The sequence below is a fragment of the Euprymna scolopes genome, chromosome 7, assembly GCF_053919585.1.
Source record: "Euprymna scolopes isolate OS-2025 chromosome 7, ASM5391958v1, whole genome shotgun sequence".
NCBI lineage: Eukaryota > Metazoa > Mollusca > Cephalopoda > Sepiida > Sepiolidae > Euprymna > Euprymna scolopes.
The window spans coordinates 9,852,960-10,120,459 of record NC_136488.1 but is presented as its reverse complement, the minus strand read 5'-3'; the positions used below and the strand labels follow the sequence as shown (position 1 = coordinate 10,120,459).

General features: G+C 34.7%; 4 protein-coding genes across 12 annotated transcripts in view; 2 read left to right on the top strand and 2 right to left on the bottom strand.

The window, feature by feature from the left end:
* LOC145279606 (uncharacterized) overlaps positions 1-2,084 on the bottom strand; it is a 252,269-nt gene extending 250,185 nt beyond the window's left edge. Inside the window, exon 1 of the mRNA XM_080130784.1 lies at positions 1,437-2,084. Within this exon, the coding sequence (XP_079986910.1) occupies positions 1,437-1,731 (295 nt within the window). The 5' untranslated portion in view covers positions 1,732-2,084. The remainder of the gene's footprint in view (positions 1-1,436) is intronic.
* Positions 2,085-57,931: 55,847 nt separating this feature from the next.
* On the top strand, positions 57,932-213,598 carry LOC145279605 (MIT domain-containing protein 1-like). Of its 6 annotated transcripts, none has more exons than XM_080130778.1 (13): positions 57,933-58,185; positions 68,913-69,023; positions 74,272-74,408; positions 76,986-77,072; positions 79,527-79,642; positions 85,872-86,004; positions 111,330-111,449; positions 113,901-113,981; positions 120,704-120,775; positions 125,978-126,064; positions 130,176-130,266; positions 136,580-136,705; positions 211,919-213,598. In XM_080130778.1, exons 1-12 carry the CDS (start codon positions 58,044-58,046, stop codon positions 136,678-136,680), a joined length of 1,278 nt encoding a protein of 425 aa, XP_079986904.1. In that variant the 5' UTR covers positions 57,933-58,043; the 3' UTR covers positions 136,681-136,705; positions 211,919-213,598. The 6 variants fall into 6 exon arrangements, with proteins under 6 accessions (XP_079986907.1, XP_079986908.1, XP_079986904.1 ...); XM_080130779.1 differs by lacking the exon at positions 211,919-213,598 and adding an exon at positions 160,528-166,594; XM_080130777.1 differs by lacking the exon at positions 211,919-213,598 and adding an exon at positions 140,011-140,241 and having other exon boundaries at positions 57,935-58,185.
* Positions 172,028-248,275, bottom strand: LOC145279604 (uncharacterized). Of its 4 annotated transcripts, XM_080130776.1 has the most exons (8): positions 248,195-248,275; positions 243,145-243,499; positions 239,194-239,285; positions 234,269-234,408; positions 230,333-230,478; positions 227,363-227,602; positions 221,122-221,220; positions 173,955-174,089 (listed from the first exon to the last, which is right to left on the bottom strand). In XM_080130776.1, exons 2-7 carry the CDS (start codon positions 243,451-243,453, stop codon positions 221,125-221,127), a joined length of 1,023 nt encoding a protein of 340 aa, XP_079986902.1. In that variant the 5' UTR covers positions 243,454-243,499; positions 248,195-248,275; the 3' UTR covers positions 173,955-174,089; positions 221,122-221,124. The 4 variants fall into 4 exon arrangements, with proteins under 4 accessions (XP_079986898.1, XP_079986900.1, XP_079986901.1 ...); XM_080130772.1 differs by lacking the exons at positions 239,194-239,285; positions 243,145-243,499; positions 248,195-248,275 and having other exon boundaries at positions 172,028-174,089; XM_080130774.1 differs by lacking the exons at positions 221,122-221,220; positions 227,363-227,602; positions 230,333-230,478; ... (2 more) ...; positions 243,145-243,499; positions 248,195-248,275 and adding an exon at positions 188,842-189,058 and having other exon boundaries at positions 172,028-174,089.
* A 7,626-nt stretch (positions 248,276-255,901) lies between these two features.
* LOC145280182 (uncharacterized) lies at positions 255,902-257,389 on the top strand. Its single transcript, XM_080131945.1, has one exon. It carries the CDS (start codon positions 255,902-255,904, stop codon positions 257,387-257,389), a length of 1,488 nt encoding a protein of 495 aa, XP_079988071.1.
* Positions 257,390-267,500: the final 10,111 nt, after the last annotated feature.

The following is a 267,500-nucleotide window of genomic DNA, read 5'->3' as shown; positions in this document are numbered from 1 at the left end:
CTTTTACATCTAGGGATCTCTAGTGTGTGGGGGTGGGATTTAACTGCCTGTCGGGTTTGTCGAGGGTGTCTACGTCGTGGGGGCAAATGTGACAACACGTATTCCAAACGCATGTTGTGTAAAAGCATTTGGTCTGAGAAGTCATTAGAATAGCAGTCTCTCAAACCAAAGATAACTTTAAGACAAAGGTAAATTAGAGCGAAGAGATTTTACCAAAACTGTTAAAAATTAAGGCACGGATTACTGAACATTTTTCTAAACATCAGATTAGAAATATGTTTCGATATTTGCGGACCAAATTCAAACTTGAAGTTATCATGTTGGTGAATATGACAATCTGTACATATCATGTATTGATAGGATTTTCAAATAATAATAGTATATGTCTTGTAATATTGGTCAGCTAATGAAGTAAATTAAATTCTTTTTTCATGTAATATGTGCTTTGTAGATCCACAAATCCAAAGGCACGAATAATTCTAATAATTTCTAATATTACTCTAAAAGGCAATTTCTTCGCCTTCTTATTCAAAAGAACGTCTTGCGACTGCACTCGGTGTCTGCTGCTAAACCAACACATGCGATTAAACTTTCTGGTGTTCCGAATATAAGTTTTCTTTAAATTTGCTGATTAGAAATGTTTTCAGGGATTTAAATCGAATTATGTTTGAACTGAATAAATTAATTTCGTCTACAAATTAAAGATATTTTTCATATAATATTCTTTTAAAATAAATCTTTAATTTGTGAAAATTATACTATAGTTATAATTAGCATGTTTGTGTGTTGTTGTGTTTTGTTTTGTTTTTTTTTGTTTTTTGTTTTGAAGTTGTTGTTTTTTCTCAAAACAAATCTATGAATTATATATTACTGTTTTTTTTGTTTTTTTTTAGTCTTTTTTTTAATTTTTGACGCAGTGGACAGAGCTGTTGAATCTCTACTGTTCCAGGTGAGTATTGTCTGAAGTAGCGATTTCTATCCTATCCAAAGAAGAAGGCCAGAGGATTAGTTGGCCGAAACGTAGTGAAACAACAGCTATGAAGATGAGGATAACAGTCCGAAAATAAATAAATAAATGTACTAATGTTTTAAACATGTATGTTATAATCCTGATAATGTGTTTTATGTTTTTATCTTTTGCTTTTTTTATTCTTTGTTTGTTTTTTGTTTTGTTTTTGTTTTGTTTTTTGTTTTGTTTTGTTTTTCTTCCTTTTTTTGTTTGTTTTTTTTTATTTTTGTAATTTGCGGGCCGAACAAAATCATTGCGCGGGCCGGATGTGGTGACACCTTGATTAGAAGATAAAAGATCAGCACCAAACACGACGGTTGAAAAGAAAAAGGAAATATTAACACAACCAAGAGAACATGTTTTAAAAGTTTAACAAATAAAAAAGAAATCAAGAAAAGATGCTTTGATAACCTTTGGGGGGACTTACCCGAAATTTTATCACACATGCGCATTAGTCCGGCATCCTGGGCGAACAGGTAGTCCGGCTTTGCAGTGTGGTTGTCTTTATCCGGGAAATGATCCACTCTAAATATCTTTGCTGTTTCATTAGGATTGACCAGTGTCACCGTGTAAGCACCGCTGTGGTTTTTCCCCAACAGTGCGGTCTCACTGTACCGGTAGTACTCCCAGGTGTCGGTACCCATTGGAATCACTATGAAGAGCGAACCGAGGCCTCCAAGAAACATGGCGCAAAGTGATACCAGTATGAGAGGGTTAGCCATGGTCGTTAGCCATAACAACACCACATCAGAGAAGGGTAAAAGATACTTCTTGCCGAGATTCGTCCGACGGACGACGGTGTTGCGACGTGCACCGTAGCCACGTTTGAAAAGGTGGGCTGGGTTGAACAAGAAAGACAGACAGACAGAAACAGCGTTCGAATTGTTTTGATTATTCGAACATTATAAAAAAAGATAATCCGAAATAGGATGCTGCGCGGGAAGCTGAATCCGAGGTCGATTGGGAAATATATGTATGCATATATATGTATATACATATATATATATCCAAAAAAACAAAGCGGTACTATAAACAAAAAACCATCACATTGGCTAACGCACGTAAGTAAACGAATAAGCCTGCTGGGCAGGTGAGGAGATGAGATGCGGAAAAACAACTGGAGTGAGAGGTGGCTAAGGTGTACAAGCCGGGGTGGGTTGGGTTGTATTGTTATCGTTAGGCTTATAACGGGTGAACACGTCTGACAGTCAAGGGAGAGGATTGTTTTGTGGAGCAGAAAGAGTGATGGGCGCGCACATGCTTCTGTGTGTGTGTGTGTGTGTGTGTGTGTGTGTGTGTGTGTGTGTGTGTGTGTGTGTGTGTGTGTGTGTGTGTGTGTGTGTGTTTTGGCGAGCACAAACCGATGTGCTTAAGCAAGACTAGAAGAAAGAGAAAAGAGGCAAGAAAGGGTAGGGAGAAATAAAATAATTAAAACGAAGAGAGAGAACAAGAGGGACAAAAAGAGAAAACGACAGTTTGTTACCTAACACTATGAAAAGGAGATGGGTTAAAGAGAGAGGGATAGAGAGAGAATTACAGAGAGAGAGAGAGAGGGGGAGAATGGAAAGGAACAGAGCGAGATATAGAGAGGTGGAGAGAGAAGGGTTTAAAAAATTACAGTACGATACGTAAAAAAATAAAAAGGATATGTAGTCGTAAAGCGAGAAAGGGGCGGGGGGACAATAATCAAAATCAAGAGAGAACAAGAGAGACTACAGTAAGATAGTAAATACTATAAAAAAGAAGAGAGATGGAAATATATAGAAAGAAAGAGAAATAGAGAGGGAAACAGAGAGAGGAATAAGACTTATAGTTATATACGAAAACCTATCAAAACGATATGTAGTCATAGAGAGGGGGGGAACGGAAAAGGGATAAAAAGAGAAATCAATATACAAGAGACGCGAGCAGAAACAACATATGAGACGCCACCAAGCGTGTGTTAATGGATAGCGATCAAGGTTAGCAGGGTAAATTTTAGTGAGTTCGATCCTCAACAAACACTCTACACTATGGGAAGGGTAGGGGAACAATATAAATGTATTAAATTAAGGTAGTTTTCTGGAGTAATCTCCATCAAGTTTCGTTCTTCCAATAAAAACGTTCTCATCGATTGAAGAAAAATAGCTGTTTCTTAATTTAGATGCTACGAACAAAGATTAATATTGTAGTAAAATAGTACCTATTTACTATGCCTCCCCACAGGACAGAATTAGACACCAGGGTCGTTTTTAAGTAACGTGTTCGTAACATTTATTGAGATTGTCGGACTGACTTCCTCATCTTGGTTGTTATAGTCTATAACAACCAAGATGAGGAAGTCAGTCCGACAATCTCAATAAATGAAAACACCTCATCTAAAAAATACAGACAATTACTATGTGTTCGTAACAGTTCAAACCTCTCTCGGACCCCCACGCTATATGGTATTGTCGAAAAGCAACAAACAAACAAAAATAAATAAATCCGACTCAGTTTTTTTTTTTCTGTTTTAGGAAACGGCAGTTATTATAATTACTTTCTAAACAATTCTTGCTTCTTTTTTTTTCTAACTGTTCATTTTGTCTGCCATGAGAGCCAATGGTCAGAGAGCTTAAAAGTCTCTCGCCACTATCACGGGACCACACGTCCATTTCACCCGGTCTTCATTTCTTTTCCTCGCCACGTGATTATTATTCTCTCCTTTTTTCCTTTTGTTCTCACGCAAGTGGCCAATATACTAAACCCAAAGGATGATGCCGATTGACTCTCTGTGAAAAGAAAAGACGGAGGAAGAGGACTGATTGTGAAAAAAGAATTAGAACAATACATAATGCAGAACACCGAACGAATGATTATCGCAGCAAGACGCACTGAAAAAACGAACAAACCAGAAAAAAGAGAGGTAAGTAATAAGACGAGTAAAGAAAAATGGAAAATAAATAAGCTACTCGGACGATTCATAAGGATGACAAAAGATGATACAAACGAAAACACTTGGACATGGCTATAAAAAGGGAATCTAAACAGAAACTAAATTCCTCATAACAGCCGCACAAGATACCGCGATTAGAACAAACCATATAAAACAAGAATCCACAAGATGTAAGAAACAGTAAATGCAGACTCTGTGGACAAAGAGACAAAACAATAGATCACATAATAAGCGAATGCGAAGAATATGAAAATAGACACGATAAAGTGGGGAAAGCAGTACACAGTGAATTATACAGACAATTGCATCTTGACGGACAAATACTACAAACACAACTCGGCAACAGTAGTTTAAAACGGGGGTCATAGAATCTTATGGGACATGAATGTACAAACAGATAAAACCATCCAAGCAAGAAGACCAAATGTCATGATAGTTAAAAAGAAGGAAAAGCTCTGTTAGATCCAGCAGATCACAGATTGAAAGCTAAGGAGACATAGAAGCGGAGCAAATGGTTAGAGAGTTGAAATGGGATACGGTAGATGAAGAAAATTAAGATAACACCACTAATAGTACGACCACTAGGAACAATCCCGGAAAAACTTTAAAAAAAAAAAAGAATACGAAAGATTAGAATCAAAGGAATAGCTGAAAAGATACAACAAATAAAAATGATCAAAACTGCAGAAATATTAAGGAAACCCCTTGAATGCGGAGACTAATGCACATGAGCTACAAATGTAAGCTGGCATATAAAAACTGCTACAGATTAAAAACAACGAAACATCACATAGAATAATAAAACTGAAAGAGCATCATTGTAAGTTAACCCCCCACACCCCTGTCCTCTCCAAAAAAAGACTTCTTTTGCAGTGTCGCCATACAATAGTGCCACACCGAATAATCGAGGATGGTCAATGATGATGGAAAAACTGGGGAGAAAAAGCACTAACCAAACCTCCACTAGATGAATACGAAGACAACTGGAACCTTGGATTGTTTATTACCACTCAGATTCACGCTACGAATGAGAAATCAACGGTAAACGGTTGTTACGGTAAGCAAACTGATTTGCAATAGTTTCCAAAAATGTGGTGAGTACTAGAAATCTGGGGAGACTTGTTGTCACTTAGACTCCAGGGAATACCTCACGTTGATCTCAAAGAAAATTCTTTAATGTGTGAAATCTCCTAGTGAATAATAATAATAATAATAAGAAGAAGAAGAAGAAGAAGAAGAAGAAGAAGAAGAAGAAGAAAACCGCTGAAATATTAAGAAAACCCCTAGAGTGTGGAAACCAACAAGCAGGAGTACCAATTGTGGGCCAGACAAACTGCTGCAAAGGCAAAACATGAAGCACTAAATGGAACCAAGAACACTGAAACCGCATATCTAGCAGTTCTCTAACTCAACAAGCCCGTTGCTACATCATTGTCCCTCTCCAAAAAGAGTGAGCCCAAATAACCAAGTAGAGTCAAAGAGGAAGGAAAGATCGATGAACTGATCAGACCTCAGCCGAATAAGTGCGAAGAGAACTGGGACCTTAGAGAGGCTTATTACCACTCAATTCCCAGCAAAGACCAATAGCTGCTGCCAACGAGAAATCAATGGCAAGCAGCTGTTGCGATAATGTAAATTTATTTATGAATGTTATCGAAAGAGGTGGGGAATACTGGAAACCTGGGCGACTTGTTGTCACTCAGCTTCCAGGGAACACCACAGGCTAGTTTAAGGGAAAGATCTCTGAAGATCTGTGTGGAAGTTCTTTATGAGCCAATAATAATAATAATAATAATAATAATAATAATAATAATAATAATAATAATAATAATAATAATAATAATAATAATACAAAAAACATGGAAACTGAAACTATGAAACAACGGAACTTAACGAAAATGGTGCAGCTGAAGTAGAAAACATCATACAACTTATGAACGAAGAAAAAACAAAACTTCCATCTTTAAGGGACCAATAGTGGAAGAAATTAAAAGCAGAAACGAGAAAGTGAAGAAGTTCCTCTCGTACATTCCAACAGATAATATTACAGACTTAAACAATTTAATTTATGCAGGAGCCAAGACAGTAAGTATGAAGGTTAAAACAAAAAAAAAGCAGGATAAGAAAATGGACCCACAAAACTTGGATGGAAAATGAGGCTTAAAATCCAGATCAACAAACTATAAAAAGAAGTAAAAAACGATAAACAAGATGAAAACAACTAGAAGAGGATGCAGGGAAAGGCTAAACAAGAAACAAGAAGCATTGAAGCAAAAAAAAAGGAGATTAAGACGATGCCGGTACAAATCTGAATAGTGGAAGCAAAAAAGGGCCTTTGAAAAAAAATGAAAGCCAATTTAACTAGAATGTAAATGGAGGAAAAACAAAAACAGAACATTCGGGCCCAACAAAAACAAAACGCTACTGGAGCCAGATATAGGAAGCGCGAAAGGATCACAATAGAAATGGAGAATGACTAAAAGAAATGAAAAATGAGTAATAGCAAATCGAAGGAACAGAGAATGAAATCAGCAAGGAAACCGTCATAACAACCCTACAAAAAATAGCCAACTGGAGAGCACAAAGTCATGACAGAATACATACGTATTAGTTTGAGAAATTCACATGAAAGGCTAGTTCAGCACCTGAAAAGATCTATCCACGGAGCACATGTACTAGAATGGATGTACTAGAATGGATGTACTAGAATGGATGACCAAAGGTAGAACCACATTGATGTAAAAAGACGGAGAAAAAGGGACTATCCCTTAGCAACTACAGACCAATAACCTGTTTACCTACAATGTTAAAAATACTAACTGCATAACCGAGGAAACAAATTTATCATTCCCTTCATAATCGCGGACTACTCCCATATGGACAGAAAGGGTGCCAACAAGAAAAAAGAGGAACGCATGACCTATTATACATACTAAAGGATCATGAAGGAGGTAAAAAGTAATAAAACATTTAGCCATAGCATGAATCGACTACGAGAAACTGTATAACAGGATCCCGCAAACATGGATAATAGAATACTTGAAAATGTACAAAATACTAGGCAAGATAATCAAGTTGACAGAAAATACAATCAAAACCTGGAGACTTGAAATGACAGCTGATGGACAACTGAGATTGAAATACAAAGAGGAATCTTCCAAGGTGATTCCCTATCACTACTACTGTCCATCATTGCCATGATGCCCCTGAACAATATACTAAGAAAATGTCAAGCCGGATACAAGTTCACTAATACAGATGAAAAAATGAACCACCTAATGTACATGGATGACTTGAAATTGTTTGCAAAAACAATAACAGAACTAGAGACACTAATAAATACAACCGGAATCTTCAGCCAGGATATCCAAATGGAATTCGGTATGGAAAAGTGCGCACTTCTGATCATGAGAAGGGGAAAACTGAAAGCAAATAAAGATATGCTGAGCAAATACACAGAACTCAAGATGTGCTGAGAAAGTACACAGAACTCAAGATGTGCTGAGCAAGTACACAGCTCAAAGGGATCTAGAAAATGAAGAAAGTCAAAATGACACCACTAATAGTTGGAGCGCTAGGAACAATACCGAAAATTTTGAAAAAAGAATGGAGGAGATTAGAATCAAAGGGATGACTGAGAAGATACAACTGATAACAATAATGAGAACTGCAGAAATATTAAGTAAACCCCTTGAATGCGGAGACTACAGACACATGGCCTACAGACACAAACTGTACACAGAAACGGACACAGATGTAAAAAAAAAAAAAACAAAGGAACATTACATGTAACCAGGAAAACTGAAACAGTATAATTATAAGGTACCCCAATGCACGCTTGCATTCCGGCCATCCCGTTGTGTGTGGGGGGTGACAATAAACTGGCACCACACCAAATAAGTGAGGAGGGTCAAGGAGGACGGAAAGATCGAGGAGAGAAAGCACAAGCCAGACTTACGCTGGATGAGTGCAAAGAGGACTGAGACCTTGGGGAGGCTTATTGCCACTCAAATTCCAGTCGCTGCCAACGAGGAATCAATGGCAAGTGGTTGCTGAGATAACGCAAATTCTTTTGCAAAGTTTATCGAAAGAGTTGGAGAGTATTGAAAATCTGGGATATTTACTGTCACTCAGACTCCAGAGAACGCCACAGGTTGTTCTCAAAGAGAATTCTTTTATGGTGGTCTTTGTGACTACTCTTAGTGAGTAAATAATAATAATAATAATAATAATAATAATAATAATAATAATAATAATAATAATAATAATAATAAACTACAACAGAAGTAACACGGTAAAATAAAAACAATAAAAGAACACCACAGGGAATGAAAAAACTGAAAACGTATAATTGTAAGTTACCGCTTCTCCTCGCCCCCAAACTTCTCTGCATCATCTGACACCACACCAAATAGTCATGAAAAGTAAAGGAGAGGGAAAGACTGAGGGGAGAAAGCATTAACCAAACCTCCACTGGATGAGTGCGAAGTAAAGTTAAGTAAATCGAAAGACGTGAAGAGTTCTGGAAATCTAGGAAGACTTGTTATCACTTAGACTCCAAGGAACGCCATAAGTTGTTCTCGAGAATAATTCTTTGATCATTGTCTGTGTGAACACTTTCTTTATAAATTATAATTCAACGTGAAATCAGGTCTCACTTTATAAAAATAAAATAAAAATTGAGAAACACTTTTTTGAGTAATATTGAATGAACACTAGAAATGATTCCGCTTCTGCAGAATATCGTTTGATATTAACAAAGACAGTAAGGAAGTGGTAGTAGGAAGGCAGGCTCGAACCCGTACCGCGAAGGAGAAGAAGAACGGGGAAAAAACCTGACGTCTTTACTGTTACGACCACCGTCAAACTGGAAGGTACGTAGGTTTAAATTAAGGATAGACAATCGAAAAGAGGGGATGACTTTCGAAAATATCGGCGAAAAAAGTGACCCCTCCTTGTAGAAAAGTGCCCAGTTGAGGGTGAAGAAATTAATGTTTTTAGCCAATTTTTCGGTATTTTGTCGTCTGAAGGGTCGAGCTTCAAAACGAAACTGATCTTGTGAAAATCCGTCGCCTCTGTCGAAAGTTTTAGTCAGACATGTAAACATACATACATACATTTATATATTGGTAACTCAAAATTTTCGACCAAAACGGATCAAAAACCTTGCCTTATCTCTAAAAACAATTTTTCTTTTATTAAAGAAGAAAAACGATTATATGGTCAAACTATTAAAAAAAAGCCAACTCTCAACAATTAATAATGGTATTACGCGCAGTGGTATTCAAATGTTTTATATATATATATATATATATATATATATATATATATATATATATATATATACTAGAACGTTTTTATCTTAATTTCTACCTTATTGTGCACAATGTGGAAACTGTGAATTTAGCGCAATAGTTAAATGAAACGAATCATATAATAAGAAAACATAAACTTAAAAATTAATGAGTGAACGTTTGTTTTTCAAAGGAATATGCAAATTAGTTATGACCTTCATGTAGTCGCTCGCATATCCATGACTGGTATATCAAGAAGTTTGTTTTAATAATATCTAAATAGAAAAACTAGGATTTTAATATCAATTTCAATGCGAAAAAAATACTCAGCTTCACAGGAATATAAAAGATTTCACTCCATTCCACTAAAAGAATAGCGGTTTCGCGTCGAGTGTTTATTTCAAGAAATGCGGCGAGGGTTGACGTATTCTGTGTCCTTTCTCACATGCGACTTGAAAAGCAATGAATAATAATAAATAGGGTTGTGACAACAGAATATTATTTTCATTCTTTTGACTCTCGGGTATATATACGACACAGTTAGACACAATTAATCAACCGATAACCACATCAGTCTATATAAAAACACATAAGATATTAACGGATATATACTTAAGAGTCAAAACAATGAAAAGAATATGCTGTTTTCACAGCCCTAATGATAAATGTTGTGAGAAGCATTGGAAAAAAATCTGTTGGATATTTGGTATTATTCGAATTACTGTTCTCATCTTCAGTCATTCCTGTAATGTTATGACCCTTTACGCTGTGGTCATAGCGTAGTGTCTGTTAACTGTGGCAAGCGGGGTCAAGGGTCAAAACATTATTATTAATGTTATTGTATTCTTGTTAATTGATTTGAGCGACGGATGGTCGCTGGATCAGTTATTATGATTAGAAGAATAAACAATTAAATTACGAAAGAAATGATTGACGTGCGAATCGCAAAAATAATGTGAAAATAGAAAATATATGTAAACATTATTTTGGGGTTTTGAATAAACAAATAACTGTGGATTAGATTGGTATGAGACACGTAATTAGGTGACGTAAGAGAACACGTGATGTAGTTGGTTTTGAAGAGATTCAGGGAGTTGAGGATTGACCACCAGAGCAGACAGACGTCTAGACAAGGGTGGACAGATAGCTAGGAGCGGGCTGTAAGAATAGAAAATGTAGAAACTGCAGATCCTGTGAAAACCAATTGAGACAGCTGTAATAAATTTATATTACAAAAATATAAAGATTTGTTTTAATGGTTTCACAAAGAAGAATAGATGTCTCAATTATATGGTGCTGATCGCTTCATCGTTGTCACGGAACAGCGGGAAGATACAAAAGAAATCTTCAAGAAAAAAAGGTATGAAGCATATATTATTCTTCTTACATATGAACTGTAAAAATATCCCGTGTGATAAGTCTGATACAACATGACTCGGTTTACACGTCAATATCATGTCCCCTGGCTAACAACATACATACGATTTATACGTTTATTATCTGTCTGTTAAAAGAACAATATCTTACATCCACTAGATAACACATGACACGTTTTAATATATCATCTGCCTCCAATATAAGTCAATATACAACAAACGCTCATTTGGTGTCCGCTTACCAGTTTGCATCGACGATGCGATATCGAACCTGGGGTGAAAAATACCACGTGGAAGCATGTCCTGAAAATGGAATGGAGATTACGTGTCAAGAAAAAAAAAAGACAAAAAAAAACACATAAAACACAATAAAATTTCTGGAAAAAAAGAAAAAAGCAAGAACAATAGAAAAAAAGCAATACACATGTACAACCTTTTCCCGAAGAAAGAACAGAAAGACATACAGACACACAGATATAAAACTTTATATATAGAAAATAGTTTAGAAAAAATGTTATCGTATTAGAAATAAGCTCGTTATGGACAGAAGAAAAACATTACTTAATGTAAAAATTAGAAGAAAAAAAAGAATTACGTTATTCTGTTAAAAACAATGGACCAATGAGAGAGAGACAGAGATAGTAAGAAAATGTAACGGGAACACGCACATATGAAATTGTTTTGAATTGTGTCAATCATGATTTGAAATATTTACACCGTTGCAGAAATTTATAGAGGAAATGGCCATCGCTTGTTTTGAACTGGTTTAAAAAAGAAAAGAAAGAAAAGAAAAAAGAAAAAAGAATTGATGCTCTTTTTCAGGTCAGAAGCAATGGACAGTTTCTGTAAATCGTGAACATTGTTTTTCCAGTTTTAACGGCATTTTTTAACATTTTTTTAAGGACTGAAGAAGCTTGTTTTATGTAATTACTTAGAATCTACTTACATCTAAACAATATGATATAAATGCGGGGTGCCCCAGGGTTCTATCCTTGAACCTCTATTGTTCCTGATATTCATAAATGACCTCCCCGACAACATTGCCTCTGAGATGGGTATATATGCTGATGACACTACACTCTGTGGCAGGCACGACAGGAAGACGAATGAACACATTTCTAAAGAAATGGCAGAAACACTAGAGGAAGACCTCCAATCTGTAGTGGAATGGGGACAAAAGTGGTTGGTCGCGTTCAATGCTGCCAAGACTAAACTAGTTTCATTCAATAATTACAAGAAACCCTCTCTACCACCCATAGCAATGGCCAACGACTCTTTATCTGAGAGTCCATCTTTCAAACTCCTTGGTCTAACATTCACAGGAAACATGAGTCGGAACAATTACATTGAAGGCATTGCCAGGGCCGCTGCAAGAAAGGTGGGCTCTCTCTACCGTGCTAGAAAACTACTAACACCCGAAAGTATCCTGTACCTCTATAAGGCCACCATTCGCCCATGTATGGAGTATTGCTGCCACATCTGGGCTGGTGCATCTGCTACTAGTCTCTCGCTCCTTGACAAGGTTCAAAAGAGAGTCGCAAACCTGATAGGCCCTGAACTGGCATCTAAGCTTCAGCCTCTGTCCCATCGACGAAATGTTGCATCCCTCTGCCTTTTCTACAAGTATTTTAGTGGTGAATGCTCTGACGAACTGCAATCACTTGTGCCCCCACGACGTGAGCACCCTCGACAAACCCGACAGGCTGCTAAATCCCACCCCCACACTGTAGAGATCCCTAGATGTAAAAGATCTTTTTACTCCAATAGTTTCTTCCCCAGAACCGCTCGACTCTGAAATTCCATTCCACGTCCCTGCTTCCCCAACAGTACTGACGTGCAGAAGTTCAAGTGTAACGTGAACCGACACCTTGCTGCCCAAATCCCTACATAGTACCTCAGTAATTGTTGCCCCTGATAGTAGCCCCCTACACCAAAGTGGCAATGTGCCTTGTTTGGGGTGAAAATGTAATTAAAAAAAAAAAGTTAATGTTCATTATTAGAAAAAATGTGTATTGATGATTTGATATTGTATTATATAATGTATAATTGTTGTTTTCCAGGAGTCTGTTAAATGTTAATTAAAAAAAATTAAAAAAATCAGAAGATTAGATTAAGATAAACTGGTCGGCCTAGTCAAATTAGAATTTAAAAGGGGACAGGATTAAATTTACGTAGGCGGTTAACTATTTTTTTTCTTTTGAAAGAGATTCACAGGACCCTGCAAGGGGGATTTTTTCATAGGTTTTCCGATTATGAAAAATGCTATTTTCGCCGTCTGTATGTAGGTTGAGGCGAGAAGTATAGGAAAAATGTATGCCGTACATATTTGAAAATAGGTGGGAAAGGAGTGTAATGTTATGACCCTTTAGGTTGTGATCATAGCGTAGTATCTGTTAACTGTGGCAAGCGGGGTCAAGGGTCAAAACATTATTATTATTGCTATTGTATTCTTGTTAATTGATTTGAGCGACGGAATAAACAAATAACTACATCCACTAGATAACACATGACACGTTTTAATACATCATCTGCCTCCAGTATAAACCAATATACAACATTCCCAGAACGTTTCCGCTGATGAAACCTCCGATTTTCTTTAAGTGTATCCTGTCGAATTCGGGAATCTTTCTGTCCAACTTCGAAACATCGGCCCATGAACTGAATGCGAAGTTAACATGCTCTCGTTCCGTCAGCCATGACCAGGTAGAAGTTTTGCTTGATTCGTAATTGTACTCTTGGTATCACCGTACTCAAGATTGAATCTTCAACCTCCATGAATATATAATATATTCTTAAACCTAGTTCCATTTTTAGACGTGCACTCCTACTGTACATTACTATAGATCAATACTTGTAACTACAATTTATTTATAAACTATACATTATAAATTTCAGAGACATAATTTAATTTATTGTTTTTAGATAATTTGCATTTTAGCTATTATATTAGTTGGGCAGGTTATCTCAATATTCCATAAGAATCTTTCACTTAATGATACAAGCACCAAAATTGGCACAAATGACGTTCAGAACATATATTTTAATAAAAGAACGTTAGCCATCAGCAAATTCATATATATAAAGTTTCGCATGGGTTCGAATACCCTATATATTAAGTTTCATGTCTGTAGACCAAAAAACTGACAGAGGAGTTTGATAGGCAAAGTTTTTTCAACAAATATATATTTACGCATACATAAGTATATATAGAAAGAGATTTGTCTTTACTATAGCCTTTTTACGCAAATATTATGCAAGTATAAATTATGTAGAATATCTGCATGAATATAATTACACGTAATAATTAACTAAAAATGATCATCCTATTCAAAAAACTAATAGGGAATTAATTGAAATGAATATTTAAAAGAATATGCAAATTAGCTAGATCTTTTGCAGATGAATGCAATTCCACGACCCATATATAACAAAGTTGTATTTTCTTTTTAAATAAATAGAAAAAAGAGTTTTAATATGAATACACAACAAAAATAATTTATATATATATGTGTGTGTGTGTGGGTGTGTGCGTGTGCGTGTGTGTGTGTGCCAACTATAGGAAAATACTTTCATTGCCTTATGGATGTCTTAAGAAAGGGAAAAGCTAAGGGAGTAAGCTCTGACAAAATCTAGTTTGTGATTTACTTAACACCTTTTTGGCAACTCCTACATCTATGCTGGCTCCGACTGTATAGACTTTCCTTTCCATCGGACTTTACCTACGACGCTGAAAAGAGGACCCTGGTAATTGGCCAAACCCAGGTCTCCTTATCACCTGACCAACATTGTATCTGGAAAGGCAACTCCAGTTTCGACTGTATGGCCACAACAGACGCTGTAGAACATGAGATGCAGAAAGTCATTGTCGCGTAAAACAGAAGATTGCCTTCCTCACATACTTTTATATATTGTTGATGTTAGATATTTCTCACAGCATTCGGCAAAGTCCTAAAAACTATTACAAACGATATTGGTGTTGGAATTGTCAAGATCATTATAAAACTCTTCTCAGAATCATGTCTTAACAAGAACTAAACAATAATTATTAAAAGCAACCAAGCTATTAAAGTACTTTAATTAGTATATCGAAATAAATGTGACTTCTGTGTTAAATGTGACATCTTTCACGGATATAAAATGGTTATTTTCACGGGTTACGTTAATTAAAAAAAAAAAAGAAATACAAGCTTGTAGGCATCTAATGATCCTCATATTTTGCGTAAATGATTTAGTGTGTGAGTTAAGATGTTGAATTGTTGATCCGATTGATAACGCTATTGATCGGAGATTCTTTCTGGTGGCAAGCGAGAAAGTCAATGACTCACGTCTTTAACTAGATAATTCTGCTATCAATTTACCACAGTCTTATACAACTTTGGGATTAAATGCGCGGGGATTTTCAAAAGTAATGTTTCCTATTTTAAAAGATCGACGTGTGGCTAGAGGTTAATATTAGTATAGGAACTATGGAACGATCGTTCATGACTATTTGCATATTCATAAGGTGTCTGCTAGATGAATTCCCAGATTGCTGACACTTGTCCAGAAATAAGAACGCCTCGAGGATGAATTTTGATACGTGCTAAGAAGTCGATAGATTGTCTGCTCTAATCGGGAAACCATCATAGTGAACCTGGAGGAAGCATCACATAACTTTATCGATTTTCGATATTTATTCGAGGCATTCCGATATAAAACCTATCTAAGAATAGTCTTAGACACATAAATTACATTTGTGTGAAATTAAAAAAAGAGGCCAACCCGTTTTGGAGTCCATAGAGAACGCATATACAGACACATACAGACACACACACATACAATGTGCTTTATATAAAAGTAGAGATTTTCAATCTTTCGATAATATCGTTCAAATGACAAGCAATTCGTCTCATTAACTTTCATCCTCGAATAAGTTATAGTCTTGATAAATAGTGACTCGTTAGTAAAATAGAGAGAAGTACACATACGTGTTAATCAAGTGCGTGCGTTTTCTCAGATGGATCGAAGAAAAGGGCTAGAAAACACACAAAACTGAAAGAGAGGTAGATCGGGTGGTGGAGATGTATGGCGGGGGTATGAGCAAAAGATGTGTGATGGAAGGAGTAAATGTGTCAACTTTGCCAATATTGCATTCATCGAGATGAAAAGGAAATCAGGCTGTGAAGGGACATTTTGCTACGGATGGCTGAATGCCAAGCAGGTGGCTGACCGTTATTACTGGCACATGTCGGGCAGTTATAAACGTTTGCTGTTACTCAAATCATTAGCGGTATCATTTTATTCTTAGCTAGTAGTAGTAGTAGTAGTAGTAGTAGTAGTAGTAGTAGTAGTAGTAGTAGTAGTAGTAGTAGTTTTTGCTGCTATTGTTGCTGTTGTTGTTGTCATTTACTTACTAGACGTTTTCGTACAGATCATTATCAGTGATTGCTTACTGACAACAGCAAGTGGTGTTCCCTGGAATCTGAGCGACAACAAGTCTACCCAGATTTCCAGCACTCTCTACCTCTATCGATAATGCGTTACCAACAGCTGTTAACCATTGCTTTTTGACTGGCAACGATGGCTCGCCTTCTCTAAAATTTGAATAGCAATAGGCCTTTCCAAGTTCCTAGTACACACTGCACACTTCCGGTAGAGGTACGATCGGTGTTCTCATTTCTTGGCCTTTCTATCTTTTTTTACGTTTCACAAACACTTTGTGTAATTCTTCTCTGTATTCTTATCTTTGTCAGATGTTATCCCCCGGATGTTTAAATTTTAAGCATTCAGAGTAGTAGTAGTAGTAGTAGTAGTAGTAGTAGTAGTAGTAGTAGTAGTAGTAGTCATGCCTTTCGTCCTTCGTTGCACATGACTTTAATTTCTCGCACATCAGTCTTTTAACATTGTTCTCATTAATAATGACTATTGGCTTTCTCTGAAATATGAGTGAAAACCAGCATTCCAAGGATTTCAGTGGCCTTCTAATGGAGGATAAGGTGGTTCTCCCACAATTTTTTTTTTTTCGGAAAAAAATGTATTAGGTGTTTTTTTTTCGTGGATGAGTTTGTCCGTTTATATTATTACGTCATATATAATGTGTTATCTTTTATTTTCCAATACTGACTCTTGTCTATGCCTGTATTAGTTGTCTGCATGATCAAGATGCTGTCCTTTACACAGTTCAGGGTGGACAAACTTCCTAAACCAGTTTTATCTATTCTATATTTCTTTTGAGCTAGCTTGCTGCAATCAATCGTGTTGTCGCTTACAGTTCCGTTTCTTTGTCCACATAGTCTATATTTACTGGGTTTTGCCTCTTTTTACTTTTTTATGTAGTTCATTTAACTCACAGTAGCGATTTTATTTCTTTTCAAGTGTTTTCCCTTTGTCATGTACATGTTTTTACATGTGTATCTTTTGCTCCAATTATAAATACTCCGTGTAGCTGTTTCTGTTCCCATTTCTTTTACTTCGCTTTCCAATTTCACTTCTTTTGTATTATATCATTTTACCGTGTCCGTCGGCGATAATCAGCGTCTGTGTATTGTATTCGATATTTGTGTAGTCTTTTTATTGCATCATTTAAGCAATTTTTAATGCTTTATAAATTTTCTTTACCTTCTTTTTCCATAGTCAATTAATATCACACTTCGCGTTCATTCTGTTTTTTGACCCAGCTTCTCATGTACTCTTTTGTTCAATTTAAGAATGATTCTGGGTTGCTTAATGAAAATACTGCATGATTATTATCGTTTTGCTATATAATTTAATCTTAAGAAATTTTGATATTCTTCGAATGTATTCTTTTTAATCATATCTTTCATTGTTGTTGCTTTGATGATAACCGCTTCCAAATGCGGTTACAATTACTGATACAGGGTAATATGTCTAGGACTACACTTGCGTACTGGTGAACACATCGGGTCTTGACCTGTTACACTGCTGCCGTTTGACCAGGATACGACTCCGGTGTCTTCTTCATTTCACTCGTTACATTTTTCTGTTGAAACAAAAGTGACGGTGAAACATCTTTTGCGAGTGTCCGTGTACGTCACAACTTGAGTTTGGGGTGAAAAACTGCTCGAAAGGTTTAAATTTCCGTTGATGCTGTATACGAGAATCAAGTCCTCTTACATCCCCCACTGCTGAACTCCATCTTTTTAGCTAAGCATGGAGAGTTTCGTCACCATCCTGCTTGCCAATCGTTGACCGGGCTCTTGTTGAAAATGTTTTGCTTAAATATTGTGGTAAATTAGAAATTAATGTAAGTTAGTTATCCTTTTTTCATTTGTTTGTTTGGATTAGTCTTTCTTCGTATTTCCTTTTCACTTCTTTTATGGCAGTTTGACGTTGGATTTATACATCGAGATGCGATTCGGACAAATGCTTACACGCAAATGGCTCGAATTGCTACTTTCTTTCTTTTTCTGCTTCGTTTGAATTCGCTTTCTTCGACACTTCCAAGAGACAGTTAGTTTTCATAGGAAAGTGTTACCTCAAAATATTTTGCCACCAATAAAATCATTTCACAGTCCAAAAATAACAAGTCTATGTCAAAATAACAGGCCGGTGCGAACTTAGAAGCTTCTATAAAACAGTGAATTGAAATCAAAGTTTTTCTAGTTGATTTGCGCCTTGATTCTTCGCATCAACAATACCCATCATAGAAGACTGGAATGTTTCACACTGAAATTTCTTTAAAGCGATTGCTATGTATCCAGTAAACTCAGTCACCTAGAAGTTAAACTCATACACATATTCACTTAGAAAGAATATGTCCGGTTTCGTCTCCTATAATTGGGTTTCAGCCTCTGGAAGGTTGGAACGTAGACCCCTGACGTTGGAGAAGGAGACATGGTAGTAGGGGTTTACGTTGGAGGATGTGGTTCTAGGTTTATTCGTGTTTTTTTTTTGTTTTGTTTTGTTTTTTTTAGATATTTCATGTTGAGGATTTTGTGATTTGTGAAACAGGTCAGCATACTTGGTTAGAGCAGGATAGAGAGGGAAAGTAAGCGAGAAAAGACATGATTTTTTGTAGCACATGATAAGATAAAGCCGTAACAATTACCTACTAGTATGGCATCGAGAGGCCCCACCAGAGACTACTGCATGGTCAAGAATCCATTCACCAAATAGCAAACACAGCGGCCCAGTACTTTGCACCTGCTGATAGGACAGCCTCCTTTGTGATAAATTCAAGGTTTGGGTCCCTGACTATCAGGCGGATAACGTCAGCCCAGATGAAATGTTTACCTCCAGCACCCTTACTAGTGACATGGCCGCAAGGATAGACATAGAAACAGAAAATTTCCGACATCTCAGACTACTGTTCACGAAGTATTACCGACCTGGAATGCAGCTTTTTCTTCACCCTTTGTCAGAAACATCACTCATTGGAAATGAGGACTGAGGGACAAAAAAGGAAACCCGAGAGTTACTGGAGCTGCCGATAAACCATCCACTGCATTAGGGACTTATTAATATCAATTTATGTGCATACACGTTTCAGTAGAGTCCCAATTCAAAGAAATCACTTCATTAGACCAAGAAAGGATCAATATTGAAACGAGAGTGGAGATTACATTCGTTTTTTATAAGATATTTTGGTGTGGTTTACGTTCTAGAAGAAAGTGAGGTGTATACTCTGTGAATGGGTCAAAACATTATTATTATTGTTATTGTATTCTTGTTAATTGATTTGAGCGACGGAATAAACAAATAACTACATCCACTAGATAACACATGACACGTTTTAATACATCATCTGCCTCCAGTATAAACCAATATACAACATTCCCAGAACGTTTCGGCTGATGAAACCTCCGATTTTCTTTAAGTGTATCCTGTCGAATTCGGGAATCTTTCTGTCCAACTTCGAAACATCGGCCCATGAACTGAATGCGAAGTTAACATGCTCTCGTTCCGTCAGCCATGACCAGGTAGAAGTTTTGCTTGATTCGTAATTGTACTCTTGGTATCACCGTACTCAAGATTGAATCTTCAACCTCCATGAATATATAATATATTCTTAAACCTAGTTCCATTTTTAGACGTGCACTCCTACTGTACATTACTATAGATCAATACTATTACGCAAATATTATGCAAGTATAAATTATGTAGAATATCTGCATGAATATAATTACACGTAATAATTAACTAAAAATGATCATCCTATTCAAAAAACTAATAGGGAATTAATTGAAATGAATATTTAAAAGAATATGCAAATTAGCTAGATCTTTTGCAGATGAATGCAATTCCACGACCCATATATAACAAAGTTGTATTTTCTTTTTAAATAAATAGAAAAAAGAGTTTTAATATGAATACACAACAAAAATAATTTATATATATATATATATGTGTGTGTGTGTGTGTGGGTGGGTGTGTGCGTGTGCGTGTGTGTGTGTGTGCCAACTATAGGAAAATACTTTCATTGCCTTATGGATGTCTTAAGAAAGGGAAAAGCTAAGGGAGTAAGCTCTGACAAAATCTAGTTTGTGATTTACTTAACACCTTTTTGGCAACTCCTACATCTATGCTGGCTCCGACTGTATAGACTTTCCTTTCCATCGGACTTTACCTACGACGCTGAAAAGAGGACCCTGGTAATTGGCCAAACCCAGGTCTCCTTATCACCTGGCCAACATTGTATCTGGAAAGGCAACTCCAGTTTCGACTGTATGGCCACAACAGACGCTGTAGAACATGAGATGCAGAAAGTCATTGTCGCGTAAAACAGAAGATTGCCTTCCTCACATACTTTTATATATTGTTGATGTTAGATATTTCTCACAGCATTCGGCAAAGTCCTAAAAACTATTACAAACGATATTGGTGTTGGAATTGTCAAGATCATTATAAAACTCTTCTCAGAATCATGTCTTAACAAGAACTAAACAATAATTATTAAAAGCAACCAAGCTATTAAAGTACTTTAATTAGTATATCGAAATAAATGTGACTTCTGCGTTAAATGTGACATCTTTCACGGATATAAAATGGTTATTTTCACGGGTTACGTTAATTCAAAAAAAAAAGAAATACAAGCTTGTAGGCATCTAATGATCCTCATATTTTGCGTAAATGATTTAGTGTGTGAGTTAAGATGTTGAATTGTTGATCCGATTGATAACGCTATTGATCGGAGATTCTTTCTGGTGGCAAGCGAGAAAGTCAATGACTCACGTCTTTAACTAGATAATTCTGCTATCAATTTACCACAGTCTTATACAACTTTGGGATTAAATGCGCGGGGATTTTCAAAAGTAATGTTTCCTATTTTGAAGATCGACGTGTGGCTAGAGGTTAATATTAGTATAGGAACTATGGAACGATCGTTCATGACTATTTGCATATTCATAAGGTGTCTGCTAGATGAATTCCCAGATTGCTGACACTTGTCCAGAAATAAGAACGCCTCGAGGATGAATTTTGATACGTGCTAAGAAGTCGATAGATTGTCTGCTCTAATCGGGAAACCATCACAGTGAACCTGGAGGAAGCATCACATAACTTTATCGATTTTCGATATTTATTCGAGGCATTCCGATATAAAACCTATCTAAGAATAGTCTTAGACACATAAATTACATTTGTGTGAAATTAAAAAAAGAGGCCAACCCGTTTTGGAGTCCATAGAGAACGCATATACAGACACATACAGACACACACACATACAATGTGCTTTATATAAAAGTAGAGATTTTCAATCTTTCGATAATATCGTTCAAATGACAAGCAATTCGTCTCATTAACTTTCATCCTCGAATAAGTTATAGTCTTGATAAATAGTGACTCGTTAGTAAAATAGAGAGAAGTACACATACGTGTTAATCAAGTGCGTGCGTTTTCTCAGATGGATCGAAGAAAAGGGCTAGAAAACACACAAAACTGAAAGAGAGGTAGATCGGGTGGTGGAGATGTATGGCGGGGGTATGAGCAAAAGATGTGTGATGGAAGGAGTAAATGTGTCAACTTTGCCAATATTGCATTCATCGAGATGAAAAGGAAATCAGGCTGTGAAGGGACATTTTGCTACGGATGGCTGAATGCCAAGCAGGTGGCTGACCGTTATTACTGGCACATGTCGGGCAGTTATAAACGTTTGCTGTTACTCAAATCATTAGCGGTATCATTTTATTCTTAGCTAGTAGTAGTAGTAGTAGTAGTAGTAGTAGTAGTAGTAGTAGTAGTAGTTTTTGCTGCTATTGTTGCTGTTGTTGTTGTTGTCATTTACTTACTAGACGTTTTCGTACAGATCATTATCAGTGATTGCTTACTGACAACAGCAAGTGGTGTTCCCTGGAATCTGAGCGACAACAAGTCTACCCAGATTTCCAGCACTCTCTACCTCTATCGATAATGCGTTACCAACATCTGTTAACCATTGCTTTTTGACTGGCAACGATGGCTCGCCTTCTCTAAAATTTGAATAGCAATAGGCCTTTCCAAGTTCCTAGTACACACTGCACACTTCCGGTAGAGGTACGATCGGTGTTCTCATTTCTTGGCCTTTCTATCTTTTTTTACGTTTCACAAACACTTTGTGTAATTCTTCTCTGTATTCTTATCTTTGTCAGATGTTATCCCCCGGATGTTTAAATTTTAAGCATTCAGAGTAGTAGTAGTAGTAGTAGTAGTAGTAGTAGTAGTAGTAGTAGTCATGCCTTTCGTCCTTCGTTGCACATGACTTTAATTTCTCGCACATCAGTCTTTTAACATTGTTCTCATTAATAATGACTATTGGCTTTCTCTGAAATATGAGTGAAAACCAGCATTCCAAGGATTTCAGTGGCCTTTTAATGGAGGATAAGGTGGTTCTCCCACAATTTTTTTTTTTTTCGGAAAAAAATGTATTAGGTGTTTTTTTTTCGTGGATGAGTTTGTCCGTTTATATTATTACGTCATATATAATGTGTTATCTTTTATTTTCCAATACTGACTCTTGTCTATGCCTGTATTAGTTGTCAGCATGATCAAGATGCTGTCCTTTACACAGTTCAGGGTGGACAAACTTCCTAAACCAGTTTTATCTATTCTATATTTCTTTTGAGCTAGCTTGCTGCAATCAATCGTGTTGTCGCTTACAGTTCCGTTTCTTTGTCCACATAGTCTATATTTACTGGGTTTTGCCTCTTTTTACTTTTTTATGTAGTTCATTTAACTCATAGTAGCGATTTTATTTCTTTTCAAGTGTTTTCCCTTTGTCATGTACATGTTTTTACATGTGTATCTTTTGCTCCAATTATAAATACTCCGTGTAGCTGTTTCTGTTCCCATTTCTTTTACTTCGCTTTCCAATTTCACTTCTTTTGTATTATATCATTTTACCGTGTCCGTTGGCGATAATCAGCGTCTGTGTATTGTATTCGATATTTGTGTAGTCTTTTTATTGCATCATTTAAGCAATTTTTAATGCTTTATAAGTTTTCTTTACCTTCTTTTTCCATAGTCAATTAATATCACACTTCGCGTTCATTCTGTTTTTTGACCCAGCTTCTCATGTACTCTTTTGTTCAATTTAAGAATGATTCTGGGTTGCTTAATGAAAATACTGCATAATTATTATCGTTTTGCTATATAATTTAATCTTAAGAAATTTTGATATTCTTCGAATGTATTCTTTTTAATCATATCTTTCATTGTTGTTGCTTTGATGATAACCGCTTCCAAATGCGGTTACAATTACTGATACAGGGTAATATGTCTAGGACTACACTTGCGTACTGGTGAACACATCGGGTCTTGACCTGTTACACTGCTGCCGTTTGACCAGGATACGACTACGGTGTCTTCTTCATTTCACTCGTTACATTTTTCTGTTGAAACAAAAGTGACGGTGAAACATCTTTTGCGAGTGTCCGTGTACGTCACAACTTGAGTTTGGGGTGAAAAACTGCTCGAAAGGTTTAAATTTCCGTTGATGCTGTATACGAGAATCAAGTCCTCTTACATCCCCCACTGCTGAACTCCATCTTTTTAGCTAAGCATGGAGAGTTTCGTCACCATCCTGCTTGCCAATCGTTGACCGGGCTCTTGTTGAAAATGTTTTGCTTAAATATTGTGGTAAATTAGAAATTAATGTAAGTTAGTTATCCTTTTTTCATTTGTTTGTTTGGATTAGTCTTTCTTCGTATTTCCTTTTCACTTCTTTTATGGCAGTTTGACGTTGGATTTATACATCGAGATGCGATTCGGACAAATGCTTACACGCAAATGGCTCGAATTGCTACTTTCTTTCTTTTTCTGCTTCGTTTGAATTCGCTTTCTTCGACACTTCCAAGAGACAGTTAGTTTTCATAGGAAAGTGTTACCTCAAAATATTTTGCCACCAATAAAATCATTTCACAGTCCAAAAATAACAAGTCTATGTCAAAATAACAGGCCGGTGCGAACTTAGAAGCTTCTATAAAACAGTGAATTGAAATCAAAGTTTTTCTAGTTGATTCGCGCCTTGATTCTTCGCATCAACAATACCCATCATAGAAGACTGGAATGTTTCACACTGAAATTTCTTTAAAGCGATTGCTATGTATCCAGTAAACTCAGTCACCTAGAAGTTAAACTCATACACATATTCACTTAGAAAGAATATGTCCGGTTTCGTCTCCTATAATTGGGTTTCAGCCTCTGGAAGGTTGGAACGTAGACCCCTGACGTTGGAGAAGGAGACATGGTAGTAGGGGTTTACGTTGGAGGATGTGGTTCTAGGTTTATTCGTGTTTTTTTTTGTTTTGTTTTTTTTAGATATTTCATGTTGAGGATTTTGTGATTTGTGAAACAGGTCAGCATACTTGGTTAGAGCAGGATAGAGAGGGAAAGTAAGCGAGAAAAGACATGATTTTTTGTAGCACATGATAAGATAAAGCCGTAACAATTACCTACTAGTATGGCATCGAGAGGCCCCACCAGAGACTACTGCATGGTCAAGAATCCATTCACCAAATAGCAAACACAGCGGCCCAGTACTTTGCACCTGCTGATAGGACAGCCTCCTTTGTGATAAATTCAAGGTTTGGGTCCCTGACTATCAGGCGGATAACGTCAGCCCAGATGAAATGTTTACCTCCAGCACCCTTACTAGTGACATGGCCGCAAGGATAGACATAGAAACAGAAAATTTCCGACATCTCAGACTACTGTTCACGAAGTATTACCGACCTGGAATGCAGCTTTTTCTTCACCCTTTGTCAGAAACATCACTCATTGGAAATGAGGACTGAGGGACAAAAAAGGAAGCCCGAGAGTTACTGGAGCTGCCGATAACCCATCCACTGCATTAGGGACTTATTAATATCAATTTATGTGCATACACGTTTCAGTAGAGTCCCAATTCAAAGAAATCACTTCATTAGACCAAGAAAGGATCAATATTGAAACGAGAGTGGAGATTACATTCGTTTTTTATAAGATATTTGGGTGTGGTTTACGTTCTAGAAGAAAGTGAGGTGTATACTCTGTGAATGGGAATATATGTATATCCATCTTTTTCATTTGCCAATTTAAAAACATGCATATTAATTGATAACGTTCTTATAACTTTTCAAAGACGTCATTATCGCAAAATGTAATATCTGAAATATATAATATTCGAATATAAGAATAGCAGTATAAGATAACATATTGAAAAATGTATCGTGCCAAAGTTATGTATAGGGTGAGAAGTGTCTGTCGTTAGGTTGAGAGGGGATCTATGAACCAGGTAGATAATTAACCTGACTTTTGTTGATATTCCAGATAGATAAAGATGTTTAGACGGCTTATAGCTATCGGAAGATAACAACTCAGAGTGTAGTAAGATTGATCAAAAGGCATATTTAATAAAATATATGTTAATGGAAAAACGTTGTCATTGTCGTACTTGTTTTATTGCTATTTCAGATCCTTGCTTGAGAGAAAACATCCAGATCACATGGTAAACCCAAGCCTAAAACAACACATATAGCAAAGATTTTTAAAAAAAAAACTATTTAACACCAGCTATATCGCCTTTTTATATACAGCTTAAAAATGTTAAAATACCGTTGTTAATCAACGTTGAGCCTGATCAGTGCTAGATGACGGACCTGTTGGGAATACCATCCGCTGTATGTTAAGAATGCAAAATGTTAACGTCGTCGTTTCTTCTAACGGTGATGTACAAGTGACAGGGGACCGCTTGTGAATTTGATACTCTTGTGAAACTTCCTCCTTCAGAGACAACTAGTTGAACAGTTGAACTCACTTAGGGTGGGTGTTGCTTCGGTGCAGTATATCGTCGTCGTTTTTATTTCCAGCGCTCTATAGTAAAAAGCTATTAACAAGATTAACAATTAAAAACAGTAGAGCCAACATCAATTCTTTTGTTTATTATTGACTTAACTAACCTTTCAGAACATTTTTGTTGTATTTTTCTTCATTGTTTAAATATATACCTATATAGAAAGAACTAACAAATACATAACAAAACGTTATATATATATATATATATATATATATATATATATATATATATATATATATAGTAAGTTATAAAATATATCTGATGATTAAGCTACACTGAATATTCCGCGTTTCATTCACTCTAGGACTCTTCAGGCTTATGCGTATAAGAGTGAAAGGCGGAATATTCAGTGTAGCTTAATTGCCAGATATATTTCATAACTTACTAATAAGCTCTACCTACGTATTGAGCACTTTTGAAGTAAATACTTAAAGTTTACGCATAAATGTATACTTTCGTATATTAATTTTATGTGAGTAAATGAAGTAGTTATATATATATATATATATATATATATATATATATATATATATATATATATATATATATGCACACCAGTGTTTCATCCTTTCAGGAATCGTCATTGCAGGGAGTTACGATTACTGCCGGTCGGGAGATTCGAACCCGGCCACGAATCAATCTCTGACTCCATTAGCAAGGAACAAGCCACGCGGCCAACGTTAACGGTGAGAAATACAATTGAAATTAACATTTATATGAATATCTAGACAGCTAGAGTAATCTTATGAGTATGACATCATGATTTGCGCATGCGAGCTTAATTGGCTGACTTTAATTTCAAGTTAGAGTGGTCAACAATAGGAACCGAGTTCTTAAAGAGGTTTACATTATTACTATAATTATTTTAATACCTATAAACATTAGTATTTCATCCTTTCGGGAATCATCAGTGCAAGAGTTATGACTTAGTCGATGGGGTAGTTCGAACTCGGCCAAAAATTCATATCTGAGTCTATTAGCAAGGAACAATATATATATATATATATAAAGATATATGTATATATATATATATATATGTATATATATATGTATGTATGATTACTTCATTTAATCACATAAATTAATATTTATATAATTTTATGCGTAAATTTTCAGTATTTACTTCAACAGTGTCCAATATATTAGTAGAGCTAGGTAGTAAGTTTTGAAAATATATATGGCAGTAAGGCTACACAGAATATTCCACGTTTTATTCTCGTGAGAATTCGTCAGGCTTATGCAAAAAGTTGTGGTCATCGCACATTTTTATATACGCACCTGCTATTGAAGTTTCCAATTAGCCAATCAGCTTCCTAATTGCTACCGCGCCCATCCTAGTCAGCCAATAGGCGGGTGTGTTTATGGGAAGGGTAATATCCTTTTGTCGTATTAAACTGGCCTACTTTTAACCTAGGTATAATTGGATAGTGTTTTATTTCGGATATTATGTTAGTGTTTTTGTATATAGAGTGCATTATTTATGATTTTATTTTATTTTTTTATTTTATTGATTGATTTATTTTCTATTGTTATTGTCAAACTTAAAATCATTTTGTATCCTAGAGTAAAGCTCATCCTGTGCACACAGTTGTTCGCTATTTCTCTTTTACAGTTTAACAGATGTTCGGGTCCTTTAAAGAATATGGCAGCGAATTTTCATTCAGACATAATCTACATGGATCGTCTAAGTCCCTACATGTACTTCCTTGCCTTACTATATTCCATTCGACTATCGGCAAGCGTCCACTTTCTTTGAGTTCCCAGTATTGGTTTGCTAGTGCTGTTTTCATTCGGTGTTTTTTGTTTTAAACGTACTTTTATGGTCCTAGTATCTGATTTGAATCTAAAGATGTCATACCTCCGTAATATTTCTTGCTATTCGGGGTTTCTTTTGCAAATATGGTAAACTATGCTTTTAGTTAGAAATTTATTTTTGAAGTGGGCAGTGTGTGTGGGATCTACAGGGCGATTGGACTAAAGATTTACATGTATTGGATTAGCGTTATCTTTTACCTAGGGTTCACATGTATTTTTATCTAACTTTAACGTGACTTCCAGGAAGTTATTTTTATGTTGGCTAGTACGTCTACTTTTAGGCTTGATTTTTATCATTTTCTTAAAGTTTTGCCCTTGACTTTCTCTGAATTTTTTATAATAGCTAATCCATAATCTCTATATAGGCCGATATCTGTAGCATAAAATATGCTTGTGAGGGTATATAGAATAAACAATCCCACAAGATTTGATGCTCTGCAAAGTCGAAAGACCCCACTGCCAAGTCAAAAGAGTTGGTCATTTTAGTTTTTATCCATTGGATATTGTTATTTTCTCGAACTGATTTTCTACATTTTTTAATAATGTTGACTTCTTCTGAGGAATATATCGATATATGCCTCGGCAAACTCCAGGGCAACTGTACCTTTGTCCTGTAATTGCCCGTCTGTTGGCTGACTAGGATGGCGCGGTGGAAACTAGGAGCCTGATTAGCTAACTAGAAATTTTAATAGCATGTGCATATAAAAATGCGCGATAACCACAACTTTTCGCATAAGCCTGGCGAATTTTTACGAGAATGAAACGTGGAATATTCTGTAAAGCTTAATTACCATATATATTTTCATAACTTATTATATATATATATATATATATATATATATATATATATATATATATATATATAATTATTTGCTATAAAAAATATTAAATACTTACAGACACTAGTGTTTCATCCTTTCGGGAATCATCAGTGCAGAGTGTCACGATTACCGCCGATTATATATATATATATATATATATATATATATATATATATATATATATATATATATATATATGCTATTTTTATTACAACTAATCTTGTTCTCTACATTTATTTTTTCTTTCTTTTTTACGGCTCTATTTTCATGCCAATGACGTTGTTGGTCGTGGGAGGAGGGAAATGGTGCGACGCAGTTATCATCGCGCTTATTTGAACATGTAGCTCCGCCTACCGATTTTACTTGGAAATCCGATTGGTTAACCAACTGCGCAGGCACTTTCCAACAGCAAATCCCTCTTCAACAATACGAAGGAAAAAGAAATAATGCTGAAAAAAGAGAGAAGGTAGCCTTTAAAAACAGACGACACAAGCTAATCAATAGCAAGCGTAATTTGTAAACCGTGTTTATCTTAAATAAATAAAAGAAAAGAAAGAAAAGAAAACAACCCAGTTTGTTTATTTGTCTGTTTCGCAACAACTGATAATTATTTGGTCATCACCGCCCGCCGCTGGCTGTCTTCTCTCAAACGCTGACCGAGCGTAATCCGGCTCTAATCTCTGAAAAATATTGAATGCCTTTAAGAATAAACAGTTTTAATTGTGTTGTTATTGATTTTTAAATCGTTTTTTAGATCACCAACTGTAAAAATCGGAGCAGTTTGTATTTATTTAATTAATTTACTTGTAGGTGGCTGTTAGTTAATCAATCAACTATTAGAATCTAAAGTTACCAGAAAACATGGGAGTACGCGTTAAGCGGTGTTGTTTTGAGATTGGGAATACTATTATAATTTTATGCAAACCTGTATTTTATTTATTTGTTGTGCTTTTAACTTTTTGGGCGGGAATCGTTCAAGGCAAGGCATGAAGCCATTTGATGTAAGGAGCTAACATGAACGAAATATGATTATTACAGATCAACCTTAATGTCTCCGATCTCTAAAATGGACTGTGATATGTATAGGTATGACTGACCTTATGTCGAAGAGTCATGCATGCATATTAAAAGGGAATAAATGAAAGATGACAGATTAGATGGGTCACTAGATAGCAAGTGCTACCTAAAACATAGACAGAGTCTCGTATATAAAAAATTGCAAAAAAACGAAATTTTATAACAAAACCTCTTTGTACAAGAAATAAGAATATAAAAGTGTTTTTCAGTCATTTATACAAATATGTGTTTGAAGAAAGTTGGATTAATAGTCATGAGTAAAAATTTCATAGTGTAAATATATGCTATGTAAGCAATATACATATATGAGTATTTGGCAGCGTTGTATTGTGTGTGTGCGTTGGTTTACCTTATTCTTGTTAATGCGTACATAACTGTGAGTAACAATTCGTTTCTGTTCGCTTGACTGTTGTTAGCGTATAGGAATGTAAGCTCGAGTTGTTAATTGATACGTGAGTTATTGAGTCCTTTTCTTTTGCCTCCCTTTATCGAAAGACACGAGGGAGTGAGCAATGTTTTGGGGTTCATTCATGCATGTGCCGCTGGTGAAGTCTCTCTAGAGAAGGTTAAATTTCACTTCGACTTTTCATCATTACCTATTCTATCATTGTATGTGGTCATTTTAGTATAATAGTAAAGCATATAGGAGCCTATTCCTGTACAGACAGACACGCAGATGTTGAGCTTTATTATATAGATATTTTTTCTTGTTTCTGCTTTAATAATCATTATGAAACTTTATAAACTTTCACTAACTGCTAAAAACTTTTTATGCCAATATGATTCACTTCACCAGTGGCTTAGTGGGGGATGCCCTTTTCTCTACCCTCCAACCTCTCTCCCACAGAAGATACGTTGCGAGCCTATCCTTGTTTTATTGTTATTTCCATGGCAGGTGCTCATCTGAACTCCAATCTCTGGTCCCCCTCACCAATCTTTCACGAAAAACACCCGTCTAGCTGAATCCACTGTGAAAAATTTTCCCCACTCTTTATCTGTGCCTAAATCAAAACGTGGATTCCATGAACAAAGCTTCTTCCTTAGAACTGCACGCCTGTGGAACTCTGTTCTGTCTGCCTGCTTCCCACCTGACTACAACTTGGATGTCTTCAAGTCCAACGTAAACAAATTCCTAATGAACCGCCCCCTTAAGTAAACACTTCATCAAATCTCCACACTAACGTACTGTACTTGCAATAACCCTTATCCCTGAGTGGCTTCCGGGCGACCGCCGTGTAAAAAAAAAATCATATTTGTAGTTGCATTAATTTATAATTAATTTGTAGTTGCATTAATCTTCAAAATGTATTGCATATTTTGTAAACCTCTTTCCTCTGATGATAAGAATTGCATTTTTAAAAACTCTGCAGAATAAGGTCTTTCAAGTTTATCTGTACTCCTTGTCAAATAATTAAAAATTTGTATACCTTCTTTACATGTTTTTAATGTTTTTTGTTGTTTTTGAGAATTTGATTTAATTTTCAAGTTACACAAAGACTTTCGCAATTCATCCCCGTAGCGAATTGTCAGGCTAAAGTTCATTTTCGCCTTATCATTGCCGACAAGGATGAAACGTGGAAGCCACTGTATAGAAAATTGCCATATATATATTTATATATATAGTACAGCTCTACTCACGTAATGATATAAAAAGATATAGTTTGCTGGGGTAAATACTGAAGATCAATATAAAATATATCTTTTTATATCATTTTATATGAATACAATCAATGTGTGTGTGTGTGTGTGTGTGTGTGTTTTTTGTGACACTATTTCGTAGAGCCGCTGCCGCTGCAGCTGCGTTGTTGCACTGTGTCCCTCTCGCCATAACCAGGAGGTGATTTGGTCGCGCGGAGCGATACAGAAAAAAGGGGCCACAATGCAATTTCAACAATTTCCTTTCTCAGCCGGCAACATTGGGGTGAGTACGTATATTTTGCCTCTCTGTAAGAAAGGGAGGGAGCACCCCCCTCTTCCCTAACAGTTAGTTAGCTTTAAAAGTTTAATGTTTTAAAAAGAGTTTTGATTTCAAAGTTAATTGTTATTGTTTTTACTTGTAAAAAATTGTGCTAAGTTAAGATTTTCGTATATAGTATGATTTGTGTTGCGTTTTTGACCTGCCTTAAACGCTTTAAATGCCTTAAACGCTTTAAATGCCTTAAACGCTTTAAATGCCTTAAACGCCAGAGGAACTCCAACCCGACCTCAGGAAGTTATCCCCAGAGAATAAAGAAAAGGCACAGAGAAGGGCACACCCAAATTCCGGGTATGCCTTTACTCTTTGGTTTCCAGAACAGTACTGTTTGTTAACACTGGTTCAATTTTTGCAATATTTTCAGGTTTAATGTTAAATTTTATGCTCTTTCCAATAAACCGAATATAATATTCTAGACAAACATTATTTTTTAAATTCACCCCCCCCATTTTGAAATGTGTATTAAAATGAAAATAATTAATTTTCTCACCTCAGATTTATGTATCACAAATTGAAGATAAAAGATCAATAAATGAAATAATCTAATTTAAAACAAGAAAATAGTTTTGTGCAAATTTATCTGTAAAGTCAAAAGTTTAAAACCTTTTTTAAAACCACGTTGATTTTTTCTTTTTTAAGTGAAATTTCACATTTTTAAAATGTTGTCCTGAAACAATTTTTTCTGCTTCATTCAATGTGTTTTTGTTTTTTTAGATTTAAAAAATCACTCGATAAAGAAGAAATAAAATATAATAAATCAAAAACTCATGTATTACTTTGCTTTTACATAGATAGAGAATTGTAGCAGCAGTGAGATATCTTCTGGGACGGTAGAAGGATCCCACCATTTTTCCAGCGACTTTGGCAACAGACTTTATGTACGTGTTCCATTTCAGATCAAGAGTAAAGGTCAATCCCAGAAGCTTGCCAAAACATGGGGCCTCCCAAGACGAGAGCAATCCATTTCAATTGATGCCAGATGGGGATCAGAGCGTTGATGATGTAAAGATAGGAGCTTGGTTTCAGATGCATTAAAAGTAACCAGCCACCTCTTCCCCACTGTGCCACGCGCTCAAGATCAGAGAGCATTTTGTAATTTACGGCTTTTGATATGTTGCCATAGATGGTTGTGTCATCAGCATAGATGTCAACGACTGATTTAAGTATGTGTTTTGAGAGATCATTGATGTAGATCAGGAAGAGAGTTGGGCCCAGGATGGACCCTTGAGGGACTTTAGCATTAATACTCTGGGCCTCTGATTTCTGCCCATTAACCACTTCTCTTATGAGCCTATCAGAGAGAAATGATTTAATAATTGAGAAAATATTTCCAGTTATACCGTAGCTGGAAATCTTGTAAAGTAGGCCTTTATGCCATACCTTATCGAATGCCTTTTATATGTCAAGAACAATTGCCCTAGAAAGGAAGCCTTTGCGGAGAGATTCACTAATCCTATGAGATATAACTGTTAGCACATCTGCTGTAGATATAGCAGAATGGAAACCATATTGCGTGTCATTAAGAAGGTTATTTCTGCTAAGATGGTATACAGGGCATACTGATGAGGTTTTCCAGGATGTTTGGAAAGCACTTCTCCTTACAGCCCACTCGAAGAAAGGGAGATATTTGTCTTCCCTTTCTTCCAGTTGTGACCATCTGATATCGCGGTATTTTAGAAACCTTGTTTCATAAAATATTTTATTTACAAAGGACATGGAATATAAAATATAAATATGGATAAATTCTTAATAATGAAGAATGGAAGTACTCAATGAATAGTATTTTTATAGGTAAGTTATTTTTTTGGAATTTATATATATTTATTATATTCGAAGTAAGTTAAAATTCGTTTATTTTCTTAAAATCTTTTTAAAGAAAACCGATTAAAAAACAAATATTGCATATTTTGTTATTAAACCTGTTATTATTTTGAAATTTGGTCTTTGCTCCTTTTATTGAAAAAAAATAGGGTTTAAATTACATTTTTCAATTAGTTATAAGCTTCGAAAGATAGTGAGTCTAATTTTTCAAGTTTTATAACGCATTTTAATGACGATTTCTGACACTGCTACGCGTTGACAGTCTGAAGTCCTACCCATCGACTCCACAAATGTCCCCCACTTTTATAGTGCTCAAACAGCTTGTTTACAAACAAGCAACGATCCTCGCATTTTTCAGCTAATTAAGTAGCGGGTAAGTTATTTACGACAGTGCTCTACCCAATATATATATATATATATATATATATATATATATATATATATATATATATATATATATATATATATAAGGGAGTTAAAAGAATAAGAATAAAATCGATTCTTTAAGAGAAAACTTACCTGAATAATACAAGACTCAACAAATTGTTTTAGAGTTTATTTTGACACTGCTTCGCATTAAACAAGAACCTAAAATTTTTGATAATATCTCTACTCCTCTGCCTTTAAGAACTTTCTCCTACTGTAAATTTTCCTTATTGTTGTATTTTCATTTTATTATATTTCATATTTTTACTTGGCTTTTAATATTTTATACTTATTTTTGTATATCTATTTTTTACTATCCTATATTTAATAACTTTGTATTTCTTATACCTTTATTATTTATTATTACTCTATACTTCTTATGTTTCGTTAGATTTATTTACCCCATACTCCCTGGGGTATTTTATTCCCTTATTCTACCATCTGTTTATCCTCTATCTTATTTATTCAAAAAATGTTTCTATATTGTATCCCTCACCTTCATTATTTCATTATATTATTATTCCTAATAATTTAAATACTGTTATAATTTCCGATACCCCTTTTAAAATATGCCAACATAGCATAAATACTCTATTTCAAATAAACCTCTTCCATAGCTATAACTAGTGTTATGACAACAGCATATTATTTTCATTGTTTTGACTCTCAAGTGTATCTCCGACACAGTTAGACACAGTCACAGTAAACAACCGAGAACCACATCACTCAATATAAAAGCATATAATATATAAACGAATACAGACTCAAGAGTCAAAATAATGGAAAGAATATGCTGTTGTCCCAGCCCTAGTTATAACCCATTAATAGATATAATCAAATAAGCATCTTCTTTCAATTAACTTAACCCATATTCTCCCCGAGAGTTTAATCACGCATATTGTACGCATATAATAAACCCACAATGACATATACGCTATATATCTACTTCATTATCTAATAAAAGCTATACTCCTCCTATATCACAGAGATCACTTTATTTCTCCCATCCCCAAATAGTTTCACTATTTTATCTCTCACTACACAATTATTTCACTCCTAATGTAACTCTCGCTAGCCGCATCACTATAAAAGAAATGTACCTTTTTTATCGATGGACGCAATCGAGAAGTTGGAGAGACTTCAACAGTTAGATGTCATTGAAAAAGTTGACCATACGGATTGGGACAACCTGACTGTATATGTGAAGAAAAGGAATAACAAAATCAGAGTTTGTGCTGATTTATCAACGGGCCTGAATGATTGTATAAAGGACCACAATTATTTCCTTCCGTCGTCAGAAGATCTATTCTCAAAACTAAACGGAGGAAAAAGATAGACCTCTCGGACGCATACTTGCAAATCAAGGTCAATGATGAATGTTCAAGGTACCTGTGCATTAACACGCATGAGGGTATCTTCAAGCTAAAGAGGATTCCTTTCGGCTTAAAGGTCGCCACGCTCTCTTCCAACAGATAATGGATACGATGCTCGCATGTTGGAATTTGGAATGGCACACCTTGAAGATGTCTTGATAAAGAGCAGTAATTTGCAAGAGCACAAGAAGCAAGTCAGAGAAGTATTAAGAAAATAGAAGTGTTTGGTTTCAGATTGAGTCCGGAGAAATGCGATTTCTTCATGGAAAGGATCAAATACCTGGGTCAAATAATTGACGAAGATGGATGAAGGGACCGAAGCAATCGAAAAGATGTCTGCCCCAGACTCAGTACCAAAACTGCAGTCATTTTGGGGATTGGTACAATATTATGCGATATACAATATATAATGTGCATAATTTGGAAGCTCCTCTTAACGAGCTACTAAAAAATGACAGTAGATGGAATTGGACAAAGGAATGTGAACCTGCTTTCCAGAAAATTAAGAAATGTCTACTGTCAGATCTGGCATTAGTGCATTTCGATCCAGAAAAGGAGATGGTACTAGCAACTGACGCCAGTGATTACGGAGTTGGTGTTGCATTACTCCATAAGTATGAGGATCGAACAACAAAAGCAATCGCTCACGCGTCAAGAACTTTGATTGCAGCTGAGAAAAACTACAGGCAGATTGAAAAGGAGGCTCTCTCGATAATATTTGGAGTAAAAAAGTTTAACCGTTTTCTCCATGGACGAAACTTCATTTTACAGACGGATCATAAACCGTTAATCACGATATTTGGATCGAAGAAAGGCATCCCTACGCATACCGCAAATCGACTACAGCAACTATCAGTTTAAGATGGAGCATGTGTCATCAAAAAAGCTAGGACACGCGAATGCACTGTCAAGGTTGATTCCAAAACGAAATAAAAGTTTCAAAGAGACGGTAATTGCAGCTCTTAAATATGAAAGTGAATGCTCAAATTCAATGTGCAATATGATCCGTGAACTCCAGGTAACTCTAGAAGAGATTAAAAGAGAAGCTGCAAAAGACGTTTTCATAAAGAAGATGAAAAATCAAGTAGGACGGACGGAAAGAAATAAAAAGGACAAATTATACCTTTTTCCATTTGCGAAGATGTACTCATATATGCTGATAGAATCGTAATTCCACTGGTATTACGAAGAAAAATGCTAAAGGGATTTCACACAGGTCATCTTGGCATTTCAGTTACGTGCATTGGCCTGGTATTGATAAAGATGTAGAAAACTGTGTCAAAGTGTGCAAAGGATGTTAGTTATCAGCCCGAGATCCCCCAGTAAAAACGACCCCGTGGCCAAAGACGGATTTGCCCTGGTCACGTCTGCATATTGATTATGCCGGACCCTTAAATGTTTTTTTTACTTAATTGTAGTGGACTCTTTCTCCAAATGGCCGGACATATTCAAGATCAGACATCAATCATCAATGAACACTGTAAGTGCACTTGACGAAATTTTCAGCCGGTTTGGTGTACCAAAGACCATAGTGAGTGATAATGGTACAGTATTCACAGAATTCTGACACTCACTGGATATACAACACATCACAGCACCTATTTACCATTCTAGGTCGAATGGGTTGGCAGAGAAATTTGTGGACACATTTAAGCGGGCATTAAAGAAAAACATGAACATTGACACAGATGAGCGAACAATACAAACATTTCTAGCGATCTACAGAGTAACCCCAAATCCAAACAATGAACTTATGTTCGCCAGAAAAATTAGATCCATTTTCGATAGATTCCTACCGGATAAAAAGAAAGTTGCTAGAAAAGAAACTTTAATATAAAGTGCTATTCCCCAGGAGATAAAGTTTATTTTTTAAATTTTCAAAATGGGAAAAATCATTTGGTGGATGGTATCATTAAGAAAAGAATTGGAAACATGGTCTATACTATTCAAGGCCCAAGTTTTATCTGTAAAAGACATATTAATCAAATCCGTTCCAGAATTTCGGAAAATACAGAGGAAAAACCAATGCAAACGTTGTGTGACACATTTGACATTCCAAAATCGGTGTGCATACACGGACCCATGAATGTATCCCCTGAGCCTACCATACGGGCTGGACAGAATTCTTTACCGCAGGAAACTCTGACCAAGAGAAAAAGCACACGTAAAAGGAAAGTCGTCAGGCGTTTAATCCCTGATTCTAAACGGAAGCGGTATTAAAGCTAAAATCGGGAAGATTTCAGCTTCAGGGGGGGAGGTGTTATAAGGGACATAACTACGTATCGAACTGGATACGAAACAGGATATAAAAGAGCTATCATTTTAAGGTGGTCGTCTTGTCTTGTTTTGAAGTCTCGCGTCAAACACTCTACAAGTGTACTCCGGTTAAACAAGCATCCTATGGATGAGCGTTTAGCTCTCACACGCTGAGTTCTTTTTCTTTATATTCATTTACATTTATCTAACTTCAAAAGCAAGTAGCCATTTTGTATTTGTATTATTACGAAGTACTAATAAACCTTCTTTTGTTACGCATCCCACTCGGCGTATTTTGTCATATTATTATATACCGTTGGAACCGGATATAACAGTTAGTTTCGTATTAAAACCAAGTATACTTATTACCGCGAGGTAAAATACCAGGTTCAGAAACTGAGGTGGTTTATCCTTCTTTCGAGGGTAGATGGGACTCTCTTAAGCCGTGGTAGGCACCCCATCTAGTGATGGTGTGACGATAAAAAAGTACCCTTGATGGTCCTGGCGAAGCATCAAGTATTCAGCTACCGACAAAATTTGAATTACACTACAAACTCGTGTAGTGAGTTCAATCTTGGCTGTGGCCGCGCTAGATGGATTGACGCTCATTACGGATCTGACCGTTGTTAACATACTTTTAGTAAATATTAGTTATTTTGAAATGATAAATGAATATTATCATAGAAGATATTTTAGTGTTGATTAAAACAATATAGATAACTTATATTAATACGAAAAAAAAAAGCTTTACTATGAAATCAAACACGGATCTAATATCATGACAGACGATGCAAATATTCTTTGGGGTTTTTTTTTATGTGATCATGCTCTTTTATTTTCTTTTTAAAGTTAGAAAGTTCCTACTTTTCTGGGGATTCTGTGCGGGGAATATTCAAAATGAACATAATAAATATATGATTGTCCCGCGCTACGAAACAGATACTGTCATATTGACATGTGGAAAGAAATAAATGGTAAGATAAATAACATCTTGAAATTTGGAACATAGCTATTTTGTCGTTTATTTGTATATAGATAGTTTTTTTTTTTCTTGCTGGATTTTTAAATTTTGATTTCCAATAATGCATTATCAAATAAGTTGACGTTATCATACCTTTACTTCATATATCTTTTTAAAGGGCGTTTTTCGCTATCGTTTTAAAACAATTATGTCTTCTTTTCAGAATGGAGAATACAAGATGAAAACCTACTGAAACAGCTCGCGATATCAACGAAGCGTTTGACTCAGGAACCATTACTGAACGCGCAACACGATAGTGGTTTAAGAAATTTCGTGGCGGCGACGAGAGTCTTTAAGATGATGAGCGTAGTGATCGACCATCAGATGTTGAAGTCGAAGCCAATTCACACACAATTGTTCGAAAATTTGCTTCTGAATGAAACATAACGTATACGACGATTTCTAACCACTTGAGATTGGAATAACAAAAAACTTGATAAATGGATGCCTCACGAATTGAACAACAAACTCTTCCTCTCATCTATTAACAACCACTTTTCCAAGCATCTTAACAACTTTCTGCGTGAGAAATGCTTCAAAAACCTAAGCGATATCAAAAACGCCTTCAGCCACTTCATCGCCACCAGAACGCAAGATTTTTACGTTACTGTCATGAATACACTTGTTTTGCGTTGGCAAAAGTGTGTTGGTGCTGATGGTGCTTATTTCGATCAATAAATTTTTGTTTGAGCCGAGGTAGATTCATCTGAATTTAAAAGTAAAAACAGCAAGAACGTTCTTGTCAACCTGGTAGTATTTTATGTCGCGCTGAGAAGTAGTGATTAGTGCGTTTAGAATGATCGATTAAATTGATTGATTAAATTGATTGATTAAATTGATTGATTAAATTGATTGATTAAAATGCATTTGCTAGAAAAAAAGTCAATAAACAAAACTACGTCAAAGGAAACATGCACACACCATAAATACATTACGAATATTATTACTACTGCTACTACTACTACTACTACTACTACTACTAATAATAATAATAATAATAATAATAATAATAATAATAATAATAATAATTTTCTTCGTACAATGTGCGATTACACGCGCTTTCTCCTCGATCATTAACCAGGGATGATGTTACGGTTTCGGAAGTTAAGCTTACATTGAGTATTGTTGTTATATTTGAGGAGTAGCTTCTAAGAGCACTCTCAATTAGCTTGACAGAGTACAAAATCGACTTCACAATCTAGTGGGAGAGATCTCTTCACTTCTTTATAGCATTTTTAGAAGAGACGTTGCTCGTCTTTCGTGACTCTTTTCTTATATCCATCGAAAATGTTCAACTTCAATCTCTCGTCTCTCCTCTCGTAAGTCATTCACAGCAAGAACTCGTTTGTTCCACCACAACTGAAAATAACTTTTTTTCTTCTTCGTTTGTGTCTCTAACACCAGGCGGAATTTCCGTATACAGAGTTTCTTTCCAAGAACTTTACATCTGTAGAATATTTTGCTACGGGAGTGCTTTCCCGTAGATTACGACATGATCGTGTTCAAATCCAATGTAAACAAATTCTTGGTCATAAAGAGTTTCTATAAGTTACCACCTTTTGTTCATTTCACTAATCATTTGTACTCTTCTCAAATATTTTCATCTTTAAACCAAGCATCTATCCATATCGTTAATCCCCTTATCCTTGGGTGGCTTTTGATCTGGATAAGTGGTAGCAAAATTCTGTTGATGACGTAACTTTGATTATGCAATGTTTTGGCTGAGTCTGATTTTTATCATGTATGATGTCGTCAGAATTATTTAACGCTATAATCATATAACTTCATAGTATAAGCCTATATTAAGTTTCTGGATTTCTGAGATAAGGATTGGTTATCTATATATTAATACTGTAGTATGTTTAACGTATGTCACGTTTTACAGATTATAAAGCATTCGATGAGGGAGGGTTCTATTTATTAAAAAGAAAGATAGATAATGATAACACACTACGAACATTAAATTATTAGTACATAGATACGCTAATTTTAATGTTTGTAATATTTTATCACCCTCTATCCTCCTTTTTAATAAATAGGATCTCCCGATCACCGAAGACGCAATGTAAAAGAAAATTTTAAAAAAATGATGTCGCTTTGGGGTCGTACGCGAAAGTAAAATTTACCTTCTTGGTTTTCTGGCTAGAATTCAAGGCTAGTATTTGTTCTGTCTAAAGATGGTATAATGATATCGTAGGGTTTCCGTTTGCGCCGGGCGTTCATATAATGGAAATATGTCACAAAGTCAAGGATACTGGATATAAATCGTGATAACCAGATATATTCTGGCACTACATTAACCAGATTATTTAGACAAATACTTTTACAAAAGGGCTACAATGATACCACAAGGTCTCCATTCACGCTGAACGTCAACAGAATGTCCAGCAACGATATATTACTTGAGATTCTACTGTGGAATTTCCACAGGTCCCGCTAATTGGTATTAGTTAGATCATTTGAATAATGTTTCGGTCGATGTAACCTCCGACCTTCTTTAAAACGTATCTTATCGAACCCGGGAATCTTTTTGTCGAACTTGGGAACCTGCACAGAATTTGAGATGGAACCCTTTATTTTAATCCCCGGGGTTAGCATGCCCTTGTTCCGTCAGCTATAACTGGGTAGAAGTCCCAAGTAGTTTGTAATTTTATTTTAGTGTTCCCAAGCCTTGAAGATTGAATCTTCAACCGCTAGAAGAATGTAACTTACAACTGAATTTTACCAAGTACTTTATTCACTATACCATGGGTCATTGCTGCCAGTTCTAGTATGAATTTTAGAAGCCTTAAACCCATTTTTGTTTTGATATGTACATTCCAAGTACCTATTTTTATAAATATACTTTTATAACCCAATTGTATAATTCTATGAAAACAATAGTTTATGCCTAACTGTTTCGGTGTCCTTATGAACAGGCAGAAATACATTTAGGAATCATATCGTTGACAGTTTCGTTTGAAGTTTCCCTTAAATAAATTCATCAACTGTGACATAGTTGTATAAACACCTAATGCCTGCCACAACTCATAAATTATCCTAGAAATGTATTTTAGAAAGAGCTTATTTGAAAGAAACTTCGTTCATGGAAATTCTACCTGTAGCTAAACACACAGAGAAGTAAAAGTTCTTTTGGATAATGTTAGAAAGATCATTTCTTATGTTTCCGAATTTTGAGTTATTCAGACTACTGCTCTCGTCTTGAACGTTATTCGTACGTTTCGGTCGATGTAACCTCCAACCTTCAAGTGTATTTTGTCGAATTACTTAAAACTTCTAGGCAGTCATGACTGACGGAACGCGAGTATGCTACTCTCGTAGATTAAATAAAGGGTTCCGTTTGAAAATCGGTGCAAATTCCCAAGTTCGAGAGAAAAATTTCTGAGTTTAACAAAATACACATGAAGAAGGTCGGAGGTTACATCAGTCAAAACGTTGTGAGACTGGCAGTCAAGATAAGAACAGTAGTCGAAATAATCGAAATAATCGAAATAATCCAGATTATTTATTCATTTATTAATTTGCGGACTATTATCCTTATTTTCTAGTTTTTTTGTTTTACCAACAACAAACAACTTCCGACTTAACTTCCGAACCGTGACATCATCCCTGGTTGATGACCGAGGATAAGCACGTGTAATCCACATTGTACGAAGAAAATTAGTAGTTGTAGTAGTAGAAGTAGTAAAGTAGTGTAGTAGTGGTATATTTATGGTGTATGCATGTTTCTTTTAACGTGGTTTTGCTTTCACCAACAATAAAGAACAACTAGAAGATGAGGAAAATAGTCCGCAAATAAATAAATAAATTACTGGTGCTAATGCACTTACTGATCCGCGCTATTTTTAAATCGTATTTCCAAGTTTAATTAAAGTTTTATGATATGATTTTTTTTTATTCAATTGTAAGGTTAAAGTATAGAATAGGCACAAAACACCCTCCCCCTCCCCAAGTTAAGAACGGCTTTTTTTAAATAATAACGTTATTATTTCAGCACGGATCAATAAGTGCACTAGTACCAAATTACTCTCCTTAAAAGGAATCTAATAATAAAAATAATAATACAGATTAGTTCTTGTAGATGTCTGATGAGAAGAAACCAGAGATTGGGACCCATTCACATAGCTTTTGTGGAAACAACGAAAAAGCAGCGAACGATTGTCGACTTTTTTTGTCGTTTTAGGGCGTGTATAACTCTTATAACGGTAGAGGATGGCATCGTAACTCGAACACATTCTGGAGGGATAGAATGGTCAACTATTTTTGGCAGAAACTTTAGCAATAAATTGAATGTTAGTTTTCTGTTTTAGATCTGAAGTGAAAGTAAGTCCTAGCAGTTCATCAAAACAAGAAGTTTCGCTATTCATTCTGACTGAAGCAAAAATAGAATCTGAACGTTCGTGATGAAAGTAATTGTTCGTTAATTGAAAGTAAGTGTCCATTGTACCACGTACTCTCTACCAGAAGAAAAGGTAACCTGCAAGATCTTAATCAAAAATGCTCTTGGAATTGCTACCATAGACAAATGTGTAATCTACAAGGATGCCAATGAATAACATCAGCAAATCATTTGGAAGACCATTATTGGTATCAGGAAGAGTGTTGGGCTTAGAATATATCTTTTGTTGAGTTTTTTTACAAGGGGTTCACCATTATCAAGGCCCGAAGGCCACTCAAGTATAAGGGTTAATGAGTGGACGGTGGCTACTGAGACAACAGCCTAGTGATCGCTAATGATCGAAATTAGGTAGAATTTGATTATTTAAGGAGATGATATAACAAGAACTTGTTTAAATTAGATTTGAAAATGACTATGGAAAGCATGTCAGCGAAATAGAGTTCTATACGCGAACAGTTCTACGAAAGAAGCTTTGTTCGCGGCATTTGCGTTTAAATTTAGGCACAGATATGAAGTGGGGGAATTGTTGATAGTAGCTGTAGTTAGAGGAGTGCTTTTTGTAAAAGTTTGGTAAGAAAGTTATAAAATGAAGCACTTGCCATGAAAATAACGATAGAGCAGAGACAGGCTTGCAATGTTTTTCTGTGGGAAAGATGTTTCAGGATAGAGAAGATGGTATCATCTACTAGGTTTTGAAGCCGGTTTTGAACTGTCAAAACAGAATAAAGTGCTCTAAGCAGCTCCTCCCCAGATGTGGCAATAGTACTCCATTTTAGGACGTATTTAGATATTGTACAGGTAAAAGATTGCGTTGAGAGCAATATGCCTCCTGGAGTGGTAGGGTGACACAACCATTTTTCCAGCGACCTTGAAAACAGATTTGATGTCTTTCAATTCAGGTCAGGAATGAATCCCAGTCCCAGAAGCTTGTTGAAGCACGGTGCTTTTTTTAGACAAGTATCATTCATATGACGCCAAGTGAGGATGGGAGAGTTGGTAGTGAAAGGATAGATGCTTGGTTTTGAATGCTTTAAAATTAACTAAACTTGAAAATAAAAACAAAGATGGTTGCCCACAGAATTTAAGCAATGTAAGTTTTCTCTGCTTCTTCATGGATTTTCCATATTACATCGTTATGCATTTTCTCTTTAAGAACTTTCTGTTTTTTGTGATAATCTATGGAAGGAAATATTCAATGTTGACATACAAATATTGATTGATTCGCATGAACAAAACAGATCTATAATAATGCAGTTAAGTTTGTTATATTGAAAAAAATGATTGGTAAGATGAATAAAACCTTGCACTTTGGAATATAGCAAAATTGTTGTTTATTTCTATATGCTTTGTTGTTATATTTAGCAAAAATATAATATAAACCATATATATATATATATATGTGTGTGTGTGTATGTTTGTGTGTATATATATATACACAGATATATATATATATACAGATATATATATATATGTGTGTGTGTGTTTATATATCATTTAAGTACTTATAGTAGTAATCTTCTATAACATAAATCTCACCTGTCTGTTTAAATGTATGTATGTATGTATGTATGTATGTATGTTTGCCTAAAACATTCGACAGAGGGGATGGATTTTCACGAGAGTGGTATCGTTTTGAAGCTCGACCCTTCAGATGAAAAATATTTAAAAATTGACTACAAACATTAATTTCCTCACCCTTAACTGGGCATTTTCCTACAGGGAGGGGGTCGCTTTTTTCGCCGATATTTTCGAAAGTCATCCCCTCTTTTTGATTGACTAGCCTTAATTTAAACATATAGGTTTGGCGATGTGCGCAACAGCAAAGACGTCACTTTTTTTTCATGTTCTTTTCCTCTTTCGCGGTATAAGTTCGAGCCTGTCTGTAATACTACCATTTTTTTTTTTTTGCTCAATGCACACCTCCAAACACCCAGGCAACGCCGGGCACCCAGGATAGTATTATATAAATAAGTAATACAATGGGTTTAGAGTTAGATAGTTAATAATGCAATACTAGAACTATAAATATTTCCTGAAGTACCACAGTTCAAAAAAACATGCATTGATACAATTACTCATTCTCAAAATATTAATCTTATATTAACAATTTGCGTGCAATTGTTTTGCCCCGAATGTTATTAAAGTTTTGCACAACAAGGCATCTCCTTAGAACCAAACTTTTTTAATAATTGGTTCTTTTGAAAATGAGTAACTCTATCGCAAATAACTGTGTATACAGTTCATTCACTTACATCAAACTATGCACTTATTGTCTCTATAGACATACGACGGTCCTTATCCATGATTTTTTATTTGGCCAATCAACTCTGTTGTTCTTTCTTACTCTTCCCACACCTCTCATCATCCCTCACAGATTCCCTGCCTTCCTTGAACCCCTTATGCCACTCAAAACCTGATGCTCAATTCACGCAAGATGGTTCAAAATCAGCCTGAAGCATTCCATACGTTTCTGTAGCATTTTTCAAGTTTATAACAGAATTTTATTGCATATCGTTCTTCTAATATGTCCTCACGCCCAGATTCCATTTTTGAAATTCGCTAGCTGTGAACATCAGGTTTTCGTATGGTGTATTTTAATTCTTGCTATAGCTATTCATTTGAATCTGAAATCATAGAAATTGGTCAGTTATCTCACAATATGTACAGCAATAATATACTGAATTTTCAAGAGTCTACGACAATGTTAAATAACTGTACAAAAAAGCCTGGAAACTTAATGAAGACACCTCAAACGCACACACACACACACACACACACACACATATATATATATATATATATATATATATATATATATATATATATATATATATATATATATATATGAAAGCACCATGCACTGATGATTCCCGAAATGGTGAAACACTAGTGTCTGTAGGTATTTAATAATTATTATAGTAAACAATAATGTCAGTCCCTTTAAGAAACTTGTTTCTTATCGTTGAGCACCTTCAGTTATAATAAAGTCGGTCAACTTAGCTCATATGCGCAGATCGTCATATAATGATTAGATCACTCTGACTTGCATTAAAAACATTTAATAAGAATAACTGTTTAATTTCAATTGTATTTCTCGCGGTTGACGGTAGTCGAATAGTTCGGGTCCTTGCTAATGAAGTCAGACATGACTTCTGTTGCCAGGGTTCGAGTCTCTAGACTGGCGTTAATTGTGACATCCTGCACTGATGATTCCCGAAAGGATGAAACACTAGTGTCTGTAGGTATTATTATTATAGTAAATAATATTTTTTTTCAACTTAGTATATACCTAAGTATATATTAATACAAGCGTGATTGAGTAGAAGCGAAAACTTCTATCTTTTCTTTATCTGATACGTATCCTCATTAGTGAGACACATCCAAATACACTCCTGAGCAGGTAAAACCTTTTTTTAGAAGAGAACAGTTTTGCGCAACTTCTATGTCCTTTAAAATCATTAAAAACAACATAAAACTTCTAAGGTCAAAAATTCTTATTCAAATTTTGAGCAAAGTTCATTATATAATTTCCATTCTAGAAAATGACCCAAATTTAGGTGAATATGAAGAGGTATAAAGAACAGATTGAAATTTAGGAAATCTTGACTAGTTAGTGTCTAATGAATGTGGATCCAAATTAAATTAGGCAAATTTGATATTGAATTGATATATAGTATAAAACATTAACATACTCAAATGTGACTTAAATATGGGAATATTTATTAATTGATGTCTAATAGCACTGGTAGATATTGGACCGGCAATGCTGAAAGATTTGCTGGTTGACCATTAGTATTGTGATCCTTATTAATCTTTACATATAAAAGTATTTATGATAAAATGTTTTAATAGAAAGGAATGTTTGTTTTCATAACTAGCACAAACAAAAATGTTAATTTGATGCCAATTTGATAGATAGAATTCAAGCTAACCTTAGTATAAACAAACATACGTGATCCAGCAAGGATGAAGTAATGGAAAAGATAGATTTTGTGATGTAGTGTTTTAGTTTTGAGGGAAATCAGTTCGTTAGCAGATGGGGATGGTTGTTGGACAGGGTGCCTATGGTAGTCAGGAGGGGACTGTCAGTGATTTGGAACGAAGATCAAGACAAATAAATCTTCTCTGTCTTCCAAAAGTTTTGTCTTGATTTAATCCTTTTCATTGCTGCGAAAGAACTTATTTACAAGCGGCGTTCCCTCAATCTTGCTGAATTACAGAAAATGGGCATACATGAGCACGCAACAAATAAGGTAAAATTATGAACGTTCATGTATGACACAAGGTTGAAACGTAACAATATTATTTAAGCATATACACATACCTAACACACACACATATATATATCATTAATTTTTTTAAATATATAGAGAGACAGCAAAACAAACCGATAGAAAGAGTTCGCTATAAGTAATTACATCTTTTCTTTACATTTTTTTTATTTCGTTGATACTTAAGCATTTCTTGTATCCAACACGTTAGATGTCCGTGTATTAGTTGAAATAGCGAGAGAAAGAGAGAGAGAGAGAGAAATAGAGAGAGAGAGAGACGTGAAGAGGCATCCACGTAGAGACATAAAAAGAGAGAAGTACAAGCATAAAGAGAGACAGAGATAGAGCGAACAAGAAAAAAGCGCAAAAGAAAGACAGAAAGAAAACGAGAAGCGCCTGGTAGGCACAGCGAGAAACAGAGACACAGACAGAATGAGAAAAATTTGGGAAAGAAAGAAAGAAAGAAAAGAAGGAAGAAAGAAAGAAAAAACGAAAGAAAGATAAAAGAAAACGTGACTAACATATTCACAGGGAGATCTAAAGACAAACAAAATATTTGCGAAAGAGTGAAAGAGCGAAAGAAAAAAGAAAAGAAGAAAGAGAAAAGGAAGGGGAAGTGTCTGGCAGATACACTTATAAAAACATAGACAGGCAATGTGAGAAAATTGTGTGAATGAGAGAGCCACAGAAAGAAAAAAGAAAGAGAGACAGAGAGAATGACAAATGGAGAAATATATATAGAGAGAGATATAGAAAGAGGTAGATGAAGAGAGAAAGGGAAGGAAAGTGGCAAACATAGATACATAACAACAGACAAGAAACGTAGATATTTTGTTCCTTTCTCTTTCTCACGAGTTTCATTTGACTCTACTTCTGTGAGTGCATATCTGTGTGCAATCCAATATTATTCCTACTCGCTCTTGTACTCTCTCTCTCTCTTTCTTTCTCCCTCATCCTCTTGCTTTCTGTATATCTCTCACTATCGCACACACGTCCAAGCGCACAAAAAAATCAGCTCTCAAATTGTTTAGTGCACTTAGAGACCCGCATTGTATGTGAAGCAATTAATAGGAATGTACTCACCTTGATCGGCCATTAAAACGATGGAACTTTCTCATTGTTTTTCGTCATGCAACGTGTACTAAAATAAATGGTAAAAATCTCGGTTCGTCTAAAGCAGAGATTTCCGAAAGTTGGTGGCGCTATCCGTTGAGGAAAAATCCGGGAACGATGACGGCAAAAATATATTTGTGGGTGGAGAGAAGCGATAGATGTCATTTCTTTTATTTTTGCAAAATCCATATTTTTAAAAGATCAGTTAATTTTCTTGTCTATCAGGATATTCTCGATGATTTCTGTAATTCTTTTACATTAAGGATAAAATTAAGCACAATGAATTCGTCTTGCTCCACCCAACACAACGAAATTTACAAAAAAAAGGAAGCTATACATTCTTATTGTTTGGATTCTTTGGACTACTGTTCTCATCTTGGGTGTTATTTTTATCACGTTTAGGTTGATGTAACCTGCGATCTTCTTCGAGTGTATCTTGTCCAACTTGGAAATCTTTCTGTCGAACTCGGAAATCTTTCTGTGGAACTCAGGAATCTTCATGTTAATTAAATAAAGGGTTCTGTTCGAAATTTCGTGAAGATTCTCGAGTTTGACAGAGAGATTCCCGAATTCGGAAAGATACACCTGGACAGGGTCGGATGTTACATCGATCTAAACGTTGTGAAAATTACACTCAAAATGAGAATAGTAGTTGGAAAATTCTAAATAATAATTCCGAATAATTAATCTTCATCTAAAAAATTCAGAAACAGAAATATATATGTTCTTGGTGAGCTTGCAAATGATAATGTAGTAAGAACAATATGATGAATCGTAAAGAAATTTATAAAACACTATCCGTAAAATCTTGATTAATTGGAGGCATTACTGAAATCTGGGCAGCGGTGTCGCTGGAGGCTAATCGTGGTTTAATCATTTTGTTGCAAGAACGACTAAAATAACTATTTAATTCAAAAGGTCCAACAATAAAATATTATACGCACTAGTACAGTTCTTTAATAAACACATTTTATTTATAAAACAATTTTTTGTCTTTTTGTGATTCTATGTAATAATCTTCGGATTTCGAAAGTGGCACATTTCAAATTTATCAGTGAACTAGAATCAGATTATTTTCATAGCTCGTATCGTATGTTGCTAAATGTAATTTCTGGGGGACATAATAAATATTACACAAGATTGAACCATAATAATAATATATAAATATATACACATACCAACTTCATATATATATATATATGCATATATATATATATATATATATATATATATTAATTTAATTTTTTTAAATACATAGAGAGACAAGTAGGCATACAAATAGATAGTGAGGGCGAAAGACGAGGAGTCTTTCATAATTTTTTTTTAACTTCGATAGTTAAAAATTTCGTCTATTTTATGTATCATTCGAAAGCGAGAAAGAGACGGACAGGAAGAGAGACAGACAGAGAGATAAAAAAAAATAGAGAATTACAAGGAGACAAGAAATGAAGGAATAAATAAAAACGGAATAAAATTCAATGCTAGATAAAACAGTTTTTTGTCTTTTTGTTGTCACATATATCTTTATATTTAGAAAGTTACATATTTCAAATAAAACTTTGTTTATTGGTGAACTAGAATCAAATTATTTTCATATCTCGTATCGATATACGTGTTTTCTGTTAGATGCTTAGCGTAAGTTCTGTAATCACAACACATCTATGAAAATGCGACGCCCCAATGGAGAAATATGTTTGCTCTCCCTGATGAACAGTGTGTAAATGAGGAAAGTGAATAAGTCAAATCAAGTATTGAAGCACATATTGCACACAGAAGTTCTATAACAAGTTCAAATCTTGGAAATATTTCATTTCAACCTTTTCCACTTCGTCCATTGAGTTTTCGAACTCTGTATCTCTGATGAACTGCAAGATCTGAGGACCGTCAAAGATGCCAGCTTGCAACTTCTCCATGGTCAATCCTGGAAAGCCTGTAAGTGAAAAAGTCATCATCCTTGTTCGGAGCTTGGTAAACTGCTTGATTAAGCCGAGTTTAATGTGCAGCAGTGGAAAGAGTAGTCTGTCTCTATCCACTAGAGGAAGGTTGATGACGTTCCTTTCTTTGCAAGAAGCCAATTCCTCAAGCATAAACCATTTCTTCGTGTACGCTGAGCACCAATTTTTGAGTAATTTCAAGGTTTTATTACTTCAAACTGATTCCTTTTCGACATAATCACCCAGAATTATCAAATCTGAATGCTTCTTGTCATTAAAATAATCATTTCTAGTCAAAACATGGCATTTTACTCACAAATATCTAAAATGTTCAACACATATGAGTACATATGGACAAGAATATAAAAACAACATGTAGTCATAAACTTGACTTGATTTATTTTAGGATCCATCGTATCAGATTCGTTCTAAATCAGCTAACAAAACGCAGACAACAAATTTGTTGTCAACCAGTGAGTCAACAGAAGGAAAACGAAACAACCAAACCAAACACCATGAATAAATATCTGAAAATATAAAGAACTTAAAGCATAAAACCATTTTTTACAAAATTACTATATTCAGCAATAAATAACTCGGAAAAGTGTTGTTATGACATAAAACAAAACAACCAAATAATCACGAATATTCAACAATAATGAATGAAAAACTTTCGTTACAGTTCGTGTTCCTTTCTCACACCAATTACAAAATGATCATATATTATTATAGTGATATTACAAAACGAAGATAAATCAAAGGGAAGTCACTCTTATACCTTTGTTCAGGGTTGCCAGTTTGGCTTTTTTACAGTTAAATTTCGCAATTTGGGCTTTATTATCTTTTTTTAAGCATTTTGATCTTCGAAAATTGTATTTGGCTTTCTTCAAAGCGTTACGTACGGACTAACTAAGGAAGGGATCAGCAGAATAGTATATAGATTGTGATAGGAGATTATCAGTTGTTAATTAAATTTTATCCAATTTATATTGTTTAAATTTGGATAAAATCTGTAATTTTAGAATGCCACTACAATGCTGGATTAAAAGAAAAATAAACATTTTTTCGTTTATAATCAATTTTCGGTGATATAACACCTTCTTCAAGATTAGAGCAGCTTTTCCTTTTTCTTCATCATTCCTTATGACATGTAGTCATCAGATATTGACTTTATAATATATAAGCCTAAAAAATTGAACGGGAAATTTGAATGTGATCTTCCCTGTATAAATTAGTATATTATTAAATCGTATAGAATCCGAAAAAGATTTTTATCATAAACAAATCAAATCCTTTTTTTTTTCGATTATGTTTAAATCCATATTATACTATATTAACTATTAGCGCCAAATAAGGGGATAATTTTTTCAATTTACGGCTGATTAGTCCAATAAGCTCATGTGAATCAAACATGTGTTACTGTATCTTCTGGAACTGGATGTTTAAGTCCTCAGTGCAGACGATACATAGAATACTATTGCAAAATACTTAATTCTACTACTGGAATGAGAGAATGCTACCCTCGTAGATTAAATAAACGGGTCCGTTCGAAATTCCGTGCAGATTTTCGTGTTCAACGGCTCGACAAGCTACACTTGAAGAAGGTCGGAGGTTATATCCGCTGAAATGTTGTGTGAATAGCATTTAGAATAAGAACAGTAGTCTTAATAATCCAAATTATAAATTCTCATCTAAAAAATTCAGAAACATAACGTACATAATAGAACTGAAGATATTTCACCTCCAACGCAATCCTCTACATATAACAGAATCAAAAATAGATTACTGTTCCTACATCTGGGAAGGAACTGATAAAAGTACTCTTTCCTACATTGACACTGGCTTCAAAACTGGCTTCAAAACCTGATGGAGGGTGTCCTCTTCTCATTGCTACTTCTTTCTTAGAGAAAAGACGTAGTGAGACTATCTTTACTCTATCATTATTTCTATGATAGGTGCTCGACTGAGCTTCAATCTACACCATCCACTGTAGAACATTTTTTGAAAACATTCGTCTAGCTACACCCATTGCCAGCAATTTCCCGTGCTCTCTATCTGTACCTAAAACTAAACAAAAATTCCACAATAAAGCTTCTTTCTTAGAGATGCCCGTCTGTGGAACATAATAAAATGGGTTTGCTCCCAGCTGACTATAATATGGTTGTTTTAAGTTCAATGTAAACAAGTTCTTGTTGAGCCGTCTTGTAAATAATCAATTCCTACACAATTTCCATCATTACCGTTTACCACAGTGATTTATTCGTTAATTCTTATCCTCGAGTGGCCTCTGCGCCTTGGTAAGCGGTGATTCTTCTGTAAATAAAATAAATTAATCAAAAATAAGCAGAAAAAAAAACAGGAAACGACAAGTGCGTGTCTGGTTCGATCATACTATTGAGACCAGTGAAATGTATCCCTCTTTCGTATGGTTTTCACGCATAAAAAATTAATCATTTATATCTTTTAACGTTTCTTGAAATGAAATTCGAATTGGTATTTTAAATTGTTCAAATTCTAACTTTGTTATTGTTTTCATGAATGGCAGCTATTTTTAATATTTTCTTGCACTTGTTAAAATTAAAGATGTTAGAGTTAGAGTTAGGGTTACTAGTTGATAATTTAAGCTGTCAAGAAAAACTAATTACGCCAGGTGAGTATTTGAAATCCATTATTTAGAAATTAAAACTGTTTTTAATGCCTTTAACATAGAAACTAGAACATTAGAAATTCCAGTTGCGTCAGATAATTAGTTAGGGTTCCTGATATAATGACGAGACGACCTATCTTCCTTGGACATAAAAATAAAATAATCCATGAACTCAAAGCTAGTGTAAATCGTTTAAGAGTCATAGAAGGCTCCGTTTACTCTAAAAAGACAATGGATACCCCATGTAAGGGTAGCTGTGCGTGAAATTGTGACGCAATGGTTGCGCAATTCTCAAACCACACCTCTCCGTGATCAGCAATGATTGAGTCCAGTGACAAGGAAAAGTCCAGGAGGACTGGAAACAATGCTGAGATAAGCGGAAAGCCCAGCACCTTAAATTCCCAGATGGTCACCCATTCTAGTACTAACCAGGCTCAATGTTACTTAACTTCAGTGATCTAACGGGAACTAGTGTGTCAACGTGATTATGCCGTATATGAGTCAAATCTTTTTTATAGAGTATAGAGTCAAATCTTTATATATATACTAGCGGCCAAAAATTTGGGACAATTTAGTTTTCGTTTTAATTTCTCCAGAACATTCGGAGGGGGATTACAACTAAACTTACACATATTTAACATATCTCTTATGTTGATACACTGCATTAATTACACTTCATTATTAATAATAAAAAAAAGTTATGAGCATTTCAATTTTTTTTAATTAAAGTGTATGTCTGCAACAACAGATGCCACATACAAATTCAATGCATTTAACCTAATAGCCACTATCGTATGTGGCTTTCGAACACAATTTTAGACACATTCAGTCTTGATAATAACATGCTACATTGCATCCTACAAGCAACACCGTCACAAATGCAAGATCTTTAGAGGGAGGAGTCTCTATTTTTCTCTCTAAATATTTAATCCTACCACTGCTATCAATTGTCACCAGAACGAATTCTACACGTTCCATAGATTCTGTGATTACACCGACAATAACATAATCTTTCCAATTTCCGATCCATAAATAATAAAGGCCTCCTCGTCAAAGTCCGTTCATTCTAATTGGCTGAGCTCTGAAAATTCTCATATTCTGGAATCCAGTTCTTTGCTTTATAAATGAACGTTCACTAACATTAAAATATGGCGTCACTAAGAGACATATTTCACCCAGCGTCAAGTTTTTTTAATACGTAGATTATTACAGTCATGTAAGATCAAGAAATACAAGAAAGAGAAAATCATTAAACGGACGTTAAATAACTCATTTACTTGCTTTCTTTTACAAAGTTTAAAATACGCTATCCACTATAAGCATCTCCTTCGTCGTCGTCATCGTTATCGTTGTCGACATCGTCGTCAACGTCTTCGTCAAAACTACAAAAAAATTACACAGCTCTTGGGATCGAGTTTTTTACCATTAAACACTACGTGTAGATTGGTGATGTTTCATATATTTTTATATATTGAAGAGTTTAGCTCCCAAATAGTTGCGTCTTTTATATTAAGATTTCTCCTAAAAAATAAAAAAATTAAAAAATACGGAAGTTTATTTGTTAATTATTTTATCTTTTCCATGCGATTTGAAGACAGTTATATGTTTCTCGATATTTTTAGGCTTTCATTATTATGATAATGAATATCGCATGTAAAATTGTGGTCGACAAATTGTTTTTATGTAATGATGTTATGCTTTCCGACGGCCAGCCAAACAACGCACGTGCGCACATTGTTTGGCATATGGCAAGACTATTTCTCAGCAACAATTTTGCATGTGTTATTCGTTTACAGATTATACAAAAACTTATAAATGTCGTCAAATTAAGGTGAATGTGAAAGGCAGTGTAAAAAAAACAATTTATCATTTTTAACCTTGAACATTAACTTTATTAATGCTATATAAGGTAATGTTCAATGTTGCGCTATATATATATATATATATATATATATATATATATATATATATATATATATAGATAGATAGATAGATAGAGAGAGAGAGAGAGAGAGAGACAGAGACAGACAGAGAGGGAGGGAGAGAAAGAATATGGCTATATTGAAAGTGTTAACTCTGGACTAAATTGAAGAGGTTAGCTCCAAAATATTTGCGGGTTTTTTTTATTATTATGCCGAAAAATAAAATACAGAAGTTTATTGAATGAAATATAACCCTTATTTTTTGCCAACAATTTCTTTTAACGAAATTCTGTTTGTTTGTTTTTCAGAACAAATTGTAATTCAAAAAAACGCGATTATTTGGAAGCTAAACTCTTCAATATATAAATATATATGAAATGCGTCGATTTAAAACATCACCAATCTACGCAAGCACACAAAAAATAACAATAATGATGTGTAAAATACATAAATATTTACACGCACACTCTTTGGGTTTTTTTCAGTTTGGCTTTTTTGTTTGTGAAAATCTGGCCATAGTTATCAATTTGGCATTTTTTGGCTTTTTTCTGAAAGACTTGGCTTCAAATATATAGTAGAGTATGGCAACCGAATTAGGGTCAGATATTCGATACCTTTACTCTTTTAGAACATAACTATAATTGCAAAATAATTTAAACAAAAAAAAAAATGAATTGAAAGACCTGAACAATTCAGCCCCAACCATTTACTTTTTTATTTTTCACTTAATGATAATCAGCGCCTACAAGCTTAAATTTAGAATTATAACGTTCTACTATAGTGAACACACACTTTTTGGCCACTCCCGTTGTTAATGTTGTCACTAGCATTTAGATTTTTCCCTTTCAATTTTTCGCAAACGATGCTAATCATAGATTACACACTTAGCTTTCACATTACCAAAATACCTTGGAAAAATTTGTATACATCTTACCAACAGAAAATGGAAATATTTAAAGGCTAGGGGCAGCATTAACAACTGACGTGGTAAAAAGTGTATTCCATTTATTAGAAAATTGATCCCCTACTATTATTTTTTTAATTGGAAAATTAAGCCTGTACTCAATTATAATCGCCGGAAAAAATTGCGACAAAGTTAAAACGAAAAATTTAAAGGCTACGGGAATCATTGTTCCGGTCCGCCGCGGTGTTTTTTGGTTGTTGTTGTTGTTGTTGTTGTTGTTGTTGTTGTTTGTTTGTTTGTTTGTTTGTTTGTTTGTTTTTTCTTGTGACACAGTGTTCCCTACGGAATAAATGCATAATTAATTTTTAGTTCATCGTTTTATTTTCATTATACATTACAAGCGGACAGTAACTACTGCTATCTAATAGGCCACACTACTCTATTTTATTTGAAACCTTAGATGAAAGCACAGCATAATCACAACACATAATTAACCCCCATGTTAAGAATGGGTTTATAGATACTAACTTTGTTACTTCGGCACGGTGCATACATTTTGGCTACGGACGCCAGTGCCTGATATTTTACTGGGTCGGCAGTGGTTCCCACTAACAATCGTAGTTTTGTTATTGTTGTTGTTGTTGTTGTTGTTGTTGCTGTTGTTGTTGTTGCTCTTGTTCTTGTTGTTTTTTTTTATATAGGTGAGAGAGGGAGGCATACTTTCACTGGGCAACGCCGGTATACGGGTCCTGCTAGTAATAAAATTATTATATTTATATATATATATATATATATATATATATATATATATATATATATATATATATATAATATTATTATTAAAAGTTTAGTACGAGAATAAACTTAAAATAAGATGTAAATATGTTTAAATATGTATGTAAACAATCCAAACCAGATGAAAAAGCTTAATTATCAAAAAATGGAGAAGGGCTTAAATATAAGAAAATAAAATTTAAATTTTATCACGGCTCTTTACAAAATTCCTTTTAAATTAAAGGAATTTTGAAAGATTGTTCTGGTTGTTGTTGGTTTTTTTGTTTTTTTTGTTTGTTTTTTTTGCCAGTATAAACTGAATGCCTAAGAGCATTATTGAAGAAAATAAAATTATGTTCGAAAATGTATTTTGAAATGAATATATCTTTATTAGAATATATCCTTCCTGTATATTAACTGTTCTTCAATTTTTTTTTTGGGGGGGGAGGTCTTCTCTATCTTGGATTTCAGTTTACCTCATCGGAGTTACCCTCTTGGATTTGCATTTGGACATTACCAAATATGAATTTCAATCTACGGATATCCATTGATTTCCTCTACTTATTTGATATCCTGACCTTTTTGTTGCTATAGATACTCCCATTTGCTATGTAATTTCAAAACCTTTTCATGCAAATATGTTAGTGGTCATATTTTGCAATTTTATTTCATACTTAAAATAGCATTTCATCATTATATTGTGCTATTATCTTTCCTCTGATGAGAAGAAAGCATTTTTTGAAACTCCGCGAATGAAGGATTTCTTTATTTTTAATTTAGTATTCCTTGTCGGATAATAAAATTTCTGGGTTTCTTTTCCTTATATGCAAATTGCTTAAATTTTCTTTTCTTATATATATATATATATATATATATATATATATATATATATATATATATATATATATATATATATATATATATATATATATATATATATATATATATAAAGTTAAAATTGCACAAAAATTGGAAGCATCTGATTTCTTACAAAAGGGTTTTCAGCTCGAATTTGACTCAATTGCAATTCTACCACAAAAGATAATATTTACAATTAAACATCGCGATTTGATTCAACATTTTAGCCAACGAAATGGCAAAACATTATTACGTGTCTACTCACCCCTCAACAAAAACAAAGAAAAAAGAAGAAAGTTTTGCGTTGCCGTAGGGGTGAGATTTCTCTGGACGAGTTTTGAGTTTGCTATTTATTTATTTATTTATTGTTACGCCCTTGTTCGCTCCCAAACAAAGCATACTGCCACTTGGACATAAAGGGTAAGTATTTGGGGCCATCGGATCGGTCAGCATTCCGGCATCCGGCGATAAAGTAATCCCTCTCTTAAATAAGGGGGCAATGCCTGGGAATATGATTCTGATCAATGGATATAACCCATGGATCAGACAGAAATAGATATTTTGCTCCGATTATTAGAAAAAAAAAGTGCCAAGAAAATTGCCAGTATAAAAAATAAAGAAGTCTTTTTTCTTTATTTTCTTTTTCTCTGACACCGGTGAACAGTCACTTAGAGTGACTTCCCTTTGTTTTGTTTTTGGGAAAAGTTTTTGTTATTCCAGGAAATGTTTACATTGTCTTATTTTTCATTGTCTTTCTAATCTAATGGTAATTAGTCTTTTTTCACTAAACTAAACAATGGAAGGTGTTACTGCTGGCATCGAAGTGTCTGCTATTAACGTATTAAAACGCGCCATTTCACTCGAAGAAGCTAAACAATATAGCGACGCTTTAATCTGCTATCAAGAAGGGATAGATTTACTCTTACAAGTTTTAAAAGGTAATAATTTATTTCTAAATTTTTGCAATTTTTTTTTATTATTTTTTTTTTTTAGTTTAATTTATCTTTATGTAAATTCTAGCAAATTATATTAATTTTCTGAATTTTTGTCGCTTTTATTTAACGTCGTCTATAGTTGGTATGAGTGCACTTATTGATCCGTGCTGGAATAACGTTATTATTTAAAAAATCATTCTTAACATGGGGAGGGAAAGGTGTTTTTGTACCTATTTTGTACTTTAACCTTACAACTGAATTAAAGAAAAACATAATAAAACTTTAATTAAACTTGGAAATACGATTTAAAAAATAGCGCGGGTCAGTAAGTGCACTAGCACCCTATAGTTATAAACAAACAAATAAAGGGTACTCCTGCAGTATTTTACCCACCGATTTCACGATCTTAGCCGAGCGTTGATCGACATCCGTCGGAAAACGCCGGAACATGGCGAGCGGTACGATACTCTATCAGCCAATCAGGGCGCTTCAAACGAACGCGCAGCAGACGAATAATTTTCATTGAAATTACACACATAGCGTTTCAGTTATTTTATTGTTCAAAGTAAAAATACACAGCCTTTCATTTCAGCTATTTAATTTAGCGATAAAAAAAAAACAAAAAACCGGGAGCTGTTGGAAACATATTTATGCGAATTTATGTGGAGACAAAAATTTGGACACAACCCTTTTGTCTCCATAATAAATCAAATCGCGGAAGGCTACCCGGTTTGGGAAGGAGCTTCTTCTTTCCACATCCTCTGAAAACCCTTTGCTCCCTACTTTGCCTCTACAGTCAGTAGAAAATCTTCCAGTCGGAACTAAAGATAAACAGTAATTGTTGTGTCCCCCCCCCCCTACAAACATTACTGAAAAAAAAAAAAAACAAACATTGTTGTTACTGTTTAATAACGTTTTGTTAAAAACACACAAAAAAAAAAACATTGAAGTGTTTATTACTGTTGCTTACCCCCCCCCCCAAAAAAAAAAGCTATCGGAAAACAAAATGAACCAAAAAAAAAAAAAAAATATTCAACAAAATAAATTTATTTTACTTTAAAAAAACTTACGGTAAGTGTTTGTGATTTATTTTATCCAAATTTTTCTGTATTAATTTTATCCATTTTGTTGTGTGTGTGTGTGTAATATCTTTTCCTTGTAATGTTGTTGCTATTCACATACTTTTAGCGTTCTTGCACCGTCGGCGTAGCTCCGAATTCTCGGCTTTCGTCGGCGTTAACGCCGAAAGCGTTCGTCAACGCTCGGCTAAGATCGTGAAATCGGTGGGTAAAATACTGCAGGAGTACCAAATAAAGTGTTGATTAGCCGGAACTATGGTGATAGGGTGCAGAGAGTGATCAACGCTGTTTTTTTTAATCGTATTTCCACGTTTAATTAAAGTTTTATGATATGTTTTTTTTATTCAATTGTAAGGTTAAAGTACAGACAAAACACCCTCCCCTCCTCCGCATGTTAAGAATGACTTTTTAAATAATAACGTTATTTCAGCACGGATCACTGACACTCCACTACTTTCATTATCAACAGCTTTCGAGATTAGCGAGTTGTAACGAACGGACTGGCTGTGCAAAATGATTAGTTTTTTTATTTTCTGTTTATATCTCTTCTCTACTATTATAAAACGAAGTGTGTGTGAGAGAGAAAGAGAGAGGTCCCTGTGGACTCCAAAACAGCTGGGCCGATTTTTTATGAAATTTCACACAAATATACTTTATGTATCTGGCAGTTCTTAGATGGGTTTTGTGTCAGAATATCTTCGATAAGTATCAATAATCAAAATAATCCGATGAAAGAAGGAACAGGCGATTTGACGCTTCTACACTATTAGGACGAAGGTTTGGAAATCGTAATACTGTATTTCACATGAAAAAAAAATGGTATCTAAGTATTCCTCGTATTTTTAAGATGATTATATCCAACAATTACGAAAATCGATAAGAGAAAATTTAGGTACTCATGCACTCATGCAGAGAGTGATCCGTGCTGAAATAATAACGTTATTATTTTAAAAGCCATTCTTAACCTGGGGAGGGGAGGGTGTTTTGTACCTATTCTGTACTTTAACCTTACAATTGAATTTAAAAATACATATCATAAAACTAGGTGCTAGTGCAGAGAGTGATCCGATCCGCGCTATTTTTTAAAATCGTATTTCTAAGTTTAAAGTTTTTATGATATGTTTTTTATTCAATTGTAAGGTTGAAGTATAGAATAGGTACAAACCCCCTCCCCATGTTAAGAATGGCTTTTTAAATAATAACGTTATTATTTACGTCCGGATCACTCTCTGCACTAGTACTAAACTTTAATTAAACGTGGAAATACGATTTCAAAAATAGCGCGGATCACTCTCTGTATTAGCACCATTATTTATTAAAGAAATTTTTTTTTAATTGATGAAAACGATCGTAAGACACAGGAGAGTTCAAAAGGGAGGTAATCTTCTGTTTCGATTTAAACAACATGGCCGCAATATTTCACCTGCTAACACGATTAAAGTTGTGTTTTTTTAATAATTCAGTAATATTCAGGTAATTTCGACTGCATAATTTGGAAGCTACCATTGTAACTTATTAGAATTGACAACAACAAAAATCAGTTGAAACCATTGTTTTTTTTTTGTTGTTTTGTTTTTTGTTTTTTTGTTGTTTTGTTTTTTTTTTTGAAAACTCCGTTTATCGACTACAAAATTTCGTCCTAATAGTGTAAAAGCGCCGGCGATTTTGGCCCAAGCTAACACTTTACACAGCCTAACATAAGTGTATTTGATCAAGTGAATTTTTTTTTTTTTTTCAGAGAACTTCAGTTCAAAACGGATGCGTACAATATAACATTTTTTCGATATTTTCATTTTTTAATATCTTGATTAAACTGTACAAATACCTAATTTCCAAAACAAAAAAAATATTTGTACACGTGAAAAAAAAAAAGTTATAATGAAAAATGTTTCACGGCAACATTCAGAACTTGAGAAATTCAGCTAAATTTTGAAGTTAAATAAATTCATTGTAAAAATTCCTTGAAAGATAAATATTAGTTTTCTGGGTCTATTTCAAATATAATCAGTAAAGTAAAATCCTAAAATATTGAATTAAATAAAATTTAAACAAAAAAAAAAAAACTTTGTACAAAAGTTCCAGGTAAATTTACCTTACACTACAACAGAACACTCTACTTTATTTTTTTTTGTTTTTTTTTTTAAGGGTATTCGAACTCGCTGACAACGAATCTGATAATCAAAACCGTCGCAAATTTATCGTTTGCATGGTATGAACCCCTGGACCTTGGGACTATTTTACGCCATTTCACTGCCTTCAGTAGTGTTTTCTTATAGTGAAATGACATCATATTGCGGAGGAATTTTTAGGGGAGGAGGGTATATAGATCTTGTACACTTTAATCGGTGCTTCTGCAGTTTTATTAGCTGCCGCCACCACCACCTCGCCCCTCAACTGCCCCTCTCCTATGTAAGCAGAATTTTTGTGAAATGTTAAACAGTGTTCTATTCAGTAAATGTTGGCGCCTTACTTACGTAAAAACGGTTAATTAAATTGCAGCAGCAGTTGTTAAACTACACAAGTTCTATAATTGAATACTCTCCAAATAAAAAAGAAGGAAAACATAAAAATGTTTTTGTAAACTCGTGAAAACTTTTTAAGATCAATTAAAAAGCATTAAAAACTATGTAAGAAAAATTGACCATGTTTTTTTTTTGTTTTTGTTTTTTTTACTATTATTTCAAATGCCTGCTAAAAAGATTCCTTCATGATGTAATAAGTCACTTCAATATGTACACACGAATGCATCATGTAAGAAAACACTACTGAAGGAGGTGAAATAGCATAAAACAATTCCAAGTTCCAGGGGTGCATACCATGCAAACGGTAAATTTGCGACGGGTTTGATTATCAGATTCATTGGCAGCAACTTTGAATACCCCTTAAACACAAATTAGAGTGGTTGGTGTTTTTTTGTAGCATAAGGTAACATTTACCAAAATTAGCCCCCAATAGCAAAAGATTTTGGATTCTCACAAACAAAAATAAAATCGTTTAAAAATGCATTCTATGGAAGCCCAAAATGTCAGAAAGTTAAAATGCTGTCTGAAAATGATGTCAAGTAGTTGGAGGGAAGTAGGGAGTACATTTCTATCCTGAACGTTTGTATATTTTTACCATTTTTTAATTTAATTATTTTTCTGTGTTCCTACTTTTAAATTAAAATTTGTTTTAATTATTTTTCAAAATTACATAAAAATTATGTTATGCTAAAAGTTACACGTTCATTTAAGCAAGGAAAATAATAGAATCTTACATATAAAAGTTGCACAAAACTTGCAATCTAAAAAAAAAAAAAAAAGAGGGACAATTTTACAATCATAATTTTTTGGTGTGAAAACATTAAATCAATAATGCTTAATTCAATGATAATTTCAGTAGTTTGAGAAACTAATTTTTCTTTGAGTTATATTGAATTCATTAACACGGACTTTAGAGGCTTTTTTGTAATGTTCCTGAAGAACTTAATTTTTCTTTTTTTTAAATTGTTACAATTTACGATGTTTTATTTTCATAAAAAAAGCAAAAATAAATTCTTGCATTTTTTTTTTTTACTGCTGAAAACCATAACTTTAGTAAAGGTGTTTTTTGTTTAAACAAAATAATAAGATTCAAATAATGGGTTCATTATATCCCATGATCATTATTTGATAAATACTGAAAATTTCATTAAAATTGGTTAATTTCCTGATTTTTAATGAATTTTTAAAGTAAAAGAGGGGGCAGGTCAAAATGTTTATACATTTTATGCATCAGCATTCATTTTGCATGTTCCTACATTATATATAAAAATAATTTTATAAGATTAACAGTACGTTCTCTACAGTGCAATGTAGACTACAATGTATTGTCGACTAAGTCATTGTAGGAAGGCATGTGAAGCTTCTTCCCATCGCGGCGCATTGTGTCCCCAGCTAGATTTGATTGAAAAATGGACGATTTCACCAATTTCGATAATAAAAATACGAATAGATTTGAAATATTTTAATCATCATAGCCTTGAGCCCCTGGAGGCATCGACAACAGCCCACCAACACGGTCTTAAGCACTCCCACTCTCTCCAGGGGTAGCCTCTTTTCCTCTTCCCCTGACGGTTCCAGATCAGAGCCTGGTGTGTGATGTTTGTTGGCTGTTTCCTCAGGGTGTGCCTGATCCATCACTATCTTCTAATCTCTTTTTCTGTTGGTGTTTGGTTGGTTCTCCCCCAGAGATCTGTGTTACTGATGGTAGTTGGCCAGTGGATCTTTAGCATTCTTCAAAGACATGAGTTGATAAAAGTTTGCACTCTTCTGATGGCAGCCTTTGTTGTTCTCCATGTTTCTGTTCCATACAGTAGAACTGATTTGATGTTGGAATTGAACAGATGGATATGTGATGAGGTTGGATTACTAGATGTTCTTGAGGGCGATGAACGATGCTCTTGCCTTTCCGATGCATGACTTAACATCTACATCTGTCCTCCCTGCTGGATGATCAAACTGCCAGGATATATGAAGAACTCGACCTCTTTCAGGTTGTTGCGCAACTTCATTGCCTCTTTGCTGAAGGTGTTGAGTTCCAGGATCTTGATCTTGTTAGGGTGGATGTGAAGGCCAACGAGAGGCATGGATGGTTAGAAGTCTTGTTCTGCATCTGTTGCTGCTTGTGGGAGTGCAGAGCGAGATTATCAGCGAAGTCAAGGTCGTCCAGCTGAGTTCAGAGGGTACATTGGATGCTGTCTCTCTGTCCATCCGTCGTCTGCTTCATCACCCAGTCAATGGCAAGGAGAAACAAGAATGGTGACAGAAGGCATCCCTGTCGTACGCCGGTCCTTATGTTGAAACGATGTGTTAACAATCCTCCATGTACGACCTGACAACCCATTCCCTCATATGACTCCTTGATAATTCTTATCAGTTTTTCTGGGATCCCATAGTGTCGGAGGAGTTGCCATAGGGTGTTATGGTGTATACTGTCAAAAGCTTTGAGGAAGTCCATGAAATTAATGTACAATAAGGAATTCCACTCCAGGGACTGCTTGACTATGATGCGTAACGTGGCGATCTAGTTGGTACAGGATCTGTTCTGCCTGAAGCTCGCCTGATGGTTTCGGAGCCTAACATCCACTGCATCTCTAATCCTCTCCAACAGAATCCAGTTGAACACCTTCTCTGGTACTGACAGGAGTTTGATGCCTCTCTAGTTCTCACAGCTGCTAAGATCTCCTTTTTTGGGCAGCTTTATGATGTGTCCGTTTTTCCAATCTGTTGGTACCTCTTCTTGTTCCCAGATCTTTTCAAAGAGCAGTAGTAGCATGTCAGCTGTTGTTTCTATGTCTGTCTTCAGGGCTTCTGCTGGAATTACATCTGAGTCAGCTGCCGTTTTTCGTCTTCTTGATGGTACAGGTGATCTCTTCTCTTGTTGGTGGATCACAGTCTGTATCAATGTCTATGTCTGCTATGTCTGGAGGATCTCGGGAGCTGGTCTGTTGAGAAGTTCCTCAAAGTGATCCACCCATCTCTTAAGTTGTTTGTCAGAGTTTGTGATGGTTTGTCCTTGCTTGTCTATGACCAGCAAACTCTTATTGTATTCAGGACATGAAGAAGAGAACGCAGTGCACACAGGGGGTGTAGAAATCATGCTTTCAAGGACAGCACAGAAAGATCTGACAGGGTGGGAAGTGCATGGCTCAAGGATAATAATAACATCCTTCATGACCAAGAAGAACATCAAGATGAATGTGATCCAATTCTACGCATCCACAAATGATCATGATGAGGAAGGCAAGAACCAGTTCTACAACAGACTACAGGCAGTCTTAGACAAGCTGAAGGACAAAGACGTCAACATCCTGATGGGGGATTTCAATGCGAACATAGGATCAAACAACAGAGGCTACAAGGAAGTGATGCGATAAAATGCTCTCGGATAAATGAATGAAAATGGAGATATTTGTTGACCTCTGTGGTCTGAACAACCTTGTCATTGGAGGCAGCATCTTCGCCCACAAGAGGATACACAAGGCCACCTGGATATCACCTGACCATGTTACAGGAAACCAGATAGACCACCTCTGTATCACCAAGAAGTTCAAACAGTCTCTTCAAGACATACGAGTGAGAAGGAGATGTAGCATTAGACCAGCATCTTCTAAATGTGAGACTCAAACTGAGACTGAAGACAACCGTCCGGCAGGCAACATCAATCAACGCAAAGACCAGAAGACTCAGGCAGTTTTCACCATGAGCCTGAAAAACAGATTCCAAGTACTGCAGGAGCTTACCACCAAAGATACCAATGCTCACGACCTTTGGAAGGGAACAAAAGACGTCCTTACAGAAACATGCCAAGAAGAACCAACACAAAGACTGGATCTCTATGGATCCAAGCCAAAAGACTCAAGAAAAAAACAGTCAATGAGAGCCATACAAGAGGCAGCAAAGAGGCAGCCCAAACAGAATACACAAAAGCCCACAAGGAAGTGAGAAGTGTAAAGAAAGATAAGAAGCAGCCTACCATGGTAACATGAAAGACCTGTACATGACAACTAAGAAGCTGGCAGGCAAGTACAGCAGACCAGAACGACCAAAGACAAGCAAGATTTGAAATATAACAGTAATTTTTTTTTTTTTTTTGTCAGATTCTAAATGTACAATATTAAGAAAGGGTAAACTTTTTACAATGATAAAATCAGTATTTTTGCAATGTTTTTTTGTAACTGGAGTTGAAATGTATTACAAATAAATATCAATATATAAATTATGACAAACTTCCAACAGTAAAATGAAATTAAATTTAAAATATCCTATCTCGTCTCTACATCAGTTTTACATTATTTTTATTATTTATTATTAATCGATTTGTTGAAATCATAAATGTCATAGCATAAAAACTGAATTTAGAAATTTGGAAGGATTGAATACTGTTGAATACAAAATCATTTTTTGCTTTAAACATTCAGTGCATTGTGTGAACCGGATGTTATTACTGTTGCATATTATGGATCAGATTTTTCATAAATATCTGGTATGGCTGGACCAACTATTGCGGGTACTTGTGCATCTGTTACCATGCTGAAATAATGTTATTATTTAGAAAGCCATTCTTAACATAGGGAGGGTGTTTTGTAACTATTCTGTACTCTCACCTAACAATTTAATAAACAAAAATATCATAAAAATTGAATTTAATTTGAAAATACTATTTAAAAAAAACAAAAAAAAAACAATAATTTGAATGGGTTTCCAAGCATTTTTAATGTCGCATGGCATATTTCAGCGATAACATAAGGTGTTGGTCAAGCCGAGCGAACATTTACAAGAAATCCTGTTCGTAATATGCACAAACTTCCAGTTCGTACAATGCATTAACAGCAAAAATTCTGAACAGATCTTTATGTATTAAGATTAAAAGTTTTAGAAAGTGGTTGCGTGCAATGATATAGAGATTTAAGCAACAAGATTCACGGTTTCATGATCATCTCATCTATAATATAAAAACTTAAAAAATGTCTAATTTTATTTATGTTTATTTAATTTTATTTATGCTTATTTAATTTTATTTATGTTTATTTAATTTTATTTATATTTATTTAATTTTATTTATGTTTATTTATTTTTGTTTAATTTTATTTTATTTTATTTGATTTTATTTTATTTGATTTTATTTTTATTTGATTTTATTTTTATTTAATTTTATTTTTATTTATTTTTATTTGATTTTATTTTTATTTGATTTTATTTTTATTTGATTTTATTTTTATTTGATTTGATTTTATTTGATTTTATTTTTATTTGATTTGATTTTATTTATATTTATTTAATTTTATTTATGTTTATTTAATTTTATTTATGTTTATTTATTTTTGTTTAATTTTATTTTATTTTATTTGATTTTATTTTATTTGATTTTATTTTTATTTGATTTTATTTTTATTTAATTTTATTTTTATTTATTTTTATTTGATTTTATTTTTATTTGATTTTATTTTTATTTGATTTTATTTTTATTTGATTTTATTTTTATTTGATTTGATTTTATTTGATTTTATTTTTATTTGATTTGATTTTATTTATATTTATTTAATTTTATTTATGTTTATTTAATTTTATTTATGTTTATTTATTTTTGTTTAATTTTATTTTATTTAATTTGATTTTATTTGATTTTATTTTTATTTAATTTTATTTTTATTTAATTTTATTTTTATTTGATTTTATTTGATTTTATTTATATTTATTTAATTTTATTTATGTTTATTTAATTTTATTTATGTTTATTTATTTTTGTTTAATTTTATTTTATTTAATTTGATTTTATTTGATTTTATTTTTATTTAATTTTATTTTTATTTAATTTTATTTTTATTTGATTTTATTTTTATTTGATTTTATTTTTATTTGATTTTATTTTATTTTTATTTGATTTTATTTATTTTTATTTAATTTTATTTATTTTTATTTAATTTTATTTAATTTTATTTTTATTTTTGTTATTTTATTTAATTGTATTTGTTTATTTAATTTTTGTTATTTTATTTTTATTTGTTTATTTAATTTTATATTTTTATTTAATTTTATTTATTTTATTTAATTCTATTTTTATTTAATTTTTATTTTATTGTTTATTTTTATTTATTCTATTTAATTTTATTTTTATTTATTTTTATTTGTGTTTATTCATTTATAAACTTCACCTGAAAAAAGTCATTAAAACAATGTTTCTGAATTTTTTAGATGAAAATTGATCATTTATATTATTTGGATTCTTCAAACTACTATTCTCATCTTAAGTGTTTTTTTCACAACGTTTTTGCCGATGTAACCTATGACTTTCATGAGGTGTATTATGTCAAACTCTGAAATATTTCTATTAAACTTGAGAATTTATGCAGAATTTAGAATGGAACCGTTTATTTAATCATCAGCCATGATTAGGTAGAAGTCCTAAGTAATTCACAATTGCATTTTAAGGATTGAATCCTCAACCTCCAGGAAAAAGTTACTTACAACTGAATTTTACCAAATACTTTATTCCACTACGGTTAGAATTTATATTGATCAAAATGTTGTGCAAATAATAGCCAAGACAAGCACAATAGTCCAAATAATCCAAATAGCATGAATTATTAAACCAAATTGTCTTGGGTTGTTTCATTAAAAAAACAGAAAACAAATTACTGTTCACCAGCCTTAGTATATTTGGTTACTTTTTTCAGATTGATACTTCCACAATTGATTTGTATGAAGTTTCAATATTACCAGATTTGTTTATTTGAGTTTTTGTTTCTTTTTGTTTTTATGATTACGGAAAAAGTGCAATTATTTTTAAACAACACCTAATCACATAAAACTATTTGGTGTTTGTTTGGTGTTGTTGATAAAATGTGTTTGCATACAATTAAAAAAATGTTTATCAATAAAAATATTTTTTATCAATAAAAACATTACATTTGTTTTGAAAAAAGTAAAAAATAAATTAAGTTGTTTTGAACTCTTGTCAGATCAACATTTGTTTTGAAAATTCTTTTAAAGTTATTTTTAACCAACATTTTAATTGAACAAACAAAAATGTCTTAATGTCATGAAACTGTCTTTGCATTTGCAACAAATATATGTTGTTAAGACAAACAAACTAAGTTTTTTGTATTTCTTTGTATTTCAATTTCCAAAGCAACTGTGTCTGATGTGAAAAAACAACATTTTCGTAAAAAGACAGAGGAATACATGAAAAGAGCCGAAGAATTAAAAAAAGTTGTGAAAATAGAAAAGGTCACAATTGAAGGTAAGCAAACATTGTGTGTGTGAAGATTTGTTTTATTTAAGTTTATTTTGTTTTGTTTTTATGATTATTGAAAAAATGGTGCTCTGCAATTATTTCACAACGACACCTTATTGCATAAAACTATTTGATGTTTTTGTTGATAAAATGTGTTTGCATACAATTCAACATATTTTTTGTCAACAAAAACATTAAATTTAATTTTTGCAAGAATGTGTTGTTTGGAAATCTTACACACAAATTCCTTTAATGTTATTCGTTGTTTAATTTTTTCATTTTGAATAAAATTAAGGGTAAATTGTTTTCAGTAATTTGTTTTAAAAGTTATTAAAACAATGTTTCTGAATTTTAATTAGATGTATTTTGATCATAATTGTTTTAATTAGTTCTAGGGTGAAATTTCGTGAGCTGTTGCCTCTGGTAATATCATGAGTTGTTCCCCTTTAAATCTAAGACACATTGTATAGCAGTTGTGTCAAGAGCATAATTTTATATGGCAGTGAAGGTTGAGTCCTCACTCAGCCTGACTGCAGCATAATGATGGCTCTATGATTAGATGAATCCATAAAGTGAAATCTGATCAAACTTAGCAGATTTGGGTTTACTTTCAGTAGTTTCATAATTTGTCCTTTAATCCTCACATTCCATAAGCAATGTTTCTGACAAAGAAGGAAGAATTGCTGTTTTATGGGTCAGAATCTATCCATCTAACATTTATTTTTGTTTTTTGAAATAGTATTCGTTTAGCTCCTTACATCAAATGACTTCATGTGCTATCTAGAGTGATTTTCATTAAAAAAAAAAAAAAAGGGGTTGGATCATAGAATTTACTGAGAGCACTTCCTAGCATAGAAGTTGCCCTAAACACAAATCAGTTACCTTAGTTTGATCATATTTTCCAAAATAAACTTTTGAATGTTTTCAATCACAGAAAGAAAAACTTGGAAATGAGTTATTAGACAAAACAAAGAAAATTAATTTGGAGCAATTAATGGGAATTCGTAGGCATTACAGCATAAATCTTGCAAGTTTAAATTATTGAGTTATCTCCTTTTGCTATTTTTAACATTGTTTTCAAAATAGTGAACAAGACAGCCGCTCTTCTGTTACTCATTAAATTTGATTTTCTTATTCAAAAATAAAACTACTTAATCAATTTACATGATTTTTGGAATGTGATATTTTTGTTTGTCATGTGGATATACATCATACAAATTTTTCTTTATTTTTGTTTTTTAATATGGGGAAATTCTGAACAGGGACCGAAATTTCCATTGTTTTCGTCTTGCGGTAGATAACTCATTTATTTTATGGATTATTTTGATAAAATTTGGAAGAAACGAATTCGATATTTTCTTTTTATAAATGTATAATTCTTTCTCTTGTGTCATTATAGTTTTTTTCTCCGACTACTTAACGTTAAGTCACTATTTTCAGTGAGGGGTGATATATATTTTTTATGTTTGTGTTTTTCTACTTAATATGCTAAATATGCATGCATCTCTATGCATATTAAATTAGTTCCATGTTAAAGAAAAAGGACCACTCATCAATATGATGAGTTTCATATAAGGTAAGGTTTTATATTGTCTTTCACCAGAAAAAATACAACTTGAAAATTTTAGTAAATGAAATGTTTTCTGTTATCAAATTGTGTTTACATCTGTTTTTACATCATCCAGATTTTTTTATAATTTATTTATTTAGTTTGATCTATAATGTGTTATGAATCATATTACGAAGATTCAGTGTATTAGCTGTTGAAATGTGTCTTATATGAACAGTCAATATGTCATTTTTGTACACTTTTCAAGAAGTAATAGGATTTTCTATAATGTTGAGACTGATGTAATAATTATTGTTGCCATTATTTTCAGTTAACACGAGATGATGTGATACATTTAACACGAGATGATGTGATACATTTGAAAGGATTTTTCACTTGTTTAATCTCTGCATATTCAGTTTTATAATGTAAAAATTGATTTCTGTGTTTGCATCACACAAGACAGCAAATTTTGTAAATACCAACAAACTTTGAATGGTCATAATTCCGTGACTAATTGTGCCACCAAAATAAATTTGTTCATATAATGCAAATAAATAAAAGGATTTAGATATTATGAAAATAAAATGTAAATAAATAAAAGGATTTAGATATTATGAAAATAAAATGTAAATAAATAAAAGGATTTAGATATTATGAAAATAAAATGTAAATAAATAAAAGGATTTAGATATTATGAAAATAAAATGTAAATAAAAGGATTTAGATATTATGAAAATAAAATGTAAATAAATAAAAGGATTTAGATATTATGAAAATAAAATGTAAATAAATAAAAGGATTTAGATATTATGAAAATAAAATGTAAATAAAAGGATTTAGATATTATGAAAATAAAATGTAAATAAATAAAAGGATTTAGATATTATGAAAATATAATGCAAATAAAAGGATTTAGATATTATGAAAATAAAATGTAAATAAATAAAAGGATTTAGATATTATTAAAATAAAATGTAAAAAAATAAAAGGATTTAGATATTATGAAAATAAAATGTAAATAAAAGGATTTAGATATTATGAAAATAAAATGTAAATAAATAAAAGGATTTAGATATTATGAAAATAAAATGTAAATAAATAAAAGGATTTAGATATTATGAAAATAAAATGTAAATAAAAGGATTTAGATATTATGAAAATAAAATGTAAATAAATAAAAGGATTTAGATATTATGAAAATATAATGCAAATAAAAGGATTTAGATATTATGAAAATAAAATGTAAATAAATAAAAGGATTTAGATATTATTAAAATAAAATGTAAATAAATAAAAGGATTTAGATATTATGAAAATATAATGCAAATAAATAAAAGGATTTAGATATTATGAAAATAAAATGTAAATAAATAAAAGGATTTAGATATTATGAAAATAAAATGTAAATAAATAAAAGGATTTAGATATTATGAAAATAAAATGTAAATAAAAGGATTTAGATATTATGAAAATAAAATGTAAATAAATAAAAGGATTTAGATATTATGAAAATATAATGCAAATAAATAAAAGGATTTAGATATTATGAAAATATAATGCAAATAAATAAAAGGATTTAGATATTATGAAAATAAAATGTAAATAAATAAAAGGATTTAGATATTATGAAAATAAAATGTAAATAAATAAAAGGATTTAGATATTATGAAAATAAAATGTAAATAAAAGGATTTAGATATTATGAAAATAAAATGTAAATAAATAAAAGGATTTAGATATTATGAAAATAAAATGTAAATAAAAGGATTTAGATATTATGAAAATAAAATGTAAATAAATAAAAGGATTTAGATATTATGAAAATAAAATGTAAAAAAATAAAAGGATTTAGATATTATGAAAATAAAATGTAAATAAAAGGATTTAGATATTATGAAAATAAAATGTAAATAAATAAAAGGATTTAGATATTATGAAAATAAAATGTAAATAAAAGGATTTAGATATTATGAAAATAAAATGTAAATAAAAGGATTTAGATATTATGAAAATAAAATGTAAATAAATAAAAGGATTTAGATATTATGAAAATAAAATGTAAATAAATAAAAGGATTTAGATATTATGAAAATAAAATGTAAATAAATAAAAGGATTTAGATATTATGAAAATAAAATGTAAAAAAATAAAAGGATTTAGATATTATGAAAATAAAATGTAAATAAAAGGATTTAGATATTATGAAAATAAAATGTAAATAAATAAAAGGATTTAGATATTATGAAAATAAAATGTAAATAAAAGGATTTAGATATTATGAAAATAAAATGTAAATAAATAAAAGGATTTAGATATTATGAAAATAAAATGTAAATAAAAGGATTTAGATATTATGAAAATAAAATGTAAATAAAAGGATTTAGATATTATGAAAATAAAATGTAAATAAATAAAAGGATTTAGATATTATGAAAATAAAATGTAAAAAAATAAAAGGATTTAGATATTATGAAAATAAAATGTAAATAAAAGGATTTAGATATTATGAAAATAAAATGTAAATAAATAAAAGGATTTAGATATTATGAAAATAAAATGTAAATAAATAAAAGGATTTAGATATTATGAAAATATAATGCAAATAAATAAAAGGATTTAGATATTATGAAAATAAAATGTAAATAAATAAAAGGATTTAGATATTATGAAAATAAAATGTAAATAAATAAAAGGATTTAGATATTATGAAAATAAAATGTAAATAAATAAAAGGATTTAGATATTATGAAAATAAAATGCAAATAAATAAAAGGATTTAGATATTATGAAAATAAAATGTAAATAAAAGGATTTAGATATTATGAAAATAAAATGTAAAAAAATAAAAGGATTTAGATATTATGAAAATATAATGCAAATAAATAAAAGGATTTAGATATTATGAAAATAAAATGTAAATAAATAAAAGGATTTAGATATTATGAAAATAAAATGTAAATAAATAAAAGGATTTAGATATTATGAAAATAAAATGTAAAAAAATAAAAGGATTTAGATATTATGAAAATAAAATGTAAATAAAAGGATTTAGATATTATGAAAATAAAATGTAAATAAATAAAAGGATTTAGATATTATGAAAATAAAATGTAAAAAAATAAAAGGATTTAGACATTATGAAAATATAATGTAAATAAAAGGATTTAGATATTATGAAAATAAAATGTAAATAAATAAAAGGATTTAGATATTATGAAAATAAAATGTAAATAAATAAAAGGATTTAGATATTATGAAAATAAAATGTAAATAAAAGGATTTAGATATTATGAAAATAAAATGCAAATAAATAAAAGGATTTAGATATTATGAAAATATAATGTAAATAAAAGGATTTAGATATTATGAAAATAAAATGTAAATAAATAAAAGGATTTAGATATTATGAAAATAAAATGTAAATAAATAAAAGGATTTAGATATTATGAAAATAAAATGTAAATAAATAAAAGGATTTAGATATTATGAAAATAAAATGTAAATAAATAAAAGGATTTAGATATTATTAAAATAAAATGTAAATAAATAAAATGTATAAAATTTAAGCTTTGGATTTGGAGTACACTTTTTCTTAAAATGGTCCGAGAATGTTTCAATATAATGAACCCTTCCTAGAATTGGTACTTTAGCAAGATCCTTCCAAAATGGTTCTAAAATTTTATCAATTTTTTGGCTTTCCAGAAACTAAAATTCATGAGGTCATTCAGATTGAAGAGGATTCGATTGGAAACAGTTATGTCCACATTTTTAGTCGCTTCTTGGATCCCACCCTGACAGAAGTAGTAATCGATGATCCTTACATCCGAAGTCCACACCAAGTAAGTCAACTCGATTGAACATCTCCTTCCACATGACCTAACATTCTGTTGATTGTCAGTCAAGCAACTAAATATACACATTAATATCCCTGGGAAACATGTTTGCATATTCCCTGTTACATAAATATAGATAGGTCATCATGATGACCCTTGGCAATCATTTAGTTGTTTGTTTCAATAAACTTGAAATCCATACCTTTGTTGTTGACTGTTGTCATGCATTTATATGTATATGTGTTGTTATGCATTTATATGTACATGTGTTGTTATGCATTTATATGTATATGTGTTGTTATGCATTTATATGTATGTGTTGTTATGCATTTATATGTATGTGTTGTCATGCATTTATATGTATATGTGTTGTCATGCATTTATATGTATATGTGTTGTCATGCATTTATATGTATATGTGTTGTCATGCATTTATATGTATATGTGTTGTCATGCATTTATATGTATATGTGTTGTCATGCATTTATATGTATATGTGTTGTCTTCCACCCAAGACTGAAGTTAATTTCATGAGCTGCAACAAAGCCATTTGATATACTAGCAGCCACCTAGTTGGATCACCATACTCTTCAGTATATCCAGGTATACTTTCGTTGTTGACTTTCAAGCCGACTTTGAAGATGTGACATGGCATGATGTGGCCCTCAATTGAAACCACAGCAAAGACCATAACTGTAGCCAGAAACTTCATTGAGCTGTACCCTACAGCATTGAACCATCCAGACTTGTATTTTGAAGGCGCTGGCAATGGTCCTATTGTCATAACTTGGATTGGTGGAGAGCACGAGTTGTACAGCAGTGCATCTCTGATCTCATTGAACATTGTGTCACTTTCAGACTTGATAGAAGGCTTCTTTCGCTGTTGGGATTTGTATACAACTAGCCAACTAGTAGATGGTCTGCAACAAAAAAGAAAACCGGTTTTTATCAAACAGAAATGGAATCATGTCATCTTTTCTAGGACGACAATTTTATCTTTCCACCCTGTACTAGCTAATAACTTTTCGTAGATGTATCAATATATAATACTCTCACCACACCCCATCTGCTATATTAAAATAAAAAGTTGAAAAATACAAATTCGTTTGTCATATTGTGTACAGAAAGGAAAAGCCTAAATTAATATTCAAATTAAACTTTCTCTTTTGGTTTGGATTTATCCGTTTTACAACATATCAATAGAACACCTGTTATAAGCATTTAATTGTATGCTATACATCGAACATAAGTTGCATATGTTTAAATAGCAGTCATACTTTTTGATGGCATTAATGCATAATTAAGCTTTTTATTAAAACATGATTTGAAAATCTTGTAACTTAGTCAATCCCATAGTCTGTGACAATATGTAGTAGACTGACACATTTAAGTATTTTTTAAGAAGTCGACTAATTTAATATTGAAGTATAATAATTATTGTAAACTATTTCTTGCAGCAAATTGTTATTTTATTCAAAGCTTGTGGACATTTAAGGGTTCATACCTCTCCCAGTTGAATTAGAATGTAAGTGAAATCAACTTGTAAATTCTATAGATCAAATGATTATTCATTCTAACACACATTGTTGTTGACTTTAAATAAATGACAGATCCATCACCCAAATAACGAAATGATTCAGATTTCTTTTATCAATTATGCATCCTAATCTTAAATCTGATGCCGCTCAAATGCCAAATCTTTCTATTTATACTCTATACTATATTTATTAAACTTAAGGTGTATACATGCTTTCAACATGGTCCATATCCAACTTGAGACGCGTCCACACTCTCAACGTGGTCCGTATCCAACTTGAGACGTATCCACGCTCTCAACATGGTCCGTATCCAACTTGAGACGTGTCCAAGCTCTCAACATGGTCCATATCCAACTTGAGACGTTTCCACGCTCTCAACATGGTCCGTATCCAACTTGAGACGTGTCCACACTCTCAACATGGTCTGTATCCAACTTGAGACGTGTCCACACTCTCAACATGGTCTGTATCCAACTTGAGACGTGTCCACACTCTCAACATGGTCTGTATCCAACTTGAGACGTGTCCACACTCTCAACATGGTCTGTATCCAACTTGAGACGTGTCCACGCTCTCAACATGGTCCGTATCCAACTTGAGACGTGTCCAAGCTCTCAACATGGTCCGTATCCAACTTGAGACGTTTCCACGCTCTCAACATGGTCCGTATCCAACTTGAGACGTGTCCACGCTCTCAACATGGTCTGTATCCAACTTGAGACGTGTCCACACTCTCAACATGGTCTGTATCCAACTTGAGACGTGTCCACACTCTCAACATGGTCCATATCCAACTTAAGTTTTTTTCGCGTTCTAGACATGGTCCATATCTACTTTAAAATTTTTCTCCACTTTCTGCTGTCATTTTCTACCAAGAAATGTTTGTAGCTTTTTTAACATGGTCCATATCTTTTTTGAGGTGTGTCCACACTTTCTGTGCATAAACATATAAACGTTTTCTACAATCTGTATCTTTTTATTTAATAGTCTTGTATTTTCTTTTTCTTTTTTTTTTCTTTTTACCCTCATTTCTTTCTATCCTCAGGTTTACAATTTACTCAGATTTTGTGAACTTCTATATAAATCTAAAGCGAATGTGAAACGAATAATCCTCAATACGGGACATGGTGATGTAAGTAATGCTTTACCTTTTTTACCTCCCTTGCATAGTAACTGATGATTCTCTTGCCAAGTGAGGCACATATTTAAACACCATATCACAAAATCCGTAGAAATGTTATATTTAATTTTAAAAAATCATTCTTAATATTCAAATAATCTATTAAAAATCATTCTTAATATTCAAATAATCTATTAAATAATTTCACCTTAAGGGGAGATAACTCTGTTCCCTACATTAGTTTTAAATGACCTAATTTTGAAATGAATACTCCAGTAAGCAGTAAACTTTTACTATCTTGGTGTATTTCATAACAAACAAGCATTTTTGTTCTAAGTTTAAGGGATGGGGGGAGGGGCGTATTACATGATACTGTACTATGTGTCACCATATGCCTGCCCTGTATGAAAACTAGTACCATGCTCAGGCAATATTGTACAGCTAACCACATTTCGCTACCATCCTCATCATTATCATATTCGCTTTAAGATCTGTTGGTGTAACTACATTATAGCAAAATTCTAAATTTTTAATAATGAATTTCAAGGTAAACTAATCATCTCTACATAATTGTCATGTTACAATAATGAATATATCCAAAAATTATGAAAAACGATAAGGTAGTAAAAAAAAAATGATTAAAGAATACATTTTTAGTGAAAATAAAATGTTTCATATTAACAATATGTACAGGCCAATAAGTCTCCTGTGCGTCATGAGTAAGTTGCTGGAATCTGTGTTAAATAGAGAAGTAATCAACCATCTCAGCAAAAATAATCTTAGTGACACGCAATATGGTTTCCATTCTGCTAGATCTACAGCAGATGTGCTTACAGTTATATCTCATAGGATTAGCGAATCTCTTGACAGAGGCAACCTTTCTAGGGCAATTGCTCTTGACATATCAAAAGCCTTTGATAGGGTATGGCATAAAGGTTTACTTCAAAAGATCTCCAGCTATGGTATAGCTGGAAATGTCTTCTCAATTATTAAATCATTTCTCTCTGATAGGTTCATAAGAGTAGTAGTTGATGGGCAAAAATCAGAAGCTCACAGTATTAATGCTGGAGTTCCTCAGGGGTCCATCCTGGACCCAACTCTTTTCCTGATCTACATTAATGATCTTCGAAATCGCATCCTTACATCATTCGTAGACATTTTTGCTGACGACACTACCATCTATGGTAGCACATCTAAGACAGTAAACGATCAAGTTCTCTCCGATTCTCTCTCCTCTGATCTTGATCACATTGTACAATGGGGAAAGGAATGGCTGGTTATTTTTAATGCATCTAAAACCAAGCTTCTATCTTTACATCATCAACGTTCTGATCCCCATCTGGCATCAATTAAAATGAACGGCTCTCGTCTTCAGGAGGTCTTAAGTTTTGACAAGCTTCTGGGCTTGACCTTTACTCCTGATCTTAAATGGAATATGTACATCAAATCTGTTGCCAAAGCCGCTGGAAAAATGGTTGAATCCTATCGATCCAGTAGATATCTCCCTGCTGATGCAATTCTCTTTCTATATAAGAGCCAGATACATCCAAGTATGGAGTACTGTTGCCACATCTGGGCAGGAGCTGCTAGAAAAGACTTGTCCTGCCTTGATAGAGTTCAAAATAGACTTTGTGGCCTGGTGGGAGATGTCCTTTTCTCTTCGCTGCAACCTCTATCTCACCGAAGAGATATTGCGAGTTTGTCTCTGCTTTATCGTTATTTTCATGGAAAGTGTTCGACTGAGCTTCAATCTATGGTCTCCCCTCGCCAAACTTTCACAAGAAACACTCGTCTAGCTGAAAACACTATCAATAATTCCCCCCACTCTTTATCTGTGCCTAAACCTAAACATAGATTCCATGATCAAAGCTTCTTTCTTAGAACTGCACGCTTGTGGAATTGTCTTCCATTTTCCTGCTTTCCAGCTGTCTATATGGTTGTCTTCAAGTCCAACGAGAACAAGTTTCTGATGAGCCGTTCCACTTAAGTTAACAAATTTACCAAACTTCCATTACTATCGATTACTATATTGTCCTTTTGACTGCTGTACACTCTTTAACCCTTATCCTTGAGTGGCCTATCGGCCTTGATAAGTGGTGACGCCTATGTAAAAAAAAAAAAACAACAATCATAAATATGAGTTACTTCCCTTGTTTTTATGTCACATATAACCAAAGAAATATGGTGAGCAGTTCAAAAACTTGTTTGTTTTTTTGTAAATGTCATAATACTTATTTCTGACATGCCAACTAAGTAGATATTGATTTTAGTTGAAATTGATACAAAACGTCAGTAGATACCATTTTTTTTTTAATTGATTTTTTTCATTTTCCAAATTTTGCTATTATAGTGTAGTTATACCGATCTGTTTTATATGCTGGCATGTGTTCGACAGTCTTTGGAAATTGATTTTAAGTTGAGTTTAATAATTTTCCACATTTCATGGTTTTCAAATGTTAATTTCAGGCAGTGGATGAAAGAAATCGTCAAATTGAATCTTTGACTCAACTGACGTCAAGTCTTCAACAATATAATATTGAATTGGTTGTAAATTATAACAAAGGACATGATAGAGAAATACGGTAAGTAGTTCTTAAGTTGGAGCTCAAATTTTTTACACTTTTGATCAGTAGAATCAAATTTATTTGGTCTTGTCTATTTTATAAAGTTGTGAAAAACTATCCTTCATCATTTTTAATTATAAATATGTATTTCTTTCTTGTTAATAATTATTTTTTATCCACTTTTCTTCCTCTCTCCTTCCCTCCCTCCATCGACTCTTGCTTCTCCCCTCTGCTCTCTCTCTCTGTAACATTGTCGTACACAATAACAAAAACGTCCAATAAAGGGAAGCACATGCCTTTTCACACAAACGCGTGTGTACATGTTATCACTGATAAGCAATCAAGAAGCAATTCAATTAAATAAAATTCATTTTCAACATACAGTCTTCATTGTTTCTATCATCGCTTTCAATGGGTGTGACTGTTGATTTGTATTGTTGCGTTATCTAGTGGTTGTTTAACTCAGGCAAATAACTCATGTATGGAAACACAGACTTGGTGATTTGAGATGTTTTATTAGGGAGAGAAATCCATTAACAAGGAGAGAGATTAAAATTAACTTCTTATAAAAGAAAGGCTAAAATTAATTATTTCTGATTTAATTTTGTTACTTAGTCTTAAAGAAATGGTCAACGTACAGACAGATCTTGAGGAAATTTCTTTTCTATTTTTACATTGTTTGCAGGTCTCAACACAAACTGCCTCAAAACTCTCGAACACATGATTAATCTTTCTCTAATAGTTCTACACCTGCTTCTACCTTCACATCAGTCATGCTGGGTGCATCTTCGTTCACCATCAGGTTGTCCTGCCATGTACATAATGAAGCACTCTCGGAATTCATACTAGTTGATATATCTACCTACCGCCATAGGGTCCCAATATATATTTCCTATTCCTTTCTTCTCCTCTTTGGCTTATCCTATCAATTGCCCTATAATTACAAAAGGATTTCTCTTTTTTTGGTTTAATGAATGCTATATACACACTCAAATTCACCCCCAAACAAGGCATATTGCCACTTGGCTGTAAGGGGTTACTATTTGAGATGATGTTTAGGGGAAGATGTTGGTTTACATTACATTTAAACTTCTGTATATCAGTACAGTCAGGAAAGCAGGCAGCAGGGAGGAAATTCCAAAATCTTGCAGTTCAAGGTGTGACGTAACCGTCCAAGGGAGCTATTGGGCTCCCAATGAGGAAGGCTGAGGCTCCCGAAATGCTGGAGAGTGCCGGGCAGATATGATTGTTTTAGTAATTAAGTATTGTTGTATGCCCGGGCGACAGCAACCAAACCTGCTGAAAGAAAGTTTTGAGTTATGAATTTTATTGTTTTTGTGAAAACGACAACTTGATGTCACTTTGAGAGACATAACGAAACATAATTTCGTTTCCGATGCCAACAAGTACTGACTCAGAGTTGTTTGGTCTCTGAGTGCAGTACCAGACCAGGAGGTCACGTGGTTAACTAAGTAAGATAGGGGATTCCCCTGAGGTGACGTAATTAGTTGCAATTGGTCCAGGAAGCGTCCTCAACCCACCCCATCATCTCACTGCATAAGCAAGTCCCCGCACCAAAATCGTCAGTTGGAGCAGAGATTTGAGAGAAATCAAATACCATCGAAGGGTCGTCACCCATCTCTCTTCCCCGCAATCCTTCCGCTGCCACTTTGAGAGAGAAGAATCAATCTATTGTTAATTTTTTGGCTCAGTGTAGTCTGGTAAAATACAGACAATTGTATATAAGCAAATATTGTGTATATCTATCTTGAATTAACCAGTAGAATAGTTAACCGAGTCTTTCTTTTGTGTGCATGAGATTTATTCACTTCCAGCGTGACAGCAGCATATCAACCCGAAGGTGAAATCAACTCCAACCAAATCGATCAACGGGTCCTACTACACTGAGATACCTTACGAGGGATCCTCTGCGAAGGACGAGCACAGGTCATATTGGGTCCGTGACCGAGCATAGGTCACAAGGAAACCTTTAGAGTAGAAAGTTTTCTATCATTTAGGGAACTCAACAGTGAAGGGGTGTGGTTTTGTTACTAATTGAGTTCGTTGGGGGTATGTACATTGAGGGAGCACAAGTGCAATGAGTTCATCAGAACACATTACATTTAAAATAATACTTGTAAAACAGGCACAGGGGTGCAAAATTGTGATGATGGGACAGGAGTTGGGGTTTAGTTGACAAAGCGGAACCTATTAGATTGGAAACTCTTTTTTGTACTCTATCCAAGCTGCACCAGCCCAGATGTTGCAACAATACTTCATGCATGGGTGAATGATGACGTCATAAAGACTCTCTTCCCTTCATTGTTTTAATGAGTGCCATCATCTTTCCTTGTGATATCATTCACTGTGCTCAGCCACAAGCAAGTAAGATTCATAAAGTCAAGATAGTTTGTTTAGTAAACCCAAAAGGTTCCGGGTTGTCTGAATGATTTGATGAGTGATTTCATTCTTTAGGGGACAAACAACCAAGCCACAGAGTTGTAACGGTATAATAAAATATTTGCTCTGTTTTAGTGGATGACGTTATCCCTTTATGACATCCTCTCTTTTGCATGGAAACAAACTTTAATGATAATAAGATCCACAGTTTTAATAATATTAGTAATAGAACAGGTACTACACTTTTGTCCAGATATTTTGGTATTAATTTTCCTGATATCATTCTAGTCAGGATCCTTTCTAGAAAAACATTGGGTACTTACAAGAGGAACATCTTGAAGGTTGCCAACATCCTAAGTAAAATTCTGTGGATCAAACTGGATTCTTACTTGGCACACCCATCTTATCAGCACATTAGTAGTATGTAGATAAATGAGTTATTGTTATAAAGCTCTACCTAACAGAATATTGAGTACTCTGTCTATTATGCAAGGTCTTCTGTCTTAATTCAGCTTGGTTCTAATTTTGGGAAGTTGATTTCACTGCTGTATCCATTATTACACTAAATGTGGGCTAATCAACATTTGTTGTTATAATACGTTTTTCGTATACTTTAAGAACACAAAATGCATATGAAACTATACTTTAGTTCTGGGATTGTGTTATGTTTGAAAGAAATTCTGTTTTAATTGTTCTAAGTAGCAGACTCCTGCAAAATATGCTTATTCTAGCTCCTATTCACAGAGATCGGCTGGAAAAATCAAATTCTTAACTATGAAATCTGTTTTAAAAAATAAAATAAAAAGTTTTCAATTATTAAGTTAGAAGTAACCAGGGATGGGGGGGGGGGATAAAGTCATGGGAGATAACTCTTGAGTTAGATATGCGGAGTTATTTCCTTTAAAATATATTTTAATCTGTATATTATTAATACTGTAAAATAATTCTTTTTATTATTATTATTTAACGAATATTTATTGAAAGCAAAAATGCTATGTCGTAAAATAAAACGATTTTTTAATCATATTTAAAAATAATGCAATTACAAAATTAAATTCACGGCAATCCATTTCTATTTCTTTATAAAAAAAAGTCAGCCATTTTCATGTTTTGTTAATAATTGAAAATTAAAAACAATTATTTTATGACTCTTCAAAATTTGAAAGGAATTTGTAAGCATTTAAACTATCGAATAGAAAGTTGTTTTTGATATTAAAATTCATCATGTAAAGCAGGTTTTACAGAGTGTATAGTGAAAACATGGAACTGCACCCCCACCGCATGCACTGCTTCTTGGTTTCTGTAAAAAGGAAAGTGCTCCCAGAGAACACTCCATAGAGCACTGTATTAGCAGTGTCAGAATTTTGGCAGAATTTTTTACACCCCCCAACAAAAAACTGCAAATAAAATATAAAAAAACTCGTAATTTCTGTTTTTAAAATGGGTTGTTTATTTTCTTTATGGAATATACTTCCAAAATAAACTATTAAAGTTACTTAAAACATAATAAAAATATTTTTTATTTGTTAAAAGACCATGTAGACAAAATGTCCACGTATTCAATCACCGCGAGCAGATATTTTGTCAATACGGTTTTTTAACAAACAAGCAGACATACATACATTTATATATTGGTAACTAAAAATTTTCGACCCAAACTGATGAAAAAGCTTGCCCTATCTCTGAATACCCTTTATGTAAAATTTCAAATATTTAGACCAGAAATTGTCTGAATAATTTGGAAGAAACCACAGAGGTAAATTTTTTTAACTTTGCCCCCTATTATGACCCCTTAAAATTTATTGTTTTGGGCTCAAATCAAATTATTAAGTTAGATCCATGTCCAAAGAACCTATATCTAAAATTTCAAGTGCGTAGACCCAAAATTCTCGGAGGAGTTTGGTAGAGTTCTCAAAGGTCAAATCGTTGAACTTTGACCCCTTAATCACCAAATTTCTGGCCAAAAACCGATCACACCGATTTTCCCAAATCTCAGTAACCTGTATATCAAATTTCGAGTCTGTAGACTAAAAATTAATAGTTATTGCGTACGGAAATGTACACAGATACACAGACACACACACAGACACCTTCACATTTATATATATATAGATTTATTTATTTATTATGTGTGTGTGGTGTTTGCATGTTTGGTTGTTTTGTTTTATGGTATATCAACCATTTTTTTTTTTTTTTAATTTAATGTCAAATCCACTCATTTTGATCAATTTTTATGATTTAAGTTCTTTATATCTTCAAATATTTATTCATAAAGTTTGGGTTTTTTTATGGCATATCAACGTCGTTCAGGTTATTTTAATGCCAAAATGCGATCATATGTAAGCATATGTATATCTTTGTTTCTACAAAATTATGTATGCTATTTGCTTCTGTATTTGTATGCATGGGATTTACTCCTAAATTGATTGATCATTAGAAATTTGGAAACAGCTGATGAACATTAGGGATCGTAATCTAAGCTATATTTAGTTTAATTTAGTTTTATACAAAGGGAAAATTCAGATACCTTGAATTTTTTTGTGAATATTTTACAATAGGTATCAAACATTAATTTCATGAATTCAAATTTCTTAAGACCCATTAAGCTTAAGTTTAATATTATAGATATTTTCTAGGATCAAAATCATGTGATGGATTTTGATCAAAGTTGGAATTAAAATATATTTTATATAACATTCTATCTTGATTTTAATCTTATCTTATGAACTGGTAAGCATCTGGTAGAAAGACACAACTCTGCATTGAGTGGAAACTAAATATATTGAAAGAAAAACGAATACAGCAAATGAAGAGTGTGGTTATACATCTGTCCGACTACCAGGTTTGCATACTTGTGCATAATGCTAAGAAATATATTCTCTCAATCTTTATAGTAAGTGAAAGAGTTCATTATTACCTGTAAGGTGGGCACCACAACAGTAAGTGAACATAAAAATGGTGCAAAATTGTTTTGTTTGGGAAATTTTTTTACCCACCCTGGAACGGGTATTTTTCGTGTGTGTTTGTGTGTTATAATGGAGATTGTTTATGTAGGCAAAAACTTTGTCATTACTTAAGTTAGAATTTCCCTCCCTAACTTTTATGTCTGCACAAATAATTAACAAGAACACGAAAGTAAAGTTTTAACAATAATATATTAGGAAGACAAATTATATATTATTTACATGACTTCAGATATACTTCAGTTGGAGATATGCCGGCAGGTGGCGTGTTGCATGTCTTACTGGAAGCAACATAGGCGTCTTGCCTATTTGATGGTCATTGCAGAACTCTCCCAGTATTGGTGATTAATACCTTTATATATCTCACTCACCCACCTGTGTTAATTAGTGGGCGTCTCCACAACACTAACATTTTCATTCATATTTCAGATGATTCTGTTTTTATATTGTTATGTCTTATTATTTATAATGTTGACACATTCAATTAATAATATATTTAATTAATAAAATTTAATAACACCAAGAACGAGATGGAGGGATGACCTGATGCAACATATGGCAGCGGATAGCTCGGAACAGAGTTAGATGGCTAAAGTCCAGGGAGTGGTTCCTCATTGAGTGATAAAACCCTTATTGATATTGATTTTGATATTGATAACATATTCAATTAATTAACAAAAATCTACTTCATAGTCATGACTAATTAACATACTGAGTTTTTAATTGATTTTAATAATGAATTCTTGAGTATTATTGATTTTGAATTCTTGGGTTTAATTTTTATATTCCAGAATTTAAACCAAACGTTCACCTCTCAGTTTATTCGTGTTCATATATTCTGACTTATTGTCTCATTTGAATTAATATTTACTTTTTTCTTTCAGGTTTAATAATGGCTGGATCATCAAAATTGGTCGCGGACTGGACTATTTCAAAAAGACGCCCTCAAAATTTTCCATCGGTTTTTGTGATCACGATTTGCGAAAATGTTTTCAAACAACAGTCAATATTTTTAACGTTAAGTACACAAGTCAAAAACCAATGCCAACATAACAGATATTTTTTTTTCAAATTTTTATAATTTTTTTTTGAAGTGTTAATGGGTACAAGATTATAAAATACTTAATAAAAGCGAAGAGTATCTCTTAAGTAAATTGTCTCCAAAGGTCTTCATTCAATTAACCTTCATCATAACTGCACAAAATTATATCTATTGAAAATTTGGTATCGGTTGGTCTGAAGCTCAATTTCCGAAGGAGGGGGGGTTATCTGTTCTGTTATAATAATGAGATCATCTTGTTGGGTAGTACCTTCTGCTTTTTTTTTGGGGGGGGGGTTAGTATCTGTTCTTTTCTGAGACCATCTTCCCAGGTATTACTGCCTTCTTTCTCCAGGGGAGTAATATCAGTTCTATGTTCATGACACCATTCTGCAAGGGATTATCTTCTACATGTGGAGGAATAGATGTAGTATATATTATACTGCCATGAGCTAATCTTGCCAGGCATTACCTCCATTTTCTTTTTCTTTTTTTTTTTAAGCAGAGAAGAGGTGTAATATCGATTATGTGTACATGATACAATCTTCCCAGGGATTACCTTCTTCATGTGGGGGAACAGGGGTGGTATCTATTATCTTGTCATGAGACTATCTTCACAGACATTACCTCCTCCTTGGGGTGTGAAGGCAAGAAAAAATTGTTATAATCATTAGCAAACTCAACAATGACATATATATATATATACTAGCAAAACTATGCAACTGGAGGAGGGGGGGGCCATATTATTGTTAATGTATACAACAATTTTATATAGGCTAGTACACATAATAATTGCGCACTTTAATGAAATTCTAATGAATGTCAGTCAAAAGATCTTCAGGGAAAATTCACTAAAGAGATACTCTACTCTTTTATTATCTTCATCGTCATTGTGTTATGTTGTGACAGAAAGGTAAAATGACATCAGGAAGAATTCTTGTTACAGTTACATATTTGGATAGGTGGGAGTTGCCAGGGAGTTGTGTAATTGATAATGGAACAATGGATCTCTTTCCTTTTTTATTTTTAATTGCGAATGATGGTATGTTATGAATAGGGAAGATGCTTACATGTCAATTTGCTTGTAGCATTTTTCCCTTAGTATACCAACATGTTTGGATCGCATGTGAGCTCCTTAAACTAACGAATATATATAGCAATAATAATAGAGGGTTTTGTGCTCTGGCTGGCTCCCGTTTTTTTTTTTCATAATCTGATGTCAACGTATTCAAATAATTTCATTCAAAATTTTTTCGAAATTCCAAAGATTCATTTTTCTTTATACTTTCAACTATTCTGCACATCTTTCAACTTTCATCTCCATCTAAACTTAAAATTCCAAATAATACTTCTTAAATAATATAAACAATTTTACAGATAAAATTATTTTAAATATCTTGCTGCCCAACTCACTACTAAGGTTGCCTCCCATAAACTTGGTCCATATTACAAAAGCCCCTAACACTTCAATGGCAATATTCCTTGTGGTGATATAAGAGCAAAAGCAAATAATAATAACGAAATTTTGAAAGACATAAATTCTAATTTAGTACATCATAATTTAGTACATCATAATTAACAACTAAAACAATATTTTATTCTGACTAGTCAAATTTTAGTGCATTTATCAATCTCATCAGTTTTATTTTTTACATACAAGCAAGCATAACATCTGTTTTAAGTGATATATGTAAATTACTCAAATTTAACCTTGCCCTTAAGTTTTTACTTTAACTGTGAACATTTAAAGTCGAGGAAATTTGTTAAGCTACTACTTGTTGTTTATTTCATTTCTTTATTTACTTTTTAGGCGAATTGAACCTTCTTAAAACTGATTATTACTCAACATTTTTTTTTCATTGTGGACAATCCTATGTATGAATTTAGGGAGTTTCAAATCTAAATTCCATATAAACATGCTCAAGTTGAAAAAGATGCACCTAAAAAAAGTAAGCCATCTTCACATCAGCTGAAACATTGAGAAAAATAACATTTTAAAAGAGTATAGTAGTTCAAATAATCAAAATATTACAAATTATCAATCTTAGTAAAAACATGAAAGATACATATATATATATATATATATATATATATATATATATATATATATATACACACACACGTTGAAATCGATGAGAAGGTCCATCATATATATATATATATATATATATATGTTTAAAGAAAAAATAGAAAAAAACGAATGAAATTATTAAAAAATCAACGTTTCGTCCCTGTTTCAGAGGACATCTTCAGGATAATTGAAATAAAAATGTGATAAAAGAAAAAGTCATAGATCGTGCGAAAGAAAACAGTTTTTTAAAATCCAACCCATGTCGGGAAAGGACGAATATGTGTGCGTGTCCTTTCCCGACATGGGTTGGATTTTAAAAAACTGTTTTCTTTCGCACGATCTATGACTTTTTCTTTTATCACATTTTTATTTCAATTATCCTGAAGATGTCCTCTGAAACAGGGACGAAACGTTGATTTTTTAATAATTTCATTCGGTTTTTTCTATTTTTTCTTTAAACATAACGTCAACCACCGCTGGTATATTTTTTCATTCCTTATACATATATATATATATATATGATTGTTGAGCTGGATTAAATCTGACGATATGAAATAAAATATATATATATATATATATATATATATATATATATATATACGATGGACCCTCCCATCAATTTCGACGTATGAGCTCTGCCACAACTAAGTTTCTCAGAAATCCACACAGATTATTTGTTTATAGTGGTGAAAGCTTTTTGTAGAACCAACCCCATTTTTTCATACAACTGCTATTCTTTGTTGGTGCAATGGCTGCCACACGAAAGCAGACCTCAGATTTTATATCAGTTTTCGTTCTCCGAAATGCATGTCTTAATGAAGGGGTGCAATTTTGCCAGTAGTTTAAAAATGTCATCAGATATCAACCTGGAAATTGCTACGTTTTGGCACAGTACATACAGCACCTAGCCTTCCTAAATGGTTACCCATCTAGTACTGGCCAGGCTCATCATTGCTTATATATATATATATATATATATATATATATATATGCTGGGCATTCCAAAAATGATTTTTTTATTCCATCCAGATGCATCAGCGACAATTGCAACTTGTATTATTATGATGACTGAATGTATGCACTCATGACCTGAAAGTTACATCTCTTTGTTGCAGATATTCATGGTGTGAGACTCTAAGAAAGTAACTCCTGTCATGAATGTGCGACAGAAGCAAAGATTTGTCATTGAATTCCTCCATGAACAAAATATTTAAGCCATCAACATTCACCAGTGCCTGTTGAACGTTTATGAAGTCGATGCACTTAGGAGATGGGTTCGTCGATTTCAGAATGATGACAGATATGGGTGGCAAAGTACACTCCAGTCGCCCATACACAACCATCACCCAATTACTGGCAAAAGTTCATTGAGAATGGTGGTGACTATATAGGAAAATAAATTCTGGGGCACAAAACGTTGCTCATTTTAATGGTACCACTCCTATCTTTGTAGCTCTTCGACTTTTTTTTTAGTTAAAACATTGGAGGCATTACTTCTGGAACAACCTTATAAAAAACAATTGATGATAGTTTAAAGTCAAATAAACTTTATTGGACCATATACCATATATTAGGTACAATACAATAATCAATAGAGTATTAGTTTTATGATATTCTGCACATCTTTAAACTCTCATCTCCATCTAAACTTAAAATCCCAAATAATACTAATATTAACTAATACTGATATTAAATAAGAAATCTCCATCAATTGAAACATCATATTTAAGAAGAGTTTACCATCAGGCTATGCCAGGGGGCCATTACTATATATTGGGTATAATACAATGATCAATAGAGTATTGGCTCTATAATAATAATTAATAGGAAATTTGCATAAATGAAAATGTCATATTTTAGCATATCTTACAACCCAGAAGTGCCTGACAGCCTTCCAGTATAGTCATAATCTCATATATAAAAACAATCAATACAGCAGAAAAAAAATGTTTACCTGATATAATCGGAGGTAAACTTCAATTTAATATTAATATATTAATGAATTAATCCCAGCCAAATAAAAAAGCTCAATACAAACACAATAGAAAGTAGAGCTTATTATAGGGGAACATAAAAAAATTTGAAACTGTAAATTAAAATTCACAATTAAATTTATTATTCAACAGATTACTCCAAAAACAATTTTCAAAGTCTTTATTCCGCAGAGTTTCAAAGAATGCCACTCTTGCTATTCTTCTCATCAGAGAACAGTAGGAAATTAGCAAATTATAATTGAAGCAAAGCTAGAATTTGCTGGTTGATGCATTAGATGAAACAACAATGGGGACTTTGAAAATTGTTTTTGGAGTATTCTGTCGAATAATAAATTTGATTGTGAACATTAATTTATAGTTTTAAATTCTTTTATTTTCCCATATATATATAAAACTGTGATTGTAACATTGTATCTTAATACAACAAAAATATAAACAATATTTATTAATTTGAAATTATGATAAAAACAAAATAAAGATAAAATTCATGAAAATCACATATCATCAAATTATAAATAATAATTGTACAAATGTATTAATTTTACAAAGAAAAAATATTTCACATTTTTTGTTGCAATTTTTTTATTTCATTATGTGATTTTCTTTTGTTTTTTTGTTCTGCTTTTTTCTTGGATTTAATTCTAATTGTTTTCATTTGTAGAAGGTATGAACCCATAATCCCTTCCAACAATGCATAAAATAACAACTTATTATTGTGCTCATCGTATACCATGATTTTTTTTATAACAGGTATTGTATAAGTCATTAAATAATCCAAAAAGGATAGATATGCTACAAATCAAACACAAAACCTATTTCTATTGAATTCTAATTGATCACAATTCAATTCATTATTTCATACATAACACATACATTGTGCGTGTGTATGTATGTGTGTGTGTATGTATATATATATATATATATATATATATATATATATATATATATATATATATGTTTTATTTTTTATTACCGTTTTATCTGTTCAGTTACATATGTTTCGGTTGTCGGACCATATTTATGATCCAACAGCCTCGTCAGACCTTACAGAAATTTCTGTAAAGTCTGACGAGGCTGCTGGATCGTAAATATGGTCCGGCAACCGAAACGTATGTAACTAAACAGATAAAACGGTAATAAAAAATAAAACGCATATTCGCTCTGCAATAGTATTCAGGTTTTACTAATTACCATTTTTACCATATATATATATATATATATATATATATATATATATATATATACACACACACACACACACAGTAGCAGCCATAATATAAGGAACAGAAATAACAAACGTATAAATATGTTTATTACTTAAAAAGTAATGTACGATTAACAATAAAATTTTTACTGATTCGGGCGTTTATTTATTTATTTGTGAACAGTTATCTTCATCTTCATAGTTGTTGTTTCACAGCGTTTCAGCCAACTATTCCTCTGGTCTTCATCAGGTGATTAATGATGAAGATGAGGATAACAGTCCACAAATAAATAAATAAATATACAAATTACTCATCTCAAAGGATTCCAATAATAAAATAATAAAGACTAGGGTTTTATGCATAAATACACACCATTACAAAATTTTATATAATATTTTTTTTTTAAGATTAAAAACAACAAAGGAAATAAACTAGTAGACAAAAGTTCAAGAACAATGTTGTGAAGAAAATATCAAGAAAATTTTTTATTTGATAAACATCTCTTTATTTTTTATGACTTCTCTGTATCGTCAATTACATGATTGAATTAATTTCTTGCAAAATCAATAGTAATCCCCTCCCCATTTGTCTTTCAATAACTCCTGTAGATGATCCTGGTTGTTCCGGTTTCTTCAATTATCGTCCAAACATTTTCTATTGCTCTGGTCTCTGGGTTGGCCTCTTCATTAGGGCAATTTCTTCTTCTTCAAATAAAGTCATAATCTGCTGAACTTTGTGTGCATTGTCCAGCATGAAAATAAGAGATTTATAAAGACTGGCAGAACCAGTTGAAATTCCACGGTAATTGAAAATTTTAAAAGCACATAAATAAAATGAATAAAAAATAAAATAAAACAAACAACAAAGAATTTATAACCATTTTTTTAACATTTAAAAGCTAAAAAGAATTGATTTTAAAAAATTTAGATTTTTTTCAATGAAAATTCAACACACAACACATTTTGTTTTTCTGAATATTTTTTATATAAATTATAAAGGAATAGATGTCAGTTCACTTGCAATTTTTTAAATTTAAAAAAAAAAAACAATCAAAAAAAAATTCTCAATATGATTTTTTTTTTTTTAAATCATAAAATATTTGAAACCACAAAGACAGCCATGTTTTTTTTTTTAGAGGAAATGATTTTAATGAGTTTTAACTCATAAATAGCGACTATAAAGGGAGGTAATTCGTTTCTCATTAATGTTTGTAGTGATGGTTTTTTTGTGACACTGGATGTATGAACAAGTAAATTAATATTTAGATTATGCTGTAATCTTGGTACCACATGCTGTTGAAGAATCCTTTTGTAAATCTCGACATTAATATTGCCATACATGCAGATGAAATCATTTTCCAAGGTATCGCATTGATGTCACAAAACTTAATGGTTTTCTTGACATATTAAGACAGTTTTTCACCTTTTTCACAGTGTACATAAGTTAAATGACTTCTACTTATTGTTGAAAAGTTCCAAGTTTTTTTTAACAATATAAATTAAGTTTTCAAATTATTTACATCGTTCCTTAACTTTTGTCCAGTAAATCATTTTCTTTTGCTGCATTTAATCTTTATTTTTAATAAAACTATTATGTAAAATTTTTAACTTTGAATAATGTTCATGCATTATACTCTAATCCGCTACTATATATATATATATATATATATATATATCTAGAGAGAGAGATAGATAATGTAATATTTTTATTTTTAATTTTGGGTACTTAGGCATATTTGGAATTGGACATATCTAAGCATCGGCTCAGCTTTGCCTGGAACATGACGTCAACCGCTGGATTATGCCAAGCATTGCCGATCAAATCTTAAACAATGGTACGAAGCAGAATCATTGAAAAATAAATGGAGATCGTAGGAAAAAAAAGCAAAAAAAAAATATTCATTTTATAGCAAACATATTTTTTATGCAAGAAGGGGGGGAGGTTACTATAACTTTTTTTTGTATTTTTTTGTTTTATCTTTGATAGATAATGTTTAGCAAACACAATTTTTTTTTTTTTTTTTTTTTTTTCAAAATAAATTATCTATTTTTTGGGGGGCTTTCACAACTTTTTAAAAGGGTTCAACGAAGACAAAAACATTTATTTAACTACTTTTTTGTTTTGATCAAAATTTTTCTTTTTTTTTTTTTTTTCAGAGACAATTACAATAAAATGTTTTAGAAGAGGTTTAATTTTTAGCAATGCTACATCTAACACCACATGTAATGCAATTGTTTTTGGGGTCCGATTAATTTCTTATTTTGATTAAAACAACAAAAAAAACTACTTCTCCGTTTACAGTTGTTTGTCATAGTGCTGTTAGACTCCATGCTTTCCATGCAACATCTAACTTTTATTTATTTTTTATTTTTCAAATATTTATCTAAAAATCGTCTGCTTGTTACCATGCAGTGTGATTGGCTGATTGGTGTCTTACGTCAGAGTACAGATAAACCTGAGTGGTTGACATCATGTTCCAGGCAAAGTCGAATGGACGCTTAGAAACGTCTGGCTCAAAATCTGCACAAGCACCAAATTTTGTAATAGTTTGTTTTTACTTTATATATATATATATATATATATATATTGTATTAGAATTTATTTTCAATGGTATTTTATGTATTGATTGTGCTGCTATTTTTGTTGACGCTAATGTTTTTGCATTTAATATCAATGAACAAATAATTTATTTTGTTTGAGGGGTTGAAGGTAAACAAAGTATACCACAATTTCATTGTGTGGAATTTCTGCTTATTCTTAGCCTTGTGGGCCAAATAAATCGTTTATTCAGTGATATTATATGCACAAATATTAGCAACAAAAATAACAGCATAATCACATGCATATGCTTTATAATATGTGATTTGAAAAAATCTCTTCACGGGAAATATTTATTCAATTAATGATTATTCAATAAAGAAAAAATTTATTTTCTCTTTCTCTCACTAATGGTACTTTCTTCATTCATGCTTTATAATTAATATCTTTTTTCTTTTGACTTTTACATCTTTGATAAAGTTATAAATTCTACAGAAATTGTAAATTTTCTTTTTCCTTATTTTCATGGCAAGTGCTCGTCTGAGCTTCAATCTATGGTTCGCCCTTGCCAAATTTTCGCAAAAAAAACACTTGTCTAGCTACAACAACTAACAACAGTTTCTCCCACTTTGTATTTGTGCATAAATCTAAATGTAAATTCCATGAACAAAGTTTCTTTCCGAGAACTGCCTGCCTGTTGAACTCTGTCCCACTGATCTGCTTTCCAGCTGACTACAACATGGTCATCTTCAAATCCAATGTAATAAAGTTCTTGTTGAACCCCTCCCCAAAGAATCCATTTCTACCACTAACTATTAATATGCTGTTGGTTTTGATAAGTGATGATTCCCATGTAAAAAAAAAAATAAAGTCATATGAATTATGTAAAGTTTATTTCACGTAAAACTATAATTCTAATGACTGTATATAGACGTACATCACACTGTGAATATTTTGTTCTATCTACGCATCGTGAAATAAACTTCCCTATCATTCACCATCACCTTCTAGCCATATTTCTTGGTTGCACGGTGATTTCATACAACAATTCAAGATATGACAGCAGTGTGTTAAAAAATTCATGTTTCCCTTTGGCTTATCAGCACAAATTAACTATGATACTTGGCCTCAACGATTTTTAAATTTAAATTCTTACCAGAAATTATTTTCTATTATGTAGCTGAAAGGCTTAAAAACCACTTTCAAATTTCACATGGCCCTGAAGTAAACAGATGTCATCCACTTTATTTTTAAATCTATATATCTACAAAAGTGAGAATGTGTGGGTGTGTGTGTGTGAGGCAAAATCTCAACCTATACACTCAATGAATTTTTAATCTACAAACTTGAAATTTGGTATATAGGATATTCAGACATGTCGAAAAACTTTCTAATTAGTTTTCATCCAGAAAAGGGGCTGCTAATGGGTCAAAATTGAAAAATTAATACTTGGGGGGGGGGGGGGGTCATCGGATTTTTATCTGTCTGTCTACTGTTTCACGACTGCGCATGTGTGAATTGTTCACATGACAGTGTCCTTATGTTACGTATAAGTAGGTTTGAAAACACTTTTTAAAGATCGCAGCAAGCTGGCCTAATGGTTATTATATTTGACTCACTGTCTTTAGGTTTTGGTTTCGACTTCAGCTCGAGTAGTTTTTATTTTATTTACAACAAGTGAACTGTTTAAAAAAAAAAAAAAAAAACATACTTGCATGCACATCTCAGTTTTTTTTTCATTTTTTTTTTTTTTCTTTTAAGGAATTTAACGTTACGTTTAATACCAGGCAACACCAGGTACATCTGCCAGTTTATTAATAAAAGCTTTCGAATTACATGTTCATCTATCTTGAATCTCTTAAAAAGCCAATTAGAAATCAATTCCTGGTTAAAAATTAAAGTTTGAAAACTGAAGTCAAGTTTTACAGTTTTGAGACCAAAGACACAAACATAATTTTTTAACATGAACACCCCTCCCCACCAACTGACAAACACAAGTACCCGGTTAGTTGTCTTCAATTATTCTACAAAATTTTAATCTGAGAAAAAAAATTTGAATTTCTATTTTTATAAATATTTAATCCTTTTTTCAGATCTTTTGTTAAAAATTGTTATCTTGAAAATAAAACATGTTTTTCTGATACTTATTTGAAGTTTGTTTTCTTATACAGTAGAACCCTGGTATGCTCATTAAAAATTAGTAAAAAAATACAGTACAGACAAATGCAGTATACACATACGTAAAGCAGGACAAATACCGTAACCAGGGGCTGGGAAAACATCGTATTCCACATTGTAACTTGAAGAAAACATATTCTAGGGCTACTGCATACTGTCGGGTTCTACTGTATATACTTGCATGTATATTTCCACTCCCCTCACTCCAAATGGCATGAAACAGGGTACTGGCTCTGTGCATCAAAATTGTGAATAGATGGGTTTGAGGAGACTACTTGTTGTGAACAGATGGATTTGAGGAGATTGGTAGGCAGGTTAGGGATAGGAGTGAATGATCTCAACAGGTGATGGATTGAAGTTGGATGAGGAGTTAAACGAAAGAAAGACCTCTGCATGGAAAAGAAAGGTTGTCACACAGGTTGAACAATGGAGTTATCCTTACTGAAATCTTGAATTTGAAAGTTGTGGAATTAAGCTCATAAATAATGATACTAACGACAGGGCATCCAATAACACATATGCATGTTCAATCAGTCTTGTGTATATGTTTAGTTACTTCATTCAGTCAAGTGATGTTCTGCCTGGTACAAGTATTGACGGCTATGACTCCATCTAACTGTAACGCGGCTGTTACAGATTATTTTAGTAATTCATAAAAATAAAACTACTGTTACACTTTATTTTAGTACAGTAGAACCCCAGATACGGTGGCCCTAGTATACAGTTTTTTCAGGTTACAATGATTTTTCGGCCCCTAGTTATGATATTTGCCCCACCTTACGGTGTTATTTATAATTTTATTTTATTATATACATGTGTATTATATACTGTATTTTGTTACTAATTTTTAATGCTGTAACTCGGGGTTCTACTGTAATTCATAAAAATAAAACTGGAAAGAAATAAATAAAAATGCGGGTTGGAATTTTTTCTTTTATTAATAAAAAAAAAAAAAAAAACGTCTCTACATCACTTAAAAATCTCTCGCTATCGTCCATTTCTCCTGGTGTAGACTTTTCTTCTTCCACCGGCCACAGCTAGCATATTCTCATCTGCGACTTCACATGTCCATTTTCTTTGATGGCAACTTTGTTTCTCTCTACTATGTGCTGCATTTTTTCTCCTTTTTCCCCCTTTTCTTCTCCTGCACGCTTTCTAATTTGCATATGCACGTTTTTTGGCAACTGCTGCTGCTAATCTCTTCGCAAGCTAGCCATCCTTCGCTGCTGCTGATATTTTCCCACTTGCTCATATGCACTGTTACATATCTATTTCCCACAAAGCATTCATGAATTCATTGTTGATCATCATTCAGAACTCCATTCATGCTATTTTTTTCAAGTGTATTACCAGAGCTGTACAGACAATAGGTTACAGTTTCTTTTTGTCTGAGCAGTGTCCATACTGAGCGATTGTCCTGACCATTGTACCCAAAGAAATCTGCTCATCACTAGGGCTATGACATGTGAATATTCTTTTCATTATTTTGACTCTCGAGTATATATCAGTTAACATCTTATGTTTTTAGATAGTGATGTGGTTCTTATTAACTGTGTCAGATATTTCCTCAAGAGTCAAAACAATGATAAAAATATTCTTTTGTCATAGCCCTACTCATCACCAAATACGAAACCATGAACAGAATTATTCCTGGTTATTTCCATGCTATGTCAGTCACCTGCTTTCCATGACCTCACATTACCCTGATCGGGGGGGGGGGGCTAAGTGCGTTTCCAACCATGCCCAAGAGTCTCCCATGTACTAGCAGAGAGAAGGATGCGCATTACTTTTCCTTTCACAGTAGTGCTGTCCCACCACCCTATACACCATCTAGTATTCTCAAATGGTTACCCATCTGGTACTAGCCAAGCTCATTGTAAACTGCACCTCACGTCCACTTGGCAAGCGTCAATGTTAGAAGTGGCATGGTAAAATAAGATTGAGAAGAAGAAAAACCACAGCAAATTGCGTTTTCGGGTCAGCATAGTGATACGCAGCATTTTGGTCATGTACAGTATGCCACCTTTTTGCATTAAATGTACAGCATGTTTGAATATCCGAAAGACTAGCAAGTTTGGTAGATTGAGGAATTGCATATAACTGACGTCATGGAGAGTAGACGTGAGAATCCAAACCATAAAAACTGGATGAAGAGAAGAATTCATTCATATGATCTTCCATTTTTAACTTCGCTTACAAATATTTAAACATTTTACGAAAATTGAATTAAGCTAATGTCATGTAAAATGTTTATCTTTTAGTTATTATTTATAGCATATTATCGAATGTTATTTCCACATATATATATGGTATATAGGTGTTCGTTTTTGGAAATAATCAATTGGCTATATATTTATATATAAGGATCCCACGGTAATGAGCCTAAACCCCTTACCGCTGACCCATCTCGCATGACTATCTGGATATATCGCAATTTACTAAAACCAAAACAAACAACATCTAAGTAAATCGCAATATATCCATATAGTCGTGTGAGATGGGTCAGCAGTAAAGGGTTTAGGCTCATTGCCATGGGGTCCCGATTTCGAATCTCGCTAGATTCAGCCACTTTGATGTCGTAGACAACAAAACACGTGTCAGTGGATAATTATATTTTAAAAATAATATATATACCGCTCCCCATGTTGGGGTACCAAGTTGGTTAAAGGGAAAATTATTCCCAACTTGCATTTAGGTAAAAATGCACTTTTGTAAATAATTGAATTCATTCAAAACATATCGCTAAAACCAAAACAAACAACATTTAAGTAAATCGTGATATATCCAGATAGTCATGCGAGATGGGTCAGCGGTAAGGGGTTTAGGCTCATTACCGTTGGGTCCCGATTTCGAATCTCGCTAGATTCAGCCACTCTGATGAGTTGTAGATGACGAAACACGTGTCAGTAAATAATTATATTTTAAAAATAATATATATATATATATATATATATATATATATATATATATATATGTAAGGTGTTTTTTAGAGATCGTGAACTTGAAACTCTATTTTCTTTAATTGCAGATTTGGGCACTGTCGGTTAGTTTGAGTTCGGCTTAGTTTTGCAATTCATCATGAAGAGACTAACACCCAGACATCATTTGCAAACTGCAAATGATACGATCAATTTACTGAGAGAAACATTTGATGAAAAAATAATTTCACAAATTGAACCTGTCAACTTGCCACATTGTTCGTACAATTCAGCCCCATGATATTAATTTCATTGGGGATATATAAATTCCCATGTTTACCCTGATAAACCAGACACAGTAGACCACTTACATTCGACATATAATTGCGGGAATATAGTCTCATTTAATGCACAGAGTTTGTGAAAATTACGCATGTAGATTATGCTATACATACGTGAGCCGTGGCGTAACATGTCAAAAATTGTATTTAAATTATAAATACAAAAAAATGAATCTTTAGTATAGCCCACATATTTGTATGCTGAAAATATTTTTCTGTGATTTATTTTAATTTGAAGTATGTCACCTAAAAATAAACACACACACACATATATAGCATAATCACGTTGACACACCAGTTCCTGCTGGATCACTAAAGTTAAGCAACATTGAACCTGGTCAGTACTAAATGGGTGACCATTTGTTTCTTGCGGTATTTCACTTTTGAATTCAGATAAACATATCTCGGTAAAAATTTATTGATTGAAATAAGCACCATTAAAATCAACATACTTTTGCCAACGCAAAACAAATGGATTTTTTTTTTTTTTTTTTTTTTTACACAGTGATCACCACTTATCAAGGCCCGGAAGCCACTCAGGGATAAGGGTTATTGCAAGTACATCACGTTAGTGAGGAGATTTTATGAAGTGTTTAATTAGGGGGGCGGTTCATTAGGAATTTGTTAACATTAGACTTGAAGACATCCAAGTTGTAGTCCGGAGGGAAGCAGGCAGACGGAACAGAGTTCCACAGGCGTGCAGTTCTAAGAAAGAAGCTTTGCTCATGAAATCCACGTTTTGATTTAGGCACAGATATAGAGTGGGGGAAATTTATGTCAGTAACGTAAAAATGTTGCATTCTGGTGGGGATGAAGTCGATGAATGTGTTTGTTTTTTGTTTTTCATATACATGCATAACAAGGCGTGTTGCCACTTGGACATAAGGGGCTACTTTTTGAGACATGCCTAGAAAGATTAACAAGATGTTGGCTTACATTACATTTAAATAGTACAGTCAGAGAAGTAGGTAGCAGGAAGGAAATTCCAAAGTCTAGCTGTTCGAGGGAAGAAACTATGGTTGGTTGGTTGTTTTTGTTTTATGGTATATCAATCCTTTTCAGGTTACTTAATGCCGAATCCAGTGATTTTGAAGAACAATTTTTTAATAGAATATATTTGTTTTTTTAAATCGGTTTCTATTTAACCCATAGTTGGGACCCTAGCAGGTACTACCACTCCGGGTCAGAGTAGACCTAGAAGCAATGACAATTAAAGGGTGGCTCCACACTCTCACTAACCTAAAACTAAGTCGGATAATTCTCCACCTCGACAGAAGAGCTGGGAGCCGTAATGACAATCTTTGATTTGTTGGATTAAGCACATTGAAAGATATTTTGATTTTTGACGTCATAATTGTTGATGTCATAATGAGAAAAATTCAACAAAGTAACAAATCAACTCCCTTCTTTATGACGTCATATATCTGTTTCTCATTCAGCTGTCATTCAGTGTGCACAAGTTCTACATCTTACTAATAGCATATACTAAAGATCTGATGAAACAAATTGCTATATTTTGTATAAAATTTTAAAGTTTTTATTGGCGCTATAATTTAGTGACTTAAACTTTGCAGTTAGCAATTTTTTTGCAAAATGCGAATTTATAGGCGACCCCGTAAGTCGTCGAAACCTCAGGACAGACCAAAGGTAAGCAAATCCATGGAAGTGACGGGCATATTATCAAGCATTGCACTGTCATACTATTCAAAAATGAGTTATAGTATTTTTTTTTTTAATTCTTTAATTTTCATAATCTTTCAACAATTATCTTCATTATTTTAAAATAATATATATATATATATATATATATATATATATATATATATATATATTTCTGGTGATTATATTATATTGAAATGTTTTCTTCCATATTTTCCTTGAGTAGTGTTGTTACACTTCGATAATCGGCGACACACGGCGAAAACCGGCGGTTTACGTTATGTTCCGAGCAAAGCCGATTAGTTATGTCTGGTTCAACTTCTAAGTAACCATTATTCTTTTGATTATTATTCTATTATTTATTGAAATAGAAAATATAACATGAAATGAAACGAAGTTTTAAAAAATCCTCAAGTCAATCAGAATGTATTTTGGTTTCTTTAAAAACGTCCGCCATTTAATTTTTTAAAGTTGATATAAAATCATTTTTCCTTCGAAAATTTAAAACAATTTAAAAATGTTTAAACTATCGAATAGATAGTCATTTGTGGCTTTGCAATTTTTAGTAAATCTCATTTAATTAAAAGAATGAAAGTTTTGTATATATTCAATAATGAGCTTCTGAATAATGACGTTATTATTTCAACGCGGTAAAATAGATGCGCAAATACCAAATATTCATATAACTTGATTCAATAATTCTGGTCTTCTACACATCATTAGGTTTGTGCGAGCCCTTTCTAGTCTCGCACAAAAACACGCGTTTACATCTGAAGCCATTTTTCTTTTCATACACACATGCGCACACGTACACACACGTAGATATATTCATGTTCACGTACATACACCCACATTCACGTGCATACACATACGCTAACGTACACACATGTACGCACACATACGCGCACACGTACACACACATGGGCAACGTCACTTCCCCTTAAAGGAAATGCACACATGCGCAAAGAATACCGGAAACAACTACAAAAGCAAGAGACCTGAGTTGTTCCCCCCTTTTCGATTCGGCTCCCGACCTGGGCAGTCGACGGACCAATCGCTCTCTTTCGGGGCGCGCGCCTGCACGCCTCACGTTCCCTGCTACTATATGTGGGGCAAGGGCCAACTAACAGTACGTTAACCTTACACGCTTTCTATCTCCATGGCCTGGATTGACTCTCTCTCTCTCTCTCTCTCTCTCTCTATATATATATATATATATATATATATATATATATATATATATATATATATATATATATATATATATATATATATATACAACAATAGACTTTCCGGTAGTTGTGCATTTAACGAACCAGATGTAACTCAGCATTTGCTCGGCCTTGTCCGACGCATAAAGTCAACAGCCGGATAAAACCGAGCGTTGCCGATAAAATAAAAACAACGCTACAACAAAATAACTGTAAAATGAAATTGTAAAATATAGAAATATCCAAAAATAAATAAGTAAAAAGCAAAAACCTACCGTTCATTTGTTTTTTTTTAATTATTATTAGTATTATTGTTTGAAATTGTTTTTTGTTTGCAAAATAAATACATATAAAACAATTTCTTAAACAAATAATAGTAATTTTTTTTAATGAAACGTTTTTTTTTTCAACTATTTACGTAAAATGACCAACAAAAATGATATTTGTAGGATCAATTTTTTTAACAAATAATAGTGAGTAATTGTTTTTTTATGAAACTTTTTTTTTTTTCAACTATTTACGTATAAAAAAAGAAATAAAATCGTAAGAAAAAGGAAAGGAACAAAACTTTTTTTTTTACAGGATCTAAAAAATTAAGGCTGTGGTGGTTGTTCACCATTAAATGGTGATACCCGTCTCCTCCCACTTTGCTCCAACAGTCTGATATGACCGTGCGTGGTCCCCGGCAGAATGTATTTTCTTATTAGTGGAAGGAGGGTTTCGGCATTCCTATTTGCTACGTTAGCCAAAAAAAAAAAAAAAAAAAAATCTCCTTTTCGGCGGGGTCGGCGTATCCACCGAGGACCCAGACTGGTATTAGACGTCTGCCGACGTTGTGTTTCCGGCGGTTGAAGAAGACAGACTCGTCGATTTCGACCGTATGGCCTGCTGCTGGGCCTCCTATCTGCCAGGGATTCCTGAAAAAGTAATCCCGGTATATTATATCTCGCAGGAAATTCTTCCAGTCCACAATTGTGTGGCGTGATCGCAACCCACATTCGCGCTGGAGGTTTCTAGTCGCCGCCATCTCGAACGCCCATATCGAAATTCTCTCGTCTGCTGCTCGACGCGCGCACGCGCGTCAAGTTGAAACTAAGCGCGTAGTGTTTTTTTTTTTGTTTTTTTTTTTTTTATTACATTTTCACCCCAAACAAGGCACATTGCCACTTTGGTGTAGGTGGCTACTATCAGGGGAAACATCTACTGGGGTACTATGTAGGGATTTTGATTAGCTGATGACCATGTTTCGTCAGACAGCAGCAAAACCCGAGTTGTTGACGTCATGCGTCGGACAAAGCCGAGCAAATTCTGAGTTACGTCTGGTTCGTTAAATGCACAAGTACAGACTTTCCTTCTCACCAGTTATCAGCAAGAGACGCACGCCAAACTAAACACGTGCTGCACCCTTTTCTTTCATAAATTCTGGTTCGTTTATCTTTCTCAATTCAATTCATTTTTCCTATTTTGTACGACTGGGGGATATATATATATATATAATATATCCACCAATCCACAACAAATTGATGACACCCGAACGTGAGATGAACACGCATTTCCTTCTCTATCACAAGTCCCGCTACAAATTGGTGACACCCGAACGTGAGATGAACACGCATTTCCTTCCATACCACAAGTCACGCTACAAATTGGTGACACCCGAACGTGAGATGAACATGCATTTCCTTCTATACCACAAGTCACGCTACAAATTGGTGACACCCGAACGTGAAATGAACACGCATTTCCTTCTATATCACAAGTCCCGCTACAAATTGGTGACATCCGAACGTGAGATGAACACGCATTTCCTTCTATACCACCAGTCCCGCAACAGGTTTTTTTCTTTCTGATCGATGATTGCAAGTAACTCTGGATTGTGTCTATTCATTATCTTTTTCTATCAATGCAGATATTCCTCAAGGCTCTATTTCTTAAACCACCATTGTGCTGTGTGTTCAGTACTGGTTCCTGGGCCAAACGCTTTGTTGATATCGTGAGCTGTTTCAGCAGCTTTTCGAACTGGCTTGAATTGGATTAAGAAAAATGTGCGAATTTGTCTTTTTTCCATCTTGTATTCAACGTTCTGAAAAGCAGACGTAATTGTTTTAAAATGTTGCAATTAAAACGATTAAATAGAGCGAAAAACGTTTTTTTTTTTTAAATGATATATAAAGTAAAGGTATTATAACGATTTGAAAATACATCGTTTAAAATCAAAATTAAAATTTCCGCAATAACTTTGTTCTCGACCTAATCGCTCAAAATATCCAAGGGGCTCAGTCATCTTATTATAACGAGTAAGTTGTGTTTGGGGAGAAGTATCAGAACTCCTGAGGAGGTACTCTGGGCCCACAAAAATAGCATGAACAGACCCATTGGCATTTCTCTGAAAGAGAAATCTATAATAATCATCTTCAAAATGAGAAAGTAATGCATATTCTAAAACTAAGTCGGATAATTCCCCACTTTGACAAAAGAGATGGGAGCCGTAATAACAGTCTCTGATCTGTTGAATTAAGCGCCTTGAAAGACATTTTGATTTTTGACGTCATGATTATTGATGTCATAATGAGAAAAATTCAACAAAGAAACAAATCAACTCCCTGCTTTATGACGTCATCTATCTGTTTCTCGCTCATTCAGCTGTCATTCCAGTGTGCACAAGTTTTATATCTTACTAATGGCATGTACTAAAGATCTGATGAAACAAATTGCTATATTTTATATCAATTTTTAGGATAAAAATTTATAGTAATGTTATGTAATGAATGGCTGGAACCATCATACATAACTGAAAAGAAAAAACTTTAATAAAAGATTTAAAAGAGTGGGCATCGAATAATCGATTGTCTACCGGTTGAAAAGAGGAAGGGCTTACGTCATAAACAGAGAAATCGGACGACGATTTTTTTGTTTACAAAACAAATAAACGTGACATTCCTCGTAAGCTCTGGAATTACAGATATTGGCATGAGTGGGTAATTCACGTGTCGCTGCGTTGAAGACAAAATCGAATGATTTTTTGAGGTCAAAACGTGACTTAAGAACACATGTATCAACCGATTGACAGGACGCGTGGAAAACAAAAACAAAGCGACAAAATGCCAATAAAAACGGTGAATCAGCAGAGCAGAGCAGATAGAGCAGAGAGAGAGGAGACACAAGGGACAGAACGTCGCTGAAGACTAGATTGTTGAAACGTCATTTTCCCTCCTCAGAGCACTGTGAGAAAACTGCTAACTGTGAACTTCAGAACCACCAAAAGAAAAAAGACGATTTGTTTTAAATTGTAACTATATTGTAAAATATAATTTTATACAAAAACAAGCACAATTGTGACTTACGTCTTTTAATGCATGTTTTTAAGTTACAGCTGATCGTTCTAAGTCGTCAACCGCTTTGTTTTCAGGTTCAACGTTGTTATGACATTTTTGACAATTGACGAGAGGCAAGATAAAGAAAAAGTGCCAGTCTAAGGTGAGATAACTCACTAGTCTTAACTCGTTGTCATCACAACCGCTTAGTAAACAAGTGAACCTACGGACGATCGACGTAACTAAAACTGCTATGTACCGCAGCCAGGGAGTCCTACGCACTATTACGATTTCCCAACCTGGGAGCCACACCATAATACAACAGTAATATCTATATAGTATAAAAAGTTATAGCAATATCTATATCGTATAAACAACAGCCGGATATAACCGAGCGTCGCCGATTAAGCAGACCAGAATTTCGCTATCAATTGGAAGAGTGTCACAACTCAAGAAACGCTTATTTGAAGAGAGTTAAAAAAAATGTTTTAAAAAGATAACTGACGAAATAATAATGAATATTACAAACCTTGCGGACCAGCTCCAGACCCCAGAGGCTGCACTAAACTTTTGCCAGCAACGGAAATTGTTGGCAGAAAAGAAAAGGTGTTTACATTTTGGCCAGGATTGTGTACTTGCAAAGAGAACAAGCCTTTCCGACGGTTACGGTTGGAGGTGTAGAAGTGTAACATGTCGTCGATGGACCTCCATTAGGATTGGGACCTTCTTTTCAAAATCCCGACTAACCATCGCATGTATAATAAAAATAATATACTTATGGGCGTTCGAGATGGCATCTACAAAAAAAATCTCCATCCCGAATGTGGGTTATGTTCTCGCCACACAATTGTGGATTGGAAAAATTTCCTGTGATATATGCAGGGACTATTTTCTTAGGAATCCCCGGCAGATTAGAGGCCCAGGCCATACGGTAGAAATCGACGAGTCCGTTTTAACCGCAGAAAACACAACGTCGGCAGACTTCTGACACCGGTCTGGGTCTTCGGTGGATACGACCCCGCCGAAAAGGAGGGTTTCTTGGTCACTGTACCAAATAGGAACGCCGAAACCCTCCTCCCACTAATAAATAAATAAAAAAGTCCTTGTTTCTGGCGAAAAAAAAATGTACAAATAATCCTTGTTCCTGTCCCCCCCCCAAATGCTTTTTATTGCCCTTTTTAGGCTTTTTCCATTTATTTGACATAAAGCGTTGCAAAAAAAAAAATATTAACATTTACGTGTTTAAGACATGGACAATGTTTTTTTACGTTAAAAATTAAAAAAAAAAAAAAACAGTTCAGACAAAAAAAAGTTTCCTATTTTTTAACAAAAAAAAACTTAATTTATTTTGAAAACAGAAAACAATTTCAAACAATATTAATAAAAAAAATACATAAATGAACGGTAGGTTTTTGCTTTTTACTTATTTAATTTTTTATGTTTCTACATTTTACAATTTCATTTTACAGTTATTTTGTTGTAGCGTTGTTTTTATTTTATCGCCAATGCTCGGTTTTATCCGGCTGTTGACGTCATGCGCCAGACAAAGCCGAGCAAATGCTGAGTTACATCTGGTTCGTTAAATGCACAAGTACCTATATATATATATATATATATATATATATATATATATATATATATATATATATATATATATATATATATATATATGTATACATACATATATATAGGAAATTTATTACTGTGAGTCCAGAATGAGTTTACATATTGTTTCAGCTAGAGGAAGATCCTCAAAGAGAGGAAATATCCAACTAGCATCGTCAGAATTCATAGATGGACTAGCTGAAACAATATGTAAACTCATTCTGGACTCACAGTAATAAATTTCCTATATACTGCTCTGGCTACACATTGAGCACTCTAGTCCGGTTTTTTCACCACTGGTATATATATATATATATATATATATATATATATATATATATATATATATATATATATATATATATATATATGGTGATTTTATTACATTGAAATGTTTTCTTCTTTATTTTCCTTGGGTAGCGTTGTTACGGCGAAAACCGGCGGTTTACGTCATGTTCCGAGCAAAGCCGATTAGTTATGTCCAGTTCAACTTCTACACAAGTACCAATCATGCTTTTGATTATTATTCTATTATTTATTGAAATAGAAAATACGATAACATGAAATGAAACGAAGTTTTTAAAAATCCTATTTAAAAAAATTTTTACGCAATCAAGTCCATCAGAATCTATTTTGGTTTCATTAAAAACAAGTCCGCCATTTAATTTTTTATTAGTGGTACAAATTGAGTAGAATTTGCTTATTTAAAGGGTTAGCTCAACACGAACTTGTTTACATTGGACTTGAAGACGACCATGCTGTAGTTAGCTAGAAAGCAGACCAGTGGAAGAGCTCCACAGACAGACAGTTTTAGAAAAGAATCTTTGTTCATGGAATCTGTTTATAGAATCTTATATTTAGGCATAAATAGAGAGAGGGGGAAAATTTGTTGGTAGTGGCTGAAGCAAGACAAGAGTTTGCTGGCATTTACACTTCTCTTTCCTCATTGCCCTCTTTCTTTTCTTTTTGGTTTTACTACTTGCCTCTTTTATTCCACTTTGATTATGGATTGAAGCTCAGACGAGCAGTTGCCATAAAAATAGCGTTAGATCAGAGACAGGCTTGCAACATCTCTTCTCTGGGAAAGAGAAGAAAATGGCATCATCTACTGGGTTTTGAAGCTAGTTTTGAACTTTGTCAAGGCAGGAAAGGATGCTCCGAGCAGCTCCCCCTCCCTCCCTATATAGCAACAGTACTCCATTTTACGTCGTATTTGGCTCATATACAGGTAGAGGATTGCATTGTGAGTAAGATCCATATGATTTTTATGAAGTACTAAACTGCAGATGGCACATGTTAAAATTTAAGATCAACCTTAGTTTACAATTTCCAATCGTTTAAAGGGAGTTACTCTTGCACATTTTCAAAGCAATAAAAAAAATTAATTTCAGGCGTTGAAGCATCGCTTTTTATGGGAAAATACTGTTTAAACAAAGTAATGAATTGATAAGTGCAATTCGGATGCTACTCTGTCGATAAAACCAGTTAACATGCTGCTTTATTAAGTGGTTGTATAGATACAAGTTATGCTAAATGCGAAGTATGCCCAAATTTGGCAGTTGCCCTAGAAAATATATGAAGTCCTCAAACTGGTTTTGGCTGATCGTGAATTGAAATTATGTAAGATAGAAGAGTTGAAGATATAATTAGCATATTCACTATTTTGCACGAACATTTGTCAATGAGAAAGCGGGTTGAAAATGGGTGCTGCATTTGCTCGCAGTTGATCAAATATGATTCATTGTTTGCAATTGATTTAACATAATAAAAATAAGTTTTTGCATCAATATGTGTCAGTTGATCCACACTTTACTCTGGGGTCAAATCGGCAGTCAATTGAGTGGTCAGCAGTAGATAAAAGCCATCCAAAGTGAACGAAGACGTAAACATCTGCAGACAATGTTTTAGTCTCCATATTTTAGGGAGCAAAATATTTTGTTCGTCGATTATTATAGTTTTATTGGCGTGTTTGAGTGAAAATATTGTCTAAAAGCGGCCATAAATGATGAAGAAAAAGTTATCATTCTCCACGATAATGCATTGTGTTACAAATTAAAAAAAGGATCTTGGGTTTACTTTCGGCAGTCGCATAACTCTCGCTTCTCTTATTTTGTCCTTTAGTTCTCACATTCCAGGGGCGATGTTTCTGACAAAGAGGGATGAATTGCTGTTTACAGAGTCAGGATCTATTCCATCTAACACTTGTACACTTGTACATACACGATGTCTTCTTAATGTTAAAGGCAAATCTATTTCTAATTCTACGCTTATTTATTCAGAATAGAGCCAAACTTAATTTAAATAATTTTATTAATTAATTATCACAGGATACTACCCTCTCTACTGTAAGGGCTCGGATAAATTTATTACACAAGCTTGGAGTCTATATTCAAAGCACCTTCCCCTTAACTAGAGAGCTATGTCTGAGATCGGATGACCAGATCTTTATGTGTTTTCGACTAGCCTTCCATCACTGTGTTAGTTACTTATATTTTCTCTAGTGTTCTCCCTCAAACCAGCAATGTAACCTAATCGATTCCATCTCTGATAGTATAGATGCAGCAGCAGCACTCTCCTTAGATTGTAACGTTCAAATACACATAAAAATTCACTTCTAGACCTATTCCTTACTACAGTACCTGAGGATTGTGTAACTAATTTCCACAGTCCACTCAGAAACACAGAACACCTAGTGGTATCAGTAGACATTCCATTCAAATCCCAAACTCAAGGTGAGGAGTCTTTGCTCAAAACGGCAAGGAACTACAAAAGGGCTGACTGGGAAGCTATCAGAGAATATATCAGAGATGCCTCATGGACCAATGTCTTCTCTCTCCTTGCTGAACAGTGTGCCAATGAGACAACTGAATGGCGCAATTCGGACATTAAAGCACATGTCCCTGAACAGAAGTATTATAGCAAACCCTACTCAACCCCATGATTCACTACAGATTGTGCAGCTGCCATTGCACAAAGACAGCATGTACTCTGCCGGTTCGTACGTCAAAAGTCAAATACTAATAGGCAAAATTTTATAGATGCTAGAAATCATTGTAAGAGAGAAATAGCCACATCCAAAAGAAGACATGTTGAAATAACCAGGGAACGCATAGAATCGCAAAAGATAGGAACTCGTGATTTCTGGAAAATTTTTAATAGTACAGTGAATAAAGGGCAATCAATAATTCCCCCACTATGCAGAAACAAGAAGGTTGCATGCACAGCAACTGAAAAGGTGGAACTGCTTGCTCAGTGATTTGCCTCCAACTCCACCCAACATCCATCAAACAACTCTCTGCCCAAATTTCCTTATACAGACAGAAGCTACAATTGATAAGCTGACCGACTTAGCAACAAAATCACATCCCTTCACTGCTGAGGTACCCAAATGTGAGAAAGTTTTCTACTTTAATGGCTTCTTCCCTAGAACCGCTAGACTTTGGAATTCCCCTTCTGCGACCTGCTTCCCTATACTGTACTGACATGCAGAAGTTCAAACACAATGTAAACCAACATATTAATCTTTCTTAAGTATGGTTCCAATTAGTAGCCCCTTACGTCCAAGTGGCAATATGCCTTGTTTGGGGTGACGGTGAGTGAAAAAAAAAATGAATAGAAAGTGATAACATACCATGAACATAAAATTAATATATATATGCTAATTTTATGTTCCTAGTATGTTATCACCTTCTATCCTGCTTTTTAATAAATAAGATCTCCCGATCACCGAAGAAAAACGAAGAAGCAATGTAAAAAAAATTTTTTTTAATAAATTAAAAGATCTGATGTCGTTGTACGTGAAATTAAAATATACCTTCTTGGTCTTTTGGCTAGGATCCAAGGATAGTATCTGTTCTGTCTAAAGATGGTATAATGATATCGTGAGGTTTCCATTATTGTCCCGCGTTGATACAATGAAAATATGTCACAGACTCCTGTAAGTATATAGAGATTAATCGTAATAGCCAGATATATTGTGACGCTATATTAACAAGATTACTTAGATAAATATTTTACAGTTTTTAACAAAAGGGCGACAATAATATCGTAGGGTTTTCATTCATGCTGAACGTCCACAGACTGCCCAGCAGCAATATATGAAATTATAATAATTGATGCAACTGTGTTTTAAATAAAACTGTTTAATAAAACAGCTGTTTTCTTTTCTACAAACAGTTTTTTTGTTGTTGTTTTTTGTTTGTTTTTGTTTTTCATTTCAATCAATTGAAACGTAACATTTGATGCGGTTTTTGTTTTGTCTTTTTATAGACACTACTTTCTTATATGCTCGACTGTTTTCTGCCAGAGTGGTTGGCGGATTTAATTGGAGACCAGTCGTCAGAAACTGCCACCTGTCAAAAGTGTGGAAGAAAGAATTGCAATTTTTCGGTAAACCATCTGCAGAATTTATATCAACTTATTTTCTTTTTTCTTTTTGTTTTTTCGCATTACATCTTATCGACGATTTTTGTCTCATTAATACTTTCAATTTTTTCATTTAAACTACAAAATTTTCCAGTCCACTCAGAAACACACGAAGGAGATTTCATAAATCTTTTTCCTTCTTCGTGATTAAACAAAAAAAAAAACATGTCTCAATTATAGTTTTAAAAAAATCGAAAATTTGGTACGTTTCATATTTTAGCAGAAATATTGGAAACCTCAAAAAGTTTCATCATATGTTTGCTGAATAGGCGGATCAAGAATAAAGCGTTATTTCGAATGACGAAGGTGGAGACGCGCTGAAACAGTCAATTTAATTTGTTACATATTAGGGACCATGCGTCAGTAGCGATTACGTCAGCTAGTATGGATTTTTTTGATGGTCACACTGAGTCCATGATAATCTAAATTTGTAAAACAGAATCGTTACCAGGGTTGAATGAAAATGGGTGACGTAAAGTTGAAGCAGTAAGCAACAGGTCACACGGTAGACAAAACAGAGTCGAACGATGACGAATGACGTCACGTTTTTCGAGCTGAGAGAAAATTTAGTTTTTTAAATCAGTCTCTAAAACCCATACGAAGAAGACACGATTAATAATGTAGAATAATCTAAGAAGAATGTTATCTCGTGTCTATGTCCGTCTGCGCCATTCATTTCGTTCCGTTAGAAAGTTAAGAAGTAAACAATTAATGAATATCACATTAATCTCTCTCCTGGCTCGATTTTCTCCAAATAAAATCATTTATGAAAACCTTCAGCGAACGTCTAATAGTGTCCTCCTTCTTCATGAGAAGAATCTTGTCTACAGAAACCATTAGATGAAACAACGGTGGCATTATTAGCGACTATAACAGAACTGAAAAAGAGACCACGTATAGGCACACGTACGTATGTAATAACGACTTTAATTTTTGTTATTGGAGATGTTACAAGCTCGCTATCGTTTAGAGTAGACACAATATCGATAAACTTCATTTAAGAACTTCACCGTGTTGGTGCCAATTAATTAGCAGTGATTGGTTAGACTACAAATAAGTCACAACGTTCAACAGATTCTGATCATTTGCGGTCCTTCGCTGATGCTGTTGTATTGCTAGGATCTGTCACCGATTCGGTTATTGAAGATGGTATAAACATGTCGGTGTAAGTCACATTCAATATTAATGACTGTTTGAGAAAGGAAACATACTACACCCAACAAGTAACGTGCCATTAACTCTTGCAAGATTGATCACTTCAAGAATTGATGAGGCGATGGCGATATCTAGGCCCGTTGGATAACATTATGGAAGGCATTGTAACGAAAGAATCTGACGGTACATATCCTACACGATTGTGTCTGGAATATTTAAACGTCAACCAATTGATGATATCTGAACTTGTGGATGCTGCTCAATCTCGAAGTCGTGCGCAGAGGGATGGCGTATCTGAAGCTATCGTCGTTGATAAAGTTCTTGACGGCCTGTGAATGCAGTGTTGAGTTTGCAGTTTTGAAAGCATGCCAGACGGTATTGGTCGTAGGATGATCTTAAAAATTCAACTCAAGTCTTCATCCTGGTCGTGTTCTATCTCTCCTGTTTCCGCTTCTACTCTTGAATAATAATGAAGAATTTTGTTGAAGTGTTCTTAACTTTTCATTTAAGAGAAACACGGTGAACTTTTGAATGGATAGAGAGATTTATGCATTCAAAAACAATTCTGAAGAAAGAATAATACTGAGTAAGCGTCGCTTATGTTGAGGCGAACTGTCGTGGATTTCAGTTTAGTTGATGTTACACTGATTTAAGCTGAAACTATTCCGTGTAAACTGATAGAAGAACCGAAACTAATAGTGTCGTTTAGTTCACTAATGGAGAAAACTCCCACGGTAGATCAGAAACAATTTATTCCACGCTGAAACTCTTCGATATTTGATAATTTCAGATTTATTTGAGTTTACCATCAATCGACATTAGTGAGAGTTGGAAATATCCATTCGATGTGGTTGAACGTTGGTCGATAATGGCGTCGTCGAGATACTAAATGCTAACCGATAACAAAGAAAACTTAAAATCGTTGACCACTAAAGATAAAACAGGGGAATTGCATTGCATTGCTGAACACCTGAAATCGACATCATAGAACTGTTTACACATAACTGTATGCAGTGTTAACAATGGATGCTAGGGGAGCACGGTGGCACACATTTAAACAGTAATCACCACGCATCGCGTTAGAGATGGTTATCATGCACAATTTAATAAATAAGTTATCATTCTTGCAATAATTGAATAATCTTCTGGTAGCATGAGCCACTGTTTCGCATCAAATCGGAACATCGATGCATAGTGGTTTCCTTTCTAAAGCTACGTGATATTTTTTTACAAAAATATGTTTTTCTTTCATCCTTTTAGGACCCGGGGCCAAGCTTTCTTCGACGAGAACAGGCATATGTTAATTACCACCCGAACTCCCTCGAAGCACAAAATTCTCAGGTTAGTTTATCATTACGGTCTTATTTAGGAACACATTTAACATAGATGTGTGTATGTGTGTTTGCGTGCGCACGCGTGTGCGTGTATGTGTTTGTGTGTATGTGTTTGTATGCGTGTGTGCATGTTTGTGTGTGTTTGCGTGTGTGAACGTGTGTGTGTGCACGTGTTTGTGTACGTGTATTCTCGCCTATTTCAATGTATGAGGTTCGCTACAACTAAGTTGTTCGGAAATCCACACAGATTATTTGTTTATAGTGGTGAAGGCTTTGTGTAGAACCAACCATTTTGGTACAAGTTAGGGCTCCTGTACTACCAGTCGGGAACAGCAGCCAGGAACTGTCAATCCGGTACTCTCGACCCTTTAGAAGAAGGTCAACCCAATCTAATCGCTCAGGCATATCTTATACTCAAGCACTCTCAAATGTTCAGTTTTAGGGGTGGGGCGTGCTGGGAATGGGGAAGAACGGCGTTCATTGCCCTAGCCAGGAAACAAGATCTACCGCTGGGTGTTTCTGTCGAATCACTGAGATAGTGTCTCTGCGCTTGACTAATAGGCAAAGAAGGAGTATGGAAGCCGGGCGATAGACAGAGCCTATCTACTCCTTAAAGACAGAGCCTATCTACTCCTTAAAAGACAGAGCCTATCTACTCCTTAAAAAAAAAATATGACGACAGTACAATCTAAAAATAAGCTTAAACCAGGATTAGGGACAAACAAATTCAACTTGCCTCCTCCCTTGAGGCTCTCATTCACAAATATCCGTGGGCTTAGAACTAACTTAGCTGATGTTGAAGCATTTCTCTTAACAAATACCCCGGATATCTTAGCACTAAGTGAGACTAACCTACACTCCTCCATTCCCTCTAACCACTTTAACATGCCTGGATATCTCCCACTCTGCCGTAAGGACTCTGACAGACATATGCACGGACTTGGAGTTTACATTCGTAATACCCTTCCCTTGACTAGAGAAACAAACCTAGAAACAGATGATCAAGCCTTTATGTGCTTTAGACTAAACATGCAACACAATATTAGCTACTATTATTTTCTCTACCGCTCTCCCTCGACTCAGGACTGCTCCATAATAAACAAAGTATCTGACAGCATAGACACGGCACTGTCCCTCGACACTAGCGCACAAATACATGTGTTTGGTGACTTTAATGTCCACCACAAAAACTGGCTTGGATTCTCTACTCACACAGATACAGCGGGCAGCACAACCCATAGCTTCGCTATATCTCACTTCCTATCACAAATTGTTACGTTTCCAACCCGTTTCCCTGACCAGGAAGAACAACACGCATCACTTCTAGATCTGTTTTTGACCACAGTTCCCGATGACTGCATAACGAAGGCCCACAGCCCACTCGGGAACGCTGATCATGCAGTGATAATGGTTGAAATCGCCCTAAACTCCAGACCCAAAACTGAAGAGCCAGTGCTCAAAACAACGAGATATTATAATAAGGCTGACTGGGAAGCCATCAGGGAACTAATTAGAGATGCTCCATGGAAAAATATTTTCTCTCTCCCTGCTGAACAATGTGCAAACGAGACCACTGACTGGTTCAAAACTGCAATCGAAGCGCATGTTCCCATGCGGAAATTTTATAGTAAGCCCCACTCTCCCCAATGGTTTACGTCGACTTGTGCAACTGCCATTGCTCAAAAGCAGCATGCATACCGTAGGTTTAACCGACATAAGTCCAGTTCAAACAGACTGAAGTATATAGAAGCTAGAAATAACGTTAAGAAAGAAATAGCGACAGCTAAGAGAGAATTTACGGAAACCACTAAAAAGCGCATCGAAGCACAAAAACTGGGAACTCGAGACTTCTGGAAAATCTACAACAGTGTAGTAAATAATGGGCAATCAACAATTCCCCCACTAACCAACAATCACGAGGTTGTCTCCTCAGCAACCGACAAGGCTAACATGCTTGCCAGTCGGTTTGCCTCAAACTCCACACTGGACCCTTCCAACCACCCCCTACCTGACTTTCCTATGCGGACAGACGCCACACTAGACGATCTGCTCAGGTGTATGCTATCATAAAAAACCTTGACACCTCAAAAGCATGTGGACCCGATCTTATCCCAGCTGTGCTATTAAAAAAGTGCTCAGCCGAAGTAGCTCCAGTTCTCTCCAAACTCTACAACAAATGCCTTACTGAAGCTTGCTTTCCGGGCTGTTGGAAAACTGCTTCTGTTGTACCAGTATTCAAGAATTCTGGCGAAAGGACAGACCCATCAAATTATCGCCCCATTAGCCTCCTCCCACTTTTTGCCAAAATATTTGAGACCATAATTAACCATGCTCTAGTCCATCATCTTACAGATGCTAAACTACTGACTGACAAACAATATGGATTTAGACAAGCCCGTTCCACAGCAGACATCCTCACTGTGATCTCTGAACGTATATACCATTCACTGGACAAAGCGGGGGAGGGCAGAGCGGTAGCTCTAGATATATCTAAGGCTTTTGACAGGGTATGGCATGAGGGTCTCCTCAGTAAAATCAGATCATACGGTATCACTGGTAGAATACTGAACATAATTAAATCCTTCTTAGATAAGAGAAAAATCCAGGTTGTCCTCGACGGTCGTACATCTAAACAATATGATATAAATGCGGGGGTGCCCCAGGGTTCTATCCTTGGACCTCTATTGTTCCTGATATTCATAAATGACCTCCCCGACAACATTGCCTCTGAGATGGGTATGTATGCTGATGACACTACACTCTATGGCAGACACGACAGGAAGACGAATGAACACATTTCTAAAGAAATGGCAGAAACACTAGAGGAAGAACTCCAATCTGTAGTGGAATGGGGACAAAAGTGGTTGGTCGCGTTCAATGCTGCCAAGACTAAACTAGTTTCATTCAATAATTACAAGAAACCCTCCCTACCACCCATAGAAATGGCCAACGACTCTTTATCTGAGAGTCCATCTTTCAAACTCCTTGGCCTAACGTTCACAGGAAACAGGAGTTGGAACAATTACATTGAAGGCATTGCCAGGGCCGCTGCAAGAAAGGTAGGCTCTCTCTACTGTGCTAGAAAACTACTAACACCCGAAAGTATCCTGTACCTCTATAAGGCCACCATTCGCCCATGTATGGAGTATTGCTGCCACATCTGGGCTGGTGCATCTGCTACTAGTCTCTCGCTCCTTGACAAGGTTCAAAAGAGAGTCGCAAACCTGATAGGCCCTGAACTGGCATCTAAGCTTCAGCCTCTGTCCCATCGACGAAATGTTGCATCTCTCTGCCTTTTCTACAAGTATTTTAGTGGTGAATGCTCTGACGAACTGCAATCACTTGTGCCCCCACGACGTGAGCACCCTCGACAAACCCGACAGGCTGCTAAATCCCACCCCCACACTGTAGAGATCCCTAGATGTAAAAGATTTTTTTACTCCAATAGTTTCTTCCCCAGAACCGCTAGACTCTGGAATTCCATTCCAGGTCCCTGCTTCCCCAACAGTACTGACGTGCAGAAGTTCAAGTGCAACGTGAACCGACACCTTGCTGCCCAAATCCCAACATAGTACCCCAGTAGTTGCTGCCCCTTATAGTAGCCCCCTACACCAAAGTGGCAATTTGCCTTGTTTGGGGGTGAAAATGTAATAAAAAAAAAAAAAAACTGCTAATCTCAGTCGGTGCAATGGCTTTTACAAGACACGCAGGCAGTAAACCTCGGGTTTTACATCACGTCCCGGTGGCTACACGTTTAACTCTATCTAGTCGTGGGTTCTTCAAGGGTGACCAGCATTTCACTGGAAAATATCGCTCAGATGCTCGGAGCACACAAAATGTGCACGACCCTAAGTCTGTGTGGCAACACTGCTTACTTAGGCCAAATGTACGTCGCTTCGACTTCGTGCAGAGTTCTCCTCTCACAATGTCTGTGTCTTCGTCGTCTTGGTGTCAGGGTATATTTGAAATCAACTGCACCTTCAATTCGACAAACAATCAACAAATAAAGTAAAACTAATGGTCAAAAAATTATTATTCACTGAGAGTTACAAAACTCTGATCGTTCATGAGTTGTGACTCTAAATACAAATTCTCTGGGAATGGCGGCTTCCATTAGTAAAGTCGGGATAATCTCTTTACGGTGTGGATTCAGAGGCTTAAATAGAGTGAGACTTAAGTCAGGGGTTTCTCTCTGACCGTTGTGAAACCCCCAGGTAGTTGGTAGGGTGTGTCTTAAGTCAGAGGTTTCTGTTGAACTGTTGTGAAAGCCTTATGCAGTTAGCAGAGTGTATCCTCGAAGCTATTTTTGTCTTTCATTATATTGAGAATTAGGTGGGCTTAACCTTGCCTCCGATTCCCAGAATTTCATTTCACAATTCTCAGAAAATCAATCCCAAGCAGTTTTTTTAAATTCTCAACCTCTAAAAAAATGTTCCTTTTCTTTTTCTTCTTTTCTAATCTCAACAAGGAGGTTCATTGCCTTTACTCTCCACTTTTTTGTTACCTTCTACTTTTCACCATCACGTGGGAAGGTCTTTGCTGTTTTTGCTACATTTGCATAACCAAGGGTCTTTTTTCCAGGGGCCATTTCGTATTTTTTTTTTTTTTTTTTTTTACAAAGGAGCCACCATTATCAAGGCCCGGAGGCCATTCAGGATAAGGGTTAATGAGTGTACACTAGTCAATAGGACAATATCGTAGTAATCGTTAATAGTGTAAAATTGGAAATTGGATTACTTAAGGGGACGGTTCATCAGGAACTTGTTTACGTTGGATTTAAAGACCACCATATTGTAGTAAGCTGGAAAGCAGGCAAACGGAGAAGAGTTTCACAGGCGTGAAGTTCTAAGAAAGAAGCTTTGATCATGGAATATACGTTTAGGTTTAGGCACAGATAAAAAGTGGGGGAAATTATTGATAGTGGTTTCAACTAGACGAGTGTTTTCGTGAAAGATTGGCAATAGGGACCATAGATTGGAGCTCAGACGAACACTTGCCATGAAAATAACGATAAAGCAGAGGCAGGCTCGCAACTTCTTCTGTGAGAAAGGGGCTGCGGAAAAGAGAAAAGTACATCCCCCACTAGGCTCTGAAGTCTATTTTGAACTCTGCCAAGGCGAGGTAAGTGCTTTTAGCGCTCTTGCCCAGATGTGGCAGCAGTACTCTATCCTTGGATGTAATTGGCTCTTATACAGGTAGAGAATTGCATCAGCAGTGAGATATCTACTGGAGCGGTAGAACGATCCCGCCATTTTTCCAGCGACCTTGGCAACGGATTTGATGTACATACACCATCTCAGATCAGAACTAAAGGTCAGATCCAGAAGCTTGTCGAAACATGATGTCTCTCAAAGGCGAGAGCCATTCATTTTAATTGATGTCAGATGGGGATCAGATGTAAAGATAGTAGCTTGGTTTTCGATGTATTAAAATTAACCAGCCATCTCTTTCCCCATGCTATCACGTGCTCAAGATCAGAGGAGAAAGAATCAGAGAGAACGTGATCATTTACGACCTTTGAAATGGTAGTGCCATCAGCATAAATGTCTACGAATAATCCTAGGATGTGATTTGTGATTTCATTGATGTAGATCAGGAAGAGAGTTGGGCCCAGAGTGGATTCTTGAGGGACTTCAACATTAATACTGAGAGCTTCTGATTTCTACCCATCAATCACTACTTTTATGAGCCTATTAGAGAGAAATGATTAAATAATGGAGAAGACATTCCCAGCTATATCGTAGCTGGAGATATTGTGGAGTAGACTTTATGCCATGCCGTATCAAAGGCCTTTGATATGTCAAAGGCAATTGCCCTAGAAAGGAAGCCTCCTTCGAGAGATTCACTAATCCTATAAGATATAATCGTTAGCACACCTGCTGTAGATCTAGCAGAACGGAAACCATATTGCATGTCACTAAGAAAATTATTTTTGCTGAGGTGTTTGACTACTTCTCTATTTAACACAGATTCCAGCAACTTACTCATTACGCACATGAGACTTTTTGGTATGTATAGAGAGGGAGATGACCGATACCTTGAATTCTTAAATACGGGGCATACTAATGAAGTTTTCCAGGGAGTTGGGAAGTAATTCCCCTTAAGACAACGCTTAAACAGCTTTGTAAGTATGAGAGCTAGTTCTGGCTGAAGTTTTTTCAGCATTGTAATTGGAATTTTAATTAAGAAAAGAAAAGTTGCTGAACTCCTTTATTAAAAGATAAAAATATTTAAAAATGGAGTTCGGCAACTTTTTTTCTTAATTAAAACTAAATGTCATTGTAATTTTATTAAGAAATTAATCTTTAACCTTAAAAAAAATATCAATGATGAGACTCTTTAATAAAACAAGAATGAAACTTTCAAAACTGCGGCTTTTTAATGAAAATATTGTGGATTCGTTGGTTTTCTATTAATATTCGCGTAAAGTCTACATTTTATATTATTAATGTTATTAACTTTGTTACATTAAAAAAAATCGTTGCAGCTTTCTTGTTTTAATGTTTTGATTTAATAAAAAATATCGATGAATCCAGCGTCCTAAATTATGAGATGAATATGTGAACGAATCTCTTAGTAAACGAGATTTGTCTCCCTCTGAACAGTGACAAATTGTAAAACAGCGCCAAATTTTTATTGGAAAAAAAGGATTCAACAGATCTACAACCATTTTATAATTTAATGAATTGCAATAAAAAGTGTTTCCTTCTTTTCCACGTTGTTTGTTAGGTTCCATATGTTGGCCCAAATCATCAATTTCCAGAACACACTTCTGAACCGGAGGCGAAAAGATATAATCCTGTAAGTAACTGATTATATCTTCACATTTAACGTTCTGTTAAATCAAGAAAATATTTATTAGATTTTTATCACGGTAATTTTGGTTGATATCATACACATGATGTGTATGAAGATAAAGCGCATTGAAACCAACCACGTGTTTTTGGTAAGTTCATAGTAGTAACTTAAGCTGAAAAGCTATAACAAACATCAATATGAGTGCTTTGACCTTAGTTCCTGATTTCAAAAGGCGAAAAATTAAAAGATACATCTGCCTTACTTTTAATGCTAGGTTTATTTATGGTGTCTTTTACATATACTAAAAACCCTTCCCAATACTTTGCTGGTGAGGAAACTTTGTTTGTTAAAAACACTATATGTAAAAATTATTGTCCGTAGCTTGATGTCTACCACAATAAAAACATTGTTTTCCGAAACCATCGTACAAATTATTGATTTTGTTGTTGTTCCTTCTTGTGAAACGGATTTTAATGTAATTCTAATTTGATTTTTAAATTATCAATCACATTACTGAATATTAAATTAGCTCTAGGATATTTACCTATCGAGCTTATTATATTTCTAAATTACAACGAGCACTTTTTCTTTCCCTGTATTTTAATTAAACTAGTAGTTTTACTATTACATTAAAATACACTCTGCTCTTTAGACTCTTGTTCTAATCTCCTTTAAATATATATATATATATATATATATATATATATATATATATATACGAGGTGCGTGCAATAAGTAATGCCCCTGACCCACTTCCCATAGGAATACAGCAACGAAACTTGCCACAGTTATTAGTCTTTCTCTACATAGGAAATCATCCAGAGTCATGCATTTCTCCTATCGTTTGATGCAGCTTTGGAAACCGTTTTTGTAGAACACCCCAGGTTGGTCCTCCAACTACGACGTGACTTCAGAAATCAAGGCTGCATCATCTGGGAAACGCTTTTCTTTGAAAAACAACTTCATGGCTGGGAAGAGGTGAAAGTCAGAGGGTACAAGGTCAGGAGAGTAGGAAGAATGGGGTATGATTCCATAACAACATGCCCGTGCTTCTGATCTGGCGACATGCGAGTTGTGGACCGGAGTGTTGTCCTTCAGGAGAAGGGTACCTTTGCTGATCTTGCCCCGCCTCTTGATTTCGATAGCTTCACTTAATTTCCTCAAAAGTGAAGCATAATAGGCTCCTGTAATTGTGGTACCCTTTACCAAGAAATCTGTCATCACTACTCTGTCCTGGTCCCAGAAGACTGTGAGCATGACCTTGCCAGCGGAGGGCTGCTCCCTTGCCTTCTTTGGAGGTGGTGAGTCCAAGTGCTTCCACTGCATTGACTGAGCTTTGGTCTCTGGATCATAGTGATGGACCCAGGTTTCATCCTGTGTAATCAGTCTTTTGAAAAACTTTGACTCATCTTCTTGGCACATCTCCAAATTCATCATCGAGCACTCGACGCGTTCTCGCTTCTGGAATGGTGTGAGCAATCTGGGAATCCATCTGGCAGACACCTTATGCATATGCAAATGGTCATGAATGATAGTTTCCACAGACCCTGTACTAATCTTGACATCTTAGGCTATTTGGCGAATAGTAATGTGCCGATCTTCCAAAATGGCAGCCTCAACTTGACGGACAGATGCCTTATCAATGGCAGAAGGAGGGTGAGCTGTTTGAATCCACGATGCCAGCGTTTTACAAGGTCATATGATGGGGCATTATCACCATAAGTTTCTTTCATTTCATCAAAAGTCTCCTGTCGTGTGCATCCTTTCAAATACAAAAACCGGATCACTGCTCGACATTCAATAGGCTCCATTTCACACCTAACTCAGTTCAAACACCTGTGAAACAGAAACCACAATTAGTTCATTACTTATTGCACGATCCCCATATATATATATATGCTATAGCGAAAGTACCCGTCCTTGACTGGGTTCAAAAACAGCCAAGAGAAAATGGACTCTGATTTATGAAAGTATGATAGGTTATGAAAAGGAAGGGTTGTAAAGAGATAGCTTCGAATTTGGAGGTATCAAAATAAAAGCAAAATATTATGAAAGTAAAAATAAAATAGATAAACCTCATAATTTATTATACCATACTTGTTCATACTGAATTACTTATCACAATATTCTGTGGATCTATATTAAAAAACCTTGTTAAACTTTGTGACATATTTCCATTCTATGGAGGTCAGGCGCGAACAAACACCCCATAATTTTATTATACCATATTTCTTCGAACTGACATATAATTATCAAAGTATACTTACACAGATAAATATGAAAAGTCTTTATTAAAGTTTGTGCCTATTTCCATTCTATGGAGGCCAGGCGCGAACGCAGACCCCACAATTTTATTATACCATCCCTATTTAAGTTAAAACATACTTATCAAAGTATTTTTATGTATATCTAAATCAAAAACACTTGTAAATGTTTTTTTTTTTTAATTTTTAATTTTTTTATTTCCATACTTTATGGACCAGGCACGTACGCGGACCTCACAAGTTTAATGAATCATCATTATTTCAGATCAAACATACCCATTCCTGTGTCTCGATACGTCTTCTATCATTATATGTGATCAGTTTTCTATAATAGTCAACCATATAGGAGCCTAATCGTGACCAGACACACACGCACATACACACACACGAACGTTCAGCTTTATGTTGTAGATATATATATTATAAATCCTTATCTAAATAATTCATAAACATAGGCACAGATATACTTTGAACGATTATTCAAAGTTCGACATGTTCAAATTTAATGAATTGCCAGGATGTTTCTTTTTTTTCCATGTTTTTTTTTACATAGGAATCACCACTTATCAAAGCTCAAAGATCACTCGAGGATAAGGGTTAAAAGGGTAGAGTAGTTAATTGGACAATATAGTAATCATGTGAAAAAATTAATTTCCAGCAAGAATCAATGACCGCTCAGATCGAGAAGGGAGCAATGTACTTACCTTAGGTTGCGAAAGAATTGCCCCCTTCCGCGACGTAACCGTCTTGTAGTATCTTCGCCAGACAAAAGTGGAAAAGATTTACTTTCAATCGCCGGCAACTGAATCAATTTGTGGTGAAAAAAAAAGAGGAAAAGACAAGGGAATCTCCCCTCTTATATAATGGAAGGATCAGATGATTAATTATCACGTGATCCGGAGCACAAAATAAAACTTTAAAAGTTTGAATAACAACAACAATTCTTCTTGGTTAGTATTCAAGGTAAGTGCACGCCAATCCTTCTCTTCTCGAGCAATCATTAATCCTTTTTTTCACAATCATTAATCCTTTTTTTCACAATCATTAGTAATGGAAATTCGGTAAATTTGTTAACTTAAGTGGAACGGCTCATCAAGAAATTGTTTACGTTGGACTTGAAGACAATCAGGTTGTAGTCTGCTGGAAAACAGGAAAACAGAAGACAGTTCCACAGGCGTGCAGTTCTAAAAAAGAAGCTTTGTTCATGGAATCTACGTTTACGTTTAGGTACAGATAAAGAGTGGGGGAATTATTGATGGTGTTTTTAACTAGACGAGTGTTTCTTGTGAAAGTTTGGCGAGGAGGGGGCATAGATTGAAGCTCAGTCGAGAACTTGCCATGAAAATAACGATAAAGCAGAGACAAACTCGCAACATCTCTTCTGTAAAATAGAGGTTGCAGGAAAGTGAAAAGGACATCTCCTACGAGGCTACGAAGTCTATTTAATATCAAGGAAGGACAAGTCCTTTCTAGCAGCTGCTGGACATAGCTGGCTCTTATATAGATAAAGAATTGCATCAGCAGTGAGACATCTACTGGATCGATAGAAGGATCCCACCATTTTTCAAGCGGCCCAGAAGCTTGTCAAAACACGAGGCCTCCCCAAGACGAGAGCCATTCGTTTTTAGATGCATTAAAAATAACCAGCAACTCCTTTCCCCATTGTACCATATGCTAAAGATTAGAGGAGAGAGAATCAGAGAGAACTTTGGTCGTTTACGGTCTTAGATGTGCTACCATAGATGGTAATGTCATCAGGATAAATGTCTACGAATGATGTAAGGATGTGATTTGGAAGATCATTAATATAGATCAGGAAAAGAGTTGGGTCCAGGATGGATCCTTGGGGGACTCTAGCATTAATACGTTGAGATTCTGCTTTTTGCCCATCAATCACTACTCTAATAAACCTATAAGAGAGAAATGATTTAATAATTGAGAAGACATTTCCCCAATTCTATCATTTGGCCGGAAACGTATATTCCCAGAAACGTGGTGATAGGTATCGGGATTTAGTAAGTCGTAATGAGTCTGACCCGAAAGTATTCATTGACGAGTTTCTGATTGTAGGATAAGCTGATTTCACATACTTCGAGTAATAAATCTGATATGAATCGTAGGAGGAAGGTCTAGCAATGGGATCACCAGTGTTCCCAAATCTGATCAATGTATATATGGAATACTTTGTGGAAATGCCATTGATTTGGCTGTGGTAAATGGGTGACACATTCATAATCTGGCCTCACTAGGACAATGTTCAAACATTACTGGACCATGTGAATTCTATCCGCCCAACTATAGAGTTTACAATGGAAAATGAACATAAACTATCGTTCCTAGATGTACTGATTAGAGTTGCACCAATTAATCGACAGCTAATCAGTAATCGGCCTTTAACTCAGATATACTTTTAAATATCTCTCTCATTCTCTCTCTCTCTCTCTCTCTCTCTTTCTATCTATCTATCTATCTTTATGTAGCAGTTCTGTTTTCCCAGACATCGATGACCATGGCTCACCAGTCTCTTCTGTGTTCGTACTTTTTTACCATGATGTTCTTTGCAGTCAAGTACCTATATTAGGTTGCAATTATTTATCATAGGAGTAGTTCTCATACAGATCGCGTAGTTCTAGCTATTGTCCCTCAATCAATATCATTTGCATAACACAACGAAATGTTGAGCATAGAAAAGAAAGAAACCATCAGGCTGCCCAACAATTCATCCATCACCTGTGACTTCACGTACTCTGATCGAGAGACTAAGTGAGTATTTGATCTTGTTCAAGGGTCTCCCAATGGATAGCGGGCGGAGTGAGGCGCCTTGATGCTCTTGTTGATAGAAGTGTCCCCACTCTTTTAAAGATAGTCTCTATTAAAATCAAAACTTTTTAAAATTTAATGAATTGCCATGATGCTTTTTTTCTCTTTGCATGTTTGTCAGGTTCTATCATTCGGTCGAAAACGTGTATTCCCAGAAACGCTTTGGGAACGAGAGATGAGGTTATTCCGTGCTGATAGGTCGTATCCTGTAAGTAATTGATCATATTCGCACAGATTTACTTGGCCTTTCGTCAAAATTCTACAGACTTAAATAGTCTATCAGTTTTGTATTTACTTATACATACATGCATGCATATATATACATATATATATATATATATATATATATATAGAGAGAGAGAGAGAGAGAGAGAGAGTCCAACGTTAACAAATTCCTAATGAACCGCCCCCGCCCCCTTAAGTAAACACTTCATCAAATCTCCACACTAACGTACTGTACTGTAACCCATATCCCTGAGTGGCTTCCGGGCCTTGATAAGTGGTGACCACCGTGTAAAAAAAAAAGAGTGACAGACAGACAGAGAGAAAGTAAACTCATTTTACCTCTTACCTTTCACTTAAATGGCTTCCTTAACAAATAGTAAATAATAAAATATGTTTCTTCGTTATTTGAAACATAAAATATTTATTTCCGGTTGTAATATTTTAACGGTTAAATCTGATCTCATATTTTAGTCATATTTAGAGAAAGTGGTGCATTTCCACTCACTAAGATGTATTCACACTAACACCATCGTCATTGAGAAAAATGGATACGATTCATTTTCTGCATACAGTAATAAGAAAAAAATATATAACATGGCCGCCATGAGCGCAGTCTAATCTTCTTTTAGAGTTTATGCTTTTTATTGTTTTCGTTTATTCTATATTTTTCAGACGCTTCTCAATGTCAACTATTTGTTATAAATAATAATCGAATAATCGGAATAGAAATCAGTCAAAAGATTTACGATTTACATTTGCTTAACAAAGTCTTGATATGTTGATTGATGTGCCAAATGTGTGTTTCATATTTATAAATCCCATTTTTTTAACATTTGCATAAAACACTTACCTTAAATATCATATAAACGTTTTTATTTTAACGTTTTCAGTGTTAAAAGAAAAAGGCAAGTCCTACAATATCAAAATAAAATCACGAATCACTTTTGAATTAGCTTTTTGTGCGAACCTTCTTTTCCGGTTACCATCTTGGTAGACAAATGTAAAGCGAGACAGAAAGAGACAGAAACGGATGAGAAACTAATCATGTTACTTTTGTCTTTTAACAAATAAAATAATATGTCTAAAAATGAAACAAATTATAACTGTCTCTTGCGTTTATGAATAGATACACTTTTGCTTTTGCCATAGTTTAAATAAAACATAAGACAATTTTTTACTTCAAGCAAGTGGTCGATGCGTAATGTCAAGATACCACGATGCGTGCGATGCTGACATAGTTTATTTCTTTGGCAATTAAATGACTTCATCAAAACCAGTTACGTTTATTAATATAAAATTGTAATTTTTTTTAATTTACATTCCCAACAAGGTAAATCGCCATTTGGATGCAAGGGGCTAATATTTGGGATCATGTCTAGGAAAGATTAGCAAGATGTTAGTTTACTTTACATTTAAACTTCTGTATACCAGTACAGGGAATTCCAAAGTCCAGCTGTTCGAGAGAAGAAGCTATTAAAGTAGAAAGCCTTCTGGCATTTGGGAACCTTTAACATTTAACAATGAAGGGGGTGGTTTTGCTGCTAAGCGGGTTTGTCGTAAAGGGGGGCACAAGTGCAACGAGTTCATCAGAGCACATTCCATTAAAATACTTGTAAAAAAGCACAAAGATGCAACATTGCGGCGATATTTCTTTCCTTCTTTCGTCCCTAAAAAACACTAAACTGAAAATATAATTAAAGCTTAACTTCGGCTGAAATTCGGATATGAAATTCGCTACATCAGTTTGTATACCTAATATATAAATTAAAATATTTCCCCTGCATCATTGACTGAAATAAGCTCATATGAAGAAACTACACTAAAATATGTTTTTTTCTTTTCATTTTTCCAGTAAATTGCTCAGTGTCCTGAAGTTTTGGGGGTTTTTCTTTTTTTTTTTTTTTTTTGCATTATTAAATGAAAGATGAATGCGCTTTTACCCTCTCATTAACACGTACTACGCCTGTCACCCATTACACAGGGTAATTTATATCGTAAAATACATATTTTTTCGTTTCGCCGCTTTCTAAAAATATAAGGGAGTACTTTTATTAAATCTTTCATATTTTTAACGTACCCACATTCACAGCTAATTGTTCATTTTATGGAAGTCGCTCCAGACAAATGATGAAACTACTTGACGTAAGGAGCTAAAAAATACTACGCTAAAGTCACAAACTAGCTTAATAATTGTTAAATGGATAGATTCCGACCTAGAAAACAGAAATTCTTCCTTCTTTGCCAGAAATATCGTTCATGGAATGTGAGGACTAAAGAATAAAATAAAGGAAGCGAAAGGTACGAGGCTACTGAAAGTAAATCCAATACTTTTTACAGGAGATACCGATTATTCACTAGTGGTATTATTTTCATAATTTAGCTTTATAGTCATTGACGGCAAATAGCATACGCATTTTATATACAATCAAAAGATTTATTTTTGCTAGCGTTACGGATGGTTACTTCCATAGATTCTGTTAGGAGAGAGAGTGGGTTGGATATGTATGCCGACAGCTTGTGGGAGGAAGGGAGGGAAGTGGTGCACTGCATAGGTAGTTTTCATATCTTACATGTTGATGTCATTTAATTTTAATCTCTATACAAGTTACGTATCTATATATTTCTATAAACAGGATAAACTACTAAATTAATGAACCAATCATTATAAATCTTGAAAGATATATATTTAGCAACACGACGACATGTATTGAGAGGAAAACTTAACCATACTTCCAAAATAAAAAAAAATTAAATTTAAAAATAATGCTATATTCATTGCTTATAGCCACTCTTACAGGAGTATTGAACTAGCATATATTCATTCCCTTTTTATACTAAAACTGTTTTTCATCAGTTTTCATCAGCATAACATCTCGAAAAAACGCAGCAATTTATAGGGGTGGGGGCGGTATTATTTTTGTAAGTTTTATTATCTAAGTAGTGCGTCCATCCAAACTCACACTCTCTGCTAAAATCTTTTAATATAAGTTATATGCAAACATTTTATAGAGAAAAAAAGAGAGTGAAAGTCTGTGGAAACAGCTCCTAGACCTGGTCGCCCCCTTTCTACCATTGATATGGCATCTGTCTGTCAAGTTGAGGCTGCCATTTTGGAAGATCATCGCATTACTATTCGCCAAATAGCCCAAGATGTCAAAATTAGTACAGGGTCTGTGGAAACTATCATTCATTATCATTTGCATATGCATAAGGTGTCTGGCAGATGATTCCCAGGTTGCTCACACCATTCCAGAAGAAGGAACGCGTCAAATGCTCGAGGATGAATTTGGAGATGTGCCAAGAAGATTACCCAAAGGTTTTCAAAAGACTGATTACACAGGATGAAACCTGGGTCCATCACTATGATCCAGAGACCAAAGACCAGTCAATGCAGTGGAAGCACTTGGACTCACCACCTCCAAAGAAGGCAAGGTGCAGCCCTCCACTGGCAAGGTCATGGTTACAGTCTTCTGGGACCAGGACGGAGTAGTGATGACATATTTCCTGGCAAAGGGAACCACAATTATGGGAGCCTATTATGCTTCACTTTTGAGGAAATTAAGGGAACCTATCAAAATCAAGAGGCGAGGCAAGATCAGTAAAGGTACCCTCCTCCTGAAGGACAACGCTCCGATCCACAACTCGCATGTCACCAGATCAGAAGCATGGGCATGTGGTTATGAAATCCTTCCCCATCTTCCCTACTCTCCTGACCTTGTACCCTCTGACTTTCACCTCTTCCCAGACATTAAGTTGTTTTTTAAAGGAAAGCATTTCCCAGATGATGCAGCCTTGATTTCTGAAGTCACGTCGTGGTTGGAGGACCAACCTGGGATGTTCTATAAAAACGGTCTCCAGAGCTGCATCAAAACGATGGGAGAAATGCATAACTCTGGGTGGTTCCTATGTAGAGAAAGACTAATAACTGTGGCAAGTTTCGTTGCTCTACTCCTATGGGAAGTGGGTCAGGGGCATTACTTATTGCACGCCCCATCATATTTTCTTTTAGTTTTATAAGAAGACAAATTTTGCGATGAAGGGCGCATTTGTTTCATGCATTAAAGAATGATCTTTCCCTCTCTTTTATATCACAGGACCCTTCGACAGCCAATCGACAGCAGCCTATCATATATTTTCCAAGAGGAAGCCTACTCAAGCCAAAATACTTACGTCCTCCAACAATAGGTGAGACTCATAACTGACACTCATCAATTCAACTCTCATAGGTTTCTTTCTATTTTTTCCACTAGTTTTTTTTTCTTTGAACAAGAATAATGTACTCTTTTTGTTTCATTTTACTTTAGTCGAAGTTCTCAGAAATAAAGTGCCCCCTACATGGGGCTAAAACTTGATCTCTGTATGAGATACATAGATATTCAAATATTTACATCTCAAACATTGAGTCAGTAAAGAAGTTGAGAACATAATTTTTTCTACCCAATTATAATCATTTACATATGTTGTAGTATACCTTTCTTTGGTCTCTTTGTTTTGATGGATTCCATGACAAGAATTTATCTAGTCTGGTGGAATATCCAGCTTTGTGCTGTTACTTAGGATAGCATCACTTTTAAAAGGTATATTATTCATTGTAAAAGCTTGTTTGGGTTAACCATACTGAAAAGATCTTATTTGAGCCTCGAATACTATGTAATTTTAAATATTTATTCAAAGTTTATTTGTATAGAAAAGTATCCTCATCCCAGATTGTCACGAGAAACACTTTTACAGAGAGACCATAGACATTCGAGGATAGTGTCTAGTAGGCATTCAAGTTCTCTCTAGTAGGCATTCAAGTTCTCTCTTTTTTTCCTTTAATTTTCTTATCACTTTGTTTTTCCTGGGAACGTGACATTCTACCGGATGCAAAACATTCTCCCATTAATTACTCCAACCGAGAGATCTTTTGGAGATTCTAACTGTCCCTTTAAGTGTTATTGTTTGTATTCCTTTTGCACTTAGTTCTCCGGATATATTTTCCAGATAGTTTTTGAAATTCTTTTTCATTAACTCGGTTGATCCTATAATGACTTTATATGATTCATACGTTCTTAAGATTCCAGTTTCTTTTCCTGTCGTAGATAAGTCCTTGGTATTTTGTTATTTTATCCCTCTTTGCTCTGTTAAGGCCAGCATCATTAGGGATGCCACATTTTCCTTCTTGTCCCATATCACTATGTCAGGCTTATTAGCCTCATTTTCTAGGTATGTAGCTGTAGGAATTTCGTAGTCATAGTGGATGGTGTATGACTTATTTCCAACTGTTCTTTCTGGTAAACATGTTCCCAAGATTTGTTGCTACATGGGATATTCAGATTTTTACAGATTTTCCAGTGGAAATATTCACAAACTTCATTGTGTTGTATAATAGCCGTTCCCCAACAGAACTTTACGACTGGGTGTTAGGTGACTCACTTCTGTGTGACAGAATCTGCACTTGCTGTTATTGCTGAGACCACTCATCTTTTCAAAAGCATTGGTCATTAGATCTTGATCTTGAGCAGCCATTATCATTCTCTCCTGATCATAGTGAAAAGATCCCTTTTTAAGCAAATCTACAGAGCATTCTTTATATATTCCTGTGATAGTTCATCCAGGAAATACTTTGAACTCTGTTAGCGCATTCTTCCAGTTTTCAGCAATGGAAGGTCTTAGTGTATTTTTGCCGACCCTTTTGGGCTATTTCTGTTGCCGGCTTGCTTACTGTTTCTCTCTTATTTGTAAGACAGTCTTGTGCAAAATGGTTGGCTAGTTTTTTTTGTTTTTGTTTTTGTTTTTTTTTGTATTCTTTGGGGAGGGGGGGTGTCCAAACGTCTCTCCACTTTTATGTCCCCTTATGAATATTAAAATCAATATATAATAATAATAAATCTTTTGTAAAAAATGTTTATTTCTACTTTAAGCAAAATATATTACATCATTTTGATTCTAGTAAATGTCTAAAATGTAAGGCTTATGCTTAAAGAGTCTTAAGAAGAAATTAAAATCAAGTGTTTCTTGCTTAATTAGTATGGATCACTATGGATTAAATTCGCTGAAATTCTGAAACATTTGAATTTAAGAATGAAGGTTCTGCCCATGTTCTGTCCCTTAACACCTTAAAAATACTCTAAAGATACTAAATTTGGTAGATGTTTATTAATTGATGCTTCATATCTATTGTTACTGCTATAAACAGAAATGAAGGGAAATAAATCTAAAATAGTATGGTTATCTCCCTTGGCAGACAGAACATATAAAGATGGCGGGCACACATCATTTACAATATCGTTCTTGTAAAGTTATCATTTGTTTTCTATTGTTAATAATTTTTATGCTCATTTTCGCTAAAGATATTAAATATGGGAGATATTTATTAATAACTATTGTTACGAGGGGCGTACAATAAGTAATGTCCTTGACCCACTTCCATTTGTCTGATCTAGCTGAAATTTTGCATGTGCAATGATTTATATCTCTACGGGTTATGTGGCAAATTACAAATCTGAACAAATTGTGGTTTCTGTTTTACAGGTGTTTGAACTGAGTCAGGTGTGAAATGGAGCCTGTTGAATGCCGAGCAGTGATCCGGTTTTTGTATTTGAAAGGACGCACACAACAGGAGACTTTTGATGAAATGAAAGAAACTTATGGTGATAATGCCCCATCATATGACCTTGTAAAACGCTGGCATCGTGGATTCAAACAGCTCGCCCTCCTTCTGCCATTGATAAGGCATCTGTCCGTCAAGTTGAGGCTGCCATTTTGGAAGATCAGCGCATTACTATTCGTCAAATAGCCTAAGATGTCAAGATTAGTACAGGTCTGTGGAAACTATCATTCATGACCATTTGCATATGCATAACGTGTCTGCCAGATGGATTCCCAGATTGCTCACACCATTCCAGAAGCGAGAACGCGTCGAGTGCTCGAGGATGAATTTGGAGATGTGCCAAGAAGATGAGTCAAAGTTTTTCAGAAGACTGATTACACAGGATGAAACCTGGGTCCATCACTATGATCCAGAGACCAAAGACCAGTCAATGCAGTGGAAGCACTTGGACTCACCACCTCCAAAGAAGGCAAGGGAGCAGCCCTCCGCTGGCAAGGTCATGCTCACAGTCTTCTGGGACCAGGACAGAGTAGTGATGACAGATTTATTGGTAAAGGGTACCACAATTACAGGAGCCTATTATGCTTCACTTTTGAGGAAATTAAGTGAAGCTATCGAAATCAAGAGACGGGGCAAGATCAGCAAAGGTACCCTCCTCCTGCAGGACAACACTCCGGTCCACAACTCGCATGTCGCCAGATCAGAAGCACGGGCATGTTGTTATGGAATCATACCCCATTCTTCCTACTCTCCTGACCTTGCACCCTCTGACTTTCACCTCTTCCCAGCCATGAAGTTGTTTTTCAAAGAAAAGCGTTTCCCAGATGATGCAGCTTTAATTTCTGAAGTCACGTCGTAGTTGGAGGAACAACCTGGGGTGTTCTACAAAAACGGTTTCCAGAGCTGCATCAAACGATAGGAGAAATGCATGACTCTGGATGATTTCCTATGTAGAGAAAGACTAATAACTGTGCCAAGTTTCGTTGCTGTATTCCGATGGGAAGTGGGTCAGGGGCATTACTTATTGCACGCAGCTCGTATATATATATATATATATATATATATATATATATATATATATATATATATATATATATATTTAAAGGAGATTAGAACAAGAGTCTAAAGAGCAGAGTGTATTTTAATGTAATAGTAAAATTACTAGTTTAATTAAAATACAGGGAAAGAAAAAGTGCTCGTTTTAATTTAGATATATAATAAGCTCGATAGGTAAATATCCTAGAGCTAATTTAATATTTAGTAATGTGATTGATAATTTAAAAATCAAATTAGAATTACATTAAAAATCCGTTTCACAAGAAGGAACAACAACAAAATCAATAATGGCCGAAAGTCTGTGGAAACAGCTCTCAGACCTGGTCGCCCCCCCCCCCTTCTGCCATTGATAAGGCATCTGTCCGTCAAGTTGAGGCTGCCATTTTGGAAGATCGGCGCATTACTATTCGCCAAATAGCCCAAAATGTCAAGATTAGTACAGGGTCTGTGGAAACTATCATTCATGACCATTTGCATATGCATAAGGTGTCTGGCAGATGGATTCCCAGGTTGCTCACACCATTCCAGAAGCGAGAACGCGTCGAATGCTCGAGGATGAATTTGGAGATGTGCCAAGAAGATGAGTCAAAGTTTTTCAAAAGACTGATTACACAGGATGAAACCTGGGTCCATCACTATGATCCAGAGACCAAAGACCAGTCAATGCAGTGGAAGCACTTGGACTCACCACCTCCAAAGAAGGCAAGGTGCAGCCCTACGCTGGCAAGGTCATGCTCACAGTCTTCTGAACCAGGACGGAGTAGTGATGACAGATTTTCTGGCAAAGGGTACCACAATTACATGAGCCTATTATGCTTCACTTTTGAGGAAATTAAGTGAAGCTATCAAAATCAGGAGGCGGGGCAAGATCAGCAAAGGTACCCTCCTCCTGAAGGACAACGCTCCGGACCACAACTCGCATGTCACCAGATCAGAAGCACGGGCATTTGGTTATGGAATCATACCCCATCCTCCCTACTCTCCTGACCTTGCACCCTCTGACTTTCACCTCTTCCCAGCCATGAAGTAGTTTTTGAAAGGAAAGCGTTTCCCAGATGATGCAGCCTTGATTTCTGAAGTCACGTCGTGGTTGGAGGACCAACCTGGGGTGTTCTACAAAAACAATCTCCAGAGCTGCATCAAACGATGGGAGAAATGCATTACTCTTGGTGGTTCCTATGTAGAGAAAGACTAATAACTGTGGCAAGTTTCGTTGCTGTACTCCTATGGGAAGTGAGTCAGGGGCATTACTTATTGCACGCCCCTCGTACGAGTTCATAAAAATCCGAGTTATCTGAATGGCTTCTAGATATTTTTAATCCCTTTTAATGAAATTAAATCAAACTATATATAATCCACATTATGACTCCTTACGCTTAGTAACTCTGTTCTAATAGTAACTATGATTCGTTAATCAATTTAGAAATGAATCCTGAAGTTACGAATACATAATTACTAGACTTTTTAACTTGTTAAAAAAATGAGAACAAGTTTTAGCTCGTTGATTTGGAATAAGTGCTATATGCCAAATTGATGGTTGAAAATGGTTATATTCGTGCTCATTTTGCATTAAATATTAACCCCTATCAATCCCTATTCATCTCTAATTGTGCATCGAACGAATACCATGATACTTAGTTCGTTACATGTTATCATCACAAAGATCGATACAAAATTTCAGCCAAATTGATTCAGTAGTTTCCGAGAAAACTTCTACAGTAAATGTGATATTATGGTGACTAATCCTCTTTAATCCGTATTAATTACTCACTGTGCATCGAACGGATACCATAATACTTAGTTCACTGCACCTTATCATAACAAAAGTCCATATAAAATTTCAGCCAGATCGGCTCAGTGGTTTCCGATTAAAAAAAAAAAATGAGAGTAAATGTGTTTTGTTGGTGTAATTTTTTGCATCACATAGTCACCGCTCATAAAGGTCCGGAGGCTACTCAAGGAAAAGGGTTAATAAATAATGTAATGGGAATTTGATAAGTTAATTTATTTTAGAGGGCGACTCTTCAAGAACCTGTTCAAGTTGGATTTGAAAACGACCATGCTATAGTCAGTCGGGAAGCAGCTTCGTGGTATTGTATTCCACAGACGAGCAGCTCCAGGGAAAATAAATTTTGCTCATGGAATTTTCGCTTAGTTTTTTCATCCCAAACAAGGCTTATTGCGACTTGGACGTAAGGGGCTACTATTTGGGATCGTGTCTAGCAGGGAATTGAAGGGAGCTTAGCAGCAAGATGTTATTTCACATTACATTTAAATCACTGCATGTTAGTATAGTCAGAGAAGTAGAAAACAGGGAGGAAATTACAAAGACCAGCAGTTCTAGGGAAGAAACTATTAGAATATAAAGCTTTCTAGCATATCGAGACATCAAAAGTAGAGGTGTGGAGACAAATGCATATTAATTCCTTACTGCGAATTGAACGGATAATACTTAGTCTACTGCACCTGATCATAACGAAAGTCCATACAAAATTTCAGCCAAGTTGGTTCGTTTCCAAGGAAAAGTGGAATAGACAGACAGACATAAAAACTAAGAATTCTTTTTGTTTTTTTACTCACTATATTCTTTCTCACTAACTGTATCCCCCTCTCATTATCTCTCTCTCTCTCTCTCTCTCTCTCTCTCTCTCTCTCTCTCTCTCTCTCTCTCTCATAATTCTACTAGTCTCTTCTTCTCATTCGCCCTTTTCTATCTTTCTCTTTCCTAGTTGCTCTCTCTCTCTCTCTCTCTCTCTCTCTCTCTCTCTCTCGATCTATCTATCTATCTATCTATCTATCTATCTATCTATGGCTTGTTTCTTTCTATTTATTTTGTTAATAAATTTTCAGCTCTGATAGAATCGCCTGAACCGTATTTACCAGAAACATCCTTGCAAAGCCCACTTCTCAATTATTCTAGAACACTTCAACAGACGCGGCATCTATCGTAACAGTTTATACTAAAGATAAATTCAAGTAAGTTTTTCTTCTTAAATAAAGAGTTTTTGTTTAGTCTTCTTTTCTCTTCTTTCTCCTGCGTTTCTCATGTTCCTGAGGATGCTTCTTGAAAGCCTTACAGCTCTCTCTCATATATCCTATCTACCCCACAACACGTAAAGATATCGACTTCGAATTACCAGCACCAAGCCTCATGCACTTCAGTTGATTGCTAATAGTGTCATTCTAAGTGTAAGGGTCTTGTTCTCAAGAAGGCGTTGTCTTACTCTAGCATTACGTAAGCTGTTAATGAAGGCGTTCAAAATGTGTTGCTCTTGGGCCTCTAATGCCGTCATTGCGCAGAAGTTGCAATCTTTGGCCAGTGTCCGAAGGCTCTTAAGGAAATGGTCTAATGTTTCGCCTGATTCTTATCGGTGAGTTGCAAGTAGGTATCTAATTTTTATGCTTTATGTATGTAGCGTTCAGTACATCGATTGCTTCTTCGTCGATAACCTAATCCGAGATAATTTCGTTGACTGTATGAGACAGGTAGTTGGTTAGGAGCGCACGCTTATCATGGGAAGTCCCGGTCTTTCTGAATGTAGAACCTCGATGAAATTTGTAAATGTCTCCCGCCAATGTTTCCAGCACTTGTCGGCTGAATCGCTTTCTGGATCTGTTGTAAATCGCTCCGGTCGCATAAATTGTTCCATTCTTTATTGAATAAATTGTAATGAAAATAGGACAAAAGATTCCGTCTAATAATCTTATATTGCATTAGGAATCTTATTACTCGTCTACTTGACAAGCGGAAATGTACAGCTTTTATAATTTGGATTATCAAAGAGGAGATAATCCATATCCACAACATATGCATTATGATTTGTTGTATAAAAGTTTATTAATTTTACTTTAGTCGCGATCTTATGTTTCAATTTTCTATTTGTATCGTATCAGAAACGATCGTACACAGATTAGTTGTTTACGTTAAATTCTTGGGACTTTGATAAATAACTTTAATACATACGGTGCAAAAAAAAACGTTTTCTTTCCAAATGGCGCCACTATCAGATTGTCTATATATGATGAAATATTTATAATTTTTATATTATAAAATGCAAAGTTGTTTAGGCAAATTTATTATCTTAATTCATTTGTATTTTAAATATGAAATATTAAGGATAAAAAAATAAGGCCCTCTTTATTTTACTTAAATTAAGTGACAAGTTAGAACGAATACATGAGTATTTATTTACTCCCTTTATTAAGACTTAAATAATACAGCAAATTTTCATTAATGTTTATGTTTGGCTATTAGTGCTTGTTTGAACATTAATTATTTGATTTAATTTTCCAAGTTTAGATTTGAAAATTTTCTCATTTTATTTTATTTATTTTTTATTTATTTTTTATTTATTTATTTATTTTTTTATTTATTTATTTTGCATAATTTTTAATATTTATATGGCAAGGTGTTAAGAATTTTATTATTATTCAAGCTGTCATATACGAGGCTCGTTCCAAAAATAAGGATTTCTATTTTTTCAACTCAAAAACTAAAACATTGAAGAGCTACAAAGACGGGAGAGGTACCATTAAAATGAGCGACCTTTTGTGCTCCATAATTTATTTTTCTACATAGTTACTATTATTCACAATGCACTTTTGCCAGCTGCTTTTGATGTCTCCGTTGGAAAGGTATTGAGCGTGCTTTAGCACTTATATCGCTGTCGTCACTATGAAATCCACGAACCCATGTCCTAACTATGCTGACGTCAACTACATCGGCTTCATAAACGTTCAATAGGCGCTGATAAATGTTGATCAGTTCAATTTTGGAGGAATTCAATGACGTAGTTGTGCTCCTGACGCACGTCTATGACAGAGGTTGCTTTCTTAGATTTTTTAATCGTCAATATTTGCAACAGAGAGATGAAACTTTCAGTTCATGAATGCATAATTCATAATTAGGGCTGGACACAGTTAATCAATAGAGAACCAGACCACTCTACCTAAAAACATATAAGATGTTAACATATAACATATATACTCGACAGTCAAAATAATGAAAAGAATATTCTCTTGTCATAGGCCTAGTCATAATAGCAATTCAATTTGTAATCCCCTGTGATTCATTCGTGTGGAATAAAAAGTAGGAGGCATTACTTTTGAAATGCCCCTTGTATGTTTAGATAAGTAGTACTACCTGTTTATTTTGCATTTTTGAATGTCATCATATGATAACTAGATCTACCTTGGACTGATTGACTGTAACAACAATATATATATACTTTTGGTACTTGTGCTCGGCAGCAAAAATCACTCTTAGATAAAATAATAGCAAAACATTATGAAGAACTTAGTAGCAAACAATCTAAACTAACACCAAAAATTACGGAAACATGAACGAAACAAGCAATAAAAAAAATAAAAGTAATTTTTAATAAGAATGACCATTTTACGATGCGTTCACGCAATCATCGGTTTTCATCTTATGATCAGTTCAAAATGGCGACGTTCGAAGGCTACGTATAATATTCTATTTTATTTAATAACATTTAAACTATTTGATAATTTTCCATGATTTTTTGTGTCAGCTTAGATTGTTTGCTACGAAGTAAAATTGTGCTAACATTTTGCTATCATTTTATCTAACAGTGATGCTTTTCCGGCCAGGCTATTATGCACATGTATTTTTTTGTTTTGTTTTGTTATTGTTTTTTTTTTTTCATTAGTAATATTGTTATTTCAAGTTGCTTTGTACATAAATTGGTTCTTTTGTACTAGTATTACTATTACTATTATTATCATTGTTAATATTATTGCTATTATTATTATTACTGCAAAAATTGTAGAGGTAAAATTGGCCCTAAATCGTTCATCCATATATTTGTACGCACTTTTCTCAATAAGCACGTCTTTTTTTTAATTTTGCACAAGCATTAGTCATTGTGAAAGTAAATTTTTCATTTGTGGATGGAGACCCCACATGCTCAGCTTGTTTTCTGAATAACAGGCAGCTATTCCTAGGCATTCGGTCTCCCTATTAAAAATAGGATCTTGAATTCCTCTATCAAGTTCCGAATTCTTTTGTGAATGCCTTCCACACCACCAACTGCCTCAATAGTTTTCGACTCATCGATCATTTTGGATTTCGTTTTTGTTCTATTTACTTTCCCGTTCAACGTTAATAACTGTAAATGAAAAACCAATCATTTCACAACAATTTTCTTAACTCTGTACATTGCTGAGCTAATATAATTCCTAAAAAATCCACTGTTAAAATAATTATCAATTCAGGAAGCATAACCTTGGCCGACTTTTTCTTTTTTTTTTATATATAGGTTAACTGAGTGGATTAATAACAAAGAGACATCAAAGCTGTAAAATTACCTGTAATTTAATGGTGTGCTCTTATTTCGTCTTCGACCTTCACCTCCGAACTTTTTAATCAACTAAAAAAAGCTCGTCTTGCTCTTCCTCGGTTTGTGTAACAACGAACATTTTTTTCTTCTTCGATTGTGTTTTCTTTTTTCTTTTCAATTAAAGTCTTTGGCGCCACTTTCTCTGTTTAATGTTTGTTGTTGTTTTTTTTGTTTGTTTGTTTTTTTCAATTAAAAGTTCCTGTGTTTTATATTTTTTTCAATTAAAATCTCTTGTTTAGTTTAAGTCATACCAACGTATACTCAAGCAAATACACATACCCAATCTATCTGTCTATATCTATCTATCTCTTTTTCTCAGTCTGTCTATCTATCTGTCTGTCTGTCTGTCTGTCTCTCTCTCTCTCTCTCTCTCTCTCTATATATATATATATATATATATATATATATATATATATATATATATGCATATGTGTGTATGTATGTGCGTATGTATGTGTATGTGTGTATTAATATCACAAAGTATTACCCAATAGCTCGATAGTGTATAAAATTATATAATATTAAAATATTTTTATTAGTAATCTAAGCTATATTATTGGGCTATTGGAAAAAAAAAACATTTTAATATAATACAATTTGATGTGGTTTATATAATACTAGCAGCTGTACCCAGTGTTACCCTGGACAAAAAGCGTAACATATTTCAATTAAAACTTCGTTTTCTTTGCTTCCCCTAACTAAGTTTTTCTACCATTCTTCCCATCCATCTTTCTTCTCCACCCGGCTCATTCCTCTCTATGGATATACACACTCTTAAGGGAATTAACTCCTTAATCAAAAATAATCATAAACCTTTGTATAATATATATAACATAAATAATCATAATCCTTTTGTATGTATTCGTTTTGTCGTTTTTTTTTATTTTAATTGGACATACTAACATACACGCAACTGACTTTCATATTATAAATTATATAATTTTAAAATGCTTATGTGTGTGCGCGTGTGTTTGCGGGTTTGTGCACGCGTGAGTGCGTGAGTGCGCGCGTACGGGCGGGCGTACGCACGTGCGTGTGTGTGATAACGCTGTCGGTCAGCAACAAATTATTGTCGTTCTCACGTTCGAATATTTCTTTCGGATCCCGGACTGATAACCCCGCCGCCGAATTCCCGTCCGTTCTCACATGATGTCAAACTGATGCAATCCACATTTTGGAAGAGGTTCTTTGCGGGATCAAAACGTTCTGATTGGCTCTAAGTAATTTTGGCAAGGTAGGAAAATTATGCCATATCAATTGAAAGTAGATTTGGGAACCGTTCTTGTAGGAATATAGTATTAAGTATGAGTTATCCCACTTCCCGCAAAAAGATGTATAGTAGTATTAAGTATTTGTTCTAGGGACATGGCTATCTTTTCCAGTTATAATATTTTAAAAGTCGTAAATCAAAATGCAATCACAACATTAAATCCATTATAATGCATGTCGGTGTCTTCGTAAATAAGTCAGTCATTCTAGTCTGTGAATAGTTGAAAAAAAATCGATAATTTTGTGACTGTTCGAAATTTGAAATAAAATCGGAATTAAATAAACTATCGAATAAAAATTCAATTTATTTTGAAAGGTCACGTCAAAAAAAAAAATAGAAAACATAAAATCGGATCTAAATCTCTCAAGGGTCTATAGACAAAGTGTATAAGTTGGTTACGATATTTTATGATTTGTTAGGTGAAAGTACAAAATAGTTTTGAAAATCCGTGTCCGTTTTCCGCTTTGGTATATGTAAAATAGATAGAGCTGTTATATTATTAGTAGTAACATTAAAAAGCCTATAAATACCTGGGAGTTCTGGAAGCAGACAACATCAAAGCAACAGAAATGAAAGAAAGAATTGGAAAGGAATACCTCAGGAGAAAAAGAAAACTTCTAGAAACTAAATTATATAGCAGAAACTTAATAAAAGGTATAAATACATGGGCAGTAAGATCATTAGTAAGATACTCTGGACCGTTCATGAGGTGAACTAAAGAAGAACTGAGACAGCTCGATCAGAAGATCAGAAAACTCATGACTATACACAATGCATTACACCCGAAGGACAATGTTGACTGACTCTACGTGAAGAGGAAAGATGGCGGGAGGGGACTGGCATGTATAAAAGACTTTGTGAATGACACCAAAAAAGAATTAGAAAAATACATAACGCAAAACAGTGAAAGGATAATTATGGCAGCGAGAGACACTGAAAAAAAAATAAAACAGAGACAAAGGATAATGCAAAAAAAGAAAACTGGGAAGAGGAACAACTACACGGAAGATTCGTAAGGATGACAAACGATGAGAATAACGAAAACACTTGGATATGAATGAGAAAAGGACACGTAAACCGAGAAACTGACTCCCTTATAACAGCAGTACAAGATAACTCAGTAAGAACGAACCACATCAAAACAAAGCGACAAAACAGAAAAAAAACAGCAAATGCAGACTGTGGACAAAGAGACGAAACGATAAGCCATATAGTAAGCGAATGTAGCGAACTAGCCCAAAAGATATTTAAGGACAGGTGCGATCAAGTGGGATACGCAGTACACTGGGAATTGTGCAAATAACTCAGAACGCTCAGACAAATGGTAAAAACATGAGCCAGCAACAGTAACTGAAAACGAGAATTACAAAAGTCTATGGGACATGGACGTACAAACGGATAAATCATCCAAGCAAGAAGACCAGGTGCCGTAATAATTAACAAGAAATAAAAGCCCTACTAAATCGTAGACTTTGCTGTTCCAGCTGACCACAGGATAAATATCAAAGAAAAGGAGAAACGGGACAAATACTCAGAGCTAGCCAGAGAACTGAAAGGAATATGGATGATAAAAAAATCAAGATAGTACTTATAATAGTAGTAGCACTAGGAATAATTCCGAAATATTTGGAAAAAAGAATGGGAGAAATTGGAATCAGAGAAATGACTGAAAAGATACAACTAATAACAATAATGGAAACAGTTCAAATATAAAGGAAAACCCTTGAATACGGGAATTAATACACATGAGCTATACGTGCGGACCAGACGAGCTGCTACAGAGACAAAACATGAAAAAAAAAAAAAGCATTACATGGAACCAAAAACATTGAAGATACATTTCTACAAGTTCTATATACCTCCCCCATCCTCTCCCATTACTCAATCACCGCCCCACCTCCACAAAAGAAGTATGCCAATTAGTCGAGGAGGGTCAAGGAGAATGGAAAGACCGAGGAGAGAGCACTGAACAGACCTCCGTTGGACAAGTGCGAAGAGAACTGGGACCTTGGAGAGGCTTATTGCCACCTAAATTCCAGGGGAGACAATGACCGCTGCTAGCAAGAGATTGATGGAGGTCGGCTGTTGCGAGAATGCAAATTCATTTGCAAATGTTTTCAGAAGAGGTGGAGAGCACTGGAAAACTGGGGAGACTTGTTGTTACTCAGCTTCCAGAGAAATCACAGGCTGTTTTCAAGGAGATATCCTTTATAATCTGTGTGAAAGCTCCTTGTGAGTCAATAATAATAATAAATAAATAAATAAGTAGTAGTAGTAGTAGTAGTAGTAGTAGTAGTAGTAGTAGTAGTAGGTAGTAACACTAATAATGCTAGCAGTAGTTACAATAGCAGTAGCAGACAATTTTGTGTTTTAACGTTCTATGCAATGAATGAAATGAAATGAAATGAAATGGATGTATCTTGTCTTGGGGAGGCTCCATGTTTTGACAAGCTTCTGGGATTGACCCCTGATCTGAAATGGAACACGTACATCAAATCTGTTGCCAAGGTCGCTGGAAAAATGGTGGGATTCTTCTACCGTGACAGTAGATATCTCACTGCTGATGCAATTCTCTATCTATATAAAAGCCAAGTACATCCAAGGATGGAGTACTGCTGCCATATCTGGGCAGGAGCTGCTAAAAACAGCCTATCCTGCTCTGACAGGGTGCAAAATAGACTTCGTAGCCTAGTAGGGGATGCCCTTTTCTCTTCCCTGAAACCTCTCTGCGACAGAAGAGGCGTTGCGAACCTGTCTTTGTTTTATCGTTATTTCCATGGGAAGTTCTCGTCTGAGCTCCAATCCCTGGTTCCCCCTCGCCAATCTTTCATGAAAAACATCCGTCTAGCTGAAACCACTGTCAATAATTTTCCCCACTCTTTATCTGTGCCTAAATCAAACCGTAGATTCCATTTCCATGAACAAAGCTTCTTTCTTAGAAGTGAACGCCTGTGGAACTCTCTTCCGTTTGCCTATTTCCCACCTGACTACAACTTGAATGTCTGCAAGTCTAACATAAATAAATTCCTGATAAATCGTCCCCTTAAGTAATTCACTTTATAAAATCTCCATTACTAACGATTACTACTACGATATTACTGTACATGCAATAACCCTTATCCCCGAGTGGCCTCCGGGCCTTGATAAGTGGTGACTACCATGTAAAAAAAAAAAAAAGTAGGTTTATGCCACACAGGGTTTCCATAGATATGTATGCCTCTGGCGGCTATTCCGCCATTCTGTTAAACTATGAATCAGAGGGGAGCGTTTGTTATTTCAAGTTTTTAGTGTAACGTTAGTATGTAGTAAATGAGTGCATATAAGAAAGCGAATAATTTTTTTCGGTGACATGTGGGTAGGTATGACTATGAAAATTAGACCCGATGATTTCGAGTTCCGTTAGAGAACTAAGTTTAATGAGGAAAAAACCATTTTCTACTACCTATGTGGGAGAGTAAATTGTAACATTTATTAAACAGTGACGAAATGTGCTTATTCTTGCTGGAAATGGTGAGTACGAAAGATTTGCCTCATGTCATCCTATAGTATCGATAGTTATGGGTAAAATCGTTTCCATTTTATTATTATATATATATATATATATATATATATATATATATATATATATATATATATATATATATATATACTAGCAGTTCAGCCCGGCTTTGCTCAGGCCCTATGTACTGTTCATACTTTGCCCTATGTGTAAATCCCCTTTATGTAAAATTTCAAATATTTAGACCAAAAATTGTCTGAGTAATTTGGTAGAGACTGCAGCGGTATTTTTTTTTTTTTACTTTGGCCCCAATGTTGACTCCTTAACATTTATTGTTTTGGTCTCAAATCAAAATAAAAAGTTTGATCCATGTCCAAGTTATCTGCATCTAAAATTTAAAGTGTTTAGACCCAAAATTGGCGGATGAATTTAGTAAAATCTGCAAAGGTCAACTCTTTCAACTTTGACATTTTGGCAGCTAAAGTTTCGACATATAATTGATTAAAATGCTTCTCGCATGTCTGAATACCGGTTATGTAAAATTTCAGATGTTTAGACCAAAAATTTTAACCCTTTAACATTTATTGTTTTGGACTCAAATCAAATTAAAAAGTTTGATCCATGTCACCGTAACCTACATTTAAAATTTCAAGTGTTTAGACTCAAAATTGGCAGAGGAGTTTGGTAGTGTTTCTAAAGGTCAAACCGTTCAACTTTGACCGCAAAATTTCTCACCGAAACCCGATTAAAAAGATTTTCCGAAAATCTCAATAATCCTTATATATCTTGAGTCTGTAGACCGAAAATTGACAGAGTTATTTGGTAGAGAAATGTACACACACAGACACCCACATACAAAGACAATTTCACATTTAACTTATATATATATATACATATATATATAGTAAGTTATAAAATATATATGGCGATTAAGCTACACTGAATATTCCGCGTTCCATCCACTCTAGGACTCTTCAGGCTTATGCGCGAATTTTGTGGTTGTTTGTCGTTTTTATATACGCATCTTCTAGTGAATTAAATAGAGTACACACAAAGAGCGCATCTTCTAGTGAATTAAATAGAGCACACACAAAGGAACAGGTCAACCAGAGGTCAAATAGGCCTTTGTCCGATAAGTGCATGCCCATTGGCTGATAGGAAGGGCGCGGTGGATACTATAAAGCTGATTGGCTAACTAAAATCTCAATAGAAGATGCGTATATAAAAACGACAAACAACCACAAAATTCGCGCATCAGCCTGAAGAGTCCTAGATGGATGAAACGCGGAATATTCAGTATAGCTTAATCGCCATATATATTTTATAACTTACTAACTAGCTCTACCTACGTATTGAGCACTTTTGAAGTAAATACTTAAAGTTTATGCATAAATTTATACTTTCGTATATAAATTTTAAGTAGTTATATATATATATATATATATATATATATAGAGAGAGAGAGAGAGAGGGGGGGAGAAATAAAAAGGAACAAACCGTATTATGTGTTCATCAACGTTTCGTCTTTATTTCGACACTTCCTCTGGATGAATGAGATTAAGAAAAAAAAAATACCAGTACAAAATATTTGAAAATGTTTCACGTGCACAGTGTGATGCAGTTCTATTTCAGAAAAACGGAAAAAGACGTTAGAAATTCAAATTCTTATGGTTAGTGATGTGGTTTGTACGTTAATAATAAAAAATCATACACACCAGACCTTTCTCTCATAAACAGATATCTTCTTTTACCTACACACACCAATAATACAATAATCTGTAACACACTAAACAAACTAGAAATTCCTATCGTACAAACCACATCACTAACCATAAAACATATATTAAAAACTACGAAACATCTCCATAAAAAAACAGTTTCCAATGGAGGTATATACACTATTTCTTGCCATAATTGCCATCATAAATACGTTGGTGAAACTCAACGTAAATTGGAAAAAAGGCTCAATGAACATAAAAGAGATATAAAAAATAGCAATTCTCTAAGTGCATTATTCTCTCATTCATTGCAACATAATCACACCTTTGACTTTAAACACGCAAAAATAGTTAAATTTATTTCAAATAAATTGCGCCGGAGATTTCTTGAATCTGCGTTATCGCAATTTCAAGCACAATTAAACAACGTGCAGGTTTCTATAACATAGCGCCATTAATAAGAAACTTTTATTAAAAGAACATTATTTAACTGTAGACACAGGTTAACCTTCTCACACCATTCAAACACCCCCTGTAATAATTAACACATAATCTCAATCAATAAATTACATAAAAAACACTCATTTCATTTCTGTTACAAACTTATATTTGAATTTCAACAGATATATCTTTTTTCCCGTAAGAATATTAACTGCGTTCATATTTTTAAAATTACATTAACGACTATATGACGTTACTAAAATTCCCTCTCTTTAACAATGGCAGCAGCACATTCTGGAGAGAACCATGGCTGGCTGTTAGGTTTTTGCTGAAACTTTTTCGAGGGTATGAAACGATCAATACCTACAATTAACCATTCCGTCAGGTCTAATACTATAGAGGACACATCCTTTTTAAATATGGAATGCAGAGGTAGATCAGTTATAAATGTACGGAAGCTATCCCTGTCAGCCTTAGTGTATCGATATACTGTACGATGGAGAGGTACGTCTGGGGACTTATTACATTTCATTTTTATCTTAATTGATACAACAGAGTGGTCGGAAGATCCAAGAGGCGACAGAACAGAAACTGAACATAGTTCAGGGCAAGTTGTGAGAAAAAGGTCTAGTAGGCTCGCATACTGGCCGTCATTGTCGGGCACACGGGTGGGTTCCTGAACAATCTGAGTGAGGTCATAGGCAATGGAGAAATCATGACAGAACCTCCCCTCATCATCGGTTTTGTTTGAGTGGGTCAACCATTCGACGTTGTGAACATTGAAGTCTCCACATATGTGAATGTTAGCTGAAGGATAAGCAGATAGGACTTGGTCAATTTTCTCAGATATGCTTTTAAAGATAGTAACTCCGCTGTTGTGGGGGGCGATAGAGAGTAAATAAAAATGCCGTAGTGTGAGCTAAAGCAACCCGGAAGCACATATAGGGTAAGTTAGGATCTTCCCTGGAGATGTCCCTACCACATGGAAAGCTATCTTTAATATAGGCACATATTCCATGCCCATGGCGATCTTGGGGGTCAGATTTAGAAATTAAGTTAGAGTATCCTTTAATTGCAAACTCTTCTAGGGAAATAGCCTGTCCAATGCCAGTTTCACTTAAAAATAAAAGGTTTGGTTTAGTCTCCTGTAATTGGGTTTCAACCTCTGGAAGGTTAGAACGTAGACCCCTGATGTTGGAGAAGGAGACATGGTAGTAGGGGTCTACATTGGAAGTTGGAGAACCGGGTTTAATCGTGTATTTTTTCTTGAAACTTGTCATGATGATATTTTGAAATTTGTGGACTAGGTCGTCAGATTTACTTAGAGCAGGACAGAGAGGGGAAATTAAGAGAGAAAAAGAAACGAAGATTTTTTTTTTATTTGTAGCTAATGATAAGGTAAAGCCGTAACAATTACCCACTAGTATGGCATCGAGAGGCCCCACCAGAAGCTACTGCATGGTCCAGAATCCATTCACCAAATGGCAATACAGCAGCCCCAGTACTTTGCATCTGCTGATAGGACAGCCTCCTTAGTGGTTAATCCAAGGTTCGGGTCCCTGACTATCAGGCGGATAACGTCAGCCCAGACAAAACGTTTACCTCCAGCACCCTTACTAGTGACATGGCTACAAGGATAGACATAGAAACAGAAAATTTCCGCCATCTCAGCCAACTGTTCGCACAAAATACTGCCAACCTAGAAAACAGCTTTTTCTTCTCCCTTTGTCAGAAAAATCACTCATTAAAAAATGAGGACTGAGGGAAAAATAAGAAGAAGCGAGAGTAACAGGAGCTGCCGATAACGCATCCACAATGCGTTTTCTACTCTCCATTAAAAAAACAAATAACTATTAAGTATTGTACTTAATAAAAGTCCAACTGACGTGTTTAAGGGAAAGTATGGTGAAAGATTCCCCTCACACGAACTAAAAATGAGTACAATTCGTAATCTATTTTTGCAATCAACTCGGTAGATAAATAAACATTTATGTACGAGAAAAAAAAGCTAGCATTTAATAAAACAGAAATACACAAATTAAATACTGAAATAAAATGGAGTTATTAATATTTTAAATCTAAAATAAAAAGCATGATTAAAATTGAAATCACTTATCTCAACAAAAACAATTCCGTCTCCAAATTGAAAACTGTAGTGAAAGAAATTGAGTTAGCAGCGTTCAAAACATTTTTTTTAATTAAGCGTTAAAAGAAAATCGTGATTTTATTCTGAACTTAAGCTAGTCACGTTTTTAGAAGCTTACGATATAAAATAAAAGGCGGATGGGGGGGGGTTCTTCCGAAAGTAAGTTGGTGACGTTATAAGTAATTTCGAGATAAGATGGAAGCCGGTATTGGACGAGAAAAAAAAGCTAGCATTTAATAAAATAGAAATACACAAATTAAATACTGGAATAAAATGGAGTTATTAATATTTTAAATCTAAAATAAAAAGCATGATTAAAATTGAAATCACTTATCTCAACAAAAACAATTCCGTCTCCAAATTGAAAACTGTAGTGAAAGAAATTGAGTTAGCAGCGTTCAAAACATTTTTTTTTTAAATTAACCGATAAAAGAAAATCGTGATTTTATTCTGAACTTAAGCTAGTCACGTTTTAAGAAGCTTACGATATAAAAGAAAAGGCGGATGGGGGGGTTCTTCCGAAAGTAAGTTGGTGACGTTATAAGTAATTTCGAGATAAGATGGAAGCCGGTATTGGACGAGAAACAAAAAAGCTAGCATTTAATAAAACAGAAATACACAAATTAAATACTGAAATAAAATGGAGTTATTAATATTTTAAATCTAAAATAAAAAGCATGATTAAAATTGAAATCACTTACCTCAACATAAACAATTCCGTTTCCAAATTGCAAACTGTAGTGAAAGAAATTGAGTTAGCAGCGATCAAAACATTTTTTTTTAAATTAACGGATAAAAGAAAATCGTGATTTTATTCTGAACTTAAGCTAGTCACGTTTTAAGAAGCTTACGATATAAAAGAAACGGCGGATGGGGGGGGGTCTTCCGAAAGTAAGTTGGTGACGTTATAAGTAATTTCGAGATAAGATAGTAGCTGGTATTGGACGAGAAAAAAAAGCTAGCATTTAATAAAACAGAAATACACAAATTAAATACTGAAATAAAATGGAGTTATTAATATTTTAAATTTAAAATAAAAAGCATGATTAAAATTGAAATCACTTATCTCAACAAAAACAATTCCGTTCTTTTTTAATGCCACATTTTCTCTTGCATTCTTCATTGAGTGAGGATTCAGCAATTGTAACCCCTTTGTGAGTTGCAGCATGCCAGGAACATCTGCCTCGGGTTAGTTTTTCCCATGAGTTAGAATATAAACCCAACTGTTTGAGGGAGACCTTCAGATTGTTCTTGAACTGTTTCTGAAGGACAGCAGAAACAGTTCTTGAATTAAATAGAGTACACACAAAGAGCGCATCTTCTAGTGAATTAAATAGAGCACACACAAAGGAACAGGTCAACCAGAGGTCAAATAGGCCTTTGTCCTATAAGTGCATGCCCATTGGCTGATAGGAAGGGCGCGGTGGATACTATAAAGCTGATTGGCTAACTAAAATCTCAATAGAAGATGCGTATATAAAAACGACAAACAACCACAAAATTCGCGCATCAGCCTGAAGAGTCCTAGATGGATGAAACGCGGAATATTCAGTATAGCTTAATCGCCATATATATTTTATAACTTACTAACTAGCTCTACCTACGTATTGAGCACTTTTGAAGTAAATACTTAAAGTTTATGCATAAATTTATACTTTCGTATATAAATTTTAAGTAGTTATATATATATATATATATATATATATATATATATATATAGAGAGAGAGAGAGAGAGGGGGGAGAAATAAAAAGGAACAAACCGTATTATGTGTTCATCAACGTTTCGTCTTTATTTCGACACTTCCTCTGGATGAATGAGATTAAGAAAAAAAAAATACCAGTACAAAATATTTGAAAATGTTTCACGTGCACAGTGTGATGCAGTTCTATTTCAGAAAAACGGAAAAAGACGTTAGAAATTCAAATTCTTATGGTTAGTGATGTGGTTTGTACGTTAATAATAAAAAATCATACACACCAGACCTTTCTCTCATAAACAGATATCTTCTTTTACCTACACACACCAATAATACAATAATCTGTAACACACTAAACAAACTAGAAATTCCTATCGTACAAACCACATCACTAACCATAAAACATATATTAAAAACTACGAAACATCTCCATAAAAAAACAGTTTCCAATGGAGGTATATACACTATTTCTTGCCATAATTGCCATCATAAATACGTTGGTGAAACTCAACGTAAATTGGAAAAAAGGCTCAATGAACATAAAAGAGATATAAAAAATAGCAATTCTCTAAGTGCATTATTCTCTCATTCATTGCAACATAATCACACCTTTGACTTTAAACACGCAAAAATAGTTAAATTTATTTCAAATAAATTGCGCCGGAGATTTCTTGAATCTGCGTTATCGCAATTTCAAGCACAATTAAACAACGTGCAGGTTTCTATAACATAGCGCCATTAATAAGAAACTTTTATTAAAAGAACATTATTTAACTGTAGACACAGGTTAACCTTCTCACACCATTCAAACACCCCCTGTAATAATTAACACATAATCTCAATCAATAAATTACATAAAAAACACTCATTTCATTTCTGTTACAAACTTATATTTGAATTTCAACAGATATATCTTTTTTCCCGTAAGAATATTAACTGCGTTCATATTTTTAAAATTACATTAACGACTATATGACGTTACTAAAATTCCCTCTCTTTAACAATGGCAGCAGCACATTCTGGAGAGAACCATGGCTGGCTGTTAGGTTTTTGCTGAAACTTTTTCGAGGGTATGAAACGATCAATACCTACAATTAACCATTCCGTCAGGTCTAATACTATAGAGGACACATCCTTTTTAAATATGGAATGCAGAGGTAGATCAGTTATAAATGTACGGAAGCTATCCCTGTCAGCCTTAGTGTATCGATATACTGTACGATGGAGAGGTACGTCTGGGGACTTATTACATTTCATTTTTATCTTAATTGATACAACAGAGTGGTCGGAAGATCCAAGAGGCGACAGAACAGAAACTGAACATAGTTCAGGGCAAGTTGTGAGAAAAAGGTCTAGTAGGCTCGCATACTGGCCGTCATTGTCGGGCACACGGGTGGGTTCCTGAACAATCTGAGTGAGGTCATAGGCAATGGAGAAATCATGACAGAACCTCCCCTCATCATCGGTTTTGTTTGAGTGGGTCAACCATTCGACGTTGTGAACATTGAAGTCTCCACATATGTGAATGTTAGCTGAAGGATAAGCAGATAGGACTTGGTCAATTTTCTCAGATATGCTTTTAAAGATAGTAACTCCGCTGTTGTGGGGGGCGATAGAGAGTAAATAAAAATGCCGTAGTGTGAGCTAAAGCAACCCGGAAGCACATATAGGGTAAGTTAGGATCTTCCCTGGAGATGTCCCTACCACATGGAAAGCTATCTTTAATATAGGCACATATTCCATGCCCATGGCGATCTTGGGGGTCAGATTTAGAAATTAAGTTAGAGTATCCTTTAATTGCAAACTCTTCTAGGGAAATAGCCTGTCCAATGCCAGTTTCACTTAAAAATAAAAGGTTTGGTTTAGTCTCCTGTAATTGGGTTTCAACCTCTGGAAGGTTAGAACGTAGACCCCTGATGTTGGAGAAGGAGACATGGTAGTAGGGGTCTACATTGGAAGTTGGAGAACCGGGTTTAATCGTGTATTTTTTCTTGAAACTTGTCATGATGATATTTTGAAATTTGTGGACTAGGTCGTCAGATTTACTTAGAGCAGGACAGAGAGGGGAAATTAAGAGAGAAAAAGAAACGAAGATTTTTTTTTTATTTGTAGCTAATGATAAGGTAAAGCCGTAACAATTACCCACTAGTATGGCATCGAGAGGCCCCACCAGAAGCTACTGCATGGTCCAGAATCCATTCACCAAATGGCAATACAGCAGCCCCAGTACTTTGCATCTGCTGATAGGACAGCCTCCTTAGTGGTTAATCCAAGGTTCGGGTCCCTGACTATCAGGCGGATAACGTCAGCCCAGACAAAACGTTTACCTCCAGCACCCTTACTAGTGACATGGCTACAAGGATAGACATAGAAACAGAAAATTTCCGCCATCTCAGCCAACTGTTCGCACAAAATACTGCCAACCTAGAAAACAGCTTTTTCTTCTCCCTTTGTCAGAAAAATCACTCATTAAAAAATGAGGACTGAGGGAAAAATAAGAAGAAGCGAGAGTAACAGGAGCTGCCGATAACGCATCCACAATGCGTTTTCTACTCTCCATTAAAAAAACAAATAACTATTAAGTATTGTACTTAATAAAAGTCCAACTGACGTGTTTAAGGGAAAGTATGGTGAAAGATTCCCCTCACACGAACTAAAAATGAGTACAATTCGTAATCTATTTTTGCAATCAACTCGGTAGATAAATAAACATTTATGTACGAGAAAAAAAAGCTAGCATTTAATAAAACAGAAATACACAAATTAAATACTGAAATAAAATGGAGTTATTAATATTTTAAATCTAAAATAAAAAGCATGATTAAAATTGAAATCACTTATCTCAACAAAAACAATTCCGTCTCCAAATTGAAAACTGTAGTGAAAGAAATTGAGTTAGCAGCGTTCAAAACATTTTTTTTAATTAAGCGTTAAAAGAAAATCGTGATTTTATTCTGAACTTAAGCTAGTCACGTTTTTAGAAGCTTACGATATAAAATAAAAGGCGGATGGGGGGGGGTTCTTCCGAAAGTAAGTTGGTGACGTTATAAGTAATTTCGAGATAAGATGGAAGCCGGTATTGGACGAGAAAAAAAAGCTAGCATTTAATAAAATAGAAATACACAAATTAAATACTGGAATAAAATGGAGTTATTAATATTTTAAATCTAAAATAAAAAGCATGATTAAAATTGAAATCACTTATCTCAACAAAAACAATTCCGTCTCCAAATTGAAAACTGTAGTGAAAGAAATTGAGTTAGCAGCGTTCAAAACATTTTTTTTTTAAATTAACCGATAAAAGAAAATCGTGATTTTATTCTGAACTTAAGCTAGTCACGTTTTAAGAAGCTTACGATATAAAAGAAAAGGCGGATGGGGGGGTTCTTCCGAAAGTAAGTTGGTGACGTTATAAGTAATTTCGAGATAAGATGGAAGCCGGTATTGGACGAGAAACAAAAAAGCTAGCATTTAATAAAACAGAAATACACAAATTAAATACTGAAATAAAATGGAGTTATTAATATTTTAAATCTAAAATAAAAAGCATGATTAAAATTGAAATCACTTACCTCAACATAAACAATTCCGTTTCCAAATTGCAAACTGTAGTGAAAGAAATTGAGTTAGCAGCGATCAAAACATTTTTTTTAAATTAACGGATAAAAGAAAATCGTGATTTTATTCTGAACTTAAGCTAGTCACGTTTTAAGAAGCTTACGATATAAAAGAAACGGCGGATGGGGGGGGGGTCTTCCGAAAGTAAGTTGGTGACGTTATAAGTAATTTCGAGATAAGATAGTAGCTGGTATTGGACGAGAAAAAAAAGCTAGCATTTAATAAAACAGAAATACACAAATTAAATACTGAAATAAAATGGAGTTATTAATATTTTAAATTTAAAATAAAAAGCATGATTAAAATTGAAATCACTTATCTCAACAAAAACAATTCCGTTCTTTTTTAATGCCACATTTTCTCTTGCATTCTTCATTGAGTGAGGATTCAGCAATTGTAACCCCTTTGTGAGTTGCAGCATGCCAGGAACATCTGCCTCGGGTTAGTTTTTCCCATGAGTTAGAATATAAACCCAACTGTTTGAGGGAGACCTTCAGATTGTTCTTGAACTGTTTCTGCTGTCCTTCAGCGGGTCTTTTTCCTTTGGACGGTTCACTTTAAAGGAGCTGTTTTGGGAGCCTTGAATCAGGCATATGACATATATGACTTTCCCAATGCACTTGGCACTGCTATAATATGGTGTGTACTGACAAATAATCTATAGAGGCAAGTCACATGGAAATCAACATATGAAGATATCTTATGCCTAGAAACCTTATTCTAATCAAAATCATGAAATTAAACTACAGTCACTTAGAAAATATCTTAAATTTAAGGCTTGAGCTTAAGTGGACTTAACAAAGGACTGAAATTAAAGGAATCTTGCTTCATTGATATCTGATGACTATGGATCAAATTTAATGCAAGCGCATTTACTCGATTTGATGTCTGTTTGTATGTTAGGACAATGTTGTCTGGAGACTTTACTCTAAGCAGTGTTGAGGTTTGAAGAGCATCATAAGTGAAATAGCCTAGAACCAAATTTCCAAGGGGCATAATATGTGAAATACCTAGAACCAAATTTCTAAGGGGCATCATAAGTGAAATAGCCTAGGACCAAATTTTCAAGGGGCATCATAAGTGAAATACCCTAGAACCAAATTTTCAAGGGGCATCATAAGTGAAATACCCTAGAACCAAATTTCCAAGGGGCATCATAAGTGAAATACCCAAGAACCAAATTTTCAAGGGGCATCATAAGTGAAATACCCTAGAACCAAATTTCCAAGGGGCATAATAAGTGAAATACCCTTTGACCTAATTAAATCATTAAATAATTATTATTTTAACATTACTACCAGCAGTGTTAGATTTAACATTACTACCAGCAGTGTTAGATTTTGTTTTAAACAAAATCAAATATCAAAGACAACTGAAAGAATAGTTATTTTTTTCCTTTTTTTTTTTTTTTTTGCATCGGGAAATCGACACAAAATTTTCTGATTCTGATACCGATTCTCCAAAAGTTCTGATTTTTTCGATTCCCGATTCCGATTAATCGTCCCAACACTAGTCCCTATATATGCACGTATTCACTTATATTTACACATTACAACATGCTTCTTTCAAACGTGTATATCATGTTCAATACATCTGCTTCTTCGCTCTAAGAACATACTTGCTCGCATGCATTTTACGTACCATACGTATATTAGTATTCTACACGTTTTGAGAATCCCACTCACATTTGGGTAAATTCATATCCAAAGAGCCTGGAATCTCATATCTATTATCTGTGTTTGAAACAATAAGACCATGTGACATAGATTTTGAATAATCGCACTCCCTTTAGATCCGGGTATTTTATCCTTGATAAACTGAATAATATTAAAGAATTAAATTTTTAAGATTTCCAAACATTTTACTGGTATTTTTATTTTCTTTAATTCAATCATTTTGAGGAAGTCTTGAAATAAAGACGATATGTCTTTTCATATATATATATATATATATATATATATATATATATATATATATATATATATATATATATATACTAGCATGGGTGCCCGGCGTTGCCCGGGTGTTTGGAGGTGTATGCTGAGCAAAAAAAAAACTTTAATTTTTTTAATTTTGATCCCTATTATGACCCCTTAAAATGTATTGTTTTTGAGCTCAAGTCAAGTTATGAAGTTAGATCCATGTCCAAGGAACCTATATCTAAAATTTCAAGTGTTTAGACCCAAAATTGTCGGAGGAGTTTGGTAGAGTTCTCAAAGGTCAAATCGTTGAACTTTTACCCCTTAACAGCCAAATGTCTTGCCGAAGACAATCGCATAGATTTTCCCAAATCTCAGTACCCTGTATATTAAATTTCGAGTCTGTAGACTTAAAATTGACAGAGTTATTGCGTAGGGAAATGTACACAGACAGACAGACAGACACACACACACACACACACACACACACAAACAAGTTCACTTTTATAGATATACTAGCATTTCAGCCCGGCGTTGCCCGGGTATTTGGATGTGTGTTGAGCAAAAAAAAAACGGTCAATTTTTTAAAATTTGACCCCTATTATGACCCCTTAAAATTTATTGTTTTGGGCTCAAATCAAGTTATAAAGTTAGATCCATGTTAAAGGAACCTATACCCAAAATTTCAAGTGTTTAGACCAAAAATTGTCGGAGAAGTTTGATAGAGTTCTCAAAAGCCAAATCGTTGAACTTTGACCTCTTAATCGCCAAATTTCTGACCGAAATCCGGTCATCTAGATTTTCCCAAATCTCAGTACCCTGTATATCAAATTTCGAGTCTGTAGACTTAAAATTGACAGAGTTGTTGCGTATGGAAATGCACACACACAGACACACATATACACACACAGACAGAAACTTTCACTTTTATATATATATAGATATACATCACGACTTTCTCACTTCACTTCCTACTCCTTCTTCTTCAATGAAAACTTTTGTGAGAATGAAAGATGCATCCACATATGTAGTCAATGATTTTTGTATAAATAAAAATGAATTATACTTTATGTATATGTGTGTGTGGGTGGGGGGGTGAACACAATGTGTATGTGTGTGTCTGTGTCGTTTGCATCTCTCTCTATTTTACGTTCATTTGAATAACCTTTATGCTGCAACGGCTTTTTGGGTGACTAATTTGTAAACAACAGAAAAAAGAAAAAGAAAGAGAAAAGTATTTCTGCTGTGCTTTAGGTAAGGCTTCGTTTTCCATATGAATCTAGTTTTTCTAGTATTTCTGTTAGATGATATATATATATATATATATATATATATATATATATATATATATATATATATATATTAGTGGTGGGACGATTCCAAAATTTTTCCCGATTCCGATCCAATTACCGAATCCGCTTTAAATTTCCGATTCGATTCCAGATTCCGATTCCGATTCTTTTGATATTTATAGAAATTTAATTAGATATTAGTTTGTGTTTTATTTATCTTTTTTTTTTTTTTTTTCGTAAATTTGCAAATTATTACATAAATCCCCGTTAATTTCCGGGTATATTGTTTTTTAAGTGTTTTCCTTGTAATGTATTGCAAATTGAAAGACAACAAAAAGTTTATTTTGATTTTTAACAAAGCAAAAATATATCAGTTCGTCGTTAGTGTACAACATTCTACTTAAAAGTTTTCATAGACAGTTGAAAATAGTCGACGATTGGCAGGTACAATGAGAAAATGATGTAAGAAAAAAATATTAACAACGCCCCCTCCCCTCCATTGTTACGAACAATTGCTAAATAATAATGTTACTATTTAGAAAACTATTTTTAACACAGAGAGGGCGTTGGACTTCGTTAACTATTATGTGCATTCTCTCTATGAATGTTTAAATTTTATTGTAATTATATGAATTTGGTGGATTATTAAATTGATTTGCTTTGCTGAAAAAAAAACGAGATAATAACAACTAGCGGTACCTGTGGAAATTCCACAGGGGACTCATTCAAAACATGGTTAATTCATTAGCCACACAGCAGCAGCCGTATAGCACAATAGTGAGAAGCCTTGACTGTTATTTGGGTGGTCCGGTTTCGATCCTGGCTTGAGGTAGTTACCTGTCTAGCCGTATTGGTGGGACGTAAAACAGCGAAACAGTATGTGGACGGCTATATATATATATATATATATATATATATATATATATATATATATATATATATATATATATATATATATATATATATATATATCGACTTTCTCTCTTCACGTCCTGCTCCTTCTTCTTCAGAGTGAGATTGAAAGATGCATACACATATGTCGTCAATGATTTTTGTATAAATAAAAATAAATTATAATATATATGTATGTGTGTGTATGTGTCTGCACGCGCGCATGTGTATGTGTCTGTGTCGTTTCCATCTCTCTCTATTTTACGTTCATTTGAATAACCTTTTATGCTACAACGACATTTAGCTTGGATATTTTGGTGACTCATATGTAAACAAAAGAAAAAATAAAAAGAAAATGTTTCTGCTGTGCTTTAGGTAAGGTTTCGTTCTCCTATATGAATCTACTTTTTCTAGTATTTCTGTTAGACAATATATATATATATATATATATATATATATATATATATCCCTTAATCTCAATACAATGTTAAAGACCTTATATAATCTTATATATCATACTATATATAATAAGCTTCTCCTGATTTATTTAGAATTCAATAAAGCTTCCCCCAACATTCTATAATTCCTCTTAATCTCTTTCGTCCCTAATGAACCTTACGCTAGACGCCGCATCTTCCCCATGCTACCTAGCATCTTCTCTACTCTTCTGATGAGAAGCATTAGGCTTCGAAATGCCCTGGCATAAAGAATCCCTTCTATCCCCCAAATTTTGCTTGTATTCCATTATTAAATAAATGATCCATTCTATATATACCAATATATAGTTTTGTGTCTTCATTTCATACTCTTGTTGTCCTACTGTATAATCTCCAATAATAATTGTTGAGCTTGACATTATCCGGATAAGTCTCCTTTGTGGAATTGAACTTTCTCTTTTCCTTTTAAATTAAGCTATATATATATATATATATATATATATATATATATATATATATATATATATATATTATAAATGTTTATTTTCGAAATATTGTTAATTTCATTGATATTCTTATGATAAAAACTGAATCACCGTTAATTTCATGCACGCACCCCATATATATATATATATATATATATATATATATATATATATATATATATATATATATATATATATATATTTAATGAAATCAAAGGGATGTATTGTTTACCTGGTATACGCAATGGTAAACTTCAAACTAATACAAATAACAGTATTTATATATAGAAAATTTAACCCCAACCGAGTTAAAAAAAATAAAAAGCTCAATACGCAATAGAGAGTAGAGCTTATTATAAGAGAAAGAAAATTAAAACTGTAAGTTGAACTTTACGATCAAAATTTATTGTTCGACTGAATATTCGAAAAAAACAATGTACAAAGTCCTTATTCCGCAGAGTTTCAAAAAATGCTATTCTTATTATTCTTCTCATTAGATGACATAACAAAATCAGCAAATAATATTTGTAGCAATGCTAGAATTTGCTACTTAAAGCATTAAGTGAAACCGCAATTTATTGTAGATATAAATTGGCAAATAAAAAAAGAAGTGAAAAGATATTGGATATATAAAAATAATAATAAAATAATTTTTGACTAATCAGGACTCGATTTAAAAAACTTATTCTGGGAGCCGCTAAAGAAATATAAAAGGCGCTGAGAACTTCTCTCGTAGGAGAAAAAGATAACCGACACCAACAGCCACTCTCGCTGAAGTTACAGCCTTTCTCGCACGTCAAAGAACATTGCTTGACTCTCTCTTTCTCTCACTTCACCACAACACATAGTCAGACTTTTTCTCTCATGCTATCAAGTTTTCGCCTTCTTCTTCCCTTCCTTCTTTCATACCGACTGCCACCTTGGCACACACAAAAAAGTAATTTCTTTTCTTTTAACGAAAATAAACAAAAGTTTATTTTACATTATTTGGTAGTGTATTTCTTTTTATTTGTTTATTTCAGGGGAGTTATGTAAGTTCTCAATAATTGGTAAACCCCGACGTTTGTCTACAAATTGGTGAACTTACTGTGAACACTACTAAAAAAAAAAGAAAAAGAAACAACCGGAAAAGAAGATGGAATCACAACCTTCAGAAACACCCCTAGCCACATATCGTTGAACATCCCACCTTTCAACACGACTAACATTAAGTTCTAGTTTGTTTAAATCCAAGCATTCTTCGAGGCGAAACATATCACATCCCAAAGAATACGATATTGTTACTTGGTAGAAAAACTGCCAGTGGACGTCGTCGAGGAATTGACAGATTTGCTAGAAAATGTTCCAGAGGACAACCCTTGTGAAAGGCTCAAGGAAGCGATTTTAAAACGGACCGGTTCTCTAATAAAACAATACTGCACAACCTTTTCACCCAGGTTGAATTAGGAGACCGTACCCCATCACAACTACTACGGCACATACGAACCTTACTAGCTGAAAACAAAATATCTGAGAACATTATGCGGAGCTTATGGCTGGACAAATTACCCGCTTTTTTATTGTTGGGTCCGTCCATCTCGAGAGATCATGTAATTCCGTGTCCTGATTCAGTGGGGGGGGATTGCAGCTTGAAGTGTGGCTGAGCAGGCCGATACGGGATGCACAGGACCTGCAACAGTTACTGCAGATGTAGCTTTTCTTTCTCTCTGCCTGGGCCAGGGTCGAAGCTGGATCTGTCCTCTCCTTTCTACGGGCCCTCTTCTCCCACCAACGTGTACTTCTCCTCCTCTCGGATGTCTCAGCCGTACACTGGATGGTGGTCCGCCAGCACTCACGATCTGAGGCAGCAATCTCAAGCTGAAACCGCCGGCCTTCAAGACACGCTTGCAGACATCCTTATAGCGGAGAGCCGGTCGGCCGGTAGATCTTGTGCCAGAGGCAAGCTCCTCAAAGAAAACGTCTTTAGGGATTTGTCCATTATCCATCCAGCTTACATGTCCCAGCCAGCGCAAACGTATGGTCATCAAGATGATATACATGCTTGGTATCCGTGCCTTGGCTAGGACATCGATGTTGGTGACACGGTCCTACCAGGTCAGGCCAAGCAGTCTGCAGATGCAGCGAAGGTGGAAAACATTTAGCCTAGCTTCCTGGTAGAAGTAAAGGGTCCATGCTTCACTACCGTATAGGAGAGTACTCAGCACACCTGCCTGATAGATTCTCATCTTGGTGTTTACAGTCAGCATATCGTTTTCCCACACTCGCTTGGTAAGATAGGCCATTGCTGTTGCTACTTTGCTGATCCTTGTATTCAGCTAATCGAGGGAGCGGTTGCTAGGGATAGTCAGACCAAGGTGCGTGAACCTGCCCACTGCCACAAGGGTATGTTTATCAATTGAGATGTTTGTTGCATTGTGTTCTTCTTATTACCCACTACCATTGCACAAATTCTCGCTCCCATGATAGAGGAGGTGAAAACTGAAAAACTAGTTGACATAGCAGATTGGATCCATGAAAGTCTTCGAGGCAGCAGGGTAAACATCATTCAACCGCAACCAGCACAAACAAGAGATGAGGAACTAAACGAACTCAAGTCTATTGTAGAAAAACTGTCAAAACAACTACAAGACTTACTGCATGCAGACCATTCCTACTCCCACAATAACCGACCAGTCTATAGAAAACGAAGTTTAAGCAGAGGCCGCAGTGACAATCGTAATAAAACAAGTATTGTTATTATCACAGAAGGTTCGGTACGGAAGCAAGATGCTGTATACACCCGTATTCTTTTGTATCAAAACGAAACAGGGAAACGGAAATTTCAGTCAGTAGAGACGACGACTGTTGCTGGATTTTCGACAAAGGGTAGCCATTTTATATCTGCGACAAAATTTATGGATATAGTTGTTTAATAGACACTGGAGCTGAAATAATCGTGATAAATAAGCGTGATAAATAAGCGTGATAAATAAGTCTTACCACCTACAAGCAGCCAACGGTACAAAAATATCAACTTGTGGAGAGAAATCTTTGAATATAAATCTCAGCATGGGATGGAATTTATTTTGGAATTTTACCATAGCCAATGTAACAACACGAATATTGGGACCAGATTTTTTAGGCAGATTCAACCTGTCTGTGGATATGACTAACCGAACATCAGCAATCAAACCAAGAATTTGGTAAGAGGAATCGCCTCGAGGTTCCAATCTACTGGAATCAGCTCTGCCTTACCGAGGACACGTACATTCGCCAGCTACTACGGAAATATCCACAACTCTCTAAACCATTTAAAAACACAGACACCATAAAGTATAATGCTAAGCACTACATCGAAACAACAGGACAACCTGTCTACGCCACCCTAAACGATTTAAATCAGATAAATACAAGATTGCAAAAGACGAGTTTCAACATATGTTACAGCAGGGGATCATCCGACCCTCGAAAAGTGGTTGGTCTTCCCCTGTCCACATAGTGCAAAGGTCAGACGCTACATCATAGCGCCTTTGTGGCGATTTTTGAAGATTGAATATGAAAACAGTTCCAGATAGATACCCTATCCCACCTATCCACAATTTCGCCATCGAACTGCAAGGCACTACCATAATTTCTAAGTTGGATCTCGTAAAAGTGTGCCACCAAGTTCCAGTGGCAGAACACTCATAAAACTTCACTGACCACACCATTTGGCCTTTACGAGTTCATACGGATGCCCTTTTGGGTTTAGGAACGTCTGCCAAACTTTTCGAAATCTAATAGACAAAGTTTTTAGAGGTCTGCCATTTATATTTGCATATATGGATGACATTCTAATTGCCAGTAGAAACCTCGATGAACATAGACAACATTTGGTGCAAACCTTTCAAATATTGTCACATTACGCGTCGAGAAATGCATTTTTGACCAACCAAAGGTTAATTTCCTCGGACACTTGATTGACAAGGATAGAATATCTCCACTACCTGAGAAAATAAGTTCTATTTTAAATTTCCCACAGCCCACATCTGTCAGACAAGTAAGCCAATTCATAGGCGTAATTAACGACTACAGACGATTCTTACCTAACTGTTCTTGCACCTTTGACATATCTGTTAAAAAAAACAAAAAAAAACAGTTAAAGTTAGAAGGACCTCCCTTAGAAGCCTTCAAACAAGCTAAGACTGCTTTGGCCAACTTTATAAAATTGAATTATATAAAAAACACTGAGGATACAAACTTACAACAGATGCATCAGATGATGGCAGAAAATTCGCTTTCGAACATTGCCATCACTCGATATAGCACAAAAAAAAACGTATACAGAAACACAAAAACATTCAGTGATGGGCTGCACGAATGTGGCTTTTAAGCCCTGCCAAACTCTGGCATTCCTTGGCATACACTGTACAGACATGTGCACCACTAGCAACACGTTCTTGGTGTTCTTTTTTATGCAGAATCAAATGCCGTTTCAAACTGCCTGCTATTTTATATGTCCGCCCGCCGTTGACACAGGTTAACTCTGGCAACTCAAGACTGCTTTGTGGCCCACTGCGCCGATGAGTAGACTGGTGGCTCATCAGCCCAGCTCTGCTCAGACATATTCTTCCGCACACCTCACACTCCAGACCAATTTTGCGCCTACTCCCATCCACGGCTCCTTTCACCCTCCCTTTCCGGACATCACGCTTCAGCCATTCATACTGGGTTCGATCCGCTTCAAACTTGCCCACACCTCCCTGCAAGGTCCTTCTCCACGCTCCACGATCCAAAGCCAGACTCTCCCAGGTTCTTTCATCAATCTCACATTTTTTTAAGGTGGATCTTAAGCAATCCTTTAATCTCAATTTAGGTTTTTGAGCCAGATGTCTTCCCTCAGCGAGCTCACCATAAAGGAGTTGTTAGGGAAGTCGACTGTCTAACATCCTCACTACATGTCCACTCCATCTCAGTCTATGCTTGATAACGTGAGCCTCAATGCTAAGGCGTTGGGTCCGTTCAAGCATCTCCACATCACTGACATACATCTGCCAACCCACACCCAAGATTTGCCGTAGGCACATCTGGTGAAACTGCTCGAGATGTCTCAAATGCTCCCTGTATGTTGTCCAAGTTTCACATACATAGAGAAGAGTAGAGAGAACGCATGTGGCATAAACCTTAATCTTAGTTGGCAGCAAGATCCCATGACGTCTCTACAAACGCCCGTCCAACTTTCTGAAGACATTTGCCCTGCAGATCCGTAATGATACCTCATCATCCAGGGCACCGGACATACTCAGTGTGCTACCCAAGTATACAAACTTAGTGACAACCGCTATCCTAGACCCACAGATATAAACTGACGGCTCATAGTAGGGCATGCCCGAAGCAGGCTGATACATTAAGACAGTTTTTTTTCAGATTGATAGTCAGGCCCAATGTGCTGCAGACAACCGCAAAGGCGTCCACAAGATGCTGCATATCAGTCACCATATGAGCCACCAGATCACAATCATCCGCATAGAGCAAGTCACGAATTGTGTTGGCGAATACCTTTGTACTTGCATTGAAGCGCCTAATGTTTAATAACCCCCCCAGTAGTTTGGTAACAAATATAGACACCATCAGAGCACACACCCCCAAATACCATCCAAAAGACCATGGTGAAATACAATGCAAAGAGTGTGGGTGCTGGAATATCTCCCTGCTTAAGACTATTTTCTACTGAGATAGAATCAGCCAGCTTTCCCCCAACGTTGATCACAGCCTTCATATCATCGTGGAAGAGCTTTAAGATGGTTACAAACTTGTCAGGACAGCCAAGCTTTTTTAGAATCTCCCACAAAGCATCCCTATTGTATCAAAGGCCTTAGTTAAATCGATGAACACCTGATACAGTCCCTTTTTGCTGTTCTATGCATTTGTCCTGTAGTTGCCTGGCTGTATAAATCATATCCACTGTCCCTCGACATCTTCTAAAACCACACTGCGACTCAGGCAAAACATCATCAGCAATGTGCTCCAGCATTCTGTCTAGCATGATCCTACAGAGCACCTTACCGACTACTGACAGCAAAGAGATGCCCTGATAATTTCCACACTCATCTCTGCTACCCTTCCCCTTGTATAGCACCACCATCAATGCATCCTGCCAATCTTGTGGAATACACTCATCCCGCCAATCCTGCGGAATACACTCATCCCGCCGAGCAGTCTGCAACAAGTCCGCTAAGCATTGCATCATCTTGGGTCCAGAACATCTCTGAACAAAACTGCAACAACATCATACCATTGCTATTACACTTTCCAGCACATCCCAGGTTTCAAAATCTCTTCCCACCCTAGTATTAAAATCTCCAAGAATGAAGATCTTATCAGCAGATGGTATGCGTCTAACTACACTGCACAAAGCAAGGTAGAAAGCAACCTTTTCATCTTCTGTTGCATCCATAGTTTGTGCATAGACACTCAAAAAAGTTGCATAACGACCATTTACCAGAGGTAACCTCATAGTCATGATCCGGTCACTCACACCACAGGGAAGTCCTTCCAGGCTAGAAAGAATTGATGCCTTTATAGCAAAAGCCACGCCTGATTCCCTCTTACATCTATCTGCTCTACCACTCCAGAAAATGGTGTAGTCCCCAGCCAACTCAAAAAACTGTCCCTCATCAGCCAGCCTGGTCTCAGACAGGGTAACTATGTCTATGCCATAACGTTGAAGTTCCTTAGATACAAGAGCAGATCTACGCTCTGGACGCGTTATTGCTGACGGCAAGTCAAGCAGCGTCCGCACATTCCAACAGCCGATGGTCATTGTCATATATTTCCTCGCAGTAGCATGATGATGACCGGGTCAAGGCTGTGGGGCCCTGAAACACCTGCCGGGCCAGGCCCTGGAAATTCCAGTTCCCTTATTGCCATTTACGTTTATAATCATATTTTCCAATTTCATTGAATGCTTTGCTGTTTTAGGCTACAGCCAGCCTTTTTTATTTTATTTTCTTTCCTCGCGCTATCAAGATACACGAGATGGTAAAAGGTGTATCTAATTTATATCGAGCAATGCCTGTGCATGAGGATTGTTATAGTAAATAATGAATGTATTTTTAAGTAAATAATGACTGTATTTTTTAAGTAAAAAATGAATGTATTTTTTAAGTAATTAATGAATGTATTTTTTAAGTAAAAAATGAATGTATTATATAAGTAAATAATGAATGCGTTTTTAAGTAAATAATGACTGTATTTTTTAAGTAAAAAACAAATGTATTTTTTAAGTAAATAATGAATGTATTTTTTAAGTAAATAATAAATGTATTTTTAAGTAAAAAATGAATTATATAAGTAAATAATGAATGCGTTTTTTAAGTAAATAATGAGTGTATTTCTTAAGTAAATAATGAATGTATTTTTTAAGTAAATAATGAATGCATTTTTAAGTGAATAATGAACGTATTTTTAAGTAAATAATGAATGTATTTTTTAAGTAAATGATGAATGCATTTTTAAGTAAATAATGAATCTATTATTTAAGTAAATAATGAATGTATTTTTTAAGAAAATTATGAATGTATTTCTTTAGAAAATAATGAATGCATTTTTTACGTAAATAATGAATGCATTTTTTAAGTAAATAATAAATGTATTTTTGAAAGTCAATAATAAATGTATTTTTAAGTAAATAATGAATGTATTTTTTACGTAAATAATGAATGTATTTTTTAAGTAAATAATGAACGTATTTTTAAAGTAAATAATGAATGCATTTTTTAAGTAAATAATGAATGCATTAAAAAATGCGTTCATTATTTACTTTAAAAAGTTATTCATTATTTACTGAAAAAATACATTCATTATTTACTTTAAAAATGCATTTATCATTTACTTAAAAAATGCATTAAATATTGACTTAAAAAATACGTTCATTATTTATTTACAAAATAAATTCATTATTTACTTACAAAAATACATTTATTATTTACTTAAAAAATGCATTCATTATTTACTTAAAAAATGCGTTCAGTATTTACTTAAAAAAGGTGTTCATTATTAACTTAAAATAATGTGTTTATTATTTACTTAAAAAACAGCGTTCATTATTTACTTAAAAATGTGTTCATTATTTACTTTAAAGATGCGTTCATTATTTACTTAAAAAATGCGTTCACTATTTACTTAAAATTCATTATTTACTTAAAATTAATTATTTACTTAATAAATACGTTAATTATTTACTTAAAAATGCGTTCATTATTTACTTAATGCGTTCATTATTTACTGCAAAAATGGTTCATTATTTACTTTAAAAATGCGTTCATTATTTACTTAAAAATGCATTCATTATTTACTTAAAAAATGCGTTCATTATTTACTTTAAAAAAATTCATTATTTACTCAAAAAGTACATTCATTATTTATTTAAAACATACATTCATTATTTACTTAAAAAATAAATTCATTATTTACTTAAAAAATACATTCATTTTTACTTTAAAAAAATTCATTATTTACTTAAAAAATGCATTCATTATTTACTTTAAAAAAATTCATTATTTACTCAAAAAGTACATTCATTATTTACTTAAAACATACATTCATTATTTACTTAAAAAATAAATTCATTATTTACTTAAAAAATACATTCATTTTTACTTAAAAAATGCATTTATCATTCACTTAAAAAATACATTAATTATTTACTTTTAAAACTACATTAATTATTTACTTAAAAAATACGTTCATTATTTACTTAAAAAATACATACATTATTTATTTAAAAAAATACAGTCATTATTTACTTAAAAATACATTCATTATTTACTTAAAAAATACATTCATTATTTCCTTAAAAAATACATTCATTATTTCCTTAAAAAATACATTCATTATTTAATTAAAAAATGCATTCATCATTTACTTAAAAAAATGCATTCCTTTTTACTTAAAAAAAAAGATTAATTATTTACTCAAAAAATACATTCATTATTTACTTAAAAAATAAATTCATTATTTACTTAAAAAATACATTCATTTTTACTTAAAAAATGCATTTATCATTCACTTAAAAAATACATTAATTATTTACTTTTAAAACTACATTAATTATTTACTTAAAAAATACGTTCATTATTTACTTAAAAAATACATACATTATTTATTTAAAAAAATACAGTCATTATTTACTTAAAAATGCGTTCATTATTTACTTAAAAAATACATTCATTATTTCCTTAAAAAATACATTCATTATTTCCTTAAAAAATACATTCATTATTTAATTAAAAAATGCATTCATCATTTACTTAAAAAAATGCATTCCTTTTTACTTAAAAAAAAAGATTAATTATTTACTCAAAAAATACGTTCATTATTTACTTAAAAAATACGTTTATTATTTACTTAAAAAAATACATTCATAATTTACTTAAAAAATACATTCATTACTTCCTTAAAAAATACATTCATTATTTACTTAAAAAAATGCGTTCAGTATTTACTTAAAAAATGCATTCATTATTTACTTAAAAAATAAATTCATTATTTACTTAAAAAATGCCCTCACCATGTACTTAAAAAATACATTCATTACTTATATCTAATACGTGTATTATTTACTATAAAATGCGTTAATTATTTACTTGAAAAATACATTCGTTATTTACTTAAAAAAATACATTCATTATTTTCTTTAAAAAATGCGTTCATTATTGACTTTAAAAATGCATTCATTGTTTACTTAAAACATACATTCATTATTTACTTAAAAAATGCCCTCACCATGTACTTAAAAAAACATTCATTACTTATATTAAATACGTGTATTATTTACTTAAAAAATGCATTCATTATTTACGTAAAAAATGCATTCATTATTTACTTTAACAAATACATTCATTATTTACTTAAAAAATTCATTCATTATTTACTTAAAAAATGCATTCATCATTTACTTATAAAAATGCGTTCATTATTTACTTAAAAAATGCGTCATTATTTACTTAAAAAATGCGTTCATTTTGTAAGTAAATAATGAATGTATGTTTTAAGTAAATAATGAATGTACTTTTTAAGTAAATAATGAACGCATTTTTTAAGTAAATAATGAACGCATTCTTTAAGTAAATAATAAACGCATTTTTTAAGTAATTTATGAACACATTTTGTTAAGTAAATAATGAACGCATTATTTTAAGTAAATAATGAACTCATTTTTTAAGTAAATAATGAATGTATTTTAAGTAAATAATGAACACATTTTTTAAGTAAATAATGACCGCATATGTTTAAGTAAATAATGAACGCATTTTTTAAGTAAATAATAAACGCATTTTTTAAGTAAATAATGAACGCATTTTTGTAAGTAAATAATGAACGCATTTTTTAAGTAAATAATGAACACCCTTTTTAAGTTAATAATGAACGCATTTTTCAAATAAATAATGAACGCATTTTTTAAGCAAATAAGGACACATTTTTTAAGTAAATAATGAACTCATTTTTTAAGTAAATAATGAACACATTTTTTAAGTAAATAATGAACTCATTTTTTAAGTAAATAATGAATGTATTTTAAGTAAATAATGAACACATTTTTTAAGTAAATAATGACCGCATATGTTTAAGTAAATAATGAACGCATTTTTTTAAGTAAATAATGAACGCATTTTTTAAGTAAATAATTAATGTATTTTTTAAGTAAATAATGAACGCATTTTTGTAAGTAAATAATGAACGCATTTTTTTAAGTAAATAATGAACACATTTTTTAAGTAAATAATGAATACATTTTTTAAGTAAATAATGAACTCATTTTTTAAGTAAATAATGAATACATTTTTTTAAGTAAATAATGAACACATTTTTTAAGTAAATAATGAATACATTTTTTTAAGTAAATAATGAACTCATTTTTTAAGTAAATAATGAATACATTTTTTAAGTAAATAATGAATACATTTTTTTAAGTAAATAATGAACGCATATTTTAAGTAAATAATGAGCGCATTTTAGTTTTTTAAATCTATGAAGCAACAAAATGTTTATTTACTTTTTACACAGAAGCAACAATATTTTATTATTTAATTATTTTGTTTTAATTAATAATGAATAAGTTCAGTTTAAGTATAAATTGTGTTCAATATTTTTTCTCTTTCAATGTATTTCTTTTTTAATTTTCTAATGCTTTTGGTAAAATTTTCTCATTCATTATCGACAATCTGAGTGTTCGATTTATCTTGTATGCGTGGATCTCGTGTATAATGTCATTTTTCAGTCACTAGGCCTACTTTACGGTGGCTGTAACAACACATATTCGCAGCAATTGCTTTTGACATATCAAAGGCCTTCGACAAGGTATGGCATAAGGGTCTACTTCACAAGATTTCTAGCTACGGTATAACTGGAAATGTTTTCTCAATCATTAAATCATTTCTCTCCGATAGGCGCATAAGAGTAGTGGTAGATGGGCAGAAATCGGAGGCCTGCAATATAAATGCTGGAGTCCCTCAGGGTTCAATCCTGGGCCCAACTCTCTTCCTGATCTACATCAATGAACTCCCTAAACACATACTTAAATCATTCGTTGACATCTATGCTCATGACACGACCATCTACGGCAATACATCAAAGGCTGTAAATGACAAAGTTCTCTCTGATTCTCTCTTCTCTGATCTCGAGCGCGTGGTTCAGTGGGGGGAGATGTGGCTGGTTATCTTTAATGCATCCAAAACCAAACTCCTATCCTTACATCATCAACGCTCAGATCCCCATCTGGCATCAATTGTGATGGATGGCTCTCGTCTGGGTGAGGCCCCGTGTTTTTGACAAGCTTCTGAGCTTGACCTTTACTCCTGATCTGAAATGGAACACGTACATCAAGTCTGTTGCCAAAGTCGCTGGAAAGATGGTGGGATCCTTCTACCGCTCCAGAAGATATCTCACTACTGATGCAATTCTCTATCTATGTAAAAGCCAAGTACGTCCAAGGATGGAATACTGCTGCCATATCTGGGCAGGAGATGCTAAAAACAGCCTATCCTGCCTTGACAGAGTACAAAATAGACTTCGTGGCTTAGTGGGGGATACCCTTTTCTCTACCCTGCAACCTCTCTCCCACAGAAGAGACGTTGCGAGCCTATCCTTGTTTTATCGTTATTTCCATGGCAGGTGCTCATCTGAACTCCAATCTCTGGTCCCCCCCCTCGCCAATCTTTCACGAAAAACACCCGTCTAGCTGAATCCACTGTGAAAAATTTCCCCCACTCTATATCTGTGCCTAAATCAAAACGCGGATTCCATGAACAAAGCTTCTTTCTTAGAACTGCACGCCGGTGGAACTCTGTTCCGTCTGCCTGCTTCCCACCGGACTACAACTTGGATGTCTTCAAGTCCAATGTTAACAAATTCCGAATGAACCGCCCCCTTAAGTAGACACTTCATCAAATCTCCACACTAACGTTATGTACTTGCAATAACCCTTATCCCTCAGTGACTTCCGGGCCTTGATAAGTGGTGATCACTATGTAAAAAAAAATACACAAAAAAACAAAAGCAAAATAAAAAACTTATCCGCGCAAAATTTTTAATAAATACAAATAATGTTTTTAAAACAAAATTGTATTGTTTTATTTTTTTTTAATTTATTGTCAATAAAATATTTTGAAATGTTTAATTAAATCTTTTCCCTCGTTTTTTATCCAAACAACCATTTTATTTTCTGAAATTGAAATCACAGGAAAATCTAATTCGGCTTTTTTAGAAAATTTATGTAAATGTTTTTTTTCTGGAAAATTGCATACAGTTTTGTTTTCTGGAGAAAAAGAGAAAATTCCTTCTTTAGTTGGGAAAAATAAATGGCCGTATTTATCGAAAGCAAAATCAAAAAATTCTTTCCCCACTTTTTTCACTGAATCAAGTTTTTCTCCTTCGAAGTTAAAAGAAACAATTTCAGGACAATCATACCTTGACCCCCAAAAATTTTCAGTCGAAGGATCGACACGAATCCGGGACCAAATTGACCATAATGACCCCATCGACCCCGTCGTTAGTCCATCAACTTTGATGGCTCTAATTTTTTCGCCTTCTTTCGTGAAAGAAGAAATTTTAAATAAGAAATCGCAACAATAAATCGTCTCATTTTTCCAACACAAACAAAAAAATGGTTTCTTTGTTTTGACGATTTTTTTAATTCTTAAAAACGGGTGAATTTTTTTTCTTTCCAAAAACACAATTTTACCTGCTCCTCTCCAGCCACCTTCACCACAAACTGCCAAAGTGTTGGGTGCGATTGAACACACGTCGAAAGGCGAGAAACATAAATGGTTCTCCTCATCAAAACGGAGTTCAGACAGCATCTCCCCACGCTCGCTCAATTCGACGATTGATTCATTTCCCCAATCAGCAAGAAAAACGTGCTCGTCTTCTTTGGCCACGTGAATCGATCGAATGCGACGGGTGTTCAATGCCGGTCGAAGAGTCCATTCTCTGTGTGTCACAAATTCCTTTATCTGTGGTATTTCTTTGAAAATTCGTACACGCGGTGAAAGAGGGGAAGTTTGATCATTCAATGGAAAATCGATCAGCAAATTAGAAAAATCGATTGATAAATCAATTCTTTCAACTGTTATCTCCGCACGGTTCCGCTCCTCCTGCCAGGATTGAAACTTCGTCCTCAAGCGACTCAAGCTACGCAAAACATCCGTGGCTCGGTTTGTTTCTCTTTCTTCGTTCAACAGACGTAGACAATGCGAGAGGCAAATTTCGATTTTCGGCAATATTTGGTCGTTGGCATCCAACGAGTGGCGTGTTCGTTTCTCTTCCTCGCACTGCCCTTGGATCACGGTCTCGCACAACTCCATCGCCTCGAGCCGTGCCATCTCTATTTTCATTTCATAGCGTTGCCAAATCTGGCCAATTTCAAATTTGCAACTAGCGGTGAATTCATCTTGACATTTCTGTAGATGTGCACTCGACCTCTTCACCCTTTTTTTAAACAGCTTTACTTCTTTCTCCAGGATGGGGCCTTCTTCATCTTTCCATTTCTCAACCTCATCCTTAACACTGAAGATACGCGTACTCAAACAGCCTGATTTCGGGTGCTTCTCTTTGTAACATGTCTCACAAAAACACTGATTACATTCTTGACAAAATAATTCCTGATCTTTGTCATGTGTAAAACACCGATCACTCATAACCAACGAAATCCACCCAGTGTGATCAACTCTTTCCAGATTCTGACAAACGTGGTTTTTTAGTAATTGTATGTGATAAAAGTTACACTCGTTACAAAATAATTTGTCACACGTGTGACACAAATGGTTGCCGATTGCAGTGACACCCTTCTCTGCACAGATGGCACATTTTTGTTGCCAGTTTCGTTTAATTTCCGTTGACAAAAATGGTAGGAGATGTGACTCTTCCGCGTTGAAAGCTTCTCCGCACTTCGGGCATGTGTTGATAACCTCGAACGGTTCGCTTCCTTCATCCGGTGTGTTCTTTTCTATGCAAGCGTGGCACACGTTGTGCAAACAGGCTAGAGTATAAGAATCGACGTCCAAGTCCTTTTCACAACAACAGCACTGCGGAAGGCGGTTTGCCACAGCTGAAGCCATTACAGAATCTGATCGAAAATTAAAAAAAAAATGTTAAAAGAAAAAGAAAAATTGGAAAAAAAATTTGGTGCTTATTTAGAACCACACGTATTTAAGAGAATAAAAATACAGAAAAATCTTTGTGGTGTATGTACTCGTAACTGAACGAAGATGTCATATTCCAAATATCACGTAAATTGATCTAGTAGTTTTATTTTTAATTAAGAAAATAAAAGTTTATGATTTTCAGCTATTTTAATACTGAAGTGTAACCATTATGAGGCTGGTTTTGTTCTAGATAGTTTGAATTAAGTTGTCTTCTTATTTGTGCGGGATTGAAAAATATGGCCAACAAAACATCTGTGACACAATAGTGTCATGATTGCATGCAGCAAGGTACATACTGGTGCTTGACCAGACGAGATAGGGTGGAAAGTGTTAAGAAATGCAAAGACTTGAAATGCTAGCGATGAGGGACCAACCGCCCAGCTGTCATTCTTGGTTTGTCACAACAAGCCAAATGGTATATCATCTCAAAAATGGAGACAGACTAAAGGTTATCTTTTTGGGAGGTCGCAGATGTTTTTAAGCATTGCTGATAAAGACTTCCCAGGTGTTCCCTCAAAAGAAATATGAAAATACTTAAATAGTAGTCGAGAAATGTGTTTGTTTGAATCGTATGTCTGAAGACTGTTATATCTTTAGGGATAGATATGGAGAGGGAAAGAGGAGATATAGTAAGAAGAAACGGGTTGATTTACCGCTGTATAAGAATGTACGAGCGCATGAGCAAGCGAGAGAGAGAGGGGGGGGTGGGAAAAAGACGAGCGAAAAACAGGAAGCGCCAAGGCATAGCAAGACTAGCGTAGAGCAAGGGAGGAGATATGGATTGGAAATGGGAGGTAAATCTTTTCTGATCTTGATAACGTTGTACAATGGGGAAAGGAGTGGCTGGTTACTTTTAATGCATCTAAAACCAAGCTTCTATCTTTATATCATCAACGTTCTGATCCCCATCTGGCTTCAATTAAAATGAATGGCTCTCGTCTTGGGAAGGCCTAAGTTTTAACAAGCTTCTGGGCTTGATCTTTACTCCTGACCTTAAATGGAATACGTATATCAAATCTGTTGCCACGGCCGCTGGAAAAATGGTCGGATCCTTCTATCGGTCCAGTAGATATCTCACTGCTGATGTAATTCTCTTTCTATATAAGAGCCAGGTACGTCCAAGGATGAAATACTGTTGCCATGTCTGGGTAGGAGCTGCTAGAAAGGACTTGACCTACCTTGATAGGGTTCAAAATAGACTTCGTGGCCTGGTGGAAGATGTCTTTTTCTCTTCGCTGCAACCTCTATCTCACAGAAAAGATGTTGCGAGTTTGTCTCTGCTTTATCGTTAGTTTCATGGAAAGTGTTCGACTGAGCTTCAATCTATGGTCCTTCCTCGCCAAACTTTCACAAGAAACAATCGTCTAACTGAAAACACTATCAATAATTCCCCCCACTCTTTATCTGTGCCTAAACCTAAACGTAGATTCCATGAACAAAGCTTCTTTCTAAGAACTGCACGTCTGTGAAATTGTCTTCCGTTTTTCTGCTTTCCAGCTGTCTATAATGTGGTTGTCTTCAAGTCCAACGTAAACAAGTTTCTGATGAGCCGTTCCACTCAAGTTAACAAATTTACTGAACTTCCATTACTATTGATTACTATTGTCCTTTTGACTACTGTTCACTCTTTAACCCTTATCCTTGAGTGGCCTCTCGGCCTTGATAAGTGGTGATGCCTATGTAAAAAAAAAAAAAAATCTTGGAAGCAGACATAGGTTCTGGCGGTCAGAGATGAGTGAATGGGTGAGACATAAGAGTGTCCCTCACCCATCGCGTTGGGTTAGATAGAGGTGCGGGCAAAAGTCGTGTAGCAAGGTTATTAAAGAACAGCCATTGAAACCCCGGCGTCAGCCTCGCTTTGAAATTCTAAAAGAAAAAGTGAAAGAGAGACAATGTATATTTGTGCGATACACAACAGGCCTTTAGAAAAGGAAAAAATGACGAAAATAAGTAGAAACGCGTAAAGAAAAGAAATCAGCAAAATGAAGAAAGTGATAGTGTGTGTTTTACGGTATGGCGAGCAGGTTTTGAAGAGAAAAAAAAGGAAGTAGAAATGAGTAAAGAAGAATAAAACAGGATGGAAAGAGAGAGAGAGAGAGAGAGAGAGAGAGAGAGAGACAGTTAACATTTCTAAAAGAAAAATAAAGTGCGATTTGTTTTCGTAGTTTCTGAAATTGAGTTGCTTTAAGGAAAAAAAAAAACGAAACGCGATATTTTTCTTATATTGTTTAAAAATCAGTCTAGTGTTGACTGACACGTTATGTATGTTGTGTCAGAGATAGAGAGAAATAAATAAATAAATAAGGAATTTCACGAAGTTTCCGATCAATTGGGGATCGCGGTGGTCGTCGCGTGTGGATTGGTTGGTTGTTTTTGTTTTACGGCATATCAACCCTTTTCAGGTTATTTAATGCTGAATCCAAAGATTTTGAAGAAAATTTTTTTAATAGTATATATTTGTTGTTTTCAAGTCGGTTTCTATTTAACCCATAGTTGGGACCCTAACAGGTACTACCACTCCGAGTCAGAGCGGACTTGGGAGCAATGGCAATTAAAGGGTGGCTCCACACAACCCAAAGCCCACAAGCTGGGGGTCTCACCACTTGATATAGTTTAAGGTCATATCCAGAACCGTCGCGTGTGGAGAATATGAAAAAGGTTAACTGTAGATTTTAGCGGGACATGTCTCCATGATATGCCGAGAGAAAAGGGCATGTGGGAAAGCAGATGTTATAGGGACATGGGTCAGTTGGAGACTGCATGTGAAGACTGAAAAGTGCAGTGTGCACTGGCCATAGTCAGGAAGATTGAGTGGTCAAAGGTTTAACGAGACACGCGGTATGTCTGCGTGAGATGCCAGAGAAAAAGGCATGTGGGAATGCAAATACCATAGATATGTAATTTTCCGCTCGGTCCACGGTGCATGGCCGACTCTATGACTCACTGAGAAATTGAGAATTGTTGAAAATAATGTACCATGAGAAAGAGAGGTCAAATCAGTGAGAGAGAAAAAGACGTCCTCACCGAAATAACCTGAAGAATGGTTGCGAAAAGCAAATTAAATAGAGATGAAGTAATGATTTACTTGAGATTACTTGTGAGATATTTAAATTATCAAATAGAAAAACTTTGGTCGAAAAAAAAAGAGAGCAAGAAAAAAGTGAAGAAGAGAGAGCCATTAAGGAGACGAGAGAGGCGGGAGAATTGCTTATAAAACTAAGATTGGAGGAGCAGAATTCCTATCAGTCTAAGAGCAAGGAACCAGGTGGACTAGAAGTAGTGAACTGGGTAGCACACTGATAGTGGGCTGTTGCGCCTGTTGGCGCTGTCGTGTGCATGGAGGGCCCCGGTGTGCACGTGGTGCTGACGGACTGTGCCACATGCCACTCTTGGATGTGCTAGGAGATAGAAATACAATGGGAATCGATAAGAGTGAGAACAACTTATTTGAGGAGAATTTTAAAACATTTAAACTGTCGAATAGCAAGTCTTAAAGAAACTAACGGTGCTGATATCATTCTGATTTTTTTTTTTTTTAAATGCGTCAGTCGAGGAGGGTTCCCCCTCACGAGACTGAAATTGAATATGTTGAGTGTAGTGTTGGAGCAGTTGTTACACTTGGTCCCTGGCCAAAATTTAAGGGACTGAAAAGGGAATTGCCTCGGTCGGGAATGATTTTTCCTTCTTTGGATGAAGATAAAATATGTTAAGTTTGGCATAGGAGCAGGTGTTGCCCCTTGTTCTCGGCTAAAGAGAAAAACAAGTTAAGGGATGAAAAAGTTTAGGTGTCGTATTTAATCGGGACGTAGTGATTTATGACCGGTGACTTTCTTCATCGAACGGCACCTGATATGACAGGTGCTTTTTCCAATCGTACGTTGTCCCGTCACAAAGTGGCCTATGATCGTCTTCACACGTTGTGTTCCACTGGTGGGGGCTTTGTTTCCTAATCCAATTGTCTTGGGTTCATTAATCCCTCTGCTGGTTCGGTCAGACAATTTGATTTTCTTAGTTAAAAAAAACAAAAAACTACTAAGTCAATTTACATGCTTTTTGGAATATATTTTTGTTTTGAGACAAGTACGTACATCATAAAGATTTTTTTCTTTATTTTCATTTTTTAATAATTGTAATTCTAAATAAGCAGCAAAGATTCTATATTTTTAATGAAAAGAAAAAATAAATACGTAAAATAAGAAAAATGTGAAAAAAGAAAGAGAAAACAAAAAAAAATGGTTATCTAGTTTCACCATAATATTAAAAATATATATAGTCACACACAACCTTTGTCATGCACTTACGTTTTAAAAAAAAATGCAGTAAACTAAAATTTACGCAGATTTATCCAGTTTTTCTTTTGTTTGTTTTTTGTTTTTCAATAGGGTGGAACGATACAATTTTCTCCCTAGAAAAGACGACATGATTACATTTCCATTTGATGAAAACCGGTTTTCTTTTTTGTTGTAGATTATCTACTAGCTGGCCAGTTGTGTATAAATCCCAAGAGCGATAGGAACCTTCTATTATGTCTGAAAATGACACAATGTTTAATGAGCGAGATCGGAGATGCGCCGCTGCTCAACTCATGCTCTCTATCAATCCAAGTTATAATAACAGGGCTATTGTCAGCGCCCTTAAAATGCAAATCCGAACAGTTCAATGCTTCAGGGCATAGCTCAAAGTCGGCTTGAAAGTAAACAGCAAAATGTACCTGGATGTGCTGAAGAGTGTGGTAGTGATCCTCTGATGCAATCAGGTGGCTGCTGGCAGACCCTGGGTGTGGCAGCAGAACTCAGTGCCGGTCCACAAGTCCAAAAAAATCTAGGCTCGGCTTCAGAAGGAGTGCAACGACTTTGTACCCTTCTCTCACTTCCCCCCCCCCCCATCCTCCTACCTGAACCCGCTGGACTACTTTGTTTGATCATATGTTGAGAACATCACCAGCCCGACCTCCCACCAACACCAAATTATGGGTAATTTTTTATTAAAAAATACATCTAACACATATTCTATGAGATCATTTCTCGTTTTTTTTTTTTTATTTATACTAATTTCGACAGGACACGTAAGAAAATAATGTTTCCACCTGAAATGTGTTGATTTAAAAGATCACTAATTTACACAAGCACTAAAAAACGGATATATTTTAAACGTGTTTTCTTCGGTATCAAATAAATATTAACAGTCGATGCAATCAAAAACGAAAAATATTAAACTTACCGGAGGAGCAGTTTTACAATTGTGTCAATTTCAAGGGCAACAATAAAAAAAAGATTTGAGAAGACAAAAACAAACCTGTGACCTGATCAAGAAATCAAGCAATTCCATTGGATGAAACAAACTGACAGCAAAACACACTGCGACCCTCCACAAGCCACGCCCACCGTATATCATTCAATTTTAACAAGTTAATAGAAAAGTTTTATCATTTGAAAATATGACGATTAAGCGACAGTATTGTTCATACGAAGATAGAAACCCCGTGTATCTTTTGTCATTGTCGGACTATTAACTGTGAATTTATCCCTCTCCTAAAATAATTATTTCATTTATAATACGTTTTAATGTATATTTTCAGCAGAAAACATACCCCTTCACACAAACACAAACACACACACACACTAACATTGATTTTCAATAAAAAAAAAAATACAAAAGAAATGATTGCATAGTTTTAAAAATGTTACCTCATCAAGAAATGGTTGATAATTTTATGTTACATTATTTTTTTTTTTTTTTTTTTTTTTTTTTTTTACTATCTTAAATAAATTTTGAGATGATGATTTGTCTTATTTGGATTATTTGAACTTCTGTTCTCATCTTGTGTGTTATTCTTTTTTTCTTTTTACAGGGATAAGGGTTATTGCAAGTACAGTGCGTTAGTGTGGAGATTTAATGAAGTGTTTACTTAAGAGGGCGGTTCATTATGAATTTGTTAATGTTGGACTTGAAGACATCCAAGTTGTAGTCAGGTAGGAAGCAGGCAGACGGAACAGAGTTCCACAGGCGTGCAGTTCTAAGAAAGAAGCTTTGTTCATGGAATCCACGGTTTGATTTAGGCACAGATAAAGAGTGGGGGAAATTTTTCACAGTGGATTCAGCTAGACGGGTGTTTTTCGTAAAAGATTGGCGAGGGGGACCAGAGATTGGAGTTCAGACGAGCACCTGCCATGGAAATAACGATAAAACAAGGATAGGCTTGCAACGTCTCTTCTGTGGGAGAGAGGTTGCAGGGTAGAGAAAAGGGCATCCCCCACTAAGCCACGAAGTCTATTTTGTACTCTGTCAAGGCAGGATGGGCTGTTTTTAGCGGCTCCTGCCCAGATATGGCAGCAGTATTCCATCCTTGGACGTAGTTGACTTTTATATAGATAGAGAATTGCATCAGTAGTGAGATATCTTCTGGAGCGGTAGAAGGATCCCACCATCTTTCCAGCGACCTTGGCAACAGACTTGATGTACGTGTTCCATTTCATATCAGGAGTAAAGGACAAACCCAGAAGCTTGTCAAAACACGGGGCTTCTCCTAGACGAGAGCCATCCATTTCAATTTATGCCAGATGGGGATCAGAGCGTTGATGATGTAAAGATGGGAGTTTGGTTTTAGATGCATTAAAGGTAACTAGCCACGTCTTCCCCCACTGAACCACGTGCTCGAGATCAGAGGAGAGAGAATCAGAGAGAACTTTGTCATTTACAGCCTTTGATGTGTTGCCGTAGATGGTCGTGTAATCAGCATAGATGTCAACGAATGATTTTAGTATGTGTTTAGGGAGGTAATTGATGTAGATCAGGAAGAGAGTTGGGCCCAGAATTGACCCTTGAGGAACTCCAGCATTAATACTGCAGGCCTCTGATTTTTGTCGATCGACCACTACTCTTATGAGCCTATCGGAGAGAAATGATTTAATGATTGAGAAAACATTTCCAGTTATACCGTAGCTGGAAATCTTGTGAAGTAGGCCCTTATGCCATATTTTGTCGAAGGCCTTTGATATATCAAGAGCAATTGCCCTAGAAAGGAAGCCTTTGTCAAGAGATTCACTAATCCTGTGAGATATAACCGTTAGCACATCTGCTGTAGATCTTGCAGAACGGAAACCATATTGCGTGTCACTAAGAAGGTTGTTTCTGTTGAGGTGGTTGACTATTTCTCTATTTAATATGGATTCCAGCAACTTACTCATAACACACAGGAGACTTATTGGTCTGTACTGAGAGGGAGAGGACTTATCACCTGAATTCTTAAATACAGGGCATACTGATGAGGTTTTCCAGGGAGTCAGAAAGCACTTCTCCTTAAGGCAATGCTTAAACAGTTTTGTAAGTCTGGGAGCAAGTTCTAGTTGAAGCTTTTTTAACATTATAATTGGGATGCCGTCAGGGCCAGTTGCTTTACTGGAATCAAGGTTCTTGATTAGCTTGGCGACCTCATGCACAGATATTTGTATGTTACCTAGCGTGTTCTGTGTTATAGGAGGAAATATGGGGAGTTGATGGCCTTCGTCGCATAGGGTAGAATTATTCTCACAACGTTTTAGCCAATGTGACCTCCGGCTTTCTTCAAGTGTGTCTTGTCGAACTCGGGAATCTTTCTGTCAAACTTTAAAATGTGTACGGAATTTCGAACGGAATCCATTATTTAATTCCCAGGAGTTGCATGTTCTGGTCCCGTCAGCCATGACCGAGTATAAGTTTTAAGTAATACGCAGTTGCATTCTTATTATCGCACACACTGAGAATCGAACCTTCAACCTCCAGAAAAGTGTCGCTAAGAAATAAATTAAATCTAGTACTTTATCCGTTACGCCATGGGTCATTGCATGCAACTGAATATGAGAATGATTCAAATAATATATTTTGTTTTATTTTCCAAAAAGTTATAATCGATTTTCTTTTGGGATGATCGACTACAATCAGTATTTTTTCATTATGAAACCAAAAAAATGAAGAAAGAATGTGAGTCTTAAACAATATTCAGAAAAAAAAAAATTAAAATGCATTCTGGTCGATCGATTTTAAACTTTGCAAATTGAACGGATCTTTTCGAGAAAAATTTTGACAAAAGACATGGGAAAACGGGCATATTTTAATATAAACAACAAAACGAAAAAATTGCCCCCCCCCCAAATCCTCCACCCCCCACCCCCCCAAAAAAAGCAAGTCCTTATAACACATAAATGCTACGGTAACGTTTGTTGGATAGGTTTCTACTAGCAGTTTTCTTTTTTAGAAATCGCTCCTGACAAGGTATGAAGCCACTTGATGTAAAGTCAAAAATTTGCCAACGATATGTGTTAGATGAAATAGATTCTAACTTAGAAAACAGCAAGTCTTTCCCCTTTGCCAGAAAGATCGGTCATACAATGTGAGGACTAAAGAATAAAATAAGGAAAGCTGAATTTTTTTTTTTTTTTTTTTTTTTTTTTTATTCAATTTTCACCCCAAACAAGGCACAGTGCCACTTTGAAGCAGGGGGCTACTATTAGGGAATTAATTAGCGGGGTCATTATGAAGGGAGAAGAGTAGAAAGATGTTTGTTAACATTACACTTGAACTTCTGCATATCATTTCAGTTGGGAAAGCAGAATCCCGGAAGGGAGTTCCAAAGACCCGCAGTTCTGGGGAAGAAACTATTGGAGTAAAAGGCTTTCTTGCACCTAGGGATCTCCACTGTAAAGGGATGAGACTTAGTAGCTTGTCGGGTTTGTCGGGGGTAGTTACGTCGGGGAGGTACAAGTGTTTGCAGTTCGTCAGAGCATTCACCATTAAAGTATTTGTAGAACAGGCAGAGGGATGCAACAGCTCGTCGATGGGACAGAGGTTGAAGCCTAGATGACAGTTCAGGACCTATCAGGTTTGCGACTCTTTTTTGAACCCTGTCCAGGAGCGAGAGACAAGCAGCAGATGCACCAGCCCAGATGTGACAACAGTACTCCATACATGGGCGAATGGTTGCCTTATAGAGGTATAGGATACTGGCAGGCGTAAGTAGTTTTCTAGCACGGTAGAGGGAGCCAACCTTCCTTGCAGCAGCCTTGGCAATGCTCTCAATGTATCTATTCCAGTTCATATTCCCTGTAAACGTTAGGCCGAGGAGTTTAAAAGAAGTACTTTCAGGCAATGTGTTCTTGGCCATTGCTATTGGTGGTAGAGAAGGTTTCTTGTAGTTATTGAAGGAAACAAGCTTAGTCTTAGCAGCATTGAATGAGACCAACCATTTTTGTCCCCATTCCACTACGGATTGGAGGTCATCCTCTAGTGTTTCTGCCATTTTCTTGGATATGTGTTCATTTGTTTTCCCCTCATATCTGTTATAGAGAGTGGTGTCATCGGCAAATATACCCATCTCCGAAACAATATTATCAGGGAGGTCGTTTATGAATATCAGGAACAATAGAGGTCCAAGGATAGACCCCTGAGGCACTCCCGCATTTATGTCATATTGTTTGGATGTACGTCCGTCGAGGACAACTTTGATTTTTCTATTACTTAAGAAGGATTTAATTACGTTATGAATTCTTCCAGTGATTCCATATGATCTCATTTTCCTTAGAAGACCATCGTGCCATATCCTGTCAAAAGCCTTAGATATATCAAGGGCCACCGCTCTACCCTCCCCTGTTTTATCCAATGAACGGTATATACGTTCAGAAACTACAGTTAAGATATCTGCTGTTGAACGGGCTTGCCTGAATCCATATTGTTTGTCAGTCAAGAGTTTAGCAGCTGTTAGGTGCTGGACTAGGGCTTTATTAACTAAGGACTCAAATATTTTGGCGAAAAGCGGGAGGAGGCTAATGGGGCGATAATTTAGTGGGTCAGTTCTTTCACCAGAATTCTTGAACACTGGTACCACAGAGGCGGTTTTCCAGCAGTCGGGAAAACAAGATTCGTTAAGGCATTTATTGTAAAGTTTGGACAGAACTGGAGCAACCTCGGCAGAGCATTTTTTTAATAGCACAGCCGGGATGAGATCTGGTCCACATGCTTTAGAGGTGTCTAGGTTTTTTATAATAGCATGTACCTGAGAAGGGGTGATTTTCAAGTCGTCAAGTGTGGCGTCTGTTCGCAGAGGAAAATCAGGGAGTGAGTGGTGTACCGAGTTCAGTGTGGAGTTTGAGGCAAACCGACTGGCAAGCAGATTAGCCTTGTCAGTTGCCGTGCAAGCAACCTCATGATTGTTTGTTAGTGGGGGAATAATTGACTGTCCATTATTAACTACGCTGTTGTAGATTTTCCAAAAATCCCGGGTTCCTAATTTCTGTGCTTCGATGCGCTTTCTGGTGGTTTCAGAGTAATCTGACTTAGCTGTGTCTATCACTCTCTTACAATTATTTCTAGCTTCTATAAACTTCTGTTTATTTGAGCTGGACTTATGTCGGTTGAATCTGCGGAACGCATGCTGCCTTTGACAAATGGCAGCTGCACAAGCAGAAGTAAACCATTGGGGGGAGTGGGGCTTGCTATAGTATTTCCGTGTGGGAACATGTGCTTCAATAGCAGTTTTGAACCATTCAGTTGTCTCATTTGCACACTGTTCCGCTGGAAGAGTAAAGATATTTTGCCATGGGGCATCTCTGATGAGCTCCCTGATGGCTTCCCAATCAGCCTTTTTGTAATACCTCGTTGTTTTGAGTAGTGGGTCTTCAGTTTTAGGGCGAGAATTTAGGCTGATTTCTACCATTATCACAGCGTGATCAGCATTCCCGAGTGGGCTATGGGCATTTGTTGTACAGTCATTGGGAACTGTTGTCAGAAAGAGATCTAGAAGTGAGGCATGTTGATCGTGCTGGTCTGGGAAACGTGTCGGAAATGTAACCATCTGAGATAGGGAATGAGATATAGAGAAGCTATATGTGGTGCTACCAGCTACGTCTGTGTGATTTGAGAATCCTAGCCAGTTACTGTGGTGGACATTGAAGTCACCAAATACATGTATTTGTGCGCTAGTATCGAGGGAGAGTGCTATATCTATGCTGTCTGAGACTTTGTTTATTAGGGTACAGTCTTGGTTTGAGGGAGAGCGGTAGAGAAAATATAAGTAGCTAATATTGTGTTGCATATTTAGTCTGAAGCACATAAAGGCCTGGCCCTCTGATTCTAGTTTTATTTCTCTAGTTAGGGGGAGGGTGTTTCGAATATAGACTCCAAGTCCATGCATATGTCTGTCCGAGTCCTTACGGTAGAGTGGGAGATAACCAGGCATGTTAAAGTGGTTAGAGGGTATGGAGGAGTGAAGGTTAGTTTCACTAAATGCTAAGATATCCGGGGTGTTTACAAGGAGAAATGACTCAACATCATCTAAGTTAGTTCTAAGCCCGCGGATATTAGTAAATGCAAGCCTCAAGGGAGGAGGCAGGTTGGTTTTCTTTGAGTTTGGTCCTGGTTTAAACGTAACTTTTGCTTGAGCTGTCATTTCATTTTATTTTATTTAAAAGTTTCAGTTAGGGTGGATGAGTGAGGGGATGCTGGACAAGTAGTTGTGCAGAATACCAGACATGCAATACAAGTAGACCATCAGCTGTCCTCACCCACAGGATTGTGGCCTCAGGAAAGCCCACCGGGGATGAGTGCAGGGTCCCTTTCCATGCGCGACATGGCACTACAAACATCCCGATATTTTACAACTGTTGATGGAGCAGCCGCTCTAAGCGCTACCGAAGAGTTAGGGCTCCTGTACTATCAGTCGGAAACAGCAGCCAGGAACTGTCAATCCGGTACCCTCAATCCATTAGGCAAAGCCAGCCCAGTCCAACTGCACTGACATATATGGCACTGAAGCACCCCACTGTGTCCAGTTTAGGGGGATGGGATGTGGCAGGAGTGGGGAAAAGCGGCGTTCATTACCCTAGTCAGGAAACAAGGTCAACCACTGGGTGATTCAAGCGAGTCCCTGTGATAGTACCTCTACGCCTGGCCAATAGGCAAAGAAGGAGTATGAAAGCCGAGCGATAGACAGAGTCTATCTCCTCCTTAAGCAGTTTAGGTTTGCCAACCGGTGATTTGTTTGAGTCACCAGCTCTAGGAAGGTTGTCGTCCAGGACTGAAGAGACCTCCCTCCCCTAGGTTTAGTTTCAGAGTTTTCCTTCTCCTAGACGGATGGCCTGGGAAGACCTACGGGTCCATCAGCTCCGAGGGGGTTCGCCCCGCGCCTGGGTCCTAATCCAGGTATTTCTGCGACCCCGCATGGGTAGTTAATATTTATTGGTTATTTAGGTTAATATCTCCTGGAAAATCGGGCATTTAGGTTAGCTTCTACAGAAGATTTTCACTCCTCAAGTGTGGTTTAAAAAGGGCATTATTATGCTGTCCATTTTCATTTATACTGAGAGAGGGCATACGTAAAAATTCATGCAGTGGAAGCAGTTAAATTTGCTACAGTATTGGATCGAGAGAGTCGAGTTGATGTATGGTTAGATATAGTTTTGTAAGTTTAGCAATGTATGGTTAGATATGGTTTAGTAGGTTTAGGAATGTATGGTTAGATATGGTTTAGTAGGTTTAGGAATTAGGATAAAGTGCTAGAGTATGATCTACTTTCTATTAGAAATTCTGATTTGGTGCCCAAACCGGACATTTAGTAAGACTGAAAGATTAGATATGTTCAGTATAGAGACAAGAGAACATTTGATATGGAGTACAGTTATACCTGATAGATATAGGTTATTGCATATTCTGTAAGTATAGTAAAAGTATAGATGGATGGATAAGTAGTATTGTATACGAATGCATGGAATTTTAGACAATTTGAGTAAGTTGCCTTTAGACTACAACTAAGGAGAATGACTTCGCCTTTCTCTTAATATCCGGAAGTTTTTATTTCAATGAGTACCGGTTTAGTTTGTGTAATAATTATTGCAATACTATCTCTTAATAAAGAGATATTAACGGTTACTGTTCATTATATTGGACTAAGGCTAGTAAGTATTTACTTAGAAGCTTGGTTATGGGTTGGGAGTTATAATCGGGAGCATGCCTAGGAAATTTTAGGTGTTAATGGGTATCGATTTGCGAGTTTGTTAAGGTCAAGGGCGAAGAGCAAGGACCCATCTAAGTTACGCGAGACGGATTTGTTTAGTGTCAACTTAGGAAGTAGAGCAGATTTGATTTGTTAGTGATCAGGAGAAAGAATTTAAGTAAAAAATAATAAGGTTTGTCATGCAAAACAGACAAGGCAGTCATCTTGGAGGTAAAGTATCTATAGGAGGTACTTGCTTAGTATACAAGCAGCAGTATTTTGTAGTTTGGAGAGAAATTTAGAATTATGAGGATGTCGAAAGTAAACCTAACATTCACTTTTATTTTCTATGAGGTTCAATCAATAAGTTTCCAGACATTTTTTGTTTTGTTTTGTTTTTGTTTGTTTTTTTGTTTTGTTTTTTGTTGTTTTTTTTTTTTCTTTTTTTTTTGTACAGACATTTAAAATTGATGCAGACTCTTGGAAAGTCAGTATGTTATTGCTATACATCTTATGAGATGACGGACCAATTTTTATGATTTCAGGTTCAAATAGACAACTACAGTAGGAATTGGAATACACCCTACTAAAGCTTGATTGTCACAGTTGGTAAATTTCAGAAATGCAATCCGGACGTGAGGACACTTTAGAAGAACGATATACAATAAAATTCTATTTTACACTTTAAAAACATACCAAAGAAACGTATGGAATGCTTTAAACTGTTTTTGGGCCATCTTGCATGAATCGAGCATATGTTTTTGAGTGGCATAAGAGATTCAAGGAAGGCAGAGAGTCTGTTAGGGATGATGAGAGGTGTGGGAAGAGTAAAGATGTCAGAATACCAGAGTTGATTGGCAAAATATAGAAAAATAATGGATAAGGACGGTCGTGTGCTTATAGAGACAATAATTGCACAGTTTGATGTCAGTGTGGGAACTGTACACAATTATTCGCAAGGAACTGAAGATGCGGAAGATTTGCACAAAGTTTGTACTAAGGGTGCTCCATCCTTGTCACGTATTATTTGATCAAGATGTGCATGAAGACAGTTCCTCTCCCGCCCTATAGTCTAACCCTTGCTCTCTGTGACTTTTCATTATTCCCTAAGCTCAAGGAAAACTTTAGAAATTGTCATTATGAGACAATTGAGAAGATGAAAGAGGCTGTGACGAGGGTCATTTACATGCTCACACAGGATGCCTTCTATGGGGCCTTCTAAAGGTGATTGGAACGGTACAAAAAGTGCATTGCAGCCGGAGGAGATTACTTCGAAGGTGAATAGAGTTTCATGTGTCTATTAGCAATAAAAGTTTCCATACAACAAAAAATCTGGAAACTTGTATTTTTGAGCGGTTATCGATGCTTCGAAAATGTCACTCTCATGTCGGCCATTTTTCTTGACCTCGTGTAACACTCAACACTAATTGTTTCTCGAACTGAATAAACGCTTTAAAATAAGTTAAATACTAAAATCATATTAAGCTATGTAAAAAGTAATTTCTCTTGTCTTTAATAACATTTATCATATACTTGTTTTTGCAACTTTTTTGGCGTTTTTTTTTTTTGTCTGTAGTAAAAAAAAATATCTTTAAAAATGTTTATACTCATTAGAAAATATTTGTTTACGTCAGCAAAAATGCAATCGTTGCTATATAATATTAAACAATACATTTTTGTCTTTCTTATTAAATAATCAAATATGTACAAACCTTTCTGTATGTGCAGTCTTTAAATGCAAAGGCGATTTTTCTTTTGCTCCTATTTACAATGTCTCCCCACGGGACAGAGTTAGACACCAGGGTCGTTTTTTTAATGTGGAGAAAAGGAACAAAAATAAAAAATAAAAAAAATTTAAATTTAAAAATTTTCTCAGTCGTGAGGGATTTCTCCTAAATTTTTTTACCAAATGACGCCAAAACAAAACACAATCTTATAAATACAGGTCGATGTTCGTCAAGCGACGCCCATCTTTACGCATGGTTGCATATTTTTTTATATGACAAATGGATTTTCCATAAACGTCCTCGAGAAAATGTTTTTACATCCGCGAAAACACAGTAATCTATCTATCTATCTATCTATCTATCTATCTATCTATTTGAAATAATAAGTGTTTAATCTTTTAAAAGTTAAAATTAAATTCAGAGAACATTTTTTTATTTAAATAGTGCTTGTTAAGATAGAATCGATAGATCTATTTTTGAAAATGTTGTTTTAAGCAAGAAATTCAGTACTTACTTGTCATGTCGAAAATAGTAATATATTAAAAAATTACGAAAAATTCATCGAATAGAAAATTATAGTTAAAAGTTGTTTTTTCTCATCTATGAATTCGAAGCAAATCAAACCAAATATATGCATTCTGCTTTAGTTTCTTTTTTTTCTTTTTACCACAAAACACTTGATATTGTGTCTTTCTTAGTCTTTTTATTAAAACATCGATTGCGTATATATGCAGCCGTCATTAGTGCATACCTCCATGAGTTTTTGAAAAGTTTGATTCAATAAGTAGACATTTTATCATTTCAAAAATGGTCCGCCGCAGTTTTTCAGCAGTTTCGTTTTGATGAGGAGAATGAAGGACTGATTTCTCATGTTTAATACTATGGTTAATTAATAAAAGTTCAAATCTCTATTAGTAAATTCCGTTCCATTGCCAGAGCGAATACACTTTATTGCATCGTAAGGGGCCATATCAGCTTAGTAATTTTTAGTTGCTACCAAGGTATCAGATTTGTTCTTCAATAAATAGATCATTATTAAACCGGAATATTCATCTACAAAATTCAATACATACTTGAAGTTTCTCTGCACAATGCATCAGTGAGAAGATTTTGGTGGCCTTTCTTCTAGCATCTTGTTTTGGTACTTCGCCATTTTTCCTTGTGTACAAACATCGCGGTTTGTCAAATTTTTAGAAGTTTTTATTTTTATTCCATCAACCACGATATAGTTTACTCGGCTGTCGTCGGCTAGCTCCACAAAGTGAGTTTGGCGTTTAAAGTTGGGATCCAAATTGATAAAATCAGATTCCTTCGTAATTACATGGCTGCTGCCCCCACAATCGACAAGAAAGTTGTTGCTGTTTGTTGACGTGTCAAACATACATGAAAATAAAAATGTATGTTAACTAAATAAATAAATAAAAATCCAATTACGCGCGCAAAAACGAAATTAATAAATTTCAGAGGCGCAAAGATTTCACAAAATGCACCCACGCAAATTCTGCGGGGGAGAAAACTTAAAATGCGTTTCGTTCGGCGGACGTAGTCGGAAGCATACCACGTGACAAAGACGTGCACTCAATCAATGAACGCTCAAAGAAAGACTTAATTTTAAAACCCTTTTTCCAAGCTTGCCTGGAAGCCTCTCAAAAAATATATGAACGCGAACGGTTCTCAGCCTTTTTTCCTCTTTTCTCTTTTCTCTTTCTCTCGTTAACGTGTTCGTTGCTACTTCCTTTCGCCAGCATATTTGATTTTTTTTATTATTATTTAATCATTTATTTGTGGTGGAAATGGAATCTAATCTGACCTGATTACTACTACAGGGTCGCCCACAATTATAGCAGATAATGTTCATCTTTTTCTTCGGAAAAAAATTTTCTTTGAATAGTTACGGTTTTTATTATACCGTTACCAAGGTATAATTTGATTTTGTTGGTCTTTTGGTAGATTTTTTGAATTTCATGATATTTGTTGATTCTTTATTTTCCTTAATCATTTTTTCAGTTTCTTCACAGCTTCTCAATGCTACTGTGAATTGACTAAAAGTTATGGGTTTTTCTTTCTGTGTTATCACTGTTATAAACGCCTTAAAGTCACCTGGCAATCCTTAAGAATCATAGAAATCAATAAACTGTCGCTAATAACTTCACGAGACATTTTTAGTAAACTTACCGTTGTTTTCCTCTAAATAATACAGTCTGTAATCGCCCCGGTTTCCATGCGCTTTGATGATGTCAGTTCTGTATATAAAGAGATAATTTTCGGTTTTCCTTTCGATAAATAATTCTCTCTTAATATGTTTAATGCTTTGCAGTCATCATCCAAGGCTTCTCACATTATCAGAGACAAACTTCTGTCCTTTAAGCACTGTATCAATTTCGCAAAAACCAGTTGCGTTCTTTTCAGTAATCCTGGATCGTTTCGATCTTCTGGTTGTGTCTGAATGACTTTGTGTAGTTGTTAAATTTGTAAAAAAAAAAAAAAAAATCTCACCTTCCACAATTTTAATTTCGCTTCCAATCTATCGAAGTAAAGTCGGCCTTTTGGGTTGTAAGCCACATTAGATTTTGAAGCAAAAAGGAGAGAAAGTTGGTAGCACAAGGCAGTATCAATCCACAGAAGTCTTCAATTCAAAGGAAGCTTGCAGACGAATACGAAAAATAGTTTCTTGTTGGATAGACCATCCGTAAAAGTCTTGAATTGTAAAAGTTTGCAGACAAAAAGCAAAATTCCTTCTCATGAAAAATTATGCGCGGGAATTTTAAAATATTCAGTATGTTTTATGGAGTGATTCCGGTTTTTGATTGGTTGATAGCGGATCGTCGTTTCATTTCTGTCTATGAATAAAACCTTCAATCTTTTTTTTTTTTACATCATATCCTCATTTATTATACAAAACATTTTGCAACACTGAGTAATGTGTATTTTCCAGTCTTCTTTGTCGTAAACAAATTGTGAAAAATAATTCAAGTTATACAAGTTCGGTTTCTTTTTGTTTGTGTGTTTTTGTTTGTTTGCTTGCTTTTTTCACGGTGGCTATAGAAAATTACTCAGTCACAATCGGGTATTTTAAATGATAATTAAAACATCAAAACAAATGTTTGGCACATATTTACGTGACGAATTTTCGAGAATTTGCAGTAATTTTAAAGTTTTTAAACTGTCAAAGAAAATAACGTTCTATTTTAGTCATATAAATTATTTTTTTAATCACGTTAAAACACTAAGTATAATAGCAGAATTATTTAAATAGTAGAGAAAAAAAGTAAAAAAAAAAAAGATTTACTTTGTGACTTTTCTAAATTTAAATTGAGTTTAGAAGCCTTTAATCTGTCGAATAGAAAGTAATTTTTTATTAGATAATTATTTCTTGTTCCTATTTACTTGCCTCGCCACGAGGGCAGAGTTAGACACAAGGTCAGTTTTTAATGTAGGAAAAGTTCAGCTACCCAGGAAGAGGCACTCCAAACGAATGTGCAAAAAGCAGCACAGAATCCGTGACGTCGGCAATTGTGTTAACTTTACGAAGTTTTCACTATTTATGGAACCACAGAAGCGACATAATGAAGCATAACTTGACAGAATTCGATATTTCATTTAAGTCAAAGATAAAATTTAATATTAAAAAGATCTGTCTAAATTCTAGAATAATCTATAATAAATCAAAAATATCTAATAATAGCATGTATTAATTAGTTATCACAAAATCTATTTAACCTATTATTTTTTAAATGTATTGAAAACGTTTGTGTAAACAAAAAAAGGGATATTTTTTAAGTTATATTTTAACCCTGTACCGCCAAATTGTACTTTCACGTCTGTGACGGTACCACGAGCCTGTTTCTTGACGAGAACCTCCCTGTACGGTACCAAGGTTGGAGTTCTCTGAGAAAATCCCAAGGCCGGGCACGCGTTTTAAGAAAAGAAAAGTTTGACGGGTACCGACTGCAAATTATGCGGTCTCTATGGTACAGTGTCCAGGTTCAGACCAGAATCGTCGTGGAATATACTCGAGGCATTCACGGGCGGCAATGTAAGGCAAACAAAAGAGACACAAGTCGACACGGGTATGAGAGTTATTAAATCAACAATTTATTTAAACAAATTGAACCGGGTAAAATGTAACTACGAAAACAGAACATGCAACTGAAATCATAACTGAAATAACATGAAAAAAAAATATTTTAAAAGAATATATACATGCAGACAATGATTTGGGACAAGGAGAGGGGGTGAGTGATATTTCGATTGTCTTAGGAAGGTTCTTTTTGTTCTCTTCGATGAGAATCAACGAGATATGAGTGATACTCAGAGAGGGGGGGTCACACTGAAAGTCTCAATATATAGAGATAGTTTTTCCCTCTTTCCTCTATTTTTTTTTCTTTTCTTTCCCCCTTTTTTTTCTTCTTCCTTTTTTCATTTTTTTTATAGTCAATGATATGTTACTTATGGGCCGATCAACAGGGGGGGGGATTCAGCATTTAGGAAAAAACCTTAGTTCGAGGGTTGCTTTTCTTTTCCCCATTTTTTTCTCTTTTTCTTTTTCCTTTTTTTTCATGGGGCATTCAACAGTTCACATAATTGATCGAGCAAAAACAATTTAGAAAGAGTTACTTAACTTCTTTTGTTGAGTCGACGTTCAATTCACCCGAAGCTTCTTTCCCTTTTATGAGGTGCTGGTTTGAAGGATCGATTCTCGTAAATTCCAATCCATTTATGCTAAGGTGGATATATGTTATTCCTTATCAGCACGGCGTGAATTCCAATCGATTAGTGCCAAGGTGGGTATATATTGTTCCTTTGTGGCACGATACGAGTCGACGAGATGTTTTTCTTTTTTTTTTTTTTTCACCATGCGAATCAACCGCGGTGTTTCCATTTTTCGAGCAGAATGCCCCCACACATGTTTCCGTGTCCACCGCTTTCGTCGAACTGCTTTGATTCTCCCGCGTTTTTCTTGTTGGCGACAGTTGAAGGTCATTGCGTGGGTGTAGAAATCTAGGTCGCTCGGCCAGCCTCATTTTGACTCCGTCTGCTAAGGATTGGGTGCGGGAAGGGGTGTCTGCTTAATTGATATATATGAAGGGTGTGAAAATGTTTCTCTTAACACCTTCCTCCATAAGAGAAAAAAAAAGAGAATTGTTCCTCTTTTTTTTATATATTTATATGTATTTAAAATAAAATTACTCGTATGAGACAAGAAAATAATATTTGAGATTAAGGACACCAACTTGTGTCACTCTAAAGAAATGATGTTCGTGGAGTTTCCATCACTTTTTCCTACAGCTATTTTATGAATTTTCCCCCGCCCCTTTTCTTCCCTTTCTGTTTCGAATCTACGTGATAAGGCGTCCGCTATTACGTTATCCCGACCCCTTACGTGTCTGATGTCTAGGTCTAATTCCTGCAATATGAGACTCCAGGAGAGTACTCGCCGGTTTTTATTTTTCATTCTATTGACGTATATCAATGGGTTGTGGTCTGTGTATAGGATAGTCGGGCCATGCACCGAGGATACATAGACTTCAAAATGAGATAAACTCATCACTAACGCCAAAGCTTCCTTCTCTATTGTGGAGTAGGATTTTTGAAACTTGCTCAGTTTCTTTGAGTAGTAACTGACTGGGTGTAGTTGCTCATCCTCCCCCATTTGTAACAGTACTGCTCCTATCCCGCTATTGCTGGCATCTACCGCCACACTGAAGGGTTTGTCAAACGATGGAGCCTTTAACACTGGCTCGCTGCTTAACATTAGCTTGATCTTCTCAGCTGCTTCTTGACATTCGGGTGTCCATTGAAATCGCTTGTGCTTTTTCAACAGCTCTGTCAGTGGCGCAGTGAGACATGCAAAATTCCTGCAGAACCGGCGGTAATACCCTGCCATGCCCAGGAATCTCCTTAAACTCCTAACATTTTTTGGTATGGGATAATTCTTTATCTCTTCTACTTTGGCCTTTGCTGGGGTGAACTTCCCATGGCCAACCACATGCCCTAGATATTTGACCTCGGCCTGGCAGAACTCTGTTTTAGCTAAGTTTATGGTTAATTTGGCCGTTCTTAACCTCTTAAATACTTTTTCAATTGTTTCGATATGTTCTGCCCATGTGTCATTGTAAATGACTATGTCATCGACATATGTATCTACGTTTTTAATCCCAGCAAGGCATGTGTTCATCAGTCTTACAAATGTTGCTTGGGAATTCTTCATCCCAAATGGCATTACGCGATATTGGTATGCTCCTTCTGGGGTTACAAACGCCGATATTTGCTTGGCTCTCCCGGTTAGAGGCACTGCCCAGTATCCCTTAAGAAGGTCGCATTTGGTGATGTATTTGGCATGTCCTATCTTATCTATACAGTCGTCTATTCGTGGCATAGGGTATGCGTCTGCCTTGGTTATCGCGTTCACTCTGCGATAATCTGTACAGAATCTCACTGTTCCGTCCGGTTTATCGACCAGCACGCACGGTGATGCCCATTCACTTTGACTGGGCTCTATTATCTCGTGTTCGAGCATGTAGTCTATCTCCGTTTTCATTATCTCTAATTTCTTCGGACTTATGCGATACGGATGTTGTTTAATTGGTTCGCTCTCCTTTAGCTCAATGTCGTGCACTATTGCTCTTGTGCGCGTAGGTGCGTCAGCAAATAGGTCGCTATATTCTGTTACCATTCCTTGTAACTTTTGCCCTTCTTTCGGCGGTAAGTGTGCAAGTTTAACTTAATGGGTGGGTCCTTTTCTACAGGAAGATCTCTTTCGGGGTACTCATCACTTACAGCTTCATTGTGACACTGTGCTGTCAATATTGATTTTTCTCCCGCCCTCCTGAAATATTTTTTCATCATGTTCACATGACATACTTGAGTTTTGTTTCTACGCTTGGGGGTAGATATCTTATACTTTAGTGGGCTTATCTTTTCAGTAATTGTGTACGGTCCCTGATATTTCGACTTGAATGGTTGACCATTCAGGGGTATGAGTACTAACACTTCCTCTCCTTCTTCGAACTTTCTATCTACTGCCTTTTTATCGGATGTGGTCTTCATGACCCTCTGACTACTTTCTAGGTGGGTCTTAGCTAACTTCCGTGTTTCGGCTAAGGTTTGTCGCATTTTAGTGACGTAATCCGTCATGTTATTTGGCAAGGGTTCATCGCTGACCCATTTCTCTTTTATCATTTTTAATGGTCCTCGTACCTGATGACCGAAGACTAGATCGAAGGGACTGAACCCCAACGAGTCTTGGACGGCTTCTCGAGCTGCGAAAAGCACAAATGGGATCCCCTGATCCCATTCGGCATCGTGTTCCATACAATAGCCCCTGAGCATGGTTTTCAGGGTGGTGTGGAAGCGTTCCAGAGCCCCCTGCGATTGAGGGTGATAAGCGCTGGATTTTATGTGGGTGATTCCCAGTTGCTCCGTAGCCTGCTCGAATAGCCTCGACGTAAAATTAGATCCTTGGTCTGTCTGTATGGTTCTGGGTAGCCCCATTTTAGTGAAAAAGTTTATCAGGGCATCTACCACCTTTTTCGTTGATATGTTGCGCAGTGGGATCGCCTCTGGAAACCTTGTGGACGCGCACATTATAGTTAATATAAATTTGTGTCCTGTTTTGGTTTTGGGTAGCGGTCCTACACAGTCCACTATTACCCTACTAAACGGTTCTTCCACTGCCGGTATAGGTTGGAGTGGGGCCGGGGGAATATTCTGGTTGGGTTTTCCAGTCTTTTGGCACGTCCCACAAGTTCTACAGAACGTTTTGACATCTCCCACGATTCCTGGCCAGTAGAAATGTCTGGTCAACTTTTCTAGGGTCTTGTTGACACCTAGGTGGCCCGCCAGTGGTATCTCATGTGCCACTTTCATGATATCCTCTCGATACATGTCGGGTACCATTACTTGTTCCCGCACAGTATCTCCCGACTCTCCCTTTGTCTTGGGGGCATTCCATTTCCTCATTAGTACGCCCCTATTGAGGAAATATGACTTTTTGATTTGTTAGGATATTCTTCTCCAACCCGACAGAATAAGGGTTTTAGGTCGCCGTCATTCTGTTGCTCCTTGATCAGCACTTGTCGTGGCACGGGTAAACAAGGTTGGGGTGTTACCACCGGTCTCGGTTGTTTTTCCCCTGACGGCTTGTCTTCTACATTTCCCCTCTCTATCGCTCTACTTCTTGTGGTCACCCCTATGGGTTTCCCGCCTTGATATTTCGCGATGTCATTTCCTAGTATCATGGCTACCCCTGTCATTGGTAATTCGTCAATTACGCCTACAGTTATTTCTCCTGAGCCCCAATCCGACACTAAGTGGACTTTAAATAGTGGAATCGTTATGGGTCTGTTTCCTATGCCCCTTATCGTGGTCGCTCTACCTGCGGCTCTTGTCGCTTCTTTAGGCATGCATCCTCTTTTCACTAGGGATTGGGATGCTCCCGTGTCCCTAAGAATGTTAATGGGTTCCCCTTGACCTTCCTTATCTCGCGCAATATATCCTTTCGATATGAAGGGTTCGTACGTTTCATCTATTCCCTGAGATATCGCCCCTTGTGGTTTGGCTGGGGTATTCCGATTCATCTCCGTGAATCGTTTCGCCTGACACTTCGCAGCTACATGACCTGGCTTCCCACAGTTGAAGCATACTATAGGTCTCGCTTCCCGTCCCAGTACTGGTCGGTTGGTTGTGTTGAGGGGATTTCTGATGGGTACTCGTGGATTTTCGTACAGTGTCTTTACTGCACAATGTTCCCTGACCTGTGACTGCATGGGTCTCTGTAGTTTTGCCCTGCTTCTCTTGTGAGTCAATATGTATTCGTCGGCTGCCGTGGCTATATCGATTGCTGTTTCAGCCTTTTTGTCGGTCAGGTGTATCCTCATGTCATCGGGTATGCAGTTTTGAAATTCCTCAATTAACATGAGTTGTTTCAATTTGTTGAAGTTACCCTCTATGTTTTTGGCATTGCACCACCGATCAAAATAATTCTCTTTGAGTTTAACGAACTCTACGTAGGTTTGTCCCTCGCTTTTCTTTGAGTTTCTGAACTTCTGTTGATAAGCTTGTGGGACGAGTTCATAACTTTTAAGAATTGCTTCTTTTACTACCTCGTAATCGGCACAGTCTTCCGCTGGAAGTGCCGCATATGTCTTTTGGGCCTTACCGCTTAATGCCGTTTGTAACAGCATTGCCCAACACTCTTGTGGCCAGCCCATATTTAGGGCGGTTCTCTCGAAGTGCGCAAAGTAATCGTCCGCCTCCTTTTCTACAAATTTTGGGACCAATCGCACTTGTTTAGTTATGTCGAATCTGTTTTGTCCGACTTGCTGTGGCTGGTGAGCTATACTTAATTCGCTCATCCTAATCTCTTGCTCGATTCGAGCTTTTTCTACCTCGGCTTTCGCCATTATTCTGGCTTTCTCTAATTCGACCTGATCAGGAGTCATGGTCGTTTTCTCCGCCGGTAAATCTTCCAGCACTTCTTCATCGAAGCGGTCATTGTCTACCATGTGCTCAGCTATTATTCTCATTAACTGGCTTTTCCTCATAGCTCCCCTAACCTCTAGGTCTAATTTCTTTCCTATTACTATTAGATCATCTTTTTTTAATCTATATAATTTATCTGGGGGTGGATTTTTAAGGAATTCGTCGGTGTCCGTCATTTTGCCTTACCGTCCGTGTATAATGCACAAGTACGTTCACGAGGATTTTTTTTTTTTATTCAAGCAAGGAAATTACACTTGCTTGGTGTATAACTGATCTCCGGAGAGCCCCCATGTGACGGTACCACGAGCCTGTTTCTTGACGAGAACCTCCCTGTACGGTACCAAGGTTGGAGTTCTCTGAGAAAATCCCAAGGCCGGGCACGCGTTTTAAGAAAAGAAAAGTTTGACGGGTACCGACTGCAAATTATGTGGTCTCTATGGTACAGTGTCCAGGTTCAGACCAGAATCGTCGTGGAATATACTCGAGGCATTCACGGGCGGCAATGTAAGGCAAACAAAAGAGACACAAGTCGACACGGGTATGAGAGTTATTAAATCAACAATTTATTTAAACAAATTGAACTGGGTAAAATGTAACTACGAAAACAGAACATGCAACTGAAATCATAACTGAAATAACATGAAAAAAAAATATTTTAAAAGAATATATACATGCAGACAATGATTTGGGACAAGGAGAGGGGGGTGAGTGATATTTCGATTGTCTTAGGAAGGTTCTTTTTGTTCTCTTCGATGAGAATCAACGAGATATGAGTGATACTCAGAGAGGGGGGGGTCACACTGAAAGTCTCAAGATATAGAGATAGTTTTTCCCTCTTTCCTCTATTTTTTTTATTTTCTTTTCTTTCCCCCTTTTTTTTCTTCTTCCTTTTTTCTTTTTTTATAGTCAATGATATGTTACTTATGGGCCGATCAACAGGGGGGGGGATTCAGCATTTAGGAAAAAACCTTAGTTCGAGGGTTGCTTTTCTTTTCCCCATTTTTTTCTCTTTTTCTTTTTCCTTTTTTTTCATGGGGCATTCAACAGTTCACATAATTGATCGAGCAAAAACAATTTAGAAAGAGTTACTTAACTTCTTTTGTTGAGTCGACGTTCAATTCACCCGAAGCTTCTTTCCCTTTTATGAGGTGCTGGTTTGAAGGATCGATTCTCGTAAATTCCAATCCATTTATGCTAAGGTGGATATATGTTATTCCTTATCAGCACGGCGTGAATTCCAATCGATTAGTGCCAAGGTGGGTATATATTGTTCCTTTGTGGCACGATACGAGTCGACGAGATGTTTTTCTTTTTTTTTTTTCACCATGCGAATCAACCGCGGTGTTTCCATTTTTCGAGCAGAATGCCCCCACACATGTTTCCGTGTCCACCGCCTTCGTCGAACTGCTTTGATTCTCCCGCGTTTTTCTTGTTGGCAACAGTTGAAGGTCATTGCGTGGGTGTAGAAATCTAGGTCGCTCGGCCAGCCTCATTTTGACTCCGTCTCCTAAGGATTGGGTGCGGGAAGGGGTGTCTGCTTAATTGATATATATGAAGGGTGTGAAAATGTTTCTCTTAACACGTCGCTTTTCCAAAAAAACATCTATATAGGAAACATTTCTTACTCTTATGTCTTGTCAGCTCACCTGGTCTTCAAAGTACAGATCTATGCATGATTCAACAGAAGCACGTTAACTTCCGCCACGTGTGGCTTTTATGGTTAAAAAATGTATTTATTGCATAAAAAAAATTCTGGCGGTTGCGCGAGCCTTTTCTAGTCTCACACAAAAACACACGTTCACATCTCAAGCTATATTACTTGTCATATACATACGCGCACACAAACATACGCGCCCACATCCACACACGTACACATATTCACGTTCGTGTACATACACTCACATTCACGTGTATATACACACACGCTAACGTACACACATGTACTCACACACGCACACACGTACGCACACAAGGACAACGTCACTTCCCCTTTCAAAGGAAATCCACACATGCGTAAAAGACCACCGGAAACAAATATAAAAGAAAGAGCAATAAGCGGCTTCTTCCTTTTCCATCTCGCCTTCCGAGGTGAGTGGTCGGCGCATCAGCCACCGCCGTTCGGCAGGATCGCGCACGCACGTACCTCACACAATTTGCTACTATGAGGGGCAAAAAGCAAACAGACAGTACGTACACTTTATACGCTTTCTCTCTTCATGAACTGGATTGACATTCTCACTCTTTCTCTCTATATATATATACAACTTGTCCCAGAGAACACCACTGCATAGCTGACTGCTGGCATGGCGCACAATTTAACTGATGTCAACTCTCTATCCTTTTCTTTGTTTACAGGCTGGGCTATCATTCCCATTTTTCACTACGTTACTCACTTCTCTTCCCACGCGCGAACAAACGATAGTTACCCGAACTTGAGATGAACACACATTTCCTTTTCCTTCTATGCTACCAATCCCGCAACAAACCATGGTTACACTCGCGCAGACATGAACACGTGTTATATCTAAAACATTCATTCTTTCAACAATAAATGAACGACACGTTTATCTATTCCAGCAATTGAGTCTTTGTTTCCTTCATTCAATTCGTTTCATTATTTTTTCTTGTAGCGAGTAAGGGTATTTATATCCTGGTCCGCAACACGGTAAAGGGTCACTAAATATGGTTTGCTGGTGATATGATGAAAATAAGGCATTCGAAATGTTTCTTTTCTTAAACATTAATACATGAGGAATCATTTAATACATTAGGAAAAATTTAATTTATTTCACCCAATCGAAACTAGATGTATAAACATTTTAATCGTGTAAGAATCAAGATGGATGCCATCAGCAATTTTGTAGAGCAAAAAATAGCCTTGATTTTTTTTTTTTTTTTTTTTTTTTTTTACATGGAAGTCACCACTTATCAAGGTCCGGAGGAGTAATCAATGGGACAATATCGTAATAATCGTTAGTAATGGAGATCTGATAAAGTGTCTTAAGTGTGCGGTTTATCAGGAACTTGTTTATGTTGGACTTGAAGACATCAGGCAAACGGAAGAGAGTTCCGCAGTCGTGCACTTCTAAGAAAGAAGCTTTGTTCATGGAATCTACGTTTCGATTTAGACACAGATAAAGAGTGGGGAAAATTACTGACAGTAGTTTCAGCTAGACGGGTGTTTTTCGTGAAAGATTGGCGAGGAGAGAGGGACCAGAGATTGGAGCTCAGACGAACACTTGCCATGGAAATAACTATAAAACAACGACAGGCTCGCAATATCCCTTCTGTGGGAGAGAGGTTGCAGGGAAGAGAAAAGGGCATCCCCCACTAATCTACGAAGTCTATTTTGTACACTGTCAAGGCAGGGTAGGCTGTTTTTAGCAGCTCCTGTCCAGATATGGCAGCAGTACTTGGCTTTTATATAGATAGAGAATTGCATCAGCAGTGAGATATCTACTGGATCTTGTGATTAAAAACCAAGAGTGAGTGAAACGGAATGAACCAAGGCTTTCAAAACTAGGTCGCCCTATCTTTGTCCGTCCATTTTTGCCCGTACCTAATTATAACATTATAAGGCTACAAGAACATCGATTTTAATCTTTAATATCTACACCACGTCAACAGTATATGTATGCACCTGAAGTTAAAAAGAAAACTATCACACCCTTCCTCCCTTTTAATTACATGACGTCATTCGTAACATGATAATTTGAACAACTTTGATTTTTACTTATGTAGAATAAATGCTAGAAAAAAATGAAATATCACTAAAATAATTTTTATTTTAAATTAAATTATTTTTATAATTTAAAATGACAAATAATTTAAACAACTTTTATTATTAAGTTAAATTTTTGTAATTTAAAATGAAAAAATAATTTAAACAACTTTTATTATTAAGTTAATTTTTTTTAATTTAAAATGAAAAAATAATTTAAACAACTTCTATTTTTAAATTAATTTTTATAATTTAAAATGACAAATAATTTAAACAACTTTTATTTTTAAGTTAAATTCTTTTAATTTAAAATGAAAATAATGCCAGTAACATTTATTTTTAATAAAAAACAAAACAAAAAAAAAAAATGCCGGAAATTATTCTCTAGAGTAGATAAACTTAGGACTTTATTAAGTAGTATACTTAATATATACTATTACTGCAAGCTTGCCTGTATTGAAAATACTTTCTTCTTGCTGGCGAATCATACTATTTTATATAGTTAGCCTTATGTTCAAGTACATTCGAAATATAATACAGTGCAAAGAAACAGTCACTCATGAAACGAACCTCCTAAATTAAAACCTTGAATAATTATTTAAACTCTAATATAAATTTATATTTAGCAGACTTTACAAATTGATAATAGTTAATTATTGGATTTTAATTAATTATAAGATGAAACTTTAATGATTCAAACTAGATAGATAACGACAAACCCCCACCCATTAATATGGGAGGGGAGATTATCACCAAAAGTGTCATGAATTATTAACTTCGCACCGGACTTACTACTTAAATAAGTCACTTGTACCCATTCCCCTTCCTCCCCCCCCCCCTTTTTTTTTTTTTTTTTTTTTTTTAATGGAGAGTAGATAATACAGTGGATGTGTTATCGGCAGCTCCAGTAACTCTCGCTTCTCCTATTTTGTCATTCAGTCCTCATTCAATGAGTGATTTTTCTGACAAAGGGTGAAGAAAAAGCTGCTTAAAGGTCGGTACTACTTGATGACCAGTAGTCTGAGATGTCGGATATTTTTCTGTCTTTGTCTGTCCTTGTTGCCATGTCACTAGTAAGGGTGCTGGAGGTAAACGTTTTGTCTGGGCTGACGTTATCCGCCTGATAGTCAGGGACCCGAACCTTGGATTAACCACTAAGGAGGCTGTCCTATCAGCAGGCGCAAAGTACTGGGACTGCTGTATTGCCATTTGGTGAGTGGATCTGGACCATGCAGTAGTCTCTGGTGGGGCCTCTCGATGCCATACTAGTGGGTAATTGTTACGGCTTTACCTTTTCGTGTGCTACAAATAAAAAATATTTTTCCTGTCTTTTTCTCTCTTACTTTCCCTCTCTGTACTGCTCTAACCAAGTATGCCGACCTATTCCACAAATCCCCAAACCTCAACATGAAATATCTCCAGAATAAAAACTCGATTAAACCTAGAACCCCATCTTCCAGCGTAGACCCCTACTACCAGGTCTCCTTCTCCAATATCAGGGGTCTACGTTCCAACCTTCCAGAGGTTGAAACCCAATTACAGGAGACGAAACCGGACATATTATTTCTATGTGAAACTGGAATCGGGCCGACCACTTCCCTAGATGAGTTTATAATTAATGGATACTCCAATTTAACAGCTAAATCTGACTCCCAAGATCGCCATGGGCATGGAATATGTGCCTACATTAAGGATGGCTTCCCATGTGGCAGGGATATCTCTAGAGAAGATCCTAATTTACCCTATATGTGCTTCAGGGTTGCACTTGTTAACACCACTGCATTTATATTTGCCCTCTATAGGCCCCATAACAGTGGAGTTACTATCTTTAAGAGCATATCTGAGAAAATAGACCACATACTGTCTTCACATCCCTCGGCTAACATCCACATCTGTGGTGACTTCAACGTCCATAACGTGGAATGGCTGACCCATTCAAATAAGACAGATGATGAGGGGAGGTTTTGTCATGATTTTGCCATTGCTTATGACCTCACTCAGATTGTTCGCGAACCCACCCATGTGCCCGATACACCCAATCAATATGCAAGCCTCTTAGACCTTTTTCTCTCAACGTCCCCTGAGCTATGTTCATGTACCGTTCATTCTCCTCTAGGATCCTCCGACCACTCCGTCGTATCAGTTAAGATAAAAACGAAATGTAAGAAGCCCCCAGACGTACCCCTCCACCGTACTATATACCGATACTCTATGGCTGACTGGGATAGCTTCCGTACATTCATATCTGATTTACCTCTGCACTCCATGTTTAAAAAGGAAGTGTCCTCTATAGTATCAGAGCTGACCGAATGGTTAATTGTAGGCATAGACCAATTCATACCATCTAAAAAATTCCAACAAAAACCTAACAGCCAGCCATGGTTCTCCCCAGAATGTGCTGCTGCTATCGCGCACAGAAACCACTTTTTCCATAGCTACCAACGTAATAGATACACTGAGACTAAAGCTGCTTTCAGGACTGCGAGCAACCACTGTAAAAGAGTAATAAAAAATGCAAGAGAGCTATATGCCCAGTCTGTTAAATCCAAGGTAGCTGATCAGCGGCTTGGTTCCCACCAGTTCTGGCAAATAACAAATAGGATCCTGAACAGAAGTGTGCGTTCTATCCCAACCATTATCAATGGACCAGAGGTCATCTCGTCAGCGTCAGACAAGGCCAAACTATTTGCAAAGAACTTTGCAGCTAATTCTACCCTATGCGACTAAGGCCATCAACTCCCCATATTTCCTCCTATAACACAGAACAAGCTAGGTAACATACAAATATCCGTGCATGAGGTCGCCAAGCTAATAAAGAACCTAGATTCCAGTAAAGCAACTGGCCATGATGGCATCCCAATTATAGTGTTAAAAAAGCTTCAACCAGAACTTGCTCCCATACTTACGAAACTATTTAAGCGCTGCCTTAAGGAGAAGTGCTTTCCGACCCCCTGGAAGACCTCATCAGTTTGCCCTGTATTTAAGAATTCAGGTGATAAGTCATCTCCCTCTCAGTACAGACCAATAAGTCTTCTGTGTGTTATGAGTAAGTTGCTGGAATCCATATTAAATAGAGAAATAGTCAACCACCTCAGCAGGAATAACCTTCTTAGTGACACACAATATGGTTTCCGCTCTGCAAGATCTACCGCAGATGTGCTGACTGTTATATCCCACAGGATTAGTGAATCTCTTGACAAAGGCTTCCTTTCTAGGGCAATTGCTCTTGACATATCAAAGGCCTTCGACAAAGTATGGCATAAGGGTCTACTTCACAAGATTTCCAGCTACGGTATAACTGGAAATGTTTTCTCAATCATTAAATCATTTCTCTCCGATAGGCTCATAAGAGTAGTGGTAGATGGTCAAAAATCGGAGGCCTGCAATATAAATGCTGGAGTCCCTCAGGGGTCAATCCTGGGCCCAACTCTGTTCCTGATCTACATCAATGACCTCCCTAAACACATACTTAAATCATTCGTTGACATCTATGCTGATGACACGACCATCTATGGCAACACATCAAAGGCTGTAAATGACGAAGTTCTATCTGATTCTCTCTCCTCTGATCTTGAGCGCGTGGTTCAGTGGGGGAAGATGTGGCTAGTTACCTTTAATGCATCCAAAACCAAACTCCTATCCTTACATCATCAACGCTCTGATCCCCAGCTGGCATCAATTGTGATGGATGGCTCTCGTCTGCCGCTCCAGAAGATATCTCACTACTGATGCAATTCTCTATCTATATAAAAGCCAAGTACGGCCAAGGATGGAATACTGCTGCCATATCTGGGCAGGAGCTGCCAAAAACAGCCTATCATGCCTTGACAGAGTACAAAATAGACTTCTTGGTTTAGTGGGGGATGCCCTTTTCTCTACCCTGCAACCCCTCTCCCACAGAAGAGACGTTGCAAGCCTATCCTTGTTTTATCGTTATTTTCATGGCAGGTGCTCGTCTGAACTCCAATCCCTGATCCCCCCCTCGCCAATCTTTCACGAAAAACACCCGTCTAGCTGAATCCACTGTGAAAAATTTCCCCCACTCTATATCTGTGCCTAAATCAAAACGCGGATTTCATGAACAAAGCTTCTTTCTTAGAACTGCACGCCTGTGGAACTCTGTTCCGTCTGCCTGCTTCCCTCCGGACTACAACTTGGATGTCTTCAAGTCTAATGTTAACAAATTCCTAATGAACCGCCCCCTTAAGTAAACACTTCATCAAATCTCCTCACTAACGTAATGTACTTGCAATAACCCTTATCCCTGAGTGGCTTCCGGGCCTTGATAAGTGGTGATCTCTGTGTAAAAAAAAAAAAAAAAAAAATATTATCTACAGAAATGAAAAACGGACCGACGAGAAAGTCCACAGTGTTTTGAAAAACAGTAGTTCACATGAAGAAAGAAGCAATGGCACCTCTGACATGTTTTGACAATGATTGTTATGATGAAAATAAAAACTGTTTAAATTGTCATGTTCACTTTTGCCTCGGTTTATTCAAAAAATAGAAATTGTACTCGCCAGTTGTCGTCAGCTCAGCTCATCTCTTTTTTTTTTTTCTTTTTTTTTATTACTTTTTCACCCCAAACAAGGCACATTGCCAGTTTGGTGTAGGGGGCTACTATCAGGGTCAAGAACTACTGGGGTACTATGTTGGGATTTGGACAGCAAGATGTCGGTTCACGTTACACTTGAACTTCTGCATGTCAGTACAGTTGGGGAAGCAGGGGCCTGGAATGGAATTCCAGAGTTTAGCGGTTCTGGGGAAGAAACTACTGGAGTAGAAAGATCTTTTACGTCTAGGGATCTTCTTCAAGCTACAACCTGCATTCGTCTGGGCCCAACTGGCTACTGTCCTCAACTGTAACTATTGTCAATCATCGCCAACCCAAAACTGTCTGCAATTATTTCTTTCACTGTAGTAAACTGTCACAAAACTCTCTGCCACTCCTTAAAATGACTGTAAACTACAAATATATGTTCGGTCTTTTTATCCCTATTCATTACCACACCTTGACTAACAACCCTATGTCAGTTTCCTTTTGTGTGTCTTTGTGAATAATTTCCTATCGTTTGTTCTGCTAATCAATAAGATCAATAAGTCAATTCCAAGAAAGGTGACCCAAGCTGTATCCAGGCAAACAAAAAGGAACAATGGGAAATCCCGGGAACGACCTATATCTATGACGCCAATCGGTCATGGATCAGATCAAAATCAGCAAAAGTGCAATAAACAAGCTGGTGAGAAAAAGGTTAATAGATCCAAGTGATACCAATAAAAAGAGGAGAGAGAAAGAAAGTGAGACAGAGAGACAGAAGCGAGACACAGATTGACACAGAATTCTGCGACCCACCATCTGCCACTAAACTCCACTGCCGTCATTTGTTGAAGTGTATATAGTAAATAAACAAAATCTTTATTATAAACAAAAATGTCTCGTATTCATTTTAAAATGAAATAACAGTCCATTTTATATAGCATAGACGATCACAAGCCAGACATAAGTGGAAATGTATCATTTTGTTTAAACAAAAACACCTTTACTAAAGTTATGGGTTTCGGTAGTAAATAAAAAGCGCAAGAATTTATTTTTGCTTTTTATATATAAATAAAGCATCGTAATTTGTAAGAATAAAAATAAACTTACTTTTTACAGGAACATTACGAAAAAAAAAAAAAAGCCCCTAAAATCCGTATTAATGAATTCGATATAACTCAGAAAAAAATGAATTTTTCAAACTACCGATATTATCATTGAATTAAGCATTGTTTATTTAATATTTTCACAAAAAAATATAATTGCAAAAATATTTCTACTTTTTTTTTTAAATTACAGGTTTCGCATAATTTTCCTATGCAAGATTTTATTTTTATATAATATAAAACAATAATTTTAAAAAAATTAATTAAAAAAAAAGGAACATAGAAAAATAATTAAATTAAAAAATGGAAATATTTATACAAACGTATATTTTCCTTGCTTGGATGAATGTGAAACTTTCAGCGTAACATAATTTTTACATAATCTTGAAAAACAAAATAAAAAAATGTTAATTTCAAAACGAGAACATAGAAAAATAATTAAATTAAAAAATGGTAAAAATGATACAAACGTTCAGGATCGGAATGTACGGATGCACGTCTGGGAAAAAAGAAAACTATCACACCCCTTCTTAATTACATGACGTCATTTTCACAGTCTGTCGACTGCCTGAAATTTTGGGCCTTTGTATATTCTGTGTTTATAAAATTTTAGTTTGTTGCATTTTGTGAACGGCAGAATCACTCGGTTTTTTGGCTAATTAATTTGTTTTGTACAAACATGGTGTTTTTTTTTTTTACCTTATTTAATTCAATATCTTAGGACTTTACTTTACATTGAAATAGACCCAGAAGGTTAATATTTATCTTTTAAATGATTTTTACAATGAATTTATTTAACTTCAAAATTTGGCTGAATTAGGTAGCTCGCTGTGAGAACATTTTCATAACTTTTTTTTTTTCACGTGTACAAATATTTTTTTCGTTTTGGAAATTAAGTTTAGTCCTTAATCTTTCAAATACAATCAAAAAGTGGTCGGAAACCTACAAAAAAATTAGGATAAATCGGCTTTCAAACTATGCCCCCCTATTTTTGTCCGCCCATTTTTGCCCGTACCCAATTATAACATTATAAGAACATCGATTTTAATCTTTAATATCTACACCACGTCAACTCGAGTAATCTCCCTTGTTTGACTCACTTAACTTAATTCGAGAAATCAATCGAGTAATCTCCCTTGAGGGACTCAATTACAAACACAGTGATTACTTTTAATTAATAAAATGTGTCAATTAAAATTATTTCTCTTGTTTAATTATCAGATTTTTACAAACAAACATAGTGACTTCAAAACAGCGCAAATTTTCCCTGTATAATGATAATTATATTATTCAACTATAAATACTAGGTATGGACAAAAACGGTCGAATAAAGATATAGGGGACATAGTTTGAAAGCCAATTTATCATAATTTTTTTTGTAGGTTTCCGACTATTTTTTGATTGTATTTGAAAGATTAAAGACTAAAGTTAATTTTCAAAAGGAAAAAAATATTTCTTCACGTGAAAGAAAAAGTTATGAAAAATATTTTTACGGTGAGCTAACCAATTCAGTTAAATTTTGAAAATTAAATAAATTCATTGTAAAAATCCTTTGAAAGACAAATATTAGTTTTCTGGGTCTATTTCAAAGATAATTAGTAAAGTCCTAAGATATTGAATTAAGTACAAAAAAATTAAAAGAACACCTCGTTTGTACAAAAAATAGCTTGATTAGCCCCAAAACTCGAAGGATTCTATCCTTCGAAAAATCACAACACACAGAAGTTTTGTAAACATCGATTATACAGAAGCCCCAAATCTGAGACAGTCGAAAGGCTGTCTGAAAATGAGGTCATATAATTAAAAGGAGATAAGAGGTGCTGGCTTTCTTTTTTTTTCCCCCAGATGAGCATCCGTACATTCCTATCCTGAACGTTTGTATCATTTTTACCATTTTTTAATTTAATTATTTTTCTATGTTCTTGTCTTGAAATTAAAATTTTTTATTTTGTTTTTCAAGATTATGTAAAAATTATGTTACGCTGAAAGTTTCACATTCATGCAAGCAAGGAAAATATTAGAATATTATATATAAAAATTATGTGAAACCTGTAATTTAAAGAAAAAAAGAGATATTTTTTGCAATTATAATTTTTTGTGAAAATATTAAATAAACAATGCTTTATTCAATGATAATATCGGTACTTCAAGAAATTCATTTGTTTCGAGTTGTATTGAATTCATTAATACGGACTTTAGGGGCTTTTTTCGTAATATTCCTGTAAAAATTAAACAATTCATGCACTTTTTCTTTTTTACTACTGAAAACCATAACTTTAGTAAAAGTATTTTTTGTTTAACAGAAATAATACATTTCCTCTAAGATTTAAATAAAAATAATAGATTCATTATATTCTGCGATCATTATTTGATAAATACTGAATATTTCATTAAAATTGGTTAATTTCCTGATTTTTAGTGAATTTTTAAGTAATGGGAGAGGTCAAAATGTTTATACATTTTGAGCATCGGCATTCATTTTGCACATACCTAATAAATACAGTGAATTGTTTCTACAATTAATACCGTAACAGAGCCAATTAAAATGTTTCTCGTTTTTAACGCTATCATTATTCAATTATAAACACAATGATTATGTTAATAGCTCTACTGCAATAATTAGAGTTATTTCCTTTAATTAATTATAAAATTATTCAACTACAAAAAAAATTATTATTATTATTTATTCCTTAAAGACACTAAATTACTCTTTAACTAAAAGTATGGACTTAGGCAATCACAATCCATAGCAGATATCTTATCATTTTTTAAATAAAAAATTGTGTTGTAAAATTTCAAGTAAAATGTTATTGTAGAAATGTTATAATATTGTAATTCCCTCTCTGCTCCCTGCTTCTTTGACAATACCATCATTCAGACATTTAAATGTAATGTAAATAAACATTTATGCTGCTGAACTCCCCTGATGGATAATGTATCTTCTTGTCAAAGTTGGCAAAGGCTCAAGGAGGGGGTCTGTTGCACCGCAAGAGAGAAGTTCATAGTTGTTTTATGGCGTTCACCTTATGCATTTGAACCTCCTCCCTCCAAAGGAGGAAGAGTCAAGGGAATAATATATCAGGCGGTCCCTAGTCGCCTGTAATATTCGTTGCATTTTTGGTCAGGAAGCTAATATCTTCAGACAGCCTGATGTGGTAGAACCAGATGCCCTAACAGGTATTACCAGTTTACCACTTTGGGCCAAAGTGGACCTGCTGGGAGCAATGGTAACTAAGGGTCAACTCCACATTCCCCACAGCCCCCAAATGGAGCCTCACTATTGAATATCTTTTAAAGTCATATCCAGAACCAAAGGGGTTGGCATGAGCCATGGTGGACTTGTTGCCAAAGGAAGTAAACCATATGTTAATTCTTTTTATCAACTTCTATTATGTGCTATGATTGTCTGAAAGGTGGCCTCTGATTGGTCAAGCGAAGTAGAATACTTGTTTTGTACCAATCAGCACTAAGTGTATAAACCAAACACAGATTAAAAATCGAAAATCCTGAATTATCGCTGTTGCTGATGGGCATTGTGATTACAAGATTGCAATTATTCTTAAATAGATTTAGAAGAATTTAAAACATAGTATATGTTCTGTCATCAGTCAAAGAAAGAGAAATCCTTGACTGTAGCAATTTTAATTTTTGCCATATCATAAAGGACTCATTTTGAGGAATCAGATATCCACCACATAAAAAAATGTCTTGTGTCTAACTTTGCTATAGTAGCAAAGCAAGCAAGTAGGAAACTGTCATTAAGGAAAATAAGAGTTATCTCCCTTACCAGATGAAATGAATTTGGCGAACAATTAGTCTTGAAATTAAATCTAAAAAGACCTTTTGACGTTCTGGTCTTTCTCAGTATTACTTTATAGTTTAATTTTATTTTTATTGTTCCTTTTCCTCATGGAAAAGTTACTTTTGTGTATATATTGCTGTTGTAAAAGTTTTTTTTGTTGTTGTTTTTTTTTTTTCGGCATAAAAAAAAAAGTGGTCAATGGTACAGAATTATCTCCCTTTGTCATCTTAAACTGAAGCAATTTTTTTTTATTTGTCTTAATCCAGAGTGGCTCTTTTTGAGGAGTTCGATTTTCCTTAGATTAAAAATTAACCTTGTGTCTAACTGTCCTTGTGTGGGGTGAGAAAAAGACTATCACATGCTTTTGACAGTTTTTTCTTTACTAATATGTTCGGTCATATTTTGCATTGCAGATTCATCTCATCATGGATTTATCGTTGCACTGCAATCAGACGAGTGAGGATTGAGTGACAGCTAAGTATTTGCTGCCATATAACATGACCTTCTTGATACAACTACGACACAACTTACCCGGATGTAGATAAGAACAGCTCACAAAATTTTCGCACTTGCTGCTTCCATCCATCACCTACAAACTGTGTACCTCCAAAGTAGAAGAATCAATCCTCTACCTCAAAAGGTGTTGTCATCTGCAACAATTTCTTTGTAGAGACGACTTATCAATAGAACGCACCTGTCCCCGTCATCTCCCACACATGACATTGGAGTTCAGAGCTATCTTTTCCTTCAGATCATCACTAGAACATTAGGACAACAGCATATTCTTTTCATTGTGTTGACTCTCGAGTGTGTATCTGTTGATATCTTATATGCTTTTATATAGAGTGATGTGGTTCTCGATTGATTAACTACGTCTGTGTCGGATATATATTCGAGAGTCAAAACAATGAAAAGAATATTTTGATGTCGTAGCCTTAGTCATTGCACATTTTGTGAACGGCATCTAGAGACCTCTACAGTGAAAGTGTAGGATTTTGCGCTTAGTCAGGTGGATCAAGGTATTTATGTTAAGAAGTAAGTTGATCAGAGCACATCCACGGAAGTACTTATAATGTGAGCACGGGGGTGCAACACTGGAAATGCTTCAGGGGCCTGAGCTTGACAAATAGTGCAGAACCTATTAAGTTAAAAATTCTTATTTGCACCCTGTATAATAGAGAAAGGTTGGTGTATGTTACTATCGCTTCCCCGGGAAAGTTACTTGGTTTAGGAACGTCCTGGGAACGCAACAAGCTCCCCGGGAAATAAACAATATTCAACAATATCTAACGATAGGTACATGTTGAAAACATCAACAAAAACGGGTCGATATGTCATATAACTGGCTGGCATGGGTCGCTTCTGCATTGCGTCGTTACAGGCATCTTCGAATCATCGGCATTAATGGCATGCTGAAATCAAACGCTTGTACAAAAATAGTGGACAAATGCATTTTTATAAAAATATAATTTGAGATTTAACAATGAGGAGCATATTTTTATAAAGACCAGATGAAACCAGACGTATGCTATGTCGTGTCCACCGACCCCAGAATGCAAGCATCAACTGTTTAAAAACAATGAAATTATATTTAATTCTCTCTATCTTCATTGAAAGAGAGAGAAGGGGAGTGAAAGAGAGAAATAGAGAGCGAGATGCGTTTTACGCAATGTTTTGTTTTCGAACGCCTCGTTGATGAGTTCTCCGGGTTTGACCTTTCAAATTTTAAGGTCTTATATCGTTTTGCCTTGGTTCAATATTATAAACAAACTGTCATTCTTGGCTTGAGTCATAGCAGAACATTTTCAAAATCACAAACACCTGTTTAACACATTTGCACCGCACAAGTGCAGATCAAGTTAGGCACAAGGTTCATTAATGTAGAAGCCCCCAGCTCCCTCAAAAGAAGCTGCGTCATTGTGGCACAGATGCACTAGCCAAGACGTGACCCCTCTCTTCAAATCATTCCTGTCATAAAACAAAGATTATCAAACTATTTTTATAAACAGGATAATTTTTTCTGTATTTCTAACATGTGATATTTGTGACTTTTGCCTGGTTATAAAAATCAACCTTCATCAATTAATCTCCTAAATAAATGAAATTAAAAAAAAAGATCAATTTTGTCAAAAGAATTTTTTTATTTTGATTCAAAACAATTTTTTTATTTAAATATATTTTCTTAAATATATAATACAATTTGAGTGAAATACAAATCCAATTAATTGAATAATGATTAAAAAAGTCCATGTTCAATATATGATGCCTTTCATATTTTTACATTTTTTTTTACACCAGGAAGCATTTATAATATTTGGTAGATAAAAAGAGAAAAATAAATGCAGTATAAGTTGAAAAATTCAATAAGATGTATAAAATTATAGAAGCAAAAAAAAAAAAAAAAATGTTTATAAGTTGGCACTGATTTGATGTAAAATGGAAGCAGGAATGTAAGTAAAAAAAAAAAAAAAGTTTACTCAATTTTTTATCAAATCATAAAAAAGGTACATCCTTTTCCTCCTCCCCCTCCTCCTCATTGTTTCGCAAACATTAAAATCACACTTCTTTTTTTTTTAATCAGAGGTCTTAATAAACTAAGTATCTCCATTACTCCTGAACACTAACTCAGTCTAATAATACTAAACCAGCATTGAGTGGCTGAGATACTATAAACATCATCTTTTTCACTGTTCCTTTCCACATTGTTTTTCATTTTATTTTTTTCTGGTTTCTTCTTGATGCACACCATTTCATTTTGTCGTTGGTTTTGTTTTTTTCTATCAACGCTCGTCTTTATAATCTGCATATATAAATCAGACAGAGTCGAGATCAGTTGGTCATGTATATTGCATGCCAAAGTAAAGACTGTCACTTTTCAAGAAACTGATATTACTACTACTACTACGATGACTACTATATCTTTCATAGCTAAATTGTTTTGGGGGTTTTTTTCAGCAAGATGGAATATTTTCTTTGCATTTTTATTAAGACATCAGTTTTTAATAAAAAAAAAATCAATTCTAATCAGATGATAATATGTTGTATAAACTCTGCAAATCACCTGATCTCATTTTTACTATATACTACTAGCAATTCAGCCCGGCTTTGCTCGGTCCCTATGAACTGTTCATAACTTGCCCTACGTGTGAATACACTTTATGTAAGATTTCAAATGTTGAGACCAAAATTTGTCTGAGTAATTTCATAGAGACTGCAGAGGTCATTTTTTTTAACTTTGACTCCAATTTTGATAAATTTAAAATTTATTATTTTGGTCTCAAATCAAAATACGAAGTCTTACACATGTCCAAGTTACCTATATCTAAAATTAAAAATAAAAATAAAAGTGCTTAGACCCAAAATTAGTGGAGAAATTTGGTAGAATCTGCAAAGGTCAACTCTTTCACTTTTGACTTTTTGGCAGCCAAATTTTCGCCCCAAAACTGATTAAAATGCTTGCTGCATGTCTGAATATGTGTTATATATAAATTTCAAATGTTTAAACACAAAATTGGCTGAGTAGTTTGCTAGACACTGCAAAGGTCAAATTTTTTTAACTTTGACCTCTTGGCAAAGTAAATTTTCGACCCAAACTGAATAAAAAGCTTGCTCTATCTTTGAATACCCTTTATGTAAAATTTCAAATGCTTAGACCAGAAATTGGCTGACTAATTTGGTAGAGACCGCAGATATCAATTTTTTTAAACTTTGACCCCAATTTTGACCGCTTAATATTTATTTTTTGGGCTCAAATCAAATTATAAAGTTTGATCCATGTCCAAGTAAACTATATTTAAAATTTCAGGTGTTTAGACCCAAAATTGGCAGAGGAGTTTGGTAGAGTTTTCAAAGATCAAATCGTTGAACTTTAACCCCTTGACAGCTAAATTTCTGGCCGAAAACCACTTAAAACGATATTCCCATTCCTTATGTCAAATCTCGAGTCACTAGACTAAAAATTATTATTTGGTAGGGAAATGTACACACACAGACACACACAGGCGCGCGCACACACACACACACACACACACATTTTTACTTTTATAGATATGTAGATATATATATATTATTACTTATCATTCCAAAAACAGAAGAAGTATTTAATTCACACTTGTAAGTTGTTTTTTTGGGTGGGGAGGGGAGGATTATATAGTGTGTGTGTGTGTGTATATATATATATATATATATATATATATATATATATGGCATAATGCATGTTGACACACCAGTTCCAGTCAGATCATCAAAGTTAAGCAATATTGAGCCTGGTTATTACTAAGATGGGTGACCAATTTGGGAACTCCAGGCGCTGTATGTAAGAGGACGTCGACACCTCCCTGCAAGAGTTGTAAAAACCTAACATCGTCATCTTCCCTAACGAGAATATACATGCAACTGGGGACCACTTGTGAATTTCATACTCCCATGAAACTTCCTCCTTTGGAGGAAGCCAGTTAAACCCAAATAGGGTTAGTGCCGACCGACACCAACACAAATATATATGTATATATAGAGTAAAGTATGAAAATATATTCATAGCAATTAAGCTACACAGAGGCTCTCATGTTTCATGTTTCAGGGAATCATCACTTCACTCAGTCTGAAATGTGGACGTTTATGTATAGCTTAATTGCTATAAATGTATTTTCATACTTTATTAAGATCTACTGAGATATTGACCACTGTTGAAGTAAATACTGAATATCTCTGCACAATATATTATACAACCTTATAATACTATATGTGTATGTGCATGAAATAATATGTGTATGTGTGTATGGAACTTTGTTCAAATCGAACAGTATTCTTTTGTCTAGGTATATTTGGTTTTAATATTAGACATTTGTCTCCATATATTAATAGATGTCCGTTCAAATTTCCTGATGAGTCTTTGTTTCAGGTGAGAACTGATGGGCATAATTATATGCATGTTTTCAGGGCTACACACACATGCGGTTTTATATTATGAAACCTACTTTATAGTGTAAAGTAGACAACCTATTCACTCTCTTAGATTTTCTTTCTATCTATATTAAACTTTGCATGTGAAGAACACATACTGAAGATCATATGGAGTGACAGAAACATTCAGGTGAAGCTACCGAGCGCGCTATATGTACATGAAACATGGACACTGAACACAGGCCTACAAAGTAGAATTCATGCCATGGAAATGAGATACCTCAGAAGACAATTTGGCATCTCATAAATCGACCATGTCAGCAACAATGAAGTCCACAGAAAATGTCACTCAACAAGCGTGTCACTATGAAGACCTACTGTCAGTGAAAATGAGGAAACTTAGATGCTACGAGCATGTAACACGCTTAGAAAGACTTGCAAAGACCATCCTGCAAGGAACAGTTCAGAGGAAAAAAAAACTGAGCAAACAGAAGTGGTCCAACAGCATATTTGATTGGACAGGGAAAAGCTTTGATGTCACCGAAGTACTTGCCCACAATTGCATCAACTCGAGCCAGCTGGTCTACCATTCATCCACCATGCAACACGCTTACGATTCTGGTGGCTTACGGAACCAGTAAGAATAAGACATACAAATGACAGAATCTGCTATGAATTAAGTCTAACCTTAGCACCAACATCGTGAACGCAGCAATTCTCAAGATTTCATAACACATTTTTGCAAACACAGTTTTGGTTACAGACACAAAATGTCTATGAAACAAAGAAAAAAAAAATATTCATATAATTAAAAATAGTGTTACTAAAAGAATTAGCATGATTTCAGTTTTTATAGTTTAAAAAACACCTATAGAACTTGATGGCGGTTAGGGTTATGTAGATCCAATGCATGAGAAAGGATTTTAGTTAAAGCTCAGCAGCTTTTCATCACAATGAGAAAATAAATCCATTTGACCCAGTGCCAAATTAAAACAGAATTCACAACCATTTTTGACAAAAATAACTGAAAATGACTAAGGCTAGCAGAAAAATAAAGAATTGAAAATTGAAACCAATTAAAGAAAAATATGGGTGGGGGAATAGTCATGGTTAAAAGGTTTCTAATGAGAACAGTTGGATGTCATGAAAAAAATGAAAATTTTAAATAAAGTAAAACCAAAAACAGCAAAAGAGAAAAAGAAGTGATAAACCGATGGAAGGAGAATGGGAAGAAAAAAAAAACTAAAAGAGGAGAAGAGCAAAAATAAAAAAAGACGTAGAGAAAGGAAAGAAAAAATAAAAAAGAGACGTAGAGAAAGGAAAGAAAAAATAAAAAAAGAGACGTAGAGAAAGGAAAGAAAAAATAAAAAAAGAGACGTAGAGAAAGGAAAGAAAAAATAAAAAAGAGACGTAGAGAAAGGAAAGAAAAAATAAAAAAGAGACGTAGAGAAAGGAAAGAAAAAATAAAAAAGAGACGTAGAGAAAGGAAAGAAAAAATAAAAAAGAGACGTAGAGAAAGGAAAGAAAAAATAAAAAAGAGACGTAGAGAAAGGAAAGAAAAAATAAAAAAAGAGACGTAGAGAAAGGAAAGAAAAAATAAAAAAAGAGACGTAGAGAAAGGAAAGAAAAAATAAAAAAAGAGACGTAGAGAAAGGAAAGAAAAAATAAAAAAGAGACGTAGAGAAAGGAAAGAAAAAATAAAAAAAGAGACGTAGAGAAAGGAAAGAAAAAATAAAAAAAGAGACGTAGAGAAAGGAAAGAAAAAATAAAAAAAGAGACGTAGAGAAAGGAAAGAAAAAATAAAAAAAGAGACGTAGAGAAAGGAAAGAAAAAATTTAAAAAAAGACGTAGAAAAAGGAAAGAAAAAATAAAAAAAGAGACGTAGAGAAAGGAAAGAAAAAAATAAAAAAAAGAGGTAGAGAAAGGAAAGAAAAAATAAAAAAGAGAGGTAGAGAAAGGAAAGAAAAAATAAAAAAAGAGGTAGAGAAAGGAAAGAAAAATAAAAAAGAGAGGTAGAGAAAGGAAAGAAAAAATAAAAAAAAGAGGTAGAGAAAGGAAATAAAAAATAAAAAAAAGAGGTAGAGAAAGGAAATAAAAAATAAAAAAAAGAGGTAGAGAAAGGAAAGAAAAAATACAAAATCGATGTAGGGAAATGAAAGCAAAAATAAAAAAGAGACGTAGAGAAAGGAAAGAAAAAATTTTAAAAAGAGATGTAGAGAAAGGAAAGAAAAAATAAAAAAAGATGTAGAGAAAAGAAAGAAAAAATTTAAAAAAAGAGGTAGAGAAAGGAAAGAAAAAATAAAAAAGAGATGTAGAGAAAGGAAAAAAAATAAAAAAAGAGAGGAAATGAAAGCAAAAATAAAAAAGAGAGGTAGAGAAAGGAAAGAAAAAAGAAAAAAAGACGTAGAGAAAGGAAAGAAAAAATACAAAAGCAATGTAGGGAAAGGAAAGAAAAAATAAAAAAGAGACGTAGAGAAAGGAAAGAAAAAATTTTAAAAAGAGATGTAGAGAAAGGAAAGAAAAAATAAAAAAAGAGAGGTAGAGAAAGGAAAGAAAAAATAAAAAAAAGAGAGGTAGAGAAAGGAAAGAAAAAATAAAAAAGAGAGGTAGAGAAAGGAAAAAACAATAAGAAAGAGAGGAAGAGAAAGGAAAAAAAAATAAAAAAGAGAGGTAGAGAAAGGAAATAAAAAATAAAAAAGAGATGTAGAGAAAGGAAAGAAAAAATAAAAAAAAGAGAGGTAGAGAAAGGAAAGAAAAAAAAAAGAGAGGTAGAGAAAGGAAAGAAAAAATAAAAGAGAGGAAGAGAAAGGAAAGAAAAAATAAAAAAGAGAGGTGGAGAAAGGAAAAAAAAAATAAAAAAGATACATAGAGAAAGGAAAGAAAAAATAAAAAACTGAAAAGAAAAAGGCAGGTTTTTTTTAATAAAAAAAAGTTGGTTTACAGATTAATAATAAGCAAAAAAATATGTGAAAAATTGATTTTTTTGTTGGACAATATTTCTTGCAATGACACAAATGAGATTCTTGAAGACATTTCCTCTCTTCCACCATTAGATATATAAATGTATACGAATTTTAAATGAAAAGGAAAAACAAAATGATCGACGATTTGTCTGTTCCACGAGTTTTATTCAAGAGATTGTAAGTTTGAATATAATTATGATTATGTTTTTTTTACCTATTTTCAAATGTTAAATATTTCCTTTTGGTTTCCAGTTAGTGTCAGGTAATCAAGATAGAAATGTGAATTGTTTTGTCACCTTTTTCATGTAGTTATTTCACTGATAGATTAGTTCGTCAGCTGTTTTTAATTGTGGCGTATTATACCTTGGTTTCTAGATAGTGACTGGTCATCAGGAGAGAATATGCATCATTTTAGGGCCAACCTCTTAGAAGCTGATGTGAGGGCCTATTATTTAAATTGCAAGTAAACAAACTGATTAAATGAATAAAAACTGAACGTTTATTTATGTAGTGACTTTTGTTTTGGTTAACGGCTAGCTGTTGAAAGGTTGGCTCCGAAACGATGCATGTTCTCTCCTGATGATCCAACATTATCTGAAAACCGAAGTATAATACCCCACAATTAGAAACAGCCTACAAACTAATTTATGAATGAAGTAAATACAAAAAGGTAACAAAACAATTCATATTTCTATCCTGATTACCTGCTACTAACTACAAACCAAAAGGGAATATTTCACATTTGCAAACAAGTAAAAAATGTAATATTTAAACCTACAATCTCTTGAATAAAACCTACAGAACAGATGAATCACTGAGCATTTTGTTTCTGCCTTTCCATTTTAAATTCATATCTGATTTTTTATCCTTTCATTATCATGCATCATCATATATATATATATATAAGCAAGAGACGTAAATATATCTTTGCAGTTTACTCTTTGGCACTAAAACATGTTATTTAATAACTTTCTCATTTTCAAAGTTAATTCATCAAAAAATACGCAATTGTCCTTTCAAAAGATGACAAGTGAGAAAGACAAAACCATAAAAATCTAAACTTGTTTTTGCAGTCTCACACCATAGGAACTCATTTTTCAACAAATTTGCATGGAAATTACCACCACCCCTCCAACACACCCTCAAAAAGATTAAACAAATCATTGTAAAAATATCTTTTTGCTGATAGTCATGAACTTTAGTGCCTACTTGTTCGTAAACTATAGAAATATTTGGGAAAAAGAATGTAGCAAAAACTTCCTTTCATGATGATATAAAAATAAACATTGAAACGTCAGCAAAATTCCTTTCAAACAGATTCACAAATAGAAACGGTTAATTTGTAGTCTCTTTGATTCTCATCATTTAATATTGTCTGATAACTGAACGTGGATTTGTATGTTCGTCACAAGATTCAAACATTTTTTGAAAATATTATTTTCACATAATAAGAACATGAAATGATATAAAACAAAATAAAAAATAATACAAAGGCAAATATTATAAATCACGAACACTTAGAAACATTAATTGGTCATTTTGATGAAAAAACAGAAAGCAGTCATAAATGAATTGTCTCCCCTTTGCTTTGTCGTTTTTAGGAATGATGTGAGCAGTTTTATCGATTTTAAAAACAACTGGGTACAAATATTGTCTCATTTCAGTTTGTTTTTTTTTTTGTTTTAAAAGAAAAAAAAAGGAACCATTAAAAAAAAAGAACCATTAAAACAAAAATAAAGAACCATTAAAACCCTTCAGCAAGCTGCTGGTGAATTGAATTTGATGTTGTATTCGCACACATTTTCTTCTATTGAATTGATTTTGTCCTCGATTCCACATTGAAAAATGATCTGAAAGAGAGAAGAGAAATAATTTGATTTCAACAAATCAATTTTAGACATTTTTTATTCAAAGCAACATCATGCCTATTATGATATCATCTTTTAAGTGTTTATGTATTAGTGAGTTATCACTTATCAAGGCCCAAATGCCACTTGAGGATAAGGGTTAATGAGACAACGAGACATCACTGTGAAGATTGAAAATTATTCTTGTTTGGAGGCAAGTAAAAAAATAAAAAATTAGATTTTATTTTTCATGATAAAAAAGTTTTAAATTATCAGTTATTGTCCAGAATTCCTCCTATATTAAAAAATAAAAATAAAGAAAAATCTGTATGATGGATGTATCCATAATAAAACAAAAATATCATATTCCAAAGTCACATGAATTGATCATGTAGTTTTATTTTTATAAAGAAAATAATTTCAAAGAAATTACTGGAAATTCATAAAAAAATTCAATAGAAATTTTACAAATTTGAATTAGTATTTAGTTATCCCCCTTTGTTTTCTTTTTTTTTATTTATTATTTTCATAATAGACGATAAGAGATGGCCACTCTTTGATTACTCATAAAATTTCATTTCTCATTTGAAAATAAAACTACTGGTTCAATTTACCTGATTTTTGGAATATGATATTTTTTATTTTATCACGAGTTCATATATCATATGGATTTTTTGTTTATTTTTGCTTTTTAATATAGGGGAAATTCTGGAGAAGAACCAAAATTTCTTAGATTTTTTTTTCATAATAAAAAAGTATTATTAAAATATCTAACTGCTGCGAGACCTAAAAGAAATCTCACACCAATAAACTAACTTTATCATACAACTGAATCTGGCAGGTTTTACAGGGTAATGTGTAAATGATTACAATAGCTTTGATAGGATTTGAACTCAGCAGATGAGCACATATCACTTCAATAGGTGAATGTAAAAAGTTATTGATGAATACTGTAATTGAGGAGAAAGAGGAGTTGTCTGCCCTTTCTATAATTGATGGAAAGGGGGAGATCATCAGAACTAAAAAAAAAAAAAGTGGGGGAAAGTAAGGTTACTTCTGTTTTAGTATTACTTTTTCTTTTTCCCCTGCGATTTCAGAGATAAACAGCCAGTGTTCAGAATCCATTACTGACGTCTCCTCCTTGGGAAATTTAAAACAACCACGGTTCACTGCTATTATTTTTCAGAGAATTATGGCAATGTTAATGGATAAACAAATGTTGGCTATTTGTTTTATTTTTTATATTTTTCAAATCAACATCCATGCGTTTTTAACGGCAGATTGTGTTCAGGAAAAAGCATCATCCTCATTATCTGAGAAGAGTCAAGTCACAACATCGTGTCAATTCAGATTTGTCTACCTCTGCTATGTTATAATCAACAGCATCAACTACCGAAAGGTTAAATTGTCACAGCTGCAGAATCTACTCATCCGTCATAGCTTTAAACGTTTTTATCTACTTTATGGCATATCAATCCCTTTTGGATTATTTAATATCAAACAGAATATTTATTCATATGATTTGTCAATTAGCTTTGTTTTGTCCATCTGTTTTATCTCTTTAAGGATTAATAAATGCCGAAACATCGAAGCACAAAAATTAGGAAATCGTGACTTCTGGAAAATCTACAACAGTGTAGTAAATAATGGGCAATCAACAATTCCCCCACTAACCAACAATCACAAGGTTGTTTACTCAGCAACCGACAAGGCTAATATGCTTGCCAGTCGGTTTGCCTCGAACTCCACACTGGACCCTTCCAACCACCCCCTGCCTGACTTTCCTTTGCGGACAGACGCCATGCTAGATGATCTAAAAATCACCCCTGCTCAGGTACACGCTATCATAAAAAACCTTGACACTTCAAAAGCATGTGGACCTGATCTCATCCCAGCTGTGCTATTAAAAAAGTGCTCAGCCGAAGTAGCTCCAGTTCTCTCCAAACTCTACAACAAATGCCTTAATGAATCATGCTTTCCGGGCTGTTGGAAAACTGCTTCTGTGGTACCAGTATTCAAGAATTCTGGCGAAAGAACTGATCCATCAAATTATCGCCCCATTAGCCTCCTCCCACTTTTCGCCAAAATATTTGCGACCAAAATTGACCATGCTCTCGTCCGGCACCTTACAGATGCTAAACTTCTGACTGACAAACAATATGAATTTAGACAAGCCACTGGACAAAGCGGGGGAGGGCAGAGCAGTAGCTCTAGATATATCTAAGGCTTTTGACAGGGTATGGCACAAGGGTCTCCTCAGGAAAATTAAATCATACAGTATCACTGGTAGAATACTTAACATAATTAAATCCTTCTTAGATAAGAGAAAAATCCAGGTTGTCCTCGACGGTTGTACATCTAAACAGTGTGATATAAATGCGGGAGTGCCTCAGGGGTCTATCCTTGGACCTCTATTGTTCCTAATATTTATTAATGACCTCCCTGACAAAACTGCCTCTGAGATGGGTATATATGCTGATGACACCACACTCTATAACAGGCATGACAGGAAAACAAATGAACACATATCTAAAAAAATGGCAAAAACACTAGAGGATGACCTCCAATCTGTAGTGGAATGGGGACATAAATAGATGGTCACATTCAATGCTGCCAAGACTAAACTGGTTTCCTTCAATAATTATAAGAAACCTTCTCTGCCACCAATAGCAATGGCCAGTGACTCCCTGTCTGAGAGTACATCTTTCAAACTGCTTGGCCTAACATTCACAGGAAATATGAGTTTGAACAATTATATTGAAAACATTGCCAGGGCCGCTGCGAAAAAGGTAGGCTCTCTCTACCGTGCTAGAAAACTACTGACACCTGAAAGTATCCTGTACCTCTATAAGGCCACCATTCACCCATGTATGGAGTATTGTTGTCACATTTGGGTTGGTGCATCTGCTGCTAGTCTCTCGTTCCTAGACAAGGTTCAAAAGAGACTCACCAATCTGATAGGCCCTGAACTGGCATCTAAGCTTCAGCCTCTGCCCCATCGATGAAACATTGCATCCCTCTGCCTGTTCTACAAGTATTTTAATGGTGAATGCTCTGACAAACTGCAGACACTTGTGCCCCCACGACGTAGACACCCTCAACAAACCCGACAGGCAGCTAAATCCCACCCCCACACAGTAAAGATCCCTAGATGTAAAAGATATTTCTACTCCAGTAGTTTCTTCCCCAGAACCACTAGACTCTGGAATTCCATTCCAGGTCCCTGCTTCCCTAACTGTACTGACATGCAGAAGTTCAAGTGTAACGTGAACAGACATCTTGCTGCCCAAATCCCAACATAGTGCCCCAGTAGTTGAGGCCCTGATAGTAGCCCCCTACACCAAAGTGGCAATGTGCCTTGTTTGGGGTGGAAATGTATGTAAAAAAAAACAAAAAAAAAACATAAACTAAACACTAAAATTGAATTGCTCTTTTACCCATAGCTGGAAGGAGAACGGAATGTTTCATACCTTTTAACAATGGTATTAGTGTATAAACTTGGTTGAGATGATTCAATATTTAACATGCTTATAATTTAGTTTATACCCTGCCCAATATTGTTGTAACAATATATTTAAATCACATCATCATCAACGCTCTGATCCCCAGCTGGCATCAATTGTGATGGATGGCTCTCGTCTGGGTGAGGCCCCGTGTTTTGACAAGCTTCTGGGTTTGACCTTTACTCCTGATCTGAAATGGAACATGTACATCAAGTCTGTTGCCAAGGTTGCTGGAAAGATGGTGGGATCCTTCTACTGCTCCAGAAGATATCTCACTACTGATGCAATTCTCTATCTATATAAAAGCCAAGTATGACCAAGGATGGAATACTGTTGCCATATCTGGGCAGGAGCTGCCAAAAACAGCCTATCATGCCTTGACAGAGTACAAAATAGACTTCGTGGTTTAGTGGGGGATGCCCTTTTCTCTACCCTGCAACCTCTCTCCCACAGAAGAGACGTTGCGAACCTATCCTTGTTTTATCGTTATTTTCATGGCAGGTGCTCGTCTGAACTCCAATCCCTGGTCCCCCCTCGCCAGTCTTTCACGAAAAACACCCGTCTAGCTGAATCCACTGTGAAAAATTTCCCCCACTCTATATCTGTGCCTAAATCAAAACACGGATTTCATGAACAAAGCTTCTTTCTTAGAACTGCACGCCTGTGGAACTCTGTTCCGTCTGCCTGCTTCCCTCCGGACTACAACTTGGATGTCTTCAAGTCTAATGTTAACAAATTCCTAATGAACCGCCCCCTTAAGTAAACACTTCATCAAATCTCCTCACTAACGTAATGTACTTGCAATAACCCTTATCCCTGAGTGGCTTCCGGGCCTTGATAAGTGGTGATCTCTGTGTAAAAAAAAAAAAAAAAAAAAAAAAAGAAAAAATGCAGTTTAGTTGAAATAATGTTATGAACAGTATTTTCCATGTAAGGTTAAGCACAAAGTGGAAAATTCCATTTAAATGTCAAAAGTTTAGGAATACATGTCAAAATATGATATTATGGACATGCAAAACTGAAATAAAATGTGACAATGAAAACGGAAATGTGATCTGCTTTTTGCCATGTGAGCTGATTGTGACCACACCATCGGAATCGGGAATTGGAAAAATTGAAAATTTTTGAGGTATCAGAATCGAAATTAAAAACATTTAGCACAATTTTCGATTCCAAAAACGATTCTTTTTTAAAAAAAAATGTATGTTTATACGGTATAGGTGCACAAGTAAAAATTTCAAAAACTCTTTGAGATATATATATATATAAGTGTATATATATATATATATATATATATATATATATATATATATATACATATATACACTTATGTATTAGACAAAAAAATGTATCCTCACTAAAAATTAAGAAAAAATTATTAACTAGAATTTTAATTAAGATAAAAATCAGTTTTCGTATTTTGCCGATTTGCCATTCATTATTACTTGATTAAATGACAGATTGATTTATCTCCCCTTGCTTTACTGGATTTTCGTTCTCATCAATAGTGAATTGGCAAAATATAAAACTGATTTTCATTTGGTAAAAACACTAAATCTAATATTGAGTTGAACAAATTTAAAAATGTTTTTATGTTAAATTTTATTACATGAAGAGTCACTTCAAGTTAATTGTTTTATTTTATTTTAAGCATTATGTTTACATAAGAAACACACAGAGATTTTTCTTATTTGAATCAGAATCAGAGAAAATGTTGGTATCATCCTTTTATTAATGACTAGCCTGGGTGCCTGGCATTGCCTGGGTGTTTGGAGGCATAAAAAAAAGTGGTAGTAGGCAGGCAGGCTTGAACCTGTGACGCGAAGGCAAAAAAGAAAATGAAAGAAAATCCGACATCTTACCTCTACTCCATGACACAATCGGAAGTGTAAAACGTTCAAATTTAACGTAGTCAATTAAAAAGATGACTTGCAAAAATGGCATTGCTTTTAAATCTCCCACAAAGGTCGTTTTTAATGTGTCAGTCACAATTAAGTTAGCTAAGTGAATTTTGACAAGGGTCTCATTTAGTGCATGTCAGGATAAACTTTATCCGCAAACAGAATCATTCCAAGAGATGGATGATGTAAAGTTAAAGCAGGGGGCAGAGGTCAAACGCTGTAGACAAAACAGACTCAAAGAATGACATTAGGTTTTTGAGTGGAAAGAAAACTCACGTTTTGAGATTAGTCTCTTAGTGGAAACTGTGCAAATACGCCACTGCCAATGATGTAGAAAAAAATCTCAGTGAATGTATAAATGTCTCTGTCTGCAAATGTCACTCATTTTATTAAGTTAGAAAGTTAAGTTTAAAAAGTAAATACTAGTTAAGATAACATTAGTCTCTTTCTCCTGTGCCCATTCTCTCCAAATAAAACCATTTATGAAAACCCTCAGCGAACATCGCCTTGTGTCATCTTTCTTCATAGAAAGAAGTGGAAAGTGCATAAAAGATCAGCACATATAAACACCCTACAGATGTGTATATATAAGACTTATTTTGTTGTTGAAAATGTTGCAATACTAAGTTTGATTGATTCGCTTACTAGAACAGGTACTGAATGACAAAAGGGGTAGATGAAACAAAAAAAAGCAAGTAATTTTGTGAGCTAATTGAATATTTAAGAAAAAGTGTCCCTTACTCGTGTTAGACGTTCTTTTTGATCTGGGCAAAGTTTGGAATCGCCGCCAGTCATCTTTAGGATGTAATCTCCAGGTTTCATCTTTTCCCATTTCGTATGAGTTCCAAGGATAATCGGAGGGTCAAAGTTTTTCTGCTGCGTACATTCTTTAAAAGGGCAGATTTTATACTCGTAAGCAATTATTTGTGCTGTGAAACATTTCAGACTCAGTTTGTAAAAAACACCTTCAGGTCCAAAAAACTGGGAGAAAAGAAAATAATAAATTATCAGATACATATAAACTGCTGAAAAATTAAAAACTGTGTACACATTTTTGGTGCTTGTTTAGAATTATAACTATATCAAAAACCAAAAATAAAGAAAAATCTGTTTGATGCACATCCCATGACAAAGAAAATATCATACACCAAAAATCATGTAACTTGATCAAGTAGTTTTATTTTTAAATAAGATCAAATTTTGTGTTAAATGAACAGTGACAATATTGAGACACCATCTTAAAAACAGATTAAAGAAACAAGGAAAATAACTCCAGATAATTCAAAGATTTTTAGAAAGCCACTTATAGCATAGGAAGGGGGAGCACTGATAAAACTCGACTTCACTTAAAAATTATTTTCTTTATAAAATAAAACTACTTGATCAATTTACTTGAGTTTTGCTGTATGATATTTTCCCCCTCACGAAAAGATTTTTTTTCATAAGGGACAAATTCTGGACAATGATCATATTTTTTCCTAATTACATAAATGACAAAGTTCCAATTTAAAATGCATCAAATCGAACGTGTGAATAATGGCAACTATACAATGATCCTAATGAACCGACCCCTTAAGTAAACACTTCATCAAATCTCCACACTAACGTAATGTACGTGCAATAACCCTTATCCCTGAGTGGCTTCCGGGCCTTGATAAGTGGTGACTACTGTGTAAAAAAAATAAATAAATACAATAAAAATATCTCCACTGGACATGTGTAAAAAGTTGAATATTTAGTGTAGCAACAAATTCTGGGAACATATATTAAAAAATACTAGAAAGAACTATTGGAAACAAGTTATACACCATCCATGACTATGCAATTTCTACAAGAAAATGAGAATAATTGTCCAAACAATCAAAACAATACAAACATGCCTAAATGTTAAAATGCTGACTTGGATGCGATCCATGTGATTGGATTAATGTTTACAAGAGAAACTTTACAATAAAAGAAAACAAGATGCTGAACAAAAATCATCATCTTCATAATCCATCATAATTCATAATTAATGAAGCAGATTTCTTGATATTTGAAATATCAACAAATCTTTCTTACTAATTGTATCTAATTGTGTTGCACAAGAAAGCCTTTACTTTCATTTTTGTTTTTTTGTTTTTTAACTATGTAATTATTTTTTTTTTTAATTATTATTTAAAAAAAAATTTTTTAATTATTATTTTTTAAACTATGTAATTTTTTTTTTTTTTAAACTAATTTATTATTCATAGGATTTTGAAATTTTTATTTACTTGTTAACATATCATTCGGTCAATACAATTAATAATTAAATTCAAATTTCAAAATCCCATCTAAAAAAAACATTAAATGTGATTAAAAAGAAAGTTTCAGTAAAATTAAAAATTCATTCACATTTGCAATTGTGTTAAGACAGGTTATCAGATGCCTTTCAATATATCAACATTTTTTTTCTGCAGTTTATACACATATAATTCAAACTCATATGGATTATTAATGGTAAAAATGTGGCCAAAAGATTAAAGTGAGGATTAGAGCATGATCCACATACTTAGGCTGTGTCAGTTTGTTGTGCTTACAAATGAAATAACCCTGAATGTGTACAATGCAATTATAAAAAAACACAACGCCTGTAAAACAATAAAAAAAAACATTTCAGTGTCATAGGTGAATAATCAACAGCGAAGAACAAGTTTAAAAGGAAGTCATTTTTGCAAACATAAAAGATTACAATGCAAATTCTGAAATCTTGATTCAATCCAAACCAAATATTCAATACATATATTAGAGCATCGGCTTAAAAGACAGATTGGTGGATGATGTCGAGTTTGAGTGTCGATGCTGTAAAAATACTACCTCTACCCCTGTTCAAACCAACTTTGAAATTGACGCCATTGGCAGTTGTTTCCAACTTCTTCTATGTTTGAGACATAATAGGCCACAAGGATTAGTGTACAGATGATATCACAACCAGGATACAATCCGCACGGGAAAAGTTCAGAGCTCATTCCCATTTTGATCAACAAAGGCATACCTTTCAGGTTCGGTGTACAGGTGTTTGTTGCTGATGTTTGAGGAGTCATGCTTCATGCTACAAAAATTTGGGCTGTTACTGTTGATGATATGAACAGGCGTCTGAGAAAAGATAATACTATGATCAGATGGATCTGCTCTTCAAAATTTATGAACAAAAAATGCATGACCAATCTGGGAGAAGATCTTAGCATCCACACTTTGGAAGTTATGCCGAAGTGTGGAAGATTTAAATGATTTGAGCATGTGAAGAGAATGGATGACAACTTTTGATAAAGAATGTTGTCCTTTGATTTCAGAGGCAAATACCGCATCCAACCAAAAAAGTGATTGCTGTCAAACATCAAGGCTGACTTCCATGCTCTAAACATCACAGTCAATGTCAATGATCGTAATGCCTGCAGAGCAGCTATCAACCTTAACAATAACAACAAGGTGTCCAACCCTAGCAGCTGGAATTAGAATACATCAAATCATACAGTAGTAGTAGCAGTAGGTTATTATCAGTCAACACATTTTCATAAATTTTGACAGTTTTTAATATTAAGATCCCCAACTTTGACAGACAAAAGGGTTGTTGTAGCTGCAAGGAAGCACTGAAAAGAATCTATGAATTATAAAATTTGACAAATATTTTAGGAGAAAAAGAAAATCGATTTTAAATCAATCATTCACTTTTTCCATTATTGAACTGACCTCTTTATCTTTTATCGAATTTGCTTCTTTCAAATATTCACTTTTCCGTTTACGTCCCTCCATTATGATTATTTTTTGCTTACGTACTTCCTGGACAATACCATCACACCGATTTGGGCAAAGGACAGGTTTTGAAGATGGTTCAACTGAAACAGATTTATGGATAACAAAAAAAATAAAACAACAATTCAAAACAATTAAATAAAAAAAACAGAAGGAATAAATCTGTAATTTTTACAAATGATAAATATTAATTCTTTTTAAGATAATACCAATGCAATGTTGGTGGAAGACAATGCTTAATATGAGGCAAAGGTAAATAGATGAATGAAAATATTGAAAAATTCAGTAATTTTTAATTAAATATGTATTTACCAACATACTGTATCAAATAAGGTTATCATATTTTTATATCTCTTTATTTTAAAGGTATACTTCCTTGTCAAAAAGAAATCTTCATTCAATTCAAAGTGTTCTCAAGAGCTAGAATCATGGAAAATATAGATTATATTTTGTAGCAATCTCACAAATTGTTGATATATTTATTATCAAGTTGGTACGAAAAATTTCCCCAGTTTGTAGAAGTGGCATTCTAAACCATTGTAATTTATTTTGTACAACTTGTTATTACTTAAACATGTCACCATGATTAATTTATAACTTTTTCTTTCAGATTATTAAAGCATCATTCATAGTTTTCTGCTGTATTCTCACCCATATTAACTCAAAAACGACCTTCTTTAGTCGACAGAAAGTCATCTTCCATCATGATAATGCTTTCATTTATTTTTTTTTTTTTTTTTACACAGTGGTCACCACTTATCAAGGCCCGGAAGCCACTCAGGGATAAGGGTTATTGCACGTATATTACGTTAGTGTGGAGATTTTATGAAGTGTTTACTTAAGGGGGCGGTTCATTAGGAATTTGTTAATGTTGGACTTGAAGACATCCAAGTTGTAGTCCGGTGGGAAGCAGGCAGACGGAACAGAGTTCCACAGGCGTGCAGTTCTAAGAAAGAAGCTTTGTTCATGGAATCCACGTTTTGATTTAGGCACAGATATAGAGTGGGGGAAATTTTTCACAGTGGATTCAGCTAGACGGGTGTTTTTCGTGAAAGATTGGCGAGGGGGGACCAGAGATTGGAGTTCAGACGAGTACCTGCCATGGAAATAACGATAAAACAAGGATAGGCTCGCAACGTCTCTTCTGTGGGAGAGAGGTTGCAGGGTAGAGAAAAGGGCATCCCCCACTAAGCCACGAAGTCTATTTTGTACTCTGTCAAGGCAGGATAGGCTGTTTTTAGCAGCTCCTGCCCAGATATGGCAACAGTATTCCATCCTTGGACGTACTTGGCTTTTATATAGATAGAGAATTGCATCAGTAGTGAGATATCTTCTGGAGCGGTAGAAGGATCCCACCATCTTTCCAGCAACCTTGGCAACAGACTTGATGTACGTGTTCCATTTCAGATCAGGAGTAAAGGTCAAACCCAGAAGCTTGTCAAAACACGGGGCCTCACCCAGACAAGAGCCATCCATCACAATTGATGCCAGATAGGGATCAGAGCGTTGATGATGTAAAGATGGGAGTTTGGTTTTAGATGCATTAAAGGTAACTAGCCACGTCTTCCCCCACTGAACCACGTGCCCGAGATCAGAGGAGAGAGAATCAGAGAGAAATTTGTCATTTACAGCCTTTGATGTGTTGCCGTAGATTGTCGTGTCATCAGCATAGATGTCAACGAATGATTTATGTGTTTAGGGAGGTCATTGATGTAGATCAGGAAGAGAGTTGGGCCCAGGATTGACCCCTGAGGGACTCCAGCATTTATATTGCAGGCCTCCGATTTTTGTCCATCGACCACTACTCTTATGAGCCTATTGGAGAAAAATGATTTAATGATTGAGAAAACATTTCTAGTTATACCGTAGCTGGAAATCTTGTGAAGTAGACCCTTATGCCATACCTTGTCGAAGGCCTTTGATATGTCAAGAGCAATTGCCCTAGAAAGGAAGCCTTTGTCAAGAGATTCACTAATCCTGTGGGATATAACCGTCAGCACATCTGCGGTAGATCTTGCAGAGCGGAAACCATATTGTGTGTCACTAAGAAGGTTATTCCTGCTGAGGTGGTTGACTATTTCTCTATTTAATATGGATTCCAGCAACTTACTCATAACACACAGGAGACTTATTGGTCTGTACTGAGAGGGAGATGACTTATCACCTGAATTCTTAAATACAGGGCAAACTGATGAGGTCTTCCAAGGAGTTGGAAAGCACTTCTCCTTAAGGCAGTGCTTAAATAGTTTCATAAGTATGGGAGCAAGTTCTGGTTGAAGCTTTTTTAACACTTGTCCTCACACAACAATACTGATTTAAGATTTCTTGGGAGAATTTGGTTGACCCATCCTGTATATTCTTCTAAGTAACGATTTAGATCGCCTTAGGTTAATATCATGAGATTGAATACAAGTTAGATTCATATTTCACATCAAAACCTAAAGAATTTTACAAGTGAGACATTTAAAAACTTGTTAATGGATGGAATTAAGTTATGGGGACCAAAAGTCGTTATTGTTATGAATAAAGATTTTCAAAACAGTTTTTCATTATCAAAGATCAAAACCTTTTGCATCAATAATTAGTATTTGTTATGAATGTGCTATCCAATGTATGCCAGCATATAAAACGGACATTAAACCAAAGATGATGATAATATTTCTTATTTGTTGATTATTACAATAAATAAAAAAAAAAACATAATATAAAAATATATATTAATAATAAAAAGGAATTCACTGTTTGAAACACTCAATAACAATTTAACTATCGGAGAGAAATGATTTAATGATTGAGAAAACATTTCCAGTTATACCGTAGCTGGAAATCTTGTGAAGTAGACCCTTTTGCCATACCTTGTCGAAGGCCTTTGATATGTCAACTTCTCTCCGTGGAATAAGGTCTTTCAAGTTTAAAAAGACGAGTGTGAAATTATTTTTAATAAATATTGCTATTTCAACTGTCCAATTTCCTGAAGATGATTATTTTATTATTTGAAAATTTTAAAGAAAAAAATTCAATTTTATTTTTAATAGATAGCAATATTCATTAAAAACAATTTCACACTCGTTTAGTCTTTTATAACCATTTGTTTTTTTTTTTGTTTTTTTTTATTATAATAATAATATTATTATTATTATTATTATTATTGTTGTTGTTGTTGTTGTTGTTGTTGTTGTTTCTGAATGTTTGAGATGAGAATTGATATTTTATATCATTTGGCTTATTTGAAAACTGTTCATAACTCCCCATCCCCCAAGAAAAGAAAAATAGCAAAAATAAAGTAAAATCTTTATAGTGGTTTACAAGGAGAGGAGGAGGATCTAACAAGTGGTGAAATAGATAAAAATTATTTTTGTTAAATACAAAAATTAAAAATGAACTTTATATTAATTTATTTATTTATTGCGGACTATTATTCTCATCTTTATTGGTTGTTGTTTCACGACGTTTCGGCCAACTATTCCTCTGGCCTTCGTCAGGTGGTAACCGCGATGGATAGGAACTTCGAATTTCCTAACTGCATTTTCAGCAATCACTGCCATCCGGAGTTGTTGTCGTCTCACCATGTTACCACCTGACGAAGGCCAGAGGAATAGTTGGCCGAAACCTCGTGAAACAACAACTAATAAAGATGAGAATAATAGTCCGCAATAAATAAATTAATATAAATAATACTCGTCTCAATAATGAATTCCAATTAAAATAATATATAAAAATGAACTAACCTGATTTTTGGTGTATGATATTTTATTTCTGTACATCATAAAGATTTTTTCTTTATTTTTTGTTTTTATGGAGGGTTATGCAAGAGTTATGGACAAGTTCAAAAAATTCATATAAAATCATGAATTAAAGATAAAAACAATTCACCGTTTAACATGTTTGTATTTTGCAGCAAATAGTTTTTCCATTCATCACTTCCATCACAGCAATCACAGAATCCATCATTAACTCTGCTTGAGAAAATCGATTGAGGCCGTGCGCCATCAAGTTGGAAGGCACAATAAAATCTGTAACAAGAATAAAAATAAAAAAGTAAAAATGAACCAGACACAAAGTGGGTGGCTTAAAGGTAACATTGGAAAATCACAAATAAAAAGCAAGAAAAATGAAAGAGTGCCCAAGTAGCAGAAATGGAGGAGGAGATGATTAAGGAGGAGAAAAAGATGACCAATGAGCAGCATAGGGAGGCAATGACTTGAGAGGAAGATGAACAAGGAGCAGGTCAAGCAAAGATGTCCATAGGCCAGAAAAGAGGGACAAGGAGAAGGTGTTTGAGGTGGATGGGGGTTTTGCAAGACACAACATGGATACCCTTCATATACATGGTTTAATATTATGAACATCTTTGATGGAGATTCATTCAAGTTTCCAGATTACAGTTTGTTTCAGGTGAGAACTAGCTAATAAATTACCTGTCTACATATTATTATGCAAATATGATTCAATTCATATTTGTTGTTTCTTTTAATGCATTAATCTGTAAAATTTATTCTACATTTTGCAAACTTCTTTCCTCTGATGAGAAGCATTGCATTTTTTTAAACTCAGTGGAATAAGGTCTTTCAAGTTTATTTGTACTCCTTGTTAAATAATTTAAAATTCTGTATACCTTTTTTACAGGTTTTGAATGTATTTTTAGGGTTTGAAATGATGTTCAATAAGATTTTTCTATTATATATATATATATATATATATATATTATTTTTGGAAATGTCCCTTGTGTGTGTGTATATATATATATATATATATATATATATATATATACACACACACACAAGGGACATTTCCAAAAATAATATATATATATATATATATATATATACATATATATTTTGGGAAATGTCCCTTGTGTGTGTGTGTGTATATATATATACACACACACACACACACACACACAAGGGACATTTCCAAAAATAATGCTTTCTATTTTTTATTGCACTTTAGTCCAACTCATGTTTTAACAGAAGAATAAAAAGTAAAAAACGGAGAAAAATTTAAATGAAAAAATGCTACCTAAATACACAATAGTGAATTTCAACCATTTAACAAAACATGTGTAAGATGAACTAACGACCCTGGTGTCTAACTCTGTCCCGTGGGGAGGCATTGTAAATATTAACAATAAAGTACCATGAGCATGAAATAAATACATCTTTAATATATTATATTTATATATAAAAGTTTTATTTACAAAACTTTTTATATTTAAAAAGCTTTATTTATTATTGAGCATTATTATATAAACACAGTAAAGATGCTCCAAATATTTTATCCTGTGGATACAAACTTTATCTCGATTACTGTGTATACATTGTATCACAAAAGTGAGTACACTCCTCACATTTCTTCAAATATTTAAGTATATCTTTTCATGGGACAACACTGGAAAACTTAGTAGTCTGTCTGTAGTGACTGGCAAGAAATGTTTTTAATCATCACCAATAAGTGAATTATGAGCCTCTTCCCCTTCTCTTTCCTTCCCTTCTACTTCATCTCCCCCTTCTTTTTTTCATCATTCTCCTTTTTCTTCTTCTCACCTCTTCTCCTTTACGTCTCTTCTCTTTTTTCTTCCCTCTCCGTTGGCCGATTTAAATTAGTACGGCAAGGGCGTAACAAGAATGGGTGGTGGGGACAGTGAAGGGGCACACTCTCCGACCACAACAGAACCTGAGAATAAAATGACGCATCTTAAAACCAAAAACCCATTTTGCAGAAACATTCTGATATATTAATAAAATCCACATCCACCCCCTAAATTAAACCAAATATACACAAGTATACTTAATGCCTGTGACAAGTAGCACACAGATAAGATCATCTCTTTCTGTCTTTAATGTTCCCACCTCTAACCACTTGTTTAACCACCACCCTGTCTACTTTACACACGGATTAATTTCATCCTTTATTTCTTTTAATAACTTTTATCGTAAGTTGACCGAGATCTCCATTGCAAAATTTGCTTTTTTGCTTTCATATAGGCAAGACTATCTGATAATGTCTCTGGTTTCTAAAAACTAGCTGACCGAAACATGCTCATGACTGTGTAGCAATGCATTACTGCTTATGTAAAAACAAATAAAAATATACCTTGCACTACTTTGGTATTGACACTCTTGTATTAACCTCATTATACTTCACTGGTTTCCTTACCACTGAACAATAACAACCTCAAAATTATATATATATATATATATACACACACACACACACAAGGTTCCTTAAATAAGTTTCCAGACTTTTTTCGTGTGGGCACTTTTATTGATAGTACATATGTGAAACTTCAGTCACTTTCGAAGTAATCTCCTTCAGCTGCAATGCACTTGTACCTTCCAACAACTTCTGGAAGGCCCGATGGAAGTACTCTTGTGCAAGTGTGTCAATAACCCTCGTCACAGCTTTTTTCATCTCTTCAATTGTCTCATAACGACAGCTTCTAAGGTTTTCCTTGAGCTTAGGGAACAATCAAAAGTCACAAGGTCTGGATTATAGGGAGAGTGAGGAAGTGTCTTGATGTCCATCTTGGTCATGACGTCTTTTTTTCTGATCCTCTCTGAGTACCTGTGGGACAAACTTTATGCAAATCTTATGCACCTTCACTTTCTTGGAATTCACACACTGACATTGAACTGTGCCCTTATTGTTTCTATCGACACCCAGAGGTCCTTGTCGATGAAATTCTTTATTTGGCCAATCAATTCTGGTGCTCTAACTTCCTTATTCCTGCAAGATAGTTCAAAAGCAGTCTAGAGCATTCATATACCTTATCTTTTTTTTTCTTTTTTACATAGGCATCACCACTTATCAAGGCCCAGAGGCCACTCGAGGATAAGGGTTAAAGAGTGTACAGTACAAATTGGACAATATAGTAACCGTTAGTAATGGAGATTTGGTAAACTTGTTTATGTTAGACTTGAAGACAAACATATTGTAGTCAGCTGGAAAGCAGAAAAACGGAAGACAATTCCATAGGTGTGCAGTTCTAAGAAAGAAGCTTTGCTCATGAAATCTACATTTAGGTTTAGGCACAGATAAAGAGTAGGGGAAATTAGTGATAGTGTTTTCTGCTAGACGAGTGTTTCTTATGAAAGTTTGGCGAGGGGGGACCATAGAATGGAGCTCAGCCGAGCACTTGCCTTGAAAATAATGATAAAGCAGAGCCAAACTCGCAACACTTCTTCTGTGAGAAAGAGGTTGCAGAGAAGAGAAAAAGACATTCCCCACAAGGCTACGAAGTCTATCAAGGCAGGATAAGTCCTTTCTAGCAGCTCCTGCCCAGATGTGGCAACAGTACTCCATCCTTGGATGTACCTGGCTCTTATATAGACAGAGAATTGCATCAGCAGTGAGATATCTACTGGATCGATAGAAGGATCCCACGATTTTTCCAGCGGCCTTGGCAACGGATTTAATGTATGTGTTCCATTTAAGATCAGGAGTAAAGGTCAAGCCCAGAAGCTTGTCAAAACATGAGGCCTCCCCAAGACGAGAGTTATTCATTTCAATTGATTCCAGATGGGGATCAGAGCATTGATGATGTAAAGATAAAAGCTTGGTTTTAGATGCATTAAAAGTAACAAGCCACCTCTTTCTCCATTGTACCACTTGCTCAACATGAGAGGAGAGAGAATCAGAGAAAACTTGGTCGTTTACTGTCTTAGATGTGCTACCATAGTAGTGTCATCAGCATAGATGTTTACGAATGATGTAAGGATGTGATTTGGAAGATCATTAATATAGATCAGGAAGAGAGTTGGACCCCTGAGGGACTCCAGCATTAATACTAAGAGCTTCTGATTTCTGCCCATCAACCACTACTCTTATGAACCGATCAGAGAGAAATGATTTAATAATTGAGAAGACATTTCCAACCATACCGTAGCTGCAGATCTTGTGAAGTAAACCTTTATACCATACTCTATCAAAGGCCTTTGATATGTCAAGAGCAATTGCCCTAGAAAGGTAGCCTCCATCGAGAGATTCGCTAATCCTATGAGATATAACTGTAAGCACATCTACTGTAGATCTAGCAGAACGGAAACCATATTGTGTGTCACTAAGAAGGTTATTTTTGCTGAGATGATTGATTGCTTCTCTATTTAACACAGATTCCAGCAACTTACTCATGACACACAGGAGACTTATTGCCCTGTACTGTGAGGGAGATGAGCAATCACCTGAATTCTTAAATACAGGGCATACTGATGAGATTTTCCAGGGTGACGGGAAGCAATTCTTCTTAAGACAACGTTTAAACAGTTTTGTAAGGATGGGCGCAAGGTCTGGAGCATTTTTTCAAGTTTAAAACAGAATTTTATTGCATATCATTCTTCTAAAGTATCCTCATGTTCAGATTGCATTTTTGAGATTCACCAGTTGTGACAATCAGGCTTTAGTAGAGTGTATTCCAATTCCTGCTGTAGCTGTTCATTTGAACCTGAAATCATAAAAATTGGTCAATCATCTCATGTATAGCAATAACATATTGAATTTTCAAGAGTCTACAATAATTTTAAATGCCTGGACAAGTAAGTTTGGAAACTTATTGAAGGCACTTTGTGTGTGTGTGTGTGTGTGTATATATATATATATATATATATATATATATATATATATATACACACACACACAGACAAAATTGAAAAGTAAACAAAATAGTTAACTGAGCTTCATTACTTACTTATATTATAACATTCATAAAAGAATGAAAGTAATTTTTAGCCTCCCAAAATGTAATAATGATCATGAATAAAACTGTGGTGAGAGAGAAAGAAGGGAATTTAGAAGCAACTCACTTGGAAGAAGGACATGCAGAAGTACCAGGTTCATCAGAAGAATCGTCACAATCACAGTAATCATCATTGAGATATTTATAAGGAATTTGCTTCTAAAAAAGCCAAAGATAAAAAAAATAAAGATAAACCAAATATATCATCAGTTTACACACTCACACACACTCACACATACAGATTTATCATGACATGCAAATATAATTATATCGACATACATACACATGCACATATTTTAAACATAATAGACATCTTATGTCTATTTGATCTGTTGATCATAATTTGCAATTTACGTTGGTCAAAGATTTCTTAAAATTGTCATCTTCATCTTGATTTTTCTCATAAATTTCAAAGAATACAAAATGCTGATTATATATTTAATGATGAAATATAATCAAAAGAACAATTGCTACCTAACTACAGAATCCTATAGATGTTCTGTATAATCCTAGGAGGTCCATCATCCCAGGCTTTACCATCTCTCTAAAAAGAGGTTACTTTATTGTTGTCTGCGCACCCTACCGAGAAATGCCAATGGAGCTGCTCAGGTATATTTTGTGGAAAAGAGTGCATTTTACTTAGTGTGTTGAATTTTGAAAATCCCATTTAACCTCATGTCTAATCTTCTGCATAGATAAATAAATATACGGGCGTTTAAGATAAGCGTGATAATTATTTTATATCTTTTTTTAATTTTAGAAATATCTGAAGTATTTAATAATGAATAGCTGATTCTGTGGGTTATCAATGGATTAGAGAGTTGGAGATGATGGATGCCTGGAAAGAGATGATGGATGCCTGGAAAGAGATGATGGATGCCTGGAAAGCAATACAATATGAAAGAAGGATGGGCCACATCATGGTGATTCTCTGTCTCTGACGGCATTCACCTGAAGTGAGCTAAACTGATTCTAGGCGAATTCATCACATCTTGCACCAGCGCTGCTAATCCATGTCGGTCGGCGGCTCAGTTGTCTGTATGAGTGATCCACTCTTGATTCCAGTGACAAATACTGAAGATTTGAGGGCCTGAAACATGCTCTATATCTGCTTTAACTGTTGACTCCCAGATGTTAAGCTGCTCACCTTTCCGCTTCTTCCAGTTGGCAAACAAACTCATTTGGCAGACAATGGATGATTCACATTGGATTAAAAAATTTGGAAATGTTAGTTGCATCTGAGTGCTCCTAAAATATCTTGAGGGTTGTGAAATAGGAGTTAAAGAATTGCAATGGAGTTATCGAAGCAGTGGGTAGCACAGAGGATAATAACCAGCATTCTGACTGAGAAAGACACTAACATGCAACATCAGAGGAGTTGTGCCAGGATAAAACTAGTATTCAAACATCTTTCATAAGACACAGTGAAGGGTACAAGTTTCAGATTATCCTCCCTGGAGGTTATGGTGGAGACTCAGGATAGCTTCTTCAAGTGAGCTGTATTTGGCAATTTGAGAATACATCAATTATTGGCCAAGATATGACGTTTTTCTTTCATTTCCAAAATGTATAAAATTTGTTTGAAACATCTGTATGTATATATTTTTTTTTTCCAAGGAAAAAAAATCATTCCCACTATTTTCTGAGGAATATATTTTTGTCTGACAAGTTGTTTAGTGGGCTTCGGCTAATAATGAAACATGTGTAAGATGCATCTCATAAAAAAATATAAATAAAACATCAATAGTGATAATTAAATACAACTTCTGGTTTGGAATGCTGATTAATGATATATCTGTGGGAGGTAGTTGTTAGTCTAGCAGTACTGAAGAGCTGTGATACAGCAAAATAGTCTGTGGATGATATATATATATATATATATATATATACACTGTGTATCAAATTATTAATGAGTTTACATTTTTTTAAATATTTAAAGAACGAGTGAATAAAAATCCATGAAATTTTGAGAAAGTGTTTACGATACTATTCAGCTACTCCAGTCAGAAATTAAAATAAGCAGTATTAGCGAAACTATGGCAGAAGATAGGAATATCTGTTGATTTCAGTGTGTCAAGTTATTAACGAGGTTGAGAAAAAACACAATATACCCTCACCTTGTTTCTTGAAATAATTTTCAAACATTAAATGAACCAGGAAAAATGCTTAGAACACAATAACTACGTAGCAATTTCTACATTGACTTAATTAGTAGGAGATATGGGATCCTTTTTTATGAATGACTTGTAAAAGACATTGGTCCACAGAATTAGTAAAATTTGTGATTTTGTCAACAGTTATTCCTTGCGATACCTCTTGGAGAGCATCCCGCAACTCATCTTTGCTCTTAAATTGGTGTCCACTTGCATAGAGGCGTCGCTTCATGATACTCCAAAGGTTTTCAATTGGGTTCAAATCCCATTTGTTGCAAATACTCTTTGCTTTTATTTGCTGCATGTGAGGAAGCATTATCCTACATAAAAATAAAGATTCTTCTGAACATCAACCTTTGCTTCATCAGCCATGGTTCAAAGTGCTCCTTCAGAAAATCTATGTAAGTATTTGACGTCCTTTTTACACCTTCTGGGACTCTCCATTGGGCCAACTAAAGTACCTCTGATAATCCCAGCCCAAAGCATTAAGAATTTTTTAAAATTCAATTTATAACATTATATAATCAATTCTTAACACTACAATATTTTAAGTTATAAATTTATTATATTTTTTACTAGAATATTATTGGTTACATATGTGCATACATGTTTCAGTGGAATCCTAATTCAAGGAGACCACCTCATCAGAGTGAGATTGAAAAGAGAGTCAAGATTACATTCGTTTTTTGTATAAGATATTCGGGTGCTGTTTCTGCTTTGGAAGAAACTGGGAAGTATACTTTGTGAATGTGAGCAGTAGGGGTTTTGGAGGAAGGTGTGGTGAAGGAAAAAGTAGGGGGCAGGAGTATAATATTTATATTCACGAGCATGGGCATGTTAATTTGTAACCTTTTGCCTATTTTTTCAGTTGATTTTCTTTCTTTTCAAAAAAAAAAAATGAAAAAAAAAAAGAAGATATTTATATTTTTGATAAATTTTTACTTTGTTTCCACCTTAACATTTTCCTTTAAAATGATGACTTTTATAAGTTTCCGGGTATGCTGAAATAAATATCACATTTAAATTTTCTGCAAATAAGTAGTTTGCCAGATATTAAGCAATGTAATTCTTTGTTATAAATGGTGGCCAGTGTTATTACGTGCAAGCGCATGCATATTTTTGCCACGTATTTGCGCATATTACACTAGCCACCACTTATAACCAAGAATTACATTGCTTAGTATCCAGAAAATTACTTATTTATGGAAAATTGAAATGCAATATTCGTTTTCAGCATACCCAAAAACATATAAAAGTCGTCATTTTAAAGAAAAATGTTAAGGTGGAAACAAAACATTTACCATATTTTTATTTATTTTATTTTTTTTCCTGTTTTTGATTATTTTTAATAAAAAAAAAGATTAACTCTTCATTATGTTGAAAATTCATTACGTTGTTTATGTTTCGAACAAATATGACCGCTGCATTACTACATAAAACATGTGGAAAAGTTTGTTTTCTGTATCGTGATAATTACTTGTCGGCCCCAATTTTAAATGCGATATTCGCTTTCAGCACACCTGAAAACCCCTAGAAAACAAGTTTTTTAAGGTAGGTTTTGTGTTGGTTTACCAGGCCAAAATTACCAAAAATGAAAATGTTAAGTTTTTGAATTTTTCATATTATTTGGATTCTTTGGACTACTGTTCTCATCTTGAGTGTTATTTTCACAATGTTTCAAGCGATGTAACTTCCAACCTTCTTCAGGTGTATCATGTCGAACTTGGGAATCTTCTGTTTGAAATTCCAGGCAGATTCCCAAGTTCGACAGAAAGATTTCTTTTTCTCTTTTCATGTGATTAAAATGATTGATTAACAGTCAATCGCCAATATAAGGGCGGTTTAAACACCATAGTTCTACTTACCTTAGAGTAGAGACATTCGAATGTACCATTCACTGTGGGTTGATACAAATACAGTCTTTTATGAAGAACTCCACGAATCATTTTAGACGTGGATGTCTGTAGGGAGACTTTGTAACTATTTTGTGCTTCCTCTTCCGCCTTCCTTACCATTCGGCCGATATCAGAATCAAGTTTATGTATATGAAGCGAGCGCATGTTGACAGCATCCAATCGATTCATAGAGTAATAAAGCAGAACGATGTACAGACATGCGATCGTGCCCACTAAAAAGAGCAACACTCTAGATTTTGTACGGAACAATCTCCGCATTGTAAAAACTCCTCAGCTTTGACGTACAAATGACCAACATAGGAATCTAGAAAAGAAGAATAAGAATCGTATACAAAAATATTCACATCTTTATAAGGAATCAGTAGGAAAACTCAATGTTACTAAGGACTGAATGCAGTTTGGTTGTTTTGTTTTACAGCATATCACCCCATTTTAGGTGATTTCATGCCGAATTCAGTCATTTTGGTAAAAAAATTTATGTTTTAAATATTTTATATCTTCAAATACTTATTTATTGATTGGATTTGGTTGTTCATGGCATATCAACCATTTTTGTTTTGTATAATATTTTTTAAAAGTTGTTCAAAAGTATAAATCAAACATATTTCCATTAAAACAAGCCGAACATGTAGGGTCCCCCTCCACGAGTGAAAAATTTACTTTCACCATGACTAATGTTTGTGCCAAATTTTTAAAAAATTCAAGGAGTGATTATTGAGAAAAATGAGAACTAACAAATGATTTGGGGGCAATTTTTACTCTATAATGGCCCGTAGGGGGCAACCAGAGTTATCCTGGAAAATCCGTTCAGCCAAAAATTTACTTTTACCATGATTAATGTTTATGCAAATTTTTTTTTAAATCTAAGGCGTGATTATTGAGAAAAGTGCAAACAAATGAATGGAAATGAATTACTAAATCCAATCCCTCCTTTGTCGGGCGACCAAAAAGTGTAAACTAGTCGTTTATATATTTATTCCCTAATAGTTTTGAATTATTTGCATCAACAAGTTTTATAACACTTACAAAAAAATCTAGTTCTTATTTAGAATTCGACTTAAAAAAAAAAAAAAATATAGAAAAATCTTTATGATGTATCTACTCATCAGGAAACAAGGATGTCATATTCCAAATATCACCAAAATTGATCAAGTATTTTTTCTTTAAGTAAAAATATAAGAATTTATGGTTTTCAATGAAACAAAAAGTTTTAATTATTTTGAATACAAACAAAATCTTGGTAGTCGAGCCAACTTACCCCATGACCTTCATAATAGCCATATTTATGAAATCCACAATTTTCCGCTCTTGAATTTTAAGATATTCTAGGTAACATAGCAGCTCCCAGCTCTCCCATTTTGTTTATCATAAAATTTTATATTATTAATAAAAAACAAAAAATTTCATCAATTTACGTGATTTTTGGAATATGACATCTTCATTCCATGATGAGTATGTACATCATAAAGATTTATCTGTATTTTTGTTTATTATTAAAGTGGAATTTTATATAAAATCCCAAAATTCATTAATTAATCAGTTTTTAGTATTTATGTAGAATACAGGCAATGCTGAAATAATCACGTTATGATTAGAAACCCATTTTTAACTAACATATTTCTCTTTTTGATTTAAAAAGATTTATTTCTGCACTATTTCTGTAACTTTGTATTTAAATTATTTCTTTGAATTTAAATCATTTTAATGATTATTTATTGTTTGATTTTTATTTGTTTGATTGTTTGTTCCCTAAATTCATAATTCAGTTTTTACAGTATTTGATTGTCTCTTTTTACAAACATACATAATTTTACATACATAATTCTTGCTCCTTTTTTAAATTTATATTGAAAAAAGTTCAGCCTAACATGTTTTTGTATTTTCTTTTTTAATACAGTTTTTAAGTAAATAATAAACGAATTTTAGATTTAAAATCCATGAAGCAACAAAATATTTTTTTACAGAATGTTGTTTTCGCAGAAACAACAACTTTTCTCTTTTGAATTAATTCTCATTTTTTCTGTTTTTTTTCATTAACATTGAATAACTTCAGTTTCAGTATAAATTGCATGTCTTATTTTTCTCTTTTTTTCTTACAAGTTTCCTAATGTTTTTGTAAAAAGCTCTCATTCATTATCGACAGTCTGATTGTTAGGCAGATCTTGCTTACTAGGACCGCAAGTATGACATCATTTTTCAGTGAATAGGCCTGAATCTATATTTACGTCAGTCGTGGAAACACAGTAGAAATTTGCAAGAATTTATGAACATGTTTTTGAAAGAATTGAAGAGAATATCAGAGGGGCTTTTTAATACACAAAAAAAGTAGGAATAATAATCTGGGTACTTGTAAAAAAAAGGGTACTCAGAGAGTTTAAGTTTTTATGGGTCAATTCCGAGTATTGACAATGAATTCCGGTGCTTGTAGTTTACCTACATAATAAACAAAAAAAAACGGAGATATTGAAAAAAAATATATTGTATGTTCCCATTATAGAATATCGTTCTTATAAAATAAAATTTAAAAAATCACTTAATTTGATCGAGTATTTCTCTTTTTTTTACAGAGAAAAATCAAATTTTAATGAGATCAATCGTATCACAGTCATCTTGGCTATTTCCGCAGACGAGATGGAGCGCCAGGGGAGATAATTCCATCAGCCTTAAAGCTTGTATATTCGATCTTTTTAACCCCTTTTTACGAGTGTTACCTTTAAACAAAAAGGTGATTAAAAAGAGACAAAATGAAAAAGGAATTTAAAAAAAAAAAAGAAAAAGACAGAGAAACTTTGTAAAATAAGTTTAAAAAAATAAATAAAAAAATAAAATATTTATCTAGGTGTTTTTCTGCCCATGTTTCAAAATAATCTCATCAAATTTTGACAAACTTTAAACAGTGATGTAGTTATCTCCCCTGGCGGTCCCCCTCCTCGTCCGCAGAAATAGCCAAGATGGCCGCGATACGATCAATGATTAAAATTTGATGTTCCTCTGTAAAAAAAAAAAAAAAAAATACTTGATCAAATTAAGCGATTTTTTTAATGAGAAATTTATTCCATAATGGGTACATACAATATAGTTCTTTTTCAATATCTTTGTTTTTTTTAATGTCTTTCGTAAACTGCACAAGCACTGGAATTCCTAGCCAGTCCCAGAAATGACCGATGCAATTTATGATGTGAAAGTAGCAAAAAAATTGGAAGAAGATAAACGATACTGAGTATGCGAATGGTAAGGTTAGGTTTAAAAAATAGTTTCGAAAAAAAAAAAAAATAAATGTGACAAAACTATGACTTTCAAATTGTAAACTGTTTTTGGCAATTTCCGTAATCAGTTGTTAATATGTATTAAAATTTATCAGTTTCATATTTTTATTATTTTTTTTTTTTTTTTTAAATAAAAGCAAAATTAGATTTAATTTACTTTATAAATAAACCGAATTTGAAACAGAAATAAATTCAAATCTCGCTTTAAGCCTTTACAAACAAAATTTTAAAATGAAATAATTATTTATTTATTTTTTTTTTTTTTTTGGTATTTTTTTTAGATTAGGTCCACCTCCACAATTTTATTTTAAATTACGACTTTTATAGGTTTTCGGCTATGCTGAATACGGAAATCGCATTGAAATTTTGCAGAAATAAGTAGTTATCGAGATATATAAAGTTGTATTATGCATTGTATTCTTTGGCGGCCATCTTTGTTACGCGCGTAGATTTGTTTATGGCGCGCGCACGCGCGTAAAAAAGATGTCCGCCAAAGAATACACTGCATAATACAATTTTTTATATCTACATTTTTATATCTACATATTTCTGCAAAATTTCAATGCGAATTCCGATTTCCGTATTCAGCATAGTCGAAAACCTATAAAAGTCGTCATTTAGAACATTGTAGAGGTGGAGGTGGACCTAATCTAAAAATTTAACTTTTTTTTTTTTTTTTTTTACAATAAATTAAAACGTTAGGTGGGTCTGAAGAATATTGCCCCTCTCTATATATTCTTTTATTTACTTTTTTTTCTCAATTTTTTAGCAGAATTATCAGATTGACACTAATCTACCAGATTATGAAAAAGATGGGTAAAAAAGTCGGTGCTAGTGCACTTATTGATCCGCGTTATTTTTTAATAGTATTTTCAAGTTTAATTAAAGTTTTATGATATCTGTTTTTTATTAAATTGTAAAGTTAAAGTACAGATTAGCTACAAAAAACCCTCCCCTCGCATGTTAAGAATGGCTTTCTAAATAATAGCGTTATTATTTCAGCACGGATCAATAAGTGCACTAGTACCAAAAAGTCAATATCTAAATATTTGTAGTGGGTACTCAGTTTCTAATGCAACGTTCTAGTAAATCGATCACCCATTTCAGAACCACACGATGCGATATTTTTAGGCTGAATTTAGCCTTTTTTTTTTTAATTCGCTTCTTAAAATGATATTTATATAAAGGTTAAACTGCTTGAAAAGGGCTAAATTCGGGAAATTTGGCCTTACAATTGTCGAGTTGTTCTAAAATGGATGGTTTATTCGCATTGAGTACCCACTACAAATATTTAAATATTGACTTTTTCCATTTTTTTTTTTTTTTGATAATCTGGTAAAATAATGTTCATTCGATAATAATCCGATGAAAAAAATGTTAAAAAGATTAAAATAAAAACAATAGAGAAGGGGAGCAAGATTCTTCAGGTCCGCCGAATATCATTGGCTACAAAGATAATATTATTATTGTATTATATTATTAAAATTATTAGATACAAGTATACTTCATAAAATGTGAAAATACTTTCTAAAGTGATTTTGTTTATTTTAACCGGCTACAACATCGAACATAACGAGCATGAAACCATTTCGACCGCCGTGTACTTTTTCTTGGCTATCTACTTAGCAAAATAGTTGGCACAGAAAGATAGAAGATACAATTTCCTTTCGTAGAAAAAAAATAACAAAGCAACAAGGTAACAAATAAAAGCATAAATTAGTTTTATAACTTACGCCGAGGAATGCGATCTGTTCGCCCTCGACTCCATGATGAATCAACACTGCCCCCTGACGGCAATTCAGTGAACGAAAGCGTTTGATTGATTGTAGCATCAAACTAGCGGTCAATACACTCCCACTATTAGAAAACGAATTAGGTTTACCCTTGGAGATTTCTGGGAGATATAAGTCGTTAAAAAAAGTTGTAATATTAAACTACATCCCAGATCCATTTTTTTGTTAAAGGTGCTCGGTAAAAATGGCACCGGAAAAAATGACAAAAACAGGTAAAAATGGCATTTTGACAACAAAGATTTGGTATCGTTCTAGAAATCCGAGCTAAGTTTCTATTCTTCTTAGTTTAAAATAGGGATAAGTCCCTTAACTTGAGTTTGGAAAAAGTCGGTTTGGTTAGGTTCAAATTCTGTAGAAGCACTGAAAAGAGAAATTTGACTTTTTTTATTTAATAATTATTTTATAATATATATTTATGTATAATAATCTGAAAAAAAACAAAAAGCCTAAATAAAATTTTACTGCTGCCATATTTACCTTAATTCAATCTAATTTATTATGTAAGATATTATCTCACCTTGGTTTTGCCCTTGGCAGAATGAAAGAAAGCAATCAGAAATCACAACAGGTTCGCCTTTAAACTTCAATGTAAATTTTATTAAAGTAAAAAAAATCCAAATCATAAAAGATGTGCCATCTATAGCTTTCTGCCAAAACAGAGCTGGTAACACCCGTAAGAGTAGTAGTTCATGCTTTTTATTTGCATTTGCAGGATTCAAGAGTCCATGCTGGTTGAAGAATAGTTGCAATAAGTCGAGGAGTTAAATGACGCCTTGCTGCGGGTCCGGTAGTCATCATAGAGTTCATTGTAAATAACCGTCCAAATGGTGGACAAAGGGCAGGTCAAAATGTAGACCTTAAATTTGTCTCGGAGAGGCATTATATAGGTAATGAAGAAAGTCAATCAATCGTAGATAACAACAGTGTACGAAGAATACAATATTTCGCCCAACATAAGGCGTGTTTGCAAATGATAATAACATTTCGCCTCACGTTAGGGCATTAATACGTCTCAATGAGACAAAGGCGTTTTGGGGCTACATGCCTCGAGTGAGTTTTCTTACATCCATTCAGCCTGTTGTCTTTGTGAAAACTGAGGCAACCTGAAACATAAAAATAACGCCAAAAATATGACTCGGCAGTTAGTAACAACAATCAATCTGATAGGTCCAAACAAAATCATGGACCGTCAAACCGATCAATGAGGAACCTGTTTATTTCTGCAGAATTTTTTACAATTAAGTCTTGAAAATGGAAACTTAATTCAATGATTTAATTGCTAGCAGCCACTGATTTTAATTTTCTTGCACCAAAAATACTTTTACTTAAAAATATTATACTACAGAAAATTGGCAAAATTGTTTTACAAATTACAAGTGTCAAGCGTTATGTGAGAACAAGAAAAAATGACCAACACACTAGGAATCCCGATAATGACTTAAAAATAAAAATAAAACAAATCACTGGTAGAAATTCACCTAATAAACGTTACAATAACATTTATTGGGTGGATTTCTACCAGTATTTTGTTTTATTCTTATTTTTAAGTGATTAAAACAATAATTTGCAAAGGAGGGGGAGGTCTTTGTTAAATTCTGTACTTTCACCTAACAATAAATAAATAAACTTGAGAAATTAAAACCGGAAGTTATATTACTGATGAAGTTTAATATCAGGGACAGATTCTGATCAAATACCGGTTGCTGCTAACTTTGAATCGGATACTCTTTTGGTTTTCAAATATTTATGAAATTATCGGTGCTTTTGTTTTGTTTTGTTTGTTTATATTTTGCCCCAATTCGCAATTATAACTTTTGTTGTGAAAGAAAATTAGCTATTATTACAGCTCTGGATACTTTTGCAGAATAGTGCGGAATGTGCTGAAATAATGAGGTTATTATTTTGAAAATCATTCTTTATTGAGAAAAATACCCCCAAATAAAACTGCATAGTTTTGGGTTCAATATTGATGAGGGACCTCTTAGCATTTGGTAAAAATTACAAGTTTTCTGAGTAGAATCAAAGAACATAAATAAATATCAGTGATGATTGCTTAGCTAGGATTATAAATTATGATGAAAGAAAGAAAGTGGCTATAAAAGTAATTAAGTTGTATATTCCTTATCGCTACCTCCACAAACACTTTTCACACAGGCTCACTAAAAGAATCACTCAAACTAGCAGAAAGCATTGTTGACCGTGATTATATTAAAAAAAAAAAAAATGTACGTATTAAAAAATATTTATTTAATTTTTTAATATGGAAGAGAAGGGCTTGGCCCTATTTTAAACTAAGGTGCCATTTTTACCTATTTATTCATTTTTGCCATTTTTACTGGTGCCATTATTACTGTGCCATTTTTCCAGTGCCTCTTTTACCTAAATTCATTGTCAGAACAGTGTTAGTGACTGAATGATCTGTTGAAAAATGGATATTTCTGCAGTTTACGGATCGTGCTGAAATAACAATGTTAGTAACTTATTTTTAACATGGGGAGTTGGGACTTTGTTAACTATTCTGTACTTTCACCTAGCAATTTAATAAACAAAAGATACCATAAAATTGAATTTACTTTGAAAAATCTATCTAAAAAAAAAAAATGGCACGGTCCATAAACAGCAGAAGTGTCTAGAGATGTTTTTTTTTTTAATTTTTTACTTACCTACACCCCAAACAAGGCATATCACTAGGTGTATCAGAATATTTGTAGGAATTTTTGACACCCCTAACACGAAACTGCGAATAAAATATAAAAAACTTGTAATTCTCTTTTAAAAGTGGGTTGTTTATTTTCTTTCTGGATTATACTTCCAAAATAAACTATTAAATTTGTATAAAAAGTAATAGAAATATAATTTTTTTAAAAAACAGTAATGAAATTAATTCAATTTTACGAGTTCAGTATTTTTCAATTTTTAAACTTTAAAAATCTATCAAAAGTTTTCTATTGATTCTATTTTTACGATATTTTCAGGGTCAATGTGAAATTTTATGCTCTTTCCAATAAACCGAATATAATATTTTAGACAAACGTTTTTTTTTAATTCACGCCCCCCCTATTTTGAAATGTCTATTAAAAAGTAAATAATTAATTTATGTGCCAAAGCTTTATATATCACAAATTGAAGATAAAAGATCAATAAATAATATATTCTAATTTAAAACAAAAAAGAACAGTTTTTTTGAAATTTGCCTGCAAATCCGAAGTTTAAAACCTTTTCTTTTTTTTTTAAACCACGTTATATGTATTTTTTTTTTTTAATGAAACCTTGGTGCTTGCCCCATTAATTGAAAAAAAAAATATTAGTGTTTGAATTACATTTTTCGAGTAGTTATAAGCTTGGAAAGACAGGGAGTCAAATTAATTCACGCACCCCATTTTGAAATGTCTATTAAAAAGTAAATAATTAATTTATGTGCCAAAGTTTTATATATCACAAATTGAAGATAAAAGACCAATAAATAATATATTCTAACTTAAAACAAAAAAAGCAGTTTTTTGCAAATTTACCTGTAAAGTCCGAAGTTTAAAACCTTTTTTTTTTTTAAAAAACACATTGTATTTTTTTTTTTTTAATGAAACCTTGGTTCTTGCTCCTTTAATTGAAAAAAAAAAAAATTAAGGTTTGAATTACATTTTTCGAGTAGTTATAAGCTTGGAAAGACAGGGAGTCGAATTATTCAATATTTTTCAAGAAGTTTCTGACATATCTAACATTTCACCACTTGAACATAAGCTATTATTTAGGACCATGCTTAGGGAAGATGAATAAGATGTTGGTTTACACTACATTTAAACTTCTGCATATCAGTTCAGTCAGGAAAGCAGGTAGCAGGAAGAGAATTCTAAAATCTATTTGAGGGAAGAAATTATTAGAGCAAAAAGCTTTCTAGCATTTAGGGACCTCACATCATGAAGGGGTGTGGTTTTATTGCTTAACAGGTTGTTTGGGGGCACGAGTGCAATGAGTTCATCAGCGCACATGCCATTAAAATACTTGTAAAACAGGCACAGGGATGCAACAGTACACTGATGAGACAGGGATTGAAGCTTAGTTAACAAAGTGGGATCTGTTAGATTGAAGACTCTTTTTTTTTTAACACTATCCAAAAGGGAGAAACTCGTGGTAGATGCATCAGCCCAGATGTAACAACGATACTCCATGCAGCGAATGATGACTGTGTAGAGGTACAGGATACATTCTGGTCTGAGTAGTCTTCTAGCATGATAGAGAGAACCCACCTCCTTTGCAGCAGCCTTCACAGCATGTATTTGTTCCAGTTCATAGCTGAGGAGTTTGAAGGAAGAATTCTCAGGTAGGGAGTTATTTGTCATGGATATCGGTGGTTGAAGTCCATTCCATTTAGTCCTCCTGTAGTTAAACGTATTCCAGTGGAAGGGACGATCAATTGAAAACTTAACAGAAAAATCAATTTCAGCATCATCAGAAGAACGCAATCGAGGAGAAAAGGAAATAGAACATGATTTAGAAACAAAAGGTCAAGTAAAGATGGTTGATAAAGGTCATTATCAGGAAAACGTATAGGGAATGTAACAATTTTTGGATAAATTATGAGACAGAGAAATGTTAAGACAGATTTCACCAGCAAGATCCATGCGATTAGAGTGTGAAAGCCAGTCAGAATAGGAAGCATTAAATTCACTGAAGACAAAGATAGAGCTTGACGGATGAAGTTGTGATGCATTATCAATACAGTTGGTATATTGTCAACAACGGAGCAGTCAATGTCAGAAGGGGAACTATATAAAAAGAGAAAATACGAAGTGGAGTACAGCAAAGACAACTTCAACATGATAAAAGGATATCCATGAGATTAAAAATGGGGACACGTACAATGGGGAGATCCGTGCAAAGAAAGATAACAAGACCAAGCGAATGCGTAGAAGAGGCTAAACAGACAGGAGGTAAATAACCCTCCACATGTACGATCATTGCTATTGATAGAAGAATCTAAATTTGTTTCACAAAAAGCAAGAATGTGAGGATATTTGTGAAAAAGAAAGAACTGGACATCAGGAAAGTTTGACCTGAAATCTTTGATGTTACTATAAGAAATAGCTATCTGCTTCCCTGACTGTTTTGATAGACAGAAGTTTAAATATAAAATTAACCTACATCTTGTTAATTTTTTCTAGGCATGGTCCCAAGTAATAGTACGTTACGTCCAAGTGACAATATACCTTGTTAGGAGTGAACATGAGTAAAAAAAAAAAAAAAAAAACTTTGCAGTTTCCTATGTGATTTTCCATGGAGTCCTATTTCTGGTATGTCTCTGAATGCTGCTGCTAATGAGGTTACTGATTGGCTTCTTGTTTGAATTGACACCTTCATTCCTTATCATCAGTTTCAAACCATACCTTATTCTCCTCCCTGGTTTTCATCTGCTTGTAATTCTGCCATTGTCTATTACTTCAACGTTAGAATAATTCTGAGGCCTCTGGACAAAAGATCGAACAATACCTGTAAGAGAGCAATTTCTGAGGCTAAGTCTAACTATTCTCAAAGGATTCGTAACTCTATCTCATCTCAAATGGTCGACTTTTGTGATTTTTGGAGAATCTATAAAAGTGTTATTAATAGTGGCAAGTCTGCTATTCCTCCTCTTTTTAATGATCTCCAAGTCATTTCATCTTCTAAATATAAGGCTGATATCTTTGCTTGTTTTTTTGCTAACAATTTTTCTATCAACGATTCTGGTGATGTAGTTCCAGATTTTCCTTTGAAAACTGATCAGACTCTTGATTTCGTAATCTTCACTCAAAAGATGGTTACTAGAATTCTAAGACTTCCAATCCCGATTTGATTCTTCTTGTTGTTCTCAAAGTTGCGTACTAGAACTATCTTCCAGCATCTCAAAATTATTCAATCTATTTGTCTTAGTCCTGTTTCCCTTCTTATTGGAAGGAATCCTCTGTTGTCTTTATCTTTAAAAATGCTGGTGATCGATCTGATCCTGTTAGTCTTCTCCCTGTTATTAGCAAAGTTTGGTCAACAGCAAGCTTGTTCATTTTCTGGAAAGTCTGGGCCCCTTTAGTGATGTTCAGTATAGCTTTCATGGTTTTTGTTCAACAGCTTATCTATTAACAGTTGTAACTGAACGGATCTGTTGGTTTGTAGATAATTCAGGCGAGGGTAGGATCATTGCACTTGACATTTCAGAGACATTCAAGAAAGTGTGTCATTGTGATCTTCTACATAAACTTTGAGGTTATGATATTTGTGGTAAAGTTCTTGACATTATTAGGTTCTTTCTTTCTGATCAAAGCTTGCGAGTAACTTTTGATGGAGTATATTCATTTTCTTTTCCTTTCAATGACAATGTTTCTCGGGGCTCGGTTCTTCTCTATATAAATGATCTTCAATAGAATATTATTCAGAAAATTAAAATTTATGCTGATGACACCACCCTTTATTCGGGTATTGCTTCCCATCCATCTTTTCCAGATCAATTGAAATGTTGTTGATCTAGAAGTTGATTTGGGTTCTATTATGGATTGGGGTATGAAATGTCTTGTTTCATTTAATTCTATTAAGACTCAGCTATTGTCTTTCAGTTTCAGGTATGTCCTTTTTCTTCCTAAGATTTTTATGGATGACTCTGCTCTCAATAAGAAATCGATTCTAAAACTTCTTGGTCTTTCTTTCTCTTCAAATCTTTCTTGGAGTTCATATATTAAATCCATTGTTCTTTCTACTTCTCATAAAATCGGTTCTATCTATTGTTCTAAAATCTTTCTCACATCCGAGGCTATTCTCCATCTCTAAAAATCTACTATCAGACCATGTATGAAGCATAGTTGCCATATTTGAGCTAGTGAATTTATGCCACTCTCTTCCTACTTCCTTCATATTGTGTGACGAAAAAGAGATGTGTGTTGGAAAGGGTGAAAGAAATAGAGTTTTTTATTCACTTTAAAAATGTTTGTTGAGGTCCAACGATTCCAACCTTCTTTGAGAGTGGTCTCTTTCTATTTCAATAGTGCTGTGAGAATTTCCAAATTCTCCATGAACAACAGTTGCATGTGTGAGTTGTTGCTGTTCTGAGAAAAAGTGTGTTGTGACTTGGAGGTTTAGCACATAATCGTCTCTTTTTGATGATACCTTTGACCCTTTTCAGTCTCTGTTTCATGTGACCTGTCAGCCAATATCACCTCTCTTTACTTTCTCACATATAACTGCATGACAGAACATGAATGGGTCACATACACAGAGTCCTTTAAGCTTCTGACTGAAAAGAGATGTTTGCTAACAGGGGTCACAAGGCAGGTCAGGGCATGTTTAGTGCAAGTTGTGTTGACAGGATTTGCCACCCCACACCACACCTCAACATATAAGGGTGACACACGTGAGTTTTGGAGGAAATCGTTATCAGAGTCAGTCAGAACAAAAGAGTTTTGTATTTGTGCTGACAGAAAAAACTCTCTAACTTTTAACTTCAGTTTCTACTCTCCAGAAGTGAGTTACTTCCCTTGAGTTTTTCCTTCTTTTTTCTTCCTTTCCTTGAAGTAACAGGTCTCGTTCCCCGGGTCTGTTCTTAGTAAAATAAAGTTTATTTAAAGTTCACTCTGTATCGAAGTTTTTTCATTACAATTTATTTTACTAAGAACAACTAAAACACAAACAATGGAGAAGTTCCTGAAACCTGAACGGCTGGATTTGGATCCCACAAAAATGGACGCTGCCGACACGTGGATACACTGGAAGCGGTCGTTCACGATATTCCTAGAAGTGGTTAACAGTTCATCCCTTACAGACGAGTCGAAATTAAACCTGTTAATCAACTTGGTGTCTCCGACAATATATAAATATATCTCGGACATCAACGACTATCGGACAGCCATGAACGCCCTCAAGGAGATTTGTGTTCAACCCAAAAACGTCATCTTCTATCAGCATTTATTGGCTACTCATCGACAACGAACAAATGAAAGTGTGGACCAGTATCTACAGTCATTGAAAGAACTTGCCAAGGACTGTGAATTCCAGGCCGTGACGGCGATACAGGCGAGGGACGAATACATAAGGGACGCGTTCATAAACGGGATTTCATCATCCCACATAAGACAAAGACTTTTGGAAAACAAGAGACTCGACTTACACATGGTGTATGACCAAGCGCTCACGTTGGAGTCTGCTCAAAAACAGCCATCTATTTACGCCCAGTCAGACTCTTTGACTGCGTCCATATCTGCTGCTAAAAATGAAGAGGACAAGAACAACCAGACTGAGCATGAGGAGCAACCTACAGCAGCGGCACTCCCGGGGCAGAAATGCTTCTTCTGTGGAAAACCAAAGCATAACAGGGCGAGTTGTGCCGCCAGAAACTCGATATGCAAAAACTGCAAGAAGGGGCATTTTGCACGTGTCTGTAGATCTCCAACGGCAGCTGCTATGAATTACAGTGAGTCTCTTCTTGCTTCTTCGGTTCCTTGTTTTAATTCCTCAAAAAGTCTATCCCATTCATCCTTGTGGGGAAAAATCAGAGGTGAACCTATGAGTATACTCGTCAATACCGGGAGCTCCAAAAACTTCATCCAGCCTGATAAAGTTAAGAAGCTCGAGTTAGCAGTCTTGCCAAGTTCGGAGAGAATCTTAACAGCTAGTAGTTCTCATACATCTACTACTCTTGGACATTGTGTTGTATCTCTCAGTCTGAAAGGAAGAGTGTACGATAATATCAAACTCTCAATTATGGCAGACTTATGCAGTGACATTATTCTCAGGCATAAATTTTTAAATCGACATTCGTCAGTAGAAATACATTTCGGAGGATCCCTCCCTCCTCTCTCTGTTTGTGGGCTAACCGCCATTAAAAATGTTCCTTACCCCTCTGTCTTTACAAACTTAACCACTGACTGTCGCCCAATAGCCATTAAATCCCGGAGACATACCCTACCTGATGCCGAATTTATTAAATCAGAGATAACTCGTATGCTAAAGGAAGGTATTATAGAACCCTCTCAATCTCCGTGGCGAGCTCAAACTCTTGTTCGGAAAAGAAGAAAAAGATTCAGCAATGCAGAGGCCCTCTTAGAAATGAGGAAGATCCTGAATAAAGGATGTCTACAAATAATAATAAACAAGTCACGTTTAGGAACATACATGATTTGATTTCCAGATCAAAGGCAATCGTTGGAGGGGTACCGACTGAAGAAAAGAGAAAAGTACATGTCTTAAAATCTTCTTAGATTCTTAAAAATAGACTGTATGTATGTCACACACATACACACACACACACACACACACCTATGACTATATACACACACGTAGAATATACACGCTGTATTATATAGAAAGCACACATGAATATATACACCTCCTCACTTACATAAGTTTTCACATGAACGTGTTAATTCAAAATATTTTCAACCAATGAAAATCGACTCAAGCCCCAAATGTAACACGTACATGTGATAGTAATAATCCAGAGCTAACTTAGACACTTCTATAAAACTGTTCCCTTCATATGACATCTGCTGACCGCACATTGAACATGACCTTAAATACATCATTCATCTATGATTTTTGATAACTAACTCAATTTTCTTCATCAAACATTTGTTTGCATAAAATGAACATTTTTCACAATTGAAAATAACTTTTTTATTCTTATCTCTTGTATAAAATGAACATTTTTCATAATTGAAAATAACTTTTTTATTCTTATCTCTTGTATAAAATGAACATTTTTCATAATTGAAAATAACTTTTTTATTCTTATCTCTTGTATAAAATGAACATTTTTCATAATTGAAAATAACTTTTTTATTCTTATCTCTTGTATAAAATGAACATTTTTCATAATTGAAAATAACTTTTTTATTCTTATCTCTTGTATAAAATGAACATTTTTCATAATTGAAAATAACTTTTTTATTCTTATCTCTTGTATAAAATGAACATTTTTCATAATTGAAAATAACTTTTTTATTCTTATCTCTTGTATAAAATGAACATTTTTCATAATTGAAAATAACTTTTTTATTCTTATCTCTTGTATAAAATGAACATTTTTCATAATTGAAAATAACTTTTTTATTCTTATCTCTTGTATAAAATGAACATTTTTCATAATTGAAAATAACTTTTTTATTCTTATCTCTTGTATAAAAATGTTTTAAAATTTCGTTTTTCTCGAATTTTCATTTGCAAAATTCTGTTCGTGTTTTCAGTTTGTTGTTAACTGGTGACCATAATATTGTTGTTAACTGGTGACCATAATATTGTTGTTAACTGGTGACCATAACATTGTTGTTAACTGGTGACCATAATATTGTTGTTAACTGGTGACCATAATATTGTTGTTAACTGGTGACCATAATATTGTTGTTAACTGGTGACCATAATATTGTTGTTAACTGGTGACCATAATATTGTTGTTAACTGGTGACCATAATATTGTTGTTAACTGGTGACCATGATATTGTTGTTAACTGGTGACCATAATATTGTTGTTAACTGGTGACCATGATATTGTTGTTAACTGGTGACCATAATATTGTTGTTAACTGGTGACCATGATATTGTTGTTAACTGGTAACCATAATACTGTTGTTAACTGGTGACCATGATATTGTTGTTAACTGGTGACCATGATATTGTTGTTAACTGGTGACCATGATATTGTTGTTAACTGGTGACCATAATATTGTTGTTAACTGGTGACCATGATATTGTTGTTAACTGGTGACCATAATATTGTTGTTAACTGGTGACCATAATATTGTTGTTAACTGGTGACCATAATATTGTTGTTAACTGGTGACCATAATATTGTTGTTAACTGGTGACCATAATATTGTTGTTAACTGGTGACCATAATATTGTTGTTAACTGGTGACCATGATATTGTTGTTAACTGGTAACCATGATATTGTTGTTAACTGGTGACCATGATATTGTTGTTAACTGGTGACCATGATATTGTTGTTAACTGGTGACCATGATATTGTTGTTAACTGGTGACCATAATATTGTTGTTAACTGGTGACCATGATATTGTTGTTAACTGGTGACCATGATATTGTTGTTAACTGGTGACCATGATATTGTTGTTAACTGGTGACCATAATATTGTTGTTAACTGGTGACCATAATATTGTTGTTAACTGGTGACCATAATATTGTTGTTAACTGGTGACCATAATATTGTTGTTAACTGGTGACCATAATATTGTTGTTAACTGGTGACCATAATATTGTTGTTGACTGGTGACCATAATATTGTTGTTAACTGGTGACCATAATATTGTTGTTAACTGGTGACCATGATATTGTTGTTAACTGGTGACCATAATATTGTTGTTAACTGGTGACCATGATATTGTTGTTAACTGGTGACCATAATATTGTTGTTAACTGGTGACCATGATATTGTTGTTAACTGGTGACCATGATATTGTTGTTAACTGGTGACCATGATATTGTTGTTAACTGGTGACCATAATATTGTTGTTAACTGGTGACCATAATATTGTTGTTAACTGGTGACCATGATATTGTTGTTAACTGGTGACCATAATATTGTTGTTAACTGGTGACCATAATATTGTTGTTAACTGGTGACCATAATATTGTTGTTAACTGGTGACCATAATATTGTTGTTAACTGGTGACCATAATATTGTTGTTAACTGGTGACCATGATATTGTTGTTAACTGGTAACCATGATATTGTTGTTAACTGGTGACCATGATATTGTTGTTAACTGGTGACCATGATATTGTTGTTAACTGGTGACCATGATATTGTTGTTAACTGGTGACCATAATATTGTTGTTAACTGGTGACCATGATATTGTTGTTAACTGGTGACCATGATATTGTTGTTAACTGGTGACCATGATATTGTTGTTAACTGGTGACCATAATATTGTTGTTAACTGGTGACCATAATATTGTTGTTAACTGGTGACCATAATATTGTTGTTAACTGGTGACCATAATATTGTTGTTAACTGGTGACCATAATATTGTTGTTAACTGGTGACCATAATATTGTTGTTAACTGGTGACCATAATATTGTTGTTGACTGGTGACCATAATATTGTTGTTAACTGGTGACCATAATATTGTTGTTAACTGGTGACCATAATATTGTTGTTAACTGGTGACCATAATATTGTTGTTAACTGGTGACCATAATATTGTTGTTAACTGGTGACCATAATATTGTTGTTAACTGGTGACCATGATATTCTCTTAATGTTTCATTGATTGCCATTTCATTATGCCTGTATATACATATATAGCCTTCATTTTCTTCCTTCACTAAAACTTAATTTTTATATCCAACTAGCTGGACGCCCGGTCATACAAGACGCTTAAAAAGAACATTTTAATTTATGCAGATTGTGTATGTATTATTATAGAATCAATCTTCTATTGAATATTATATATTACGAGGAATAATTTTCCTGATGGACTAATTCACCAAGAAAAAAATAATAATGATAATGTCGTTCATCGAATTCTGCCTGTGTTTGTCTACAATATCACGTCAGCTGATATTTAGGCTTGACCATCTTATAAATAATTTTTCTTCATAAAAAAAGAAGAATTTTTACATGGGAATATTTTACGTTATACTGGCCAAGATTTCACCAGTGTAACATAAAATATTCCCCTGTAAAAATTCTTCTTTTTTTAGCTATAAGAGAAGGAAGACTATCTTTAAGATGAGATTTTTTTGATTTTCGATACTTATTTGCATGAATTTCTGTACAAAGAATATCTAAGAATACTGCAGACATATAAATTACCTTTTTGTGAAATTCGTATAAGATAGGCTCAGCCGTTTCAGAACCTATGAGAAAGGAACTCGCACACACACACACACACACACAGTGACTTTTATATAATAGTAGAAATTTATATTAATTCTTTGTGTGGTTTTTTGCAATACCTAAAGACTATCGTCATCTAAAATGGCTTTACTAAGGCCAAGGACTATGCTACAAGTTCATAAGTCTTTAAGGGTTTCAGGGTTTGTTTGTTTCTTTTTTTTTTTTTTTTTTTTTAACATAATGAACTTTTTTTTTCTTTGATACAATATCCGAATGTTGCTATTTTTTTTATCCAAAATCTGAGTGTCGTGTATGTGTGTATGTTAATGTTGTTGTTGTATGGCATTCACCCTAGGCGGGTTGAATTGCCTTCCTCCAAAGGAGGAAATGTCAAGAGAATATTACATTCACAGGCGGTTCCCAGTTGTTGAGACACTTGTAGTCTGTCTAAACTGTACGAACGAACTGACTAAACCAAGATGGCCGACTCCTATTTATATCACCACAAGCAAGGGAGGTAACCATGTAACTTAAGCAAGGGAGGTAACCAATGTCTACATTAACATTGCTGCTGTCCTCAAGTGAATAATTTATTTCTGATTTAACAAGTCCCTTAGAAGCTCAGACGAAGCTCCTGCCTTGGTCAAACAATCAGAGACCTGATCACAACCCTTGATCCATTCTATCTGTATCTCCCCTCTACTCTTCATTTCCTTCAGCCTTGCTACATCTATTCTCAATCGTCGATCGCTTACCAGATTGTTGGAATTCAATGTCTCCACAAGTGATGCATTATCTGTCTTGCAGAGAACGTCTGGCAATTTAGATAACTGAAATACCTCTTGTATCATAACCGCAGTCAAAACACCAGCATCAGCTCCCTCATTCAGAGCAAGAGTCTCTGAGGCCAATGGGCTTTTTGTCACTCTGTCCAATTTCTTTGACGCCCAACACATGGGGGCCATTTTGTCAGTACTTCCTCCAATAAAGACAACAAAACCACCCTGTGAAGATCCATCTTCCAGACTGGCATAAGAGGCATCAGTATAACACAAAATGTGTAAATCTGAGGGCTTTCCCAATTTTGGAAATGTTATAGAACCCTTCTTGGATTTCAATTTTGATAAGGCTTTATTCGCCTCAAATAAGGCTTTTACTTTGGGATGCTTTCCAGTGTTGCTCATTTTACACACATCAAAAGCTATATCAGGGCGTGTTTGAGTTGAAACCCACATCATCTGACCTGCAAGTCTCTTCAACTCATGCTTTTCTTCTTCATTCAGTTCATCATTTTTCCTCAGTATCCTCCCTTTGCTTATTTCTATTGGAGATATGGAAGATACATATAGATCTTGTTCTACAGTGATCCCATTTTCCTGTTGATTAACATTCAGTCCAACATATTTGAATGTTCCACTTTCATGAGATCCCACCTTAAATTTTTCTTTCAATGTTGCAATCACATCCCTTTCAAACTCTGTGTTTCCACAGAAAACAAAATCATCCACGTGCATAGCAAGAATTCCAGTCAAATTTCCTTTAATATCATGCCACAAAAACAATGCATTATCATAAGCACTTGCTACTCCTTTTAATTCAATCAAAGCCTGAGTAACTCTCTTGTACCATGCCCGTGGAGCATCATTCAATCCATAGATGCATCTTTTTAATTTCCACACTTGAGATTTAGGACAAACATCAGATGGTGGCCTCAGGTACACATCTCTCTCTAAAATACCACCTTGCAAAAAGGCTGAGGTAAAATCTATGGTCTGCAGCATCCAATTCTTTATTGATGCGGTTAGCATGACCATTCGCATAGCTTCACGGCTACATGTTGGGGAGTCCGTTTTCAGATTACTATTTTCTTCATAGCCTCGTGCTACAAGGCGAGCTTTCATTGTTTTCTGATTATCCTTGAATTTTTCAGTAATCACCCATCTTGTGGATATTGTTTTTTGACCTGTGTATGGCACACATTCAAATACTTCATAGGTGTTCATGTTTTTTATTTCTTTATGCTTGGCATCCATTACAGCTTTCGACTGCTCTTGTTCAGCGGTGAGCAGGACTACATTTTCCTGTTCAGTATATCCAATGATCAATATGATTCCAGTTGATACAAACTTGATCCTCGTTTTCATCCTCAGGTTCTATATTGATCCAATGACTATATTTGCCAGTTGATTTAGGCTGTACTGACATAACCTTTCCTTTCTTCCACTCCTCACTTCCATTTATTTTATAAGTTATGGTCTTATTTCGGCCAGGTTTTTCAGTCTTATCTCTTAAACTGGTAGAACTATCAACAACTTCTTCTCTGTCTATATCTTCACTTTCTACCACTTGATTCTGCAACTCCTCCTCCTCAACTGAAAGGTATTCATTCTTCCCTTCTGTAGTGTTTCCCAGCATTTCAGCTTTTTTTGTTCTTTTTTCGTTGTTTTTATTCACTTTCATCAATTGGCACGGATGCATCCTATAAAATGCTCCGCCATGTCTGATTAAGACAAACTGGCCTTCTCTGCCTAACACTTTTGCTGGACCACGCCATCCTTTAAAACCCTGCCTCCGATAATAGATTTGGTCTCCGGTAGCATAATCTTCATCAGCATAAGTTCTGACATTAGACCTGAGAGCTCTCCTAATTCTCTCACTGGACTCAGCTTCCAAAAAGTTTCTCCTTGCACTATGGAGAGCATTTAAATTTTTTCTCACCATGTCACTTGTAGTAGAGGACTCCATAGCAGGTAACTGGTCTGTCAGAATTGAGGGTGTATTTACATTGAAACCGAATACAAGTTCATTTGGACTGTGTCCAGAGTAATTGAGGAGGGCATTTTTTACACAAATAGCCCATGCCAAGGCAATTTCAGGTTCACACTTCTCATCGTCAATTGTTTTTTTCATTGCCTCAGCAACTATCAAATTATGACGTTCTACAGTACCGTTGCTGAATGGACTTTCTGCGGCAGTAGTACAGGTCTCTATGTTGAGTTTTTCATTCATCTGTCTATAGTGTTCGTTGTTGAATTCACCCCCATTATCACTCAGAAAACGAACAGGAGATCCGAAATAGGTAATCCACATCATAAAGATGTTTTTGATGATCTCCTCCTTCTTCTTTGTTTTGATCAATGTTGCCGCTGAATACCTGGTAGCGGCATCCATGAGATGTAGTATCCACACCTCATTGTGGATGAACTCTTTCAAATCCATGCAAACTGTGTGATTAAATCTATTGCCAAGAGGCAATCCCACAACCGGTCGCAGTGGAGCTTTTTTAAATCTAAGGCAAATTTGACAGTTTTCACAAACCTCCTCAATCGCCTTTATAAATTCCTTGTCATTGAATTTGCCACTTTTTTTAACCAAGGAAACAAGTTTTTCCTTCGAGGCATGAGCAAACTGTCGATGAAGTTTTTCTGCTTTTTTTTTTTTTTCTGTGAAAGAACACTGACCAAAATTCTGAACATGTAATACAATGTTCTTAGTACCACTATGATCCAACAACTTATTTGTTAAGGGGAGACAATAGTGCCCTGAAGGTGTGGTCTTTAGTTCAATACATTTATCAAAAATCCAGCACATATCTTTCCGGAAATCTAGCACTATTCCTGCTGTCTTCATTGATTTGTGACTTAATAGAAGAGGCAAGTCGTTTTTCACAATATCTGCTTCGATATAAACTCTTATACCTCCGAGTGTAACCGGAAATTTAGCAACTTTAATTGCTGTGACAGCCACTCCATCACCAAAACAAAAACTCCGGTCTGAGTTCGTATACTTCACTAGTTGCAGGTCACTTTCATTTAAAGTATCTAAATAAACATCAAGCCACACTTCGCCAGCCAGTGTGCGAGTACAAGCAGAATCCAAGACTGCCATTCCAAATGTTTCCTTTACAAGATTTGAGATTTTTTCATTTGTACTGTTCAAATAAATATTTTCTTGAATGAACAACGTAATGTGTATTTGTTCTGTCGCTTCCGTAAACCTGGGTGTATTTCTAGGACACTCTCTAATTAGATGGTTCGGAGACTGACATTTGTAACACAACAACACGTTTCCACTTCGGTCACATGGATTAGATTGTCCTCGACGAAAACGCCTTTTGTTGTTACCCGGTTTAGAATAATTATAGTTGACGATTTCGGGCTCTGATTTCACTGCCGGTACATTTTCATCACGATAAATGTCACCAAATACTTTCTTTATCGATTCCTTCATGTTTTGATACGTCAAAACAGAACACGTTGTCCGCGCTAATTTTTCGTTCTCTTCCGATATGTTAACCGCGTTCAAAACAAGAAAAGCTTGCACTCCTTCCGGTAGAATAATGTAGAATTTTTTTAATCTTTGGTACAAAAACTCATAACGAACAAGAAAGTCATTTATACTGGTACCTGACGGTCTTTTATAAGTGTAAAATTCCTTAAAAGTCATGTAAGCGCGCGTGTGTTCATCCTTTAAATATATGTCATCCAGTTTCTTTATTAAGATCTTCAAGCCATCTCGTCCGCCGATGTCACTTGTTGGCAATTCACGAACACATTCTCTAATATTCGGTGGTAGCGTCAAAAACACTGCTGGCCCTTTTTTTTCCTCAGAAAGATCCGTGAACAACGACCACATTTCAACGTCTTGTTTCCAGTTCTCGTAAACATCCTCCCCCTCCAACAATGGAGGTTGTTTGTTCGAAGTTACCATATCCGATATCCGATCTGTCTAGTGCTACAGACAAGCTGTACAAAAAAAAAAAAATTTTTTTTTTTTTTTTTTTTTTTTTTCGTTTTGTCGCACACAGAGGGATATCTCTGCTACCATTTGTTGAGACACTTGTAGTCTGTCTAAACTGTACGAACGAACTGACTAAACCAAGATGGCCGACTCCTATTTATATCACCACAAGCAAGGGAGGTAACCATGTAACTGAAGCAAGGGAGGTAACCAATGTCTACATTAACACCAGTCGCCTATAATGTTTGATGCATTTTTGTCAGGAAGCCAGTATCTTCAGATAGCCTGATCTGGTAGCACCAGATGCCTTAACAAATATTACCACTCTGGGCCAAAGTGGACCTGGGAGCAATGGTAAGAAAAGGGCGATTCCATATTCTCCACATCCCCTAAATAGAGCTTCATCACTGAATGTCTTTTAAAATCATATCCAGTGTGTTTGTTGAAAGTAGAATGATGATTTCGTGGGTCAAGGAGAATTTCACTAAATTGAGAAAGAGATTATGTGGAGTATTGAAATTCAAGTTTAAACTGTCGAATACCATTTCAAGAGCGCAAAAAAAAAATCCATCGTTCTTTTCTCCCATTGACACGCGAATTAACTACATGAAAAAAATATGTGATTCTTTTTCCCCCCACTTACATACGAATTGACGAAAAAAAAAATTGTCGTTCTTTTCTCCCACTGATATGCGAATTAACCATATGTACAAAATGACCTCAAGTGAGCAAAAAATCTTCTCTATAAGGCGGTTTTAGAAATCTGTTGAGTCCGAAGTTGAACACATCCGTGTCATTGATACTCCCTGACATTTTATAAAGTATTTGTATTAGTTAAACTATAGTCACGCGTCCTACCATCGGAAAAGTACATGCAAAACTTTTTGTTTCCTATCGGTCGGGTTTCAAGTTTGAGTGTCGCACACGCCACCATTGGGCGCTTGTTTCTGTGACTATTGTCACATTAAGTTGGTTTTTTTTTATGTTCATGATTACATTTTAAAATATTTTTTGCATGAATACGGAACATTTTTGTAATCCTCATAGCTTGTTCAGTCGAATTACCACTGAGAAGTTCAGCAGACGCTTTGAGAAGTGTTTCTCCTTTACATATTATCTAATGCATGCATTTTCAAATGAAACAAAGAAATAACAAGAAAACGATATCAAATGTGAATAACATTTATTCCTTGTAAATCCGAAAAGGTTTGATTTGAAATAATGTCTATAGAAATGTGTACAATAAAGTCTGAAAAGGATGTGAGCGAGTGTGTAGGTCTGTGTCTGTGTGTCTGTGTGCGTGTATGTAAAACTTGAGGGAAATATCTTACATACTGTGAAATGTGTATGCGTAATACACACATGCTGGTGAACGTGTTCATCAGATGATATGCCAGAAGGAAAGGGTGAATTTTCTTGTGTATCCCTTTTTATATTACAGATTGTTGCACCCGATAGTATAAGAAAATGGGAGATAACTCTAGCCTGAAACGCCTACTTGGTGAATATGTGGTGTCGTATTTCTGATATTTTTATTAAATATAAACTAAAAATAAAAATGTACCTATATATAAATGATAATAAACTTTAAAGAATAAAAAGAAGTTTTTTTAATAATAATAATTAACCTTTTTTTCTGATTGGTCTAAAACTTTTGGTTATTTGAAGCCACCATAAAAAAATAAATAAAAGAAC

Bases quoted from the DNA above. Each gene is read 5' to 3' on its own strand.
- LOC145279605 (XM_080130778.1), top strand. From the start codon at position 58,044: ATGGAAGGTGTTACTGCTGGCATCGAAGTGTCTGCTATTAACGTATTA. The intron at 77,073-79,526 runs GTAAGTAATGCT...TGTTAATTTCAG, and splicing joins TCAATACGGGACATGGTGAT to GCAGTGGATGAAAGAAATCG. The intron at 126,065-130,175 runs GTAAGTAATTGA...TTTATATCACAG, and splicing joins GTGCTGATAGGTCGTATCCT to GACCCTTCGACAGCCAATCG.
- LOC145279604 (XM_080130772.1), bottom strand. From the start codon at position 227,453: ATGGGAAAAGATGAAACCTGGAGATTACATCCTAAAGATGACTGGCGG. The intron at 221,221-227,362 runs GTAAGGGACACT...TCTCTCTTTCAG, and splicing joins AAAAAGAACGTCTAACACGA to ATCATTTTTCAATGTGGAAT. The intron at 174,090-221,121 runs GTTTTAATGGTT...ATTTTCGATCAG, and splicing joins CACCAGCAGCTTGCTGAAGG to ATTCTGTAATGGCTTCAGCT.
- LOC145280182 (XM_080131945.1), top strand. From the start codon at position 255,902: ATGGAGAAGTTCCTGAAACCTGAACGGCTGGATTTGGATCCCACAAAA.